Here is a 262,307-nt window from a genome sequence, read left to right on the forward strand (position 1 = left end):
GTTTTTGTTTCTAGAGTCCTTCGTTTCGTGCGCCGATCTCAAAGTGTGTAAAAAATTCTACACAAAACGCCATTACAGGAACATTCGGCCACCGTTTAAGCAGTATACAATGACCTCATTGTAATCCTGTGCAAACTGAAAATCTATTTGGACGCAATCGCTTTGCGCTCATGAACGGAGAATTGTTAATAATACTGCTACATGTTCTACTTCGCGAAGTGAGTGATACACGTATGAATAACAATGAAAAGTTGAGCGATGTCTTCAAAAATGCAGGCAGTGCGTTGCACTTGCATGGTATTAGAGGAGCCGCCGCTGGATACAAGTAATCTACCAGTACATTGAATTATACATCCAATAATATTTTGTCAATAACAATTAAATTTAAATTAATGAAATTGGATATTAAAATTTCATAATAACTCATTAAGGGGGAGAGACATGCCAGCAGAGAACCTAGCGGAAAAATACGAAGCTTGCAATTTGAGTTTTTTTTTTGATAATTTACAATTTTAACTATATAAATATGTATCTGAAAACATTTTTTTTTTAATTCAAAGATAAGCTTACAATTATTTTAAAAAAATGTGAATTCGTTGCAGAGTCATAATATCTTATTATTACATTATAAGTACCTATATTATGGTTATATTTATTATTAAATTTAGTTTGTTAAGTTTTCAATTTTTGACCGTTTAGATTTTTTACTAATTCATCATTTTAATATTTTTTATATTTATTTTAAAAAAACATTGATTTTTATAAAAATATAAATGTGTACCTATAACTTGAAATAATTTTTATTTATATCACAATTTATTTTAGGTATGGTCCCAATATTGAAACTTGATTTGATATAAATAAAAGGACCAACGGTGGCCGATGGGCTTAAGGGGGGACATGCTCGTCGTAGGTCAAAATTGAGTTTTTATTGTATTTTCAAACCATGATCCTGGACACTCCTTAAACGTTGTAGATAATCTATTTATTTCATTTTGAAGCCTTCTTATCCTTTATATTTATTTTAAACATTTGATGACTGCATAAAGTATTTTTGTTACATAAAATAGTATTCTTTTAAACCTCTCGCTCTAATGTTTTAGAATATAGTCATATTTCGGTACATGAATGTGCATTGTATGAATATCTTTAGAATCATCTTCAAATGTGTTAATCTTGCCTATTTTTGAAAAATAAATGCCTAATTCTTGTCAAATTTGGGATCACAGAGATTATCAATATAATTTTTTATCATAAATATTTTACTAAAATTATCTCGTTATAAATTATACTAATGGTTTTATAAATACGATTAAAAATTAATAAATGTAAAAAAGCTCCACTGCACATTCATGTAACGAAATATGACTATATTCTAAAACATTAGAGCGAGAGGTTTAAAAGAATACTATTTTATGTAACAAAAATACTTTATGCAGTCATCAAATGTTTGAAATAAATGTAAAGGATAATAAGGCTTCAAAATTATATAAATAGATTATCTACACCGTTTAAGGAGTGTCCAGGATCATGGTTTGAAAATACAATTAAAACTCAATTTTACCTACGACGAGCATGTGGGCCGTTAAGTGTTGGACTATCACGCCGTGGGTCTCAGGTTCGAATCCTGGGTCAGGCAAGTACACATATTGTTTTTCAATTTGTGTGTGAGTCAGGGTATGGACCTAATAGGTTGAGCAAGTGGCTGACATCCATTTCTCGTAAAAACAAAATCTGTTAATACAAACCTCTACACTTTGGAGGCCCATATGATCCCATTAGGATCGGACATGGTCCCAAAGATATAAAAAATAAAAAACGCTATTACCACTTGATGGACAAAATGACCAATAGAATTATGTTTAATACTGCTTCTATTGCTCGATTATTTAGTTGAAAATGTCCCTCTGAGTTGGACAAAACCGGTCCAGATTTAATAAATATAATAAAAGTGGAAAAAGTACTAAAATATTTTGCGTTTTATTAAATTAAATAAATAATACAAATAAAAAAATATTTTTTTACCAATGACAAGCGGTGCCAAGTTGACTCCTATTGCCCAGAATGACTTGTTTAACGGCGGCGTCAAATCGACACCGATTGTCTACAATGGTTTAACGATAACAAGCCGTTCCTTAAAATCAGCAATTAATATGAATGGTTACAATCAAAAAATATCTGATTTAGTTTAGACAATTCATAGTTATTTTCAATTTAAATTTTTTGTTTTTTTTTAATTCAATAAATAATTCTTAATTTTTTAATTTTTAATTTTTTTTTTGTTCCAGTTTGAAAAAATATAATTACTATAGTAAGCCTAAATGTAATATTGTTTTTGAAAATAAATTTAATACACTTGGTATCTTTGGTATAGCAGGAAAACTTAGTAGCCTTGGTAAAATGGAATTTTATAATATTATATATTATGTCAGTGGCAAAGGGTGGAGGAAGGCTGTTAAGATCCGCCATAAATAGTGTGCACCAAACTTTGTCAGTTATAGGTATTTGTTTTCATTGAAATAAGACTACAATTTACGGATTACAATTTAATTAAATCCTGCGAAACCAAACAATAAAATAAATAATAGTCAAAAAATACTCGTCTATTAATAAAATTTCTATAATAATTATGCAATTAAATCATACATAACTTTGAATATATTAGAGGTAGAATAATATTTGTTATGTATTATAGTTTGGTTTAGGCAGGGCTTAATGAATTTTAAAAAAATTAACCTACAATATATTATGTAATATGTATTCTTAATTCAACGAAAACAAATAAGTATGAATGAAAAAGTTTGCACAATTTTTTCGTATCACCCAAAGTATACCAAAACTATTGGTTTGGTTTAGGCAGGTTTTCATTGATTTTTAAAAACTAACCAACACCATCTGTAAATTTTAATTTTAGTTCAATAAAAACAAATACGTATGACTGACAAAGTTTAATGTGCACTATTTATGGCGGATCTCAACAGCCTATCTCCACCCTTCACTACTGTTATAATTATGTAGTAAAGGCGTGCCAATTTTAAAACATCGTTGGATGAAGTCGTTCTACTGGATTTTTATCTTAATCGGAGTTGGCAATTTCCAAAATACCCTCGTGGCGTATTCTATAGCAAGTCCTCTTCTCATCTTTACATTGATCGTAGGCTCCGTGCGATTCGTAGAATCTCTTGGCGATGTCGTTGTCCACCAGGCAGTGCCAGTCCATCCTGTGACACCCCAGGTCTCGGGCCAACTGGAATGATAATATATAATCGTCAAACATAGAACATTATGTAATTGCAATTCGTCAGCTGAATGCAGAACTATTCTACCTCACATTTGAAATATTTTGCAGAAGAGTTTATTGATACAGTCTACTTAAGTTATTTATTATTTATACAATAAGTCCTCGACTTACGTGAATTCGTACATACGCGATTTTTTAAAATATGCTTTTTGCTGCAGTTTGTTTCTCTGTGCTAGAATATTATGTTATATATCAGGGTTGGCGAACCTTTTTACGTACGCGTGCCAAAATTTCCCAAATAATATTTTTCAACTGTCTGACGTGCCCAATGACATTATTAATGGACAACGCACTCAATACAGTAGATAGCAAGTAAATTCGCCCATAGTGACATTCGCACGTGCATAGGTAGACGTCACGCAATACCCATTATGCGATATCACGCATCGGGAATTTATAGCAATATCACCTTTATTGTAACGGCGTTAGAACAGTTTTTCTAGTATCAATGTTCGTTTGAGCCAACCTGTTCGAACCGAACCATTCGGCAGACCCGACAAAAAGTTTCGGGAATTTATAGCAATATCAGTTAATAGTAATAATAACAGTTTTCTAAAAAAATAGTTTTTAAGAATTCGATTAAAATAGATTAAAAATTACAACTGAGTTCTTGATATTCTGTCTTTCGTCGTATTTTTAGCCGAAGACATAACCTTTATTCTTTGAATATTTTGTTCCTTGTTTTCAAAATTCTCAAAGTGATCGTGGAAGCATTTAAACCACTCTTCTTTCATATTATATTCTCCATCACTGAACGGTTTTCCATTTTTAGAGATTATGTTGTAAGCAAAATAACAAGCAGTTATTATATTTGAATGACTGCCGATAATAGATTGCATAAGGTTTGTAGATTGAATATTTTTATTCTTGCCCGATCCTATGGATCGACCTATGCAGTTGTATAATATTTTCATTAAGCATAATGATTATTCTGGAAAAGGATTTGCCAGCTATTTTTTATACAATGCGATTTGTCATTTATGCACGAATTTTGACGTTTCTGTTTGCACATCGATTGGTAAACATAATATGAAAAACAGAAGAAAATACAAATAACTATGTCGTCATTATGTTTAAATATTATATAAATAAGTACTTAAGGATATATTTATGTGTAAAACATTTTTTTAAATATTATAATGTAAAATAGTAATTTCTTTTCACTTCAAAATGAAACATTCGCGTGCCATGCAAAATCATCTCGCATGCCATAGGTTCGCCATCCCTGTTATATATTATGGATCATGTAAAAAATTTATAGTAATGCAATCTACAATAATTACCAAGAAAAGAGGAATATTAATAGAAGAAATGGAAATATTGGTTATATGGATGGAAGATAGGCAGCAACAACAAATTCCAATAAGCCTTATGCTCATACAGCATAAAGCCTTGAGTCTTTTTGAAGACATAAAGAGTAAAAATGATGATACTGTTGATACTATTGCATTCACTGCAAGCCACGGACGAATTCAAAAATTTAAATGCCGTAATAAACTACACAACATCAAAGTAACAGATACAGAGGAAGCTATGAATTTTATCAAGAATCTAACAGAAATCATAAAAATGAGGATTACCGCCACAACAAATTTTTAATGTGGACGAAACTGGGCTTTTTGGGAAAAAATGCCAGATCAGTCATATTATAATATATCCTTACTAGAAAAATCTATGCCAGGTTTTAACGTGTTTGAGGATAGGCTAACCCTTTTATTTGGTGAAAATGCCCCTGCAGGTTGCAAAATCAAACCCCTTAATCAATCAATAATGTTTTCTTAAATGTATGTAAGTAGGTCCATTTTATTTATATAATATTTTGCCTATGAGATAAACAATTATTGAATTTTACATGATTTTTTTACAATTTTTATTTCATTCATTTGACAGATATTAGCTCGTAATTTAGATAACTGCTTTGTATACAGGGCAGTGGTGAAGGGTGGAGGTAGGCTGTTAAGATCTGCCATAAATAGTGCACACTAAACTTTGTCAGTCATACGTATTTGTTTTAAAATAAGACTACACTTTTCAGATGGTATTGATGAGTTTTTAAAATTCAATTAAACCCTACGAAACCAAGCCATAATATACATAATAGTCAAAAAATACTCGTCTATCTATAAAATATCTAAAACTATGCAATTAAATCATATATAACTTTCGATATTTTATAGATAGAATAATATTTTGTAACTATTATAGTTTGGTTTAGGCAATAAATTTTAAAAAAACGAACCAACAATATGTGTAATTTACGTATTCTTAATCTAACGAAAACAAATATGTATGAATGAAGAAGTGTGCACAATTTTGTCGTATGGCCCAAAATTATGGTTTGGTTAGGCAGGGTTTAATTGATTTTTAAAAACTAACCAATACATCTGTAAATTGTACCTTAGTTCAATAAAAACAAATACGTATGACTAACAAAGTTTAATGTGCACTATTTAAGGCGGATCTTAACAGCCTACTTCCACCCTTCGCTACTGATACAGGGTTATTCTGTAACATTTCGGAGTTATCTCAGGTTAATATTGTTATAAAGTTAACTAGTTGGAATAGAGCGACTGAAGTTGTATAGCAAAGAAAACCTCCTTCTACCTACAATCTTGCTGCTAACTATAATCATAATATTTGTCACCTTGCACATTTCTTTAAACAGTCTATGTCCCAGCTTTTCGCCCCTCAGTTCTGACATTACATAGAAGTCTTCAATGTACATCGCTCTGCCAGTCCAACTGGAGTATGCGAAGTTACACATGGAGTATCCAACCAGATTCTTGGTCTTTGTACACTCCGCCACGTAGCAGAAGAAGTATGGATGCTCTACGTCGAAGCCATCTCTCTCCAAATCTTCAAAAACAACAAATCAGACAATAATTAATCACCGAATGATTTCGAAAACCTTCAAAAACATAATTCGAATTCCGCCACTCGGTGCAATTTTTATTTCTAGAATTTTTCTAATAAATATGTTTCTGATGTTTATCAAAATCAAAATTAAGAATCTAACATTCCGTATTCAAAAATTGGGTTCCATAACAAAACAGAACAGTGACAAAACAGAACATGACAAAACAGAACAACGATAAATATAACTATGACCTTTCAGGAAAAATATAAATTTAATATTGAAATTGTACTCTCTATTATGGTGATAGATTTTTAATAGCACAGATTTTCAATACGCCATAATAAATCAATTTATATACTTAATTTCTGAATTCCTAATCGCTAGAAAGCCTCAAATAAATGGGACTTGGTGTTGCCGGCAAGCTTACAATATCTCATCTTATTCGATATAATATATTCAAAATGATTGGGTGACTAGGTACAACGAAATAATGACCTAACCTAATCTATCCTAACCTAAATAGATTCCACAAAAATGAATGTTTCATTTTTCCCCTGGCTGTTCTGTTTTGTCCGGTTACCCAAAAATTGATATGTTATTGTTACTATTTGAGTGTGTTTAAAAAATATAATGTTTATTTATCCTTGCAACTCTGAGCTCGAATGAGTAAAAGGTTGTATAATTTAGCTATAACTGAGCTAAGAAAAACGTGGTAAAATACAGGACAAAATGAGAAACGTACATTGCCCACCATCAGTTTGGGCAAACCCGATATAAAATCTCATTCGATGAAAACCACTCCTTAGTAAACAGTCAATATTTGATTGGCTACATACCGTTTAATACCAATACACCGACCAATGAATGTTTCCGAATGAACTGTCAGAAAATGTGTTGCATCAAATCTATGTAAGTACATTATTATCTAAAAGCCTATCCTATAATATAATAAATCAATGGAAAGACCATGAAATAATAATTTACGACGTTTATAGAGAAGAGGATTATGTAATAATTGAATTACATAACGTAGACACGCCACAATATGTTGACTGCGGAGCATTTAATTACTATTTGATTACCGCATTTAAATAACATGCTAATTATATCGAATGGCCAATTAATTAGTATACAACAGGTGTACTGTCCGCGTGGAAAGGATTAAAAGCAAACATTATTTCTTTCAATATCACCACTGTAAGTAATATTCCATTCACCTGTCCTAAATAATTATGATTTTGTTGCATTCTGGGGGGCGGTCCAGGCCAGTAGACCTTCACCCCTTCCTTATTTTCAATTTCATAAAATCAAAGTAAAAATAATTAATATCAAGATATTTGCTCAAATATAATATGGCGATTAGCGATTACATAATTTTTAAGTTATACCTATGTTTCTGATATGTTTTCCAGATTCCTATTATAAGGACTATTCTCAACAAAACAATAATAATATGACATTGACTGATTTCCATTAAATCAATAAACACCCATGTCATATTTTAAGAAAATTGAAATTGATACACTTACAAAAAATGCATGCAAATTAAATTTTTATTAGGGCTTCATAAGTTCAAGATTTTTTTAAAATAATATTATTATTGATTTTGTAATAGTAAGTATCAATATCGGACTGAGTATCAAATTTAATATTGCCATTTCTTATTTATTTTACTGGCAATAAAGCAATGGCAACACTGGTTTCAACTGTCAGAAGACAGAAATACGTAGGAAAAGCTGTCACCGGTAGAGGTTATGTATTAATAGCATAAAATTAATAACATTAAATTAAAAAGGGGTTATTTAATCGCTATATCTAATTATCTCAACAATGAATACCTTCACATGCAATCTTCACTCCGTCCGGCTCGTCTTCGTAGGTTGCCAATTCCTGTAACAGTTATTATAATCAACATAAAGAATATTGAAGTGAGTGTGGATATTAGAGAAGGAAAGTTTATTTACCACTATCATCTCGTGGACTCGTTTCATATCTCCTCGAACGGCTTTTCTTATTCTAAAGGACGACATTTTCGATGAATAATTATATCAGTACTGCAAACGCCTATTCTAATTTTCCTTATCTATAATCCTAGCACAGACGTCATCGGACAAAAGTCAATATTAAAATAATAAATTCCTGACGATAAAGAAAAGGTAATTTACAGTGACATCTATTTCATAATTTTAAAAGCTTTTTCTAAAACTTCTATATTTTTAATGCCTTATGGTTTGTTTCCGTACTGATTCGTTTTCGGCTAATAATATTATTTTCATAATCACAATATTAAAATTTGGTTTTGTCATAGAGATTTTTGACTAATTCATAGTTTTAATATTTTTTATATTTTAAAAAACATCGATTTTCAGCATTATAGAAAAACTCCTCGTCATAGTAATTTTTCTCCAAAAATACCTTCGACGTGTATGTAAAAGTGTGAAGTTTGAATCTCCATTCAATCTTTAGTTAAAAAATCTCACTTTTTCACATAATAACGGTGCTTTTGAATGAACCACATCAAAATACACTGCTCAACTTCTTCATTTTGTTTCACTCTAAGCTGCCTTGGACATTATGCAATTCGTAAACTGTAATTTCTTCTTCTTTTTTCTTCTTTCGACCATGTCCGATCCTAATAGGATCACATGGGCCTCAGCAGAGTAGAGGTTTTTATTGTCAGATTTTGTTTTTTACGAGAAATGGATGTCAGCCACTTGCTCAACCTATTATGTCCATACCCTGACACCCACAAATTGAAAAACAATATGTGTACTTGCCAGACCCAGGATTCGAACCTGGGACCCACGGCATTATAGTCCAACGCTTAAGCCGCGCGGTCACCGTGGGCATTCTTCAATTTCTTCACTTTGTTTATTTTATATCCGAGATCGTTGAGGTGCCGACGCCATATTTATTAGACAATAAGCATCCTGAGCCACCTCATTCAAAGCATTGATTTTATCCACTTTGTTTTTTAATGATAGTACAACTCATTTTTTTTTCGATGACACATTGAGAACTCTGCCATTCTGGGCAGTGTTGACCTGTGTGTTCCTGATAACTATCTTAGAAATAGAGACCATCAGTTGTTTATTCTCCCAAGGTGCAGAACCAACCTGCCACTGGTAATGCCAATTGGGAGGGCGATAACTATATTCAACGAAATTGCTTCGGGTGTTGATATATTCCACCTACGTGAGAATGAGTTTAGGTAGACGTTGTTTTATAAATTCTTAAAATAGGGTCTGCTTAACTCATCCGGTGTACTTCCTTGTACCTATCTAATTTATCTACTGATCTATCTCTTTTTTTATGTAATACTGTTTTATATATCTTTGTTTCTAAATGTCATGTTATGAACGTCTTAAACTTATAATTTGTAATGTCCACAATATGTTAAAAGATAAATAAATTGAAATTGAATATTCAAAATAAATATTTAAATCGCGAAAATAAACATTTCAGAAAACTAACTTATGTTTTTAATGAACTATTTTTTTTATTCAACGAATAATTCACAAGATTTAAGAATGTAACATTATAATTATTAAACGTACATAATTTTGAATATACTTCTGAGAAAATATATTATAACCAATAGAAAAATTCTTTTTGAAACAAGTAAGGCACCGCAGGAATCGAACCTGCATCTCTCGGGCAACGCGCCCACGCACATAGACCACTATGCTAAAGGCGTCATACTTAATTGCGACCTTTGCAGATTGTATTGTAATCTGTATAATACATTCCTACATATATGACATCTGTCAAATTAAATTATTTTTATAGAATATAAAATAATCAAGTGATTATTATAAATATGTCAAAATGCATTTAAAAAATAATTTTCTTAAGAATGTAATCTTTAAAGTTTAAATAATCGCCTAGTATGGAATCTTTGCCACTGTGTGATATCCTACCACTGTGAATACCCCAAGACCCGCGGTTTGCCAACCCCTCTCAGTCCATTGGATCTGGTTACATGGAAATTGTACGTAAAACATTTCACCGTGGCACAGTTCGCCGTGAGAGAGATTACCGTGTACTATACTGTCTCCAATTTTATTAGATTCAATATGACCATTAATTCAATTTTCATAGCTGATTCTGGCAAAATTCAAGAATGTAAGCCTTTCAAAATTTGATTGCTCCTGGCTTCCTGTAAAGTTTAAACCGACAAGAACCGTGTCTTATTTAAACATGAATTTTATGTCAGTACTATACGACCCAAAGAGGTTGGACGGTCTTTAATATACAACCATAATATATTTCACGGTGGAGTGTGATACGGCTAACTGCATACTTACAAGTTTCCGAACATGATTGGATCTACACCTTGGATTCAAAAACAACAGTACAAAACAACATATTATGGTACAGTTGCGGGATTCGAAACACTTATTATATAATTAGGATATGGTGATTTTTCTAGAATGTTACCCATTAATAAAACTCCTCCAATGTTTTTTTATTTTATTTATTCGATACCTATTAATATTATATTGAATATGCTTAGTAAAAGAAAACACCTATAACTTAATTAATATAATAATAATTATTTTTAACTTAATATATTAAATGCTATTATTTACAATAATTTAAAACAAACACATCGTATTTATTAAACGGTGAACACTTTCACACATTACACTGTGAAACGATATTGACATAATAATGTACCCAAAGTATCTATTTGCTACAAAGAGATGACGATTTATAAAATTAGTATGGAGTCGTTTAACGTCACATGAAACAACTAAAAAATTAGCACACTATTTCGAATGACATCCAATTCTCCACGTCCATGTCCGGTCCAATAAGATCATATGGGCCTCCACAGAGTAGAGGTTTGTTTAAACAGATTTTGTTTTTTCACGAGAAATGGATGTCAGCCACTTGCTCAACCTATTAGGTCCATACTCTGACTCGTACACAAATTGAAAAACAATACGTGTACTTGCCAGACCCAGGATTTGAATTTGAATTATAGGACGACGCTTATATGACTTATATACGACGCTTATAAACGACGTGGGGGATATCCAATTACCTTGCAAATTCAAAGTGCATTTTTAAATACATAGGAGTTTTGCGAATAAATGCTACTTTGGCCTGTTAAGACATTTTAAGTCCCGCATGCTATCTCGCCGAACTAAAAGCACTCTTTACAAGACACTTGTAAAGCTAGTGCTCACCTACGCATCGGAAACCAGGACATTAACTCTGCGAAATGAACGAGCCCTGAACATCTTTGAAAGAAAAATTCTCCGCCGTATATATGGACCGATCAGGGATGGCACCAATTGGAGGAGAAGATATAATGCTGAGCTCTACGGGCTGTACGAAGATTGCAGCGCAGTTCAATCAATTAAGATTGGGAGACTGCGATGGCTAGGTCATGTGCACCGTATGAATGACAATGAACCGGCAAAGAGAGTGATGTCCAGCAATCCAATAGGACGTAGAAGAAGAGGGAGGCCAAAGATTCGCTGGTTGGATGGAGCTGCCAGTGACTGCCGTATTCTGGGGGTACCTAATTGGAAAACGGCCACACTGGATAGGGACAGATGAAAGGAGCTGTTGGAGGAGGCCAGGACCCACACCGGGTTGTCGCGCCCCTGATGATGATGATGGGAGTTTTTAGTTCAGCAGCAAAAAGACAATCTGAACCATAAAGAAATTAAAGTATATCAACTTTAATCAATATTATTACTATCCATGCGCTCGATTTTCCTTAGAAGCAGTGAGATCAGACGCTGCATAGGTCTCACTTCATTATTTTATACTACAGTAGAATCTCGATATAACGAACTGATGCAGGTGAGAGGGTGTCCGTTATATAAAAACACAAACAAAATCCTGTTTATTCATCTTCGGATATATCTAGACACAACTGTTGTGGTGTTCGATTTCGGTAATCCCGCTTTAAAAAAATAATAAAGTTTTGTTTGCACTTTTGAAAACTACTATTTTTTAATAATCAGCTCTAAAATTACGAAAATGTGTGTACCTAATGACACATCCCTGTTACAGGCGGGCTTCTCCCGGTGTAAAATAATCATTTAATAATTTTATAAGCCGAAATGTAACCCTAACCTCTAAAAACGGCTTCATAAAACATCTAATCTGATTCCTTGCTCAACTACGTAAATATTTTATTCATAAGTAAAGGCCTTCGTCCCGTGCGTGAAAATCACTTACTGGGCGGAGGTGTAATTAAGATAATTTTAATAAAGTATAAATGATGATGGATGAAAGAGACAATTTTAAGACTAAATAAAATATCTAAGTAAGAATTTAAATATTATAATTTTCCCGCGCATTGCGCAACGCTAAAATCTACGCGCGCCGGCGCCGAAGTCAGCCCCGTGATTCGCCGAATCCAAAGATCATCCGATCGGATTTGGCCAATCACGAGAGCTCTTTGGTGAGCCGGCGTGGGTTCAGAGGAATTTCAAAAAAGGGAACCCCGAGAGAAAAGTTAGTGAGCGTCCTTTGTTCAAAGCATACGGACCTGATGGCTGAAACTGTAAAAACCCGAAAATAAACTTGTAAAACTAAAGATGAAAAATATAAGACCACGTTACGAACAAGAAAGACCTTTTTTTATTTAATTTCTTTCGTTTAATTTTTTTTGTGAATCCGGGGTTCTATCGACACCTGAGCTAGCCACTGGAACCCTGGATATCTCACTAATATAGTAGAATTTTCGTTATCTCACGAATTGTCAATAAAATGTTATTAGATCGTCGAGATGCGATCTTATTACTGATAACTTTGTTTTTGAGTGTGTTATTTCTTCTCACTCGCCATCTTCACTTCCATTCTCATTTTCCAAGATCATAACGTCATCTGCTACTTCACTTTCAGTCGTAATGTGATACACAGGGTCACCTTCATCTACTTCTATTATCAATATCATTGTAAACTTATTAAAAGGAGTAATAAAATGCATCCATTCACTTCGAATAAACAAATTAAACTGCTATGCAGCCATGTGAATTAGCGGCCAGCGTTGTAAACGTCAGTACTACATTCAATCTACTACCAGGACGACTTGAATTCGAGTGTTAGAGGTATGAAGTGATTATCATGCGCAGAACATTGTGTACACGTGGTGACACTTGGATTTCAACATGTATAACATTAACACAATGTTTTTTTTAATTATTTTCCATCCGTTATATCGAGGTTCTACTGTACTGTAGAGTGAAACAAGACTTCAAGCTCACTGTATCAAATAATTATTATAGTTTTGTGTTTGTTCATAATTAAATCTATAGTAGGAAATAATATGACAGTATATTCCACGGTTTAATTTTAGTAATTTCTTAAGTACAAAATGTATTCATGTTTGAATGATTATATTATAGATCCACCAGTATAAATTGTCCGCTGAGTGAGGACGCCACATATGCTAACATTTTACATATAGTCTATGTAAGTTCAATACCGTGTATGAGCCAATATGTTCAAAATACGTATTTTTGGCGCTTTCGTTTAAACGGCACAAGCCGCATTGATTGGTGCATTCAAATTTTGAAATTGACCAATAGACTACTTGCACTCAGTTAAAATCAATACAGCGTATGAATTATCCATACTGAAGAAGCAAGCAAGACTGCATCCCTAAATCCAAGACAGCGGTCGAGCGGAGAATTGCGGCAATACCGCGTAAGGCCCAACTGATTTACAAAATAATCCTATGGCAATACCGCGTATGTGTATGATAGTAAATATATATTTTCTAATATAAAAGAGGAAGACACAATAAACTGCATTTTATTTTATTTTTTATCTTTTTTATTGACGAAATTGCAAGGTTTTTTGTCCCTCCTGAACATTTTGACAAATGGTTCTTCCACGGTACTGAACTTACATAGACGATATTATTCAATACTGTTAGTTTTTACAACATTTTTATTAGGTCGTATTCTTATTTGTCCGGTGGTTGTTTTTCCAGTACAATCTTGTAATTGATTTTTAACGAACTTCCCGACTAGCTAGACATTTGAAACTTTTAGAATATTTTTAGATCACGATGCCAATGCATTCTTTTAATACTTTTAGCCATCTTTAAGCAGAATTGAATTCATTTTCAGTTAATTCTGTTTTGTATGAAAAGTTATTTCGGAAGAAATCCGTAATCCAATCAACTATTATTGGTTGCTAAGGGTCTGGGGTACTAGCAACTAAATTATTAATATATACGTGCGTTACTATGGAAATCAAAATGACATTTCAGTATTATTTCTATCAAGTACAAATTCTAGTCAAGTCAAGTTTATATGATTCAACAGAAAATTTAAAAACGTTGTATATAAAAAGTTCTTTTTATCTTGTAATTATTATGGGCTTAGTTCCATATTCGAACACCGGACGATTTATGATGGTATATCTATTCCTACCTATATTAAACAATGTCAAATAGTTTGTTTTATACATAAAATTACATGCTATTTTGTACAAAATGATTAATTTCTCATAGTACGACTGATTTAATAACATAATATGTACAAATAAACAAATTCAGTCTAAATTATAGTTATTTATTTTAAGAAAATGTTTCATTCTCTTGTTTTGTGCTTGCAAATTACACAAAACGTCTCCCGATCGTCGAATGTCATTATGAACCGTTTCCTCGAGTCGTGGGAAATACATATTAATTTATATTTTCCGGCACAATTCAGTAACGGATTGAATTGAAGCTGTGAGCTTCCTAATACGGTCGTAATCTGTTAATCCAACATAAATAGTGCACGTTAAACTTTGTCAGTCTTACTTATTTGTTTTCATTCAACTAAGACTACAATAATTAATTGCAGATGGTGCTGGTTAGTTTTTAAAATTCAATTAAACCCTGCCTAAACAGAACCGTAATAGTTTTGGTATATTTTGAGCAATACGACAAAATTGTGCACACTTTTTCATTCATACTTATTTGTTTTCCTTGGATTACGAATGCATATTACACATATTATTGATTCATTTTTTTAAATTCATTAATACGATACATCTGTGAAACAGCAAAAATTTTCAACTATAGGCGCGACGAAATTTTGGACTCGCTAGCATTCGGAGAGCGAACGTGGAGGTGTGAATACGTCAATTTGTTTCGTGATGGCGACGGGGGTATTAATTCTTAAATCGTGTAAAGATGAGTAAAAACGTTACCCATTTACTTGAAAAAGAAAACATGTCAATGAATATATTATTATTGTTACTAATAGAACAATAAACAAAACATTAAATGGACGCATGTTGGATTTATATGACAAATTATATTTCGTTTGGCATGCGTCATTTGCACCCGTGACCCGCAATCCGCGCATTGCCTAGCCACGATCTTTTTAGACCATGCCTCGACTGAGGTATAGCCTTAAGCCCTGCCTAAACCAAAATATAATAGATAAACAATATTATTCTATCTATAAAATATTCAAAGTTATGTATAACTTAATTGCATAATTTTAGATATTTTATAGATAGACATGTATTTCTTAACTATTATCTATTATGTCTTGGTTTCGCAGGGTTTAATTGAATTTTAAAAATGAACCAACACTATCTGTAAATTGTAGTCTTATTTTAATGAAAACAACTACGAATGACTGACAAAGTTTAGTGTACACTATTTATAGCGGATCTTAACAGCCTACCTCCACTCTTCGCCACTGGTATTTAGTGATATGAAAACAGCTCTTAACTCATTTTGTAATTATATGTCACCTGTACTAATTTAATCCTCGGCCCCTCAATTAATTTAACTACTAGAATAAGTCAGCATAGCTTATACAGGGGTGCCAACTATTGTGCAATAACTAGGTAACTAATTAGTATTTTATATTTTTAAACCCCTATAATACAAAAACCAAATATTATTTCCTAAATAATATATCACGTGATCATTTTTTATAGTTAGCAATACTTTCATTCTGGTAAATACGTTATGTATTGATAACTGTCAGAATGTGAGATACAAGCAGTCCTCAACGTTTGCATATGGTTCTTGCGCATCCATTCTATATACAAAACTACTATCGGCCGCCATCAGCAGCTATCAGGGTAGTTTTTTATATTTTTGTATCGAAGTACAGTACACTCTCAGTAATCCGTCGCTCGATTATCCGACAACTACTATAATCCACCGTTATTTTTACTAGTTGAAGGCACAAAATCAAGCTCTATAATTCGCCGGTATTTTATTTATATTTTATGTATTTTTATTCAGTAGTCATGAGACGGGTTTATTTTGGAAACTTCTCGTTCGTAAAACGTACGTTCATCGCGAAGAAAGTAATGTACCATGGAGGAAAGTGCCCAAGGACCGCATCACAATTATGCAGTGCTCCAATGCAACCGGGACACACAAACTGAAGCTTTTGGTCATAGGGAAAGCCAGGATCCTAAGCCATTCAAGAATATCTGTCTCACTGAACAACTGGTTGTGTCAAGTGATTTACTGTTTATATTTAGTTAATAAACTTAGTTTATAAATATATATAATTTAGTAAATACTCGATTTTGATTATAAATAAAACCGTAATTTGCTAGTACAAATTTCTCAAAAAAAAACTATTTTTACAAAATACCTGTTTTAATTTTTACCATATTTTTTTATGTATGCACTATAATCCGCCGCTTTCACTAATTGGACACTTGTCTGGTTTTTGGGGTGGCGGATTACTGAGAGAGAACTGTATTAGCACTTATTGTAACAATTACAATAAGTTAGTTGTAATTATTAGAATAAGTGCTATGTTTTAACAGCGCCTCTCTTGGCTGTGCTAAATTTTAGAGCGAGATAGATAGTTTTGACTATTTAGACGGCTAACGTATTGTAACAAATTATAATACTTCGATACAAACATATCAAAAACTATCCTCGATAGCTGCCGATAGCAGTCTTGTGTATAGAATAGATGCGCTGAAAATGTTTATGAAAATAGAGCAATGTATAAAAAACATGAAAAATTGTGTTTTCTTGATAAAGAGTTCTATAACATTAAGGTTATGGATACTTGTGCAAACATTAGTGTTCTCCATATTTTTATACAGTGTCGAATCATGGACCCTGAAGGCAAGGGAGCAGAAGGCAATTGATACCTTCGAGATGTGGTGTTGGCGGCGAATGCTTCGTATTTCATGGACAGACCACAGAACGAACCAGTAAATCATCCAGAGACTGCAGATAAAGGAACGGCTCTCGAGAAAATGACTGAAACGCATTCTGCAGTTTTTTGGACATATTGCCTGGTGCGGACCAGACAACCTGGAGAGACAGGTAAAGGTGAAGTAGAAGAAGAGCGTAGGCACGCTGGAGCGACCAAGTAAAGTAGTTGACTGGGGGCACCATTCGTTCTACCATGAAAGAAGCGGAAGATCGAGAGGGATGGAAAGTCTCGGTCACTCAAGGATTGCAAAATTCAAAGTTGGTCACGATCCTCAGCCATGAGGGTACGACCAAGAAGAAAAAGGTTATACATTATTTGGTGGTGATGCAAACGTTTAATTTAAAAATTTCTTAGTCTTGATTTTTCACTGACGAAATTGATTCATAATATTGTAGTTTTTTCCTACTATTTTCATGCTGGCATTGGATTGATCTATTTTCTATATTATTTGAAAACATCTCATGCATATTACCCACTAGAAAAAATCTTTTTAGAAAAATACGACACCCAACGGGAATTCGATAAGCGTTTTATGTAATAACTACTAGTTAAAATCATCGTATTTAAGTAGAATGCCAGTAGCTTAATTGGAAAAGCACACTGACACAAATACAGCGGTTAAAGGTTCATATCACATAAAAAGATTTTTTTTCTAATGAGTTAATGCATGAGATGTTTTCACATTACGTATGTTCAATAGAATGTTACATTCTGAAATCTTGTGTCTTATTCGTTGAATAAAATAAATGGTCTATTAAAATGCCGCCTATTCGACGCTTGCATTCTGACGGTGCTGCTTTACGGTAGCGAATCATGGCACCTTACAAAGGCTCAGAGCAACCGTATACTGAGCTTCGAAAACAGATGTTTGCGACGAATACTGGGTGTGCAGTGGTATGACTTTAGGAGCAACAAGGAGATAAGAGAATGCACCAAGCAGCCTCTCATCACGCTGAAAGTGAAGAGGCGACGTTGGACCTGGCTCGGCCACGTGCTGCGGATGCCAGAAGAGAACTTCAACCTGGTTTGCCTGTTCTTCAAGCCGACCGGATTCCGGCGTCCTGGAAGGCCGCTAAATACAATCTACAGAGTGTATACGGCGGAGCTACGGGATGCTGGTTTGACCTGGAACGAAGCAAGAAGACTGGCGAGCGACAGGGATTCTTGGAGGCGCCGCGTGGTGTCCATATGCTCCAGTTAAGGGGCGGATATGGCAAAAGAAAAGAAGAATTAAAATTATTTTTCAAATGCAAAAATAATGTTTTTAAGTCAAAATTTGGTAATTTGGTCACGGTGTGAAATTGGCGCTGATTATCTTCATTGGCTTAATTCAAAACTGTCTCAAAGAAACATGATTCTTTGTTCGGTTTTTTTAAATTGTTATAATGTTTTTTTTCTGCAGTCATCAATAAAATTCAATAAATATTAACATGAATTTTTTTAACGAAAGTTACATGATTAAATATACATAATTTTACCATTTTTAGTATAGTTACACAACTAATAATTATAATAATATTTACATGTTTTTAACAATGTACAAATAGTAAAATTTCACCTAGGTATTTATCATTGGCCGAGATACAGGTAATGTCGAGTTATGTTAAATCAAAATAATGTCAAAATGCCATTTAATAGATCAGAATAGCCATGACAGTGAAAAAGTAATAAGTTAGTGAGGCAACACCACGTTCTGCAATCAAAATTGCCGCCTTTTTTTAAATTGCAATTGCCTGATAATTAATTGTTAAAAATATTTTTAATTAACATTGAATAATTCAAATAGTTACGTAATACAAACAGTCAATAAATTAATGCATAATTTATCACAGTGTTTTAATTATAATTGCGAACACGGTGATAAAGTATACCTAAAGTATCAATAGTTATTACAGTCGAACTTGGTTATTACGATCACAGAAATAGTGAGATCTCGGATGTAATGAGGAAACATTCGTTGACATTTTTGTTTATGATTTTCTCCATACATTTATTCACTTTTATAACGAACTACTTCTTGGGTATACCGAGCAAAACTGTGAATGTGTCAATCGATCAAAAACAACATTTTCGACCCTAAGCAATAAAATGCCACCGGGATCGGATTACGTTCATGACACTAATTTAGTGTCTAAGTACCTAATTGGTGTTTTCGCCAACAACTTTGAAATAGTATCCACGCATATAGAGTTGGGTATTTTCCGAGAAAATCTCAATCTCGAGATTCGGGATTTCCAGAAAAGAATTCTCGAGAATTCTCGGGATATCGGGAAATTCAAAAAAAAACCTGTAAAAATCCTAAAATCAGTGTAAATTCCAAATTCCAAAAAAGAAGTAGAAAAACAAAAATAATTCAAAACATTACTTATTAAAATAGAATTTTAAAAAACACAGACTGTCAATCGCTGCATCTGACAATCGCGTATGCTTTTGAAACACAAAATTCCCTGATGTTACAAAAATTTCGCTCATTTTGAGTTGACGTTGGCTTAATTGTGTTAAATGCCCCGATCAGTCCTTGAACATTTTGTGTTTTCTATCCACTTTTATCATATAGATAATCGTTTTTTCAATTAATATTTGATAATAAAGAAATCCCGAATCCCGAGAAAAAATTCTTGAGATCCGGGATTTCCTGAAATATTAAAAATTTCAATTCTCGAGATTCGGGAATGGAAAATCTCGAAAATTTCTCGAGAATTTCCGTCGGGAAATTCCCGAAACCCAACTCTACATGCATATAGTTGAAACTGCATGTAAAAAATCCAAGCTTTGTGTGGTCAGTAGGTACCTACCAGCGGCTCAGCACTTTATTACAAAAAACAACTTCTTTTGTAGTTTATGAATGCCATGCTTGTTTCGGGGATTTTTACAATGGTTTTCAGATTTTTTATATTCTATGCTTATATAACGTGGCGCGGAAAATGTTATATAACGAAAGACGAGTACCTAATGCTTATAATGAGCAAATTCAGTCGGTCCCATCTTCCTCGTAATAACCAAGTTCGACTGTATTTTCATTCGTATATTTTTTTATTAACATGGCGAGTAATGTGTGTATCCTGTTAAGATAGTGTCTGTTTATGAAAGTATAATATGTAAACAATATTAACATTATAATAAAGATGTATATTTTAATACTGCTAGTCTTTCATACTTAAATATACTTTCATAATCAAAATAATTTTACATTTTCAGACACAAGTAAACGACAAAATTATTTATTCATTTTTTGGTTAAAATGTGACAGTACTCAGGTACTGGCTTACTCAGGTGTACTCTAACGTTAACCGCTAATCACCCGACAAACTGCAGTATGATATCCGGTGATTCGTGACATTCTCCGCATCTCGACCATAGTGCCAGAACAGTAATCAGCTAACCTTGCTTTTGACTTAGTGTGAGTAGCAAATTTAAAACAATCACAGATAACTTACACACAAACACTACCACATTTTACGAATACGCTATAAGATTTATGTATATAATACCAAAGGTGCCACTCACACTAACTTAAAAGTAAGGTTATAAAAGTAAGGTATAAACTCATATTATTATTTTATTACTATATTATTTACACACTAATAATAATTCATTGATAAAAGTTTTGATATTTATTTTTTTATATAAATCAGTAAAGCTTATTAAAAATTGTGATTGCACTCATAAAATAATTAATTATTTTAATTCAGTATATATGTACAAATTTTTGAATTTATATAATATATAATATATAACGTCTCTGTTCAGGCAGAACACACTAACTGGAGAATACTAGTTTTGAGTAATTTGACTTTGAAGTTGTTAAAATATTTGAAATAATGGTCTATCATGTGAGTTTATTAAGTAATCGTAAAAAGGATGCCTTTAAAATAGAGACTGTTTATTTATTAAGAAGGTTTCCAGACGGTAAAGTTTGAAATAAGGAACATTTTGGTACTAACTCAGTATATCATTTTTTCGAATTAGTGTCTTCTGCCAGAACAGTGACGATAATATGTTTATAAATATCATTAAAATGAATTTTTAATCAAAAAGTTTGAATACCATTAGAGGGAAGGAAGTCATAAGTACAAAAGTGATGTTGATTGAAGCCGTGTTTAGATAAAAACAAAGTCAAACATGAAGATAGCCACAAATTATCACGCAATGCAGGGAGAAATCTGTCACTAAAGTTCTGATCAAATTGAGGCGCATGTTGTCTACTATCACGTGACATCACAGTAAGCTGCCGCTACGGGAAAAAAGTGTGTAATGCTGTTTTTCTTGGTGTTTAAAATGTAATCAGACTGATGCTCCCATCCCATAGCACATTTTGAATCTTTAGACGAACATTGTCAGATAGTAAAATCTGCCGAAATCACCAGAACAACAATGAGGTCACCTCACGTTGAACTGCGACACCTGCATGACTCAATGAACGTTTTTATCATCTTCTACTTGCTTACACTTTTTGACTGTCATGTCAAAATCACGTTTTGTTCACATATTTTCTATAAGAATGTTGTCTATTACCTATGGTCTGCAGGTTGGGTCCTGTTCAAAAATTATCTATGTATGTACATATAGAAACTGTTAAAATTAATTGAAATTAGCATGAATAATAATATTATAATTCAAATTACTAATACATTATAGTTGGCATTCTTCATCTGGTGATCAGGCTGGTGATTGTTCAAAATATTCTGCAAAATGATGAAACCATAGATTAAATTTGCTAGCGTGACAGTAGGCACCATGCACCTCAATTTGATGACAACTTAACTGTACTGTTGTTATATTTGACGTTTGTCGTAGGTGGGTCGGACAAATATAATAGGAATAGCACAAATCTTAAATCAATTATATTTATCTATTTAATTTACAACTTAACTTTAACTTTTTTCTTGTTACGATTTCAACTTTAGTAAATTGTTCAGGAATCGCTATCAAAAGATGATAAGATTCTCTGCAGGTATAGTCCAAACTCTTTGTTTCAAGCTAAGCATATTATGATGATGCCATAAGTTTGGCGGCTTGAATAACATTGTGCTGATGATGATATCCACTCATTTCACCGACAGTTGGGTTAATGGTGCCGATATTCGACCCGAGCGCAAACCCATGCTGCAACGGAGGACTGAAATGATATTGTGAGTTAGAAACGGCGCTTCCCCCGTGGTAATGATGCAAGGAGGAACCATTACCGGGGTAATTCTGCGCATCATAACTGGATATCGGGTTAGGTTCACTCTTAATTGACGAAGTGTTGAATATTGACGGCGAATTAGACAGGTAGTTTTGACTGTGTATTGACGGAGATAACGACGCGTGAGAAGTTTGCATCGTATGATGGTGCGATTGACTGTGATGGTTGTTGTGACTCGGTTGCGAGGTTGGCAGAAGCGGAGTCTGCCCGATGAACGGCCTCTGTTGCTGATTCGAGGGGCTGGACATTTTTGATGAGGCTTCTGACGTCGTATGATGGGATTGCGTGTGACTGTGGATGCCGGAACTTGATGTTAGAGGCATCGAGGTCTGAAGCATTTGTTTGGAGTCTAAAAATAAATCAAATTTAAACTAATATAGGTTCATACTTTTAATATTAAGTTACATAATGGGGCTGCTGCTAAAAGTTGGTAAGTCGATAATTTAGATAAGGGCTAGTCAACCTGGTCCTTACCGCTCACTAGTGGGCGTTCCAGGTTTCATGGTGGGCGGTAGGAGTTTTATAAACATTTTCACTATGTTTATTAAATGTAATTTCATCAGACTTCATGCTTCTATGAATGCAAAGTATAAATAAAAATATAGATTTAACTAAAGTAAGTTGTTTTATAAAGATTTTTTCTGCCAAACTTAGCGAAAGTCTGACATAAAGTAATTGTTATTAAGTAAATGCTTTCACTTGCTGTAACTGCTTTATAAATTTTATAAAGTAAAGTTACTTCCCTACTTTATTAAATCACCATTACTGTGGAACCGGTGGGCGGTTATAAAATTTTACTACTAACAGAGATACAAAAGTGGGCGGTAGGTATAAAAAGGTTGACTACCGCTGATTTAGATATTTAGAGTTAACAATGGATTAAGTATGTGTTTATATTATATAAATATGTATGCTAGAAAAAAAATCAAGGTCATCCGATATATATATTATAATAATTGATGATTTTAGAGAACATATCAAACTTCAAATTGCAATTACTTACTCCATAACATGATTTCGAGACTTACCAACTTTTGGCAGTTATTTTTTTTGGCCATGTCCGATCTAATAAGATCATAGAAGCCTCCACAGAGTGACAGTTTGTATTAACAGATTTTTGTTTTTATGAGAAATTGATGTTGGTCACTTGCTCAACCCATTAGGTCCGTACTCAGACTCAAACACAAATTAAAAAACAATATGTGTATTTTGTCAGACTCAGGATACGAACCTGGGACCCCTGACATTGCTTTTGGCAGTAATAATAAAATTGTAAATAATTGTAAAATAAAGTTAAAATAACAGTGGCTTATGAAAATTTTGTCCCATTTGTCACATAACTTTTTACCCCCTTGTCTATATAAGGCCACAAATCATCACATTATATCAGACCCCCTCCTTCTCCCCTAGAGCGGACGTAATATTATATGAAGGCCCCTAGATTGAGTTCTAATTACATGTTCATTGATTTTATATAATAATTGGACTGGATTATAATGCTTACCATCACCGCCAGGGGAAGACGGCTCTTCCTTTTTAGTTCCATCTTCAGAATTGGATCCTCCACTTCCAGATTTTTTGGGCTTGCGCTTCCTTGTCTGTATTCCGTCTTTCCTCATCGCCAGTGGTCTGGAATATTTGTAATAAGTTATCATATGAAGCGTCTAATTCAAAAAAGCGATAAGTCCACATTTGGAAAAATCGAGAAAAAAATACGCACGTATTCTTTGTATAATTTTACACAATATGTATTGATCTAAAAATTCCAAAACGCGACATAAGTCTCGATGTATTACAAAAAGCGCCAAGTCCGTGTTTCATATTATTTAAAGCTTGGTTGATTTCGTGCGTGTTTAAGTCAACCAATAAGGGAACGTTCAATATTGAAAAGGGCGTCTCCCATGCTGTAGCATCTGGTGAACTCACGACAGTGCCACGGAAATATGTGCCTTATGCAAGAATAAATTAAAAAGTGAGGTACAAGTAGCGCTATGTCCAATTTTATTTTGCCTATATTTATTACATTTAATAGTTTATCGGCTGAAACAAATTGCCATTTGGTTCTAATTTCGACATAGTATAGAACGGAAAAAATAATCTCACGTTAAAACAAATAATTGAAGCTTGAAACATAAAAACGTTGTTTCCCGAAAATATTGAATTGTGGACTTGTCGCTTTTTGTAATTAGACACCTCATATATTTAAGTTGCCTAGAGTCATAACTCAGATATTCCAAAAATCGAGTTTTGAGATAATCACAAAAAACCACCAGAGCTCTGTTTTTTGTAATTAGAAGAAGTATTGAACTCACTTGAATATTAATGAATGAGTGAGTTGATTTACATTTTTTTTAAATACAGTAAGTCCTCGACTTACGCGAATTCGACTAACATGAATTCGTACTTACGCGATTTTTTAAGATATGCTTTTTTTGCTGCAGTTTGTGTCTCTGTGCATGTGTTTACATATAATATTATGTTATAATATAACTTGATCATGTAAACGAAATAGTAGTAATGCAATCTACGATAATTAGCAAGAAAAGAGGAATATTAATAGAAGAAATGGAAATATTGTTTATATGGATGTACTGAAATATGACTATATTCTACAACATTATATCGAGAGGTTTAATAGAATACTATTTTATGTAATAAAAATACTTTATGCAGTCATCAAATGTTTAAAATAAATATAAAGGATAATAAGACTTCATAATTATATAAATAGATTATCTACAATGTTTAAGAAATGTCCAGGGTTTGCTTTGAAAATACCAAATGTCTTTGGAAAATACCATAAAAGCTCCATTTTGACCTACGCTGAGCATGTGGGCCGTTAATGTCTACGCCCGTAAGCCATAAACCATTCCCCATCTCAAACATAATGTCCGGCATTTCATTGGCAATATAGAACCGCATTTGTGCGCAAAAGTAAATAAATAAATGTGCAAAATCTAAAAATATTGAGAGTCATCTATCGTCAGAATTTGAATTTAGAATGCCGACTGTTTAATTTAGTCAAGTTATATGTTTAAAATAAATATAAAGGATAATAAAGGCTTCAAAATTATATAAATAGATTATCTACAACGTTTAAGGAATGTACAGGCTTATGCTCTGAAAATCCCAAAAAATCTCCATTTTGACCTACGTGGCGCACTTAACCAATACGCAAGCCAATTTATTACAATATGTATCAGATTCGGACAGATTTCTATTTTGTTTATAATAAATATTCACCAACTATCAATATATGAACACAATTACATCCATGTCAAGGTGCATTTGATTGCCATTACAGTTAATCGAAATTTTCCATAAAACTAAAAGTTAAATATGTTACTTACATAAAATGACAGCTCGCAGACTTATCTAGTTAATACAATCTCCAGCAGGCTTATTCTAACATATCACTGAACATCAAAAAAAGAGCTAATTGTGATAAATATATCACATTTATCACTTTACGTATTCTGGCGGTTAATTATGTAAAAAAAGTTAACCATCTGAACTGTCAAAAGGTGATATCTTTTAACTGCGCCTCTGTTGACCATGCTAACATGAGAACGAGACAGAGTATGTCAATTTTACATATTGAGAATTGAGATGCATGATCTGCCTGTTTGCTGCAATCGCAATGACATGACTAATAAAATTGTTGGTTATGTCTGACGTGTCAATACAAAATTCTTATGTTCGGCTCATTATCGACTAGATGGCGCTGGTTCGGCTTTATCCGCTTGGGTTCGGCAGTACGAACATATCTGAATTTGACCTACGTAAATTTTTACTGTGTTATGAATCAGAGGTAGCCGCCGATAACCTTTTAGTGTATAGAATGCCTTTCCTTGTTAATTTGGAACAATAAAAATAACGAAAACGTGCTAAAGTGACTATCTAGGAATACTCTACTCTAAGAATACTTAATTTATTAATTTTATCATATTTATCCGGACTTATCACGATTCTGATTTTGATAAATATACTAATGTTCTAAATGTGTGAATAAAATCCATGAAATTACCTGTTAACTCCATGCAGCTTAAAATACAGCCCGCAGGCGTTGCACACTGGTTCTCCATCATTGTTTCGTCTCCACAACGTTGTCGTTCTCGTCCCACAGTTTGTGCAACACAGTCCCATCCGTCGATTGGCATTCTGTAATATTATGTTGAGTAAAATTTTATATTAGTATATGTTTTCGAGTGAGTTGGTACTGAGCCCTTAAATCTATTAGTACTTAAAAAATCGATTTCATCTCGTGATGCATAAAATCAGTTCGGGATTCCAAGTAAAACTATTTTAAATAAGGCATAAGGCCTCCACAGCAAACCTATTGGAGCACCTCATAGATTGTCTACTGAAGAAGTAAACAAACTAGTTAAAGCTTTGATCATAGCAGGCGATTTTGGAAGCCCATTAACACGTTTCGACTTACAATTAATTGTACAGGAGTACTTAAAAAGCAATTCACGTGATCACGTTTTTAATGGTAAATTGCCAGGAATCTTCTGGGTGAACAATTTTCTATTGCGACATGCATCTGAATTGACTATCAGTTCCACGTAAAATATTAAAAGGGTCAAAGCCGAAAAAGGGATTTAAGAATTGAACGAGGACATTATTAATATAAAATCATCGCTGAAAGATGTTTCTCCCACTCACATACTAAATTATGATGAAAGTAATTTGACCGACAATCCAGGTGCATCAAAATATATCTTTAGACGTGATAGGTATTAATAGGTAATAATATTATATTCTGAATTCAACCAAAGGGATCCATATCTCTAATGTTATCAGTAACCGCAGATGGTCAATGCTTGCCACCATATGTGGTATAAAAGTCAGAGTCAAAGTGGACTCAATTTAAAATGCAACTCAAATGAATTGTTAATTGTAATGAAATACACACGAAATCAACTATTTTCATGAAAATTAGTAAACATCCGATCCTTTTTTTGCACGGATTTCTTTTGCACGATTTCGAAATAACACGGTTTAGAAAAAGTATCAATTATTTTTTATTATTTTTTATTTAACACGGTTTAAAAAAACAAAAAAGAATAAAAATACGTATATATGTACATTTTTATCAAAAAATTGCATTGCAATGGACCGCGCGCCACTGGTGCATACATATGTTGTCACCAGATGCCGCCCAAGCATACATACGTACCTACATACATAGCGCCACTAATCAGTCACTTAAGGTTCGATACGAGAGACGCACCGCGTGTTTCGACGTCAGCGTCATTAAATATTTCCAGCGATGAGTGATTTTTTGCCAGCGAAAAACAGCAGTAAATGGGCACGTGTATTGTCAAGTAGCGACACTGAATGAATATATTTCTTTTTGTTAAATTTAATTTAAAAAGAAAACTATGTATTTTTATGTATCAATAATACATAAATAAATTCAATTTATTTTTGAGTTCAAGAATTTCGTATTTTGAGTTGATTTTAAGTAATAGAACCTATCTACCATTTTTGAATGGGCATCTTATCTTTTTTTACACGGTTTTGTTTTGCACGATAGTCTTTGGAACGTATCTCCCGTGCAAAAAGAGGATCGGGTGTACTATGTTAAGCATCGAATAATTTAAACCAAGAATCCATATACCTCTCAATACAAAAAAATTAAAAAAAAACAATCATTTACGTAAAAAGCGGGCAAAGTATCCACATTTCATGGTAGCTAATATTCATTTCTCATTTTAAAAAAACAACCTTTACTCTGTGAAGGCCTATATTATTATGATCTAACTTGGTAAAAAAAAAAACAAATTCCCACTATATTATTATAACTGGCTCTAGGTTTATCACAGACGCAAGCCATAACAGTCATCTCAGTCTGTTTTTGACAGTGACATCTACCAGTGATATATTTAATAATAATAATATTATAACAACAGCTAACAGTTTGCGTCTTTACTGTACAGTTGCAATAGTAATTCACAGATGTCGTAGTTAACCTAAGCAAGAATTTTTTTATTAAAAATACGTAATTATTATATTTAAATTCGTAAAGGGTATTTTCAGTTCAGATAATAATTATGTAATATTATAATATTATATTGTAATCATTGAGCCGTGTTTCTTATGTAGGAACGCACAGTAGAACCTAAATTTTATTATTATTAACTTAACTATGAAACGTTATACCATTGTGTTGCTTCTTAGTACGGCTACCAAATTTAGACACAACATCTAACCATATTTTCTACTTAATCAATTAATCAAAAATAATTTCCACCAACTTTATATTCAGCAATACGTGCTTGCAGTTTTTGAATGAATGAAGTCATTCAAGCCAATATTTACCGGCGACATGTACAAAAAATATTTAATTCAGCCGAGAAATTCTATCTTACTCTAATTCTAACAGATATTGCGGAGATATAATCGTGCCGAATGCTTTCTCACTCGTACTTATGGTTCGTTTTTGTTCAGGCCAGGTAAAATTAAGGGTAGATAGATATTCAGTATATGCTTAGCGATTTTTTCATATTTTTTAATACATCCATTTGAATTATGGAGTTATCGAGTACCGACCACATACAGTCGAACTTGGTTATTATGGGATCAACTGAATTTGCTTGTTATACCTAAGCATTACTCGTTATATAGTTAGGTAAGTATATAACATTTTTAGCACCACGTTCTGTAAGCATAGAACATAAAAAATCTGAAAACCATCGTATAAATCCCGAAACAAGCATGGCATTCATAAACTACAAAGCTGGTAGGTACCTACTTAACTACCTACTAATTTCACAAAGCTTGGATTTTTTACATGCAATTTTAACCATATGCGTGGATACTTTTTCAATGTTGTCGGCGAAAACACCAATTAGATACTCACTTAAACACTTAACTAGTGTCAAGACGTAATCCGATCACGGCGGCATCAGTCTAGTTAACTGCCCGGTCGGATTTTATTGCTTAGGGTCGAAAATGTTGTTTTCAAACGATCGACACATTAACAGTTTTGTTCGGTATACCCGAGAAGTAGCTCGTGATAAAAGTTAATAAATTTATGGAGAAAATCATAAACTAAAATGTCAACAAATGTTTCCTGATTACATCCGAGATCTCGGTATTTTTGTGATCGTAATAACCAAATTCGACTGTATTTAGAAATGTTAATATATTATCTTACAAGTCTTTTGCTGGGTTTAATAAGTGGCCTGTTCATTCCGTTCATCTTGTGGTAGAGACCGCAGGCATTGCAGAGGTAGTGGCCAGTGCCGTCGCGACGCCACAGTGGCGTCGAAATGGCGCCGCAATTTACACACTCGCGACCCTCCCCGAAGCTGAACTCCATGCCTCCATCTTAAAAAAAATTTAAAATTACATTTTTAAACCCTTCTAGCAATTTCAAAACAACTAAATCTAATCTAAAGGGTGGAAATTAATAGCACTTTGCGTTAGTCAAAATTCACAGCAACAACAAAAGTTACAGTACGGAAATAAGGAATACACCCGGGATGTAGCCCTCAACTTCTCAAGAAAGCCAACAATGGGCGACGCGTGTCGTTGGCGTAGTGACAAAATCATTGAACTCGGTTATTGGGAATACAGCGGCAAACACATTTTGAAAATAGCCGTTATACCTACTGGATTTAGACTTTTTTTTACTATTAAAGCTAATTTATGATGTGTGTTTATCTCACTTATCTGGTCAACCCGATATGCCGCCCCCCTACAGCCCGGGCCTCCAGGCTAGAGCCCTGTCAGCCCTCCCCAGCCATGACCTACACCACTCCGGAATTCGGGTGGACACCGAGATTTTTTGGACAGTTCCATTAGGGAAAAAACATTTCTAAAAAAACCCGACATTTTTAGTTTTTCGAAATTTTTGTATTAGAAATTAAAATCTAAGAAATTATTCTAAAAAGGGTGCTGGATTTTTTTGTCGTGTTTTTATTTGTCTAACGGCTCGTCTTAGGTAAGCGCGTTCGACGGCGCGATGAGCGGCGCGCGAAACTCAAACGTATAAACGTATAACCAAAAATAGAACGAACATTTTCACACACGGTTATACGTTTGAGTTGCGCGCGCCGCTCAACGCTTCGCCGACTTCGCCCACGTAAGACGCCCAGTAAGCCCAAATTATAGTTTATTGGCTTTCAATTTCAATGTTTAAAATCATTCTGATAATTTGTATGGTCGGGGGGTGCCAAGGCCCTTTGGTTCCGTCCTGGGTGCGCCACTGGTGTACCTACCTACTTAATCCATAGCAATCTGAAAAAAGACTTTTCACCTAAGTAATAAATTTATTTTTCTGGCCCCGGAGCCACAATATGCAAATTCGGGGGGCCCAAACTGGCCTTCAATTATAATCTGACACCTAAATCTAGGCTTGAAATAGTGTCATTACAATAATTCTTACCGTATGGACTGGTTCTTTGGAATCCAGCTGCATCATAAGCGCTTCTCCAGGAATTCAAAACATTCTGGGCACCATAAAACTGTGGGGTCAAACCTCCTCCTGAAATATGAAAACACAGCGTTATTTTGATAGTTTGATCAAACTACAGGGCAATGTAGGTAGGGATTGCAATACTGAATGAAAATGTCAATACCGGTTATTCGGTATTTCTTATTGAATACCGGTATTAATACCGGTACTTATTTCTTAAACATTAAAAAAGCAGAAGTATGTGCTTATCAATAAATACAGCTATTAAAATCTTTTTAAAATATTATTTTATTGCAAAAACCTACATACCTACATTTATTATGTTGACATTTAAAAATATTTATTGATCATAATTATAGAACTAGTGATTTTTTTACAAATAATTTGAATGTATTGATAATTTTAACAAAAGCTCTCACAAGTTCACCAAGTGCAAATAAGTCCGGCTGCAGGAAAAGCTTCTTAAATTCAACGCTTGTACATTCATCAATAATTATAGAATAATTGAACATTTTTGTCACGGATGTCTTCTATTTCGAAATAATATTATGATAATTCATCGCGACAATTACTTACTTATATAAAATATATTTGATGAAATATGTTTTATTATTTTTTCACCTCTGTTGGTTTCACTCAATATATTTGCATTTTAGCAGCACGTAAATTATAATTCATTTTCAAAAACGTAAACGAGTGTGCTTTCTTAATACAGAAAATTCCGGTATTTTGGATTTTTAAAACCGGTATTTCGGTATTGATAAAGACTTTAATACCGGTTTTTAAATACAGGTATTGCAATCCCTAAATGTAGGTATAATATTCCTACGTTTTAGATAAACTTGTAAACATTTTCCAATTACCAATAGAGCTATTTTACCGAAAACATATGGAAAACAGAACAGCATTGATATAAAAAAAATAATCTTTGTTCGTGGAGTTTTGTAGACAGTAATGTTCAAATTTTATTAGATTTGATTACATTTATTAGAGTCAAATAGATATATGCGCATCTATTCTATGCACAAGACTGCTATCGCTAGCTATCGAGGGTAGTTTTTCATATGTTTGTATCGAAGTATAATATTTTTATTGTTACAATAGCCGTCTAAACAATCAAAACTGTCTACCTCGCTCTAAAATTTAGCACAGCCAAGAGCGGTGCTGTTAAAACATAGCACTTATTGTAACAATCACAACTAACTTATTGTAATTGTTACAATAAGTGCTAATACTATACAAAAATTTGAAAAATTACCCTCGATAGCGGCCGATAGCAGTCTTGTGTATAGAATACATCTGATATTATCATTTTTATCAAATATTTAAGACTTGCTACTTAGGTACTTCTAGTATTATTACCAGATATTTATATAAATATACCTATACGATATTATTATGACTGCAGAGTGTAGGTATTCCTAATTTACCTACCAACCTACCTATTTTTGTCTATCTTTCCCAGGGAACACAGAATTATTGGGATCTGAAATACCTAACGGACGTGGAGTAACAGGCAACCGATCTCGAGTGTAGAAGAATATGGGATAAACTTAAATAAGTCAAGAATACACCATTTTAAACTTGTTTTCGTTCTGTCAACTGCTCTCAGTTTATGCACTGTCGCTCATTAAATATTGGTGTGTTTGAAGGTTGCAACACATACTATTGCACGCAGCGCTCGAAATGGAAAAACTTACGAACCGGAGAGCTCGACAGTTTTCTGAAGATTTTTACATAGTAAAGTTATCAAAGTTTATGAGTTTTTTTTCATAAAAATAAGTGTGTTAGATTTTCTATTATATGGCCTATCCAGTTCAGACGGTCAAATTATTTATTCCACGAGACGGAGCGATAATTTTACTGATTTCACGAACAGGAACGGCGCTCTGGTGCATTCCGGTCCATTTCAAGCTCTGCTTGCAGGTCTATAATGTGTGGTTCATTTTCGTAGGACACTTACACATTCAAACCCCTGCATCGAAATGTAGTGTATTGGGGAAAAGCCTATCTGAATTCTATAAATGAATTGTATTGATAATAAACTCACCATATCCATCAGCTGCCGCGTGATGATGCCAAGGGTTCTGCGGCACGTGTCCACCTCCCACAAAATGATGCCCATGGTACTGCGACGGGGGCAGCGCGGCCCTGCTAGGTGGCACGTAGACCGGCGCCTGTCCCACGTGGACTCCCGTGGCCGCACCCAAGTGTCCACCAGAGACGCCATTTCCCACTCCGTATCCTGCTGTGGAGGACTGCATCTCCCCGTATCCTCCCCCAGTGCCTCCGTTGTGAAACATTGTGAGTTTTCACTGCGTCCACGAAATTTAATGTTCCTAGTTTTGACTGTCTCAGAATATGTAGAAATGAATTTGACGTCTAATTCAGATGTTCATTTTCTTATTATGAATCTTGCAGAGAACGAATCTTGAAATCTAGAAAAGAAACAATTAACATTTAATTCAGTTAAAAGAAACACTCCACTTTATTGTAATCAGTTGAGACTAGTGAATCCAATCCCGAGCCAAAATTCTGATCACGGGATTTCGGGATTACAATTTGACAATCCCGGGATCCCGGGACTGGTCCCGGGATTGGCATTTTTTTCCATTGTTAATATACAAATTTTATATTTACAAATAACATTGATAAAATCGGTAAAAAATAAATCAAGTATAATTTCTACTATTTAAGACATTTATTGCTAATATTGTATTACGTTGAATCTTGGAAATAGATAAGTTTAATGGAGTAAATAATATTATAATATAAATAATAATGTGAATTAAATATGAGATTGCTTTTTATGATAGTAAAGACTTAATGAATGTTAGCGAAATTTAAAATAGTAAAGCAAATCATGGTGTACTTATGGCCTTTCCGCTTCATAAATCTAATTAGTCAGCCAAATATGAAACTGCCGTAAAACGTATGAGATCATGGTGGAATTACTTTGTTAATAGTGCGAAGCATTGTTTTTTTTCAATCTTTCTCATTTTTATTAATTCATGTGAAAATATTAAATGAATCGGCAATCTTACACATGGGTATAAATCAAGCTTCATTGAAACTCAGTTTATTTTTAATGTAGTTATTTGTCATTAAAAGTATTTTTTTCTGTTATATTTTCGTTTTTTTTATTTTCCATAAAAATTGATAAAAAAAATCCATCCCGAAAGTTTCGGGTTTATGTTTATCAATCCCGGGATTCATAGGTATCGAAAATAGCTCGGGATCCCAGGATTGGAATCCCTAGTTGAGACCGGATTATATGCATTTGCATATTTGCATACACAATTGCATATTTAGCCCATTCTCACCGGTTATTGCATATTTTACCTAAAATCTAATGACGATGCATATTTTCGCTATATATTAGACTGAATCTTTTCAGTTAATGAATAAAATCCACCAAAGGAACTCCGCATTGCCAGAGGTATTGGCATGGCCCAGGGCTCGAAATGGACCGGAACGCACCGGAGCGCCGTTCCGGTTCGTAAAATCACCAAAATTAACGCTCCGTCTCGTGGACATATTAATTTTACAGTGAGCTAGATTTTCCATTTAACGTAAAAATCTAAAAGTTTGTCGACACTGGTAACCTCATTAAATTACACGATAATTATCAAAATTTGTTCGACCAAAATTATTTTAATCGTAATTTAATGAGGTTGCCAGCAACTTGTTGCCAATGTGGACACGGCATAACACACTTATTTTTATAAAATACACAAGCAATTAGATAACTATGTTAACATTTTCATAAAATATTGTGCGCTCCGGTTCGTAATATATTCCATTTCGAGCACTGGCATGGCCCCCCACATCCTGAAGCGGGCCCCCATACATATCGTTAAGGTTAAGGGCAGTGTGAAGCTCTACCTATACTTAAGTGTTCCCTAAATTGCATCCTTAATGGAACCCCAGGGTTCCCCAGGGTAAAATTAAGGTCGTTCTGTGTATTTTTAGCAATTTTTCGTACTCTCATATAAAACCAATTAAATTATTGAGTTGTTGGCGCACTCGGTATTCAATTCAGCGCTCAAAATGAAAAATTCTACGAACCGGAGCGCTTGATAATTTTACGAAAATATGAGCATAGTTATCTAATTTTATGTGTATTTTCCAAAAAAGAGATGTTTAATTTTTTGTTATATGGCCTATCTACCTCAAACGGTCAAATTAATTTTCCCACGAGACGGAGCGATAATTTTAGGGATTTTATGTACCAGAACGGCTCTCCGGTCCATTTCGAGCCCTGATTATGATGCATCGCGACCATATTTTGTGGTAGTCAAGTAACACGAGCCCTTCAATATATTTGATAAATAGCCATTTCCGGAAACACACTAAAAATAATTAAAATAAATTTTTACCTGTGAAATATTAGTTATATCAATCACAATATCACATCGAATTGCATCACATAGCCACATGTATGCAAATGTTAACATCTTCTAGTAAAATGGCGCCTTTTTTTTACTTACAGAAAAATTCTGGTGTGTGTCTCTCTATAACTAGTCATTCTGCCACACCGGCCCCCCTCTATGCCCGAGCCCCCAGGCCCTGTCAGCCCCCCCTCCCCCTTGTGGGGGCTATGGGCATGGCCCCCACGAGGAGGGGGGGCTGACAGGGCTCTAGCCTGGGGGGCCGGGCTCAGGAAGGGCCCGGCGTGTCGAGTCGACCAGATACACGAATTCTCTCTAACAGTAAAAAAGTCGCCTGCGGAGCTATTTTCCATCATTAATGTTATTTTTTAAAATATGTGGTTGTACGATTCAATTATAAATTGTGTAGTGATACTCGATACCTCCATAATTCAAAAATGGATGCATTAAAATATACAAAAAACACTAAATAGACATATCAATTTTACCGCGAACACCATTTGGAAAACGCTACTGCAAAGCGTCATACTGCCAATATCTTTAGCGATAGGTAGGGGGGCCACCAAAGATCTTAGCCTAGGGGCCCGCTTCAGGATGTGGGGGCCATGGTATTGGTATTCCCGCGTAAACTTAGAGAAAAGTTTGAAAACATTTTGAACAATAACTTTATGAACCTTTGTGTCAAATTGATAGTTTTATTAATGGGATGGGTGAACTTTTGCCAGAAACAATAAGTGCAAACATAGCACCCAATTCAAATACTGCCCAGTTACCTCAGTTGATATGGAACGGTCCCTTTCCACTTATAAAAATATTTTGAGTTATCAAAGACACAATCTTACCACCGAACATTTGGAACAGTAACTGATCGTTAACGTTTAGAAGAGTAACAAAATGTTAAATAATTGTTAATTAATAATTATCTAATTATATATTAATTATATACCTATATATTATTATCTAATTATAATTATATAATTAATATTATGGACGCTAAACCAAGAGATGTCACGGAGACTTGAAGCTTTCGAGATGTGGCTGTATAGACGCATCATCAAAATTCCTTGGACCGACCGGGTGACAAATGTTGAAGTTCTCAATCGAATGGGGAAGGACCGAGAAGTTCTACGTGGTATCAACACCAGGAAACTACAGTAACTCGGCCACATTATGAGAGGACAAAATTACAGCATTCCCCAACTTGTCATTCAAGGAAAGATCAACGGTAAACGTAGCAGGGGACGGCGCCACATTTCGTGGCCGTGATTGGTACGAGTGCAGCTCCACCGAACTGTTCCGGGTAGCAGACGACAAAGATAAGATCACCTTGATAGTGGCCGACCTCCGCTAGGGGATGGCACAATAAGATGAAGAATAATTATCGTCGATACTTACCAATTGTATGCTGAATTTGAAATAAAAAAACTAAAAATTACTTTTTTTTATTATTTGATGTTGTATAATTAATTTGACACTTTTCATGCATATTTCATATACCTATTATGTTGCCTATAATCTGGTCTCTAGTAATCAGTAAACAAAGGTTCAAAAACTTCCAGTACAAAACCAGTACAAGCAGTGACGTCCCGTGGGGGTAGGCAGATTGAGCGTCGCTTGGGGGCGGCAGATACTCGAAGGGCGGCAAATCGAGGAGAATTATTTGGTATTATATAGAAATAGCTACCTAAACTTAGTTATATTATAACCAGAGCGTTGGGATGTTTTGTTCCGGATGCTTTTTTTTTATTATTACCCAGTAGGTACTCGCAGCGATTTTAGTATGATGTCACCACGCTCGCTAGTGATTTTTTATTTTATTTTTGACTGCTCGGTTTCGTATATAAATGCTAATAAACTTGGCGCCTAGACACATTATGAATATTTTTATAAATGTAAAACACCACAAACGAATAATAAATCAGTCATGATAATATAATGTCATTTACTCAGATTAAAAAGTTCCTTTCATAACAGCGGTAGGTATACTGCGCAAAAGCCAATAATTATGTCGCACCATAGTTATTAAAAGAAAATAATATTATATATTATATCAACGTTGGTAACGAAACTAGGAGAATTTATGGTAGAGATTTATAGGTAGATACATACCGTATTTTTTAATTTATCCAAATATTTTTGCCAGTCACTCGCGAGATTTAAAAGTTGCCGGATGTACCTATTACAAATAGATACCTATTCATAATGATTATTAATCCTTATTGACATTTGACATAATCAATTAGTATTCGTGCATATAATAGGTATTTACGTTAAGTACCAGCTAATTGTAATAAAAATGTACACTAGTAGGTATCTACCTAAATTATATCATATTTATCGTGCTGTGAATACAATACTGTGCAATACCTTCTTTTAAGTCGTTTTTTTTGTAAACATATTTTTTGCTGATAATAATGTGGATTTGTAGTTTATTTCAATCATCAACGGTTGAATGTTGAGACTATTAATTAATAGTGTATTTATGATTAAATTTAGGTTTATATTAAAAAAATAATGAGGAAAATTAGTTTGTTTACATGTTGTAGGGTACACTAATATCATAGAAAAAATGGTGTGAAAATAATACATCTGCGTAGGTATTACTAATTAATGATACAAACCAAATGTGTCGGACATATCAACCAAATGGCATCTCAGACTCTGGTGATTTGGGTAAGTGTCTAACTAATATTATATTTATTCGCTTAATTTATTTATTGATATATAAATTTAATTTTGTATGTTTCAGCTTAGTGGTAGGTGTATATTTTATTAGTAATGTATCCATACCATGGCCCCCACAAGCCTGGGGCCCGGGCTCGATAAGTGAGATAAACACATATCATAAATTTGCTCTAATAGCAAAAAATTCGCCTGCGGCGCTATTTTCCTTCAATAATAATATTATTTAAAATTATGTGGTTACACAATACAATTTATAATTGTATAGCGATACTCAAAAACTCCATAATTCAAGTGTATGTATTAAAATATACAAAAAAAACACTAAATATACACATCAATTTTAATGCGTACACCATTTGGAAAACATTACTGTAGAGCGTCATATTGCTTTTATCCTAGCGATAGGTAGGGGGGGCGCCAAAGATCCTAAATGGGGCCCGCTTCAGGATGAGGGGGCCATGCTTCATACAATACATTTCTTAGATATTGGAGTAATGAAAGGATGTAATACCGACAGAACTGTCTGCCTTCAGCAAACGGCCCCTCTAGGGTACGAAAAGACCGGATCATCGCCCTCCAGTCTATTAGTCAGCTGGTCTTGAATAAGTAAGTAACCCTCCTCCTAGCTACCATTCAAATATAATAATAATATTAAATAAGTAGTATTCATTATATTAATATTAGTCAGTCAACCTTAAAGGGTTAGATACATCGCGTGATGTATACAGGTCGATCGGGATTGGTTGAGATACCTCATACGATATATCGCATAGCCTGTCGACGCTCCAAGGACAGGAGCAAACAGGATAAAAAAAAAATCAAAAAAAAAGGCAGTAGAAAAAAGACCTTTCGAGCGAGATGACGTTATGTTAAGAAGGAGTTGTTAAGTTGCGAGTAAAGATAATAATGTTAAAAGATAAAGCTATTGTATTAAATTTAAGTTATTGTGAAGTTATTTTATATTTAAATATAACAGTTTTAACGTACGCTGAGTTATTTATTGTGAACCCTTCCTTACTCCCGGCGAGTTAAGAAATAACGGGAAAGATGTATCAAAAAAAATGTGGTGAAATGTACGAGGTAGCAAGTGGCTCTAGCAACGTGTGGGCTTGCAACGCTGAATTCGCTTGCCGATAACCCAACCCTGAGATAGGAGAAAATAAACGTGAGTACATGTGCATTAATTCCCTAAAACTCGCCAGACGCGGAGTTAGGAGATGGGCAAAAATGAATACAATTTTTAAGATTGAAGAAAAAGAAGATAATATGTGTCAATTTAAATTTTAAATATAAAGAAGATTTTAAATCTTAGTTGCGAAGATTTTGAACTAAAATCCTAAATCCGAAGAAGAAAATTTTTGCAAAGTATAATAAACAATTAAATATAATTACGACAAATAAAAATATATACAATGACATGTTATATTATTAATTTTATAATACATAAATTCGGTGAATAACAAGTGAACATACCGATGTATAATATAAGAATAGCCAATAAGAGTGACGGAAAATTCATTGCTGAAGCAACTTAATTATACACAATATTATAGAAATTTATTAAATAAAAACAATAAACGAAATACGTGGAAATATTAAACATAGCGCAGCTGTTCTATAGTTAAATAGTAGAATTTAGAGAGCAGAGATTTTAATTTTGTTTTAACGTCAAAATAATTAACAAGTATATAAATAAATTCTGATTTGGAATATAACAAATAAATATTGCCAAAACTAGTGTATTCACGGAAACACCAAAGAGAATGATAAAAAGAGTCCCAGAAATCGTGCGTCATTCAATACGAGAAAACAAAACTACAGTAGAACTCCGCCAATCCGAATTCGGAAAGTCGAATTCCGAATTTTCGAATTTCGAGAATTTAATAAGAAAACAGAATTGTCCGGACTGGGCACATGCCGATTACCTGGTCCAAATCTGAGAACCGAGGACAGTCTCAGTGGTGCCCAATAGAACGAACTGTTAAGATGCCGGAAATTGACAAGACAGCCGGACCAAGCGACCTGTTTGAGCCCGAATTCCAACACGGACAAACGTTTGCGTCAGACAGCCCGAGGACGGATGTCAGCGCCGCAGGAGCAGCACAAGAGATAATAGCCTCGTGCAAAGAAAGAAAGTTGAAGAACAAACCTGGAATTGGAGCATAGAAGAGCACACGCCGAAACCAGCGCAGCCTGATGAAAGGGGTGCCGTCAACAATGACCGCAGCTTCTAAGATCATCAAAACAGCAACCGCGGTGGATACCATGGACGTGGTATCCAGCGTGGTGGAAGACCTTGTGGAGTCGACCGGGACTCAACGGAACAAAATCGCTGTCTCCGATTCCCTGACTTCTACAAGTTGAGAAATTGTTTGACGTCCGACCAGCAAGGGCAAGCTTGTTGCTCAGTAGGATCAATGGTGAGCAGGGTTTAACCACGCTGTGTGCATCTGGTGAGCGCGGGGAATCTCCAAAGGTTGGTGTGGTTATTAATAAGAATACCAGTGATAGGAATAGTGAACAATTCCCTAGATGTTTAAGGTTAAATGATATTAATTTGGCAGAGGACACATGAGTTTTTAAAATCCCTTGCACCGACACTGGTGAACAATTTAAATTCATGGCCGTTCATGGCATAGGCCATAGATAATAAATTGGTTGAGGCTGACCATTGTTTATCAGTAGATTTAAGTAACTTCCCTTGCGCCGACACTGGCAAACAATTTAAATTCATGCCTAGTTTTAAGACTGAAGCTGGTCAAATTAAAAATGTTATCAGACCCTATGTACAGGGAGCGTGCTTTAATGCCACACAGACTACAGAGGGAGATAATTGTAAAAATGATAAGATTGCCGAGACTGGCTTTAGTGTTTTTTGCCGACGCTGGTCACTGTTTAGCACGTAAGCATGTAGCCGAGACTGGCCATAATGTTAACACTGAGGCTGAATCTAGTTTACTCCTTAGGAATTTAGATAGTGTTTGGTTAGAAAGTAAGTCAGAAGTATTTTTTGCGAATAGACAGGAGATAGATGAGACAGGAGAAACCAGCAGGCGTACTTCGACGTCGCAAACCAACCAAATGCTAGTAGGTGGTGGTACTGCAACGGTGTTAACCGACAGGCCCGCCCCCTATACGCCCATGGATGGAGAGGATGCATGCCTGAGTCATAGGAATAGCCATGACCTGGCCGTGTTTCAACAGAAAGCGTCACCAGCAGAAATCGGTGACAGCCAAAGCGACGCCGCCGATCAAATCGCGACGTCACAAACCAACCAGGTGCTAGTAGGTGGTGGTACTGCAACGGTGTTTTCCGACAGGCCCGCCCCCTATACGCCCATGGATGGAGAGGATGCACACCTGAGTCATGGGAATAGCCATGACCTGGCCGTGTTTAAACAGAAAGCGTCACTAGCAGAAATCCGTGACAGCCAGAGCGACGCCGCCGATCAAATCGCGACGTCACAAACCAACCAGGTGCTAGTAGGTGGTGGTACTGCAACGGTGTTTTCCGACAGGCCCGCCCCCTATACGCCCATGGATGGAGAGGATGCACACCTGAGTCATGGGAATAGCCATGACCTGGCCGTGTTTAAACAGAAAGCGTCACTAGCAGAAATCCGTGACAGCCAGAGCGACGCCGCCGATCAAATCGCGACGTCGCAAACCAACCAGGTGTTAATGGGTGGTGGTACTGCAGCGGTGTTTTCCGAGAGGCCCGCCCCCTATGCACCCATGGATGGAGAAGATGCACACCTGAGTCATGGGAATAGCCATGACCTGGTCGTGTCCAGAGAGAACGAGGCGAGAGGCGGTGTACCGCCTGCAAGACCTCTGAGTTCGCAGGACCGTACAACCTGTGAATTCAATAGCAGCAGCGCCATCACAGGCAACTTAAAGCCGAATAGATTAGGAAAAGAAATAGCGCTACCGGACCTCACCATCCGTAGTGATCTTGAGACGAGAATCGATACCCTCGTGGGGTGCAGTAGCAAAATGCCCTGCATCCCTACAGAAGCTTGTGTAGGAGAACGGCATGCGGAGCCATGTGCTTCGGCCATCCGGACGCGGATGTCTGAAGGAACGCTGGAAACCAGTGTTGCCAAGTCAAAATTTGAAATTTCAGTAGAATATGGAAAAAAAAATTCAGTAGATTCGACAAAATATCAGTAGATTTCTGTTTCTCAATTTAGAAGAGAAAAATTTCGCCGCGGGCCGCAGGTTCCCTATTTTTCATGGTCGGCTCGTTTTTTTTAGGAGAAATATTTCACCGCGGGCCGCAGGTTCCCAATTTTTCGTAGTCGGTTCGTTTATTTTAGGAGAAAAGTTTCGCCGCGGGTTGCAAGATCCCAAATGTTCAAACACGGCTCGTTTTGTTCCCGGATGGTGCGAATTTTGTGGAACGAAAAAATATCAGTAGATTTCATAAAATATCAGTAGATTCAGTATATTGACAAAAATATCAAAAAATATCAGTAGATCTACTGAAATTTCAGTAGACATGGCAACACTGCTGGAAACTCTGCCGTCAATCGAAGCTTCAGCCCGAAAGAATAGAAGGACCGACAGCGGTAGAGAGACGACCACGTCATTTCGGTCGCGACGGAAGGCGACGTCGTCTCAGCCGCAAAGAGCGAAATAGTAAGATAACAGAGAATTTATAGGTTAAAGGGTTGTGTACACCAAAGTTGGCAAAGTTCGTCTCGAACTATTAACAGCATGACAATTTTAATATAGAAAGAGAGGATTCGTATCTGCGTCCAGTATCTCGGTGACTTTTATTTTTCCAAAATCATTTTTTTCGCTCCACCATATATTGACGTAGATGAGCATTTCGATTTCTCTCTCGTTAGCAGAATAATGGAGTGAACTAGATGCCAGAATAGAGATAAGAGATTTCTTTGTTTTGTTAGATTTTAAGACGTAATTACTTTACTGTGTCGTCGATATTGTTACTTATAAATAAAATAAATATAAACATGATGTTGTGTTAAATGTAATTAAAATTAAGGTTATGTATAAGATGTTAAATGTATTAAGGATTGAGATACATATAAAATGTTACTTTTAATTTAAGACTTGCAGTCGAACTAGCAGAATAAATGAGATCGAGTAAAATCATTTAATTTTTTTTTAGAACTATTCAGATTGTAGTCATTCTCTATCCACGCAGTGGTTAACTTTTAGAATGATAGCTAGAAGGGTAGTTGCATAGTCCAGTTGATGCTGAAAGCCGACCTTCCGGTCTCTTTTGGTGGGGGGCGATTAATACCGACAGAACTGTCTGCCTTCAGCAAACGGCCCCTCTAGGGTACGAAAAGACCGGATCATCGCCCTCCAGTCTATTAGTCAGCTGGTCTTGAATAAGTAAGTAACCCTCCTCCTAGCTACCATTCAAATATAATAATAATATTAAATAAGTAGTATTAATTATATTAATATTAGTCAGTCAACCTTAAAGGGTTAGATACATCGCGTGATGTATACAGGTCGATCGGGATTGGTTGAGATACCTCATGCGATATGTCGCATAGCCTGTCGACGCTCCAAGGACAGGAGCAAACAGGATAAAAAAAAATCAAAAAAAAGGCAGTAGAAAAAAGACCTTTCGAGCGAGATGACGTTATGTTAAGAAGGAGTTGTTAAGTTGCGAGTAAAGATAATAATGTTAAAAGATAAAGCTATTGTATTAAATTTAAGTTATTGTGAAGTTATTTTATATTTAAATATAACAGTTTTAACGTACGCTGAGTTATTTATTGTGAACCCTTCCTTACTCCCGGCGAGTTAAGAAATAACGGGAAAGATGTATCAAAAAAAAATGTGGTGAAATGTACGAGGTAGCAGATGGTACAAAAATGGGGCTGCATTTTGACGCTGCCTAGGGGCGGCATTTTGTCTAGGGACGTCACTGAGTACAAGTTGTCCGCTGAGTTAGGTCGCCACGACATGCTAACATTTGACATGTATTATCATTCAATATGTTTTATACTGTTATGAGGTTAGTTCTAAATTCGAACACCTGCCGTAGGTATAGCATTATATTCGAAAAAAACCTCTCTTTTTACAAGGTTTATATTAGGTCGTATTCTTATTTGTCCGGTGGTTGTTTATCCATTACAAATCTTGCAATCGACTAGCTAGACATTCGAAACTTTTAAAATATATCAGAACACGATGCCGATGCATTATTTTAATACTTTTAGCCATATTTAAGTCGAATGCTCAACTGCCCTTAACCTTACCCACAAAGTATCCTGACCTGGGGGCTCGCTTCAGGATGTGGGGGCCATGGTGCTAATACTTCGATACAAACCTATCCTAGATAGCTGCCGTAGCGGCTGAAAGCAGTCTTGTGGATAGAATAGATGCGTGGATCTGGTTGGTATTATTACTTGGTATGTAGGTATTTTACCACGTTTTTCTTAGCTCGTATTCTTGTTTGTCCGGTGGTTGTTTATCCAGTACAAATCTTGCAATCGATTTTTATCTAATACTTTTAGTCATCTTTAAGTAGAATTGAATTCATTTTCAGTTAATTCTGTTTTGTATGAAAAGTTATTTCGTAAGAAATCGGTAAAAAGTAAAACACTATTATTGGTAGCTAGGGGTCTGTGGTCCTAGCAACTAAATTATTAACAGGGGCGGCTCTACATTAAGGGTTCTTAGGGACCATCCCCACATCGTAATCATGTTGAGAATGCATAAAAAACGTCCGATATTTTTATCGTTGTCATAATATACCTACTTAATTAAATGAATTATTTAATTTATTTCATCTATCTAAACCCGTCGCAATTTTAGAGAGATATTTATTATTATTATACAAATAAATCAAGCAATAATTGTAAATTATGTAATAACATAATAATGATTACGCGGCATTAAAATAATGTATTAAATTAAATAGGCCTTATTTCACGGTGACACTTTTGTACAAATTAAGAAAGCTATGGCGTCTATTTTTCGCTGATCGGGGTCACTTAGTCCCATCCCGTTGCTGCGGTACAAATCTCTTTCTACGAAGTATGTGAATGCATTAGTGTTATTATACGCATACTAGGGACCGAATAGAATGACCCTATAGGTGAGTAAAAACACTCGCTGTATGTTGTTTTTCAAAACTGATGATGGTAAATCTATAATAATAATTATTATTAATTAATTTTATATTTTAAAGCACGATTTTTAGATGTGATTAGGTAACGACTCAGCAATCATATTATTTATTCTGAAAAATTACTCATTTACTCATTAATAAAATCATATTATTATAAGTAGCTTCCTACATAATGTACCTATGATAATGTGAGAATGTAGGTAGGTACATACTTGTACATATATTGAATAATTAATGACTAAACCCCACCACCTAGAAAGTCGTCGAGCCGCCACTGATTATTAATATACCTATACGTGCGTTACTATGGAAATCAATATGAAAATGTCAGAATGAAATTATTAATTTCATCTAAGATTCTTTCACGTGCCAGGAAAATTACCGCGCGTTTCACATGTGGCACGCGTGCCAAAGCTTCGTCAACGCTGGCCTGTACCATGAAATCAAGATCAGAATTAAGATGGCAAGAAGCGCTTTTGATTAAAATAAACATAAGTATAGTATTTTTTAACAATACATATTGAAATTTGTTTACCGCAACATTCAACAACAATCACTGTACCCACCCACCCAATAGTTTATTTTAGTTCATATTCAAAAATTGGGTTATCAAAAATAAAAGAAATATATCGTTATCCGTTTAAACTTTACAGATTGTTGGTTTTATCAAACATTAGCAGTAGCGCACGTAGGCGCGCATACGAGAGGTATTAGGGGGTCCACGATCCCGAACTCTCCAAGAAGAAAAAGCACTAAATATGTCATCACTCAATTAAGCCCTGCCTAAACCAAACCATCATAATGGCTGTGGAAATCCGACAAAATAGTGTACAATTTGTCAGTCATACATACTGAATTGCTTTCATTGAATTAAGAGTAGAATTATTGTAGATGGTATTGGTTACTTTTTACAACATTTTTATTATGTCGTATTCTTATTTGTCCGGTTGTTGTTTATCCAGTACAAATCTTGCAATAGATATTTAACTAACTTCCCGACTAGCTAGACATTTTAAACTTTTAGAATATATCAGAACACGATGCCAATGCATTTTTTAGTACTTTTAGCCATCTTTAAGTAGAATTGAATTCATTTTCAGTTAATAAATTCTGTTTTGTATAAAAAGTTATTTCGGAAGAAATCCGTAATCCAATCCACTATTATTGGTTGCTAGGGGTCCGGGGTCCTAGCAACTAAATTACTAATATATACGTGCGTTACTATCGAAATCAATATGAAATGTCAAAATGACATTTCAGTATTATTTCTATCATGTACAAATTGTTTTGATCGTTTAAGCTAGTCAAGTCAAGTTTATATGATTCAACAGAAAATTTAAAAACGTAGTATAAAAAAAAGTTCTTTTTATCTTGTAATTATTTAAATTCGTGTTACCCCTTTAGACCAAACCACAAAAAAATATATTCTTCAAATATCAAAAAGTATGTATGATTCAAAGACACAATTTTAGATATTTTATAGATAGACAGATATTTTTTGAGTTTTATCTATTTTTGACTTGATTTGTGCGGGGTTTTATTGAATTTTGAAAATAAGCAGCATTATCTGCAATTTGTACCTATGCAAGCGATGGGCGTTGGCCTGTAGCGTCGTGGGTCCCAGGTTCCTGGCCCGGCCCAATCCTGGGTCTGGCAAGTACACATTCAAGTTCAATTTGTGTATGAGTGAAGAGTATGGTCCTAATAGGTTGAGCAAGTGGTTGACATCCATTTCTCGTAAAAACAAAATCTGTTAATACAAACCTCTACTCAGTGGAGGCCCATTTGATCCTATTAGGATCGGACATGGTCGAAAGAAAGTTATATGAAAACAAATAAGTATGACTGACAAAGTTTCGTGTGCATTATTAATAAAAAACGAGTCAAACCGAATAGTACAAAACTTATTTTTTTAGAAAATTAGAATTTTAATTCAAATTCCGTTAAGTGCCTTCGGTCGATACTTAAGTGTTATTTTTTTGAAGAAATAAGTAATTAGTTGTTTGTATTGTAGGCATGACCCCACAAGGGGGGGGCTGACAGGGCTCTAACCTAGGGGCCCGGGCTCAGGAAGGGCACGGTGTAACGAGTCGACCAGATGAGTGAGATAAACACAGACCACAAACTTGCTCTAATAGTAAAAGAAAGTCGCCTGCGGGGCTATTTTGTTTCGATAATACTCGTAATTAATAATTTAAATATTTGATTGTACGATGCAATTTTTAACTGTGTGCCGATACTCGACAACTCCATAATACAAATGGATGGGAAAATACAAAAAATCGCTAAAAATACACCTTAATTTTACCGCGTACACCATGGAAAACACTAATGTAGCGCGTCACACTGCCTTTACCCTTAGTGATAGGTAGGGGGGCACGCCAAACATCCTAGCCTAAGGGCCCGCTTCAGGATGTGGGGGGTATGATTGTAGGTACTCCATAAACTGTCGTATAGTTTTTTGTCATTTTATACTTACAATAAAGTTGACAAATGGAAATGTAGATACATTTTAATTTTTTTAAACGGTTTTGATAATTACTGCCTCTTATCTATTTAGGCTAGGGAAGTTCAAGGTGGATTTCGCAATAATATAAAATGATAAAATCGAAAACTAAAAAGCTTAAGTTGTGTTAGGTCGTTTCAATCCGCCATGACGTAGTCACTGAATTACTTTTAAATAATTACAAGATTAAAAGAACTTTTTATATACAACGTTTTTAAATTTTCTGTTGAATCATATAAACTTGATTTGACTAGCTTAAACGATCAAAAAACATTGTACTTGATAGAAATAATACTGAAATATCATTTTCCCATATCATATTGATTTCCATAGTAATGCACGTATATATTAATAATTTAGTTGCTAGGACCCCAGACCCCTAGCAACCAATAATGGTGTCGAAATAACTTTTCATACAAAACAGAATTAACTGAAAATGAATTCAATTCTGGTTAAAGATGGCTAAAAGTATTAAAATAATGCATTGGAATCGTGTTCTGATGTATTCTAAAAGTTTCAAATGTCTAGCTAGTCGGGAAGTTAGTTAAAAATCGATTGCAAGATTTGTACTGGCCAAACAACCACCGGACAAACAAGAATACGAGCTAATAAAAACGTTGTAAAACACCTACATACTACGTAATACCAAGCAGAACAGCGCATCTATTCTATACAAAAGACTGCTTTCGGCCGCTACGGCAGCTAACTAGGGTAGGTTTGTATTGAAGTATTAGCACTTATTGTAACAATTACAATAAGTTAGTTTTAATTGATATAATAAATTCTATGTTTTAACAGCACCTCTTTTGGCTGTGGTAAATTTCAGAGCGAGATAGACAGTTTTAACCGTATAGACGGCAAACTTATTGTAATTGTTACAATAAGTGCTATTACTTCGATACAAACCTACCCTAGATAACTGCCGTAGTGGACAAAAAAAGCAGTTTTGTGTATAGAATAAATGCACTGATATCTAACACAAAATTTAATTGGTCAATACCCAGTGGCGAAGGGTGGAGGTAGGCTGTTAAGATCCGACATAAATATTGCACACTAAACTTTGTCAATCATACGTAGGTATTTGTTTTCATTGAACTAACTATTAGAAAGATTAAGAAAGAAAGATTAAGACTATTAAAAATTAGTTAAACACTGCGTAGGTACCTATACACCGGTTTATATATTCGATTTTTTTGCGTAATTTGGCGTAAAACCCAATTTATATATACCTGAGATTAAAAAAAGGTTTAACCATAGACTATAGAATATAGATACGGTTTAACAAATTTATACAAACAACTTCAAATTAATAACAGCACAATTACATTCTACTGGATTCCTTCACACATTGGAATTCTGGGGAACGAGAACGCAGATAGCCTTGCAAAAACAGCAACTCTTGAGAGGAGCATTGATAAACTCCCCATACCGTATACAGACTTTTTTGAAACATTCAAGAAAATAGCCAAAACTGAAACAGATAATTTATTAAAAGAACAAGGTCTAACAAAAGAGAAAAAGTACTTTCAAAGTTATTACAATTCTGAAACCAAACCATGGTATACCAATAAAATGCTAAATAGGGAAACAATCGTCACAATCAATCGCTGCAGAGCGGACCATTATAATCTTGCCTCATCCCTGGCTCGCTTGGGTATAATAAATGACCCTGCGTGCCGGTGTGGAAGTGAGACTGAAGATGTTAACCACGTTGTTTGGCAATGTTCTCTGTATGATACCCAGAGACAGCGGCTTCTTAAAGATTTAAGTAAACAAAAGTACCAATTGCCACGGGATCTGCCAATATGCAATTAAAAATTATTTTTCTTAAGGTATGATTTTCATAATTGCCTAGTAAGGAGTCTTCGCATCTGGTATTTATAGTATTTTTATACAATAATCGGTAACGATACTTGCAAGTAGAGTTGGGTTTCGGGAATTTCCCGACGGGAAATCTCGAGAAATTTTCGAGATTTTCTATCCCGAATCTCGAGAATTGAAATTTTTAACATTTCGGGAAATCCCGGATCTCGATAATCTTTTCTCGGGATTTCTTCATTATCAAATATTAATTGAAAAAACGATTTTTCTAAATGAAAAAAGTGGACACAAAACGCAAGACATTCGAAGACTGATTGGGGCATTTAACACAATTAAGCCAACGTCGACTCAAAATGAGCACAATTTTTCAACATCAGGGATTTTTGTGTCTCAAAAGCGTACGCGATTGTCAGACGCAGCGATCGAAAGTCTGTGTTTTGAATTATTTTTGTTTTCTTACTTCTATTTTTGTTTGTCTTCTTACATAAATAAAAAAAAACTGGAATTTGTCTGTTTTTACACTGATTCCAGGATTTTTTACAGGTGTTTTTTAAATTTCTCGATATCTCGAGAATTCTCGAGAATTCTTTTCTGGAACTCCCGAATCTCGAGATCGAGATTTTCTCATGAAATACCCAACTCTACTTGCAAGTGTCAATAGTTTTTCCTTCGATGTACAGCACTATGGCTGTATTTAAATGATTTTACACATTTTTAACGTTATAATCTGAATGTCCCATGTCAGTATTCACGTGTTTCCATTATCAGAAACCGGCATATTGATAGGTGATAACGCGGACATTACATAGCGTCAACTGCTGGCTGGTTTCCACTCCATGTCGCCAAATGAGCATTATTATTATCAGCTCATTGTTATTCATAATATGAGATTACGTCGTGTTAGGCACCTACTGCTTGTTCGAAATTTACTCTGCAAAATTATATGTCGATTCCATCATGTAAATAAAATTGTAAAATTAGTAGACAGTTGTAGAGTAAATTTATTAAATAATTACTTTTTGTTTATGTTACGAAGTAATATGAAAAAAAGCTTTAAATCAAACTAAGTATATATTCTAATGGATTTAAGTTTTGTACTATTCCATTTGAGTCGTTTTTTGCGAGTTTCGCCTTTTGGCATCTTCAGGACTGTGTACGTACACCAAAAGGCAAACACACACTGACAACAAATACTATTAACCCTAACTTAATTGGTATACTTTGGGCGATAAGACAAAATTGTGCACACTTTTTCATTCATACTGCATTTGTTTTCGTTTGATTAAGAATACAATAATATTACGCATAGGTATTGTTGGTAAACTAAATAGATATAAAATATTATTCTATTTATGAAATATCCAAAGTTATGTATAATTTAATTGCAAAATTTTAGATATTTTCTAGATAGACAAGTATTTTTTGTCTATTAAAACTAAGCAACATCATCTGTAAATTGTCTTATTTCAATGAAAACAAATACGTATGACTAACAATGTTTAATATCCACTATTTATGGAGGATCTTAACAGCCTACCTCCACCCTTCGCCACTGATAGGTAGGTATATAGAAGACACAGAGTAGGTACTTGCAAACACGGCTCGTTCCAGTCATTGATGTATCATTGATGATACATCAATGGTTCCAGTATTGTTAAAAAGAATAACTTCGAATGCAGTCGCGCATACAGAAAAATGATTTGGGGGATTAAAATATCTATAACATTTTTTAATTAATTTTTAAGGCCGTGGGAAGGTAAAGTGTAAACCAACAAGAATCGTGTTTTATTTAAACATGAATTTTAACCTCAGTATTATACGATCCAAAGAGGTTGGATGGTCTTTAATATACGACCATATACTTCCAATACAACATTTCACGCGGTGAAGTGTGATACGGCGAACTGCAGACGTACAAATTTCCAGACACGGTTGTTCAAAGCCTGTGAACAGCATGTAAAACCCTTGCGATCCTTTCTTCGAGCTGATGATGATCATTAGCAGTACAGTCACAGAAAGATATCCATTTCACCTATTCTAAATTTACCTTCATCAGAAAATAACTATGGAATGAATGATGAGGCGCACTGATTTATATTTTGGGGTCAAATACAAGCTCGTAAGTATTAAATTTTATTCCTCTCACTCGTGTTTGTCACTCCCCCTCATTTTTCTACACTCCTGGGTTTTGGCATTCTTTAAAATCTCATGTTGCACCCCTGCCCAACACATTCAAGAACAGACAATAATTTTATTTTCACCATTTTAATTATGTTTTTCACCTTGTACACACCTAACATGTCAAAGAATATAATTTTTATTACCACGTTTTTCTTAGCTCATATTCTTGTTTGTCCGGTGGTTGTTTATCCAGTACAAATCTTGCAATCGATTTTTAACTAACTTCCCAACTAGCTAGATATTTGAAACTTTTAGAATGTATCAGAACACGATACCAATGCATTCTTTTAAAACTTTTAACCATCTTAAAGTAGAATTGAATTCATTTTCAGTTAATTCTGTTTTGTATGAAAAGTTATTTCGGAAGAAATCCGTAAAAAGTAAAATACAATTATTAGTTGCTAAGGGGATGGTCCAAGCTATTATTAATATACCCTAAATTATTAATATATACGTGCGTTACTATGGAAATCAATATGAAATGTCAAAATGACATTTCTGTATTCTATAATATTTATTCAGTATTTCTATCAAGTCTCTACAATAAAAAGTATTTATTAATTACACAGAATTGTCAAGTTTATATGATTCAACAGAAAATTTAAAAACGTGGTAGGTATATGAAAAGTTATTTTTATCTTGTAATTATTTAAACCAATGACATTAATATGGACGAAGCATCTAGAAAATAAAATGACACTCACTTTGTGTCGGGTCTGCCGGATGGCGAAATTCATATTTTAATATCGGTATCCTACGCTCAAATAAACATTCTGCTTGTAAGCGGTCTGGCGACACCGCTGGGTCTGCCCATACAAACTTTCTGACTGTCAGGTTTCGACTCCACCGTTATTATTGTGTTACAAAATGGCAATGTGCCTAGTTAAAAATTGTAAAAAAAATCTACTAAACACTCCAAGAAAGATGGGATATCACTTTTCATGTGTTAGTATTATTTATTATTTATAAAATGCCATTTTAAGATATTGATGAATGTTTATTCAATGCAATTGAATGACAGAAACCATTGGACAGTCGCCTGTGATGCGCTGGGCTCACTTGCGTCTAATCTCCGAGAAGTCGTAAGTAACCGAGAATCTGTTTCTAACGCAATGAGTCATGACACTAATACGCCATTACAATAAAGGTTATATTATTATAAATTCTCGAAGCTTGTATCGCATAATGGAAATGGATACGTCATATGGTCACGTGACATCTACCTATACATCTGTGAATGACTTTCATGCACAATTTCTCGTGCGCGCCGGGCCGGTATGAAGTGAGTTGTCCATTTAATATGTCATTGATTTAAACAGACTTTTAAGAAGATAGTTTTTTGGTTATTCACATTTTTGACAACTCATGATGGGTCCTGGCTTACTCCAACAACCCCCTCGACCTATGCAACAGGAGGACTTGGAGAACCTTTTTGGAGATTATGTACCCAAAAGTTATCATCATCAGCTAGTGTCAACCCACCGGTGAATGAAGGCCTCCTTAACTTATTTCACTCTTCTTGGTCCCTAGCTCTACGCTGCCACGCATATTTATTTCAATTGAATCGTCATTATTTCCCCCGCCTACCGAACAAGCAATCCAGCTAATCCATGCTCTACCGTAAAGCATACCTACGTTAGAACTAGGGAACTCAGAAATAATGGGAACTGAAATATCTAACGGGTAAGCAGAAGCAGGCAACCGATCTCGAGTAAGGAAGAATACGAAATAAATTAAAACACGTGTCAAGAATACGTTATACGTCTAATACTGAAAACTGCTCGCGGTTTATGCATTCACGCTCATGTGTAGTACACCATGGCCCCCACAATGGGTCCGTGTCCTTCTGGCAGTGGCGAAGGGTGGAAGTAGGCTGTTAAGATCCGACATAAATAGTGAAACTAATCTTTTTCAGTCAAACTATAAAGAAAATGGGCCAAAGTATGTGGATATATTTTCACCACAAAGCATCATTTGAAAAGGGGAAATGGAGTAAGTCTATTCTACCATCACCACGTAGTACACCATGGCCCCCACAAGGGGGGGCTGACAGGGCTCCAGCCTGGGGGCCCTGGCTTAAGGGGGGCCCGACCTGGCAAATTGACCAGTCAAGTGAGATAAACACACATCACAAAATTGCACTAATAGTCAAAAAAATGTCGCCTGCGGCGCTATTTCACTCGCAGCAAAATTAAAAGCATATGGTTGTGCGATGCAATTTTTGATTATTGTTTGTCAATATTCGATAACTCCATAATTCAGGTGGGTGTATTAGAAATACAAAAAAAATGCTAAAAATTTGGAATACACAACTGTGTATCTCTGTGTGACTCCCTCACGTACAAAACCATACTCACGTCCATTAATATCGATGGGGAAGACTGCCTATTGGACGGAGGCAAATGATTAACTGTATTTTTTTAAATCCTTAACACCCCCTGACCCCACTCCACTTTTTATAAAGGATAACTTTTTAAAAATAAATCGATGTGAATAGACCACCGCCATCTTTAGATTAATAAAGCCTGAGCATAACTTTTTGCGCAAGCAACGAGTGGTCCACTGCCATACTATTAATTGATAACGTACTTGCAAGCAGAGTTTGGTATTCTATAACGACTGAAGAGTATAAATAAGTTATTAGTTATTGTCGTTTATAATCGACTGTCACATTGATAAACGTCCTAGTGCATTATGATATTATTATACACAGAAGAAGTTTACTTACTTTGATCGTCACTTCCAATTATTAATAACACATAACCACTAAATCAGATGAACTCCAGGGTCTCCGAAATACGTTCTGAAATAAATCTGAAACTAAGAATACTCCGACAAGTGAACACGACAGACGCGTCAGTATGAGAACTCTATGAAGGCAATGACAGGCAATAACAGGTCATCCATAGACAACGGGAGGGTCGACAAGTAGGACCAGTCGTGTAATGTATCGGCTTCCTTCTTCAGTGGGCAATGGAATAAACACATAAAATAAATCGACGACAAGCAAAAAAGCAATAAATATTTTCACAATCACTTGGAATTATACTGACTAATTGCATCTCTTCCATTTTACGACCAGTTTATCGGGTATGAATATACCTATTTATGGAAACTGTCTGATGGATGAATGCCTGGAAAAAAGCCCCGGGTCGCTCCTACTGTATTCTTCTTCTTCTTTTTTGACCACGTCCGATCCTAATAAGATCATATGTGCCTCCGCGGAGTCTAGGTTTGTATTAACATATTTAGTTATTACGAGAAATGGATGTCAGCCACTTACACAACCTATTAAGTCCATACTCTGACTCATATACAAATTGAAAAACAATATGTGTAGAGTCTGTCTTCTATAAGCTGGCGTGCGGTCCCCCCCCCACCTCGCTTCAGCATCGATCTCGTTCCCTCCCATTGAAAATTTGCAGCAGTTGAACTCGATGGCACAATGCTTTCCGTGTGACATGTACGCCAGCTTTTAGAATACAGACTCTACTTGACAGACCCAGGATTAAAACCTGGGACCTACGACGTTGTATCAGGCCGACGCTTAAACCGCGCTTACCATAATTAGTATAATTACGCGCGTTAATTTGTTATATCATTTTTGGTTATTTTAAATATAATTTTTCATATTTTTTCAAAGTTCGACATTTATAACCTGTACATTATTGACGATTATAGAGTCAGAAATTTATTATATAATTTATGTAGTAAGTGTTTGAAGGTGGCGCTAGTTTGTCACGTTGTAATTACATTATTAATAATTACGCGTGGAATAGGGAATAATTAATAAATGTAGGTAGATATTATGATTAAAGTTAAACATTGAATGCCTACCAGTGGCGCAAGGTGGAGGTAGGCTGTTAAGATTCGACATAAACAGTGCACGCTAAACTTTGTCAGTCACACGTCTTATTTGAATTCATTGAACTAAGAATACAATTTTCACATCGTACATACTGGCTAGTTGTTAAAATTAAATTAAACCCTGCCTAAACCAAACCATAATAGTTTACGTATGCTATCGGCGATTTGACAAAAATATTAGACACTTTTTCAGTCACATAGATTTGTTTTTGTCGAATTAAGACTACCTACATAGGATTATAACAGATGGTGTTGGTTAGTTTTTTTTTTTTTTAATTTAACAGCCCTGCCTAACCAATAGTCAATATTTTATAGATAAACGAATATTTTTTGACTAAGTATTATCTACTATGGCTTGGATTATGCAGGGTTTAATTGAAAAAATTAAAAACTTCCATACTCTATCTACACATTTTACCTAGTCTTAGTTCAATGAAAACAAATACGTTTGACTGACAAAATTTTGTGTGCACTATTAATGGTGTATTACCCTTCGCTACTGATACATTTTTTTCTTTTGACCATGTCCGATCCTAATAGGATCATATGGGCCTCCACAGAGTAGAGGTTTGTATTAACAAATTTTATTTTTACGAGAAATGGATGTCAGCCACTTGCTCAACCTATTAGGTTCATACTCTGACTCATTCACAAATTGAAAAACAATATGTGTACTTGCTAGACCCAGGATTCAAACCTGGGACCCACGACGCTATAGTCCAACGCTTAAGAGCATACATAAGTGAAACGGCAAATAATTTTCAACAGTAGGTGGAACGAATTTTCGCACTCGTCGCCAATCGGAGACTGATAGTCGAGGTGTGAGCACGTCAATTTGTTTTTGATGGCGTCGGAGGAATATATTCTTAAATCATGTAAAGATGACTGAAAAACGTTACCCATTTACTTTACGAAAAAGAAAACATGTCAATGAATATACTATTATTATTACTAATATAACAATAACATAACATTAAATGGAAGCGTGTTGAATTTGTATGACAAATTATATTTCGTTCGGCTCGCGTCATTTGCAGAATCAGTGCATCGCTTAGTCACGATCCTCGACACTATAGACCGCCGATTAAGCCACGCGACTTGGGTGTTAATGATGATTGATACATTGGAATATATTTTTCTCAGAATTACAAATGTGGCTGGTTTTTAATGTGTTGCCTACCTATCCCTATCCGAAATGTTTGTCGTCAAATTAAGACAAGAAATATCGCTCCCTCGGATATTTCTCAATATTAACCGTTCCTAACTCGTTATGTCTAAATGTTGACGATCATTACGTACCTATGGTGGGATGGAAATTTTAATGAAGGATGGGTAAATAAAAAGACGTGTATGTAGGTACTTAACTACAATCTAAACCTAATACATAGGACTGAGATATCATCACCGCCACCATCATAAGTGTCCCCACAACCCATCGCGGGTCTTAGCCTCATCCAAGAACTTCCACCATTTCCACATATCCTGGGTCCGTGTCCTCCTGGCAGTGGCGAAGGGTGGAGGTAGGCTGTTAAGATCCGACTTAAATAGTGCACACTAAACTTAGTTTTCATCGAACTGAGAATACAAATTGCAGATGGTGCTGACTCAGAGTAATAATATAAATGTTGTGGTGGATATTGTTCGGTAAAATGAAGTCGTGTTTCTCACGTATAACGCACAGTAGAACCTCAATTTTATTATTATTAACCCCAGTGACGTCCCGTGGTGGTAGGCAGATTGAGAGTCGCTTGGGGGCAGCAGTTACTCGAAGGGCGGCAAATCGAGGAGAATCATTTTTTTTCTAGATGCCTTTATGTATACCTCGCATTTACTATCGAGGTTTCTTTAAGAACTTTGGCACGCAAAATTAAAAAAATTGTGCCGGCTGAGAGAATATGCCTTATTGAAAACTATTCTTCTACCCGCATCGGGTATTGCTAATTTGAATTCGGCCAGGGCCTATGAAACCGCCTTGCAAAAATCCTGGTAAATTGTTTGTAGCGCAAGGCGGTGGTGATTCTGATGAATATTTTGTCGTATTCATTGGGAACTGAGGACTGCGATTTGTAGCCGAGTTTTTCTCGTAGTAAAAGAAATGTCGCATAGGACTGATATTCTGAGCATAGGTACACTTATCCTTTCTTATATGACCGCAGTCACTGGAACTGAAAGGCATGAATCATCATTACATGTCACCATTTATTATTTTGATTCTTTTTATCACATAAATAAGGAGAATCATTTGGAATATATAGAAATAGCTACCTAAACTTAGAAATAACGAAAACACCTTTCCATTTTTAAAAAATCAGCTCACTGGTTTAGTCGAGTTCGCGATATCTAGTTTACTTCCGTTGTCCTTCGACGTCCATGGTGACTAGACACGACACGTGCAGATTTGCGAATAATTACAGTCTGATATTTTGTTAGTATGTATCCATACAACACATTTCTTAGAATCGTAGATATTGGACTCATGAAAGGATGTTAAAAATACTGTATAAGAAATGGGGTGGCATTTTGACGCTGCCTAGGGGCAGCATTTTATCTTGGGACTTCACTGATCTCTCGTAATACTATAGCGTTCAAGATTACCAAGCGAAGCAGTGTGTTGCGGATTCTATATATCCAGGCGCGCACACAAAAAATGTTTGGGGGGTATTTATAATATTTTTAATCATCCGCGAACGTGTCGTTTCTGGTCACCAAGGACGTCGAAGGGCAACGGAAGTAAATTCCTCAATTTATGAGAATAAGGACGAAGACTATAAGAATCAAATTTTTTTTACATACATACTGTGAACATTACAAATTATAAATTTAAGACGTTCACAACATGACATTTAAAAACAAAGAAACAGTGTAAAGAAAAAATAAATAGGTAGTATATGCAGTTAGTACCTACCTATCACAAATAATTACATGATAAAAAGAACTTTTTATATACAACGTTTTTCAATTTTCTGTTGAATTATTATGCTCAATATGCTCAAACTTGTACTTGATATGAAGTAAATAAAAAAAAAACAAACAAAGAAATATAGAATACTGAAATGTCATTTTGACATTTCATTTTGATTTCCATAGTAACGCATGTATATATTAATAATTTAGTTGCTAAGACCACCCCCATAGCAACCAATAATAGTCTTTTACTTTGCATGGTTTTTTTCTGAAATAACTTTCCATACAAAACAGAATTAACTGAAAATAAATTCAATTCTGCTTAAAGATGGCTAAAAGTATTCAAAGAATGCATTGGCATTGTTCAAATGTCTAGCTAGTCGGGAAGTTAGTTAAAAATCGATTGAAAGATTTGCACTGGACAAACAACCACCGGACAAACAAGAACACGAGCTAATAAAAACGTTGTAAAATAGTATGAAAAGTAAAGGAAAAGGTACAAAAATTATAAATTATTAAGCATGGAAGCACACCGAATGAGCTAAGTGGACCCTATTTTAATAATTTATAAAACAACGTCCACCTATACTCATCCTCACGTAGGTGGAATAGGTATATCAACATCCGAAGCGATTTTCTTGAACAGAGTTATCGCCCTCCCAATTGGCATCACCAATGGCAGGTTAGTTCTGCTCCTCGGGAGAATAAACAACTGATGCTCCCAGACACGCAAGTCAATACTAACAAGAATGGCAGAGGTCTTATTTACACCACGTATAAGTCGAAAAAAATATGTGATCAAATACTGATATCTTCTAGCTCTAGCATTTATTTTGAACTACTGTATGTAAGCATACCTAAGAGAAAGCCAGTTGGATAAGGCCACGGATAGTGTCCATATAACCTCGACTAAAGGAGTCTCAAAAATGTATGTTGAACTCACCCACTATAAGGTAATATTTCAATTGATGCGGGGCCCAAACAATCGACCCACTCTCAAGCCGGCTTCTAACTAAGGAATTATAAAGGATTTTTTTCGAAATGGAAGGATAACAATCCAGCTACTGACATAGTCAAGAATTCAAATTGACCGTCAACCACAAAGTTGTGAATCATTTAAAAATTTCATCACGTGTTGAACTAGCCCGCATTATTCACAATGTGAAAAAAAACCTTATCAAAAAAGAAAAAAAAAGTGTTTTTAAACAAGCCTTATCAATATCGACAATGCTACTGGTGAAGCTATCGCTATATAGATAATTATGCTGATATTCCTGTTAGTAAAATTAACAACAATTTTATTATTGTAACCAGGGGAACACAAAAATAATGGAAAGTCCCACCTCTAGAACAAACCTTCTGGGTTGTAGGTATATAAGAAAATATTATAATTCTTGAGTGTGGAAAATATGGATTACACTCAGGGAACTCAGAAATATTGGGAACTGAAATACCTAAAGGCTTAATTACATTGGCAGACGCGCAGACCCAACCCGAACCAATAACCGTCGTGGCCAACGTTTTAACGCTATTTGCAATTACACGCAACGATTCAATCGCGTTGGTCCTTGCTTTTGATTGGTTTAAAATAAACATAGTGTTGCTATTATTAAAAATATAGGTAGACCGAAAACTAGATATATCTTAGATTGGTGGCTACACTGAACGTATTCCCGCGCAATTGTACGTCAAAAAAACTGAGCTGTCAAACCTAGGAAGCATATTATTATGTTGAAATTTGTGCGGCAGTTTGACATTTTTCGACAAGGACTGTGTCCTCAGCGCTAGTCCATACATTTTTTTGAGATTTCGCCATTTTGTAGTTGTTGAAATCGAGCAGTCGAATGAACGACCATTTGCGTGGCTCGCGAGCGGGCGCGTATTCGGCTATTTTCATACGCTTTCGGAAATCTTCGCTTGCTAATGAATAGATCGCACGACGGAATAATAGAAAAATTTCCACTTTTGTCCCGTTCGCTCACGATCCTTGAAAACCATAGAGAATAGAGTTTGACAGTCGTGGCAGACAATCGGGCCATACGCAATCTGCCAATGTAATTTGAGCTTAACGGATGTGGAGAAGCAGGCAACCGATCTCGAGTGTGGAAGAATACGGGATAAACTTAAACACGTGTCAAGAATACGTCATACGTCAAATACTGACAACTGCTCTCGGTGTATGCACTAACACTCATTTAATAGTGGTGTATTGAAGATAGGAACACACAGTATTGCACGTCTATAATTCGTGGTTGATTTCCCTAGGACACTCACACATTGAATTCTATTATATATTATATTCTATTGTATTGGGATATAGGTACTTTATGGGAATTCTATTTATTAATCTGTTCTATGGTTACACTTTAACATGTGCGAAAGCTGCTCACCCATTACGCCATCTGGTGGATGCGTCTATTATGTCTCGCGTAGGCATACCGCGCCTATTGGCGTTTATACTTCCTACGGAAGAAGGGTCGTCAGGCGAGAGGGGGGGGGGTCGAACTCTGCGTTCGATGGTTCATGTGTGTGGACGATAAGTAATATCATGTTATTTTCATTACCTATTTACGTTGAGGCACTTATACCTACTATGACACCTATGCATTTTTTTATTATCTATTTTATGACCTAATCCAAAGAACAGTGTCATCAAATATTCGATGCGCGTTTTGTTTACGTGACAAACTTTAATGCATATTATGAATAAAGTCGTAACTTTTGAAAATAACATATTCTTTGACACGTGTTTAAGTTTATCCCATATTTCTCTACACTCGAGATCCGTACCCTGTTTGCGATTTTCGTTGACGCAGATGACGATGAATTTATTTTTCAGGATATTTAAAAAGGGGCCTCGAAATAGTCATAGGTGCCTTTTATAGGTACCAGCAGCGAACAGTGGAGGTAGGCTGTTAAGATCCGCCATAAATAGTGCACATTAAACTTTGTTAGTCATACGTATTTGTTTTTAATGAAGTAGGACTACAATTAGTGTTGGTTAGTTCTTAAAAATCAATTAAACCCTTCCTAAACCAAACCATAATAGTTTTGGTATATTTTGGGTGATAAGTACGATAATAATATGCACACTTTTTCATTCATACTTATTCGATTTCGTTGGAATACATATTCCACATATTGTTGGTTCATTTTTTTTAAATTCATTAAGTCCTGTCTAAACCAAACTATAGTAGGTACTTAGGTAAAATAAAAAAATATTATTCTATCCATAAAATATTCAAAGTTATGTATGATTTAATTGTATAAATTTAGATATTTTATAGATACCTATACGAGTATTTTTTGACTATTATCTATTATGCCTTGGTTTTCGCAGGATTTAATTGAATTTTAAATACTAACCAACACTGTAAAATGTAGTACCTATTATTTCAATTAAAACAAATACATATGATTGACAAAGTTTAGTGTGCACTATTTATGGCGGATCTTAACAGCCTACCTCCACACTTCGCCACTGGTATGTACCTACTATTAAAATTAATAAATGCTTGGGCAGACCAGCACTTATTGTTAAAAGCATACTTGATTTTTTGTCATTCTTCATTAAATAAATTAACCCTTATGCTAATGGTTTGAAACTCCACTTTGGAAATAAATGACAACTTCTAAAAAGCAAATGAATGTAAGGAACAAATTTTTATAAAAGGTTTAAATGGGTTACTTTGGAGTATACCTGTCCTTAAGTGGTTTATATTTATCGCTTTTTGTGATAGCAAAATCATCATCCAACTTACTGTAATAAGTCCATCGTCAGCACTAATTCTGAATCAACCACAACCTAACAATGTAGATACCGGGTCAAATCCTATCCGGGGTGATTTCACTTGGGTTTTATCAATTATTGTATAGGTATCAGCGGCGACAAGTGGAGGTAGACTGTTAAGATAAGATTGGGCACACTCGTGAGTATACTGCGAATAAGCATTAAGTCAAAAATAATAGTTTTGAGATAATCGAGTTTGAAAGTTTGGACGGTTTTAACTTTTTTTATATATATAAAAGGCAAATTGAGGCGCCGAGTCGCTAAACTGGCTCCTGGCGATTTTTCGATAAAATGAGTTTTGAATGTACTTAGATGCTCTATCGATAGATCTATCGACTTTTCCAGTTGAGAGTTTCAAATTCCTCCCAATTTCATCAAAAAATCAAAATGAATATTGACGTGAGTCGCCAAGCGCGCTCTTTGAAAAAATATGGAGTCGCTAAATTGTCTCTTCTTAAGGGGGGACATGCTCGTCGAAGGTCAAAATTGAGTTTTTATTGTATTTTCAAACCATGATCCTGGACACTCCTTAAACGTTGTAGATGATCTATTTATATAATTTTGAAGCCTTATTATCCTTTATAGTTATTTTAAACATTTGATGACTGCATGAAGTATTTTTGTTACATAAAATAGTATTCTTTTAAACCTCTCGCTCTAATGTTTTAGAATATAGTCATATTTCGGTACATAACTGTGCAGTGGTGTTAAGATTTTTTACATTTATTAATTTTTAAACGCATTTATAAAACCATTAGCATAATTTATTACGAGATAATTTTTGTAAAATATTCACGATAAAAAATTATATTGATAATCTCTGTGATCCCAAATTTGACAAGAATTAGGCATTTTATTATTTAAAAAATCGGCAAGATTAACACATTTTAAGATGATTCTAAAGATATTTATTATAAGCTATGTTTTTGACCATTCAAGTGTGATAAACATCTTATGAATAATGATTGCTTTATAATAAATATTGACCTAAGAATAAGGTAGTGTTTTTTTGAAATACGCCATTTCTTTTGTCATTCCCCAGTAGTTAAGCTACAACATACGGCCGTAGCCATAAATTGACAAACTATAATTGAAGTAGGGAGTAAAATGATATTGACGCGCGTGTTTGAACATGTACTGTTTAAAAAAAATTAAAAAAAATTCGGTTAGGTACATGTTCAAACACGCGCGTTAACATTGTTTTACTCCCTATTTTAATTATAATTTGTCATTTTATGGCTACGGCCGTATGTTGTAGCTTAACCACTAGGGAATGACAAAAGAAATGGCGTATTTCAAAAAAACACTACCTTATTCTTAGGTCAATAATTATTATAAAGCAATCATTATTCATAAGATTTTTATCACACTTGAATGTTCAAAGACATAGCTTATAATAAGTATCTTTAGAATTATCTTCAAATGTGTTAATCTTGCCGATTTTTTGAATAATAAAATGCCTAATTCTTGTCAAATTTGGGATCACAGAGATTATCGAAATAATTTTTTATCGTGAATATTTTACAAAAATTATCTCGTAATAAATTATACTAATGGTTTTATAAATGCGTTTAAAAATTAATAAATGTAAAAAATCTTAACACCACTGCACAGTTATGTACCGAAATATGACTATATTCTAAAACATTAGAGCGAGAGGTTTAGAAGAATACTATTTTATGTAACAAAAATACTTCATGCAGTCATCAAATGTTTAAAATAACTATGAAGGATAATAAGGCTTCAAAATTATATAAATAGATCATCTACAACGTTTAAGGAGTGTCCAGGATCATGGTTTGAAAATACAATAAAAACTCAATTTTGACCTTCGACGAGCATGTCCCCCCTTAACCGACGAATCAGACGCCGCCATTCAAATACTGATTTCAAACGTACGGTAAAATCTCTATACAACCGCGTCAAACCGTTCGCGTCTGTGCAGTGAGAAAGCTTTGATTTTGCTTCGTCTATTTGATTGTTTTTACTAATTAATAATGGATGTTTCATTAGTAAGTGTAACGGAATCTCTACCAGGAGAATCAAGGAAGCGTTTAAGAAATCCAGCTGGCTGGAAATGTAACGTGTTACGCCAAGAAAGGTATTTAAAAATTGACATTCCTAACATTAATTTTTGCTATAGATGTTTCAATAATCCAGTGGTGTTTCATAATATTATTTTTTGTTTCGTACGCTTTTTTTAAATTATGCCGTAGATACATAATATTGTATATTTAGCGTGATGTAATTACTATGAGATCTATAAGTACAGATTTTTAACATATTTTGCTTGTTTCAAAAAATAATATTGGGACCTTTAATAATTGGACATTATTTTTTAATCACTTGATGACTTATAATAAATTGATTTAAGATAACCGCCATAAATCTCATTATATATATAACATATTTTGCTTGTTTCAAAAAATAATATTGGGACCTTTAATAATAATTGGACATTATTTTTTAATCACTTGATGACTTATAATAAATTGATTTAAGATAACCGCCATAAATCTCATTATATATATTTACATAATATCTAAGTATAGTCATTATTTTATACTTTTGTATATATATTTTATTAACCTCTATCTTTACTTTTTATTTTCAAAGTTATTAATTATTGTATTTTTCATAATTTGTTGCAGATATTCATCTAAAAAAATCCTCAGTGTAATCATGACACTAAGAACTTCAAGGGCAGTTCATTAAATGGAACTGATATTAGACATTTCCATACTGCATTTTATGAAAAGGCAGTGAAACTTGCTCAAGATACATTTATAGTGAAGTATTGTAAAGGAGTTTCAGTGATGTCACACAGTGGGGCTGAAAGAAAAAAAATCTTTTTAATTTTATAGTGACCTACCTACTTTTAATTCCTCTCTCCACCTTGGAACAACTAGATCATCAATGATTATGCTTTATATGTATGTGTTATTGGGACCATCACTTATTCACATATTTGGTATACTTGCGTTATTTCTTGCTCGCTTCTCATTAATAAACACGATTCTTTATTTTGAAAAAATGTTTTTTTTCTATGTACATACATACATACCTACCGCTATAAATGCTAAAAAGATGCAATGTAAAAAAGGATTTACCGTGTAGTAGGTAAGTATGGTGAGAAAATATTTGTTTGGCAAAATAAATTCTAAAATATCTATATTAATTGAAATAAATACGGCCCGCTACTGAACAGTCATTTCCGGCCGACCTTATTCCATAAGTGCCAAACTCGACTCTATTGACATGTAACGTCAAAGTGTGAGTCACAAATTTGGCTCCTTGTGACAGCGAGTGATGCAAGTGTGCTCTCCGGACAATTAAAATGCATTTATTTGGAATATTGGCGCATATAAATTGAATTTGACGTTTTAATTTACTATTCCATATAAACCGGAAACTAGAAAATAACTTAAATTACACTTAAAGTTATCACACTGACCATAACAGTTTTTCGTGATTTACTCAAAACTCAAAAAACCCCCAGGAGCCAGTTTAGCGACTCGGCGCCTCAATTCCTTTCTGCGATATTGCTTTGAGTATGACTTAGTGCAGTTTCGCACGCAGAATTTTGTGAATATAGCCTGAGAATGAGAGAAGCAAATGCACTAAGTCCCTTTAGTGCCTTTTCTCTGAATAGATGTAGGTATGTCTTTTTGACTTATAACATAAATTATCTTCGCCAGTTGTATAGATATGACTGTGTGTGTTTTTGTAGACTATAGAGCGTACTCCTAATAAGATTACCTTACCATTAAGTCAAAACATCAAAATTTTGACTTAGTGCTTTTTCGCAGAATACCCACGCACTGAACTTCGTCAGTCAAACTTACCTATTTATTACAACGTTTTTATTAGCTCGTATTCTTGTTTGTCCGGTGGTTGTTTGTCCAATACAAATCTTGCAATCGATTTTTAACTAACTTCCCGACTAGCTAGACATTTGAAACTTTAAGAATATATCAGAACACGTTGCCAATGCATTCTTTCAATACTTTTAGCCATCTTTAAGCAGAATTGAATTCATTTTCAGTTAAATTAACTGAATTAGCATTAAATGCTGTTTTGTATGGAAAGTTATTTCAGAAAAATCCGTAAAAAGTAAAAGACTATTATTGGTTGCTAAGGAGGTGGTCCTAGCAACTAAATTATTAATATATACGTGCGTTACTATGGAAATCAAAATGACATTTCAGTATTCCATATTTGTTTGTTTGTTTTTTATTTACTTCATATCAAGTACAAGTTTGAGCATATTGAGCATAATAATTCAACAGAAAATTTAAAAACGTTCTATATAAAAAGTCCTTTTTATCTTGTAATTATTTTCATTGAACTTAAGAATACAAATTGCAGATGGTGTTAGTTAGTTTTAATTCAATTAAATCGTGCCTAACCCAAACGATCATAGTGGAAGTAGGCTATGGAAATCCGACGAAAATAGTGTACCTACCTACACTTTGTTAGTCATACTACTTGTTTTCATCGAATTAAGTGTAGGTACAAATAGCAGATGGTATTGGTTAGTTTTTTAAATTCATGTATATTCATTATACATAATAGAAAAAATAATATTCTTCCATCCACAAAATATTTAAAGTTATGTGTATCGGTTTCATGAATAAACAGAACATTCTATGAATAAACAGAACATGCGAGCAAGCTTCTAGGATTCGTCATGACTAGGGAATCCAATCCCGAGCCAAAATTCTGATCCCGGGATTGGCATTTTTTCCATTGTTAATATAAAATTTTTATATTTAAAAATAACATTGATAAAATCGGTCAAAAATAAATCTAGTATAGGTAATTTATACTATTTAAGACATTTATTATTAATATTGAATACGTTCAATCTTGGAAATACATAAGTATAATGGAGTACCTAAATAATATTGTAATATAAATAATAGTGTGAATTTATTATGAGATTGCTGTTTCTGATAGTAAAGACTTAATGAATGGGTTAGCGAGATTTAAAATAGTAAAGCAAATCATTGTGTACTTATGGCCTTTCCGCTTCATAAATCTAATTAGTCAGCCAAACATGAAACTGCCGTAAAACGTATGAGATCATGGTGGAAATACTTTGTTAATAGTGCGAAGCATTGTTTTTTCCAATCTTTCTCATTTTTAATAATTAATGTGAAAAAATTAAATGAATCGGCAACTTACACATGGGTATAAATCAAACTTCATTCAAACTCAGTTTATTTCTAATGTAGTTATTTGTTATTAAAAGTATTTTTCTGTTATATTTTCGTTTTTTCGAAAAAAATCAATCCCGAAAGTTCCGGGATTATGTTTATCAATCCTGGGATTCATAGGTATCGAAAATAGCTCGGGATCCCGGGATTGGAATCCCTAGTCATGACCATGAGACAAGCCAAGCCATTCAAAAATTCAACTGTTTTACGTACACTCTATGTGTCGTTAGTACGGAGTATTCTTGAGTATGGGCCCATTATCTGAAGTCCTTATAAGGTTTCCTATAAGCTTGTTTTAGAGCTTTTGTTGAATTATTGTAGTTTTTTTTTATTTTATTTCTTTTCTATAAAATTATTTTTTACTTTGTTTTTTCTTTAGTTGATTTACTTGTACTTTTTATTCTAAATGTCACGTCGTGAACGTCTTGAATTACTAATTTGTTATGTGCTCAACGTGTCTTTTTAAATAAATAAATGAATAAACAGAACATAAAGAAACAGAACAGCGGTAAATAGAAATATGACTTTTCAGGAAAAATATAACATTTAATATAGAAATTGTCTATAGGTATATATTTATAAATACTTATTGGGAATAGGTACATTGTCCAATATTCAATTCTACTATAAATAACTCTAAAGTATTAAAAAATGTTTATAGTTTATATTATTAACTATTCATTTATAATTATTATTACAGTGCAGTGTACTAGTGTTCGGACACTAATTCCACGTTTCTTAACAATTTCAATTTGCTTTAATTACTATAAGGGAATACATATTTTTTTAAATTGGTCATAAAACTGAGATGTGACGCGATGTGACGTCACTAATATATACGTTGGTACATGCAAATTGGCATTATTTAGATTTGAGGTAATTTGATGTTCAATTCATGCTCCTTTTAGTAGCTTGGCTAAATACATTCGAACTCGGTTATTACGATCACGGAAATAGCGAGATCTCGGATGTAATGAGGAAACATTCGTTGACATTTTAGTTTATGATTTTCTCCATACATTCATTCACTTTTATAACGAGCTACTTCTCGGGTATACCGAGCAAAACTGTTAATTGTCGATCTTTAAAAACAACATTTTCGACCCTAAGCAATAAAATCCGACCGGGAAGTAAGCTAGACCGATGCCGCCGGGATCGGATTACGTTTATGACAATAGTTAAGCGTCCAAGTACCTAATTGATGTTTTCGCCGACAACATTGAAAAAGTATCCACGAATATGGTTGAAATTGCATGTAAAAAATTCAAGCTTTGTGAAGTCAGTAGGTGCCTACCAGCGCCAGCGGCTCAGGACATCATTACAATAAACAACTTATTTTGTAGTTTATGAATGCCATGCTTGTTTTCAGATTTTTTATGTTTTATGCTTAAATCAGGGCTCGAAATGGACCGGAGCGCCGTTCCTGTTCGTAAAATCCCCAAAATTATCGCTCCGTGTCGTGAACATATGAATTTGACCATACGAGCTAGATATGCATATGACATAAAAAAATCTAACATACTTTTTTTTTTATAAAATACACATAAAATTATATAACTATGTTAATATTTTTGTAAAATTATCGAGCGCTCCGTAAAATATTCCATTAAGTAGAACGTGGCGCGAAAAATGTTAGGTATATAACGAGTAATGCATATAACGAGCAAATTCAGTCGGTCCCATCTTCCTCGTAATAACCAAGTTCGACTGTAGTTAGTAGTAGTTGTATTCTTTAGCGCAGGCGTACCTATTGTATTAATTTGTAGAATCACCAAAATCGTGATGCATTCCTTCTTAATGTCCCAGCTGTTAAATCCAAGTTTCGCGTCGCCCCTCGGTCACCTGAAATTCTCATTAACGGGGTGTCTGTCCCTATAATAGCAGTTATTCCGTTCGCTGTCTTCCCATCATGATTTATGCGAGTAAATTATAAGTACCAACCTGCCCGGTAGGAGGTAGTAGTAAATGACATTTAAATAAAATCTTTAAATTTGAAAAGTTTTGCGACTAGTGAATACAATTTAAGTAAACACATTAAGACGGTACTTCAGTGAAACGGAAAATAATTTTCAACTAAAGGTGCGACGAAATTTCGGACTGCCTGGCAATCGGAGAGCGAAAGTCGAGCTGTGAAAACGTCAATTTGTTTTGTGATGGCGACGGGGGAATTAATTCTTAAATCATGTAAAGATGACTAAAAAACGTTACACATTTACTTGAAAAAGAAAACATGTCGATGAATATATTATTATTGTTACTAATAGAACAATAAACAGAACATTAAATGGACGCATGTTGGATTTTTATGACAATTTATATTTCGTTCGGCACGCGTCTTTTGCACAATCTGTGCGTTGCGTAGTCACGATCGTGTTAGACCGTGCCTCAGCTGAAGTATAGCCTTAAGTCGCGCGACCTTGTCAATTTCTACAAATTAACTTATCGGCAATTTTATGTCATTAAGACGATACCATGTAGCACCTAAAAACGTTACCCATTTACTTGAAAAAGAAAACATATCAATGAATATATTATTCTAATGGATTCAAGCTCTGTACTATTCCATTTAAGTAGTTTTTGCGACCCTGGTTTCACCTTTCGGCATCTTCAGGCGTCGTGTACACTCACCAAAGGTAAACACACACTGACAACGAACTCTCTTTACTCTAGCTTATATAATAAATCAATACAATATAGTAGGTAAAAACTCCATTACCTACTTATCAAGTTAAATGTTACAAAAATTACATTTTTTTTGTATAAGTACATACAAATGATTGAATGATCAAGTACCTTCAGTCGATAGTATTAATATTATGAATATATTATTATTATTAGTGTCTAATAGAACAATAAACATAACATTAAATGTGACGCATGTTAACTTTTAATGACAAATTTTGTTTTGTTCTGCACGCGTCATTTTCACAATCTTCGCGACGCGTAGTCACGATCGTTTTAAACCGTGCCCCAACGAGGGAGTATACCTGCACGGTTACATGTAAATAATTATTGTACGTAAACAATTTCACCGTGGCACAGTTCGCCGTGAGCTTTCTTATCGGGAAGAGATGACTGTATACTATACGGTCTCCAATTTTATTAGATTCAATAATATGAACATTAATTCAATTTTCATAGCTGGTTTTGGCAAAATTCATGAATTCATGAATGAAAACCTAACCTAACCTAACCTAAGAAATAATCCAGTATATCGGATATTTTCAAAATTTGTTTCCTGCTGGCTTCCTGTAAAGTGTAAGCCGACAAGAACCGTGTTTTATTTATACATGGATTTTATGTCAGTACCATACGACCCAAAGAGGTTTGACGGTCTTTAATATACGGCCAGATGTTTCCGATACAACATTTCAAGTGTGGTACGGCGAACTGCATACGTACAAGTTTCCGGACACGGTGTAGATACCTACTACTGGAAGATTTACGAAAAATTCGCCTATTCACCGCGCCCATTTCACTGTAGGAACAATAATTCATTCATCAAGAGATTTTATAAACTTACTTTTAGAAAACAGATTAATAAATAGAATTCCGATAGACTACTTATACCCCTATACACTAAATTTTGAAGCAGGATTTAGAATATGTGAGCGTCCTACGAAAATGAAACACACATTATAGACGCGCAATAGCGTTTCATCAGACGCAAAGACGTGTGGTCTCATAGAATGTTGTTTTTATTGAAGCGCCGCCAGTGACGTCCCGTGGGGGTAGGCAGATTGAGCGTCACTTGGGGGCGACAGTTACTCAAAGGGCGGCAAATCGAGGAGAATCATTAGGTATATATAGAAAGCTACCTAAACTTAGTAATAACGGAAATATCTTTCCATTTTAAAAAAATTAGCTCACTGCTTGGAAACAAAATATATTTATTAATTAGATACCTAAGTACTATACAATTTTCAACAGGACTTTATTTTTTTGTTGGGTTTGCGATGTCTAGTTTACTTCCGTTGTCCTTGGACGTCACGTTCTTCACTGTCACTCGCGAGTTATGGAAGTTGTCAGGTGTATTTTTAAATTTACCCATCTGAAACCGTAGACTTTGTAGATATTGTTTATTGAAGTAGAGATGGCATTTCAGTTAGATTTAGTAGTATAGGTACCTATATCTTGTTAGTAATGTATTCATACAACACAATTCTTAGATATTGTAGTCATGAAAGGATGATAAAAAGTACTGTACTTATAAAAAAAATGTGGCGGCATTTTGTCTAGGGACGTCACTGAGTACCGCCAAGATGTGTACGATGTGAACTGTCTAAACTACATTCATTTAAATTTATAACATTGCTTGCAGATGTGGGCACTGTGGCAAAAGTTTTCAAATACTTGAATAATTCATTTACGACTAATTATCATTGATAGGATTTACAATTTACATCAAAACTTATTATTATTGTACCTATACCTACTAAGCTACTGGGCTAAAATGTCAGTACGTATTGAGTATACCAGTGGCGAAGACTCCATACTAGGTGATTATTTGAAGCCTACCTTCTTAAGAAAAATATTTTTTAATTGCATATTGACTTATTTATATAATCACTTGATTATATATTCTATGAAATAATTTATTTTGCCAACGAGAGATGCCGTATGTGTAGGAATGTATTACATAGATAATTACAAAACAATCTGTAAAGGTTTTAAAAAATATGCCACAGCGCGCCATCTGTCTTGACGTAAATAAAGGTCGGATTATGTTTCAAATAAATCTCAATTTCTTTCATGTGGACTTTACGTAACATAGCCCCCAGCCCAGTCTATCGAATCGTATGAACTAAGATAAGCTCCGATCGCAGAGCCTAAAACTAAATAATTAATAATTAGAGAATTAAAAAACATAATTTCCATGGTGTTTAATCGAATATTAATAAATATAGACTGTTTTTAAAAATAAAAAGAACTTTTATCTAATGATTTTTGATGTGTATAAATGTTTTGAAAAAATACGTAATTTAAACTGATCGCTTAATTTTATGTCGTCAGTGAGTTTTTGAAGTTTTGTTAAATTAGTATGTCGTTGTCATTAGTGTGTACCTATTCATTAGTAGTAATATCGTATTATTTTCTTATTTCTCGTAAGTATACCTGTCAAGTGTGTTCTTTTTATCAGATCTCCACAGCCTACCTCTTTCCAAAAGTCACCCTTCGCCACTGGAGTATACCTATCAATCAAATTGTATGAACAACATTTTCGTGTGTAGTTGCATTGAGTTTATAAAATGTGCGAGGCCACTTACGACACGTGTCACTCATTAACAATTTGTCAAAAATATTTTTTTTTTCATAAACATTATTTCTTAGTGGAATGTTTTTTAAAAGATATTTTTGAAAACGGCGTCTCAATAAACTTGTCATAGATATTTTTTCAAGTGTTTGTTACGTTAACTTGAAATTTGGTTCGATTCTGGGAGAACTTTACTGTTGGTTGTGTTGGATTTGATAATTATTTTGAAAATAAAATCACCGATTTATTACAGTCGTCTGAACTCTCGTCATTCTACTAAAAGCAAGGCCTCTGGCCACTGGAAGATCTGTGGTACTCATAAATTGATGCAACCATATGAGGCATTCAGGGAACTGGAAGTCTGAAAGTGTCAAATTATGGCAAACTCGGTAAGGAGCTGACCTCAATAATAAATTCTGCATATCCGATTTTCACTTAGTCAGTTATCCATTGACGCAAACGCCAGATAATAGCTGACTCGATTATTTCAATACAAGGAATATTATTTTGATTGTATAAATAGCGAATATATCGAAGATATACGTTTCCGGGTCGTAACTATCGCAATCTTTATATCGTTTCGCACAACATCTCATTGTACGAGATTCGAACCTCGGAACATTATCATAAGTATTGTAACATAACTACTGTAACATATTATTGTACCAACTGTTTACGCTGCCACTTCTGCATCCATCTTAGACTTCTTCATCACCATCCTCAACATCATGACCTACGACACGTCGACGACTCCCACAGTGGTAACCCACATCGACCCCACAGGTACCTAACAAATAAGTAGTAGCAGGTAACCGATCTCGAGCAAGGAGGAACCGGAATAAACTTAAACACGTGTCAAGAATACGTCATTCAACGAATACTGACAACTGCTCTCGATTTATGCAATGACGCTCATTGTAGTAGTAATATTGGTGTATTATTCACTCTATTGCACGTGCATAATGCGTGTTTCATTTTCATAGGACACTCATACATTCAAAACCCTGCATCAATATGTAAAGTATTGAATAGGTATACCGAGCCTATAGAAATTCTATTTATTATCTGTTTTGTGCCGGGGGTACCTACTCATAAATTGATGCAAAAGTCAACGCTTGCTTTAATATTGCAATGTGGCAAATTTAAAGACAGCATAACGCGGACGACAGAAACGGACACTAACGATTCTAATAATCACGAAAGTGCCACGCGTATTTGATTACCACGTCTTGTGAATGCGACAACTCGCAATAACTCATAAGTGAACACTCTTAGTTATACTTACCTGCAGGCCAGGTTTTTACCGCTAGACTCAAAGTATGAAGAGTATGGGTATGAAGAATGTACCTACATGGAAAAGTGCGGTATTCCGCGGTTGAGCGATGAAAATATTATCGCAGGCAGCAGCGAAGGGTGGAGTTAGGCTGTTAAGATCCGCCATAAATAGTGCACATTAAACTTTGTTAGTCATACCTATTTGTTTTTATTGAACTAATACTACAATTTACAGAAATGGTGTTAATTAGTTTTTAAAAATCAATTAAACCCTGACATTTATTAGTCATATAGTTATCATTTGTAACAAGGCGCTTAAAATGTTGGGCTTCGTCATGCGTACTTCCCGGTCTTTTCGGATGTTACGGTATTAAAACTTTTATTTATTTCTTTAGTTCGAAGCAGACTTGAGAGTGGGTCTATTGTTTGGGCACCGCATCAGTTGAAGTATGGCCTTATGGTGGATAGGGTTCAGAAGAAATTCTTGAGACTCCTTTACTTGGGGTTTTTTTTATTTTTTATTTTATTTATTAAGGAAAACAAACAGTTACATATTGATGACAGAAATTTAAAATATAATAATAAAAAGTTATTGCAACCAGCAAAGTTTCCGTATGGATACTATCCGTGGCTTTATCCAACTGACTTTCTCTTAGGCATGCTTACATACTGCAGTCTACAATTTAGAAGAAATCTTTATTTAACAACGTATTTTTTCGACGTATACGAGGTATAAATGAGAACTCTGCCATTCTGGGCAGTGTTGACCTGTGTATCCCTGATAACTATCTTAGAAATAGAGAGCATCAGTTGTTTATTCTCCCAAGGTGTAGAACCAACCTGCCACTGGTAATGCCAATTGGGAGGGCGATAACAATTTTCAACGAAATTGCTTCGAGTGTTGATATTATATTCCACCTACGTGAGGATAAGTATAGGTGGACGTTGTTTTATAAATTCCTAAAATAGGGTCTGCTTAACTCATCCAGTGTACTTCCTTGTACCTATCTAATTTATATTTTTTGTATGTACGTATTTCTACTTTTTAATAACTTACTATAATATAATATGTCTATTCTGATCTATCTCTTTTTTATGTAGGTAATACTGTTTTATATTTCTTCGTTTATAAATGTCATGTTGTGAACGTTTTAAACTTATAATTTGTAATGTCCACAATATGTTAAAAATAAATATAAATTGAATTGAATTTGAATTGAATAATAGTACAAAAACTTATAGTTATAGAAAATTATAGTTTGGTTTAGACAGGGTTTGATTGATTTTTAAAAACTAAACTGTAAATTATTGTAGTCTCAGTTCAATAAAAACAAATTGTACGTATGACTAACAAAGCTTAATGTCCACTATTTATGGCGGATCTTAACAGCCTACCTCCACCCTTCGCTACTGGTACCTACTTCTTATTACTGAAAAATGGCATAAGTATCTAACTCTAAAATCAAAATCTATCTCAGTATTTATTCAGTTTATAAAATTGTCTTCATAAAACTTAAGGTCCTACCCAATGTAATTTTATTTTTAGCCGATTTCCTCCAGTTCGCCGACCCCTAGCTTAGAGGGTGGTCTTATAAGACTTACATGCATGTTGGCACTCACAATAAAAATAGTCAGTGTTGTGTAAAAAGTTTGCAAAATCCAACACATGTTAAACCAAAAAACATGCCCACAGAAACAGACGCCGGCGTCAGTATTACTGGAGACTCACTCATATATTTCAAGTGGTTTCTATCTTCATCTTGAAAACATATCGGGAACAGAGATGCACTTGACAGACTATCTCTTGTAGTCTTGAACTCTTATAGTCTATCTGTGTAGATCGATACATAGATACATATTTCTAGTTAAATATTAGTACAACTGGGGCATAGAGCGATCGAAAACGGTTACGTCATGTAAGTTGTACGTATGCGGTTCATCGTGGGACAATTATTCGTGCGCCGCAGTACGTGAAACATGAGTTCGTATAACAGTTTATCAAGTGCCGAGTTCTTCGTTGAACATTTCACCGTGGAATACATTTGTACGTATTTTACAAAATGTGGCGATAGTTTGCAAATAGTACTGTTCCAATTAGGGGCTTGCGCAGACAGAGAGCGGTCAGGCGGTCTGCGTTCCGCGTTCGGAGTTCTGCGTTCTTTGTACTGTAAGGACTTCATACTGTATGGGTACACAGCCGGCGGTCAGACCGCGCCGGTCAATTGGAACGCTAGCGTTCTAGAGTTCTATTCCCGGAATTACAAAGAACGCCGTACCTCCCGTCCAGTCCCGTCATAGGAATTTGAGCAGTCACACAACATAGAGCGAAACCACACGGGGGAGTGAGTACGCAACAGCGGTGCTTTCTCACTTCCACTCGCAGTCGGAATATAGCGGTCTCGCATTATGCAGCGCTTGTATCAGTACAACGTTTGTAAACAAATGGAACGCTTATTGTTGACCGCCACCTGTCTGCTGTCCCTGAACGCTAGCGGTCAACGGTCGGTTGAACGCAGAACTCCGACCGCTCTCTGTCTGCGCAAGCCCTAGATTAACCTTAACCTAACTTAGTAAAGACATCTCATAAAATTCGCCACATGTTGTAGCATACGTACAAATATACTCCACGGTGAAATAATGTTCAACGAAGAACTCGTCATTTGAATGTTAAACGAACTCATGTTTCACGTACTGCGGCGCACGAATAAGTATCCTGCGGTGAACTGTTTACGTACAAATCGGGATACGAACGAAAACGCGGTAACGTTTAGAACACTATTGGCAAAATAGATTAATTTTGGAAATTAACTTATTACATTTTCCAAATATTGAATACTAATAACATCAGTGACGTCCCTAGACAAATTGCCGCTCTTACTGTCCGACAACAAGAAATCGGCGACAACAAGAAGTCGCTGTAGTCGCATATAGAAGACTTCTCAGTGACGTATCTACATGCCATGGCGGCAACGCGTGCTAGAGGCATGTTTAAATAATGTACCTATCAGCTCTCTTTTTAGATGCGACTCAGTGACGTCCCGTGGGGGTATGCAGATTGAGCTTCGGGGGCGGCAGTTACTCGAAGGGCGGCAAATCGAGGAGAATCATTTGGATTCTAGAGAAATAGTAATAACGAAAATATCTTTCCATTAAAAAATTCAACTCAACAAAATGACGTAGGTATTAATTAACATAAAAGGTTTACAAGACTGCATTTTTTGTCGAGTTCGCGACGTCTAGTTTACATCCGTCGCCCTTCAACGTACATTGTGAACATAAACGACACGGGTGATAAAAATTCTGTATAAAAATGGGGTGGCATTTTGGCGCTGCCCAAGGGCGGTATTTTGTTTAGGGACGCCACTGATGCAACTACTTTTCTTCTTCGTAATAAACAAAAAATACTAATAATAATTCCAACATCACTCCTGATCGTTTTAGACATATTTTCATTATAAAAATCTCCAAATTACGTAAATTGATAGATCCGTACACCACGGGAGCATAAAATGAAAGTTTACATTTGGGGGCGTTCCTCATTTGAAAAAGTGCCGGAAATCCCTGGAGGGGATTGTTAGTTCACAGTTTTAGCACGTGGACAAGAAGTTCTTGTTCGACAGTAGACATTTTTTGTTTCAAAATGTAGGTATATTAATTTTGGGTACAACTCTGTTTATTGGAAGCCAGGCGGCAAAATTGATGAATTCAAGAATGAATGCCTAACCCAGGGGTCGGCAGTTTGTCAAGTGATACGAGCCAAATTGTCAAGGAAACCCGCATATATGTAATATACATACTATGTATATGGATAATTTATTATGGATTTTTAAGGGGGAAAAGTTCAAGATTTTTTATTAAAAAAATTATAGAACGGCGTTCATGCATCGCTTTTGATAACTGTACTATATCTGGCAAATAGCTACTTATCTTTAATTGAATACAATATGATTGTAAATTTTCATCCATTACTCTACTTCTAAGTTTATTTTTAATTGATTCATAGATGAAAATGTTTGTTCGCATATATATGTAGAATGTAGGGCCAAAGATTATGAGAATACCGAAAGCTAGTTTTTTTTAACGCTTCATAATACTCGTATGTTTCAGGAAAACTATTCCACGGATCAAATAGTATTGCTTCTTATTTTAGGCAGTTGTTTTATAGCTGTCCACTTATGCTGAGAAATCAAATTGGATTTCTCTCTTTCGAGTTCTTCCAAGTGGCTGGTCAGATCTGTGAATTTGTTGCTCCACAGTTCCTTGGTTTTTAAATCTATTAACTGCATCTGACGTGAACCAGCACCACTGTGACGAACGATGTCAAGTTAAGTTCATTGACATTTATTTTGAGAGGACGTACGATAAAAGCTAGTGTAGTCTTCTTTTTGCTTTGAACTATTGAAAACGTTCACCAAAACTGTTCTTCATTTTTCTCTATCACATAAACTCATAAGTTATAAGGCTGCTTGAGATGAGGTGAAATTGGAGTTTGTGTCTGAAGAGCCGCAAACGTATATGCAAAGAGCCGCATGCGGCTCTCGAGCCGCTTCTGCCAACCCCTGGCCTAACCTAACCTTAACTAACAAATAATCCAGTAGGTATATCGGCTATTTTCAAAATTTGTTTACCGCAATACACACTATTGCACGAACATAATGCGTGGACCATATTCGTACGACACTCACAGATTCAAAACCCTGCGTCAAAATGTAGTGTATTGGAATATAGCTTATCGGAAATCTATTTAATAATCTGTTCTGCGCAGTCTACATTTACTATTAGCCACTAGGTAGGTAGGTAGGTAGTATATTCTAATATAGGCATGTCCATAATATGTTATGTTACGAGAATGAAATAAAATAAAATTTTAATTTTCTTTTAAAACAGATACGATAGATAGAGTAAAAGCTAATTGCATTAAATTAAATTTGATCTTTGTCTGCTTTTAAGTTAATTTTAGATACCTACTGTCGATATAAATCAAACGATCATATTATACTTTGAAATTGACGACGAAAACAACACAGGGTGATTCATTTTTACTATCATTAATAAACATAGGTACCTACCAATAATCATTACAAAATTCAATCATTGTCAAACAGGGGGGTTACCTACCTACCTTTCTATTGCTGATTTTGATCATGATTTTATTTTTAAATTATAATCTTTTTTTTACCATGTCCGATCTGATAAGATCACATAAGCCTCCTCAGAGTGGAGGTTTGTATTAACAGATTTAGTTTTTACGAGAAATGGATGTCATCCACTTGCTCAATCTATTAGGTCCATTAGTGGCGAAGGGTGACTTTTGGAAAGAGGTAGGCTGTGGAGATTTGATAAAAAGAACACACTTGTCAGGTATACTTACGAGAAATAAGAAGATAATACGATATTACTACTAATGAATAGGTACACACTAATGACAACGACACTTCACTTCATTTAATGACACATCAAAAACTCACTGACGACTTAAAATTAAGCGATCAGTTTAAATTACTTACGTATTTTTTCAAAACATTTATACACCATTTATAATCATTAGATAAAAACTCTTTTTATTTAAAAAAACGGTCTATATTTATTAATATTTGATTTAACACCATTTATATTTTTTTTTTTAAATTCTCTAATAATTATTAATTATTTAGTTTTAGGCTCTGCGATCGGAGCTTACCTTAGGTCATACAATTCGATATACTGGGCGGGGCTACGTGACGTAAAGTCCATATGAAAAAAATTGAGAATTATTTTAAACATAATCCGACCTTTATCTACGTCAAGACAGATGGCGCGCTGTGGTATATTTTTTAAAACCTTTGCAGATTATTTTGCAATTATCTGTGTAATACATTCCTACACATACGGCATCTCTCGTTGGCAAAATAAATTATTTTATAGAATATATTATTATAATCAAGTAATTATATAAATAAGTCAATATGCAATTAAAAAATATTTTTCTTAAGAAGGTAGGCTTCAAATAATCGCCTAGTATGGAGTCTTCGCCACTGAGGTCCATACTCTGACGCATACACAAATTGAAAAACAATAGGTTTGTGTACTTGCCAGACCCGGGATTCGAACCTGGGACCCACGACGCTATAGGCCGATGCTTTAGCCGTCATCTTGGGATAATCATTTATATTGGCAATAATTAGTAATTACGGTCCAAAATAGAGTTTTACATTGGCACATACGTAAAATAAAATATTTTGCATCACATCTTTCCAGTACTACATATTTTATAATTATTTTGACTTTATTTCCTAACATTCAAAATGGCTTTTTATCCAATATGGCGAAGGGTTGCATGCACAGGGGCCTTATGTTAGAACTTACGAGTTGTAGTCGCCCGGTCGACATGACGTCATATGACATCATTGTGACGTACTACCGGAGTGATAATAGCATTCGAGAAAATAACGCTAGTCAAATGCTGCCGTTATTCATTGTCCCCATACACAAATAGGTGTTTCAGCGTAATAATATCTATGGTGAGCAGTGTGTGTTGGGTGGCTTGCCTCGAGAGTGTATTGGCTGATGTCACAATTACGTCATGTCGTCGGGTGACTTGATATCACTAGTTAGAACAAAGGGCTGCAGAACAGATAATAAATAGAATACCGATTGGCTATATTCAATACGCCACATCTTGAAGCAGGGTTTTGAATGTGTGAGTGTCCTACGAAAATGAAGCATGCATTATGCACGTGTAATAGTGTGTGTAATACACCAACATTAAATGAGCGTAAATACATAAACCAAGAGCAGTTTTTAGTATTCGACGTAAAACGTATTCTTAACACGTGTGTAAGTTTAACCCGGATTTTACCTTACTCGAGTCGGTTACCTGCTATCGCCTTACCCGTTATGTATTTCAGTTCCCATTATTTCTGAGTTCCCCGGTTGCATGTTACTGGTATACCTACCACAAAAGGAAGTCGCGATCAGTGCTTTATAATACCTATGCTATGCTAAGTGCCGACAGGCCAATAAATCCACTGGATTTATTTAAAAATCGCTAAAAATACAATGAATAACTTCCGTGAAAACCATTTGGGGAACACTACTGTCGAAAATAACCTTAACGATAGGTAGGGGGGCCGCCATATATCCAGGCCCGGGGGGCAGCTTCAGAATGTGGGTGCCATGCTACACAGTGTGCAGTCTTAGTTCAACGAAAACAAATACGTTTGACTGACAATGTTTAGTGTGCACTATTTCTGTCGAATCTTAACAGCCTATCTCCACCTTTCGCCACGGATAGGTACCTATATTTAAATAAATAATACATTTTAATTGTATTGACTAAATCAGATCGTATTAATTTATAGAAACTGAAATCGCGACTCACTAAGAGAGAAATAATTACAAGATAAAAAGAAATTTTTATATACAACGTTTTTAAATTTTCTGTTATTGGTTGGACCATATAAACTTGACTTGACTAGCTTAAACAATCAAAAAAAATTGCACTTGACATGTCATATTGATTTCCATAGTAACGCACGTATATATTAATAATTTAGTTGCTAGGACCCCAGACCCCTAACAACCAATAATATGTAATTAATAATATGTCGAAATAACTTTTCATACAAAACAGAATTAACTGAAAATGAATTCAATTCTACTTAAAGATGGCTAAAAGTATTAAAAAATGCATTGGCATCGTGTTCTGATATATTCTAAAAGTTTCAAATGTCTAGCTAGTCGGGAAGTTAGTTAAGAATCGATTGCAAGATTTGTACCGGACAAAAAACCACCGGACAAATAATAATACGAGCTAAGAAAAACGTTGTAATAATAAAAATAGTATACCATATAGTTTCATCATTTAAATTTAATCTGAGATAAAACGTCATTATTTTTTGAGCACCCTTTATTTTTTCGTACAGAGAGCAGCTAGTTACAGGCTGGTCCAAAACATTGTACAGAAGAAAGCACTTAACATTCTGTTTTACTTGTGAAGATATTAATTATTTATTATTAAATTTTCGAGATCTGTTTTCCTGCGCTTGCAAATTTAGTCTTTGATGAGAAAAAAAAAGATTACTTAGGATAATAAATTTCATATTAGGTATATATCATCGTACTCAATTTACGTCTATCAAAGATGTCAATATATTTTGAGCGTATGTTACGTTTATAAATGCTTAGGAAAATACATAATTCAAACTCATCGCTTAATTTTACACCATCAGTGAGCTTTTAAATTTCTTCGATTTAGTGTATCTACCTATTCATCAGTAGATATCAGTGGCGAAGGGTGGATGTAGGCTGTTAATATCCGCCATAAATAGTGCACATTAAAATTTGTTAGTCATCCATTTATTTGTTTTTATTGAACTAAGACTACAATTTACAGGATATAGTGTAAGTTAGTTAAAAAAAAAAAAAACAATTAAACCCTGCCCAAACCAAACCATGAGATTTGTGGTACACTTTGGGCGATAAGACAAAATTGTGCACAATTTTTCATTCTTACTTATTTTACACTTATTTGTTTTCATTAGATTAAGAATACATAAATTACGTATTATACATATTGTTGCTTCATTAAGCCCTGCCTACAGTGTTGCCATATTTTTCTATGCTGATTATACTACAAAGGCGTAAAAATTATAGTATTTCTGAAAAATATATAGTACAGGAACATTTTTTGTCGTGAATCCTTTAAAATTATAGTATTTTGGTATATTTGGCGTAAAATTATAGTATTTTACATTTTTCGCGAAATCAAAATTATAGTATTGTATTATAATTATAGTACGGTTGGCATCACTGCCTGCCTAACCAAACTATAACAGATAAAAAATATTATACTTATCTATAAAATATCCAAAGTTATGTATGATTAATTAATTGCTTGGTTTTAGATATTTTATAGAGAGACGAGTATTTTTTGACTATTATCTATCATGGTTTGGTTTTCGCAGGGTTTAATTGAATTTTAATAACTAATCAACTCCATCTGTAAATTGTAGTCATCTTTCAATGAAAACAAAATACGTATAACTAACAAAGTTTAGTGTCAACTATCGATCTCGATGCCGGATCTTAATAGCCTACCTCCACCCTTCGCCACTGGTAGATAGTAATGTCGGATTATCTTCTTATTTCCCGTAAATATATCTGAAAAAGTGTGCTTTCTCCACAGCCCAACTCTTTCCAAAAGTCACCCCTCGCCACTGATCTAACCTAACCTAACCTATTTTCTAACGGCTATTTTCAAAATTTGTTGGCCGTTGGCTTCCACTAATGACTAAATCGACAAGAACCAAAATATCCATCCAAAGTACTTATGACTGAAAAAGTGTGCACTACTTTTGTATGATCGCCCGTACCATACCTAAACTATTGTGGTTTGGCTTAGGCGGGATTTAGGTAATTGAATTTTAAAAACTAACCAGCACCATGTGAAAATTGTATTCTTCAATGAAAACAAAAAAGTATGAGTGACAAACTATAGTGTGCTCTATTTATGTCGAATCTTAACAGCCTACCTCCACCCCTCGCTACTGGGCAACACCCCCCCCCAGCCATTAATTTTAAGGTGATGGTGGATTCCAGATCTAGGGGGAGAATTAACAACACACGATGCCAGACACTGATCTTTTATGATGCTGATGATGGCTTCGTTGTCTGGTTGCACTATCACTCGCACACTATTAATTGTTCGTTAGGTTACCCGGTGCGAGGCACTTGACGGTACACTGTGGATGATATATTAGGCTGATGAATTATGATAGTTGTATTATTGATGAAAGCCGGTATCACGTATCGTACGAAGTATCGCTTGGACGACGGTCACACTATATCAAGCTGACCCGACCGTGGCCTACGAACAACTTCTGAATCAGTCTGTATAATCGAATTAATTAAACTAAATTAAATTAAGCTATGGTTTAGCGGTAACAGGCCTATACGCATCACTCACCAGTTATCTTGAAATAACTAACCGTTATTTCCAATCGCGGTCGATTCATGACCCTGTGAACTGTGACAATAATACTGGGATTTGAGGGAGATGAAAAGAAAGGAATGAGGGCCACCACAAAAGCGCGCAACCAGGTAGGTAGGTACAATCGAGGAGAATAATTGTTGAAGGACACCAAGATCCACCCAGGATTGTCACTTTCTTAATAGTAAATGGTGATGATGGTGGACAAGAATGAGTTTAACATAATCTGGAACGTTTTTAGTATTGACAGTTCATAAAAAAAATCACAAACTCTTTCGCTAATTTTAATCACATATGAGGTATATACCTATACCTATGTACGTACCTAAGTGCTTATTATGTAATACACTATGTCTATAACTCAGTGGACTGTGAGAATTATTCTGAATGGACATTAATATAATAAATTCACCTAGCTTATCTGACTAGGTTTTAATTTATTACAGTTGTAATAAAGTATACAAAGATTTCGAATTAAAGCAATTTGATTTGATCGTAAATCATTCGCGATAAAGTCGATCGATCAAAATATTCGAACGGCCAAACAAACTGGCATTAATTTTTTGTTGTTTTTTTTGTTGTTGTGTCTTTAAGGCCCGTTTCAGACGAGACACCGGTGTCGCGCTCGTATATAGGTAATAAGGGGGCCTTTGTATTCGAATAAAGGGGCCTTTGTATTATGTTTATGAACGCCTCAGATCTAATGAATCAACGCGTGTCCGGTACACGTTTCCGTCGGCCGCTACATTCTCAAGCCGCCGATACACTTGTTTTTATTACCGCAGTCAGTTTTATGTTCTAATTTATAACGCGAAATTATGCGTTGACTCATTAGCTCATGGGCATTCATAAAAATAATACAAAGGCCCCTTTATTCGAATACAAATACCTCCTATATTATATCGAGTGCGACACCGGTGTCCCGTCTGAAACGGGCCTAATAGTCTGAGTACGCGCCTGCACCGCGATTTCCTAACTATCGACCCGTGTGTCACCAGACGACATGACGTAATTGTGACGTCAGCCAATACACGCTCGAGGCATGCCGCCCAGCGCACAGTGCTCACCGTAGATATTATTATGATGAAACACCTATATGTGTATGGTGACAATGAATAACGCCACTGTCTGACCAGCGTTAATTTCTCGAGTGCTATTATCACTCCGGTAGTACGTCACAATGATGTCATATGACGTCATGTCGACCGGGCGGCTTGCACTCGCAAGTTCTAACATAGGGCCCCTGGTTGCATAACCATTTTATAGAATGCATATTATCTATGAAGGGCTCATCCTCGATTGGCGGCAATCAAATGCTAGATTATATCTATACCTACTACTGGCGAAGAGTGGAGGTAGGCTGTTAAGATCCGACAAAAATAGTCCACAATAAACTTTGTCAGTCATACGTTTTTATTTTCGTATAATTAGCAGCACGAGACGTCAGGGTGCATAAGGGGCTGTGTTTTGAGATGACTCAGATTCTTACAGGTCACGGAGTCATGCGAGCATACCTGCACCGGTTTAAAATAACATCTGATGGAAAGTGCCTATGCGACGACGGAAGCGACCAGGACGTCCTACATTTACTCCTAGATTGTCAAATCTTTAGCAAGGAGTGGCACAACTGAACTTTTTATTACAGGTGGTAGATGCGGACATTCGAGACCTTCCGGAGACCATGGCAAACGAGGCCGGAAGAGATGCTCTTTTAATTTCTGTATTGATGTAATAAAAAGAATAAAAATAATAAATGGTGACATGTAATGATGATTCATGCCTTTCAGATCCAGTGACTGCAGTCATATAAGATAGGATAAGTATATGCTCAGAATATCAGTCCTATGCGACATTTCTTTTACTACGAGAAAAACTCGGCTACAAATCGCAGTCCTCAGTTCCCAATGAATACGAAAAAATATTCATCAGAATCACCACCACCTTGCGGTACAAAGAATTTTCCAGGGTTTTTGCAAGGCAGTTTCATATGCCATGGCCAAATTCAAATTAGCAATACCCGATGCGGGTAGAAGAATAGTTTTCAATAAGGCATATTCTCTCAGCCGGCACAATCTTCATTTGGCTAGCATCAAGTAGAGTAGTTTGCGTGTCAAAGTCCTTAAACAAACCTCGATAGTAAATGCGAGGTATCCATAAAGGCATCTAGAAAAAAAAACGGTAAAAATCGGTTATGGGGAAGCCGCTCTATTTGGCATAGCCGATTGATCATGAATGAATGAATGAATTCAAGGATGAAAACCTAACCTAACCTAACTTAACAAATAATCCAGTTTACCTATCAGCTATTTTCAAAATGTGTTTGCCGCTGGCTACCTATATCAAGTCATACTTAATAGATAATAGTCAAAAAAATAATCGTTTATCTATAAAATATCTAAAACTATGCCATTAAACGATACTTACATAATTTTGGATATTTTCTAGAAAGGAATAATATTTTTTATCTACTAGGTATGGTTTGATTTAGACAAGGCTTAATGAATTTAAAAATACTAACCAACAACATTTCTAATAGGTATGTAATCTACCTAGCTATATAATCTTGATTCAACGCAAACAATTAAGTATGTATGAAAAAGTGTGGAAAATTTTTCGTATCGCCTACAATATACCAAAACTACTATAGTTTGGTTTAGGTAGGGTTTAATTGATTTTTAAAAACTAACCAACACCATCTGTAAATTGTAGTCTTAGTTCTATAAAAACAAATAGGTAGGTACGTATGATTGTTTAATGTGCACAATTTATGGCGGATCATAACAGCCTACCTCCACCCTTCGCAACTGGTACCTACTGATCTACAGAGTCGAAGCCTGGACCTTGTAGGAACGTAGCATTAGAAAACTGAAGGCTTTCGAGATGTGGCTGCAGGGAACACAGAATTATCTAATGGGAACTGAAATAGGTACCAAACAAATGTTAAGTAACGGACAACCGATTTCGAGTGTGGAAGAATACGGGATAAACTTAAACACGTTTCAAAAATTCGTTATTCTGAGCGTGTCCTTGGTTCTGACAACTGCTCTCGGCTTATGCAATGACGCTCATTCAATATTGCAATGGCGAAGGGTGAAGGTAGGCTGTTAAGATCCGACATAAATAGTGGACATTAATCATTATCAGTCATATCTACGTATTTGTTTTTATTGAACTACAATAAAATTTACAGATGGTGTAGGTTAATTTAAAAAAAATCAATTAAGCCCTACTTAAACCAAACCACAATAGTTTCGGTATGCTGTGGGTGATCCGACAACATTGTGGACACTTTTTTATTCATACTTATTAGTTTTCGTTTAATTTAGAATTAAATTTTTTTAAATTCATAAAGCCCTGCTTAACCAAATCATAATAGATAAAAAATTGTATTCTATCTATAAAACATTCAAAATGATGTATGATTTATTGGCATAAATTTAAATATTTTATAGGTAGATGACTATTTTTTACTATTAGCCATTATGGCTTGGTTTTCGCAGAGTTTAATTGAATTTTAAAAACTAACCATCGCCATCTGTAAATTTTAGTATTAGTTCAATGTAAACAAATACGTATAACTAGGGAATCCAATGGAGAGCCAAAATTCTGGTCCCGGGCTTGGCATTTTTTTCCATTGTTAAAATAAAAATTTTATATTTACAAAATAACATTGATAAAATCGGTCAAAAATAAATCGAGTATAATTTATAGATACTATTTAAGATATTTATTGTTAATATTGTATACGTTCAATCTTGGAAATACATAAGTTTAATGGAGTAAATAATATTGTAATATAAATAATAATGTGAATTTAATATGAGATTGCTGTTTCTGATAATAAAGACTTAATGAATGGGTTAGTGAGATTTAAAATAGTAAAGCAAATCATGGTGTACTTAAGGCCTTTCCGCTTCATAAATCTAATTAGTCAGCCAAACATGAAACTGCCGTAAGACGTATGAGATCATGGTGGAATTACTTTGTTAATACTTTGGACGCTGACGACGCACCTGGCGCGTAGTGGCCGATCGATGTAATTAACGTGCATTTTAAAGGTGGTAATTAAAAAAGTATTATCTAGTCAGCAGCGAATGAGATAAATAGTGCTAAGCATTGTTTTTTTCCAATCTTTCTTATTTTTATTAATTTATGTGAAAAATAGAATGAATTGGCGACTTACACATGGGTAATAAATCAAACTTCATTCATACTAAGTTCATGTCTAATGTAAGTAGGTACTTAGTTATTTGTTATTAAAAGTATTTTTATATTATATTTTCGTTTTTATTTTATTTTCCATAAAAATTGACAAAAAAAATCAATCCCGAAAGTTTCGGGATTATGTTTACCAATCCGGGAATTCATAGGTATCGAAAATAGTTCGGGATCCCGGGATTGTAATCCCTACGTATAACTGACAAAGTTTAGTGTGCACTATTTATGTCGGATCTTAACAGCCTACCTCCACCCTTCGTCACTGCAATATTCTATACGGTTTTTAAAGGTTTCAACACATATTATTATTGCACATTTCTGTAAAGTTTGTTTCATTTTCGTAGGACACTCTCACATCCAAAACCCTGCGTCAAAAGGTAGATAGTGTATTGGGTGGGGTATAGCCTATTTGAATTATATTTGTGTGACTGAATAATTAGCGTACGACGCTTCCGATTTCCGCGTTTTGGTATAATTTATTTTGAATCCAGCGGACAAAAAAAATTAAGCATTGTGCTGTCTTGTATTTCTTGCCCATACAAACAAAACCGCCAATACAAAGCCTGCTTGATATTGATCCGCGTTACCCGGAATGCCGCTGTCCACCTACTTACCTACCTGTAATTTCGTTATTTACCTGCGCCGCGAGATCGTGACAGGTGGGTGTGGTGGGGCGTGGCGTATTCATCCCACCTCGTCAGACTTACCCCCACCCGAATGGCATTTACCCCTTCTTCTATAAATTGTCTCTGTTGAGGAATGAATGATCCACATGGAATGAGCACGTTTATTTTACTATCTACCTATGAACAATATGAAAAATGAATGGTCCTCATTCTGGCCTAAGAATCCTTAGCCTGACAGGTTGCAATCATATATACTTATTTATTTTTTTATATATAAATAATTACAAGATAAAAAGAATTTTTTATATACCTACTTACCACATTTTAAAATTTTCTGTTGAATCATATAAACTTGACAATTCTATGTATTAATAAATAGTTTTTTTGTACTTTATAGAAATACTGAATAAATACAGAATACTGAAATGTCAATTTGACATTTCATATTGATTTCCATAGTAACGCTCGTATATATTAATAATTTAGTTGCTAGGACCCCCTTAGCAACCAATAATAGTGTTTTATTTACTTTACTTACGAATTTTTTCCGAAATAACTTTCGATACAAAACCGAATTAACTTAAAATGAATTCAATTCTGCTTAAATATGGCTAAAAGTATTAACAAATGCATTGTCGTCGTGTTCTGATATGTTCTAAAAGTTTCAATGTCTAGCTAGTCGGGAAGTTACTTAAAAATCTTCAATCGTCCAATAAAAATCTTGGATAAACAAGAAAAAATTTGTACTGGACAAACAAGAATACGAGCTAATAAAAACGTGGTAATAAGTAGGTAAGTATAGGTCATGGCCCCCATATCTTGAAACGGGCCACCAGGTTAGGATGTTTGGCGGGCCCCCCTACCTATCGCTAAGGATAAAAGCAGTGTGCCGCTATACAGTAGCGTTTTTCAAATGGTCGGTACGCGGTAATATTAATTAGTATATTTAGTGTTTTTTGTTAGTTTCATACATCCATTTGAATTATGGAGTTGTCGAGTATCGATACCTATACAATTGAAAATAATTGTAGCTATAGTACAATCACATAACTTAAAATAATAGTAGATATTAAAGCATAAAAATAGCTCCGCAGGCGACTTTTTTCTACTAGTGAAGCAAATTTTTTATGTGTGTTTATCTCACTTATCTGGTCGATTCGCCTCGCCGATCCTCTCCGGAGCCAGGGCCTACAGGCTAGGGCCCTTTCAGCCCCCCGCCCTACAGGTATAGGTACCTACAAACATAGTGATATATGTGGTTGGCAATAATCTCACGTTCATTTTATATAGGTATTGAAATAATTATGAATGAACAGAAACCTCCTATAACTATAATAGTCTGATGTAGGTAATTTAAGCAAAAAAAGACCACTGGTCCACTGATTAAATGAGCTACAATACTATACCTATACCCTATACCTATGTAAATCAAATCAGTATATTAAATTTCTTCATTCTGTACCTATGTCGGTTGAATTTTTATTTCCATATTTCATGCAGATGAAATCACGGGCTGAAATGGGATCTGAAATACCTAATAGGTGTGGAGAAACAGGCAACCGATCTCGATACTGTAATAAAATGGGAAAAACTTAAACACGTGTTAAAATACGTAATTCTAAGCTTGTCCTTGGTTCTGACAATTGCTCTCGGTTTACGCACTGACGCTCATTCAATATTGGTGTATTTGAAAGTTGCAACACGCATTATTGCACGTCTATAATGTGTGGTTCATTTTCGTATGACACTCACACATTCAAAACCCTGCGTCAAAACGTGTCCGAAAACTTTTACATAATTATGCTGATCGCCGTATCACACTTCACCGTGAAATGTTGTGTCTTAAATATATGGCCGTATATTAAAGACCGTCCAATTTTTTTGGGTCGTATAGGACTGACATAAAATTCATGTCTAAATAAAACACGGTTCTTGTCGGTTTACACTTTACAGGAGCCAGCAGCAAATAAATTTTGAAAATAGTCAATATACTGGAATATTTGTTAGGTTAGGTTAGGTTAGGTTAAGTTTTCATTCTTGAATTTGTGAATTGAATTAATGTTCATATTGAATCAAATAAAATTAAAGACCGTATGGTATACAGTTATCTCTTTCCGATAAGAAAGCTCACAGCAAACTGTGACACGGTGAAATGTTTTACGTACAATTTACATGTAACCAGTTTCTTAATTTGCCGCCCTTTAAAATGTGCCGCCCATGGCCCCCACACACTAAAACGGCCCCCCAGGATAGCCGATATCCTGGAATATTTCTTAGGTTTGGTTAAGTTTTCATTCTTGAATTTAATTCATGAATTTTGCAAAAATCAGCTATGAAAATCGAATTAATGTTCATATTGAATATAATAAAATTGAAGATCGTATAGTAGGTAAACGGTCATCTCTTTCCGATAAGAAAGCTCATGGTGAAATGTTTTACGTACACGTTATAACTACATGTAACCGCGTCAAAATGTAGTTTATTGGTGCTTTAGTCTATCGGAATTATATTTATTATACTGCCATTCTAAGGAAGAAGGCAGTAACTGACTCTCACACACTTTCGAGATAAATGACATAATGTTTTTCCAACTTTAGTAGTACCTACTGTGAATTAATAAAAAATGGTGATAATTTTTATTAGTAGGATATTAAAATACAAATAAAGTAGTAACAAATAAGCAGTAACTGCAATAAATAAGTGCAATTACTGGCTTTTTGCTAAGAAAATTGTATTTTTTTTAGCAGATGTTCATTTTTTCACTAAGGATTTTAACGGTATTTAAGTGATAATTCTTATTTTAAAGTGAACAGAATATATAGCATTCAAAATTACCTAACGGATGGCATTCATAATTTAATTTCACAAAGTTTGCGAGTTACTGCCTTCTTCCTTGGAAGGGCAGTATACTGTTCTGTAGGTACTGCATTACCTACTGTTTGTTTAACCAGTTTGTAAAGTTGCTCTCGTATTAATGATGCCGCAAAATAAGATTAAGACAACAATTTTATTTATTTATGCAAATCTCAATTTGTGCTCACCTCTTGTTAGTAACCTACGGTCAAAAACTTACTAGACGACATTCCACGTTTTTATTTATTTACATATAAACAAAAATAAATTATTATAACATGGAAATTCGCTTTCCACTAAAAGATCGTAGGTACTAGTAGTCTTCGAATAATACATTAGGAATAATATGTAGGTACACCAGGGAACTCAGAAAATAATGGGAACTGAAAAATACCCAACGGGTAAGGCGATAGCAGGTAACCGTCTCGAGTAAAGAAGAATCCGGGTTAAACTTACACGCGTGTCAAGAATACGTTGTACGTCGAATACTAAAAACTGCTCTCAGTTTATGCATTTACGCTCATTTAATGTTGGTGTATTACACACACTATTCCACGTGCATAATGCGTGCTTCATTTTCGTAGGACACTCACACATTCAAAAACCCTGCTTCAACGTGCGGCGTATTGAATATAGCCTATCGGTATTCTATTTATTATCTGTTCTGTGATGTACACCTTCAAGCCATGTATTCACTAGGCCCTAGGGGACAAATGGAGCAAAATGTCGCGGCACGTCATGCCACTCAACATCTACGTCGATGTCTCGGGAACAATGTTCTCGCAGAAAATGTCGCCCGAGGAGGTTTACATGTAACCAACCTGTTGGTTGGTTGTACCTACGTAAAATATTTCACCGTGGCACAGTTCACCGTGAGCTTTCTTATCGGAAAGAGATGACCGTATACTAGATTCAATATGAACACTAATTCAATTTGTATACTTAACTTATTTTGGCAAAATTCATGAATTCAAGAATGAAAACATAACATAACCTAACAAATAATCCAGTATACCTACCTACTTATTTTTTTTCAAAATTTGTTTGCTGCTAGCATCCTGTAAACCAGGGGAGGGCAAACTGCGGCCCGCCGGGTATTTATTTACGGCCCGCCATCATTAATTGTACTTCTGATCACGAATAACTTTTTTATAATTTAAAAAAAAAATATTGACAATAGATTAAAATTTGAAGAATTTGTTGTTTCGTAAATGTATTATCTCAGTACGTCTTCCTTGCGTCTCGTCTCACACTATGTTACCACTATTTTCTACGTTGAACATCGATTTCAATAGATATTGATAGTGTACCGACAGAGCTACAACTTGAGATTATTGATCTGCAGTATGAACTGATTTAAGAGAATTGCATCGTCGAGAAGAAATCTCCAAATTTTACAATGCCCTTAATTCATACAAATTCGACCAACTTAAAGATTATGCAAGAAAAAATTTCATTATTTTTGGATAACCCTATATATGTGAACAAACATTTTCGATCATGAACCTCAATAAAAATTCTTTACGATCAAATATCTCCGATGCCCATTTACAAGAAGTTTTGAGAATATCAACTACAAATTTTACACCTGAATTTTAAAAAATGCTCAAAAATGTACAACAGTTTCATTTTTCTCATTAATTTTTTTGTAATGTTTATTTTTCGTGATAATAAATAGTGTAGGTACATCTAAAAATGGTATTTTACTTGCGGCCCGCCGCTCATTTTGAATTCTTGAATTTGGCTTTCCATCCAAAAAGTTTACCCCCCCCCCTACTGTAAACCGACAAGAATCGTGTTTTATTTAGACATGAATTTTATGTCAGTAGGTACCTACTATACAACCAAAAGAGGTTATTATACGGCCATATATTTCCGTTACAACATTTCACGGTAAAGTGTGATACAGCGAACTGCATACGTACAAGTTTCCGAACACGGCGCAAGACGCTTTGAGCTTAAACGGAACCTGGGACCTTAATAATTATATGACAGTAGAACCACGAATGACGGTATTTCGGTCGCTGTTTTTAGTTAAAATATGTGTACGTACCTATATATAAATATTCCGCCATAATTATAATGGTATCTACACCTGAACTACAACACCAATATGGCCGCCATATTCACTGGTACGTTTAATTGACCACTGTGGTTCCCGCCGACCGCCAATTGAATTACTGCATTAGTCCAATAGCGTGACTTGGGTCAGTAATAGGTCTAAATATAATTATACCATTTAGTATATTATTTTGATTGGTAGTAGGGTCTAGGTTGGCTCATTGTCATGGCTACGGTGGAATTAGGGTGAAAGAACCTCTAATTTAGATTTTTAAAGGGGAGTCTATGAGGAGTGTAGTATTATAGAAGGGTGGTTTATATTGACTTATCTTGACTGTGTATCTAAAAGAGGGTATTTTATTTTGATCATAAACAGTTCGTGCATTGTTTCGCCGAAGCAACGCTTTTTACTTTACATTATTGCGTTGATACGAACCGTATCTGGAAACTTGTACGTATGCAATTCGCCGTATCATACTTCACCGTGAAATGTTGTATCGGAAATATATGGCGGTATATTAAAGATCATCTAACCTCTTTGGGTCGTAGGTAGGTAGGTATAGTAGGTATCTACTTCAATATGAACATTAATTCAATTTTCATAGCTGATTTTGGCAAAATTCATGAATTCAAGAATGAACTTAACCTAACCTAACAAATTATCCAGTATATCGACTATTTTCATAATTTGTTTGCTCCTGACTTCCTGTAAAGTGTAAGCCGACAAGAACCGTGTTTTATTTAGAAATGAATTTTATGTCAGTAGGTAGGTACTATACGACCCAAAGAGGTTGGACCAGAGTTTCCCAGCCTTCTTCATGCCATGCCCCACCGTAGCCTTTTCAAAAGTCAAATGCCCCACCGGCATCTTTTTTTAATAAAACAGCAGGTAAATTTTCCAATCATATTGTAATATGTTTGTAAACATATGAACCCCTAATGAAATTAAATAAAACCTATTCTAATACATATATTATAACTGAAATTATTTCAAAACACAAACACAAAATAATACAGGGCCTTGGCCAAACCTGTAGCCATAATATTATTATGAAGTAGCTGTCAAACGTCAAACTTCGATAATCAGTATTGCCAGTATGCAAAAATGTATGCATTAAAAATGCAAAAAAAGAAAAACTTACAAAATACCACAATACAATTATACTCCTGCTCAGTTTGTGTTTTTAGATAATTATTGAAATTGTAATGGGTTTCATTCTATTTTAAGTACAATTTGCGTTTATTTCAATTTTGCACATCTCGGGCATTTTTTTGTATGACCGATGAGTATTCCCCTTTATATGTGAAATGCCGACGTGTCTCATCTCTGAAACGTGGTGCCCCACCTCTGAGGCGTCATGCCCCACCGTGGGAAACACTGGGTTGGACAGTCTTTAATATACGGCCATGAATTTCCGATACAACATTTCACGGTGAAGTGTGATACAGCGAACTGCATAATTATGTACAAGTTTCCGGACACGATTCACGAGCCACACATGGTATTTACCACCATCTGCAATTTGTATTTTTAATTCAATGAAAACAAATAAATAAGACTGACAAAGTTTAGTGTGTACCTACTATTTATGTCAGATTTTAACAGCCAACCTTAACCCTCCACCACTGGTTGCTACCTACAAAATAATGTCGCGGTTATATTCGAATGATAAATAATAAAATTCTCTCCCAAGTAGGAATAGACATAATCAACAGTATCAATTATTGATGTCCTTAAACATACGTTATAGGTGAGAAGGAAGCAAAAATAATACATTTTACGCTAACAAAATAACGCACACTCATTGTTATATTATAAAGGTAATTAATACCTATATACCACTTAAAAATACAAAAAGTAGATTGCCAATAGTAACTCAATTTAGAAAGCGGTTCAAGGCGCATTGTAAAAACCATTAAGTTAAAATTCGTCGCAATTAGATAAGATGCCAATAAAATTGTGATCAATGAGTATGGGCGCGAATCCCGAGAGACGCAGGTTCGATTCCAGCAGGGTGTCGTATCTTTTTCAAAAAGATTTTTTCAATTGGTTATATGTATGTGTATGTAGAGTTGGGTATTTCCCGAGAAAATCTCAATCTCGAGATTCAGGATTTCCCGAAATGATGAAATTTTGAATTCTCGAGATATCGGGAAATTTAAAAAAAAAACCTGTAAAATCCTAAAATCAGTGTAAAAACAGTCAAATTCCAAAAAAATATATGATTTTTTTTTATTTAAGTAAGAAGACAAACAAAATAGAACTAGGAAAACAAAAATAATCCAAAATATAACTTATTAAAATAGAATTTCAAAAAACACAGACGTGACACTAAATTTCCTGATGTTGCAAAAATTGCGCTCATTTTGAGTCGACGTTGGCTTAATTGTGTTAAATGCCCCGATCAGTAATTGAACGTTTTGTGTATTCTGTCCACTTTTTTCATACCTATAGAAAATCGTTTTTTCAATTAATATTTGATAATAAAGAAATCCCGAATCCCGAGAAAAGATTCTCGAGATTTCCCGAAATGTTCAAAATTTCAATTCTCGAGATTCGGGACGGAAAATCTCGAGAATTCCCGTCGGGAAATTCCCGAAAGCCAACTCTATGTGTAGGTACCTACCTACATGAGTATCAAAGTGGGTCGAAAATGTGTAGGCCTTCAGATAATAGAAAAAAACGTTCACTAACTAGTGAAGTTCATGATGTAGCTAACCTAAGTGGACCAAAAGTTCTTATTTGCTTCAATTTCATACTTACATAATATATTATTTTCATAGACCAATGTACTTATTAAGTTTATATTATCTCTATTGTCGGTTTACACTTTACATGAAGCCAGCAGCCAACAAATTTTGAAAATATCCGATATACCTACTGGATTATTTGTTAGGTTAGGTTACGTTTTCATTATTGAATTCATGGATTTTGACAAAATCGACTATGAAAATTAGCGCAGTTCTCGCCTGGCTTCCCGTAAACCGAATTACCTATATCTACAGGTTTTTTTTCAACATCTTTGGGGTTTACCATGAGATTTACATTAGATATTAATTTTGCCTGTTATCACGAGGGATGGTTTCCAATCCTGGTGTCCTAATATATTTGAATTTACATGTGCCTGTCAATTACCTACGTGGTCGCAGCCATGATTTATTCTGGATCGGAACCGTTTCCTCGTGTTAAGCCTATCAAAGCAAATCATAGCAAAATTAGCAAAGTATGCAAGATTAGTAAATGCGCTCCCTAAGGACATAGACATTTTCAATGATGTAGGTACTTTGCATTTTGTTTTTGAAACTTTATTTTACTGTATTAAATTGTAGATACTTAAGTTTATTTTGATTTAATTTTATTTTTTTGTTATTATTATAATTGTTATTATATTTTTTTTCTATCTTCTCTCTTGTGAGGGTAATATTTGACTTTATATATAATGTAAATCTCGTGTTGTGTACGTCTTGAATTTAGATTTGTTATGTCCACAATGTTTTTTATTCTTGAATAAATAAAATAAATAAATATGATACTTGTTTCCTAGGGATTTTTTTTCTCATAATCTAAACTTTAAATTATTGTGGGCCGCAATAAATGGAACAGTGGATTAAGTTGTGCATCACTGCCCTAAATGCATAGACGTAGATCACAGCACTTGAAATGTCAAACGACAGATATATTTCATGCCACGTGACGCTTTTGCATTTTCGAGTGACACTACAATTTGTTTTCGACTAAAAAATGTCACTCTGCATATAAAAAATACTATGTAGGGGGGCGCTTAAAAACCAGACAAACGTCAAAAAAATATTTTGGACCAAGGCCTGAACAAAAACGATGCATGAGTGCGAGTGAGAAAGTATTCGGCACCCTTACGATCTCTTTGACACGCGCTAGAGTAAGATAAAAGGTCTACATTTGTGTAAGCTAGTTTCCAAAAATATCGCCATCAAATCGGGGCAAAACGCTTCACACAGCGTCGATAACTTGCGAGCTCGTGTTGCTAAAATTGATATTTTTGTGTTAAACATAAAGTCAGTGGTAAATATTTTTAGTTAATTAAGTAGAAAAGATGGTTCTGTGTGTTGTCTTAAAATGTGGTAGCCGTACTGATAAGCAAGAAGATGGTATAACGTTTCATAGGTAAGTTGATACATGTTCGTGATAATTTATTTGTATTTTATTATATATTTTAATATCAGTGACCTAATGTTTTTTTGAAATAACTTAAATTATAGATATCTTTATCTAATGGTTGCATTTTGACCGCTTAAAAATACTATATAACGTAAAAAAATAGAAAATTATACTTTAATTCTGAGCGTCTAGTGCGAGCACTTTGGGCGAGCACTAGCGAAATGGTCTATGGTCTCGAACATTTGTAGACGAATGCGTTTGCTCGCTCACAAACCAAACGCAAGGCAAGCGGCTTCATTTAACAATGCAACGGGTGGCGTCTAGATGTATCTATAGTCTAAGTTTTGGACCTTTTTTTCTAGGAGTGCTTTGCTATGTATAATAATGATTGGTAATTCCCAGACAAATTTTGGTCATGAGTGTGGCCTGCAAAAATTGGGCCCATAATCGGTCCCGTTCAGAGACAACTGGCCACTGGGTTTGCACATACTTAGATTAAAGTGATATCTCTGATAAGATCATTATAGGTAGGTGGAGGCCAGTGACGTCCCTAGACAAAATGCCGTCCTTAGGCAGTGTTAAAATACTGCCACATTTTTTATAAAGTACTTTTTATCATCCTTTCACGACTCCAATATTATCTAAGAAATGTATTGTATGGATACAACATTACCACTAAATCTAATTTAAATCCCATCTCTGCTTCAATAGACAATATTGCGAGTCTACGGCTTTAGATAGGTATCTAATTTAAAAAAATACACCTAACAACTTCCAAAACTAGCGAGTGACTTGCAAACACATTTGGATAAATTTTAAATTAGGTAAGTACCAATAATTCAAATATAATTCGGAAATCTCCACGTGTCATTGCTGCTGAGAAGAACGTGACGTCCAAGAACAACGGAAGTAAACTAGACATCGCTAACTCGACAAAATATTAAGTCATATTAAAACTTGTATAGTAAGTACTTATCTACCGAATTAATACATTTTGTTACCAACAAGTGAGATGTTTTTTTTAATGGAAAGATATTTCCGTTATTAAGTACTAAGTTTGGGTAGCTATTTCTGTATATACCTAATGATTCTCCTCAATTTACCGCCCTTTGTTTAACTGCCGCCCCCAAGTGACGCTCAATCTGCCTACCCCCACGGGACGTCACTGGTGGAGGCACAAGGCGATGGCAAGTTTTGAAGCCGCCCTTACAAAAAATATATCCGCATTCAGTATTAAAATAAGGCAATAAGTAGTTATACCTACCTATTGACAGATTTTTTTATGCTTTATAAAAAATATATACCTATTGTTAATAGTAGGTACTGATACCAAATAATATTTATTATATTATCATAATGCCTAAATCCCCCAGCAAAAATCCTCCAATCGACAGAGTTGGGAATATAATGATATTATTGTAATTGTAAATGAGTCAATGCTAGACCATGATGCACAGCGAAACAAAGAAAAAGAAAGTTACCGTTATCTGTTTCTGGGCGGACGGAGGGTCGACAGTAGATACAGGCAGTCGGCTACCTACCCTTGTTGAGCCCTTACGTCGCCTCTAAATACGATTCGCTACCTTTTTCGCGCCAAAGCGCGCGTTTACAAATGTTGTTAGTAATCAATTGTTACTTGCCAAGCAAAATATACTTAATGTCCCTGAATCGGTGTTTTAATACGTGGAAAAGTGTAAATCAACACCCTCCGTAAACCCATACCGATCAGTACCTACTTATATAATTAATCATCCTTTTAAAATTTTGGGAATTTCCGATGTAGCGTAGTACTGCTCGTTGCATTGGATTCCACTCAGTTGAGGCCCATATACTAAGCATAAAATGGATCGATATGTGGTTGATATGCACAATAATGGACATGTCAAATAACGATACTAATCAAAAATTGTAAGTATGGTAAAACCACATATTATTAAATGTTAGTATGCATATTAGTGCATGTTTGTGATGTGTGTTTATCACACTTGGCTGGTCGATCTCTCACGCCGGGCTAGAGGCCTGTCAGCCCTCCCTTGTGGGAGCCGTGACCTATCTAGATACTTGACGTCATAAACATCAGTGGAGATTTTTGATCACTCGCCTTTCAATATTAAGTAGATTCTTTAATTTTTTTACTTTTACTTATTTTACTTCTACTTAGAAGAAGATTTTTAAATGTGTTGCAGTGTATAAAACCTTTCCAAATGGTCGCGGAACACCTATTCAGGTTCGGCGGAATACTGGTGTTCCGCGGAACATAGTTTGGAAAACCCTGATCTATATAATAACCATTTCTACCTTCCTATTCAGGTCCAATGACTTTTATTAGAAATACCTACGTACCTAAGTAGGTAACTAATTCTGTACTTAGGTACTTATATATAATATTTTTAAGGGGGGACATGCTCGTCGAAGGTCAAAATTGAGTTTTTATTGTATTTTCAAACCATGATCCTGGACACTCCTTAAACGTTGTGGATAATCTATTTATATAATTTTGAAGCCTTATTATCCTTTATAGTTATTTTAAACATTTGATGACTGCATGAAGTATTTTTGTTACATAAAATAGTATTCTTTTAAACCTCTCGCTCTAATGTTTTAAAATATAGTCATATTTCGGTACATAACTGTGCAGTGGTGTTAAGATTTTTTACATTTATTAATTTTTAAACGCATTTATAAAACCATTAGTATAATTTATTACGAGATAATTTTTGTAAAATATTCACGATAAAAAAATATTTTGATAATCTCTGTGATCCCAAATTTGACAAGAATTAGGCATTTTATTATTCAAAAAATCGGCAAGATTAACACATTTGAAAATGATTTTAAGGATATTTATTATAAGCTATGTCTTTGACCATTCAAGTGTGATAAACATCTTATGAATAATGATTGCTTTATAATAATTATTGACCTAAGAATAAGGTAGTGTTTTTTTGAAATACGCCATTTCTTTTGTCATTCCCTAGTAATTAAGCTACAACATACGGCCGTAGCCATAAAATGACAAACTATAATTAAAATAGGGAGTAAAATTATGTTAACGCGCGTGTTTGAACATGTACTTAACCGAATTTATTTTTATTTTTTTTTAAACGGTACATGTTCAAACACGCGCGTCAATATCATTTTACTCCATACTTCAATTATAATTTTTCAATTTATGGCTACGGCCGTATGTTGTAGCTTAACCACTGGGGAATGACAAAAGAAATGTCGTATTTCAAAAAAACACTACCTTATTCTTAGGTCAATAATTATTATAAAGCAATCATTATTCATAAGATGTTTATCACACTTGAATGGTCAAACACATAGCTTATAATAAATATCCTTAGAATCATTTTCAAATGTGTTAATCTTGCCGATTTTTTGAATAATAAAATGCCTAATTCTTGTCAAATTTGGGATCACAGAGATTATCAATATAATTTTTTATCGTAAATATTTTACAAAAATTATCTCGTAATAAATTATACTAATGGTTTTATAAATGCGTTTAAAAATTAATAAATGTAAAAAATCTTAACACGACTGCACAGTTATGTACCGAAATATGACTATATTCTAAAACATTAGAGCGAGAGGTTTAAAAGAATACTATTTTATGTAACAAAAATACTTCATGCAGTCATCAAATGTTTAAAATAACTATAAAGGATAATAAGGCTTCAAAATTATATAAATAGATTATCTACAACGTTTAAGCAGTGTCCAGGATCATGGTTTGAAAATACAATAAAAACTCAATTTTGACCTTCGACGAGCATGTCCCCCCTTAATGGAATAAACTAAAAATTCCTTATTTATTTTGTACATTAACTATTTGCACTATGTGAAATTATACGGTCGTTGCGCAACAACAGCAGAATAACTCTAAAATCAAAAATTGAAATGCAACCATAATAAAATTTTATCTACGGAAAAATCTAAATAATTCACATATTTATGATAACGCTAATAAAATTAATTGTGTGGTAATTAATCACACTTGGGCATAAAGATGAGAAATATTTAATTGTTGTTAAGAAAATTCACGTTTGTTGTCATTGGTACTCACTAAACTAACGAAAAGTCATTATTAAAAAAAAAATAATGGCTTTACATAATTTAACGGGTTACATGTAAGTTGTACGTATGCAGTTCATCGTGGGACACTTATTCGTGCGCCGCAGTACGTGAAACATGAGTTCGTATAACATTTTATCAAATGACGAGTTCTTCGTTGAACATTTCACTGTGGAATACATTTGTACCTACGTATCTTACAAAATGCGGCGATAGTTTGCAAATAGTACTGTTCCAATTAGATTAACCCTAACCTAACCTAACCTAACCACCCGGGGCGTCAAAAAGTCACAGACCGGCCCCGCCTAACGTAATCTGATAAAAAAAACTAAAATGTCTCCAAAACCACCGGAAGTTGCAATAAAATAATTAATACACATTTCACTAAACAATATTGTAGAAAGAAATACATCTTTTTTTAAAAATACAATTATTATATTATAATAAATCATTCGGAATTTTCTTATCTCGAAGAACGTCAGGTATTCCGTGCAATACCTGTGTAATAAATGTGCCAAAGTATTATCATTTTCCTTCAATTAAAATTAAAATTAACATTCACGTGAGGCTTAACAGCGATAAATCTTGACGAATTGAGTAATTTCAAAGAAATATGAGTGGATCTCAGATTAATTCAACTCAATCCAAACTTTGGTGCAGTCATAACTAATTTTCTTCACAATTTTACAATAACAGCTATGAGATGGATGCATAGATGTATTAGAAAAGTTACATGTAAATTGTACGTAAAACATTTCACCGTGGCACAGTTCTTCACAGCTTTCTTATCGGAAAGACATGACCATAACTTATGTCTCCACTTTTATTAAATTCAATGTTCATTGCTGATTTTGGCAACCTAACCTAATGTAACCTACCAAATAATCCAGTGTATCGGCTATTTTGAACATTTGTTTACTGCTGGCTTCCTGTAAAAAGTAAACTGACAAGAACCGTGTTTTATGTAGACATGAATTTTATGTCAGTACTATACGACCCAAAGAAGTTGGACGGCCTAAAATATACGGCCATATATTTCCGATAGGATAGGTACAACATTTCACGGTGAAATGTGCTACGGCGAACTGCATACGTACAAGTTTTCGGACACGGATTAGAAATTCGCAAAGCGTTCAACATTGCCTATAGGAAAATGGGAAACTGCACGTAGGTAAGTAGCATTTTCATTGTCAGGAAAATTATTCGGAGCAAATCGGTTTACCTACTTAATAGCCGATATACTGGATTATTTGTTAGGTTAGGTTAGGTTTTCATTCCGGTAAACAGTGTAAACCGACTTGTACCTAAAACACTTAGGTGCATACAAAATGCGTAGTAAAAACTACCGAAATATAAGAGAAAGACAGTAGAAAATAGGTAAATATGTAATTAAATTAGAAACAACGTGTATTTTTTTCATCTCGGTACTATAGCTCACGGCAAACTGTGCTACGGTGAATTGCAATACGTACAATTTACATGTAACCATAAGTACCCAATATGCGGGGTAAATATGGAAGTCAGTGGCGACTGTTAGATTTTGTTAACCTTAAATACCTACGCCTTACAATCAAAACTAAATTATTCCAAAAATAAATTCCAAGTAACTGAAGATGTACGACAACTGGGGTAGTTATGATTGCGAATTTTAGCAGAGAATTGCCAGTTGAATTAAGTACCTAGATCAGGGATCGGCAGTTTGTCATGTGAGAAGAGACAAATTGTCAAGGAAACAGGATAAAATAGAGGGGAAAAGTTCAAGATTTTTTATTATAAAAAATTAAAACGGGGTCCATGCATCGCTTTTGATAGCTTTACTGTGTCTGACAAATAGCTACTTATGTTTAATTGAATACATAATTGTAAATTTTTATCCATTATTCTGCTTCGAAGTTTATTTTTTATCTGATTCATAGATGACAATGTTTGTTCGCATATATTATATGTAGAACTCACTGGCGGCTCCTTGCTTAGGTCATTCGGTCATTGACCTGCCAAAAATAAATACCTTACAATCGACATAATAATATTAATAATATGTGCAATGTCATATATAATAATATTAATAATAATCGGTGGATTTGAAATTATAGGGCGCGCGATATTGTGTCGACCCAGTCTATTGGGCTTTTTTTTGTTTGGGCGATAATTCCCCGAACAAAAATATTGTGTTCGCCGGCAGTCTGAAAATTGACCCAAATTGAATATTTTTATAAAATTTTCTCTCTCGTTTCTCATACATAAGACAGAGATCGATATAACACAAAATACGAGATCGAAGCTTGTAACGGTGCGTGAATTACTGTAATATCGGCAATGCCCGAGTGTGAGACAAAAGATTTTTTCACCTAATTAAATGAAACAGAATGATAACACTGACTAGATAATTGGTCTCAAGACGCAACTGTGTATGCGGTTCGGATTCGTTGACAGGTTTTGATGAATGCCTTTGGTTATTTTAATCATATGTAAGGAGTTTTTGGTGCAGTTATTGCATATACACACAACGTTTGGTTTTTAGTGATTTATAACATTTTTGTGAAACAGTTAGTACGCACGCAGTAGCAATTGAAGTCTGTGATACAATTATAATGGAAATGGAAGCACGATTCGCATCCAACGATCATTCCATTATATCCGATTTGTTCAATAAAGAAAATTACACTGATTTTAAAAATAATTTTCCCACACGTCAAGTAAATTTGGTAAAACTGTTAGAAGAAATAAACATAATCAAGTTAAAAAATGAATTATTGGTGTTTTTATCAACGAAATGATTTGCATGGCGCTAATAGTGCAGTTTCTCTTCTACATTTTTTACTCAGCAATAATTTCAACGAAACATTTTCCGAGTCGATCAAAGTTCTCCAATTTATTTGCGTCATACCAATGACAACAGTTGAAAGTGAAAGATGTTTTTCCACTCTCAAAAGAATAAAAACCTTTCTACGCAATAGGGCCAGGATAGAATGACCGCTCTTGCAATGCTCAGTATTGAAAAAAAATATGTGGGAAAAATATACAATTTTTATAATCGTGTGATTGATGATTTTTCAAAAAGCAAAGAAAGAAAAGTGGACCTAATTTACAAAAAATTATAACGCGTTGTGTGCAATTTCGGTTAACGATGGGTTGGCGTTATGAAAAACGGACATTTTTTGAAAGGTAAGTAGGTACCTACCTATAACAATTTCTAGCACTTATTCTATAATGTATAAAAAGTCAATTTGCAATACGTCTTTTCAGTATACAACGAAAAGGCAAATTAAAATAATATATTCAAAATTGACCTGCTAGTTTATTCCGGATTAAGCCGCCAATGGTAGAACTAAAGATTGTGAGAATACCAAAAGCTAGTTTTTTTTTACGCGTCATATGTTTAAGGCAAACTACCTATTCCATGTATGAAATATTATTGTTTCTATTTTAGGCAGTTGTTTTATAGCTGTCCACTTGTGCTGAAAAGTCAAAGCTCATAAGTTGTAAGGCTGCTTGAGATAAGGTAAAATTGGAGTTTATGTCTGAAGAGCCGCAAACGTCTATGCAAAGAGCCGCTTCTGTCGACCCTTGACCTAGGTAGTTACTCCAGATTCAGGTCACCAGGGAAAGTAAAGTTGTAATAGTGTCTAAAACGATACGACATAGAAGAAAATCGACTTGCAAATTTAAAATACATAATTAAGATCGAAAATATTCAAAACTCATAAAACTTTGTAACATATCAATAAAAAAACTCATCGTTTTTTGAACTAAGTTATTTTAATGTCAAAGTGACGCAACTAAAGGCGCCACGGATTTGAACCTTTCCAAAGTAAACATGTCGTTTTTTTTTGTTGGTTTGTGTGATGATAATCGTTAAACCTATTAGTCTCTTATTGAACAGCGATTGTCAATCAGACTGGTGCCGCCAGGACCCTAAAATTTAAAACACAGGTCAGAGCCGAGATCACTCTTTTTAAGACAGGGGCGGTTGGGTTAATATATTTTTATTATTACCGCGCTTATTATTTGTTTTTTTGAATTCGAATAACACACATTTTTTTTAATATTTCGACGGATACATTGAAGTTAATCGCCCCACCAAGTCACCCATTCTCCATCAGGCATGTCACGGTATTCTACGTTTAGTTTTTTATGACAATGTTTCAGAACCAGTTACCTAAAGCTCAAATTACATTGGCAGATTGCGTCTGGCCCGATCGTCTGCCACGACTGTCAAACTCTATTCTCTATGGTTTTCAAGGATCGTGAGCGATCGGGACAAAAGTGGTAAATTTTCTATTATTCCGTCGTGCGATCCATTCGTTAGCATGCGAAGATTGCCGAAAGCGTACGAAAATAGCCGAATATGCGACCGCTCACGAGCCACGCAAATGGTCGTTCATTCTACTGTTCGATTTCAACAACTACTTATGACAACATCTTCTTGGTTACGTGTTTAAACTGTGAACTAACATGCTCCTCCCATTTTTAACCGCACTTCCACTATAAACTAAGAAGCTCCTCCCATTTAGTCGACAACAGCGCCTTCCTTAACGTAGCCAAGACGATGTTGTCGTACAATACAAGATGGCGAAATCTCAAAAAAATGTATGGACTAGCGCTGAGGACACAGTCCTCGTCGAAAAATGTCAAACGGCCGCCCAAATTTCAACAGATGCTCGCTAGGTTTGACAGCTCAGTTTTTTGACGTAAAATTGCGCGCAATACTTTCAGTGTGGCCATCAATCTAAGAAATATCTAGTTTTTGGTCAACCTATATTTTAAATAATAGCAACACTATGTGTATTTTAAACCAATCAAAAGTCAGGACCAACGCGATTGAATCGTTGCGTGTAATTGCAAATAGTGTTAAAACGTTGGCCACGACGGTTATTGAATTGGGTTGAGTCTGCCAATGTAATTAAGCCTCAAGACTGAGATCGCTGGTGACCGTCGGAGAGAAGAGAGAAAACGTTACCCATTTACTTGAAAAAGAAAACATGTCAATGAATATACTATTATTATTACTAATATAACAATTACGTAACATTAAATGGACGCGTGTTGAATTTTTATGACAAATTATATTTCGTTCGGCTCGCGTCATTTTCACAATCCGCGCATCGCCTAGTCACGATCTTTTTAGACCATGCCTCAGCTTAAGTATAGCCTTAAGGCTATACCTCAGTTGAGGCACGGTCTAAAAAGATCGTGGCTAGGCGATGCGCGGATTGCGGGTCGCGGGTGCAAATGACGCATGTCAAACGAAATATAATTTGTCATATAAATCCAACATGTCTCCATTTAATGTTCTGTTTATGACACTCAGTATGCAAAGTTATACAAAGGTATACAAAGCGCTTAACGTCTATAAGGATAGCAGAGCCAGTAAAAAAATAAATCTTTCTTAACTTTATTTTTTAAGCACTACGGTGCATGGTTGTAGCCTGCATCAGTCCCGTGCGGCTCCGTCTCGGGACAGAATGAGCACTTAAAATCACTTCTTTCAGACATGTTTAAAGCGTCATAGAAAGCGGCCGTGCATATTCACGGCTGTGCATATATAACGGGTGGTGGTGGGAACTTTAACGTATGTTCTATCAGTAACAATAATAATATATTCATTGAAATGTTTTCTTTTTAAAATAACGTTTTTACGTTTTTAGTCATCTTTACACGATTTAAGAATTAATACACCCGTCGCCATCACGAAACAAATTGACGTGTTTCCAGCTCGACGTTCTCTCTCCGAATGGCAGCGAGTACAAAATTTCGTCGCGCCTATAGTTGAAAATTATTTGCCGTTTCACTGATGTATCACCTTAAACCGCGCGGCCATCGTACGTATCAGAATACCAATTTAAAATGTTTATGTAGACTTAAGATTCGCCTATTATTGAACACAAGTCGATGTACTAAATTTGATTACCGATGCAATGGCTGCCTGATTCGCTTCTGTTTACGAAAAGACCGTACAGCAGACAGAAACGACTTTGGGCTCCAGAAAGTGTGACCCTCTCGACCGCTTTGTGTCATTTTGAATCCATTACGAAAGAAAAAAAACCGATAGATTAACCAGGAAAAAAATGAAAATAAACGGACTGATCCAAATATTTTCGGGATTATTTTGGAGACACTTTTTTTCGGATCCGTCTAAAAGAATTTTATTCGATTGTGGGCATTGAAAGATATCACGTAAGTATGAAACAATGTCGGCGCCATTGAGACACTATAAACGCGCATAAAAATGAAAAGATGCGATAGCAAAAATGCAGTTATTTATTATGGCCACATGCATGGCCCCCACATCCTGAAGCGGGCCCCCAGTCTAGGATCTTTGGCGAACCCCCTACCTATCGCTAAGGATAAAGGCAGTGTGACACAACAGCGTTTTCCAAATGGTGTTCGCGGTAAAATTAATGTGTATATTTAGTGTGTTTTTTTTGCATATTTTAATACATCCATTTGAATAATGGAGTTGGCGTGTATCGATACACAATTAAAATTTGTTTCGCACAACCACAAAATTTTAAATTATTGAAGAAAAATAGCGCCTAACTAGACTTTTTTTACAATCAGAGAGAATTTGTGATGTGCGTTTATATCACTTGTCTGGCCGACACGCCACGCCGGGCCTGTCCTGAGTTCGGGCCCCCAGGCTAAAGCCCTGTCAGGGGTAACTAACTCGATGCGGAATGTCTGGGACTCACGATTGTACTCGGTCAAAACCAAATGCCGCCTATTTGACGCTTTTTGACGGTGCTGCTTTACGGTAACAAATCATGGCACCTTACGAAGGCTCAGAACAACCGTATACTGAGCTTCGAAAACAGATGTTTGCGACGGATACTGGGTGTGCGGTGGTATGACTTTAGGAGCAACGAGGAGATAAGAGAACGCAACAAGCAACCTCTCATCACGATGAGAAAGAAGAGGCGACGTTGGACCTGGCTCGGTCACGTGCTGCGGTTGCCAGAAGAGAACCTCAACCTGTCTTGCCTGTTCTTCAAGCAGACCGGATTCCGGCGTCCTGGAAAGCTACTAAATACTACCTACAGGGTGTATACGGTGGAACTACGGGATGCTGGTTTGACCTGGAACGAAGCAAGAAAACTGGCGAGCAACAGGGATTCTTGGAGGCGCCGCGTGGTGTCCATATGCTCCAATTAAAACGTAAAACATTTCACCGTGGCACAGTTCGCCGTGAGCTTTCTATCGTAAAGAGATGACCGTATAACATGGACCCCATAGGGGGGGGGTTGACAGGGCGCCCGGCGTGGCGGTTCGACAAGATAAATGAATGCAATGCACATTCCAAATTTGCTGTAGGTAATAGTAAGAAAAAGTCGACTGCGGTGCTATTTTTCTTCAGGGTTATTATTTTTTTTAAATATGAGGCTGTCCAATGCAATTTTTGATTGTTTTGTATTGATGTGTGTGTGTCGACAACTCCATAATACAAGTAGATAGACGAATTAAAAATACACCGAATTCCCGTAATTTTACCTCGAACACTATTATTTAGAAAACACTACTGTTGAGTGCGCCACTGCCTTTAACCTGAGCGATAGGTAGGGGGCCCACAAAAGATTCTGACCTGGGTGCTCGCTTCAGGATGTAGGGGCCATGCCGTATAATGTACCGGTCTCCAATTTTATTAGATTCGATATGAACATTAATTCAATTTTCATAGCTGATTTTAGCTAAATTCATGAATTCAGGAATGAAAACCTAACACATAATCCAGTAGGTATACCTGTCGGCTAATATACGGCCATATATTTCCGATACAACATTTCATGGTGAAGTGTGATACGGCGAAGTTTCCGGAAGCGGGGGTTTTCAGATCCGGACCCCCACAGAAATGTAGAAAAATACTAATTATTTTGGTAAATGGCATATTAGTTGTTCTTATTTTTCATGTCAAGCCCTCATGACTGAGGATCATCACCCGGATGATTTGACTATCACACAGCCTTCTCAACAATTTGGCCCTACTCCTCTCGGCATTCTACGACACTTGGCTACTTGAAGATCGGTGGCACACATAAATTGGTGAATTTATCTGGGTTATGTAAACCGACAAGAACTGTGTTTTATTTAGACATGAATTTTATGTCAGTACGATACGAACCAAAGAGGTTGAACGGTTTTTAATATATGGCCATATATTTCCGATACAACATTTCACGGTGAAGTATACGGCGAGCTGCATACGTACCTACAAGTTTCCGGAATCGATTTATAATAATATGGCCAAGATTAACACCGTCTCGTGGAAATATTAATTTGACCGTCCGAGATAAATAATATGCCATATAATAAAAATCGAACACGCTTATTTTTATTAAATAAACATACCACTAGATAGGTATCTTAATAAAAAAAAATATCGAGCGCCCCGGTTTGTGAAATTTTCCAATTCGAGCGCTGAATATGGCATTTTCGTAGGTAATAAAATAACAAGAAACTCATCTTAGCGATGGTGCCCACAGACGCGTCGGGCGCGCGAAGTCGGCGAATGCAGTGTTTATTCATAACCATAATCACACGTCTCTTCCCGCGCATTACCCTTCACCTATGTTATAAGCGGCCCAAGCAGCACAAAATAAATATTATTACAGCGCCTCTCATAACAAAGCAATAAAAATATTATATTATTTCGGGGCATGTAATTAAAATTTACGACGACATTCTTCAACCAGCGATAAACTGAACACGCAATAAAATAAAACAATGACTTCTCTGTAATTAAATAATTGCTTTCCGCCCGTCGATCGACAATGCCTCGCGCAGCGTGTTTTTACTCGCTGTGGTCAATGAATGGACTCCATTGTATTTTCTTTCATTCGTATCGCCGAGAAGCGGTGATTCGCGAAAAAACGATGATTCATGCGACGCGCGCGTATAATGCGTCGCCATATCCAGTGGGCGCTGGCGTATTTGATTACGTTGTATTTTCAATGATTTATGCGCCACTTGTAGAAATTTTGCGCGAGTGCGGCGCCTGACGCGTTCTGTGGGCACCATCGCTTAGGCTGAGAGACATAGAATGTCGATATACCTATTACGTTATATATTACTGCAAAATACCTAACGTCGAAAGGCATGCATATATTATTATCGGAATGAAATGACATAAGTATATAAAAATCTTAATTAGCAAGGCAAAGGCGCCGTCCGCAATCAAAATTGTTGCCATTTCAACAGTGACGTCCCTGGGCAAAGTGGCGCCCTTAGGCAGACATCATTTTTAATTATAAGTACAACGTTTTTCTAAGCTCGTATTCTTATTTGTCCGGTACAAATCTTGCAATCGATTTTTATCTAACTTCCCGACTGGCTAGACATTTGAAAATTTTAGAATATATCAGAACACGATGCCAATGCATTTTTTAATACTTTTAGCCATCTTTAAGTAGAATTGAATTCATTTTCAATTAATTCTGTTTTGTATGGAAAGTTATTTCAGAAAAAAACCGTTTATTGGTTGCTAAGGGGGTGGTCCTAGCAACTAAATTATGAATATATACCTGCGTGCGTTACTATGGAAATCAATATTAAGTGTCAAAATGACATTTCAGTATATTTATTCATTATTTCTATCAAGTACCTACATTTTTTTTTGATCGTTTAAGCTAGTCAAGTTTATTTGATTCAACAGAAAATTTAAAAACGTTGTATATAAAAAGTTCTTTTTATCTTGTAATTATTTACTCTCAAATTGTATGCAATATTGTTGGGTTATAACAATGTATTGAAATAAAATCTAGAACAAAGGTAGGTACCTAGTAGGTTATGCAGCAGCTACGTTGAGTTAGTGGATTTGCACCCCTTGCAGTATTATTAGAGCAGTGCTTCACATCCCTTTAGCTATTTTCGCAGTTCGCTGAAGGATACTTAAGCAATTATCACGTTTTTACAACGTTTTTATTAGCTCCTAGCTAGGTGGTTGTTTGTCCAGTACAAATCTTGCAATCGATTTTTAACTAACTTCCCGACTAGCTAGACATTTGAAACATTTAGAATATATCAGAACACGTTGCCAATGCATTCTTTTAGCCATCTTTAAGCCTGTGGCGAAGGCTGAAGGTAGGCTGATAAGATCCGCCATAAATAATGCACATTAAACTTTGTTAGTCATACGTATTTGTTTTTATCGAACTAATACTACAATTTACAGATGGTGTTGGTTAGTTTTTAAAATTCAATTAAACCCTGCCTAAGCCAAATTGAGTCCAGGGGTAGGTACTGAGTACTGACTACATTTTAGGTAAGTAATATTATTAAGTATTAATTTCTCGACTAGTGGCTAAGTACCTATGTACTTACTGTAAGTATCTTTGCAAAACCTTAACCATCGCTTAACTATCGGAAAAGCGGTTGAAGATAATATATTATAAGAGGAGTTTTTGTAGTTAAAAACTTCCAGTTGGTAAAATTATTTTAATAAATTTAATTTAATATTGTTTTGTATAGAAATTGTTATTTTATAGGCGTGTTTTACAGTAAATAAATAGAGTTTTTAATTGTTTATAACAATTGTACAGGTATAGTTAAGGTACATCTTAATTAGTCGGCAAGATAAAACTTCTCTCTTATCTGATTGAGTTATTACAATTTAATTCGTAACAAAATCTCAGTTTGATAGACAATTTAGACGTCGTAAACCATTTGTAAAAACACCTGTGGTTCGGTTACATGTACGTTGTACGCACCTGGTTGTACGTATGCAGTTCATCGTGGGACACTTATTCGTACGCCACAGTACGTGAAACATGAGTTCGTATAACATTTTATCAAATGACGAGTTCTTCGTTGAACATTTCACTGTGGAATACATTTGTACATATCTTACAAAATGAGGCAATAGTTTGCAAATAGTACTGTTCCAATTATATTAACCGTAACCTAACCTAACCTGGCCGGTGCCTCTCGTGGTAACCTCTCGTGGTGCAGTGCGTATGGCGCTTGTCTTCCACCCGAGAGTTCCTGGGTTCGATTCCCGGTCAAGACACACAATATTTATGTGTTTTTCTCAAAGCCTGGCTGTTTGTGATTGTTCAAAATTACTAACAACCACCTTGTACGAAAAAGCAAGGATATGGTTATTAATAATTCTAAAAAAAAAAAACCTAACCTAACCTAGTAAAGACATCTCTACATGTTGTAGCATACGTACAAATATACTCCACGGTGAAATGTTCAACGAAGAACTCGTCATTTGATTAAATGTTACACGAACTCATGTTTCACGTACTGCAGCGCACGAATAAGTGTCCTGCGGTGAACTGTTTACGTACAAGTTTCCGGATACGCTGTGGTTCTACCGCTGATCAATAAGTGTTTTTTAGCTGTTTTTTAATCTACATAGGTACTAGAAAAGGTGGGAAAACAAGTCGATTTTAAAGACTACTTACTACCATTATAAAAAAATACTTAGTATCGAAACTTGATCCAAAATACTTACTAGTATTTGTACTCCGATTGGCGTGCGTAAATACTTGAGTACAAGTACTTATTCCGGGACTTCAGACTGACGTTAACTCTAAATAAAGTCTCATACTCAATTATTGGAACTAAAGCTAACTCCATAATATTATCTACTATAAAACGAACTTGTCACCATTTCTGTCCTTCACTATACCAACTTTACAACTGGGGAGAAAGAGAGAGCAATGACGCCAATGACAGTTGAGTGTATCACGGCTCGACATACGTGTGTTATGTATTATTATTTATTAATGTCAATAGTATTGAAAGTCTACGAACACCAACTAGCGAGTCGAGTTAATCTCATCATAAGCGTTCGAACAAGTTTATCGGGCCACACGTACTGAGTATGGGTAATATCATGCTGATACTTAAGTACACAAACTGGTGACAGTTTTTCCAACTCACCTCTAATAGGTACCTACTCGATCTTACGTTTTTCGCACGTAATGGAATTATGGATATTGGGCCAAACCAGGGAACCTAGTAAAAATGGGAACTGAAATACCTAACGGGTAAGGAGAAGTAGGCAGCCGATCTCGAGTCAGGAAGAATGTGGGATAAATTTAAACACGTGTCAAAAATACGTCATACGTCGAATACTGACAACTGCTTTTGGTTTATGCATTGACGCTCATTCAATATTGGTGTATTACACGCACTATTGCACGTCTATTATACTGCGTGGCTCATTTTTGTAGGACACTCACGCATTGCAAAAGGCTGCGTCAAAATTTACTGTATTTGTAGGAATATAGCCTATCGGAATTTTATGTATTATCTATATGTTCTTTAATACTTCTAAACGACACTGGCGAAGTGTGGAGGTAGGCTGTTAAGATCCGACATAAATAGTACACATTAAAATCTGTCGGTCATACATATTTGTTTTCATTGAACTAAGACTACAATGTGCAGATAGTGTTTGTTAGTTTTTAAAATTTAATTAAACCCTGCCTAATCTAAGACATAGTAGATAATAGTTAAAAAATATTATATCTAAAAAATAGATATCTAAAATTATGCCATTAAATCATAGATGGTTATATATTATTATAAACAGAGGAATACTTTTTTATCTCTTATGGTTTGGTTAGGGAGGGCTTAAATTGAATTTTAAAAACTAACCAACACGATCTGTAAATAATCACAGTCTTGTTTCAATGGAAACATACGTATGACTAACAAAGTTTAGTTTTTCCTATTTCTGGCGAATCTCAACAACCTATATTCACCCTTCGCCACTGGTGTATACTTACATAAATGTCAATTAAAAGAATGATATAGTGTAGTGCGCTCTATTTATGTCGAATCTCGACAGCCTACCTCCACCTTTCGCCACTGGTGGGTGGGTACCTGTAAAATTTGCAGACAATTTAAAACTTAACATAAAAAAGACGGCGTTATACGTGTGCTTAAGGGTAGCAGTTTGCCTAGGGGCGTCAGTTGCAGCGTTGCCAATTTAGCGTTTTTCTTGTCAGATCTAGCATTTTTCGATAGGTATCTAGCTTGTAGGAGCTTGTGTGCAACATCTTGTGGAGCTTTTACTAGCATTTTTGATGTTCAATGATTCAAATCAGATACTTAATGCAGGTAGATAGGTACCTTAGACTATAGATACATCTAGACGCCACCCATTGCATTGCTAAATGAAGCTGCGTGCCGTGCGTTTGGTTTGTGGGCGAGCGAACGCATTCGTACACAAATGTTTTTCGCTAGTGCTCGCCCAAAGTGCTTGCACTATACGCTCAGAGTTAAAATATAATTTTCTATTTTTTTTACGTTATATAGTATTTTTAAGCGCTCAAAATGCAACCATTAGGTAAAGATATCCATAATTTAAATTATTTCAAAGAAACACTTGGTCACTGATATTAAAATATATAATAATATACAAATAAATTATCACGAACATGTATCAACTTACCTATGAAACGTAATACCATCTTCTTGCTTATCGGTACGGCTACCACATGTTAATACAACACACATAACCATCTTTTCTACTTAATTAACTAAAAACATTTACCACTTATATGTTTAACACAAAAATATCAATTTTAGCAACACGCGCTCGCAGGTTATCGACGCTAAGTTAAGCAACAAACTAAGATTTGGCGGCGACACCACAGCAAATCATCTCACACATCTGTAAACCTTTTATCTTACTCTAGCGCGTGTCGCAGAGATTACATCTGAGCCGAATATTTTCTCACTCGCACTTATGCATCGTTTTTGTTCAGGCCTTGGTCGGTACCTATTTTAATGAGAAATAAAATCATTTCATGCATTATTTTAATGTTTTTGTGTATTATTCGGAATATCCGTGTAACCATATAATATAATAATATTTAACAATAATTATTCATCTAAAATGTTCTAAAGGTTCTAAAGGGTATGTTCTATTCTCTATGCCTGTCCCACAAGAAAGAAACTCTCGCCTTCAAACATGAAACGAAACTTGAACGCCATTGATACAATATAGGCATTTCTTGTTAATTTTGAAATTATATTTCGGTTAAAATGTATGGTTTTTACACGTATATACATTTTTTCGATTTTTGCACTTTTTTCGATACACGAAAGGAAATGTATCAATTGGCTGATAGAATAAGTAAATTTACTTGCAAATTTATTTTCACAAAATCTAGCGTTTTTTCCAGCCAAATAGCTTGTTTTCGTACACCGTCTGGCATGTTCTTGCCAACGACAGTTGTTGGCAACACTGATCACTTGGTATTTATGTGTAGGTACCTATATCGTTGTTTTGCATTCAAGGGGAACATTTAATTAATATTTTACCATTCTTTACCAAATAAGGAAATTTTAACTATGATGGTGTGTAAATTTTTTTTATTCTATAAAAATCGAATTAAACAAAAACGGTTCCAGCACGTTCACAAAATGTTGTCGACGCCGAAGACACTTCGCAATGTTTATTATTTCAAATTATTCAATGTCAGTCAACGATAAAAAAAATCAACGTAATGTCTATCCGAGATAATGAATTGGATTTTGCCTAATATTCGGCAGCAATTTATTAACTCAGCCCATACGGTAATTGCTGTAAATCAAAATCGACATTAACTTTCTAAGGCTAATTATAAAAACTGAGCACACCACACTAATGCTAATCACTTTTCGATAGCGCCTGTGTGAAATAGGTTTCGTACAGAAAATTGGCAAACTTTTAATTACACTACATGCAACAATAGTTTGATGATTATTAAATTTTTCCACTGTAGAATTATGACATTATAAAAATGATAAAAAAAGAACATTACGCAATAAAAAACGAAAGAGTTTCAGATTTTTTTTTAATATCATATAAATAATTTAATTACAATTGAAATGTGTTGTAACGCCTTGATTTTATGGGCTTTTTTAGTCTTAATGGGTTATTTAATTGCATTTCATTTATCTTTTTTATTATGATTTTATTTTTCAAAGTGTTTGTATAAGCCATAATATAATAATATATGTAAAAACCTACCCAAGGGATTTATCTATTCATATAAAATTTATGTATAGGCAATTAGTGAATTTCGACATTTTTATTCATAATCTTTCACAACTCAAGAATGCGGATGGAGGAAAATGTAGAAAACAATTTTAATGTATTAAGAAAATACATATTATTCCTACCTTCTTATAAAAACCTACCTAATACTTAAGCATGATAGCTACATGATTGCATATACAATAATTCATATTACAGTGGAGAAAGGTGGATGTAGGCTGTTAAGATCCGACATAAATAGTGCACACTTTTTCTGTCATACTTCTTTGTTTTCGTTGAATTAAGAATACATATTACAGATGGTGTTGATTGGTTTGTCAAATTCATTAAACCCTGCCTAAGTCTTACCATAATCAATAAAAAATATTCTTCTATCTATTAAATATCTAAAGTTATGAATGGTTTAATGCGGATGGAGGAAAATGTAGAAAACAATTTTAATGTATTAAGAAAATACATATTCCTACCATACATAGGTATACCTAATACCTAAGTATGATAGCTACATCATTGCATATACAATAATTCATATTACAGTGGAGAAAGGTGGATGTATGCTGTTAAGATCCGACATAATTTTTTGTGTCATACTTCTTTGTTTTCGTTGAATTTAAGAATACATATTACAGATGTTGTTGATTGTTTTTTTTAATTCATTAAACGCTGCCTAGGCCAAACGATAATCAATAAAAATATTCTTCTATATATTAAATTTAATATCTAAAGTTATGAATGGTGTAATGGCATAATTTTAGATATTTTATAAATAAACGAATATTTTTTTACTCTTATTTACTATGGTATGGATTAACTTAATTTTAAAAACTAACAAACGCTATTCTATATATTGTAATCTTAGTTCAACGAAAACACATAAGTTTGACTGATAAAGTTTAGTATGCACTATTTATGTTGGAGCTCAACAGTCTACCTCCACCCTTCACCACTGTCTAATTCTTAAATACACATATAATACAATATTTCATAATATTACAGTGGCGAAAGGTGGAGGTAGACTGGATCCGACAGAAATAGTGCACACTAAACTTTGTTAGTAATTGTTAGTTTTTTTTCATTGAACAAAGCATGCACATTGCAGATTGTGTTGGCTTGTTTTTAAAATTCGATTAAACCCTGCCTAAGCTAAACCATCATGGTGGAGGTAGGCTGTGGAAATCCAAAAAAAATACTATAGGTACTCGTAAGTACTAATTTTCAGTCATACATACTGACTTGACTTGACTTTGGATATTCCTAGGTTATGGGGTTCCCACACATTACGTAGCTGATCCCCTTCATCTCTGGGATTTCATCTCTAGTATAGGTTTAGCTGAATTTACGTGTGCGATTTTAGTTCGGATCTTGAGGAGATCTTTGTGAGGTATTTTGTCCTCATAAATGCAATTGGTGTTGTAAGTAAATTTTTATCACTGAATTGTTATCACTGAATTAAAAGTAAAATTTTATTGTAGATGGTATTGGTTACTTTTCTTTAATTCCTGTTATTCCTGCCTAAAACAAACCACAATTAATAAAAAATATTCTTGTATTCATAAAATATCAAAAAAATATGTATGATTTAATGGCATACTTTTAGATATTTTATAGAGGCGAATATTTTTTGACCTTTGCGCATTGGCTATTTTAATTTGCGCCATAGAACAGGTTAATAAATAGAATTCAGATAGGCTATAAGTACCCCAATACACTACATTTTGAAGCAGGGGTTTGAATGTGTGAATATCCTACGAAAATGAAACACATATAATAGATATACGTGCAATAGTGTGTGTTGCAGAGTTAAAAACACCCATATTGAATGAGCGTCAGTGTATAAACCGAGAGCAGTTGTCAAAACGAAGCGCAAGCTTAGAATGACGTATTATTGTCACGTGTTTAAGTTTATCCCATATTCTTCCACATTCAAGATCGGTTGTCTGTTACTCCCGTTAGGTATTTCAGTTACCATTAATTCTGTGTTTCCTGTTTTGCGTACTGCATGTAAACTCCGGGTGGCTTACCGCATAAGAAGAACTGGCAAAACTGTTTGTTTTTGTGCAAGTTTGATTCCCCGTTCGTTACCACTTTTTTATAAAATATCTATTTTAGGGCATGTTAATGGGAACTACAGAATAAAAATGAACCACGAGTTGGAAGAGCTGATTGAACAGCAAACAATCATAAGATACTGTAATTCCCAAAGACTACGATGGGCGGGACATGTGGAAAGAATTCCTGAAGTTAGAGCGCCAAGGATCATAACGAAGTAGCTACCCCAACGGAAGAGACCCAGAGGCCATCCAAGAAGGAGATGGGCTGACGCCGTAGAAGTGGACTGGCTTCATATAGGAAGACCCGGTAACTGGATAAGTATGGCGAGAGAGCGGTTGTGGAGGAGGCCAAATCCCACCCCGGGATGTAGCGCCGTGGAAGAAGAATAAGGCATGTTTTAAGTGAAATATCTTTTATAAAAAAACGTATTAAAATGTATCAGTAACAAATAAAACGAAAATATCAAAATTGCACACAATGCTGAAAGGTTATAATTTGGATGTCACGAACCGGTAGGTACTTCTTCGCTCCGGTGAACCCGCAACCATATCGAGCCCTCTCAGGATACTACGACACAGGATACAATGAGAAAATCATCTGCTTGGTTGACACGTCATAGTACCTAAACAAAAGAACAAGAAAATCAACATATTTCAACAAAAAAATCTGTAAAAATTAGTCACAATCAAAAAGTCAATAAAACCAGACATACGAAAAAAACCCTTAACAAATAAAAGAAAAATAATGACGTCAGAGTGCATAGAATATCGCTTGTCAAACTTTTTAACTGATGACGAAATTATCAAATTAAATACCTACATGTTATTACAAAAGTCTAATCTGCTTTTGGCAGTAGCGAAGACTCCATATCAGGCTATTATTTTAAAGCCTACCTTCTTAAGAAAAATATGTTTTGATTACAAATGAACGTATTTAAATATGTACTAATAACATGATTAGACATCAGACAATTCTGTCGTGTAGTAGGTATGTAGAAATTTATTATTATAAATAGGTATATACAAAACCATCTGCCAAAAGTTAAAAAAGTCGGTGTGTGTACGTATGTACGCGCGTTAGAAGTTATACTTCTTTGGCGTAACAAAACAAAAACAAAACTTGTGATAACCTAGATTCTTCGACTAGCTCTTAATTATCTTGTTAAATTACACACTCAAGAAAAGGGGCCGCTTATTGGAGCGCCGTTGGTTTATTTCTATACACTTTTACATATATTACTAAATTATATAATTATTTCTGGTTATTTTTATTTTTAAAGTAAAGACTGTCACTTGGCGTTCAATCGTTTGTTTACGTAAGGCATTGAAAATGGCCGAGAATAATACAATCGTTGCCTAGGCAACGAAACAATTCTACTATCAAACTTGCGTTTGTATACAGCTGACTGATTCGCAGCTAACTTCATACCGTCGCACACTTTCGTAACGGTGTGCGCACGCATCTCTTAATTTCACTATCTACCAAACGAACCAAAATAAATATACTTAACTTTAAAAATACAACAGCGCCATCTCTCGTCAGCTATTGTATGTATCGGATTATTATGCGATGAATGTCAGATTTTCTTGTATGGATTTTACCTCACGGACCTCAACCCCCGTCTACCGTAATGTATGCAATACGGTAGGCGCAAAAGGCGAAGGAGTTGAACTGAAAGTTTTAAACTTTTATTTCAGCATGAGACATCAGAGTGCACAAGGGGTTTGAAATGACTCAGATCCTTATAGGACATGGAGTCATGCGAATCTACCTTCACCGGTTTAAAACATTTGACGGCAAGTGCCCATGTGACGACGCGACGGAAGCGAATGCTCTACATTTACTATTCAATTGTCCACCATTGTTTTCATCAAGGAGTGACTTGCAACCTGAACTTTTTTATTACAGATGACAGACGCGAACATCTGAGACCTTCCAACAGTGGTAAAGGGTGGAGGTAGGCTGTTAAGATCGGCCATAAATATTGCACACTAAACTTTGTCAGTCATACGTATTTGTTTTCATTGAAATGTGACTACAATTTACCCTTCGAAAACCAAGCCATAATAGATAATAGTCAAACAATAATCGTCCACCTATAAAATATCTAAAATTATGCAAATAAATCATAGATAACTTTGAATATTTTATAGATATAATAATATTTTTATCTATAATAGTTTGGTTTAGGCAGTGCCCAATAAATTTAAAAAAAATTAACAAATTATGAGTAATATATAATTTTAATCCAACGAGAACAAATAAGTATGAATGAAAAAGTGCGCAAAATTTTGTCGTATCGCCCAAAGTACACCAAAACTATTATGGTTTGGTTTAGGCAGGGTAATTGATTTTTAAAAACTAACTAGCACCATCTATAAATTGTAATATTAGTTCAATAAAAACAATAACATATGACTAACAAAGTTTAGTGTGCACTATTATTTATGGCGTATCTTAACAGCCTACCTCCACCCTTCGCCACAGCCTTCCGGGGACCATGGCAAACGAGGCTGGAAGAGATGCGATTTTTAATTTCTGTATTGATGTAATAAAAAGAATCAAATAATAAAAGGTGAAATATATCTAACAATGATTCCTGCTTTTAAAATACAGTGATTGCAGTCATATAAGTTAGGGTAAGAATATACCCAAAAGATAATCCAATGCGACATTTATTTTTCCACGGGGAAAATGCAGCTATAAATTGCAGTTCGCATATTATACGACAAAATATTCATCAGAATCACCACCGCATTGCTCTATAAAGAATTTTCCAAAGTTTTTGCAAGGTGGTTACATACCCTGGCCGAATTCATGGTTCCCCACAAGCGGGGGGGCTGACAAGGCTTTAGCCTGGGGCCTCCGGGGTGGTGAGTGGGCCAGTTAAGTGAGATATACATGCACCACAAATTTGATTTAATAATAAAAAAAATCGCATTTGGCGCTATTTCACTTTAACCGTGTTATCATTTAAAAATATGTAGCTATTGAAGCATTTCGATGCAATATTAGGATTGATATAATTACTTAAATCATAATTCACGTGTATAATTTTCTTTTAACTATTATTAGTGTGTTTTCGCACTGATAAAAATGACTATTTATTACATTTGGCGACGGATTGGTTTTGGTTTTTTGACTACCACAAAAAGGGATCGATATCAGTGTTTCATAATATGATGGCGATTCTCGATAACTCTATAGTCTATTATATCAAGTGGATTTATTTAAAAAATACAAAAAATCGCTAAAAATAAACGGAATGCCCTTAGTTTTTTACCTTGGAAATCCTGGGTATCCATGGAATATGATTTAGCGAATACAACCGCAGATCATCATACTGCCCAGTGCCCTTACCATAGCGGTAGGTAGGAGGGCCCGCTGATGTGGGGGCTATACCTATACCCGATAGTAGATGATTTTTTTTTCAATTTAGTTTGCTTTTGACTTGGCATCAAAAAATATAGTAGTTTGCGTGCGCAAGTCCTTAAAGTAACGTCGGTATTAAATGCGAGGTATCCATAAAGGCATCTAGAAAAAAAAGAAAAAAAAAACACTGGGTGTTTCAAAGTTGCTCGAACCACACTTTGTAAAGCCAGGACTAGATCGTAATAAATGGCAGCGGCTCTCATGAAAGGTAGAATGACGTGTTGGGTGTATTGAGATATCGATCAAGATCCAGTGGGTGATAGTAACCCATCGATCTTGGTAGCAAGTTGAATTGAAATGCCGCACCGATGACGCGTGGTCGTTACCCGCAACCTTTTGTTTCAAGAACTTAATTCGTTTCACTAAATTAAAAAAAAAAAAACAGTGTGTGTACTTTATGTACGCGCGTTAGAAGTTATACTTCTTTGGCGTAACAAAACAAAAACAAAACTTGTGATAACTAGATTCTTTGACTAGCTCTTAATTATCTTGTTAAATTACACACTCAAGAAAAAGTACCGCTTATTGGAACGCCGTTGGTTTATTTCTATACACTTTTACTTATATTACTAAATTATATAATTATTTCTCGCTGCTTTTATTTTTAAAGTAACAACTGCCACTATGACGTTTAATAGTTTGTTTACGTAAGAAATTGCAAATGGCCGACAATAATAAATTCGCTGCCTAGGCAACGGAACAGTTCTAAACTATAATATTATACTGTATAATCGTCACGATTGCAGTATCATACTGTGGCGTAAAGGTAGTGTGTAAAGGTAGGCTGATAACCGAACAATCGGTGGTTCGAATCCAATCGAGTGCGTTTATTTTTGTATGAAAAAATAAATTATGTGTTACATGTCACACGCCGAAAATACAATCTGATCTGATTTTCCAAACACGCCTAAAGAAGTATAGCTTCAAATTCAAAGTAGAATACGTTTATTGACAAAACCTACGCGGCATTGTCACTTTTTTGGGCTACATGTAAATTGTACGTAAAACATTTCACCGTGCACAGTTCGTCGTGAGCTTTCTTATCGGAAAGACATGGCCGTATACTATACGGTCTCCAATTTTATTAGATTCAATATAAACATTAATTCAATTTTCATAGCTGATTAGTAAGTAATCTAGTAAGTATATCGGCTATTTTCAACATTTGTTTGCTGCTGGCTTCCTGTAAAGTGTAAACCGACAAGAACCGTGTTTTATTTAGACATGAATTTTATGTCAGTACTATACGACCCAAAGAGGTTGGACGTTCGTTAATATACGGCCATATATTTCCGATACAACATTTCACGGTGAAGTGTGATACGGTTTTTTGACCACATCTATTTTACAAACGAAATACGAAAGAAAAATGGCTGCATACAGATTCAAACATTAGTCTTAAATTAACAATTTGTTTTATTCGACGAATAATTCACAAGATTTAAGAATGTGACATTGGTGATAAGTTTTTAAAATTAATCAAACCCTGCAAAACCAAGCCATAATAGATAATAGTCAAAAAATACTCGTCTATCTATAAAATATCTAAAATTATGCAATTGAATTATACATAACATTGGATATTTTATAGATAGAATAATATTTTTTATCTATTATAGTTTGGTTTAGGAATGGCTTAATGAAGTTGAGAATGGGTTTAATAATTATTTTTTTTAAATTAACCAACACCATCTGTAAATTGTAGTCGTAGTTCAATAAAAACAAATACATATTACTAAAAAAGTGTAATGTGCACTATTTATGGCGGATCTTAAGAGCCTACCTCCACCCTTCGCTACTGGTCATGGCCACCACATCCTGAAGCGGCCCCCCATTTGATTATGTACTTCTAAAGGTATCCTGGTTGTTTACAAAATTATTCAAGTTCATATTTTGGTCTTAAAAATCGACAGGACAAAGAAATAACAATTTAATAAATACATTGGAAACATTACTAAAATAAGGAAGTAACATCATTTACGGCGTCATAATATAGGTAGGTAATTAATTGTATACTATTTTCCAGGCTGATACGTATCTGTGGGTCTATTCTATACTTATCGACCGAAACATGGACCCTAAGTAAAAGAGAGATCCAGAAACTTAGAGTAGCACAACGTGATATGGAAAGGTGCATGCTGGGCATAACGCGTAAGGACAATAAGAGAATGAGTGAATAAGGAAGCAGACAAGGGTTTGCGATGTAATAGAGTTTTTTAAAAGCCTTAAATGGAGATGAGCTGGACACATAGCTCGAAGAAGAGACAATCGTTGGACAAATCTAGTCATCCAGTGGCATGGCACCCACATCCTGAAGCGGGCCCCCAGGCTAGGGTCTTTGGCGGGCCCCCCTATAGCTAAAGATAAAGGCAGCGTGACGCTCTATAGTAGCGTTTTCAAAAAGGTGTACGCGGTAAAATTAATGTGCATAGCTATATAGTGTTTTTTTGTACATTTTAATTCATCGATATTATGAATTATGGAGTAGTCGAGTATCGATAGACAATTAAAAATTATATTGTCCAACCACATAATTCTAATTAGAGGGAATTTGTGATTGAATTGAATTGTCCGGGCCTACAGACTAGAGCCCCGTCAGCCCTCCCTTTGTGGGGGCCATGCTACTGGTATACGGTCGTCTCTTTCCGATTAGAAAGCTCACGGCGAACTGTGCCGCGGTGAAATGTTTTACGTACAACTTACATGTAAATCTTCTAATCTATCTATGCATCCATCTCCTAGCTGTCATTGTAAAATTGTGAAGAAAATTAGTTATGACTGCACCAAAGTTTGGATTGAGTTGAATTAATCTGAGATTCACTCATATTTCTTTGAAATTACTCAATTCGTCAAGATTTATCGCTGTTAAACCTCACGTGAATGTAAAGTTTAATTTTAATTGAAGGCTGTGAAATGTTTTACGTACAACTTACATGTTCAAAGAATCTACGCCAGCAGTTAGGTATAGACAGTTTTGCTTACCAAAATGCTTCTCAATTATCATCAGTTGACTACCGCTTAATTCAGTGGTGCATATTTATCCGTCGACGGCGAATCGATCCATCGATATGACGCCTTACAAGAAATCCCGTTATTTCTTATTATAATTATTTTATTTCGTTTGTGTGCATGGACATTTCTCAAACATAATAATTAAGTATTGTAAGATGGCAGAGTCAATATTTTTAAATGGATAAACGAGTGAAAATTTAAAATAAAAATATGTTTATTTACATATAAATAGTAAACTTTGCAAATTACAATATCAAGACGTACTTACTTACAACTTACAAGAATTATTACGCTCAAACTTGTACTTGATATGAAGTAAATAAAAAAACAACAAACAAACAAATATAGAATACTGAAATGTCATTTTGACATTTTATTTTGATTTCCATAGTAACGCACGTATGTATTAATAATTAAGTTGCTAGGACCACCCCCTTAGCAACCAATAATAGTGGATTGGATTACCGATTTCTTCCGAAATAACTATTCATCCAAACCGAATTAACTGAAAATGAATTCAATTCTGCTTAAAGATGGCTAAAAGTATTAAAAGAATGCATTGGCATCGTGTTCTGATATATTCCAAAAGTTTCAAATGTCTAGCTAGTCGGGAAGTTGGTTAAAAATCAATTGCAAGATTTGCACTGGACAAACAAGAATACGAGGTAATAAAAACGTTATAAAATGTGAAGTAGGTACCTACATAAAAGTAGGCAGGTAAGCCGAATAAGCTATTTTAAAATTTAACAACATCCACCTAAACTCATTCTCACGTAGGTGTAATATATCAATATCCGAGGTGATTTGGATGAATACAGTAAAGTTCTTGCTCGCCCAATTGGGATTATTAATGACAGGTTAGTTATGCACCTTAGGAGAACAAACAAATGATGTTCCCGATTTCTAAGGTAGTAGGTACCTACTGTCCGACAATAATATCTTGGCAATAACAGGAACTGTAACACTTTGTTTTGTAAATGTAACACTTTATATATTATTATGAACTATTGTGTAAATGTAACACTTTAAAATTTAAAGTGTTACATTTACATAACACTTTATTTTGAGTAGGTACCTGTCATGAAGGAAATAACTCGGCGCCAGGTCAGGGTGTTATGAGCAGGATGACGGAGGATATCCCATTTAAATGAGTCCAAAAGCTTCAAAAAGACCTAAGCGCTTTTGTTTGTGAGCTTCCGTCAGCATTTTGAGCACCCAACAAAAACACCTTGGCATACCCCAATTTTACCCTCAAAATTATTTGTATGGTACACTTACTGACGTCTGGGATCAAAGTTGCGAGCTCACGGACTGTCAGACGGCGATCTTCACGAACTTTATCATTGATTTTTTTGAACAAAACATCACCAATTGAGGACCTCCTTCTTCTCCCTTCCTCATCATGAATACTCGTTCTACCACTCGAAAACTCAGTCCACCACTTCCTGACATGCCGTTGGTCATCACATTACCATAATTGGATGTGAGACGACGATGGATTTCAACAGGGTAGATCTCCTTCCTGGTTGAGAAACCGAATGATTGAACGCACCTCGCAGGCGGCGGGATTCGACAGCGGAGCGTCCATCTCAAATAGGGATTGCAATATCGAATGAAAATGTCAATACCGGTTTTTCGTATTTCTTATTGAATACCGGTATTAATATCGGTATTTCTTAAACATTAAAAAAACAGAAATATGTGCTTATCAATAAATATAGCTATTAAAAATATTATTTTATAGCAAAAACTTACATACCTACATTTGTTATGTTGGCATTTAAAAATATGTATTGATCATAATTATTGTAGAACTAGTGATTTTTACAAAATTAATTTGTACATATTGATAATTTTAACTCTCAAAAGTTCATCAAGTGCAAATAAGTCCGGCTTCAGGAAAAGCTTCTTATATTCAACGCTTGTACAGTCATCAATAATTATAGAATAACTAGCTGACCCGGCAAACGTTGTTCTGCCATATAAATTATTTCTAGTGAATATTTTGGTTGTTAAATAAAAAATAACGAATGTATCGTAAGTGTGTGGGGATGGGATCTATGACAGAAAGAGGAATAGAGCGCTGTAGACGATGACTGCCAATAAAAACAAAAAAACATTAACCATTCATTTTCTCAATTCAAAATGACTAATGTTGTTCATAATGAATGAATTACCTGTGACAGGATCTCGTTGTTTAATGTTTATGCAATATCCGTCTTGTCCCTTCCAGAAAATTAGCGGATATTGGAGAGCGTCGTATGAACGGTGTGTGTCAGCGATAAACTCCAGATTATTGTTTCTTCTTCGAATCACGATTTCTCGCGTCGATGTGCGGTCGCCAACCATGATTCCAGCAATGTCGTCAACAACAGGTGCATTGAATTGACGCACGTGCTCTCAAGCTGGTGTTTTATCAGGATTGATGACAATAGCGTGATTGTCACTTTGCAATTCGTGCATGTGTGCTTTGAAGAATTTCAATAATTCATTGTGCTCATTCAACAGGGCGTCCAGTTCGCCGACGATGCGCCTGGCATTAGGCGAATTAAGACTATTGTAGCCGCAACGTGCATCCACATGATTGATGTCCTCACCGCCCATGAAGTAGATTTGTAAAAATGTATGTGGTTCGTTTGGCATTGGCAGCAATGAGCCGAGCCTACTTTGTGGTATACTTGGCCTTTGATTTTGAACGTAGAATGGAATTGTTGACTATTTGCCGCAGTATTGTGAACTATTTCTGTTGCTCCGAACGAAGTCAATTGGAAGCATGAATTGAATGTACGAATGGACTTCAGGAACAGGTTTGAATCTGGAACCGTGCCGATGAGCAAGCCGTTCAATGGTTCTGGTGGTATCTCAATTTCTGGTAGTTGCACTTTTCCTGATGCGCAACACATCCCGGCTGACTCATGTTTGAATTTGAGCGCATGACAATGGGGACATTCTTTGTCCATAGCACCAATCAGCACTTTCGGATGAGCGGAATATTCAATATTTGGCTCGTACTCGAATGCGAGACGAAGGAACGAAGCGGATGTAAATGTTCGATGTACTTGTTTTCGTTGTCGGTCATTTGTTCTGCGTGTGTTAACTACGAACCGGCGCGCTTGGCTCCGTTCCAATTGTCGTTGTTGATTTCGTTCAGCTCGTGCCTCTTATGATTGAGATGCACGCAATTGCGATATGCTTACACGCACGTTTTTGTTCTCTTGTTGAATTTGTTCGTCTGTTCTTTCTGCTCTACTATTTCGCATGTTTGTTGCTTTATTCATTCATCTGGCATTGTGCACTGTAATACACGCACATAAAAATAGATAAATTAAAATAAATCGTACAAAATTTTGCACGCACTGCGTTGTGATATGCCGAATGAAATGTCAAAATGACGCGACGCTTCTCTTGAATTCTTCTCGGACGTAGCGCCATCTGTCATTCAACAACATAAATAATTTTGTTCTGTTTGAAATACGAACGACGGTTAAATTTGTTCATACAAAAATAATAAAATCGCGATTCAAAAATGGGAGGGTAGGGGTAGGAAAGTTAAAATTTGAGGTTATAAGTATTTTTTTATGCCAAATAATAAAAAAAATACAAATATAAAATTGTCTAAAAAATAAAAGAAAATTTTTCTGGATAGAGATACCCTAATCATCTAGCGGTATGAAATATACTTGTTGACCTATTCTCATACCTACCAAATATACATAAAAAAATTCATAAAAATCGGTCGAGCCATTTCGGAGGAGTTCGACCACAAACATCGTGACACGAGATTTTTATATATATAGAGATTGAACATTTTTGTCACGAATGTTTTCTATTTCGAATAATAATAGTATGATAATAATTCATCGCGACAATTACTTATATAAATAATATATTTGATGAAATTTGTTTTATTATTTTTTCACCTCTGTTGGATTCACTCAATATATCTGCATTTTAGCAGCACATAACTTATAATTCATTTTCAAGAACGTAAACGAGTGTGCTTTCTTAATACCGGAAATTCCGGTATTTTGGATTTTTAAAACCAGTATTGCAATCCCTTATCTCAAATGGACCCAAAGGTCATACTGAACCAGCTACCGAGCCGGCTCACCACTCGTTCTGGGGAGGGGAGTCTACGCTACACGCCAGTGCTGCCATCTTTTGAGAAATAATATCCGCGTCGCCTAAAATGAATAAAGGTCTTTAATTCTTGGACAACCCTCATACCTATGTACCCATTTAAAAAATAATACCACCTATTAATATTTCTTCATTTATCCAATCAGATGTTATTTTTTTAAAGCTTGGAATTTTTCGCCTCACTAGTAGGTAAATACGAATTCAGTATTATTAATTTATAGAATTTATTTTAAATTAGGTAGGTACCTACATGCATGGCCCCCACATGGGGGGGGCTGATAAGGCTCTAGCCTGGGGGCCCGGCAAGGCGAGTCGACCAGATAAGTGAGATAAACACACATCACAAATTTGCTTTAACAGTAAAAATAAGTCGCCTGCGACCCTCTATTTTCCTTCAATAATATTATTATTTAAAATTATGTGGTTATACGAGAACATTTTTAATTGTGTATCGATACTCAACTACTCCATAATTCAAATGAATGTGTTAAAATATGCAAAAGAAAGCATTAATTTTACTGCGTACACCATTTGGAAAACGCTACTATAGAGCGTCTCACTGTCTTTCTCGTTAGCGATAGGTAGGGGAGCCCGCCAAAGATCCTAGCCTGGGGCCCCGGTTCAGGATGTGGGGGCCATGCCTATAGGTAATTACGATATAATAGGTAAGTATATAGGTACCAACATTTTTTATCAATTTTAAGAAAACACGTGTAAAGTAAATGAATGTAATTGTTTTCTTACTAATATACGAAACACAGCACATTTTCATGTTTTCTCACTAGATGGAGTAATATTGCTACTGTTCGGTTATCAGGAATAGAGCGGAAAACACATTTTGAAAATAGCCGATAAACTGGATTATTTGATAGGTTAACCTAACCAAACCTAACCTAACGTAACCTAAACTAACCCAAACTAACAAATAATCCAGTATATCGGGTATTTTCAAAATGTGTTTTTCGCTGTATTCCTGATAACCGAACAGTACCGTAATATTCTCTAAGATATCGCGAACCGGAACTGCGCACCGGTCTGCTCCGGTCCATTTCAAGCGCTGCTGCTACAAAAGTGTTGTTCAACTTATATGAACATACCCAATTAAAAAAATGATATGTTCGAAGTATGTATGCAGCAGGTATCAAATGCCGAGATCATCCTATTACCGGCTATTCTACAATAGGAGTTGCAAGAGACAAGACGTCAAATTTATGCGAGTCTAGAAACGTGTTCTTGAGATGTCAGGCACCAATAAAATGTACCTTACTTCGTGATTCGTAAATAAATTTAAAATAAAACAAAATTGTTTATTACTCATCCGAGGAGTTCGGCAGTGATTCTGTTATGTTTGAACAGCCGGGACCGGTCCTGGCAGGGGCTGTCAATACCAGTGGCGAAGGGTTACTTTCGGAAAGAGGTAGGCTGTAGAGATGTGAGAAAAATAGCACACTTGACAGGTATACTTATGTGAAATAAGATGTTTATTCAGTTGTCAGTTGTTTATTCTCCCAAGGTGCAGAACCAACCTGCCACTGGTAATGCTAATTGGGAGGGCGATAACTATGTTCAACGAAACCGCTTCTGGTGTTAATATATTCCACCTACGTGAGGATGAGTATAGGTGGACGTTGTTTTATAAATTTTTAAAATAGGGTCTGCTTAACTCATCCGGTGTACTTCCTTGTACCTATCTAATTTATATTTTTTGTATTTACACATTTCTACTGTTTAATAACTTACTATCTATATCTATACTGATCTATCTCTTTTTTATGTAATATTGTTATATATTTCTTTGTTTCTAAATGTTATGTTGTGAACGTCTTAAGCTAATAATTTGTAATGTCCACAATATGTTAAAAATAAATAAATTGAAATTGATAATACTAGATTACTATCTACTAATGAATAGGTCAACACTAATGACAATTTCTACTTAAATTTAATTATTTTTTAACATATTGTGCACATTACAAATTATAAGTTTAAGACGTTCACAAAATGAAATGAAACGTTATTATAAAGAAGAAAGAAAAATAAAAGTAATAAAAGGGATAAAAAAGAAAATATAAAATATTAAAAGAGAACATAATATAAACATACAAAAGCAGTGAAAATACAAGTATACATCTATTGCCCTAGACCCTATTTTAAGAATTTATAAAATAGCGCCCACCTAAACTCACCTCACGCAAGTGGAATATATCAACACCCGAAGCAATTTGGTTGAACATAGTTATCGCCTTCCCAATTGCCATTACCAGTGCCAGGTTAGTTCTGCACCTTGACACACTAATTCAATGAAACTTCAAAAACTCACTGACCACATAAAATTAACCGATGTGTTAAACATTTATACACACCAAAAATCATTAGATAAAATTATTTTTTATTTTTAAAAACAATCAATATTTACATGTGATTAAAAATTATCTTATTATTTATTATTTTGGTCAATAATATTATGCGTAAAAGCTTTGCCTTTTGCGCCTACCGTATTGCATACATTACGGTAGACGGGGCTGAGGTCCGTGAGGTAAAGTCCATACACAATAATTTTAGATTAATCGCATAATAATCCGATACCTACATACAATACCTGAAAAGAGGTAGCGCTGTTGTATTTACTATAAAAAAACAATTATTATGTGTTTATTAATCAAAATATATTGTATCCAAATAAAAAAATAAACGTAGTAGTTAGAGTTACAACCATATTAAAATATAATTTAAATAAGAAACAACTATAAATGTTGGGATTTAGACCATTGTGTAGGTATCGGGGGTTATCTCGAAAATGGAGATGTAGCCTCGATATTATAAATATCTGTTCTGAAAGGTTGCGTTGAGTGTGCATGATATGGTTATGTGGGTAGTGAGGAATGATACACAATGGTTTCATTTTCTTGTTTTTATATTGTAGATATAAAGTTTGGATACACACGGCACTAATACAGGACTGTCACATTAGTTTCATGTTGAGTTTGAAGGTTTACATTATGATTTGATTTGAGGTTAAATGTTACGCGTAGCTGCGCGCGTAAATGGGCTACACTGTTGAAAGGCCGAAATGCAACTGATTTATTGACTGTCATTTTCTGTTCGTATTCTTGTCTATGCTATATAAATGAGCATAGACAATAATGCGTCAGTTGTAGGATTGAGTAAACCTCTACATAGGTACGTATCATGGCCCCAACAAGGGGGAGCTGACAGGACTCTAGCCTGTGGACCCGGACTCAGAAGAGACCCGGCGTGGCGACTCGACCAGATAAGTGAGATAAACACACATCACAAATTTGCTCTCATAGTAAAAAAAAGCTATTTTCCTTGGGTAATGTTATTATTTAAATTTATGTGCTTATACGATACAATTTTTTAATTATGTATCGATACTTGACAACTCCACAATATATTAAAAGATACAAAAAAACACTAAATATACACATTAATTTTACCGCGTACACCATTTGGAAAACGCTACTATAGAGCATCACAGTGCCTGTATCTTTAGCGATAGGTGGGGGGGCCCGCCAAAGATCCTAACCTGGGGGCCCGCTTTAGGATATGGGGGCCATGGTACGTATAGGTACTCATGTTTTCTGACCGTTATTTCTGTGAGTGAATTTCCAATTCTCCAATTCATATAATAAGATTGAAAATACATAGCATTCAAGCATTCTCATTTCGCAGTCCCAGGTCCCAGAATCTAGGAACCTGTCAGACCGCGGGCCGATCATTCACCAGGCCCTCCTCGGGTCGCGGCGTTAATGTAAATATGCAAAGCGGCACTGCTTTCGAAAGTAATACCTATATATACCTACCCATCTACCTGCCAGAATCAAAAGAGCCGCGAACTCAAAAATACGAGACCGACACTCAGAATGCTTATGTCATATTAATTAACTGATTCCCACACGGTAAAAAAAAGACCGAAAAAAACTCAGACTTGGCTATTTTGTGGACTCTAACCACCTCAGTACGAAGTTGCTTTGAAGAGTTCCATCATGTTCAATGTTATCCAAGGCCTCTTCCTCTCCACTTTCCGTCAGTTTAAACTAGTTACGTGGAGAAAAAAAACTATTTTTGAAGATATGCTTCTTTAGGCGCGTTTGGAAAATCAGATCAGAGTGTATTTTTAGCGTGTGACATGTGTCACACAAAAAACACTCGATTGATTCGAACCACCGATTGTTCGGTTATCAGCCGAACGCGCTACCTTTACGGCACAGTATGATACTGCAATCGTGACGATTATGCAGTATAACATTATAGTTTATAATTCTTCCGTTGCCTAGGCAACGAATTTATAATTGTCGGCCATTTGCAATTCCTTACGTAAACAAACGTCATAGTGGCAGTTGTTACTTTAAAAATAAAAACAACGACAAACTTTTGTAGCACCGCTGCAGGGTGAGGGGGACCGGCCACGATGGCGGAACTCTTAAGGCTGTCCCTCAAGGGTACGAAGTGTCGCACTCTTTGGCGGCATCCGGGACGCATGTCCCAGCCACGTAAAACGTCTGTCGTGACTACTTCAATCACCGAAGGCTGCTGTGTCTGCTCACGAACTCGCGTGTTTGTAACGCGGTCATACCAATGTACCTAGTTCGTGGCACCAAAGTATTTGAACCTGGATACCAGCTCGACCGGCAAACCGGAAACCCGCAGAGGAGTGTCGGCGTCAATGCATACAGCATTGCACATGGATTTGGTCTTAGCCGCATTCAGATGAAGACCCACACTTTTCGAGCATGTTCACGATTACCTCCAACCGTTCTATCGTCGAGTCAAACACGACTGCATCATCTGCATACTCCAAATCGCAGTCTTTCTTCGCATAGATCGGTTGTCATCATAATGTAGGCGTATCCCACTGTCGGGGCGAACCGTCTTACGCATTACGAAATCCATCAGGATGATGAAAAGAAAGGGCGCAAGTACACAACACAAATATAGACCCACCAAAACCAATCCGCCCTAAGTCACACCCGATCTTAATCAGGCATATCACGAGGCCCAACGTTTGAATCAAAATAATAATTAATATTATGATGAATGAAAACATTGATTCATGCCTTTCAGAGCAATATTCGTTTGCTCTAGCCCTAGGCCACCTCTCGAAGAGGTTTTATAACAGATTTTACGAGAAATGAATGTTAGCTTATTGGCTCCATGCTGATCAAAACAAATATTGAAAAACAACAGGCACGCGCACAGAAAAGTGATTTGTAAGGGGGGGCATTTTGAAAAATTATACTTACATAGTATTTTTTATTGATATTTAAAGCAGCGGAACGAAGCGGGGTTAACAAAATCTAGAAGGTGTCACTGACTTCCACATTTAGCCCGCCTGCTACTTAGGTACTATATAATATTCTCGTCGCTTCAACCACGGAATATCACACTTTTAGGTACATTCTTCGTACCCAGACTCTCCACACTTTGACCTGACACCTGGCCTGCAGGTATAACTAAGGATGTAAGCATACGTGTTATTACGAGCTGTCGCATCCGCATGGCTTTACACCTACGATAACTACAGTTATCATTAGTAAGATCGTTAGTGTACATTTGTATTATCAGCGCTGTCTTAATTAAATCAAACATTGGATCCCCAAACTAGTTCCACCAATTCACGAGTGCCACGAGCCTCCAAGTGGCCACAGGCCTTACGTGTCGTAGAACGCCGAGAGAAGTGAGGCCAACTCATTGAGAAGGCTGTCAATCATCCAAGTCACGCCATTTATCTAAATAATTTGTATTTTTTCCGTTTCTGGAGGGGAGTTTTGACTTGACACCCCCCCCCCCCCAAAGAACGATTGAACTAACATTAAAAAAGAGCTAATTGTTATAAATATATCACATTTATGACGTTACGTATTCTGGCGGTTAATGTTAACGGCCCACATGCTCAGCGTACGTCAAAATGGAGCTTTTATAAAAGCTCCATTTTGACGTACGCTGAGCATGTCCCCCCTTAACCGTCTGAATTGTCAAAAGGTGATACCTTTTAACAGTCCCTCTTTGGCTGTACTAACTTTAAGAACGAAACAGAGTACGTCAATTTTACATATTGAGAATTTAGACGCAAAATCTGACTGTTTTTTTGCAATGTATGTCTGACGTGTGAATACAAAATTCTTGGTTCGACCCATTACCGACTAGATGGCGCTGGTTCGGCTTTATCCGCTTGGGTTCGGCAACACGAACATATCCGAACTTGACCGACATGTCTACCAACCTAAATTTTCGCCGTATTACGAATTAGAGATAGCCGCCGATAATCGTGTAGTGTATAGAAAACATTCCGTGTAATTTGAAACAATGAAAATAACGGAAACGTGCTTAAGTGATAACCGTTAAGAATAGACCTGCTGGTATTCAAACCAGGACTTGTTCAAATTTACAAATGGATACGTTACCACATCAGTGGCAAACAAAATCGGAATATTGTTTATTGGACGAAAAGGGGAAAAATTTACAATTATTAATGGTCTCAGGAAGTCCATTATTTTTATCAAATTTGCTCCATTACCTACATGCCAGTAGCTGATAATGCCCATGGAAAAGTCATGCAAAAATTGATAACACCGTAATAAAATGTGAAATTCTGAATATTAAATGAAATTAAATACAGTTTATGTTTCCAATAAAACATTTATTTGAAATATTGGCAGGTTACATTCTTAAATTACCTGAAAATATCGCAGTTAAATTTATCGAAAATAGATTTTAATTTTTGTACTCGCAATAAATAAATATTGGAACAAATTTTAGTATGCCGATTACTGCCATAAAATTCGTAGTTATATACCCAACATTACAGTAATATACTTATTGAAATTGCGTTTGAAAAAATTTATTACCCACTAACATTACAAGAAATATTAAACGACACGCATCTGTATATGAAAATAGATTCAAGCAATTTCCACCAGGGTCGGGCTAGGGATATAAATTGCAAACATTAAATAATAAATAAATTCAGTAAGTGTCATCGATTTAAATTTTATCATATGTATGAAATCATCAATCGAAGGATAATAATTATTTTTTACAACGTTTTTATTAGGTCGTATTCTTATTTGTCCGGTACAAATCTTGCAATCGATTTTTAACTAACTTCCCGACTAGCTAGACATTTGAAACTTTTAGAATATATCAGAACACGATGCCAATGCATTTTTTCAATACTTTTAGCCATCTGTAGAATTGAATTAATTTTCAGTTAAATCCGTTTTGTACGAAAAGTTATTTCGGAAGAAATCCGTAATCCAATCCACTATTATTGGTTGCTAAGGAGGTGGTCCTAGCAACTAAATTATTAATATATACGTGCGTTACTAACTATGGAAATCAATATGAATGTAAAAATGACATTTCAGTATTATTTCTATCAAGTACAATTTTTTTGATGGTTTACGCTAGTTGAGCCAAATTTATATGATTCAACAGAAAATTTAAAACGTTGTATATAAAAAGTTCTTTTATCTTGTAATTTTTGTATTTTTAACACAATATTGTTTCTTAAAAACTCCCACGTGTTTATTTAAATCCACCAGTGGGTCTATTCTATACACAAGGCGGCTATCGACGGTAGTTTATCATATTTATGTATCATAATTATTGTTAAAAAGTCAAAACTGTCTATCTCGCTCTAAAATTTAACAAAGCCAAGAAATGTGCTGTTATAACATAGCACTTTTTGACAGTTTAGTTTAGAAGGTTAACATATTGTAACAATTAAGCGCCTCAATACGTAAATATGATAAACTACCGTCGATAACCGCCGATAATTGCCTTTTGTATGTAATAGACCCACTGTTACCTAATTCGTAGCGTGTACATATTATGTACTATGCTAACTGGAGGTTTTGATCGCAGTCTGAGACGCATCAGATTTGTTGCTAGCAGTACTAGATGTTTTTTTTTTCAAACTAAAAAGTCGCTTTCCAGCAATGTGCGGAGCTCCATTTGGCAACGTGTATTTTGTGAATAACGATGACATCACATCGACGTATTCGATACGTTGCAGATGATACGGAACGAGTTTAGATGTGAGAACCGGCTTACGTTTACAGTGTTACCATACATCGTTTCCGGAATTTAATACGTATGTAGTTACCCTATCACAGTTTACCGCGAGCTATTGTGTCGGAAACAGATGGATGTATACCATTACGATTAAATTCATGTCTAAATACCACACTTAAAAATACGCAATAAAAACTGCCTGAATACAAAGGAAAGGAAAGGAAAAAGGAAAAAATATGTATATAGGTAAGTTAATTAGAAATACTTACCTACAATCGTAGATACTTATCAAATATAATTTATAAGTATACAATTCTGGTAGGTGCTTGTAAGTATCAAGTCGAATACATTATTGTTTTTATTGAATCAAATAAAAGTGTAAGATTACTGACTACAATGCTCTACGAAAAATCTCAACGCCTTCCCGTAAGACCGCTCACGATTAACTGTGCTACGACCAAATGTAATAGGCGCAATTTACATTTAACCACCATACGTTAACGACGACTTTATTGAAGATTACGAAAACGAGAACGAAAAACAAAGTTTCAGTTCTATCGCGTGTGCTAGCCTCACAGTCATTTTTTTTTAATAATTATGTGTGGCTTAAATTGGACTTAAGGTGATACATCAGTGAAACGGCAAATAGTTTTCAACTATAGGCGCGACGAAATTTTGGACTCGCTCGCATTCTGAGAGAGAACGTCGAGCTGGAAACACGTCACTTTTTTTTGTGATGGCGACGGGCGTATTAATTCTTAAATCGTGTAAAGATGACTAAAAACGTTACCCATTTACTTTAAAAAGAAAACATGACAATGAACATATTATTATTATTATTACTAATATAACATTAAATGGACGTATGTTGGATTTATATGACAAATTATATTTCGTTTGGGACGCGTCATTTGCACCCGCGACCCGCAATCTGCGCATCGCCTAGCCACGATATTTTTAGACCGTGCCTCAAATGAGGTACAGCCTTAAAGCATTGAGCTTTGGTTAAGAAAAATCTACGATAAGTAGGTACTACACATAGGTATATTATGTTTAACACGACAACAAGCTATGGGGCCTATTGAAGGTAGTAACTACGTTAAAGTTCCCACCACCACCCGTCACATGTGTACAGCCGTGGATATGCACGGCCGTTTTCCATGACGCTCTAAACGTGTCTGAAAGAAGTGATTTTAAGTGCTCATTCCCTCCCGAGACGGAGCCGCACGGGACTGATGCTGCAACCATGCACCGTAGTGCTTAAAGAAGAAAGTTAAGAATGTTTGTAGTCTAATTAGTAATTAAAGTGAAACAATCACCAACACCCAGGCTTTGAGATAATTACATAGATAATATATTGTAACCTCACGCACTGGATTACGAGGGCTGCAATTCTGTAAATATAATTATTCGTTTTGGGTACCTTTATTTGACAAAGCACGATTATTAATTTTACCACTAGATCCGACTCTGTAGTAGAGTTACAACTGTTACAGTCGCATTAATTGACTTTGCATGCTAGAAAAGCAAGTTGAGTACCGGCAGGTAATAATAATAATAATACATTTTAACTGGCCACATAGGAATAGCGGCTGAACGGACCGGCGCGAGGTCGCAGGTTCAAATCCCAGATGCGAGTTAGTAAATTACAACAGAATAATTTTATTTCCTCTTTTATCGCGCATTCTTTCCGTTGAAAATGTATTTTTTATTCGAGTTATGTTACTTTTGCCGAGAAGCCAATAAAAATATTCTGGTAATATATCAAGTAGATGCTTGTCCAGTTTCGAATAGAACTGTGCAAAAGGAAAAATTGAGTTAAATTTTAAATGACCTAATGTGTACTTTTCAGGACAGCCAAAAGAATATTGAGTTTTTGAAATTATACTTCTTTTGGGGCGTTTGGTAGAGAGTGAAATTGAGAGTTGCGCGCGCACAGCGTTATTACGAAAATGCGCGACAGTATGAAGTTAGCTACGAATCAGTCAGCTGTATATAAACGCAAGTTTGATAGTAGAATTGTTCCGTTGCCTAGGCAACGAATGTATTATTGTCGGCCATCAAACGATTAAACGTCAGAGTGACAGTTGTTACTTTAAAAATAAAAACAACGATAAAGAATTATATAATATAGTAATATAAGTTAAAGTGTATAGAAATAAAACAACGGCGCTCCAATAAGCGGCCTTTTTTGTTGAGTGTGTAATTTAACAAGATAATTAATTTTGCTTTTGTTTTGTTACGCCAAAAAAGTATAACTTCTAACGCGCGTACATAAGTAGGTAGGTACACACACCGATTTTTTTATATGAATTATGTCAATACCCACTATAGTCCTGTGAATTGCGTGCAGTGGCGAAGGGTGGAGGTAGGCTATTAAGATCCGCCATAAATAGTACACACTAAACTTGGTCAGTCATACGTATTTGTTTTCATTGCTGATAAAAAATATTATTCTATCTATAAAATATCCAAAGTTATGTATGATTTAATTGCATAATTTTAGATATTTTATAGATAGAGGAATATTTTTTGACTACTATCTATTATGGTTTTATTTTCGCAGCGTTTAATTGAAAAATTAAAAAAAAAATCAATAAAAGAATATTATGGATATGTTTTTCCAAATGGATCTCCCCAAGCCATTCTTCTGTGTGCGCGCACGGCTCATGATATAATAATTACAAGATAAAAAGAACTTTTTATATACAACGTTTTTAAATTTTCTGTTGAATCATACAAACTTAACTTGACTAGCGATCAAAAAAAATTGTAATTGATAGAAATAATGCTGAAATGTCATTTTGACACTCATATTGATTTCCATAGTAACGCACGTATATATTAATAATTTTGTTGTTAGGACCTAAAAGTCTAAAAGTATGTCAAATGTATAGCTAGTCGGGAAGATGACTAGCTAGACATTTGAAACAGTCTAGCTAAACAGTCTAAACAGACCATATCCAACGCATGCCTGAGTCACGGTTACCGAAGAAGATCCTCGAAGGAAACCCAGGGGGGAAAGGCCAGTGGGAAAGCCATAAAAGATGCCAACCAGCTGCTAAAAATCATGAACTGGAAAAGACGTGCGGAGGACCGTTCCGGCTGGAGGACGGCGGTGAAGGAGGCCAGGGCTGGACTTGAGCTGTGGCGCCATCAAAGAAGAAGAAGAAGCTAGTCGGGAAGTTACTTAAAAATCGATTGCAAGATTTGTACCGGACAAATAAGAATACGACCTAATAAAAACGTTGTAAAATACTGAGGTAAGTATATCATTATATATTGTTCCCGAAGAGTGTCGAATTTATTGTAATTTCTAAGTAATTCCTTTTTATCACGAATTATTAATTACCACGGTATCGTGTTTTCCATGACCCAAAAAACATTTAAAACACTGTGATACCATTATCAAAAATGATGTATGTATTCTTGACAATTTTAAAGTGAATAATAATAATGTGTAAATGTGAGTATTTTATCGAAACTTTTATCGGATGGTTTTCAGCGTGACTGTCACTGGTCGTAGATAACAGGGTTTACCCTACATATTTATCATTATCATGCACTATCAGTTTTAAATTAAAAACAGTATTAAAACAGCATCATAAATGACTGTTTGTAAAGATAGTTAAAAAAAACACTAAGTTTATATTAGTAAATTTGTAAAAAAAATGCTTCGAGTTTCGAGTAGGTACTCAAAAACTAAGATGTGACTCTACAGCAGTAGTGGCGAACATATGGCATGCGTTTGGAGATAAATAATTACAAGATAAAAAGAACTTTTTATATACAACGTTTTTAAATTCTGTTGAACCATATAAACTTGACTTGACTAGCTTAAACGATCAAAAAAAATTGTACTTGACATGTCATATTGATTTTCATAGTAATGCACGTATATATTAATAATTTAGTTGCTAGGACCCCAGACCCCTAGCAATCAATAATGGTGTCAAAATAACTTTTCATACAAAACAGAATTAACTGAAAATGAATTCAATTCTACTTAAAGATGGCTAAAAGTATTGAAAGGAAGCATTGGCATCGTGTTCTGATATATTCTAAAAGTTTCAAATGTCTAGATAGTCGGGAAGATAGTTAATAATCGATTGCAAGATTTGTACTGAACAAACAACCACCATTTTAGCCATCTTTAAGTAGAATTGAATTCATTTTCAGTTAATTCTATTTTGTATGAAAAGTTATTTCGGAAGAAATCCATAATCCAATCCACTATTATTGGTTGCTAAGTGGGTGGTCCTGGCAACTTTATTAATTATATATACGTGCGTTACTACGGAAATCAAAATGACATCTAAGTATTCTATATTTGTTTGTTTGTTTGTTTTTTATTTACTTCATACGAGTATCAAGTACAAGTTTGAGCATATTGAGCATAATAATTGAACAGAAAATTTAAAAACGTTGTATATAAAAATTTCTCTTTATCTTGTGATTATTTATGATGTTTTTATGTAGCGTGTATTATTATAGTCAAATAAAATTATCTTAAAATATATTTACTAGTTTTATTTTAGTGGCACGCTGAGTGTCCAGTACTTTGAATTACCTGTTTTGTGGCACGCCAATGCATTTGGGTTGCCGACCGCTGTACTATATTATATTTATTTACAATCTTGATTATGATCTAGTTTGAGATAACTTAAATATTTCACAATTACATTATATATGAACTGGATACCTCTACATCTACAAACATTCAATCGGTAGCGAAAATATACATATTCACGCTTATAAATTCGTTATATAATATTCTCATATAAAAATGTACCTACGCTAATATAAAATACACTTCGTAATACGTACGTATACCTAAATGAATTGATTTTTATTAACAAGAATATGTATTTATGTTACGCCGATTGTGCAAAATTGACTATTACATGAAATGGGCAAAATTTTGGCTAATTCGTGTAATAGTCAAGCCTGTTGCCTTATTCATGAATTAGGTAAATTTTCTGCCGAGTACGTAAACTCGCCAGGGTATGGAATTCCTAAACTGTCAACATGATAGTAGAAAAAGTAAATGTAATACGGATGGTTTTATTAGTTATAATTTGGGCATAATATAATATTATTATTATTACGTTAGGTTAGGTTAGGTTTTGTAATTCTGAATTATTCAACTGAATGTCCATTTTGAGATTAGCTAACAAGTGTCAACAAACTATCACAAACATACAATCGACCATTGCACGAATAACACAAAAGCACGAATCAAATCGCGAAAATACTTTTCAATAAAATTCTTCCGTTATCATATTATAGTTCTAGATTTTTTTTTTGCGCATAGTAAATGGATATGCACGTCATTGTAGTTATTGATCGGTATATTTTTATATTATAATCAATGACATTTGACATATTTGGTTAGTGTGATTAGTTGCAAAAAAACACCACCGGAGCGCGATCATCTATTTTGACCATAGATAATATACGTACATTTTGACCAATGCATGAACTAGGCAGAAACATTACTGCCGAATTCACGCACTCGCCAGATATATTTTCTAATTCATGAATAAGGCAACGGGCTTGCGTTTTTCATGATTTAGGCAAAATTTTCATGTAATAGTCAATTTCGCACATTCGGCGTAACATTTATATATATATACCAATGCATAGTAAAATACAGAGGTGTACTGGATAATAATAAAGCCCTAGCTAGTCAACACGAATTGAATTTAAACAATTTAATTTCTATAAGATAACTAAATAGTAACAATTCTTCAGAATTCGCAAACTACCTAATCAAAAATGATCACTGATTTGTTAAAAACAGTATTTTAAAAATCCCTCACCATACAAACTAAATACTATTGAACCTGGTATTGATTTATTATGTAAAATCATGCAACCACGTCAATATCGTATATTGTATGTGTACGTTTCACGTAGGTACCTATAGTATATTTTTGTTATTTTATAATATTTAATGTGATAAATTGTTTTTCGGACACTGCGATTATCTGTATTAATGGTACCCAACTCGAGCAAGTCAGCAGCTACGTCTATCTCGGACAGCAGGTGCCCATAGACGGAAGCATGCACGATGAAATTGCTCGAAGAACAAAGCTGCTGATGGAGTGCTTTCGGACGTCTGAATAGTATCTTCAAGAGTGACCTACCATTATGTCTTAAGTGTAGGGTGTTCAACCAATGTGTGCCACCCGTGCTCACGTATGGCTGCGAGACGTGGACCCTCAACACGAGATATGTCCGAAGGCTAAGAGTCGCACAGCGAGACATGGAGAGGTGTATGTTGGGCATCACGCGAAAGGACCGTAAGATAAACGAATGGGTTAGAAAGCAGACAGGCGTACGCGATGTAATAGACGTTGCTAAACAGCTGAAATGGAGATGCGCGGGGCACATTGCTCGCCAAAAGGACGGCCGCTGGACAAATGCCGTCATCCAGTGGTACCCAAGGGGCACGAAACGGCCACAGGGTCGCCCTAAAAACCGCTGGATTGACTAACTGGTAAAGTTCGGCGGAAATACGTAGCAGCGAATGACACAGGACCGAGAGAGATGGAAGAAGCTTGGGGAGGCTTTCACCCAGCAGTGGATTGACACCAGCTGATGAATGTGATAAATGGTATATTATAAAATAGAAACACCTCCAGTTTTAATAGACTTCAAAGAGATTTATCAACAATAAAACAAAATATTTCAAACGGTTTACGAAAATAGATTAACAAGATAAGATCGACTCGCTCGACCCAATGAGCAGATGTACTTGCCAAAGGATTAGTTCACTTCAGGTGTGTGTCGTATTTGACAATTAGATAACCACACTTAGCACTAGAAACGGATCTCAAAGGTGTAAGGTGCTTAGTCTCAAAATAGAGGACTTGTATAATCAAAAGGGTCTGTACTAATTAGACGATGCTGAAGCTGAGAGATTGTGAGTGAAGATTACGAAGTGAACATAGGGTTAAATCCACAGAACAGATAATAAATAGAATACCGATAGGCTATATTCAATACGCTGCATATTGATGCAGGGTTTTTGAATGTGTGAGTGTCCTACGAAAATGAAGCACGGATTATACACGTGCAATAGTGTGTGTGTAATACACCAACATTAAATGAGCGTAAATGCATAAACCGAGAGCAGTTTTCAGTATTCGACGTACAACGCATTCTTGACACGTGTGTAAGTTTAACCCCGGTTCTTCCTTACTCGAGTCGGTTTCCTGCTATCGCCTTACCCGTTAGATATTTCCGTTCCCATTATTTCTGAGTTCCCTGGTTAAATCCTATTCCGACTGCATAACGCTTGCGATTTGCAGGCAAGTGGGGAGGGCAATTTGTGGGTTTTTTTACGAAGCCATGGCCGCTGCAATATATAATTAATGCCACATAACGCTGACAGGGACGGGGGATTATTTTTTTCTGATTTTGGGGGCCACGATGAGAAAAGTTTGGGAAGCACTGAATTAATTCTTACATAATTTTTAAATATTTTATAGATAAAAGATTTTTTTTATCGATTATGGTTTGGTATGTATTATATTTTAAAACAAATAAGTATGACTGAAAAAGCGTGCACTATTTTTATCGGGTCGCCCAGAGCATAACTAAATTATTATGATTTGGTTTATGCAGGGTTTAATTGAATTTAAAATCTCCCTTCAGACCATCATTTCGTTTCAGCGACCGCAATCGGGACCCCATTGCGTCACACGGATATCGAACTTCCCTCGAGTATAAAATAAATAACAAAAGATGGTGGTCAGTCTGATCCTTGACACAAGTGCAAGTCTCAGAACCCACCCACCAGTGGCGGCCGGTGACAAGAATATGAGGGAGTGCAAAAAAACTCACCTATTTATGCAAGAAGTCCCCATCTTCCATCGATTTTGAAAACACGTCGATAACACGAACATTAAAGTCTGGTGTTGACGATATCAATTGTTTTTCTATACTTAACATCGCAAGAGCATTTAGCCTGTCTTGAGTCATTGTATTTCTCAAAAATGACTTAACCTTTTCTAAAGTTGAGAAACAACGCTCACTTCCTACTGAAATCATCGGATTGTACAAATTATTTTTAATAGGGTAACACTTTTGCCAAATACTTCCAGTAAATTATTATTAGTGAAAAGTTGAAGTAGCAATAATGCTCCAACAGTAACGTAGAAATCTTCTCTACTGTATAAGACTATTAGTTCATTTTTAAGTTAAAATTTGTCACGTTAATAATAATTATTCATTATTTATAATTAAGTATTAAATTACCCGATTTAAAAAAAAATCATTTACTAAAATATAAAGCCAGTCGGCTAGGTAGGCGGCTAGCTCTCTTCAGTACACATTTTAAATATACCTACGTATGATTTTGAAATGATTAATGCGAAACATAGCTGATAATTTGGCATAATTCGGTCGCGTTGTTTACGGAACTCTAAGGCATAAAGCCCATTGACGCAGCGAGTGCGGCGCTCGCGCAAAATTTCTACAAGTGGCGCGTAAATCAACGAAAATACAACGTAATCAAATACGCCAGCGCCCACTGGATTTGACGACGCATTTTACGCGCGCGCCGCATGAATCATCGTTTTTTCGCGAATCACCGCTTCTCGGCGATACGAATGAAAGAAAATACAATGGAGTCCATTCATTGAACACAGCGAGTAAAAACACGCCGCGCGAGGCATCGTCGATCGACGGGCGGAAAGCAATTATTTAATTACAGAGAAGTCATTGTTTTATTTTATTGCGTGTTCAGTTTATCGCTGGTTGAATAATGTCATCGTAAATTTTAATTACAAGCCCCGAAATAATATAATATTTTTATTGCTTTGTTATGAGAGGCGCTGTAATAATATTTATTTTGTGTTGCTTGGGCCGCTTATAACATAGGTGAAGGGTAATGCGCGGGAAGAGACGTGTGATTATGGTTATGAATAAACACTGCATACGCGGACTTCGCGCGCCCGACGCGTTCTGTGGGCATCATCGCTAACTGTGACCGCCGATTTTTAAAAATTCATTGCGTGCAGCCGCATTGTAGATATGTTTCAGACAATGCATATTTACATATTCCCCAAAGTTTTAACGTTGTCCATCGAGTAATAAGATAGTTATAATAAAAGTTATAAAAAATAAATGTCACCTCCGCGCATTGCCAATCTGCCCCTATGTTAAACGTCGAACTGCAAAAACAACGAAGGAATTTCGGCACATTTAACATGATGAGTGACATGCTTATTGAACATATTTAAGCCGAAACGTCGATATTGAGTGGGAAAAAATCAATATCTTCGGTATTTTCTTTAAAATCAGCCCATGTCAGATTCAAATCGCAGAACGTTCCCGCGACACGACAGTGCTGTGATCTGTCATATAAAATCGCAACTTCGTTTAATGAATGCATTGTCACGATACCTACGATGACGTTATTGCATTGAATCGTCGATTTATGCTCTAAATTCCCATTGATGACATTCTGCCGCTACGGCAGCTATCCAAGGTAGGGTTGTATCGAAGTATTAGCACTTATTGTGATCCGAAAGCAGTATTTATACTTACCCACCTATAGAATAGATGATGCGCCGATGTGAATAATAATTGCTTCATGAATTCGACTCGGAAAATTAATTCCCATTAAACTATAGGACAGTGGGTAGTTATCAACATACTACCTACACAGTTACCTACCTAATGATAAGGTTAATGATACCTACCTAATCTCAAAATGACCACGAAAGAAATGGGGCCTTTTTATCGTACTTACTTACCTATCAAAATAGGTACCACCTAATCTCAAATCGACCACGAAATAGGGCCCCATTATCGTTTCAAATAAGAAAAATTATAAATATGTAGGTAGGTACCGTTCAATGAATGAATACCTGGCTGAGCTAATAATGTCGGCCAATGTAAACTGTCATCCGTCTCAATGTGAATCGCTCATTAAAATAACGATGAACAATAATAATTCCACTTGTAAAATTCTCATTCAACGACAGTACCTATGCTCCATTTCCTTCTTATTGAATAGATACCTACCTACCTATCTGTACAAAATAAACGTAATAATAAATATTATAAGTCCTATGTAACTAGGTACCTACTTCAATACGACAAACACTAGGATAATTAATTGTTAAAAGCTACCCACCCACCTACGTCTACAATTCTACACCTAAGTACCTATTTATTCTCAATAACAGCGTTTCTGTGAAATACCCACCTGATTAAAAAAATCAACAAGCTGAACTGAACTGTGTGTACATCAAATTTAAGATACCTACCTATTGAAACACTAATAGTAATAGGGTAATCTCAAAATGAAAATAAAAAAATTAATCCACCAACGTTAGCATAATAATATCGGCGAAATCGGTGAAACCGGGAGCGGCTTACGTTGAACTAAACTTACTAAACTAACCGTTTGATAAATAAGTCGGGAATATGTTTCTATTTTTGCACGGCATGCATCGACATGACATTAGTCATCAATAATTAGGCTTCCAACTATATCTCGACGCGTGGCCTAAGCGCTTGTGTTGGAATATTTATATCGGCCAGTGTATGATTTTATTGTCCGAACGCCGAGTTAAGCTTTGTGTGCTATGGCATTAGGTACAGGCAACCTCCTGAAGAATTAACTTGGAAAACATCATTTCCAACGAAGATTCGTGTAGTCTTATAGAACTTTGTTGGTTTTGATTCTACTAGCCTCATTTGCTGTTTTGAATTTTTAAATGTATGCGTGAAAAATAGTGTAAACTCAAGGTACACTTTGAATTTTGCTCCTTGCCATGTCTCACCGATGGAGATATGTGTGTATTAGTCGCGTCTCATTGGTGTAGTTACGTGTGTATTGGTAGACGGTGGCGTTGTGCGTCGAAATCACTATTGCTCGAATGCGCGCGGAATTCAAAATGATTGATTTCGTATAAGTTTTCGATATCGCATTTTTCGGAATACATGGGGGTTGTATATTATATATTTTTATTTAATCGATGATGGGAGTGCAGTGCACACTTTGCTCCTTTACTAGAGCCGTCCTTGCCACCCACCCTAGGTATTAAAAAATAATCAATACCAAACTCACTGAGATCATGGGTCTAGCAAAAAAGACAAATTGCTAACTCGAGGGAACTGTATCGAACATCCAAGTGCCGAGACCTGACGAGAAGACGGACGGAAGGAAGGAAGACTTCTACAACAACGGAAGCCGAGAGGAAGGATTACTGCACGGAGGAAATGCGCGGTGGCCTGTGTCGGCGGCGGTCCTCGTGTTAGTTTGTTCGGCGCAGCACTTTTTTATATGCTTAGGATCAGGGCTTTTTTTTTAAAAAAAAAGGTGCCGGAACTCACTTCATGTCAAGCTTTTTACTAAATAAAATTATATTCAAATGTCACTTAAATGAAATTTAAAGGAGCTATGCCACGAAGCGAACAAAAAAAGGTTGATTTTTACGATAATTTTTTATTTTAGTCAAAACAAAGCTACAGAAACAATAAAATACATACATTATATTTGAAATATATTGTACAAATAAGACTAAATAAGACTAACTTTAAAATATAATTGTAAATACATATGTAATGTATTTATTTATGAACTTGAATAAAAGTTTAGAGTGATTTCCAAAGTTTTTTCCAATTCTCGTCTGATACATCATCTCGATTCCTTTTCTTAGTGTTAGAGTCTAAGGCCGAATGTCTTCCTTTAAGTAACCACCTATCAACATATTTTGAAGGATCGAAAAGTGTCAAGGGTGGTCCCACGAGTTTGATGAACAAGAGTGCCGAAACTGTTTTAGTGTTTAACGAAGCTCTTGTTGGGGTAATAATAAGATTCATTTGCGAAAACCCCCGTTCACATTCACTTGAAGAAATGGGAATAGAATTCAGAGCATATACCAAACGCAAGAGTTTTTCAGAATATGTCTTTTCGAGAATGTATTCGCGAAATCCACGAATCATTTCTCGTTCATCTAGTTGTAGCCTGATCGAAATGTTTCTAATTTCCATCTCTCCAAATGTCAACCGATTATCAATGTCTTCAGGCCAATATTTTTGGTCAAGTACGCGAGCCCAAAGTGCAAACTCAACATCTTTATTATCTAGCAGCCTTTTTTCAATTGACGTTTTCAACGTGGAATAAAATATTTTCGGATCAATAGGAGGATCATTTTTAGAAACTTTTTCGTGAAGTAAAACTCCACGAAAATGCAGATTGCTTATAGCAGCTGCAGCACATTTATAATAGGGTCCAAAATTCTGTTTTCTTTCTTCAAAAACTTGAACGAGTTCATTTATTTTTCGATTTGCAATGTAAAGGTTCACATTGCGATTTTGTAGGTCCAAACTAAGTTCCGACAATTCTTGGAGAGCGTCGCACATCAATGCTAGATCCAATAAAAATGCTGTTGATGTTATTTTGTTCTTTAAGCCACTGTAAGTACACTTGTCATTTTTATCTCTTGTAGGGTCATTCATCGCTTCTTCAAAATGACGCACAAGGGATTCATAATTATTCCACACAGCCGAAACTGAACGAAAACTAGATGCCACCCATCGGGTACTTAAAACTCTTCCGATTTTCAGTACCTCAACGCCTAGTGATTCTGCACATAAATGCAACTCTCTATTATTTTTCGGCGATGCGTGGTATAAAACATAAAGTTTATCAATAAATGATTTGAATCTATTGATCCCTGACATTTTTTTTACAACATCACTTACTGATAATTCTAATCTGTGATTAGTACAATGCCAAACTATAATTGAAGGAAATTTTTCTGTCAGCAATTTTTTCACTCCATTTCTAGAACCTAACATCACAGCAGCGCTGTCGCATGCAACCGAAACCAAATATTTTTTTAAATATTCTTCTGTCATCCCATATAAATCAAGAGGTTGGAGTAATGATTCAAATATTCCTTTCGCCGTTACGTCTTTAAGTTCAATCAAATCCAAAAACAAATTAATTGGTGAATTCATTCCAACACTTTCGACACAGCATCGAACATACACAATGAGGGTGGTTTTTTGGCTTATGGTGGTAGACTCATCAATTATCAAAGAAATTATATTTTTCGATTGAACAATTTCTTTGAAAACATTTTTTCTCATTTCATCACATATATGATTTACAATGTTAACACATGCGTTAGTGGAATGGAGAATATGACCCATTTCGATCCCATTTAGTTCTTGGAGATTAATTTCACTTTCAAACATATTGAATGATTGATTTTCCTTAGCTACTTTATATGCAGTTCGAAAAATGTTTGCTGTTATTACTTTTTCGCGAGATAACGATTTTAAAAAAGTATTTTCAATCTGCTTTTTTTTGGCTTCAGAAATGATTTTTAACGCTGCTTTGTGTGCAATAGATCCTCTGTGATCGAAAAAATTTTTTCGAAGTGACCCCAATTGTAGCTTCCTCTCTTTCCCAGAATACGTGATTTCATTATTGGCCCATTCTTTGGATATTTTCATTCCCATTGTCGTTTCAGTTCCAAGAGTTCCAACGTTTCTGCAAATTGTGCAGCCAAGTTTCATTTTGTGTACGTTCAACCATTCGTTTTTTGAGCAAAAATCGTTTTTTTGATCTAATGACCAGCAGTCTGGCCAATCGTTTTGAGTTCGACCTTGATCCCCGAGATCAGCTAGAGATGATTCAGGAACATCTACATGTACCGATATTTCCATATCTTCTGTCATCGTTTCTGTTTTGAGCTTTTTATTTGCGGAATCGGCGCCGCTGCCGGTGGTTGAGAAGTAACAGGAAATTTTTTTCATATTTAAACTTGGGGTTGCACTAAATAATATATAAAATAGTTGCACAACACGTAATCGTAACACAAACTGACTAAACAAACGTAAATAACAATATACGCAGATGCTGCCATGCGATAAACGTCAAACTGTCAAAATCATAATACGCAGCATACGTATGAAGCTAGTTACATACGCATGTTTGCTATTTAAACTATACGGTTACTTCACTAACACTAACACGCCAACATTCAAAATGGCTTCCACCTGTACCTTATTTTATCATTTTAACGAATTATTATTGTAATTACTTAAGCGCAAATATTTTTTCGTTTAATTGATTTTGAAATAAAACCGTGAAAAAAGGTGCCGGAACGCCGTTCCACCGCGTTAAATGGGAAAAAAAGCCCTGCTTAGGATTCAAATAGACTATATGACGATCGGGCACATATATGCTAAGAGCGTTTTAGTGTCTATGATCAAATCTATGCCATTCTGACATATTATACATACATATTGTATGAGAGCTATGACATCGTATTTACACTCTGTGACACCCTGTGACACAGGATGCCAACATAAGAAACGGATTTTTCGACATATATATGACCGATCGTCATAGAGTGTATTTGAAGCATTACTTGTGATCCAATCACCCAGACCTCCAACCTGGCCTCGCCCTCGCGAAGCCGCCGAAGCCAGGTCCTCCCTGTTTCATAATCATGCTTCACTCCAGATAGTAACTTCATATAAAGGGGATAGACTGTAAATATCGTCTAGGCGGCCCAAAAGAGTAAGCACTTTATCCTAAGTAAGTAAGTTAAAATCTGTAAATTGTATTCTTAGTTCAATGAAAAAAAATAAGTACCTACTTATAGGTAACTGACAAAGTTTAGTGTGCACTATTTATGTCGAATATTAACAGCCTACCTCCACCCCTCCCCATTAATAAAATGTTGTCTCTTCGAAATAATAATAATTATAATAATAAACAAATAAATATGTATTTGACTGAAATTTAATTCGTTTCGTTTTACGGTATCTTTGTACAAGTGGTAAATATAATATGTAGGTATTTTAAAAGAAAATGATGATTTAAATAATAAAAATTGATTATTTTTATACAACTCTTCAATTTCAATTTCAATTATTTTTTTTAACATATTGTGGACATTACAAATTATAAGTTTAAGACGTTCACAACATGACATGAAACATAACATAATTAAATAAACATAATTATAAAGAAGAAAAGTAATAAAAACGATAAAAATGAAATATAAAAAGAGAACATAATATACCTGAACATACAAAAGCAGTGAAAATACAATTATTCATCTATAGAAGGTCAAAGAAGTACACCGAGTTTGCTAAGGAGACCCTATTTTAAGAATTTATAAAATAGAGTCCACCTAACCTCACCCTCACGCAAGTGGAATATATCAACACCCCAAGCAATTTGGTTGAACATAATTATCACCCTCCCAATTGGCATTACCAGTGGCAGGTTGATTCTGCACCTTGGAGAATAAGCAACTGATGCTCCGGATTTATAAGATAGTTATCAGGGACACATAGCGTCGCTATAGGATTTGTTTCCCGAATATCCATTTTTGTCGAAATCGACATTTTAATGCAGTTCAATTTCTTTTATCGAACTCTACCGAAATCATTTATAAAAACAATATATTTTTATCTAGGAACAGAGATATTTTTTTAAAAAACCCGAATACGCCATGTTAAGTTACAATTACTCCGTGGTGTTCTCCCGAATGTCCAACTATTCGTACCTGAATATCCAAGTTCATTTCGGTCGAAATATATCTCTGGCTGAGTGTTTATTTCCCGAATATGACTTTAGCCAATCAAACCGCGCTCACGCCGTGCATCTCGCTCCCACATTCACGCTGTCTAGCTCTAAAACAATCACGCCCACTTTCATATTTTTCGGCCGTCTGGAGACTTCTTTCAAATTTCGTCTTATTGCTATTGTTTTTAACGTTACTATTGTTTTAATAGTGAATTCATCAAATTTGAAGAGATCATTCATAGCTGATACATCACCAGTTCGCCCTGAACTTACAGTAGAGTTGTGGAACTGAGTATTTTAACCTAAATAACTGCATTTTGTTTTGATAAATGACACAAAATCCCAACGGTTATATGAATTCTACAGTATGACCCGGCAACTACTATGACGTAAAAAATAATTATTATTTCAAATTATTATTAATCAAACATTGTTTGTCTTTATTTTACTTTTAATCTAGGTATTTCTATGAAAATAAAGGCGATGCTATTATTTATTTTTGAATGCGCTGATAGTTAATTTAATTTAATATGTATGTTAGTAACTATTTATTTGGTGGATATTATATACTTAGGATATTGGTACCTACCTAATATTAGCAGCCAATGGTAATTAATTTATACATGCTATTATTTTGTGTTGTTATTCCTTGCAATAGTAAATATATAATATTTATTTGGTGGTTTGTAATAAGTTTAATTGTCAATTATAGAAATATATAGATATAATAATATACAGATATATATAAATAGATTTTTTTTTTTTTTTGAAAAAGTATTAATAAAAAATTGTTACCAAGTACGAGTAAGTACCTACCATCATAAAATATTGGAGAAATGACCGTGACGGCGGTTAGTAATTGAAGTAGTACCGTATAATATATTTTCTCAGAAGTGATTTTAAAAAAATATGTAAGTATGTTCGATTATTAGAATGGTACGAGTACATTCTTAAATCTTGTGAATTATTCATTCAATAAAAAAATAGTTAATTACTTAAAAACTATTTTATTACTTAATCCGAAAAAAACCGAAAAAGCGATTGCCGCATGTTATTATTACATACGAACTTGGGTAATTACGATCATTAAGTATTTAAATAGTAGAGGTAATTATTAACAATTATCATGTAAATAAATATAACATTTGAGGCGCGTACTTTTTGACCACTCAGTAATCTGTGGGCCGTGCAGCAATACGCTACGGTCTTAAATCCCGAACGTCCATGTTTTGTCCCGAATATCCATTTTTCTGAGAGAGCGCTAAAAATTTCTCGAATATCCATAGTGAGTACTTGTAAATAAAACGTATTTTCTGTGCATATAATGATAATACCAGTATATTATTCTTGGAATCTGTTCTTAGATAATGTTGCAATCTTACAGTATAGAAAGAATGATTGATACATCTACTGATATTAAAATATACGAAAATGAAATTTGTTTTTCGTCTCCTGTAAAATTGACATTTGGTCTATTCGGGAAACAAATCCTATTGCGACGATAGGTCAACACTGCCCAGAATGGCAGAGTTCTCATTTTATACCTCGTATAAGTCGAAAAAATATGTAGCTAAATAAAGATCTCATCTAAATTGCAGACTGCAGTATGTAAGAATACCTAAGAGAATGAATGCTTTGATACAATAACGATGGCCTTGACGAACTCAGTAAGCTTAAATTAAAAATATTAGGTGTAATAATATGACATTTTTTATAATTAATTATTCTTCTGCTAAGATTCTCGAACCCGGTAGATTGGGAGTGTAGAGAATTATCGCTAGGCTACGGATGTCGTCAAACTGACACACCTGTAAGTGCAAAAAATATAATAATATATGTCACCAAGATGTGTCTCATTAGCACCCGTGAGATTTCGTCCGGAGTTGCCCAGACTTTTTATTGATGGTCCGGTGACCCATCCATTAGTACACACTTCCATTTTATAAACCTACTTATTTCATTTTCGAAATGATCGCGTATCAATTAGCGAGAGAGAGACCCTTTTACCGCTGCGGCCTGCTTTTCAAAAACTCTGACATCGGACAGAAGGGTCGAATTCAGTGATTAATTATGCCAACTTGAAGACATGAATTAAAAATTATATGAAAAGTAGCAGTGGCGAATGGTGGAGGTAGGCTTTTAAAATTCGACATAAATAATGCACATTAAACTTTGTCAGTCAAACGTATTTGTTTTCATTGAACTAAGGTTACGAGTACAATGTGTAGATAGTGTTTGTTAGTTTTTAAAATTCAATTAAACCTTGTGTAAACCAAGCCATAGTAGATAATAGTCAAAAAATACTCGTCTCCCTGTAAAATATCTAAAATTACACAATTAAATCATACATAACTTTGAATATTTTATAGATAGAATTATATTTTTATCTAGATTTTTATCAAATTGTAGTCTTATTTCAATTAAAACAAATACGAATGACTGACAAAGTTTAATGTGTACAATTTATGGTGGATTTTAACAGCCTACCTCCACCCTTTGCCACTGGCACCTATATATATGTTGCGAAATAATTAATTCTGTTTCAATGTATTTTGTTCATGCAAAATAATATTAAAAACTATGATTTTTGACACTTTTTTTTAAATTAAAAGAAAGTTTAGCGTTTTTTTCTCCCAACTAGCTAATTTTGTTACCCTATCTGCAGGGCTCGAAATTGACCGGAGCGCACCGGAGCACCGTTCTGGTTCATAAAATCCCCAAAAATATAGTTCCATCTCGTGGAAAAAATATTATGACCAACAGACCTAGATAGACTATAACAAAAATCTAACAAACTCATTTTTATAAAATATATAAAATATTTATAAATCAGTCTAGTTAACTGCCCGGTCGGATTTTATTGCTTAGGGTCGAAAATGCTGTTTTTAAACGATCGACATATTACCAGTTTTGCTCGGTATACCCGAGAAGTAGCTCGTTAATGGAATTGGTAACACTGATCAGTACCTTCTGAATCGGATTCTGAAGGCTGCATTCTTTGTGGGACAAACACAAAATAATACCTGAATTCAGCCCTGTTTCGGTATCAAATCCGGCGCCTATGTCTGAAAGCCATGCTATGTAACCAAATCTTCCCGATTCTCCGTCTCGACCGACGCGACGGGCCCGCGGCGGGTGAGAGAAGGACGCCCTTATCGTGTTAATGTCAAAGTAATGAATTAACACATTACAATATTGGGGAACGAAATTTTATCGCCCGACTTTTCCTTGGCTCGACGCCGTCAGGAATTTTATGTGTTTTTTTATTTTCAATTATTGTCTCAGAACAGTCTTTCGACCACTGATTGATTTTATTAAAAGGAATCTTCACTGATACGGCAAATTCGCATAGTTTCATTTTATTCGTACCTATTAGGCAATGTTCTCTGTAAGGTGTGCGCACACATGTCTTCATCCCCCGCACAGTATCTATTCACACACAAATATTGTAAAATAAAATTTCCTTTGCTAGATTTTAGTAATACCTACATATCAACTTCCTCATGGAATAACACACTAACTCGAAATTATCAACTTTTCAGGAGAGCAAAAAACCATTCAAAAAAATGTGTAGCAAAATCCGTTTATTTTATGCAAATATTATTTAAATTATAATTAATATCTTAGCAGTTATAACAATAACATGTGATACCAACTACAGGTGGATTATTATTCCATGTTATTTATTAAGATACTACAAAAATGTTATATAATCATAACTCTACTTACGAGTATTATTTTAAACAGTATTTTGGGTGTTTTTCGAGAAAATAATACAAAAAAAATTTGGCTATGACTATGCAACAATAGCTCAAAAAACATAAAACACACTATTTTGAGTTGGTGTGTTATTCCATGAGGTAATCGATTTATGTTTTCAGTGTATGTAACAAACAACTAATTCAAGTGAACAATACGATTAGTTGCACAGTTACATATAAATAGTACAATAATTATACTTATTAATTATAGAAAACTTATCCCCTAAAAATGTCAAAAAGGAGTGCATGTGATATTATTTCAAATGCAATCATTAAGAAGAAATCCTGCGATAAATTTAAATTGGAATGGCTCTCTGAAATCGTCAAAACAGAAATGCCATCTTCAATGCATTCGCAAAAAGTAATAATTTGTGATATATTTGTTTATTAGGAAACAGATGATTTTGTCAAATGCAGCATATGCTCCGCAGAAAATATTCAAGGGGAATTCACGTCTGGAAAGAAGTGGATTGAATGGAGGTTGTATATTTAAAAAAAGGCATTTAAGTCAGTCAAAAAGTGCACCGGGATGCTATTACGAAATTGAAAAATTTGAAAAGAGGTATGATTGAAATCGCTAAGCCCAAAAACTCTGCTTGCGATCTAGTCAAAGTGTTAATCGATAACGCACTAATGGCTATAAAAATAAATGCTTCTATGCTTTATGTACCTACATAATATTCATTATCAATTATCATGTATCTAAATAAAAATGCAAGTTTTAATGAAAAATTGTATGTGTGTGTTTGTGGGGGGGGGGGGGGGGTGTAAATTTTGACGAGTGACACTGCTGAGATGCGTTGATGATCCGCACACACAATAGAAAAATTAGAGGGAACGTTGCAGTATTAGCTGATAGTACTACCACCTATGAGTGGAATTAACGAAATATTTGTTGAACGTTGACCTGTGATTGTATCGGCGTTTTGGCAACTGATGTATTTTTTTCATCGTCAAACTATAATATTGGGAATGGGACGACTGGACGCCGCACTGTCGTAGACACGTATACATAACGTAGACGAGGAATTTTAATCAGTTTCTATCTACTACTTAATAGTTTTAATACATTTTACTCTTAACATAATATCTTTTTTTATTGCAAATTGAGAATAACCATTTATATAAGTAAAATAAAAAACTCTTTTTTCGTTGGAACTTAAACATATGCACGATTTAATCATTATTTACGTGTGCATATTTAAATTCTCACCAACTATTAAATCATAATATAATAATTTAAAAATAAATAATAATATTAAATATTTTTTTAAAGTACCCATAAGTACCTAACGTCTATTTAATTTCGAATTGCGTGGCGTCCAGTTGTCCCGGTGCCAAATCGTTCTAGACCCATAATATTGGGTGTATACAGGGAACTCCATGAGCTGTTGTATCGAAAATATATGGCCGTATAGTATTCTAACTAACAACTGCTTTCGGTTTATGCAATGACGCTCGTTAAAGATTTATGTATTTGAAGGTTGCAACACACACTATTGCACGTCTATAATGCGTGGTTAATTTTTATAGGACACTCATACATTCAAAACCCTGCGTCAAAATGTAGTACATTGGGATACAGCTTATCGGAATTATATTTATTAATCTGTTATTTGTGTGTATACCTACTGTGTTGTATATGGCGTAAAACTTCCTTCAAAATTGGGCTGGAGGCAGTGACGAAGGGTGAAGGTAGGCTGTTAAGATCAGCCATAAATAGTGCACACTAAACTTTGTCAGTCATACGTATTTGTTATCATTGAAATAGGACTACAATTTAAGACGATGTTGGTTAGTTTTTTAAATTCAATTAAACCCTGCGAAACCAAGCCATAATAAATACCTAATAGTCAAAAAATACTCGTCTATCTATAAAATATCTAAAATTATGCAATTAAAACATACGTCATTTTAGATATTTTATAGATAGACGTGTATTTTTTGACTATTATTTATTATGGCTTAATTTCGCAGGGTTAAATTGCATTTTATAAACTAACCGCCACCGTTCGTAAATTATAGTCATTTTTTCAATGAAAACGAATATGTATGACTGACAAAGTTTAGTGTGCACTATTTATATCTGATCGTAACAACCTAAGTTCACCCTTCGCTACTGCTGGTAGGTACGTCGTACGAAATTTATATGATTTTGACTGTAACTATTAAAACAAAAACAGTTAGTTAAATTTTATAATTTTAAAATGTAAATTAAATTTTATATATATAAATCTAGCCTTAAAATGTATCCTACACATTAAGATGAAAATATGGAACTGAGGTGACGTTATACCTGCACATGAGCTATGAGCTACACTATGAGCGGCATGCACAATCTAAGATTTCGATCCTAAGGATAAGTCGCCGAAAAGCATGACTTAACTATAGACAATCCTGAGTATAGAGTTAAGGAATCCTTAACCATAGACTACTTTTGTTATGAACACGCCCCCTTCTGTATTACCATTTACCACTGACAGCTGCTGTCAAAATAAATTCGCATGTCTATAAAACAGTCCATACACTCAAATTCATTTAACAATGTATCTCAATATGGATATTGATAGTGTTAATTCGTTTGGCATGTACTTGCCGAATATTATTTTACTTTTATACGCCAGCCCGCATAAATACAAGATGCCAGGTGATAGAATGACACTTGACGCTAGTGTTACCATGTTAAAAAAATATCTTGCGGTGCCTGTGGAATCACGTATAATGAATGACTTATAACGGAAACATAAGAGTATTATAATTAAATATTAATATGTATCTATAGTTATTGCATTTATAAAATGCAGTTGTCATATTTTTATCATCGTTTAACAATTATAAAATAATTTACCTAAGCTATAGGAAAGAGGATTTTTAAATATGGTATTATTTTCAATAGAAATGATCTTAACTAAGGACAATGTTTCTGCATAGTGTTTTCTGCTAAAGAAATTTTAGTTATGACAAATGTTTCTGCATTCCGCTCTAAGATGTCTTATCCATGAATCAAACCGACAAGACTTGAACCAATATTAAAATGATATAATTTTATAACACATTTTATAATCCACACGTACAAAAAAAATGTGTTGACATATCAACTCATCGGCATCCCTTTATGGGTCGCGCTGTTGTCACATCGTTCCGTTCTCGGTTCTTTTTTATTCATTTCTCTTATTAGTGGTCCGATTTTTTCCGTTTGTTTTTAATCCGCCTCGGATTCAGTATTATGTTTGTATTAAATGCGATCGACAACCATGGATCCATGACACAAAACTTATACACCTTTTATTAAATTTATTCAGTTCTTTTGTTTGTACAGTCGAAGTTGATTATTACGATCACGGAAAAAGCGAGATCTCGGATATAATGAGGAAACATTCGTTGACATTTTAGTTTATGATTTTCTCCATACATTTATTCACTTTTATAACGAGCTACTTCTCGGGTATACCGAGCAAAACTGTTAATGTGTCGATCATTTAAAAACAACATTTTCGACCCTAAGCAATAAAATCCGACCGGGCAGTTAACTAGACCAATGCCGCCGGGATCGGATTACGTTTATGACACTAGTTAAGTGTCTATGTACATAATTCATGTTTTCGCTGACAACATTGAAAAAGTATCCACTCATATGGTTGAAATTGCATGTAAAAATTCCAAGCTTTGTGAAGTCAGTAGGTACCTACCAGCGCCGGTAGCTCAGCACTTCATTACAACAAAAACTTATTTTGTAGCTTATGAATGCCATGCTTGTTTCGGGGATTTTTACGATGGTTTTTAGATTTTTTATGTTCTATGCTTAACTAAAACGTGGCGCGAAACATGTTATATAACGAGTAATGCTTATAACGAGCAAATTCAGTCGGTCCCAGCTTCCTCGTAATAACCAAGTGCAACTGTATTTAATTTGCACCATCATCATCAGCCTGAATCTATCCACTGCTGGATGAAAGCCTCTCCAAGCTGATTCAACTTCTCTCGGTCCTGTGTGTTGCGTTGCCACGTACTTCCGCATAACTTTATCATTTCATCGATCCAGCGGCCTCTAGGTCTACCTTGTGGACGTTTTGTACCTCTTGGATACCACTGGATGACTAAATTTGTCCAACGATTGTCCTTTCTTCGAGCTATGTGTCCAACCCATTTCCATTTGAGGTTTTTTGCGGACTCTATTACATCGCAAACCCTTGTCTGTCTCCTTATCCACTCATTCGTCTTTTTGTCATTTCGCGTTATGCCCAGCATGCACCTCTCCATACCCCGTTGTGCTACTCTAAGTTTCTGGATCTCTCTTTTACTTAGGGTCCATGTTTCACACTTGTGATTACGGGAAGCACACACTGCTTGAACACTTTGCGATTTAGGCACAGTGGGAGGTCACTTTTGAAGACATTATTCAGGCAGCTAAAAGCACTCCAGCCTAGCTTTACTCTGTGAGGAAGTTCATCAAATATACATCCATCTCTTGGCACTTGTTGTCCCAGATAGATGTAGTTTTTCATCATCCTATTTGAGCTGAGTGCCATTGATGAGGATCTCTTTTTGGCAAGTATACTATTGTGAAACATCTTCTATCGTCTCTATACAGATCCACTAACGCATTTAAATAAAATTTTAAAATCAAAACCATTTACTAATACAAAATTGCCAGGACTCTGACCCAGAGGTTAAGGAAGAAATTTGCATTATTTATTAATTACATAATAATATATAAACCAGTGGCGTAATAAGGGATTGGCGAGCAAGGCAAATGCCTCAGGCGTATAATGACAGTTTAGTTGAATGTACAAGAGTTTTAATTGTCAATTTAAAAAAACAATAGAATTAAATAGCACGATAGGTGCCTCCCCACATATAAGTATAAGTATTAGTATAAGTATAAGTATAAGTATAAGTATAAGTATAAGTATAAGTATAAGTATAAGTATAAGTATAAGTATAAGTATAAGTATAAGTATAAGTATAAGTATAAGTATAAGTATAAGTATAAGTATAAGTATAAGTATAAGTATAAGTATAAGTATAAGTATAAGTATAAGTATAAGTATAAGTATAAGTATAAGTATAAGTATAAGTATAAGTATAAGTATAAGTATAAGTATAAGTATAAGTATAAGTATAGTTGTGTATTTCTTAATTCTTATATTTATTTGGCTCTGTATCACAATCAAAAAAAGAAGATACTCGTACTTCATGACACATAGATAAGTTCATGTTTTGTAGTAATATACCTATAATCAATTTCAATAGTAGGGGAGAGTTTAATATTGGCGGAAATTCTGTTATTTTCTTTCTTTTATATACCTATCCTAATTCTGTCAAAATAAATCAGTGCACTGTTCCCAGAAAATGATTTTTTTTCGTGCAAAATGTTAGAAGTAAAAAATGGAAAGGGGGAAAACTAGATTTTATTTTCAAATTACCAAATATCAAAGTATCTTTAGAATTATTTTCAAATGTGGTAATTGTGCCCATTTTTTTGAATAATAAAATGCCTAATTCTTGTCAAATTTGGGATCACAGAGATTATAAATATAGTTTTTTATCGTAAATATTTATATTATTTAAATAGTAATCAATTTTACTAATGGTTTTATAAATCCGTTTAAAAAATAATAAATCTATAAAATCTTAACTCCGCTGCACATGGATGTACTGAAATATGACTATATTCTAAATCATTAGATCGAGAGGTTTAAAAGAATACTGTTTTATGTAATAAAAATACTTTATGCAGTCATCAAATGTTTAAAATAAATATAAAGGATAATAAGGCTTCAAAATTATATAAATAGATTATCTACAACGTTTAAGAAATGTCCAGGCTTATGCTCTGAAAATACCATAAAATCTCCATTTCGACCTACGTAGGGCATGTGGGCAGTTAAGCAAAATAAATAAAACACTCAATTGCTATTAATTTTGATTTGATTATAATGAATTTAAAATTTAGCATGTGAATTTGAATAAGTATATTCTAGGTATGTACCTATCTAGTTATTATTTCAATATGAATATACCTACAATCCTTATTGGAGATGGAATGATGAATATGTGAATATACATTGTGTATTAGGTAGGTACGTATCATATTGAATTCATTTGCATGATTTAAATATCTTTATAATATCGTAGTACCATTGAACTTAATATGTGTTGGCACATAGGTATTATTATAACATCGATAATACAAAACTTGTATTCCGTTCGTAAGGGTCATTTTTTTGTTACTACCGCGGCCGCAAAAACACCTTGTTACGCCCCTGACCTAGACATATGATAATTTTTATAATATTAGCATTGAATTTACATCGGTATGCAGTTACGGATGTGTTTAAATATAAATATGTATATTTACATTCAAACTGACGACTCAAAAGTGTATAATTTAATGTTGAGATTTTTCACCAATCCAAAATAATACCTATAGTTTGAATGCGAAAGTAGACAAACACCTTTTTAATGTAAAGGAAGTAATGAAACTATGTTTTTAAATTAATTTTAATATAGGTATGTACCTAGTGATACCTTTATTTTGATTTGTCGTAAAGCAAGCGAGAACCGCCAAGTAGAGGCCAAATAAGCGGAATGTCAACCGTGTGCGAATGTGCACCGAGAGGGAAAATAAAATGCTTAAGTCGGTCCAACCAGCTGTCAGACCCATCGGGCCGTCTGACTTGGTCGCCACAAAGGCCAATTGTATTGTATTTAAAAAATATATGGCGTCTTATTGTGGACTTGAAGATCTCTTTACATAGTTTTGTTTGTTCGTATTGTTTATCTTTGATTTTGTATCTTATACATATTATATAGGTAGGTATATGATGAATATCATTAAATTCATTTATTTCCGTTAAGTCTCCGTGCCTTTCTCTCCCATGGCACTTTTTTTTTAAATTACGTCTTTCAGGAAACTCAGTCAAAGCCTTAGGTATCTGCTCCCGATTAAATTAATAAACTATGCCTTTATTTAAATAAAAAAATCTTTTGATTAATTTTACTTCACAAAGAATGTTCATTGATTACCTATATATAAGGTAATAATTCTCCCAAGGTGCAGAGTCAATCTGCCACTGGTAATGCCAATTGGGAGGGCGATAACTATGTTCAACGAAATTGCTTCGGGTGTTGATATATTCCACCCACGTGAGGATGAGTATAGGTGGACGTTGTTTTATAAATTCTTAAAATAGGGTCTGCTTAACTCATCCGGTGTACTTCCTTGTACCTACTTATCTAATTTATATTTTTTGTATGTACACATTTCTACTTTTTAATAACTTACTATATAATATGTCTATTCTGATCTATCTCTTTTTTGTGTAATAGGTACTGTTTTATATTTCTTTGTTTCTAAATGTCATGTTGTGAACGTCTTAAACTTATAATTTGTAATGTCCATAATATGTTAAAAATAATTTAATATTCATTTTACACTTGAATTTAAGTATTTTGCAGGCTTACATGAATTTCTTAGCGGCTCATTAAAGTTGCCGACACCTGCTTTTAGTTAAGGGTACATCCGCGCGGTGTCCCACGAAACGGCGCCACCAGAAAATGGAGATATATTCACAAAGGGACGCGCCGCCGGCAGAGAACGGGTTAACAACCATTTATGGATCAATGAGTGATTAATAAGATCCCGGCAGGGGCGCCTTAATGAGTTAACCTGCTAATTAATATTTATTTAATGTTATTATAATAGTTATAATTGTAGAAACGCTACTGGTTTGAATTTTTACAAACTTATTATTATCTACACAAATAAATTATTTATTCAAAATTCCTCAGTAGTTGGCTGGTACAGTTCGGTTATACGGAATACAGCGGCAAAGACATATTGAAAATACCCAATATACTGGATTATTTGTTAGGTTAACCTAACCAAACCTAACCTAACCTTACCCAAACTAACGAATAATCCAGTATATCGGGTATTTTCAAAATGTGTTTGCCGCTGTATTCCGTATAACCGAACAGTACCAATATACACAAACAGTTAATTCAAAGTTATGACGCTTACAAGAACCCGCGAGTTAATTCGTCCGTGGCCTGACGTGACATACATGCTTTGGCGAGTTAACTCGCCCGTGGCACTGATCAGGTTAAGACTATACTTCAGCTGAGGCACGGTCTAAAACGATCGTCACTACGCGACGCGCAGATTGTGCAAACGACGCGTGACGAACAAAAAATAATTTGTCATAAAAATTCAACATGCGTCCATTTAATGTTATCTTTATTGTTATTTAAGTAATAATAATAATATATTCATTGACATGTCTTGTTTTTTGAATAAATACGTAACATTTTTTAGTCATCTTTACTTACACGATTTAAGAATTAATTCCTTCGACGCCACCACAAAACAAATTGACGTGCTCACATGTCGAATATCGCACTCCGACTGGCAACGCATGCAAAATTACGTCCCACCTATTGCTGAAAATTATTTGCCGTTTCACTGAAGTATGCTCTTAAAGAAACATGAGAGTAGGGCCCCACAAATCCGCAAAAAATACCTTATTCGAAGAAGGTAATAGCCATAGAACAGATTATTAAATAGAATTTCGATAGGCTATACCCCAATACACTACGCAGGGTTTTGAATTCAGTGTCCTACTAAAATGAACCACACATTATTTATAGACCTGCGATAGTGAGTGTTGCAACCTTCAAATACACCAATATTGAATAAGCGTCAGCAGTGGCGAAGACTCTATACTAAGCGATTATTTGAAGCCTACCTTCAAGAAAAATATTTTTTAATTGCATATTGACTTATTTATATAATCACTTGATTATAATATATTCCATAAAATAATTTATTTTGCCAACGAGAGATGCCGTATGTGTAGGAATGTATTACACAGATAATAACAAAACAATCTGCAAAGGTTTAAAAAAAAATACCACAGCGCGCCATCTGTCTTGACGTAAATAAAGGTCGGATATGTTTCAAATAATTCTCAATTTTTTTTTCATATGGACTTTACGTCATGTAGCCCCACCCAGTCTATCAAATTGTATGAACTAAGGTAAACTCCAATCGCAGAGCCTAAAACCGAAAAAAAAATTATATGGTGTTTAATCGAATATTAATAAATATAGACTGTTTTTAAAAATAAAAATAACTTTTATCTAATGATTTTAGATGTGTATAAATGTTTTGAAAAATACGTAATTTAAACTGATTGCTTAACTTTATGTCGTCAGTGAGCTTTTGAATTTTCATTAAATTAGTGTGTTTATTCATTCACTAGTAGTAATATCGTATTATCTTCTTATTTCTCGCAAGTATACCTGACTAGTGTGTTCTTTTTATCAGATCTCCACAGCCAACCTCTTTCCAAAAGTCATCCTTCGCCACTGAGCGTCAGTGCATAAACCGAAAGCAGTTGTCAGAACGAAGGACAAGCGTATTCTCGACATGTGTTTAAGTTTATCCTATATTCTTCCACACTCGAGATCGATTGCCTGTTACTCCACTCCCGTTAGGTATTTCAATTCCCATTATTTCTGAATTCCATAATTTCTATATTCTATACACAAGACTACTCAGCCCCTGTCGGTGGTTAACGAGGGTGGTTTATCATATGTTTGTATTGAAGTATTATAATTATTACAATAAGTTAGCCGTCTAAACAATCAAAACTGTCTATCTCGCTCTAAAATTTAGCACAACTAAGAGATTTGCTGTTAAAACATAGCACTTATTGTAACATTTACAATTAACTTTAGCTACACAAAAATATGAAAAGCTACCCTCGATTGCTACCGATTGTGGCCGATAGCAGTCTTGTGTGTAGCATAGATGGGCAGGATGGCAGATTTAAAATCGTAAAAGGTGTACTTAAATAAATTTTATAAAATTCTTCATTACGAAGTAAACGTTTAAGTAGTTCTAAAACTTGTTCGTCAACGCGCACCCACTCACGCATTGAGAACCCCTGCCGGCCACCGTCCAGCGTAATGCCTTACATGGAAAACCTCTCCGCGAGAGCCTCCTCTGACCCTTCTGACCACTCCCCGCCTCTTCAAATCCAGCATTGAATAAACCGAGTGCGTTCATTTTCGTTATATTTATCGATTCAAGATTCAAAAGTCAAGCCTGACTCTGTACCTAACTATATTTTAAGACACATAGTCGGTTCCTACTTAATATAATACAAAGGTATGTAGCTATCTTTATCTACTCATGTCATATAAATTACTTAAACATAAATTCTTCATGACATTATATACTAACCCCATAGGTAAAACTTAGCAGTACATAATGAAGACTATTTTTTAGGAAATATTTTACTGACTAATTACGTAACGTTTGTTTGACTTGTAAAACATAATTTATATACTGTCCAGCAGTGGCGAAAGGTGGAGGTAGGCTGTTAAAATCTGCCATAAATAGTGGACATTAAACTTCGTCAGTGATACGTATTTGTTTTCATTGAAATAAAAATACAATTATTTACGGTTAAAATTCAATCGAACCCCGCGAAACCAACCCAAAATAGATAAATGTCAAAAAATACTCGTCTTTATGCTATTAAATCATACATAACTTTGGATATTTTATAGATAGGTAGTATAATATTTTTTATCTATTATAGTTTGGCTTAGGCAGGGCTTAATAAATTTTAGAAAATAAACAACAATATGTGTAATATGTATTCTTAATCCAACGAAAACAAATAATTATCAATGAAAAAGTGTGCACAATTTTGTCGTATCGCCCAAAATATACCAAAACTATTATGGTTTATTTTGGGCAGAGTTTAATTGATTTTTAAAAACTAACTCACCATTTTTGTAAATTGTATGGATCCTAAACCCCCTGCCCTCCATTGTGTGTGCGTCTCGAGACGATAGTAATCGATAAGTTAGCAGTGATACTCAAGACGTAGACAACTTTCAAAGACAAGTAAACTTAGATTCCTGAAGCTACTGGATCAATGACAACTGACAACGCAATGAACAATAGTTAGAGAAATGGATTCAGCTCGGCGAGACTTTTGTCCAATAACGTATTGGTCTCGCCTGATGATGTGAGTTTCTTAAGGGTTGCCGGTTTTATAATTAATACATAATCCAGTGACGACGGGTGGAAGTAGGCTCTTAAGATTCGATATACAGTCGAACTTGGTTATTACGATCACGGAAATAGCGTGATCTCGGATGTACCTACCTAATGAGGAAACATTCGTTGACATGTTAGTTTATGATTTTCTCCATACATTTATTCACTTTTATAACGAGCTACGTCTCGGGTATACAGATCAAAACTGTTAATGTGTCGATCGTTTAAAAATAACATTTTCGACCCGAAGCAATAAAATCCGACCGGGCAGTTACTGGACCGATGCCGCCGGGATTCGATTACGTTTATGACACTAGTCAAGTGTCTAAGCACCTAATTGGTGTTTTCGCCGACAACATTGAAAAAGTATCTACGTATACGGTTGAAAATGCATTTAAAAAATCCTAGCTTTTTGTAGTCAGTAGGTACCTACCAGCGCCGGCGGCTCAGCACTTGATTACGATATACAACTTCTTTTGTAGTTTATGAATGCTATGCTTGTTTCGGGGATTTTTACGATGGTTTTCAGATTTTTTATGTTCTATGCTTAAATAGAACGTGGCGCGGAAAACGTTATCGTTATAACGAGTAATGCTTATAATGAGCAAATTCAGTCGGTCCCATCTTCCTCGTAATAACCAAGTTCAACTGTAAATAGTGCACACTAAGCAGAGTCATACATATTTGTTTTGATCGTACTAAGACTACAAATTGTAGATAGTGTTGATTAATTTTTAAATTCAATTAAACTCTGCGTAAACCAAGCCTTACCAGTATGCGGAGGTACATTAGGTTACATGTTGTTTGTAGATATCAAAAAAATCACATCGACATATTCGACGTCTTGCAGTCGGACGAACTTAGATGTGCGACACGGCTACGTATGAATATGTTCATTCAAAATAATATTCATTCATTAACAGAAGCATTGAAACTGAATAGGAATAAATAAGAATGAATCTTAAAAGGTAAGCTTTTTTTCACAAAAAATTACCTCACAGGTAGAGATGTTCAATATACTTATGTAAGTATTATTTGCAAACCTTTTTTCTATGTCCGCAAAAGAGACAATAATAACATTATAAAAAGGTGCTTTTACTGCCGAAAAGGTATTTTTATTATCTGGGGCGATCGTAAAAGTTTATTGTTAAAGGTTTTGTGTGTTTTGAACGGCGCATGCGCGAAAGGTAAATGAAGGTATGGCGCCAACCGGAAGTTGGGCGACTTAATAAATAGACGCGCGATAGACGCGGTAGTTTACCGGAAAAAATGTTTTGTTAAATAAAAAATTACACGAAATAATACAATACGCAAATACATGCATTAATACAATACGCAAAGCCTGTGAAAATTAGTTAACCTATCTGGGACATCCATTATTTGTTTTAATATTCCGATGCGGTAGGTCTAAAAGACAAGAGAGCGCCGATGACAGAAACGGACACAAATGATCCTGATACCTAAATATGATAGTTAAGCAATGCACATTATATAACCACTTGTGGATGTGACAGCTTGTAATTAGTCAACACCATAGTTATGGGTAGGTACCTGCAGGTCTGGTGTTTACTGATTGGATTAATGTGCGGAGTGCCTGGGTATGGGAATGTACAAAGTGAAATATTCCGCTATTGAAGCGACTATGTTTTCCAAAATCAGCTATGAAAATTGGGTTAATGTTCATATTGAATCTAATAAAATTGGAGACCGTAGTATAGTATAGCAGTGGCGAAGGGTGACTTTTGGAAAGAGGTAGGCTGTGGAGATATGATAAAAAGAGCACACTTGTCAGGTATACTTACGAGAATAGTACGATATTTACTACTAATGAATAGGCACACACTAATAAATGATAACGACACACTAATTCAATGAAACTTCAAAAACTCATTGACGACATAAAAATGAGCGATGTGTTTAAATTACGTATTTTTCAAAACATGTATACGCATCAAAAATCATTAGATAAAATTTATTTTTATTTTTAAAAACAATCTATACTTATTTATTAATATTCGATTAAACGCCGTTGAAATTATTATTTTAATTATCTAATTATTAATGATTTTGGACAAAGTGCGCAGTCGTGACAACAATATTATGCGCGAATGTTTTAGGCTCTGCGAAAGGAGCTTGCCTCATTTCGTACAAATCAGCAGACTTGCTGAGGTTACGAGACGTAAAGTCCATACGAAAAAAACTCAGAATTATTCCAAACATAATCGGAAATTTATTTACCGAGAAGTCGCGGCGCGGCGTTTATTATTTAATTTACGGCGCGGCGCGCTGTGGTTTTTTTAATACCTTTGCAGTTGTTTTGTAAACTGTGTAATACTGTAATACATTCCTACATATGCGATCTCGTTGGCAAAATAAATTATTGTTATATAACATAAAATAATGAAGTGATTAAGTATATAAATATGTCAATATGCAATTAAAAAATATTTTTCTTAAGAAGGTAGGCTTTAAATAATCGCCTAGTATGGAGTCTTCGCCACTGTAGTATAGGTACGGTCATCTCTTTCCGATAAGAAAGCTCACGGCGAACTGTGCAACAGTGACATGTTTTACGTACAACTTACTTATTGTAACCTCGCGACTGTCATCAAATATGAGAACTCTATACCTACATATTTAATAAAAAAGTATCTATTATTGAAATACATAATTGAAAAACTGGATTTCGTTTTTACTAATGCCAGGTACAATGTCAGTATTAAAATATAAGTTACGTTATAGATCCGGTTATATAAATTACTTGGACAAATATTGGACACAGTGTGGCATTTTAGTGAGGCACTTGTCACTTTTAATTCTCTGGAACACGGAACCTATCTAGAGCATCTATTGTTTGCTTTAATATTTCAATCCGGTAGGTCTAAAAGACAAGATAGCGCCGACGACAGAAACGGACACTAGCGATCCTAATTATTAAGCTACGCGCATTCTATAACCACTTGTGGATGTGACAGCTAGCAATTAGTCAAGAAGACCATATTTATAGGTACCTGCAGGTCTGGTGGTTATAGCTTGGATTGTGCGGAGTGCCTAGGTATGGGAAATGTACCTGGAAAAGTGAAATATTCCGCTATTGAAGCGACTAGAATCAAAGGGTGAATATGAAAGTCTTTCAGATGTATTTCAGTTCCCATTAATTATGTGTTCCCTGGCCACTACTCTACTGTTGGCGCATTATATAATTGTATTAAGTGGGACGTGGGTACATAATAATATAATAAATTGTCAATACTATAAACCTTTTTTTTTCTATTTTTAATAACCGTCCCCGATAAAGGATGTGGTCATCACCTACCCATTTAGACGCCTGAAACTTGTTAGCTGTCACGGTGGAATGGTTCAGTGAAATTTATGAGAGACAGACGTCATTTGAAGTGTGCGGCACCACATGGACCTTTTCTCAGGTCGCCAAAATTTGACGCCAAATTAGGTACCTACCTGATTGTCTACACCAGGTGAGAAACGATGGGAAAATGACTCGATCCAACGCATTGATAGAGAATAATATTATACCTACTTATCTATTCAAATTAAAATTTTATATAGTGAACATTGCAAATTATTAATTTAAAACGTTCACAGCATGACATCTTTAGAAACAAAGAATTATTATTAAAACAGTAGGTATTACATAAAAAAGATAGATCAGTATTAAGTTAAAACAGTGGAAAAGTGTAAATATAAAAAAAATATAAATTAGATAGGTACAGCGGATGAGTTAAGCAGACCCTATTTTAAGATTTTTTTTTATAAAACAACGTCCACCTATACTCATCCTCATGTAGGTAGAATATATCAACACCCGAAGCAATTTGGTTGAACATAGTTATCGCCCTCCCAATTGGCATTACCAGTGGCAGGTTGGTTCTGCACCTTGGGAGAATAAACAACTGATGCTGTTTATTTATAAGATAGTTATCAGGAGGACACAGGTCAACACTGCCCAGAATGGCAGAGTTCTTCTAAATCAAGCTACTTTTAGCTCTTAGCTACTACTAGCTTGATTTAGAAGAACGCTGATGAGTGGGTATTAAAAAGGCCAATAGTTAAAATTCGTCGCAATTAGTACGTCACTTGTAGCATAGAGGTAATGCGCGGATGGGGCGTAAACCCGGGAGATGCAGGGTTCGATTCCCTGCCGTCTTACTTTTTTTTCAAAAAAGATTTTTTCTATTGGTTATAGTATATTCTCTCAGAAAGTGTTTTTTTAAATTATGTATGTTCAATAATTAGAATGGTCCATTTTTAAATCTTGTCAATTATTCGTTGAATGAAAGAAATAGTATAACCTACATATTTAATAAAAAAAGTATTATTGAAATACATTTAACTGAAAAAATAAAAACAATCCAATAATAGCATTACTTCGCCTTGGATTTTGTTTTTACTAATGCCAGGTACAATGTCAGTATTAAAATATTAGTTACGTTATAGATCCGGCCATATAAATTACCTGGACAAATATCGGACACAGTGTGGCATTTTAGTGAGGCACTCGTCACTTTTAATTCTCTGGAACACAATTTCTCAAACTGTAAAAGGTAAATATAATGAATTTAAAAAAATAGATAATACTCGTACCTACCTAGTGCTTAATTATTTAATCAGTGGTGGGTAGGGACTCCAATCCCGGGATTGGTAAACATAATCCCGAAGATTTCGGGATTGATTTTTTTATCAATTTATATGGAAAATAAAATAAAAACGAAAATATAACAGAAAAAATACTTTTAATAACAAATAACTAAATTAGAAATAAACTGAGTTTGAATGAAGTTTAATATTTATACCCATATGTAAGCTGCCGGTTCATTTTATTTTTTCACATAATTAATAAAAATGAGAAAGATTAGAAAAAACAATGCTTCGCACTTTTAACAAAGTAATTCCACCATGATCTCATAAGTTTTACGGCAGTTTCATATTTGGCTGACTAATTAGATTTATGAAGCGGAAAGGCTTCACGATTTGCTTTACTATTTTTAATCTCGCTTACCCATTCATTAATCTTTACTATCAGAAACAGCAATCTCATATTAACTTCACGTCATTATTATTTATATTACAATATTATTTACTCCATTAAACTTATGTATTTTCAAGATTGAATGTACACAATATTAACAATAACAATATCTTAAATAGTATAAATTATACTAGATTTATTTTTGACCGATTTTATCAATGTTATTTTTATAAATATAAATAAATTATATTAACTATGGAAAAAATGTCAATCCCGGGATTGTCAAATTGTAATCCCGAAATACCGGGATCAAAATTTTGGCTCGGAATTAGATTCCCTAGTGGTGGGTATAGGGACGTGAAGGCCTCTTTACGATAATAAAAAAACAGAATCGCATCTTTTAACTAAAAGTAATTAGGTATTACTGAAGATGATACATAGAAATGTTAATAGTTTATTTGTTTTGTTTACAAGTACGGATCTGTTAGGGTGGTTATATAATGCAGTGGCGAAGGTAGGCTGTTTAGATCCGCCATAAATAATGCAAATTAAATTTTGTCAGTCATACTTACTTTTTTCCGTTGAAATAAGACTACAAGTTACAGATGGTGTTTGGTTAGTTTTTAAATTTCAATTAAACCCTGCAAAAACTATGCCATTAAAAGATACATAATTTTGTATATTTTATAGAAAGAATAATATTTTTTATCTATTATAGTTAGGTTTATGCAGGGCTAAATGAATTTAAAAAAATGAATCGACAATATCAGTAATGTGTACTTATTCTTAATCCAATTAAAACAAATAAGTATGAATGAAAAAGTGTGTACTATTTTGTCGAATCGCCTATTCAATTTCAATTCAATTTCAATTTATTTTTAACATATTGTGGACATTACAAATTATAAGTTTAAGACGTTTACAACATGACATATAGAAACAAAGAAGTATACTTAAAACAGTAAGTGTTACATAATAAAAGAGATAGATAGTATGTTATTAAACCGTAGAAATATGTACATACAAAAATATTGATAAGATAGGTACAAGGAAGTACAACGGGTGAGTTAAGCTGACCCTATTTTAAGAATTTATAAAACAAAGTCCACCCATACTCATCCTCACGTAGGTGGAATATATCAACACCCGAAGCAATCTCGTTGAACATAGTTATCGCCCTCCCAATTGGCATTACCATGGCAGGTTGGTTCTGCACCTTGGGAGAATAAACAACTGATGTTCTCTATTTCTAAGATAGTTATCAGGGACACACAGGTCAACACTGCCCAGAATGGCAGAGTTCTCATTTATACCTCGTATAAGTCGAAAAAAATACGTAGCCAAATAAAGATTTCTTCTAAATTGCAAACTGCAGTATGTAAGCATGCCTAAGAGAAAGTCAGTTGGATAAAGCCACTGATAGTATCCGAACAACCTCAAATAAAGGAGTCTCAAGAATTTCTTCTGAACCCTCTCCACCATAAGGCTATACTTCAACTGATGCGGTGCCCAAACAATAGACCCACTCTCAAGTCTGCTTCGAAATAAAGAACTAAATAAAAGTTTTAATACCTATACATACGATTATACCAAAACTATTGTGGTTTTATTTAGGCAAGGTTTAATTGATTTTTAAAATATAACCCATCTGAATATTGTAGTCTTAATTCAATAAAAACAAATATGAATGACTAACAACGTTTTACGTGCACTATTTATGTATGTCGGATCTTAACAGAGTACCTCCACCCTTCGCCACTGATATAATGTGACCCTTTGATATTGGTTGGAAGTATTTTATTATTGTTTCGGTAGTATCAGACTATCGAGAAACACAAAATTAATGGGAATTTCCATACCCTATCGGGTGTGGAAAAATATGGGTTTAACTTAAACATGTGTTAAGAATATGTTATTTTCAATAGTTAAATCTGTCTCATAATATGCATTTAAAGTTAGTCATGTAAGCACAACCGGCTGTGTTAAATTTTAGAGCGAAATAGACAGTTTTGACTGTTTAGACGGCGAACTTATTGTAATTGTTAGAATACCTAAGTGCTAATACTTCAATACAACAAAATTAAGACTACCCTCGATAGCTGCCGATAGCGGTTTTGTGTATAGAATAGATATGCTGGCACCTTAGACTTAGACTATAGATGCATTGCTAAACGAAGCTGCGTGCCGTGCGTTTGGTTTGTGGGCGAGCGAACGCATTCGTATACAAATGTTCGAGAATATAGACCATTTTGCTAGTGCTCGCACTAGACGCTCAGAATTAAAATATTTTTTACGTTATATAGTATTTTTAAGCGGTAAAAATATCCATAATTTAAGTTATTTTAAAGAAACACGGTCACTTGATATTAAAATATATAATAATATACAAATAAATTATCACGAAGATGTATCAACTTACATATGAAACGTAATACCATCTTCTTGCTTATCAGTACGGCTACCATATTTTAATACAACACACAGAACCATATTTTCTACTTAATTAACTAAAAATATTTACCACTGACTATGTTTAACACAAAAATAGCAATTTTAGCAACACGGTTATCGACGCTTAGTTAAGCAATAAGGTAAGATTTGGCGGCTACACCGTAGCAAACCATCTCCCACATCTGTAAACCTTTTATCTTACTCTAGCGCGTGTCGCAAAGATTGTAAGGGTGCCGAATACTTTCTCACTCGCACTTATGCACCGTTTTTGTTCAGGCTTTGGCTGGCACATTTAGGACTGCAAAAAGAATATTTTCGTTACCTAGCACTATGTAAAATGTTTGAAAAAGTGAATAGAGAAATAAAATGTCATTAACGTAACTAAAAAACATGTTTAAAGTTGGTTGAAAAATATTAAAAAATACGATTGATTTGACTTCGCATTCAACCACCGTTTTAGTAGATAATATTTTACTTACAAACGGAGCTGAATTTGAATTTTATGAATATAACTACCTGTATTATGATGTGTTTTTTTTATAAAGAATAAAAGTAAAAATGTAGGAAACCGGCTTTGAAACCACTAGCTTCATTTATAAAATGTTGAAAACTGAAAACTAGAATTTAAAATCGCATGTTTAGTGTTGAATGCACATCACATCATTTTTATTAAATAATTAAGGCTATACTTCAGCTGAGGCACGGTCTAAAACAATCGTGACTACACAACGCACAGATTGTGCAAACGACGCGTGACGAACAAAACATAATTTGTCATAAAAATTCAACATACGCTCATTTAATGTTATGTTTATTGTTATTTAAGTAATAATAATAATATATTCATTGACATGTTTTGTTTTTCGAGTAAATACGTAACATTTTTTAATAATATTTACACGATTTAAGAATTAATGTTGAAGAAATGTTGAAGCTCTCAATCGAATGGGAAAGGACCGAGAAGTTCTACGTAGTATCAAAATCAGGAAACTACAATACCTCGGCCACATTATGAGAGGACAAAAATACAGCATTCCCCAACTTGTCATTTAAGGAAAGATCAATGGGAAGCGTAGCAGAGGACGGAGCCGCATTTCGTGGCTTAAGAACCTCCGTGATTGGTACGAGTGCAGCTCCACCGAACTGTTCCGGGTAGCAGACGACAAAGATAAGATCGCCTTGATGGTGGCCGACCTCCGCTAGGGGATGGCACAATAAGAAGAAGAAGAATTAATTCCTCTGACGACATCTCAAAACAAATTGACGTGCACACAGGTCGACAATCGCTTTCCGACTGGCAACGCATGCAAAATTACGTCCCACCTATTGCTGAAAATTATTTGCCGTTTCACCGAGGTATGCTCTTAATTTAAAACTATTTGACATTCACTGTTTTTCTAAGGGCATTTTCCGGGGACGACAAACACGGCATACCTAACTGTTTATCGGCTAAGTGGTCAGGCGCCATGCATACAACCAGGCTGTACGAGTGACCGACCCGCGGCCAGTAGGTAGATAGTTGGAAGGTAGGTATGTACTGAAGTAGTCGAAAATAGTCAATAACCGCGGTGGGGTTAACTTGTAATGGCTATAATTTCATAATATCGTCGGTGTTTTGTAAAAAGGGCGAATTAACCAAAATGCTACTTTATAGGACGAGGATTTTTAACTTTTGACATTTATTTGTTTTTTACCTGTAGATGATTATAAATATCTAACAAGTTTATAATAAAGCTTAGAATGAATACTGTCATTATAATAGGTATTATTATATAATATTTTAAAAGGCCTAATATGTCACATTTCCTTTTTATTTCGTAATTTTAATTAATTTAATTTTAGTCGATTATCGTTTTTAAGTACTTTCCTGTGAAGATAAAAATTCACCGTTTTTACACAACAAAGCTAGTGGGGTACATATTGTATTTTCATTAAAATCTCGATTTCGCCAAAATGGTTGATTCGCCCTTTTTACAAAACAGCGACGATATAATGTCCTACTTATATACATAATTATATTATAATAATAATAGGTAGGTACATGGTGTAAAATATTGAAGCAAGGGTTGGGAGTATACGCAGTGACCAGGGAACTAAAAAATAATGGGAACTGAAATCGTGTCCGGAAACTTGTACGTATGCAGTTCACCGTATCACACTTCACCGTGAAATTTTGTATCGGATATATAAATGGCCGTATATTAAAGACCGTCCAACCTCTTTGGGTCGTATAGTACTGACATAAAATCATGTCTAAATAAAACACAGTTCTTGCCGGTTTACTTTATAGGAAGCCAGCAGCAAACAAATTTAAAAAATAGCCGATATACTGGATTATTTGTTAGGTTATATTAGATCGGAGCGACGTTCTTAGAAGGTTTGATTTATGGCTGCGCGGCAGACGGCAAGTTTAGATGTGAGAGCCGGATTACAGTTAGGCCCCCTCCCACCCGCGCATTACCCTTCACCTATGTAATAAGGGGCTCAAGGAGCACAAAATAATTATTATTATCAGCGTCTCTCATAACAAATCAATAAAAATAGTATTAAATTTCTCGGGGCATGTAATTAATATCGGACACGCAATAACTAAACAAAGAGTTCTCTGTTCTTAAATAATGGCTTCTCGCCCGTCTTATCGACGACGCTTCGAGGAGCGTGATTTTGCTTGCCGTGTTCAATGAATGGACTACGTTATATTTTCGTTAATTCGTATCGCTGAGAAGCGAAAAACGGTGACTCATGGGGCAGGTGGGCACAAGGCGTCGTCAAATCCAGTGTGCGCTGGCGTATTTGCTTACGTTTTATTTTCGATGATTCGCATAGAAAATGCGCAAGCGCCCCGCAAGCCTGCTTTAGTGGACTTTATGCCTTAGATTAAGCATCTACGCATTTTTAATTGTTTTTGACTAATAATGATTATCGTCAAATGGTTTTAAGACCAATATGGTAAACTTTATCTGATGTCATTTAATGATAATATAAAATCAAGGAAAATTAATCAAATACCTATTTATTTTCAATAAAAAATTGGGTACAGTTCGGTTATGAGGAATACATCGGAAAACACATTTTGAAAATACCCGATATACCTACTGGACTATTTGTTAGTTTGGGTTAATTTAGGTTTGGTTAGGTTAGGTTAACTTAACAAATATTTCAGTATATCGGCTATTTTTAAAATGTGTTTTCCGCTGTATTCCTCATAACCGAACTGTACCAAAAATTGTTAGGTACAATTTTATTTTGACAACAATGAAATAGGACCACCGAGTTTTGGCGCAAAAGTCTGTTGGTGCGTGGCTTGTATACTCAGAGACGGCCGTGACTTTATATGTGTAAAAAGTACTACATTCACGAAAAACTTTTGACGTTCAAAAGGCACTCTTTAATGAGTGCATTAAGCCATCGGTAGTTGTTATGAGCTTCGTTTTAATGGAAAACTAGATAAGATAAAAATTATACTTATTTTATGAACATCGGGGCTTAAAACAAAACACAGGGGTGAGTGCTGCCTGAACGTACCTTAATAATAAAAATAATATTATCTTCTGGCTACTAATGCAGAGGCGTCCCCCGTGAGAGCAGGCAAAAATGTCGCAAGAGTGGAAATGACCTACGAGATTCAAGAGAGTGAAAAGCTAGTATCTATGGCTATGCCTTGTAGAAATGCAGTCGGAAAATGATTTTTTCACGAATTATCGATAGTAAAAATAAATATGATAAGATCTTAAAATAGACACCGAAGAAATTTCTTCTAGATGCGCTCTGAAATAAGCTTGCAGGAAACTTTATAAGGACTCCAGATAATAGACCCATATTCAAGAAGGTAACCGTACCAAACGGAACATGAATAAATAAAACGGTGACAAAACAGAACATGAAGAAACAGAACAGTGACAAAACAGAACAGCCAGTAGAAAAATAAAACATTCGGTTTTGTCGTATCTATTTATTAATTAAATACTTATAACACTTAAGTTTATAAAAGAAACATATGTACCTATATATAAATATTTAATATAAGTACAATCGAACTTGGTTATTACGAGGAAGATGGGACCGACTGAATTTGCACGTTATAAGCATTACTCGTTATATAACATTTTTCGCGCATATAACATTTATAGCAATTTAAGCATAGGTACAACATAAAAAATCTGAAAACCATCGTAAAAATCCCCAAAATAAGCATGGCATTCATAAACTACAAAAGAAGTCGTTTATTGTAACGAAGTCCTGAGCCGCTAGCGCTGGTAGGTACCTACTGACTTCACAAAGCTTCGATTTTTTATATGCGTGGATACTCTATTTCAATGTTGTCGGTGAAAACACCAATTATTTACCTACTCAAACACTTAACTAGTGTCATAAACGTAATCCCATCCCGGCGGCATCGGTCTAGTTAACTGCCCGGTCGAAAATGTTGTTTTTTCGACACATTAACAGTTTAGTTCGGTATACCCGAGAAGTAGCTCGTTATAGAAGTGAATAAATGTATGCAGAAAATCATAAATCATAAAATGTCAACGAATGTTTCCTCATTACATCCGAGATCTCGCTATTTCCGTGATCGTAATAATCAAGTTCGACTGTACATAATCATTGCATGTTGGCCACTCGGCGTAAAAACCTCAATAATTTATCTGTTTGATTTTGATAATCATGCACAATTCCACAGAATTATTAAACTCATTAATTCCTTATACCTAGTCACCGCATTTTGAGCATATTAGAATGATTAAGACGAGATATACATAGCTTGCCAGCAACACCGAGTTGAGTCCCATTAAATGGAGGCTTTCCAGCGATTAGGAGGTTTGTATTAACAGATTTTGTTTTTACGAGAAATGGATGTCAGCCACTTGCTCAACCTATTAGGTCTCTACTGTGACTCATACATAAATTGAAAAACAATATGTCTCCTTGCCAGACCCAGGATTCGAACTTGAACATGTACCTAACGATTTTTTTTAACAGTACATGTTCAAACATGCGCGTTAACATCATTTTACTCCCTACTTCAATTATAGTTTGTCGACTTATGGCTACGGCCGTATGTTGTAGCTTAACCACTGGGCAATGCCAAAAGAAATGGCGTATTTTAAAAAAACACTACCTTATTCTTAGGTTAATAATTATTATAAAGCAATCATTATTCGTAGGATGTTTATCACACTTGAATGGTCAACGACATAGCTTATAATGAGTATCTTTAGAATTATCTTCAAATGTGTTAATCTTGCCCATTTTTTGAATAATAAAATGCCTAATTCTTGTCAAATTTGGGACCACAGAGATTATCAATATAATTTTTTATCGTAAATATTTCACTATAATAATGTCAATATAAATTATACTGATGGTTTTATAAATGCGTTTAAAAATTAATAAATGTAAAAAATCTTAACACCACTGCACATTTATGTACTTACTGAAATATGACTTTATTCTAAAGCATTAGAGCGAGAGGTTTAAAAGAATACTATTTTATGTAATAAAAATACTTGCATTCAGTCATCAAATGTTTAAAATAAATATAAAGGATAATAAGGCTTCAAAATTATATACATAGATTATCTCCAACGCTTAAGGTATGTCCAGGATCATGCTTTGAAAGTAGAACAAAAGCTTCATTTTGACCTACGCTGAGCATGTCCCCCCTTAATGCTATATTTTTCCTGAAATGTCATAGTTCTGTTCATCGCGTGTGCTGTTTTGTCACCGTTCTGTTTATTCATGGAACCATTCAAGAATAGGTACTACGCACTAACGAGACGTAGAGTGTACGTATGACATTTGGATTCTCGAATGATTTGGCTTATCGCATGATGGATCCTAACCAGTAACGTCTCTAGAAAAAATGCTGCCCCTGGGCAACGCCAAAATAACGCCCCACTTTGTAGATACCTACCTATACAGTATTTTTTATCATCCGTGAACGTGTCGTTTCTGGTCACCATGGACGTCGAAGGGCAACGGAAGTAAACTAGACATCGAGAACCCGACAAAAAAATTACAGTCCTGTTAAACCTTTTATGTTAATTAATACATTTTGTTTCCAATCAGTCAGCTGAATTTTTTTATGGAAAGAAATTTTCGTTATTATATAAGTACGAGTACTAAGTTAAGGTAGTGTGGCACCCCCGTATGGACCCCATTTGGGGATGTCCAAATCCAACAAATAGTAAAGCGCTGATTACGAAAATAAATAATAATAATAGAGCCGAGACGGCAATGCCGTAGATTAAGACCGTTGAAATATTGCAACGTCGCCGTTTTTCGACAACGCTTTCGTTGAAAGCAAAACACAAGATGGCGGGCAGAACGCCGCAAGCAGCTAAATCGCAAACACGTACATTTCGTCCTCCGTAAAATAAATTATTAAAAATGTAACTATTATATAATATTAACTTAAAATATACCTTGCCTTTTCCAAAACAATTCCGGTGTGTTATTTGTTCACCTGCGCATCCCGAATCCAGACGAAAAACCGGACAACAAAATAAAAGTGTCAGTTTGCTATTCACTTACCAAAATGGAGGGAAATGATAGTAGCTATTTCTATATTATATACCAAATGATTCTCCTCGATTTGCCGACCTTCAAGTAACTGCCGCCCCAAGTCGTCGCTGTAGGATTGGTTTGTCGAATAGACCAAATGTTCAGGAGACGAAAAACAAATTTCATAATCCTATATTTACATACATGGAGATATTTAAATGGTTATTTTTACAGCATATGAATGATGTATTCATTACCATTACAAAGTAATTTACAGAAAAGGACGGTTCTAGTCCATTTAGATACAAAAAAAAAACATTCTGCATTAAAAGGTAGATTTCGACAAAAACGGATATTCGACAAACCAATCCTATAGCGACGAAGTGGCGCTCAATCTGCCTACCCCTACGGGATGTCACTGATCCTAACAGATTACTTGCACGTATATTATAAATAACTAACAAAAAATATTCACCACTGGTATGCACGCCACTGCGGCAAAATATGCTCATAATTCTTTGAACTTGGGCTTAATTACCCGCTGGTGTCAATTAAAGGAAAACGCATGGCCTTATGTAGGTACCCAGAAGAATCATATGTCATTTTGACTCTTGAATTTTTTGTAAAAATATAATATATTTTTTGATAACTATGGGTAGTTAGGTAGGTATGTCTGTACCTGGTATATAACAGTTACTCAGAGCACTTGAGCACGTGAACTTTTAACCACTACTACCTACAATCGTGTCCGGAAATTTGTACGTATGCAGTTCGCCGTATCACACTTTACAGTGAAATGTTATTTAAGGGGGAATATTCTCAGCGTACGTCAAAATGGAGCTTTATGCTATTTTCAAAGCATGACCCTGGACATTCCTTAAATTTGTTGTAGATAATCTATTTACATAATTTTGAAGCCTTATTATCCTTTATATATATTTTAAACATTTGGTGACTGCATAAAGTATTTTTATTACATGAAATAGTATTCTTTTAAACCTCTAGCTCTAATATTTTATAATATAGTCATATTTCAGTACGTCTATGTGAAGTGGTGTTAAGATTTTTTATATTTATTAATTTTTAAAAGCATTTATAAAACCATTAGTCAAATTTATGTCGACATTATTATAGTGAAATATTTACAATAAAAAAATATAAGTATTGATAATCTCTGTGATCCCAAGTTTAACAAGAATTAGGTATTTTATGTTTCAAAAAATAAGATTTACACATTTAAAGATAATTTTAAAGATACTGATTATAAGCTATGTCTTTGACCATTTAAATGTGATAAACATTTTGCGAATAATGTTTGTTTTATAATAATTATTGACCTAATAAGAATAAGGTAGTATTTTTTTGAAATACGCCATTTCTATTGGCATTTCCCAGTGGCTAAGCTACAACATACGGCCGTAGCCATAAATTAACAATCGATATATGAAGTAAGGCCGTTAAGACTGTCTAACCTCTTTGTGTCGTATAAGAACTGAAATAAAATTCATGTCTAAATAAAACACGGTTCTTGTCGGTTTGCAGGAAGCCAGCGTCAGTGCTTGTCATCGTTGGTATAACCCCTCTCTCCAGCATCTAAACCAGCGGTTCCTAAATTGGGGACCGCGAAAAACAAACGCATATTTATTTATAAGTACTATCTATTTATATTTTTGTAATTGTATAATTTATGAATCATTTCCTGGGTTTTGGATTTGGATTTATCCCAGATAGGGAAAGTAAGTGACTGAACTCATCGTATTCATTCTTAGCGAAGAAATTTCTTACTATTTTCCTGACCTACGAGAATTTGAAAAACACCATACTATCGTTTTATCAATAACCCTTCGCCAATAAACCTTCGAAGGACAATTTATTTCAGGAACAGTTTATTGATTTGATAAATGATGGGGGTGCAAAACATGTTTTCCATGAAACGTGTTTCCATGAAAGGTGGGTGCCGCGATTACTCACAATGGAACAAAAACAGTATCGTGAGGATGTTTCAATCGAGTGTTTGGCAAAGTTTCACAGCAATAAAGCAGAGGTTTTGCGTCTATTCATAACCATGGATGAAACATGGGTCCATCACTTTACACCTGAGACGAAGGAACAGTAAAAACAATGGACTGAAAGGGGAAAATCGGCTCCAAAAGCGAAGACAGTTCCATCTGCAGGCAAGGTCATGGCGTCAGTTTTTTGGGATGCGCGTGGGTTAATTTTCATTGATTATCTTCAGAAAGGAAAATCAATCAACGGCGTGTATTATGCAAACTTATTGCAGCGATGAAATCAAGAAAAAACAACCGCATTTGGCGAAAAAGAAAGTTTTGTTTCATCATGACAATTCATCAGTTCACACATCCATTATCGCGATGGCCAAAATCAATGAGTTAAAGTCCGAATTGCTTCCTCACGCACCCTATTCGCCAGATTTATAGCCCTAGGACTATTTTCTGTTTCCAGGCTTGAAAAAATGGCTCGGTGGTAAATGATTTGCCAACAATGAAGAGGTGGAGTCTGCGGTTGATGTCTATTTTGAGGAGCTCGACGATTCTCACTATAAACAGGGTATCGAAGTAATTGAACATCGCTGGGAAAAGTGTATCGACCTAAAAGGAGACTACGTAGAGAAATATAAATATTTTTTCCCAATTTTTTTGTGTTTTCTTTGTTAGGTCGGTACTTCTGTGACTACCCTCGTAAATTAAAATGGCACAGTCCTATCCTGATGTTGCAAAGATGGCTCTAAGAGTGTTGATTCCATTCGCAACCACCAATGAGAATGAGACGGATTTTTCTACATTACTTACTATCAAGACAAAATCTAAAAATAGATTATACGCGACAAATGACATGAGAGTTGCACTGGCCAAAACAAAGCCAAACATAGAAGAACCGATTCAGGCAAAGCAGATGCATTCTTCCCATTAAAATTGTTATTTAAATGTAAAGATGTAATATTTTCTGAATACATAATTGTTTGTAAAAAAATGTTGCGTTAATAAAATTAAAAAAAAAAGCGTTGTATGTATGTGCAAAGTATTTGGCGCCCCCCATTTCTTTAAAACAATATGGATTTTCTTTTTTTATTAAAGGGGTCCGCGAGCCATCGAACAATTTTTAAAGGGACCGCCACTCAGGAAATTTTAAAAAGTTTGAGAACCGCTGATCTAAACCATCCCGTCATATTACAGTCTAAGATAATACTGAGGCTAAAAACAGGGCACACAATAGGCAAAAGATTTGATGTCCTCATGGGAAGAAGCGAATCGCAACTCTGCGATGAATGTCATGTTTTAGAGGACATTGCACATATAGCACTACAATGCCCTAAATATGAACTTCACAGAGTACAGCTGCGAATTGCGGATATCTATGAGAATGTCGACGAGTTGAAGGGTGTCCTGGCGGTGGATAAGACGGAAGAGCTTGGGAAAATTGTGAAGTTCTTTAACAGAATAGGAGTGAGGACTTGATCGGCGAATCCCCTTCTAGAAGAGAAAAGGCGATATGACAGTGAGTTGCAGTCAAAGCCTCGGTAAAATCACAAAAAAAAATATTACAGTCTACTAAAAAGCGCAACCAGATGTGTTTTTATAACGCATGGTTATTATCGATTCACAAACCATCGGGCAATAAGTATTGCTTTGGAACAAAAACTACGTGGGACGTAAAATATAAAATACCAGACGCAGGATCACAAATCCAAAGACGTTTACACGCAGCGTTGCCAATTTATCCTTTTTCTTGCCAGATCATTTTTCGATAGGTATCTAGCTTGCAAAAAAACGCATCTGGCTTGTGGCGTTGTTACTAGTGTATCCAACAGCTTTAAATGTGTTGAAAAAAAAAGCTAGATTTTTAATTTGTTTATTTGCGCATTCAAATTTCTGACTATCAGATACTTAATGAAGGTATATCGGTATGTATTTTAGTGAGAAATAAAACACGATGAAAAAATGTCATGCATTATTTAATGTTTTTGTATCCGAATTTCTGCGTATATAAAATCTGTAGTAAGATGGCAATCCCCAATATGTTCCACTTTTCTAAATTTTTCAGGAGAGCAATTTTAAACTTTGAAGGGCTCGAAAAAATCAGAGTTTTAATTTAAAAGCCTTACTTTATTGTTAAATGTGTGTAAAATAGTTGTTTACAGAGGGATATTTTTTAAATTAGGGTATCTATAGTAAAAATGCTGAAATTGTCCAAATATCTCCAGGCTTTCATGACATATCATATTTTACCATCTAAACCAGGTGGAAAACATGATATGTCATGGCAATTGATCAAATTACATAGTTGTTTATTGTATTTTTAAGGGTTTTTTTAAAGAAAGAAGACTGATGTTCTGACAAACATAATTTTATTGTAATAAAAAAATCACATTGTATAACGCGAAAGACACAAAGTTTACAATTGTTTTGCATTAAACATCACCACTGGTTGGATCTAATTCTTCTAACTCGTTAAACTCTGGAGCCTCTTCCGTTGTGGGTAGCTTTACAGGGTAGCGAGTACAGACTTAGAGACATATCGTATTCTGCCAAATTGAGAATTACAAAAATGGTGACCAAATATGATATATTATCATACAGGTCATAAATTTCCTTTTTATCTGGGATAAAAGTGTAAAAATATAGGAAGCCAAAATAAGTCACGTCATGACATAAATCATAGTTTTCCATATTAAGAAATTCAAATAATGGACAAATCACATATTGACACAGTTTATTTCTCCGAACATATAAGACCTAGACATAACATATTTAGACAGCTTGTAGATCTCACCTAGACGAGTTTGGTGGTATACATAACTCAATTTGCCAAAAAAACGGACATATAGGGTATTGCCATCCTACTACAGAAATAATAATTTAACAATTAATTATTATTCATCTAAAAGGTATTTTCTTTAATTCTCTACGTCTGTCCTACAAGAAAGAGGCTCTCGTCTTCAAATATGAAACGAAACTTATGCGATGTTGACCGGTTGATCCAATATAGGTAGGTATTTTTGTACTTAATTATTTTGAAATATATTTCTATTGAAATGTGTGGTTTTTACAGGTATCGACATTTTTTCGATTTTTGCACTTTTTTTCGATGCGCGAAAATATTTTATCGACTTCGTTCTTGGTAGAATAAGTAAATTTACTTGCAATTTTATTTTCACAAAATCAAGCGCTTTTTCATGCCAAATACCTAGCTTGTTTTCATACCCCGTCTGGCATGTATTTGTCAACCACAGTTGGCAACACTGTTTACACTGCCATTATTCCGCCGTGTTGTTTAAAAATAAAAACGTTGTAATAAAAATAACTTTTTATATACTACGTTTTTAAATTTTCTGTTGAATTATTATGTTCAATATGCTCAAACTTGTACTTGATATAAAGTAAATAAAAAACAAACAAATAGGTATAGACTGCGTACTGAAATTTCATTCTGACATTTCATTTTGATTTCCATAGTAACGCACGTAGGTATATATTAATAATTTAGTTGCTAGGACCACCCACTTAGCAACCAATAATTGTGGATTGGATTACGGATTTTTTTGAAATAAATTTCCATACAAAACAGAATTAACTGAAAATGAATTCAATTTTGCTTAAAGATGGCTAAAAGTATTAAAAGAATGCAATGGCATCGTGTTCTGATAATAATATATTCTAAAAGTTTCAAATGTCTAGCTATTCGGTAATTTAGTTAAAAATCGATTGCACTGGCCAAACAACCACCGGACAAACAAGAATACGAGCTAATAAAAACGTTGTAATAATAATTACTTATGCTACTTTATCTAACTATAGTTTCGCAAATCATCGCTTGATCTGTAGATGCATGACGCTATCCAGTTGTTATAAGTTTAATGCACCGAAATAAGTATAATAATTATTATATGACATCCATAATCAGACAACTTTTGTAGCGTCGCGGTCTATGTTTAAAAAAAATGTTAATAAGAGCCATGCAACGACACATGTCAGAAATTAAAATATCAATTAAATTATGCACATTAACCTATCATAATTTGTTATAATTGAGTTATAATCAATTTTAACATGATCACATACATAATATTTATATGCGGCTCTCGTAGTCCAGTGCGTAAGGCGCTGGCATTTCGGCCGGATCTTCGATTCCCGTTGAGATCACAATATATTTATATTATTATAAGTTTGGGGGGGATTGTGATTATTACTGTCATTCGTGTCCGGAAACTTGTACGTACGCAGTTCACCGTATCACACGTACCCACGGTATCGCAGGGTTTGATTAATTTTAAAAACTAATCACAAATGTCACATTCTTAATTCTTGTGAATTATTCGTTGAATAAAAAAATAGTTAATTTAGGGTTAATGTTTGAATCTGTATGCAGCCATTTTTTTCGTATTTCGTTTGTAAAATAGCTGTGGTCCGTGCTACCGTGAAATATTGTATCGGAAATATATGACCATATATTAAAGACCGTCCAACCTGTTTGGGTCGTATAGTACTGACATAAAATTCATGTCTAAATAAAACATGGTTCTTTTCAGTTTACACTTTACAAGAAGCCAGTAGCAATCAAATTTTGAAAATAGCCGATATACTGGATTATTTTTTTGGGTTTGGTTAGGTTTTCATTCTTGAATTCGTGAATTTTGCGAAAATCAGCTATGAAAATTAATTTAGTGTTCATATTGAATCAAATAAAATTAGAGACCGTATCTATTTAAAAAAAGACTATTGATAAAGGTAAAATGTTGTAAGATTGTAAGCTTAGACTATAGATACATCTAGACGCCACCCATTGCATTGCTAAATGAAGCTACGTGCCGTGCGTTTGGTTTGTGGGTGAGCGAACGCATTCGTATACAAATGTTTGACACCATAGACCATTTTGCTGGTGTTCGCCCAAAGTACTCGCACTTAAACGCTCTGAATTAAAATATAATTTTCTATTTTTTACGTCATATAGTATTTTTATGCGGTCAAAATGCAACCATTAGGTAAAGATATCCATAATTTAAAGAAACACTAGGTCACTTGATATTAAAATATATAGTAATATTCAAATAAATTATCACGAACATGTATCAACTTACCTATGAAACGTGATACATTTTTTTTGCTTATCAGTACGGTTACCACATTTTAATACAACACACAGAACCATCTTTTCTACTTAATTAACTGAAAATATTTACCACTGATTTTATGCTTAAGGCATAAAGCCCACCAAAAATGCGTTCGGTGCGCTCACTACTGAGTAGGCCCCCTCTTACCCGCGCATTACCCTTCACCTATGTAATAAAAGGCCCAAGAAGCACAAAATAATTATTATTATCAGCGTCTCTCATAACAAGCAATAAAAAGCGAGAAATATCGGGGTTTGTAATTACGCAATAACTAAACAAAGAGTTCACTGTAATTAAATAATGGCTTCTCGCCCGTCTATCGACGATGCTTCCAGAGCGTGATTTTGCTCGCCGTGTTCAATGAATGGACTACGTTGTATTTTTTTAATTCGTCCGGCTGAAAAGCCACACAACGGTGACTAATGGGGCAGGCGGGCACAAAGCGTCGTCAAATCCAGTGTGCGCTGGCGTATTTGATTACGTTGTATTTTCGATGATTTACACACCACTTGTGAAATTTTGCGCGAGAGCCCCACTCGCTCCGTTAAGTGGGTTTTACGCCTAACACAAAAATATCAATGTTACCAACACGCGCTCGCAGGTTACCTATGCAACAAACTAAGATTTGGCGGCGACACCACAGCAAATCATCTCACACCTCTGTAAACCTTTTATCTTACTCTAGCGCTTGTCGCAGAGATTATAAGGGTTCCGAATACTTTCTCACTCGCACTTATGCATCGTTTTTGTTCAGGCCTAGATTGTAAGGGTATTTTTAAGTATTATTTGTTATTATTTGCATTTTATAAATAAACAGTTAAGTCGTGTCAAAAACAGACCCGCGCAGTGCTCAATTGCTGGGTTAATCTTTTCTCACGATATCCCGATGCAAACAGAAGTAGTCTGACAAGGACATAATATCATGCACGTCCATGATAATTAGGTATTATGAATAAATTATATTATTTACTTACAAATCCAATGAACGTTGGACAAAATGCGTTCGGTCCAATATATACCTACGCAGCTAGGCACTTAGTAGGTATCTACATACAGTGGCGGCTTTACGAATTTTTAGATGGTGGGGTTGGCCCTGGGACAACTGGACGCCAGGACAAGTGGGCGCCGCACTATCGAATTAAATAACGTTCATTAATGAAATAAATATACGTTCGTTACGATTTGATACAGATAGTAGACGAGGATTTTCAATAAATTTCTATCTGCTACTCTAGTTTTAATTGATTTTGCTCTTGACATAATACTTTTTAGTGCGGGTTGAGAATTATTATGCCTGTCCTTCGTTCTAACAACTGTTCTCGTTTATGCACTGACGCTCATTCAATATTGATGTATTAGAAGGTTGCATCACACAGTATACCACGTCGATAATGTGTGGTTCATTTTTGTAGAACACTCACAAATTCAAAACCGTCAATAGCTTATAATAAGTATCTTTAAAATTATCTTTAAATGTGTAAATCTTGCCCATTTTTTGAATAATAAAATGCCTAATTCTTGTCAAATTTGGGATCACAGAGATTATCTATATATTTTTTTATTGTAAATATTTCACTATAATAATGTCGACATAAATTTTACTAATAGTTTTATAAATGCTTTTAAAAATTAATAAATATAAAAAATCTTAACACCACTTCACATGGACGTACTGAAATATGACTATATTCTAAAACATTAGAGCGAGAGGTTTAAAAGAATACTATTTTATGTAATAAAAACACTTTACGCAGTCATCAAATGTTTAAAATAAATATAAAGGACAAAAAGGCTTCAAAATTATGTAAATATATTATCTACAACGTTTAAGGAATGTCTAGGATCATGCTTTGAAAATAGCATAAAAGCTCCATTTTGCCGTACGCTGAGCATGTGGGCCGTTAAGTAGAATTGAATTCATTTTCAGTTAATTCTGTTTTGTATGAAAAGTTATTTCGGAAGAAATCCGTAATCCAATCCACTATTATTGGTTGCTAAGAAGGTGGTCCTAGCAACTAAATTATTAATATATTATACGTGCGTTACTATTGAAATCAAAATGACGTTTCAGTATTCTATATTTGTTTGTTTGTTGCAAAATATCAAAAAAATGATTTGTTGACAATTGCCTTATTTGTCCTAAATTATTAATACATAGAATTGTCAAGTGTATATGATTCAACAGAAAATTTAAAAACGTGGTATACCTATATATAAAGTTATTATCGTGTAATTATTAATACTTGTTTTTACTATTAGAACAAATTTGTGGTGTGTGTTTATCTCACTTAACTGCTAGACCTGCAACGGGCCCTCAGGCTAGAGCCCTGTCAGCTCCCCCATGTCCCATTCCATGTCCCTAGTATATAAGTAGGCACCTATTTTTTTTTTTTTAAATAAATGCATTTAAAATAAACATTCAAGAAATACGTGTTAAAAAATGCTCCGTTTTTGAACACGCATGTCGGCCATATAAATATCGTTTTATTATAAACAAACACGTTTTCATTAGCATATTTTTATGTAGCCAATAAATTATTTAGTTTTTATAATAGATTACAAAATATATTACCGGTGTGTACAGGTACTGCCTACTCACAAATCCACCTGCAATATGCATAGAAGATAATTGGCTGCACTTACCTACTGTGGCTATGATGATAGCTTGAGAAAACTGGAAACTTTCGATATGTAACTGTGGAAGTTATATTAAAAATCTCTTGAGACTGGAAATATCACAAGAGTATTGATAACGAGATCACAGCAATAATTTTAGATATTTTATAGATAAACCAGTATTTTACAACGTTTTTCTTAGCTCGTATTCTTATTTGTCCGGTGGTTCTTTGTCCGGTACAAATCTTGCAATCGATTGTTAACCAACTTCCCGACTAGCTAGACATTTGAAACTTTTAGAATATATCAGAACACGATGCCAATGCTTTTTATAATACGTTTACCCATCTTTAAGGCGATACTTCAGTGAAACGGCAAATAATTTTCAACTATAGGCGCGACGAAATTTTGGACTCGCTGGCAGTCTGAAAGCGAACGTCGAGGTGTGAATACGTCAATTTTTTTGTGATGGCGACGGGGGTATTAATTCTTAAATCGTGTAAAGATGACTAAAAACGTTACCCATTTACTTTAAAAAGAAAACATGTCAATGAATATATTATTATTGTTACTAATAGAACATACGTTAAAGTGCCCACCACCACCCGTCATATATGCACAACCGTGGATATGCACGGCCGCTTTCTATGACGCTTTAAACGTGTCTGAAAGAAGTGATTTTAAGTGCTCATTCCGTCCCGAGACGGAGCCGCACGGGACTGATGCTGCAACCATGCACCGTAGTGCTGAAAGAAGAAAGTTAAGAAAGAAAATGTTTGTTTTTGGACTGGCTCTGCTGTCCGCTGACGTTAAGCGCTTTGTGTACCCGCATACTGAGTGTCACGAATTGAAATGGATGAGTCTACAGAAGAGTCGGGACTATCCCGCTCCCCATACGACGCTGCAAATTTCTCAAATGCCGCAAAGTTGGCCTCGGTTGCTACCAGATCTCCATGACCAATTGGGCCCGTGTGAGGACGGACCCTGGCAAACAGCTCCGCTCGTTCGAATTCCATAAGCGGGCAATCCCAGAGGATGTGTTCAACATCTTGGTGGTCATGCCCGCAGGTACAACCCGGCCCATCTACTATCAAGCCAAACTCGTGGAGTCTGGCGGCGAAGTTGCCATGGCCGGTGAGGAACTGGCTAATCCAGTGCGAAGGTTGGAGTCTTCTAGTTTGGTGCCTGCAGAATACGTCTGGAAAAAAACGGTAAGTGTGCCGCCCCTTGGGGGAGGCGGTCCACCTCGCCTGCCATGCCGCAAATGCGGTCTTGTACACAATGTCACTTACAGTCTTCCTGTAAGGAACGTCCTCGGATCTCTGCGGTGGTGTCAGATGGACACCGGCGAGTATTGTGCTGATCCCCCTCAAGAGGAGGGTGATCGATCCTCTGACTTGGACGTGCAGATCGAGGGGTAGCACCCCCGCGAGTACGGCAAGCGCGTCAGTAGAAGTTGTGCGGTAGGCTTTGGTAAGCGAGATCAGCGCAAGTCGCTGCCCGCTTAATAGTGCGCGTCTCACGAGAGTTAAGGAGTTTACTCGAGAATGCCAAATGCTGGAGGCGTAACCGGCAATTCCCATGAAAATTGCGCCGTATGCAACCTTAAGGGCTCTAGGCTTAAGTCCCCAATTGCTGCCCGCCATTCGGGCCATTCTCTGATAGGCCGAATTGGCCTTAGAGACGGCCGTCTTGGCGTGGTGAACGAAAGACAGCTTGTCATCAAGAATTACTCCCAGATACGTAACCCTTTCGGAGAAACGCACTGAGGTCTGGCCAAAACGAACCGTGGGCGGCCGTCGAGTTATGTTGACCCGAGAACTACCCCTGAGGAGGACAGCTTCCGTCTTGCTCGGGGCAAAGGTCAGCTTGTTCAGCAACCCCCAATTAAGGATTCTGCCCAAGGCGTCCGTGGCTGCACGCTCAAGTGCCGGTCGGCTCGTCGCCCCAACAAGCAGGAGCAAGTCGTCGGCGTACGCAACGAGCGTGCAGCCCGGAGGCAGTGGCAGGGACAGAACGTCGTCAAACAGAATGTTCCACAGAAGGGGTCCCAGGACGGAGCCCTGGGGACACCCCATGGTGGTCCTCCTGTGAATCAGGCTGGGGCCGGAGTCGTAGGTTATCTCCCTATTGCTGAAGTAGCTTTGAACTAAGGCAAAGAGGTCCCCGGGGATCTGTTTCAGCCTAAGCTTTGCCAGAACCAAGGGCCACCACGCAGTATCAAACGCGTCCGCGATGTCGAGAAAAATCCCGGCAACGAGGTCCTTGCCAGAGCTCTCCACAGAATCGATCACAAAGCGAATCGCATCCTCGGTGGACTTTCCGGGTCTAAACCCAAATTGTCTTTGCGAGATTGGACAGTTTTCCGACAGGTGGGACTCAATCCTGCTGTTTATCAATCTTTCCAATATCTTCCCGAAGACGGGAAGGAGCGTAATCGGTCTATACGCTTTCGGGTCACAAGGAGGGCGACTGCCGGCTTTGGGGATCACCGTGAGATGACCCTTTTTCCAGCAGTCGGGGAATATGCCACTACTCATGCATTCTTTGTAGAGTTGATAGAACATTAAATGGACGCATGTTGGATTTATATGACAAATTATATTTCGGTCGGCATGCGTCATTTGTACCCGCGACCCGCAATCCGCGCATCGCCTAGTCACGATCTTTTTAGACCATGCCTTAACTGAGGTATAGCCTTAAGTAGAATTGAATTCATTTTCAGTTAATTCTGTTTTGTATGAAAAGTTATTTGGACACTATCATTGGTTGCTAGGGATCTGGGGTCATAGCAACTAAATTATTGATATATACGTGCGTTACTATAGAAATCAATATGAAATGTCAAAATGACATTTCAGTATTCTATGTTTATTCAGTATTTCTATTAAGTACAAAATTTTTTGATCGAAGCTAGCCAAGTCAAGTTTATATGATTCAACATAAAATTTAAAAACGTTGTATATAAAAAGTTCTTTTTATCTTGTAATCATTTGACATTATCTAGGTACCTATTATGGCTTGGTTTTTACAGCGTTTCATTGAATTTTAAAAACTAACCAACACCACCAGTAAATTGTAGTCTGATTTAAATGAAAACAAATAGGTATGACTGACAAAGTTTAGTGTGCACTATTTATGGCGGATCTTAATAGCATACCTCCACCCTTCCCCACTGCTATACAACTATACTCGTAGGTAATATTTCTTAATTATTTTCAGAATATATCAGAGATACTACAAACGTTGCAATATCACACCCTATGGGTATACCTATGTAGGACGAAGGTGGCTAATTTTGTTAAACATATTGTCTGGAATTCGATTGATACAGGTTCGAACCCTGTACGGATAATATTTAAGATTAAATTATAAGCAAGAAAAGATTATATCTATTAAAATATACCTAGGTAAACATGGTTATTATTTAATATAAAGCTTTGTATTTTATATCTTCATTCTGGTTATTTAAATTAGTTTCTACCTGTTTGAATTATGTAGTATATATAAATAATAAATCCTACGATAAAGCCTATATAATAAAGCCTAATAAAGCCTGAGCATAACTTTTTGCACAAGCAACGAGTGGTCCTCTGCCATACTTTTTATTGATAACGTACTTGCAAGCAGAGTTTGGTATTCTACAATGTCTGAAGAGTATAAATACGTTATTAGTTATTGACGTTTAGAATCGACTATCACATTGACAAACGTCCTAGTGTATTATGATATTATTATACACAGAAGAAGTTTACTTACTTTGATCGTCACTTCCAATAATTATTAATAACACATAACCACTAAATCAGATGAACTCCAAGGTCTCCAAGATACGTTAAAATAATCTGAAAGAAATCTGAAACTAGGAATACTCCGACAAGTGAACACGACAGACGCGTCAGTATGAGCACTCTATAGGAAATGACAGGTCATCCATAGACAACGGGAGGGGCGAAAAGTTGTACCAGTCATGTAATGTATCGGCTTCCTTCTTCAGTGGGCAATGATCCTACTCAACACAGGTATAATACAGGTATTATAGAAAGTCTATCTTCATTATCTGTCTCTACTCTCCATTGACGTGGTCATAACATAACAAATAGGTAGGTAAGTACCTGATATAGATGTCTGCCATATAAAAAAAATCTTCGCATGTCAGTTGTAAAAAGTTGCAGGGCAATAAAAGCTGTCTGCAGTCTCGACAAGGTTAGCTTGGCGACTGAAAATATTCATTCATAAAAATTAATACAGGTAGATGCCTATTATGCAGGTAAGACAATAATGTCTGCAAGAATAGCGTATCCTGTAAACTGTACGAATACTTTTTCACTAATTACAGATGGCTCAAAACCAGTAGAATTACACATCATAATATTGTATTGTTAATTAGAACAATATGACAAATTTTAGTAATCGACATTTATTCCTAATCATAATAATTAATGACATGGATACTTAGGTTAATACCATTATAAATATAATACCTACGTAGCAGTGGCGAAGACTCCATACTAAGCGATTATTTGAAGCCTACCTTCTTAAGAAAAATATTTTTTAATTGCATATTGACTTATTTATATAATCACTTGATTACATATAATATATTATATAAAATAATTTATTTCGCCAACGAGAGATGCCGTATGTGTAGGAATGTATTACACGTCAATTACACAGATAATATTCCATACAATCTGTAAAGGTTTTAAAAAATATACCACAGCGTGCCATCTGTCTTTACGTAAATAAAGGTTGGATTATGTTTCAAATAATTCTCAATTTTTTTCATATGGACTTTACGTCACGTAGCCCCGCCCGGTATATCGAACTGTATGAACTAAGGTAAGCTCCGATCGCAGAGCCTGAAAACTAAATAAATAATAATTAGATAATTAAAAAAAATATTTCTATGGTGTTTAATCGAATATTAATAAATATACTGCTTTTAAAAAAGAAATTTTGTCTAATGATTTTTGATGTGTATAAATGTTTTGAAAAAATACGTAAGTAATTTAAACTGATCGCTTAATTTTATGTCGTCAGTGAGTTTTTGAAGTTTTATTAAATTAGTGTGTCGTTGTCATTAGTGTGTACCTATTCATTAGTAGTAATATCGTATTATCTTCTTATTTCTCGTAAGTATACCTGACAAGTGTGTTCTTTTTATCAGAACTCTACAGCCTACCTCTTTCCAAAAGTCACCCTTCACCACTGCTATGTAGGTAAATAAAACATTATAATCAAGGAACTGACCTAACGGGTGTGGAGTACCTAACCTAACAGGCAACCGATCTTGAGTGTGGAGGATTACACATTTTGTTGGTTCATTTTTTTAAATTCATTAAGCCCTGCCTAAACCATACTATAATAGATACATATTATTCTATCTATAAAATATCAAAAGTTACGTATGATTTAATTGCATAATTTTATAGATAGACGTCTATTTTTTTACTAAGTATCATCTATTATGGCTTGGCTTAGTAGAATTTTAAAAACTAACCTAATACACCAAAGATACAGTTCTCAATACTACAAATAATACAACGTGGACAACAGCAGATTTATGGCTGTTAGGTTACAGGGTTTTAATTTAGGTATCGATTAGGTAAAATTTTATTATAATTACTAGCTGACCCGGCAAACGTTGTTCTGCCATATAAATTATTTCTAGTGAATATTTTGGTTGTTAAATAAAAAATAACGAATGTATCATAAGTGTGTGGGGATGTGATCTATGACAGAAAGAGGAATAGAGCGCTGTAGACGATGACCGCCGATAAAAACAAAAAAACATCAACCATTCATTTTCTCAATTCAAAATGAGTAATGATGTTCATAATGAATGAATTACCTGTGACAGGATCTCGTTATTTAATGTTTATGCAATATCCGTCTTGTCCCTTCCAGAAAATTAGCGGATATTGGAGAGCGTCGTATGAACGGTGTGTGTCAGCGATGAACTCCAGATTATTGTTTCTTCTTCGAATCACGATTTCTCGCGTCGATGTGCGGTCGCCAACCATGATTCCAGCAATGTCGTCAACAACAGGCACATTGAATCGACGCACGTGCTCTCCAGCTGGTGTTTTATCAGTATTGATGACAATAGCGTGATTGTCACTTTGCAATTTGTGCATGTGTGCTTTGAAGAATTTCAATAATTCATTGTGCTCATTCAACAGAGCGTCCAGTTCGCCGACGATGCGCCTGGCATTAGGCGAATTGAGGCTATTGTAGCTGCAACGTGCATCTACATGATTGATGTCCTCACCGCCCATGAAGTAGATTTGTAAAAATGTATGTGGTTCGTTTGGCATTGGCAGCAATGAGCCTACTTTGTGGTATACTCGGCCTTTGATTTTGAACGTAGAATGGAATTGTTGACCATTTGCCGCAGTATTGTGAACTATTTCTGTTGCTCCGAACGAAGTCATTTGGAAGCATGAATTGAATGTGCGAATGGACTTCAGGAACAGGTTTGAATCTGGAACCGTGCCGATGAGCAAGCCGTTCAATGGTTCTTGTGGTATCTAAATTTCTGGTAGTTGCACTTTTCCTGATGCGCAACACATCCCGGCTGACTCATGTTTTAATTTGAGCGCATGACAATGGGGACATTCTTTGTCCATAGCACCAATCAGCACTTTCGGATGAGCGGAATATTCAATATCTGGCTCGTACTCGAATGCGAGACGAAGGAACGAAGCGGATATAAATGTTCGATGTACTTGTTGGCGTTGTCGGTTATTTGCTCTGCGTGTATTAACTACGAACCGGCGCACTTGGCTCCATTCCAATTGTCGTTGTTGATTTCGTTCAGCTCGTGCCTCTTGTGATTGAGATGCACGCAATTGCGACATGCTTACACGCACATTTTTGTTATCTTGTTGGATTTGTTCGTCTGTTCTTTCTGCTCTACTATTTCGCATGTTTGTTGCTTTATTCGTTCGACGGCCCAAATGGCCCCCTTTGCGTCTTGCTGGCATTGTGACTTTGATACACGCACATAAAAATAGATAAATTAAAATAAATCGTACAAAATTTTGCACGCACTGCGTTGTGATATGCCGAATGAAATGTCAAAATGACGCGACGCTTCTCTTGAATTCTTCTCGGACGTAGCGCCATCTGTCATTCAACAACATAAATAATTTCGTTCTGTTTGAAATACGAACGACGGTTAAATTTGTCCATACAAAAATAATATAATCGCGATTAAAAAATGAGAGGGTGGGGGTAGGAGGCTGAAAATTTGGAGTTATAGGTATTTTTTGATGCCAAATAATAAAAAAAATACAAAAAAAAAATTGTCAAAAAATAAAAGAAAATTGTTTTGGATAGAGATACCCTAATCACCTAGCGGTATGAAATATACTTGTCTACCTATTCTCATACCTAAAAAATATACATAAAAAAAAATCATAAAAATCGGTCCAGCCATTTCGGAGGAGTTCGACCACAAACATCGTGACACGAGATTTATATATATATAGAGATTTAATAGAAATAAACACGGATTGATATTAAGAATATGAGCCTATTATGTTCAGTAAATTTAATGTATAATAACCGATACTTGATTTACTGAGATATGTTTAATTTTGGAAAAGAGCTAGTCACATTAATTATTATTGCTAAAATTAATATAAATAATAATATAAGTATTTCTCTTTTAGTACTTGCTTGGCACAGTCCAATAACTGATTGTAATAAGATGTGCAGCCAAAAGTAGAAACACCATCTTTAAATTGTAGTCTTATTTCAATGAAAACAAATAAGTATGACTGACAAAGTTAAGTGTGCGCTATTTATGGTGGATCTTATCTAACAGCCTACCTCGTCCCTTCGCCACTTGTATGTACTAACCTATCTACTTCCCTTTCAAAGTTTCAACGTTAGTTTATTGTTCTGGTGTCTAGACAAATATTGTTTTTATTTTGTTTATTACTAAACTTATAAAACAATGACACGAGAACAAAGCAACATGCTACCTGTAAAAAACCAACGTAGGTAAGTTAGTCCTTATTGCGTAGGCACCTCCTACCTAATAACTTTCATAATACCTACACCTTAGTTACGTATTTATTCGTTTAATAAGTTATTAACTAGGTAGGTACTTATTTATATCTAGGGCCGTATGTATGAGATTACCAAATTCTTTATAAGCTATTTAACCGATGTTCCACCATATAGCGTATAGCACTGTTTGTGACATAAGCAATCTGACGTCACACTTAATTTAAAATGGCTGCTTCATCTGTCACTTTCAAATGTCATTTTAATAATGCATTCATTACAACAAACGTTTGCTTGAGGCCCTCGTTCATTTTGTAGACTCTCTACGATAAAATATCTCCGCTAAACGACCGCAAAGATAGGTACCTACTGCTGTATCTGGCATTAAAATATGCAATTGGAAGCATTCTGCATTCTTCAAAATATTATGGTACCTACCTACCTAGTTAATTATTGTAATATAACTGTAATAAACAAGGCACAGCTCTCAAATACACTGGAAACATCAATAGTGTCATACAGTGATTGGTATAAATGATAATATTATACAGAGATCATTACATATTATTATCTAAATCCATTTGGATTTCTGTCATTTATTCTTATTCTGTTTTGACATCTCTTTAGAAGTGATTGAAGTGAAGTTAGTCATAATATGTATATATTGCCACCAAATGGAAATGTTTACTGGCAATAAATACTCTATCCTTTCGTACAGTAGAATTATAAAATAAATGTGATAAAATAGCTAATAAATTATTTAAAGTTCATAATAATTATTCATGTATAATTATTAAATTTATATGGTACCGTTCGCACACTTTCAGACACATTTACAATTTCAAAATTTTAAATTAATGGTCGGGGAATGAAATTTTATAAGTTTGCAATTATTTGGACGCCATGACACAGTCATTATGACGTCGCGATGTGACATCGCTAAACAACGAATTACATTTGCACTCGTGCATACAAATGAATAGTACCTATATAGCCTATAAAGTATTTGGGAATCTCATGCATACGACCCCTAATGTCTAGTCGGCAGGGTCGTTTTGAGACCATCGTTTGAAAATTGGAACTAGAGCTGTGACGTCCCTAGACAAAATGCCGCCTCATTTTTTTATACAGTATTTTTTATCATCCATGACTCCAATCTAAGAAATGTATTATTGATTCAGTAGCTTTGTTGATGGTTTCTCTCCATCTGGAAGGGTTCACCTCCTTTCGAAGCTAGGGATTGCAATACCGAATGAAATGTCAATACCGGTTTTTCGGTATTTCTTATTAAATACCGGTATTTCTAAAACATTCAAAAAACAGAAGTAGGTGCTGAACAATAAATATAGCTATTAAAATCTTTTTGCAATATTATTTTATAGCAAAAACCTACATTTATTATGTTGACATTTAAAAATATGTATTGATCATAGTTGTAGAACAAGTGATTTTTTACAAATAATTTGAATATATTGATAATTTTAACTAAAGCCCTCAAAATTTCATCAAGTGCAAATAAGTCCGGCTGCATGAAAAGCTTCTTAAATTCAACGCTTGTACAGTTATCAAAAATAGAATAATTGAACATTTTTGTCACGGATGTTTTCTATTTCGAAATAATATTATGATAATTTGTAAAATATAGGTATTTGATGAAATTTGTTTTATTATTTTTTCGCCTCTGTTGAATTCACTCAATATATTTACATTTGATCACATAACATATAATTCATTTTCAAAAACATTACGAGTGTGCTTTCTAAATACTGAAAATTCCGGTATTTTGGAATTTTAAAACCGGTATTTCGGCATTGATAAATACTGGAATACCGGTTTTGAAATACCGGTATTGCAATCCCTATTGGACGCCACCAGAGATCAGTCTTCTCTCCAGGCTTGTCTGATCTCTTTTTGCTAAGTACTCATATGACCGAAGAATTGGCTGATTGATGTTAATCTCTTCCAGTATGGATACATTTGTACGCCAAGCCCTCCGTGGAATGCAGAATATCTGAAAGACCAGGTTTCCATATCGTATGGCGTATGCCATATAGGAAGGTTGAAAATATCAATATCTTTTTAGTGTTTTTTGTGATACTACAATTTTGTGTATTTATACCTGTAAGTACCTACCAGTAGCGAAGGATAGAGGTAGGATGTGGAAACTGGAAATCCAACATAAATAGTCCACACTAAACTTTGTCAAAAGGTACCTAATACTGGTTTGTTTTCATTAAACTAAGTATATATAATTACAAGATAAAAATATTTTTTTATATACAACGTTTTTAAATTTTCTGTTGAATCATAAAAACTTGACTTGATTAACTTAATCGATCAAAAAAAATTGTACTTGATAGAAATACTGAATAAACATAGAATACTGAAATGTCATTTTGACATTTCATATTGATTTCCATAGTAACGCCCGTATATATTAATAATTTGGATGCCAGGACCCCAGACCCCTAGCAACCAACAATAGTATTTTACTTTTTACGGATTTCTTCCGAAATAACTTTTCATACAAAACAGATTTAACTGAACTTAAAGATGGCTAAAAGTATTAAAAGAATGCATTGGCATCGTGTTCTGATATATTCTAAAAGTTTCAAATGTCTAGCTAGTCGGGAAGTTAGTTAAAAATCGATTGCAAGATTTGTACTGAATAAACAACCACCGGACAGACAAGAATACGACCTAATAAAAACGTTGTAAAATTCCAAATGATGTTAGCTAGTTTTTAAAATTCAATTAATCAGTGCCAAAGCCAAACCGTGGGTACCTTTTAGTTGAGGTAGGCCGTTAAAAATCGACAGAAGTAGTGCACACTAAACTTTTTATAATTTAGATAAATGTAAACAAATAAGGAGGTAGGGCATTGTTGACAAAATTTTGTGTGTACTATACCTATATGCATGGGCGGCTGGCTCCTGGAGTCAAATAGTCAATGACCTCCCAAAAATAAATATCTTACAATCTATATACATTATACAATGTCAATTATCTCCTATATATTATTATCCTACGCCTTTTTCCGTTTTGGCGAGCGATTGTAACGTGACGCACGCTAATTTGTATGTACGTGTATTTAACCACCATACACACACACGTATCTCAACTCTCACAAGCGTTTCTCGGTCAATTTCATGAACGCCAAGATTCATATTTCTTAATAATATTTCTTTCTCTCTCATTTCCCATATGTGAGACGGAAAGAAAGCACAAAACACGCCTTTTTTTCATATTGTTTTATCGCTTGCATACACTAAATTTTGGTCATTGCCGAAAACGAGACAGCTATACTATTTTCAATATGTAAAATGAAACAGAATGATGTAAATTTTTCCTTAAATGTTTCAAGAGTTTTGTTCTGTGATTTCAAGGTCTCATTTGTGCGGCAAACCTTTTTATTCTTATTTGTTGTCGCTTATTATTTCAAACTGACCATTGTTGTCTGAAAGTTTCATATGTTATTAATTGTAGTTCAGTTTAAATCCAACCTTTGAGTAAAACCCATCGACTGCATTTTCTGTATTAAACCATTGTATACAAGTTACCGATTAAAATGTAATCTGCTATATTAATCATATAGTTACCTTCTAATAAGATCAGTGGAAATATAAAAAGTGTTTATATATAAATGATCCCGCCATTCCATAACACTAGGTATTATAACGGAGTTTTTATTAAATGTGTTTGATTGTTTTAATCTTATGTTCTTAAATAGTATTAAGTACAACATTTATTAGGTGTATAAATAGACACACAAAGTTTATTTTTTGACCTAATTTACAAAAAATTATAACGTGTTGGGTGCAATTTCGGTTAACGATGAGTTGACAACGTGAAAAATGGAAATTTTTTTAAGGGTAAGTAACCTACATATAAAAATTTTTAGTACTTCTTCTATAATGTATAAAAAGCTAATTTGCAATACGTCTTTTAAGTATACAACGAAAAGGCAAATTAAAATAATATATTCAAAATTGACCTACCCCGTTGTCAAGCTTAAGGCCGCTATTGCCTATATGCCGTATTTTCACGGCCTACCTCCAACCTTCGCCACTTTACTTACTCACATATAGGTACATGTAAGTGTTTCAGCAACAACCCGTATTATTCTTTATATATTTTTCAATGAAATTTTATTTAAAAACTTGCAGTTTCCTGCAGTTGAAAAAGTGTACTGACAAAATTGTCATATTGTTTATTCAAAGGTGCCACTGTGCATGTAGGTAATAAACATTAAATATGAATGTTTAGAAAAGGATTGTCATCGCGTTTTGAAGGGTTATTATAAATTGTACGTAAAACATTTCACCGTGGCACAGTTCGCCATGAGCTTTCTAATCGGAAAGAGATGACCGTTTATTATATCTACGGTCTCCAATTATTTTATTAGATTCAATATGAAAATTAATTCAATTTTCATAGCTGATTTTGGTAAAATTCATGAATTCATCAAAACATAACCTAACCTGACAAATAATACAGTACTTACTTAGGTATACCGGATATTTTCAAAATGTATTTGCTGCTGACTTCTTGTAAAGTCTAAACCGGCAAGAACCGTGTTTTATTTAGTCATGAATTTTATGTCAATACTATACGACTCAATTAGGTTGGACGGTCTTTAATATACCTACGGCCATGACCCCTACATCCTGAAGTGCACCCCAGGCTAGAACCTTTCGCAGGCCCCCCTACCTATCGCTTAAGTTAAAGGCAGTGTGACTATCTACAGTTGTGTATTCCAAATAGTGTTCGATGTTAAAATTAGGGTATGCTTTAGCGTTTTATACATATTTTTGATACACCCACTTGAAATATGGAGTTATCGAATATTGACAAACAATAATCAAAAAATGCATCTCACAACCACATAATTACAAATTTTAATTATACTTTAAGTGAAATAGCTTTTTTACTATTAGTACAATTTTGTGATGTGTGTTTATTTCACTTGGCTGGTCAATTCGCCAGGCCGGGCCCCCCTTATGCCAGGGCCCCCAGGCTAGAGCCCTGTCAGCCCCTCCCTTGTGGGGGTCATGCCTACGGCTACCTATTTTCGATACAACATTTTACGGTGCAATGTGATACGGCTAACTGCATACGTACTTACAAGTTTCCGGACACGGTATTTGAGGGTAACACACAAACATAATAAATAAGAAAACAAATCCAGAAAACGCAGGATATCGGCATTTTTAATTCTGGGATTACGGAATAAACACATCGATCGGGATTCCAGGTTCGTACCTACCTCTTACCTTCCTACCTAGGTACCTACTACTAATTTAGTTTATGGGAAAAGTTTCAATTCGCTACCTGCCTATATGACGACAAATGAAGCGTAATTTAGTAAAGTCAAATAGCCCACACGCGACAAACTAATAATCGTAAATTAGTTGGGTCCTTTTCCTGGCACAGCGGGGAAGACATCACTCTTTGCGGGGACCGCAATAATTTATAGTGAAACTTACCAACAATGAAAGAAGGGTCGGGTTGGTCGATATTGATTCATCAATATTTTTAAAAAAGTGTCAACAATTAAATACTTTAGGTATCACTCTAACGTAAATTATCGTAGTTAAACGAATTTTTCTATTTTCCATGGGTAGATAAATACCCTTTCCAGTAACGTCCCGTAGGAGTAGGTAGATTGAGCGTCGCTTGGGGGCGGCAGTTACTTGAAAGGCGGGAAATCCACGAGAATTATTTGGAACATATAGAAATAGCTACCTAAACTTAGTAATAATTAAAATATCTTTCCATAAAAAAAATCAGCTCGCTCGTTTTATCGGGTTCGCGATATCTAGTTTACTTCCATTGCCCTTCGACGTACTTGGTGACCAGAAACGACACGTGAAGATTTGCGAATAATTAGTTATTTATAGAATTATAGAAGTTAGTTATTATATAGAATATTTTATTAGTAATGTATCCATACAACAAATTTCTTAGATATTGGACTCATGAAAGGATGATAAAAATACTGTAAGTAGATATAAAAAATGAGGCGGCTTTTTGGTGCTGTCTAGGGGCAGCATTTTATCTAGGGACGTCACTGACATTTTCTAATAATTAATCATTCCAATATATTGCAACCTTTATTGAAGTGGAAAATAATCGAAGCCCATGCATAGGTCCATGGCTTCGGGCATTTACTCCAATCGGGCCTCGCACTTGCTCGGACCGGCCGTGTACCTACCCACATCGATAGGTTCTAAGTATATTATGTTAGAATTAGATACTACAATTATCTATTGGAAATAGTGTAGGTATTCATTAGATTCCCAATGTTCAGAGGCGAGTTTCTTTGACACAAATGACACAACTGATTCATCAGAAAATCTAAAAGGGTTCTCCAAGTTCAAATCAGTAATAAATTGTTAAATTAGCTATACCCACCAAAATTTATAAAAAGCTACGTATTTCTCACAAATACTTAAGTAGATACTTACTTGATTTTTTAAAAATAATATCGACTTTGATTTCACAGAACAACATTCAAAAATGTTAATCTCAGTGACGTTATGTGAGAGCGGGCAGTTCCAAGATGCGTTGCCAAGAGGCAGCAAATTAAGGGATAAATTGCAAATATTACTTGTACATCTTTTACAATAGGTAGAAAGAAGTGAATTTTTTTTATCGTAAAGGGCCTCAAAACCACTTGGTGTGTCGAACCCATGGCCCCAACAAGGGTGAGGGGGCTCTGACAGGGCTCTAGGCTGGGAGCCCGGGCATAGGAGGGGCCTGGCGTGGCGGATCGACCATCTAAGTGAGATAAACACACATCACAAATTTACTCTAAAAAGTCGGGTGCGACGCTATTTCAGGGCTATTAAATATTTTAAATAATAATATGTAGGTAGTTGTGCTTTACAATTTGATATTGATAAGTAGGTATAAGTACCAGATACCTACTTAAATAATAATCACCGTTAGGAAATACTACTTCAGAGCATCACACTGCCCTTAACCTCAGCGATAGGTAGGTGGGCCCGCCAAAGGTCCTGGACTAGGGGTCCGCTTCAGGATGTGGTGGCCATGGTCGAACCTCTAGGTACGTGACTAAACACACCACTGCCAATGATATGCATCAGATTAATGCAGGGTTCTTAATCTATGGACCGATTGATATATTGAATGGGTCGCAAAATATTTTCAATATTAAAAATATTTTTTTAAATCCTTTCTAGCCACTACCCGGCAAAAGTACCAATGTCAGTAACTCTAACCTTAATAACAAAATTATTACCATATGGGCCTAATCTTTTGCCACGGCTCAAAACAGTTAAGAACCCATGCTTTAATTTTTTAAGTATAGGTAGGTATCTACTGAGTACCCAATTAATTTAATAGATTTTTAGTGGTAATGGATTTTGTGCGAGAATACTATAAAATCTGCATACAAAACATATTATGTTAAAATTCAACTTAGGTAGGTATTCTAATTAACAGAAAGATTACGTAAAAATATTTCCTACTTACCATACCTACCTATAGGATACCAATACTTTTAGCTAAATTCTCATTGATTTGATGTAGGTAGGTAGGTATATTAAATTTCTTATAGTTCGTAGGCACAGCATTTGTATGCAACCATTGATGCATCGACTTATTAGTGCGGAGTGCTCCTCAGGCCAAAGACGACCCGTGGGGGTAGGCAGATTGAGCGTCGCTCGGGGGCGGCAGTTACTTGAAGGGCGGCAAATCGAAGAAAATCATTTAGAATATATAGAAATAGCTACCTAAACTTAGTAATAACGAAAATATCTTTCCAGTAAAAAATAGCTCAATGATTTTGTCGGGTTTGCGATAGGTATATAGTTTACTTCGGTTGCCCTTCGACGTCCTTGGTGACCAGAAATGACACGTGCATATTTGAGAATAATTAGTCTGACATTTTGTTAGTAATGTATCCTTAGTCCTTACAACACATTTCTTAGATATTGGACTCATGAAAGGATGATAAAAAATATGAGGCGGTATTTTGGCGTAGCCTAGGGGCGGCATTTTATCTAGGGACGTCACTGCCTCAGGCAATAAGATTTTTTAACGGGTTTTCCCAAACATAAGGTGGACAATGTACAATTATCTTGTATAAGACTGTCTCCAATAGCGTAGCGAACAAAATAAACTTCATGGGTAGGTATCTACTTGTAAGCAGTGACGTCCCGTGGGGGTAGGCAGATTGAGCGTCGCTTGGGGGCGGCAGATACACCAAGGGCGGCAAATCGAGGAGAATCATTTGGAATATATAGAAATAGCTACCTTAACTGAGTACCTACTTAATAACGAACATATCTTTCCTTTAAATAAATCAGCTCACTGGTTGGAAACAAAATGCTTTAATTAACATAAGAGGTTTAACAGGACTGTATTTTATAGTCGGGTTCACGATGTCTAGTTTACTTCCGTTGCCCTTCGACATCCTTGGTGACCAGAAACGACGCGAACACGGATGATAAAAAATATTAGGTATAAACAAAAATGGGGCGGTATTATGGCACTGCCCAGGGGCGGCATTTTGTCTAGGGACGTCACTGCCTGTAAGCTCTGTGTTTTTAACCTAGGGAATAATTTAAGATTTTTTATATTTAAGCAGAAATTGATAAGCTTACATAAGTACCTATAAGAAGAGTGTAGATAAGAAATTACCTATGCTATTTTTTCAAGATAACCTACCTATCATTTCCAGGCGTACCTAATATAAATTGGACTTACAACTTGTAAGTACCTACTTAACTACTTGTTCAAGAAAATTAGTAAAAACTTTAAATACAATTATACCTACCAATAGTACCAATATTTACTACCTACGCACACAGAAATACTTATGCCTACCTATTATGTATCTCAGTGGCGAAGGATGGAGGTGGGCTGTTAAGATTCGCTATAAATAGTGCACACTAAAATTTTGATTGAACTAAGACTACAATTTACAGATGGTGTTAATTAGTTTTTCAAAATCAATTAAACCCTGCCTAAACGAAACCATAATAGTTTGGTCTAATTTGGGAAATAGGTACGACAAAATTATGCACACTCTTTCATTCATAGTTATTTATTTTCGTTGGATTAAAAATACATATTATTGGTTAATTTTTTTAATTCATTAAGCCCTGCCTAAACCAAACTATAATAAATAAAAAGTATTATTCTATTTAGGTATAAAACATTCAAAGTTATGTATGGTTTAATTGCATAATTTTAGATATTTTATAGATAGACATATATTTTCTATTATGGCTTGGTTTTAGCAAGGTTTCATTGAATATTAAAATCTAATCAACACCATCAGCTGTAAACTGTAGTCGCACTGTGCAATGAAAACAAATACATATGACTGATAAAGTTTAGTGTGCACTATTTATGGCGGATCTAAACAGCCTACCTCTACCCTTCGCCACTGAATGTATCTATCAGTGGCGAAGAGTCGACGTAAGCTGTATTCGACTTAAATAGTGCACACTAAACTTTGTCAATCATACTTATTTGTTTTCATTGAACTAACAATACAAATTGCAGATGGTACCTATTGGTTAGTTTTTAAAATTCAATTAATTTTGACGTAGTCCATAATGGCAGAGGTAGGCTGTGGAGATCCGAAAAAAATAAAGCACACTTTATCAGTCATTCTTATTTGTTTTCAGTGAACTTAGAATACAAATCGCAGATGGTTATTAAAGTTTGACCAAACCATAAAAGAAAGAAAAATATTCTTCTATCCATAAAATGATGCAGGTACCTATGATTCAATTAATGTCATTATTATGCTTAGGTACCTGCTTAGGAATTTATAAGTAGATAGATATTATGCGTTGCCTTTGACAGAATTTAATTGATGTTTAAAAACTTACCAACTCCAGCTGCAATTTGTATTCTTAGTTCAATAAAAACAAATAAAATATGTCTGACAAGTTTAGTATGTAGGTACTTACTATTTATGTCAAATTTCCACAGCCTATCTTCACTCATCGCCACTGGTCGGTATATTACGTACGTATCAGAAGAGAAGAGTGGAGATAGGCTGTTAAGATCCGTCATAAATAATGCACATCAAACTTTGTTAGTCATACTTACGTATTTGTTTTAATTATTTACAGATTTCTTACCAGGTTTTCGCAACGATTAGAGGCCATCCATGAACTGCAACCGTATGCGGTTTAGATCCGTGTGCCATACTAAACTTATGATTTTTGTTCATGAAAATATATTTTCACTAAATTTGTAAGTACCTATAAGTTTAGTGTATATTATAAACGGATACGATCAGATGCTTATAATATAGTTTGTGAAAATATATTTCCAAGAACAAAAAAGATAAGCTTAGTATGGCACACGGTTCCAAACCGCATACGGTTTCAGTCCAAAGATGGCCTGTTAATTGAATTAAAAACTTACCAAGACTATCTGTTAAATTGTAGTCTTATTTCAATGAAAACAAATACCTACGTATGACTGACAAAGTTTAGTATGCACTATTTATGGCAGATCCAGCCTACCTTCACCCTTCGCCACTGGTTCCTACATGTTGTGTTTTTTTTTAAATTAGTAGGTACTTAATACAAAGTTTTCCACGATAATTGATAGTTGAAACCATAAATAGCTGATATCAATTGGATAGTTAACTTTATCAAATTATCTTATGGATTTACTTTGCACATAACTGTTGTAGGTAGCAGTGGCGAAGGGTGGAGGTAGGCTGTTAAGATCCGCCATAAATAGTGCAGATTAAACTTTGTTAGTCATACGTATTTGTTTTTATTGAACTAAGACTACAATTTATAGACGGTGTTAGTTAGTTTTAAAAAATAAATTAAGCCCTGCCTAAGCCTTTTTCCGTCATACATATTTGTTTTCGTTGGATTAAAAATACTTATTACACATATTGTCGGTTTATTTTTTAAAAATTCATCAAGCCATACCAATCCGTAATCGACAAAAAATATTCTTCTATCTATAAAATATCCAAAGTTATGTATGATTTAATTGCATAATTCTAGATATTTTACAGAAATACGAGTATTTTTTGACTATTATCTATTATGGCTTGATTTTAGCAAGCTTTCAATGAATATTAAAATCTAATCAACACCATCTGTAAACTGTAGTCTTATGTCAATGAAAACAAATACGTATGACTGATAAAGTTTAGTGTGCACTATTTATGGCGGATCTTAACAGCCTACCTCCACCCTTCTCCACTGGTAGGTAGGTACCTACCATATTATATTATTCAAGATAAAAGAACTTATAAACTATAAATTAAATTGGTTTAAAAAAAACTTACATTAAATTGTCTGCAGTTAGCTATTCGAATGATGAACTATTGTGTTGAGCGGTGTACAGTTCGCACTTGAGTTTTATATATATTATTTATATAAATTTTATTATTTTTTCAGAAATTTCATCCTGTTTACATTGAATTATATTCTCCTCAATGCTTCTTAATTAACACACAACGTTGACTTCGTACAAAATATATGTAATTTTGACTGTACGTTCACAAAACCACGTTTTTCTGTAATCAAACAGGGTTAAAGTTGTCAAATATTGTTATTAAATTGATACAAAAATGTAATATCTTTATTATTTCACCACTGAAACACTCACAGTACGTTGACCCTAGCCTCGCTCACAGTGTCAATATTTTTTAATGTTTTATTTGAGTACATTGTACGCACTATTTGATGATAAAAACCGCCATATTTATTACTAATAAAAATGACAATAAAAACAAGTTTTCGTCACGCGCGTCTACGTCACTGTATTACGTTCGAAATTCGAATCGCGACTGGCTCAGTATTCTTTATCCAGGTGGCTGAAGGGCGGTGCCTTTCGGTGGGCTGTAAAAAATTGGTCCCCTCCCATTGGCTGATGAGATTGTATTCATCTGATTGGTTCATTTGTAAATCGTCTATTTTCCATACTGGGCGGAGTGTATTTGAATTAATGTTTTTGGATGGAGAGGTGTGCATTAAATTTGACTTTCAAGGGAGTGAAGTAAAGTAAGGTGAATAAATTTAATGTTAGGGGCTTATAAATTGGTATTTATGAATTAAATCGCCTACATAAAAATACCGGCATGTAGGCACTTATAACCTATATACATAGAAATAATTACAAGATAAAAAGAACTTTTTATATACTTACTTACAACGTTTTTAAATTTTCTGTTGAACCATATAAACTTGACTTGACTAGGTAGCTTAAACGGTCAAAAAAAATTGTACTTGACATGTCATATTGATTTCCATAGTAGGTAACGCACGTACCTATATTATTAATAATTTAGTTGCTCGGACCCCCAAGCCCTAGCAACCAATAATGGTGTCGAAATAACTTTTCATACAAAACAGAATTAACTGAAAATTAATTCAATTCAACTTAAAGATGGTTAAAAGTGTTAAAAGAATGCATTGGCATCGTGTGCTGATATGTTCTAAAAGTTTCAAATGTCTAGCTAGTCGGTAAGTTAGGTAAAAATCGATTGCAACATTTGTACCGGATAAACAACCACCGGACAAATAAGAATACGAGCTAAGAAAAACGTTGTAAAAATAGGATGGCGTCTAAAAAAATCGTTATAGCGTGGGTATACTGCGAATAAGCATTACCTAAGTCAAAAATACTAGTTTTGAGATAATCGAGTTTGAAAGTTTGGACGGTCTTAACTTTTTTTATATATATATAAAAGGCAAATTCCTTTCTGCGATATTGCTTTGAGTATGACTTAGTGCAGTTTCGCACAAAGAATTTTGTGAATATAGCCTGAGAATGAGAGAAGCAAATGCACTAAGTCCCTTTAGTGCTTTTTCTCTGAATAGATGTATGTCTTTTTGACTAATAACATAAATTATCTTCGCCAGTTTTATAGATATGACTGTGTGTGTTTTTGTAGACTATAGAGCGCACTCTAAGATTACCTCATCATTAAGTCAAAACAGCAAAATTTTGACTTAGTGCTTTTTCGCAGAATACCCACGAAGGTAGATACTTATAAATTTTTCGACGGGTCTACCTATGAAAGTGTTTAAATGAAGTAGGTTTTTAACCCGTAGGGGAAAGTATGCTATATCGTACCGTTAGATAAATCGTACCACCTCAATATCTCTAAAACTAGCCAACATTTTTTAAGACTAGTAACATTTAGCAAAGCGTAGCCAAGTTCATAGTTGACCTGTCATATTTGATTTATCTTTAATACACGCGTGCGTTTGTTATTGAGTAATTTCGCTTTTTTGGATTCTTCATCTAACTTTTTCGGATCTTGCGTAAGGTGATTTCGTGGGTGAAGGTAAGTCTTTTAATTTTTTCTCAAACAACGTTTTGCTAACATGTTCATACAGTTTAATATTGAGTCACGGTAAAAATGTTTTAAATATATAGGTTATGTTTTGGTGATATTAATTTTACAAAACTCAGAGTTGGATAAATCGTACCACCCATGATTTGGTAAGTCGTACCGGTACGATTTACCTTACCACAATAAAACCATTAGTGGTTTTGTGACAAACTGTTTTCATGTTATCATTTCAGATGACATCGACAAGAAAATACTACCAATGGTTTTTGCCAATTATGGCCAAATATATTTTATTTTCCTGTTTGCAAATTTGAAATGTTGAACCTAGGTACGATTTACCGGACTTGTGGTACGATTTATCCTACCAGTTTGACAAATCGTACCGAAAGCCCTTTTTTTTAAAACTTGATATTTTAATATGTTCCAATTATTAAAAAGTTTTTTTTTTTAATAAAATATTATCTGAAATTTGATGAACTTTCATTTAAATCTTCTTTCACTTTCTAGACTCTTTTCAATCGATAAATAAAGGCAGTTAAGTACGAAGTGGTACGATATAGCATACCTTCCCCTATCTTTTAATTTGATTTTCAGCCAGTTCACAAAGGTTTGCAATCGCTGGCCTACTACAGTTTACCCTCCATCACCTCAATGAAACATTGCCTAAACCAAACCATAATAGTAGATATTGGTATGTTTTGAGCGATACGACAAAATTGTGCACACTTTTTCATTTATACTTATATTTTTTTTCGTTGGATTAATACATAATATCTACGAGTAATTAACCTACGCATACCTATTGTTGGTTCATTTTTAAATTCATTAAACCCTGTCTAAACCAAACTAGGTATAATGGATAAAAAACATTATTATATCTAGGTATAAAATATCCAAAGTTATGTATGATTTCATTGCATAATTTTAGATATTTTATAGATAGACTAGTATTTTTTGACTGTTATCTATTATGGCTTGGTTTTCACAGAGTTTAATTGAATTTTAAAAACAAACCATCACCACTTGTACCTAATAAGTAGATAGGTACTACCTACTTATGTATTTTTAATTCAACGAAAACAAATAAGTATGACTGAAAGAATGAGCACTATTTTTATCGGATCGCCCATAGCAACCTAAACTATTATGATTTATTGTACGACAACATCTTCTTAGCTACGTGAAGGAAGGCGCTGTTGTCGACTAAATGGGAGGAGCTTGTTAGTTTATAATGGAAGTGCGGATAAAAATGGGAGGAGCATGTTAGTTCACAGTTTAAACACTTAACCAAGAAGATGTTGTCATATAGTAGTTTAGGCAGGGTTTAATTGAGTTTTAATACCTAACCAGCACAATCTGTAAATTGTATTTTTTAGTTCAATGAAGTATGACTGACAAAGCTTAGTGTGCACTATTTATGTCGAATCTTAACAGCCAACCGCCACCCTTCACCACTAAGGTACCTACACAGGTAGTTAATTACGCGATCAACTAGCCACAGAGGCTGACTATCAATGGGTAGGTAGGTATTAAATTTAAATTGTTCAAGTTAAAATAAAAACTGACTCAAACAAACGTTTCAACATAATATTAAGATAGCAGTAATTATTTGGCTGAGGCTAGGTGGAAATCTTGCTTTTAGAGAAGGCTATTTATTTGTGGTTTGTCTCGTCGGCAGAGGCGCTTTGTAGTTTTGAATTAAACCGAGATAAAGAGAAAAACAATGATGAATAATTTTAAAAATTTACAATGCCTCCTTAATCGCCAAACAGAAGGTGACAAAGCTTTTGTTAATTAATATACGATAAGCTTAAATAAACATTGACTTAGTCCGTTTGTTTATGTACCTACCTTATCTAGCTTTCAATGAGTTAAATGCAAACCTATCTTACCAGGCAGGTGCACACACGAGGGAGGGGTTTTTTTGGATCCGGACCACCCCCACAGGAACAAAAAAATACAAATTATTATGTAGGTTAATAAAGGTTAATGGAATATAACAGACGTGGGCAAAAATGCGGCTCTTCGTTGGGTAAAGTGCGGCTCCCAATATCTCTTGATAAAAATATAGTTATAAAGTATATTTGAATTATTAAGCATGGCCCCCACAAAGGGGGGGCTGACAAGGCTCTAACCTGGGGGCCCGGCGTGGTGAATCGACCAGATAAGTGATTTAAACACAAATTCTCTCGAATAGTAAAAAAAAATCAGTATTAGTATTATTTAAAATTATGTGGTTGGACGATTTTTGATTGTGTATCGATACTCGACAACTCCATAATTCAAATATATGGATTTAAATATAAGTACAAAAAACACTAAATACAGGAAGGTACACATTAATTTTACCCCGTACACCATTTGGAACGTTTACTGTAGAGCGTCACACTGCCTTTATCTTTAGCGATAGGTAGGGGGCCTGTCAAAGATACTAGCCTGGGGGCCCGCTTCAGGATGTGGGGGCCATGATTAAGGCTATACCTCAGTGGAGGCATGGTCTGAAAAGATCGTGGCTAGGCGATGCGCGGATTGTGGGTCGCGGGTGCAAATGACGCATGCTGACCGAAATATAATTTGTCATATAAATCCAACATGCGTCCATTTAATGTTCTGTTTATTGTTCTATTAGTAACAATAATACTATATTCATTGACATGTTTTCTTTTTAAAGTAAATGGGTAACGTTTTTAGTCATCTTTACACAATTTAAGAATTAATACCCCCGTCGCCATCACGAAATAACCTATTGACACCTTGACGTTCGCTCTCAGACTGCCAGCGAGTCCGAAATTTCGTCGCGCCTATAGTTGAAAATTATTTGCCGTTTCACTGAAGTATCGCCTTAATAGATAGGTACTTGCTGAAAGAGGAGCTGCGGAATTAGAGTCATTAGAATTGAAAGAGGATCAGGTATTATTAATGCAGCACAAGTCAAATACCATAATTGGATTTTGGAAACTTGTGCCAGAATTCAAATATCCTAATTAAAAGAAAGCTGCTTGCCGATTATCGTCCATTTTTGGTACAACATAAGTAGGTATAGTTGTGGATCGTTATACCTACCTACTCTTTTATGTAAATTTAAAACATCGTTCTCTGCTGACAAATGAGCAGAACAAATTTAAAAAAATTAGCTAAAAATGATTAGTAAAGAAACTTTTTATTAGATAATTTTATTTTTACAACGTTTTTATTAGCTCGTATTCTTGTTTGTCCGGTGGTTGTTTGTCCAGTACAAATCTTGCAATCGATTTTTAACTAACTTCCCGACTAGCTAGACATTTGAAACTTTTAGAATATATTATCAGAACGTGATGCCAATGCATTCTTTTAATACGTTTAGCCATCTTTAAGCAGAATTGAATTCATTTTCAGTTAACTCTGTTTTGTATAAAAAGTTATTTCGGAAGAAATCCGTAATCCAATCCACTATTATTGGTTGCTAATGCGACAATTACATTGAGCTACTTTACGAGCTTTTTGCTGGCGAATTTAAAAGCGGGCGATTCAGCTACTGCGATTGTGATGATGACACACAAAACTTTCCATTCGCTGAGAAGCCAACAAGATAGCGACTATTTTGACAGAACTTAGTTCGTTTTTTACCGGGAGGTCGCCACTACGCTCTACTGCGCAGACGCAGTAGGCCCACACGCCGGCGTGTAGCGTGTAAAGTTGGCCGGCTTTCAACTTTTTTCGCTAGATTGTTTACAATCTGCTTGTTAGCTTGTTCGATGATGACACTGGGCGACTTTACAGGCAGATTGTAAATTCGCCAACAAGCAGCTCGTAAAGTAGCTCAATGTCATTGACGTATAAGGAGGTGGTCCTAGCAACTAAATTATTAATAGATATATACGTGCGTTACTGTGGGAATCAAAATGACATTTCAGTATTCTATATTAATTGTTTGTTTGTTGCAAAATGGCAAAAAAAATGATTTCTTGACAATAATTGCCTTATTTGCCCTAAATTATTAATACCTACATAGAATAGTCAAGTTTATATGATTCAACAGAAATTTTAAAAACGTGCTACCTATATAAAAAGTTATTTTTATCTTTTAATTATTTTATACTTATAAAGCAAGTAAGATTTGTTTAGAAATGTAATTGAATTAGAGGCAAGGGGCCCTGCCCCCCCCTAAACATGAAAATTATCAGAATGATTTTAAATATTGTAATTAAAAGACAATAAACTAAGACAAATAAAAACACGGCAAAAAAATGATTTTAATTTCTAACACAAAAATTTCGAAACACTAATGTCGGTTTTTTTTAGTTACCCAATCCTTAATGGAACTGTCAAAAAATCTCGGTGTCCACCCGAATTCCGGAGTGGTGGATTGTGCTCATTTTTTAAGTCATATGTAGGTACTGGGTGTTTTCGTTGAATTAAGAAAACATAGGTAGGTACCTATTACAGGTGTTGTTGGTTAGTTTTTGTTGGTTGGTTAGTTCACCATCTGTGAATTAATTGTAGTCTGTTCAATAAAAACAAATACTGATGACTGACAAAGTATAATGTGCACTATATTTATGTCGTATCTTAAGAGCCTACCTCCACCCTTCGCCACACTACAGCCTCACCCATAAGGTAACCCATTTATTGACATTTTTGTGTTTCCTGATGGTTACCCACTCGAACAGGCAAAACGCATGGCGGTTTCTTATATGAACAAACTAATCTAAAATGATATATTTACTGCACACTTAACTCATTTTTATGACCATCTTCTACGAGACGGCAAATAGATAGATACATACCTGTCGTGAATAAAATTTTACCTTTTTTATTTATTTCTACCGTCTCTCGGTTGACAGTGATCACCAACAGTTGGATATTATACTTGCTTATTAAAATCCTGTGAATTTTTACCTACTCCTAAGTATAAAAAAATATTTTTCATCATGGTATCAGAATACGTGTCCAGAACTTGTACGTATGCAGTTGGGCGTAGGTATTACAGTTCACAAGTGACGTCCCGTGGTGGCAGGCAGATCATGCGTTGCTTAGGAGCGGCAAATTAAAGAACGAATACTGTCATTAGGTACCTACAAGTTTTGAAAGCAGTGGCGTTTTTCCATTAATAGCGTACATAAGTGAAACGGCAAATAATTTTGAACAGTATGTGGAACAAAATTTCGCAGTAGGTACTCGCCAATCGGAGATCGACCGTCGAGGTGACTGCACGTCGATTTGTTTTGTCATGGCGTCGGATGAAAATATTCTTAAATCGTGTAAAGATGACTAAAAAACTTTACGTATGTACTTAAAAAAGAAAACATGTCAATGAATTTACTATTATTATTAGTAATATAACAATAAACATAATATTAAATGGACGCATGTTGAATTTTTATGGCAAATTACGTTACGTTCGGCTCGCGTCATTTGCACAATCCGCTCATCGCCTTCATGTATCTAAAACAATCGCTGTTTAAGAGTGGGTTTCGTAGAAATGCTCCAATCCTCGTTAGACGATATTATGTAAGTAAATAAATTATTCAAGGTTTTTGTTTTTTTTTTGTTTTTGATTTTACCGAGGTTTTAACTGCGACTCGCTGTCATATTGCCTCTTCTCTTCTAGAAGGGGATCCGCCGCTCAGGTCCTCACTCCTATCCTTTTAAATAACTTTACAATTTTGCCTAGCTCTTCCGCAGTGGCGACCGGTGAGTTATTTTACTGGGAGTTCACTTTTTTCACCTTTTGACTGCCGTAAAAAGGCATTTGCCTTCATCAAAACTTCACCAAAAAATCAAAAAAAAAAACTATTGGTTTTTTTAATTTAGTACATTTAAAAGAAATAATAAATAACTCACTATTTATTATTTGTTGTACCTATAAAAACAGTTTTTCTTGAAAAAAAATGGATTTTAAACTTTAACACAAACTATTTTGTTTTGATCGAATTATTAGTAGTACCGAAATATCTCGTATCTGGCAGTGACCGGGATTTATTGTTCATTTGTATGAGAAATCCATTCTTCTGTTTTTCATCGACACAAATTTTTCAATTACGCGTTTGTTGAAGTCAGGAATCTCTTGTATCATTCTTTTTTCGATACTGAGCATACATAATGCGTTCAATCTTGATTGCGCGATGGTGTTTCTACTAAAACACTTGATCCGTTTGAGTGTGAAAAAACATCTTTCGCTTTCCACTGATGTCATCGGAATAGTAAAAATTAAATTTAATAGTAAAACCGTTTCCGTAAATGTGTCAATGAGATTTTTTTCGATTAAAATGTTTTATAATGCTGAGGCGTCATCAGCATTATAAAAATTATCCAAGCTGTAAATAACAGACAATTCATTTTTGAGTTTATTTTTATCTCAAAAGTCAGACGTATTACAGAGCTAGTTTGAAGAGATATCATAATTGATAAACATTGTGAATTTAGTTATCAAACTGAAAAAAACTTGAAGTTTATTTTTAAATTGTACTTCGCCTAAATTTGAGAAATGTTGTCAACATGTGCAGAAATTTAAATGCGTACTGTGAAAAGAATTTATTTTTATAATAATATTGAATAAAAATTGTCATTAATATTAATTATTTAATTAATTTTTTATTAAAAAATTGTCATTGAATAATAATTGTACGTGTGATACGGGCTGTATTGTTTTAAAACCGATGAATCTGCGTTCGGGCCGAGAGCGACTTGAACTGTCGCTCCCGAGCACGTAGAAAAAATATTTACGTATTGCTGTTCCACGCGCCAGACGACGCTCTTTCTCTTTGCAAAGAAATCGAAATTAGATTACTGGGCGCTTTGGTCGAGCGATGGCGAATATCGCTCACATCAACATATAATATTATTATTTAAAATAGCCGGTTAAAAACACATATTAGAATTTGTTTTTGTATATGAATTAATGACTACGGTAATAGATCAGAACACTTTTAATTAATCAAATATAAATTAAATACTCATTTAAAAAAAGTCTTTTCGCATAAATTGAGTGGGTGGGTGTGCACCGCTCCAACGCTCTCAAGGGAGAATCGTAACTGCTCTTCCGTCTTACCCACCGCCAGGACACCCTTCAATTCGTCGACATTCTCATAAATATCCGCAATTCGCAGCTGTACTCTGTGAAGTTCATATTTTTAGGGCATTGTAGTGCTATATGTACAATGTCCTCTAAAACATGACATTCATTGCAGAGTTGCGATTCGCTTTTTCCCATGAGGACATCAAATCTTTTGCCCATTGTGTGCCCTGTTCTTAGCCTCAGTATTAACTTAAGCTCATTTCTCGTCATAGGAGACTCTACAAACCAGGGCACCTCCCGTGGTGATGGTAGAATAGACTCAGGTACTCCAATTCTCCTTTTCTAATGATGCCCTATGGTGAAAATCTATCCACATACTTAGGCCCATTTTCTTTATAGCCTCATTCCAGTCCAGGTTTTCTGGTATCCACTGATACGGTACCCCTGAATGGCCAGCTTCCTTTGCCAGATCATCCTTTCATTGCCCTCAATACCCATGTGCGATGGGATCCATTGAAGGCATAGATCTCCTCCTCTATTTTTCTTGGCGTCGATCTGTCAAGGATGTGGTATGCTATGGTTTTACTATTATGTGAGCGAGTTGCTGCGGCAAGATGTTGTAAAGCGCTTTTAGAGTCTGTTCATATATGACTAGGTTTTGGTTGAATTTATACGTTTAAGATGGTAAAATATGTAGGTATATGTAGGTATATGTAGGTATATGTAGGTGTATGTAGGTATATGTAGGAATACAATTTTAGACTAAAAGAGGACGGTATTCTAAGTCTGCCGAAGAGTGGCACTTTGCCGGATCCGGACCGCCCCCCTCCCAAGAACAGAAAAAATAAAATTATGTAGGTTAATAGAATATTATTTCTTCTTTCTTGTTTGACTTTAATTGTAGACAGTTCAATGAAAACAATTACGTTGACTGGCAAAGTTTAGAGTGCACAATTTATGGCGGATCTTAACAGCCTACCTCCACCTTTCGCCAATGCAATAGTGTAAACAAAATACAGCTAAAACTGTGATACTCGATTGACATAAGAAAAGGTTGGCTATCACACATCTCATCTCGAGTTGAGATTTGCATACCGGCATACCTACATGTATTTATACGTACAGGGATCGTTAATCTCGCAAGGGTCTTCGTATGCGCATTTTACGCAAATTTTACAGAGATGCATAATGACTTAAACAAGACATCGACTTTTTAAAATCTAACCAACCATTCACAAAAAAATCATTTATTTTGTCGAAGGCGACTATAACTGAACGAGTAAATTATGTAGGTATGTAGGGGTTTTTTAAGTTTATAATCTGGCCTGGTCTTAGGGCGATTAGACCGATTGGTCCTTATCGGGCCTCGGCCCTTAAGTGTCATCGGGAGTCACAATAATAACAAACAAAAAAAGAATAAAATTATTGATTAACTATGATAAGTTTTTTTTGTAATTTTAATCAAATACCTGAGTAAATATATTAACAACGCAAGGCACTTGTGCATTAGAATCATTGAATTTTCGAGAAAATCAGGAATGAAATTTTCTAATAGGTAGGTCCAGTGGCGAAGGGTGACTTTTGGAAACAGGTAGGCTGTGGAGAAAGCACACCTGTTAGATGTATTTACGGGAAATAAGAAGATACTCCGACATAGCTACTGATGAATCGGTAGGTACATAAAAACCGATGAAATTACAAAAGCTTACTGATGGTATAAAATTAAGCAATTAATTTGAATTATGTACCTATTTTCTTAAATATAAACGCAAGATACGCTCAAAATATATTGAAAATATCCATTATTGTAAATCTGTTCCATAATAATTTATAATTTAACCCGTAAACTAGACATTTTAAAATACTTCTATATTTAAAACACAGACTTAGATACAATATCAGATTTCAACTTACATAATAATTTGTCTGAATTGGCTGAATAAATTGTCTTAGTCTATGAACTAACTGACAAATAAAAATCACGAGATAAATTATTTATTATTTTTTTAACAACAATATATGTGATGAATCCCTAGAAATTATTTTTTTTAATTCATCTTATAAATTATTTCGAATAAATGTGCACTTACGTAAAATGTAAGCGCTCCTTAAATAGCTTACCAATTTATATGGGCTGCCGCAGACGTCTTGAAGTTATGAGAAACAAACTTCATATAAAAAAAGTTTTCGATTCACGCGAACGTAATCCATACAATATGTGAAGCGAAACGAGATGTCGCTTGTTTTTTTAAACCTTCGAGATATGCCATAAATGGTACTTATTGAAATAAAGGAAAAGATCATAAAATTATTATGACAATTATACGATAGATGTCGTTGGGCATATTGAATATATTATTATGAGATTATATTATTTAATATGTCAATAAAAAATATTTTTCTTAAGAAGGTAGGCTTTAAATAATCGCCTAGTATGGAGTCTTCGTCACCGGTACCTATAGCTGTTCGGGACCATTATTTATAAAAAAAAAACACGTTAAAATTAGCTCACTTGCATCATGCGAAATGGAGTAGACAACAATATTGTTAAACGAACAAAAATGTTCAGAAAAAAGAAGGATGAAAGAAGAAGAAGAAATGGAATATATTAAGAAAATAATATGACGTCTCTGCTTCGACTTGGATTCTTAACGGAGTTTATCCAATTTTCCGGTTAAAAAAATGCTTGGTCGGAACAGAAAAGCTGACTGAAAGATTATCTCGACTTTTAATCTGAGCGGAATTCCTTAAATCGGTCAGTAAAAAATTGTTTCTAAAAAGAAATCGGCAAGAAGAGGTAATTTCATAATAAAGTGGTTTCTCGAGAACCTCGAGAAATTTTTGAGAAATTAAAAAAACATTCTCGAGAAAACAAATTCTATTCTTGATTTCGAGAATTGAGAAATGAAAAGAGTCGAAAAGTGACAAGCTCTACCCTCAACCGATTTTGGAGGAGAAAATACTATAAGTAAGTACCTACCTAGTACCTACATAGAGCCTTGTGCTCATACTCCGAACAGGCTTTGCACTTGCAAAGACCAGCCCTGATTATAATAATTAATCAATAAGCTGCTTTACTGCTCACTCATAATTAGAACACTAATAGACTTTGACATTATTATGCTATGGACTAGCTAGCAGTGGCGAAGGGTGGAGGTAGGCTGTTAAGATTCGCTATAAATAGTGCACACTAAGCTATGTTAGTCATATGTATTTGTTTTTATTGAATTAAGACTACAATTTACAGATGGTGTTAGTTAGTTTTTAAAAATCAATTAAACTCTGCCTAAACGAAACCATAATAGATTTGGTCTAATTTGGGCAATACGACAAAATTGTGCACAATTTTTCATTCATAGTTGTTTGTTTTCGTTGGATTAAAACTACATATTACACATATTGTTGGTTCATTTTTTTAATTCATTAAGTCCTGCGTAAATCAAACTATAATAAATAAAAAATATTATTCTATCTATAAAATGTTAAAAGTTATGTATGATTTAATTGCTTAATTTTAGATATTTTATAGATAGACGTGTATTTTTTGACTATTATCTATTATGGCTTGGTTTTTCAGGGTTTAATTGATTTTTTTAAATCTAACCAACATTATCTGTAAATTGTAGTCTTATTTCAATGAAAACAAATATGTATGTCTGAAAAAGTTTAATGTGCACTATTTATGGCGGATCTTAACAGCCTACCTCCACCCTTCGCCACTGCTAGCTAGAGGGATAAAATAGTATTATATTAAAAACATTAATAAAAGCACAGCTTAATCATCGTCTTCATTTTCTTTGGTCATATTTTCTCCTCGACATATCCCGTAGTTCCGTCATATAAAATCTATGAATGGTAATTACCATAATCGTATTTTAGCAGTCTTCCAGAATACCGCAATTCGATTGGCTTAAATAATAGGTACCAGTGGCGAAGGGTGGAGGTAGGCTATTGAAATCCGACATAATAGTGCAGTGGCGCACCCAGGGGGGGGGGGCAGGGGGCCCTGGCTCCCCCCAAAATAAAAATTATCAGAATGTAATTCACCAGCACCTTTATAGAAAAATTTCTTAGATTTTAATTTCTAACACAAAAATTTCGAAAATGTCCGGTTTTTTTAGAAACCCAATCCCTAATGGAACTGTCAAAAAATTCTCCGTGTCCACTCGAATTCCGGAGTGGTGTAGGTCATAGCTTGGGAGGGCTGACAGAACTCTAGCCGGGGGGGGCGGGTTATGGGTGGCCCGGCGTGTCGGGTTGACCAGATAAGTGAGATAAACACACATCATTAATTAGCTTTAATAGGAAAAAAAGTCGCCTGCGGCGCTATTATACTTCATAACCATAAACATTTTCAATTTCTTATATAATTGTGCAATATATTTTTTGATTATTATGTGTCGATACTCGACAGCTCCATTATTAAAGTAGATGTATTAAAAATCGCCAATAATTCAGTGTATGCGTACCCTTAATTTGAACTAAAGCACAGTTTGGAAAACGTTAATTTAGTATTTTATACTGCCTTTAATCTTAGCGGTAGGTAGGGGGGCCGCCAAATATCCTAGCCTGAGGGCCCGTTTCAGGATGTGGGGACCATGGTGTAGGTACACCGAGTGCAATAGACAAAAGACCGATAAATGAGAAATTAGGCTGTGAAGAAGAAAAAGAGCCTATGGGACTAATTTACATTCTCCTCCTTGGGCCCCCCCAATATTAAATCCTGGGTGCGCCACTGTAATAGTGCATACTAAACTTTGTCTGTCAAACGTAGGTATTTGTTTTCATTGAACTAAGACTACAATGTGTAGATATAAATAGGTATAACTGAAAAACTGTACACTATTTTTGTCGTATCGCCCATAGCATACCTAAATTAGTAAGTTTTGGCTTAGACAGGCTTTAATTGAATTTTAAAAACTAACCAGCATCATTCAATTCAATGAAAACAAATATGTTTGACTGAAAAAAATAGTGTGTAGTATTTATTTCGAATCTTAGCAGCCTACCTCAACTCCTCGCCACTGATAGATACCTTCCTAGTCCAACGTCAACGAAATATTTCATAATTTTGTAACTGTTATGGTATTTTAGCATATGCACGTGATGTCGATTTAACATCAACATAACTCGACACTATGCATTTCATACTTACTACCTAACCTACCACATCCAATATCCATCGAATAGGTACATATTTATTTATATACCTAGATACTTTATATAAGTAAATAGGTATCCACCTATTCTCCTAGAAGCTTTTGAAAAATGAGTGAATTTTATTGGTGGTTGGCTTTTGATTATACAGATGGCGGCTCACGCTTTGACTTTTGCTACCGTCTATTAACTAATGACTCACGATTTTAGTAACTACAGCGTGTTCACAAACATTCCTATATGAATCTAACAATGTCATAAAGGTAGAAGATAAGAAAAAAATGTAATGGCATACTCCACAGAACAGTCATACATACTATTAATATCATTGTCGATTACACTGTGGGTTTGCTGCTGCCGAGATCTTTGAATTTGTCACGACATTTGAGACGGTGGATATATTGAATTCGGTCAAGCCAGCTGTTGGCCCCATCAGACCGTCCTACCTGGTCGATACAAAGACCAATTATATTGCTTTAAAAAAAATATGGCATGGTGCAACGTTCTCTCGTAGTAGGTATTCGCCAGTTTTGAATTATCTGCTCCTCTCTTCCATGTGGACATTTTTATTTAAGAAGTCAATTTAAACTCAGTCGAAGCCATTGCTATACTACTGGATGAATCATATGCTTCTTAAAATGACGCCCGATTTTCAGCGAGTCGGCCTTTGTTAAAACTTACTGGGTAAGCCCGATCTAGCTTGCATCTTACTCTAACTAATAGTCAGCGCATGACGACTTGCTCTGTCTGCTTTGCGTTGCAGCACCCTTAGGTTCACTATTCCAAGAACGCAAATTTAGTTTTACAGCCAGGGCAATACGGGTGAAATTCGGGAATCCATGACGTTATCGGTCTTAACGCATTATACCTACAAGGAAATATTATAAGACGATTTTGTGGTACACTTTTAAAATGACACTTGTATGGGAACTGCTCATCTAGTAGTATATCAATGGTCGAAGCACACTTAAAGTGCGTGGTGACTTCAGCCTTGAGTAACTACTTCTAAGACATTCCCAGTCGTTAATGATGATGATTCATAGCAAACGTAGGGCCTCGTGATATACTCAATTCAGACCTAGTGTGAACCGGTTTTGGTTTGGTGGGTAGATAGGTAAAAATACTTACGTTTGTGTTGTGGTCTCACATTTTCTTATTGTACTTTGTACCTACTGCAATTTTTTGCTCTAAAAAGCCTCGTCTAACGCCTAAGCAGGGAACACAGAAATAATGGAACTAAAATACCTAACGGGTAAAGAGTAGTAGGTAACCGATCTCGATTAAGGAAGAAGCCGGGATAAACTTAACCACGTGTCAAGAATACGTCATACATCGAATACTGACAACTGCTCTCAGTTTATGCATTGACGCTCATTTAATATTGATGTATTATATAAACCATTGCACGTGCATAATGCGTGTTTCATTTTCGTAGGCCACACACACATTTAAAAGCCTGCATCAAAATGTCCCTAACGTATTGAATGTAGCCTAAGTATTGGAATTATATTAATTATCGTATTCTGTGAGCCTAAGGCGTAAAAGCCACTTAAGGCAGCGAGTGGGGCACTCGCGCGAAATTTCACAAGTGGCGCGTAAATCATCGAAAATACAACGTAATCAAATACGCCAGCGCACACTGGATTTGACGACACATTGAGCCCGCCCGCCCCATGATTTACCGTTGTGTGGCTTCTCAGCGGGACGAATTAACGAAAATACAACGTAGTCCATTCATTGAACACGCCAAGCAAAATCACGCTTCTGGAAGCGTCGTCGATAGACAGGCGAGAAGGCATTATTTAATAACAGTGAACTCATTGTTTAGTTATTGCGTGTCCAATATTTTGCTAGTAGAATGATGTCATCGTGAATATTAATTACAAGCCCCGAGAAATTTAATAAATTTTTATTGCTTTGTTATGAGAGACGCTGATAATAATAATTATTTTGTGCTTCTTGTGCCCCTTATTACATAGGTGAAGGGTAATGCGCGGGTGGGAGGAGGCCTACTTCGTAGTGAGCGCACCGAGCGCCGCTTTGGTGGGCTTTATGCCTAAGGTATGTGCCATGCTGGTTAGTGGTTAATACTAGAAAATTAATTAGCAATATCAAATCGTTTTTAGTCACCCTGTGCGAAGCCACGGTTGAATACAATCAGGATCATTTCTCTCCTCGGAGTTAACTCACGCAGAATTTATTCACGAAACGAAATCAAAGCTATAAATAATTACGAAAGACGGACATCAAAGAGAACCGCGAATTAATTATAGAAACTAGAAACTAACGCAAATGAGGTAAGTCTATCCCTGCCTTCATTATCTTTTTGAAAAAATAGGTAGTTAGGTAAGTAGGTAGAGGCACCAGTGGCGAATACTCCCAATTGCAAAAAGATAACGATTCGTATTCGAAAATTATACGTATGCAGTTTATCGGCAACCGGACAAAACAGAATGTGACAAAACAGAACATGACAAAACAGAACATGACAAAGCAGAACAGGGACAAAACAGAACAGCCAGGGGAAAAATCTATTTGGGTTAGGTAAGGTTAGGTCATTATATCGATGTACCTAGTCACCCAATCATTTTGAACATATTATATTGATAACCTACCGTGGCCGCGTGGCATAAGCGTTGGACTATCATGCCGTGGGTCCCAGGTTCGAATCCTGGGTCTGGCAAGTACACATATTGTTTTTCAATATGTGTGTGAGTCAGGGTATGGACCTAATAGGTTGAGCAAGTGGCTGACATCGGTGGACAAGGGTGGAGGTAGGCCGTTAAGATCAGACATAAATAGTGCACACTAAACTGTGTTAGTCATACGTATTTGTTTTCTTTGAAATAAGACTGCAATTATTTACAGATGGTGTAGGTTAGTTTTCAAAATTCAATTAAACCCAGCGAACCAAACCATAGTAGATAGTAGTCAAACGATACTCATCTATCTATAAAATATCAAAAATTATGCAATTAAATCATACATAACTTTGACTATTTTTATAGATAGAATAATATTTTTTATCAGTTATAGTTTGGTTAAGGCAGGGTTTAATGAATTTAAAAAAAAATAATCAACAATATGTGTAATATGTCTTCTTAATCCAACGAAAACAAATATGTATGAATGAAAAGGTATGTAATATTTTGTCATGTCGCCCAAAATATACTAAAACTATTATGGCTTGGTTTAGGCAGGGTTTAATTGATATTTAAAAACAAACCAATACCACTTATAAATTGTAGACTTAATTCAATAAAAACAAATACGTATGACTAACACAGTTTAATGTGCACTATTTATAGCGGATCGTAACAGCCTACCTCCACCCTTCGCTACTGGTAGGTAGAGGCACCAGTGGCGAATACTCCTTGTTGTAAAAAGGTAATGATTCGTATTCGTAAATTATACGTATGCAGTTTATCATATCATAGTTCATGAGATATTGTAGGTATGCGAAACCGATGGCCATACAGTATTGTAATCCAATCCGTATATAAATAAAATATTCAGTTCCAAATACGTAATAAATATCACCGAAATTTAAGGAAGAGTCAGAAAAAATATGTATAAATATAAGTGAGTAAATTAACAACACATCCATTTACCAGTGGCGAGGGGTGGAGGTAGGCTCTTAAGATCAGACATAAATAGTTCACACTAAACTTTGTCAGTCATACGTATTTGTTTTTACTGAAATAAGACTGCAATTATTTACAAAAGGTGTTGGTAAGTTTTTAAAATTCAATTAAACCCTGCGAAAACCGAAAGTTTTCCAAACTCACTAACACAATCTGTAATGTGTATTCTTAGTTCAACAAAAACAAATACCTAAGTATGACTAAAAAGGGTGTGCACTATTTTTGTCAGATCACTCATAACATACTTACCTAAATTATTATGGTTTGGCTTAGGTAGGGTTTAATTGATTTGTAAACACTACCTATCTTTAATTTGTAGTCTTAGTTCAATGAAAACAACTACTATGTATGACTGGCTGAGTTTTATGTGCACTATTTAAGTCGGATCTTAACAGCCTACCTCCACCCCTCACCACTGATATCTAGTGACTAGAGTGTGTGTGATTTATATTCTTATTAAATGTAACCAAATCGCGATGACCGACTGCTCCAACTGAGGGCCAGGTCAACTTGTGAAACTCTTCCCTTTCAACTGAAATAAAATGGGGACTCAACCGGAAGATGTGATCAAGGGTGTGTAATTTATCAATATGCACCAGAGTGAGGGTGAATCTTTGCTGTATGCTACTTATAATACTTAAGTTAGTAATAGGTACATACTAACGCAATATATACCAAAAGAGGTGAGTACCCTACTACCCTACCTGCCTGATGTAAAATGGGAAGGTTATTGTTTTACCTATTAATATTCACCACTTTTTAAGGCGTGGTACTATTCCAGGGTTAATTTTCTTGATTTTTTTTTCAAATATAAAAAAATAAACAACTCCGGCGTCCGATTGGCCGGTTTAAATAAGCGCGAAGGGCGTGTTCTTTTGTACAATTCAACCCCTTTGATACCGAATGACGAATTATTTATTCAACATATTAATTCTCAATTTTATTATTGGTTACACTTTCTTTTGTGCTTTCAAAATATCATTATTTTATATTGACATTAGGAACGAGGATAAGAACATTGTTATTGGTAAGATGCTACGCTCCGTAGACGGTCTACGGCTATACGCTTGTCTCTGTTTCAACAATAATAGAATTGAGAAAGGAATTCCTTAAGTTAGTGGTGGTTCATTTGAAACTGATTTTGAGGTGTTATAATAAAGCATGTTGTTAAGGGGGAGAGGCATGTCAGCAGAGAACCTAGCGGAAAAATACGAAGCTTGCAATTTTAGATTGTTTTGGGATAATTTACAATTTCAACTTTATTAATTAATAAATATGTAGGTAAGCATCTGAAAACATTAAAAATACTTTTTTTTAACTCAAAGATAAACTTACAATTGTAAAAAAGTGTGAATTTGTTGCAGGGTCATATCTTATTAAGTATTACATTATATTTTATGGTCATATTTATTATTAAAATTTAGTTTATTAAGTCTTCAATTTTTCGTCGTGTAGATTTTTGACTAATTCATCGTTTTAATATTTTTTATATTTATTTTTAAAAACATCGATTTTATAAAAATATAAATGTGTTTAACTTGAAATCCTTTTTATTTATATCAAATCGAGCTTTAATATTGGGACCATACCTAAAATTAAATTTGATGATTGACTGCTTTATCCTGTACTCTATCAATGAACTACAAAGCATTCTGCACCAATCACAATTCGACACCAAACAAAAATATGGAGAACAATAATCTTTGCACAAGCATTATTTTTGGGGCAATTGAAATTCTCCGATCCTTCCACATAGTGGTAAGACGTGACATGTTTCGTAAACTGTGTGCGCCTTCTTATTTTTTCTTCACATCCGCCTTTTCCACTAATGGTCGATTCCTGATAAACAAATTAGTCCACTGTTTCTATATTTTGAAGTATACCTGTTGCTAGTAGAAGGTTATCTCAGCCAGACCCCCTAAAATATAAGGTCTGATTGCTTTGTTTTTCAGTTAAAAAGTGTATTTTTCTAAATTAAATTTTGTACAATTTCAAAATTTCAATTATTGTATGACTTCATTAATTGTTAATTTTTTCAGGTACTTATCATCATCATCATTTATGGCACTACAACCCTTGGTGGGTCTTGACCATGGCCTCCACAAGGGGGGGCTGACAGGGCTCTAGCCTGGGGGCCCGGGCTCAAAAGGGGCCCGACGTTGTGGCTCAACCAGATACGTGAGATAAATACATATATCACAAATTGACCCTACTATTAAAAAAGTCGCTTCGAATGTTAATGTTAATTATGGTTTTAAAATATGTAGCTATGGGATGCAATTTTTGATGTGTGTCGATACTTGACAAAAATTCAATAATTCGAGTGGATGTATTAGAAAATAGTTAAAAAATATACTAAATACTAATTAATTTTAATAATAATTTTACCTCGAACACCATTTGGAAAACGTTACTGTGGAGCGCCATACTGCCTTTAATCTTAGTGATAGGTGGGGGGCATACCAAACCTCGTGGCCTGGGGGCCCGCTTAAGGGTGTGGGGGCCATGATCTTGGTCTCCTTAAAAAACTTCCTCCATCCTGGACGATCAAGCACCGACACTCTCCAGTTGTTTTGACCGAGTATCTCCCGTGGCACAGTCCAGCCATCTCAATTTCGGCCGTCCAGGTCTTCTCTTGCCATTGGGGGTTGTGTAGGTATATAGCCCGCCTCGCCGATATATCCTCCGGAATTCCTGTGCATTTTCATATGCCACGTGATTTTTTCGACCCCATAAAGTGTTTATAGCTCCTCATTATACCTTGACCTCCAAATGCCACCTTCTTAAACAGCCCCAAAGATTCTCCTAAAACTTTCCTCTCAAAGATATCCATACTTTTCTCAGCCTAGGTAGGGATTGCAATACCGAATGAATATATCAATACCGGTATTTCGGTATTTCTTATTGATTACCGGTATCATTACCGGTATTTGTCAAAACATATTAAGTATAGAAAAAAGTACCTATCAATAAATATAACTATTAAAATCTAATTAGAATACTATTTTATAGCAACCTAAAGTACCTACCCACATTTATTATGTTGACCTTTGTAAATATGTATAAGTAGATAGAGATCATAATATTTTATATCTTGCCAATTTTTACAAATACTATATATAAGTCCGGGTACAGAAAAATCTGTGAAATTCAACGTTTATTTGATGTAGTACATGGGTGGCCAACCTTTTCAGCAGCCGGGCCAGATTCTAAAAATGAGGCTTCCTACCGAACCGCACAACCATTTTTTTAAATTATGCAAAACAAAAAAGAAATACCTATAACATTTATATATCAATAAAATAAAACAAAAATAAGAATCCAACATATTTATTAGATTAGACTTTTTTTAAATAATAAAAAATAAACAAAATAATAAATTTTAGTGAGAAGTTTGATTTTGTGTGGCAGAACTAAGTGCATCAATATCGATATCGAGTGAGGTTATTCCTACGCGCAAACAGTTTTCCAAATGCACATCAGTGATTTGTCATAAGTGATCTCACTCGGGATTTGAAATGCTTCACCCGACTAAAAAGGCTGTTCTCACGTGTAAGTGTTTCCAAATAGCGAAGTCATCATTAGAGCATGTTTGAAAATGCAGGATAATTTTTCTCCTTGTCCAAATATATTTTGTAAAACTCTTCCAAACCAACCTGACGAAATTTATCCTTCAAGTGTTCATCGCAACATATGTCACAATGTTCCATTTGTAAATTTCCCGGTAATAAATTCACGTCGACGGAGAATGGCTGTGCAAATTCAGCAAAAAGCACACGGTGCTTATTAAAATCTTGAGCCAATATTGAATCTCAATTTGAGAAATTAGCACATCTATAATTTTTATTTTCTCACAGCTCCGCGGGCCACAAGTGGACACCCAGTGGGCCGCGGTTTGGCCACCCATGATGTAGTATCAATGTTGGATCAATAGCTATAGAATAATTTGATATACCTATTTGCCAAGATAGTTTTCTTTTTCGAAATATGTAAATTCATCGAAACAATTCTAGGAGTAGATATTAAGTTTTTGTTTTAATGTTATTTGACTTTTGTTAGTTTCAGTGAATATATTTGCGTTTTTCCAGCATAACACTTGTACACTAAATTTAATATACATTACAGTAGTAAGTAATGAAAAAAATAACATTAAATTCGTTGTTGAAAAACATATACGCGTATGCTTTCTTAAGGCCATGCATTAGTTGAGGCACGGTCTAAAAAGATCGTTGCTAGGCGATGTGCGGATTGCGGGTCGCGGGTGAAAATGACGCCTGTCAAACGAAATATTATTTCTCATATAAATCCAACATACGTCCATTTTATGTTCTGTTTATTATTCTATTAGTATCAATAATAATATATTCATTGACATGTTTGCTTTTTAAAGTAAATGGGTAAAGTTTTTAGTCGTCTTTACACGATTTTAGAATTAATTGGCCCGTCGCCATCACGCAGCAAAGTGACGTGCGTCTGACTCCACGTTCTCTCAATGAATGCGAAGCAAGTACTAATTTTCGTCGCGCGTACAGTTGAACATTATTTGGCGTTTCACTGATGCGTCACCTTAATATCTATCGAAAATACCGGTATTTTGGATTTTTGAAACCGGTATTTCGGTATCGATAAATAATTGAATACTGGTTTTGAAATACCGGTATTTCAATCCCTAATCCTAGGTACTAAATATTGTCTCTGTTCTGGCAGAACACACTAACTGGAGATTACTAGTTTTGAGTAATTTGACTTTGAAGTTGTTAAAATGTTTGAAATGGTGTATCATGTGAGTTTATTAAGTAATCGTAAAAAGGATGACTTTAAAATAAAGACTGTTTATTTATTAAGAAGGTTTCCAGACGGTAAAGTTTGAAATAAGGAATATTTTGGTATAACTAACTCAATATGTCATTTTTCGAATTAGTGTCTTGAACAGTGACGATATTATGTATTATTCTAAGTTAAATGTGACATTGAAATGAATGTTCAAAAAATCTGTAGGTAATTAAATTATAACTTTGTTTATGTTTACCTACAGTAAACACTTGTACAAAATACGATATTAGGTAGATAAGTCTGTGTTATTAATAATAGCAGTAGCGTACTGCGAGGGTTAAAAGGGGGAAAAAAAGATTTATTTTTTAAAAGCTTTCTGTTCGGCATTATTATTCAACGTTACGAACGAAGATATTATTTTGACAGTAATTTATGAAGGAGAGAGGTCGCCTAAAGGTTCGTTTCACTAAAAATTAAGCAAATGACCGCGATGGAATCGTTTTAATATGAAAATAAGGCCGTTTAATTAAACAAAACAAAAAAGCTTCAAAAAATTCTAAATTGGTGCAAAGATATAGTACGTTAGGTAGTTGTATAGGTTTTAACCTTTGATTGAAGACAGCACCAAAGTATCTAAGCGTAAAACATTTCACCGGGGCACAGTTCGGCGTGAGCTGTCTGATCGGAAAGAGATGACCATGTGTCTAGGACGATTTGGCGCCGGAGCAACTGGACGCCACGCAATTCGAAATTAAATAGACGTTAGGTACTTATAGATACTTTTAAAAAATATATTTAATATTATTATTTATATTTAAATTATTATATTATGATTTAATAGTTAGTGAGAATTTAAATATGCACACGTAAATAATGATTTAATCGTGCATATGTTTACGTCGCAACGAAAAAAGAGTTTTTTATTTTATATATATAGCCTTAGGCATGGTAATTCTCAATCCGCAATAAAAAAAACATTATGTTAAGAGTAAAATGAATTAAAACTACTAATAAGTAGATATATAGAAACTGATTAAAATTCCTCGTCTACGTTCTGTTTACGTGTCTACGACAGTGCGGCGTCCAGTTGTCCCATTCCCATGACCATAATATACTATACGGTCTCCAATTTTATTAGATTTAATATGAACATTAATTCAATTTTTATATCAGATTTCGAAAAAATTTATGAATTCAAGAATGAAAACCTAACCTGACCTAATAAATAATCCAGTATATCGGCTATTTTCAAAAATTGTTTGCTGCTGTCTTCCTGTAACGTGAAAACCGACAAGAACCGTGTTTTCCTTACATATGAATTGTATGACAGTAGATACTATACCTACGACCCAAAGAGGTTGGATGGTCTTTAATATACGGCCATATATTTCCGATATGTACAACATTTCACGGTGAAGTGTGATACGGCAAACTGCATACGTATCTAAAAGTTTCTGGAAACACAATATGGTCCCCACATGAGATGAGGGGGGCAAACTGCGGCCCGCCGGGTATTTTTTTGCGGCCCGCCATCATTAATTGTACTTCTGATTACGAATAACTTTTTTCTAATTTTTTAAAAAATATTGACAATAGATTAAAATTTGAAGAATTTGTTGTTTCGTAAATGTATTAAGTATCTCAGTACGTCTTCCTTGCGTCTCGTCTCACATTATGTAACCAATATTTTCTGTGTTGAACATCGATTGGGAATGAATGGAAAGAAATTTCGGATTGTAATCTCGCTCTGGATGTAGATATTGTATGTAGATCAATAGATATTGATAGTGTACCGACAGAGCTACAACTTGAGATTATTGATCTGCAGGGTGACACTGATTTAAGAGAATTGCATCGTCGCGACGCGTCGTGAAGAAATCTCCAAATTTTACAATGCCCTTAATTCAGACAAATTTGACCAACTTAAAGATTATGCAAGAAAAATGTTCGTTATTTTTGGATCAACCTATAATATATGTGAACAAACATTTTCGATCATGAACCTCAATAAAAATTCTTTACGATCAAATATCTCCGATGCCCATTTAGAAGCAGTTTTGAGAATATCAACTACAAAATAAACACCTGAATTTAAAAAAAATGTACAGTTTCATTTTTCTCATTAACTTTTTTGTAATGTTTATTTTTCGTGATAATAAATAGTGTATATCTAAAAATTGTATTTTACTTGCGGCCCGCCGCTCATTTTGAATTGTTGAATCTGGCCCTCCATCCAAAAAGTTTGCACCCCCCCCTGCTCTAGCCCACACATTTAAGTGAGATAAACACACACCACAAATTTGATCTTATATGCCGAGAGCCAATAATTGAAATGGATTTATTTAAAAATACTAAACATCGCTAAAAATACGTGAAATACCTACCCTTTATTTTACACGGAACCCTGAAGTTCCGCGAAATACCATTTGAGGAACACTACTATAGAACATTACACTGCCCTTAACCTTAGCGATAGGTTGGGGGGGGGGGGGCTCCAAACACCGTGGCCTAGGGGCCCGCTTCAGGATTTGGGGGACATGCAGGAAACTGAATGGAAACCGATTTTGAGTGCGGAAGAATACGGGATAAACTTTACTTAAACACGTATCAAGAATACGCCATACGTCGAAAACTGACAACTGCTCTCGGTTTATACAACGACGCTCATTTAAAACTGGTGTATTGAAGGTTGCAACACACACTTTTGCACGTCTGTAATGCATGGTTCATTTTCGTAGGACACTCGCAGGACGCATTTAAAAACCTGCGTCAAAATGTGCTGTATTCGGATAGAGCCTGTCGGAATTCTATTTATCTGTGGGGACATGCTTACACATCTAGGTTTTAATAAGGAACTAACTATAGCTATAATATAAGTGAGTGGTTTGAATCCTGGGTCTAGCAAATACACGTCGTATTATTTCACAACGTTTTTATTAGCTCGTATTCTTGTTTGTCCAGTACAAATCTTGCAATCGATTTTTAACTAACTTCCCGACTTTTGACATTTGAAACTTTAAGAATATATCAGAACACGATGCCAATGCATTTTTTTAATACTTTTAGCCATCTATAAGCAGAATTGATGTTTTGTATGGAAAGTTATTTCAGAAAAATCCGTAAAAAGTAAAAGACTATTAGGTGGTTGCTAAGGGGGTGGTCCTAGCAACTAAATTATTAATATATACGTGCGTTACTATGGAAATCAAAATGACATTTCAGTATTCTATATTTGTTTGTTTTTTATTTACTTCATATCAAGTACAAGTTTGAGCATATAATAATTCAACAGAAAATTTAAAAACGTTGTATATAAAAAGTTCTTTTTATCTTGTAATTATTTAAATTTGTGTTTGGAGTCAGAGTATGGACCTAATAGGTTGAGCAAGTGGCGAGCATCCATTTCTAGTAAAAACAAAAATCTGTTGATACAAACGTCACATGGAGATAAATAATAAAATAATATACTTTAGTTATTTAGGTACATGGTAGAACCTTACTTTAAGTTTGCCAATTAACAACTATTTGTGAAATCACAGATTTTCAACAACAAAAAAAAATCGAGAATTGAGCAAAGATAATTGGCTAATATCTAAACGATTCAATGCTTAGGCATATATGTATTTTTAATCACTAACGAAATTGATAAGAGATTTTATAAAATTGACGTTTTTAAATGAATTCTCACCGGATTTATAATAACACTAAATTTAATGCATGATTATTTTGTGAAACTTCCTCTCTTCATTAGGGATTTTTTCGTTGGGAAAACAAAAACTGACATCGTAGAGTAGTGGAAAAAATATTGATTATTTGCTATGTTAAATTGTGGAGGGTTGAATCGTTAATTAAAGGTTAAAACCAAAACACAATAACACTCCATTCCACGAGAACCGTGTTTTATTTAGACATGAATTTTATGTCAGTACTATACGACCCAAAGAGGTTGGACGGTCTTTAATACAATTTTCCCAACATTTCACGGTGATACGGCAAACTGCATACGCACAAGTTTTTGGACACGCTTGGGTAGATACTGCTGTATGACGTCATTTCAGCCCATTGCCGTTTTATCTGCTTAGTTTTAACTGTTTCGAGGCCCCCTTCTATATATTCTGACGAATCGTTTTCGTAATATGTCTCAAGGATACCTACCGCTATTAGTAAGTACGTTGGTGGTTGAAATTAATGATTTTTGTTCAATTTTTTATCGTGAGGGGCGTCATAATCAGTCGATTCCCCAAGCATCCAAGTCCCTAAACTTGTCACTGCATGTAAAATAAATCGTGTCCGGAAATTTGTAAGTATGCAGTTCACCGTATCAAAGTTCACCGTGAAATGTTGTACCTATCGGAAATATAATATGGTCGTATATTAAAGACCGTACTCCTTTTTTTGTCGTATAGTCTCTTTCTTCTTGGTCGTGCACTCATGTCTGAGGATTGTGACCACATTTGAATTTCGCCATCCTTTGAGCGACCAAGACTTTCCATCCTTCTCGATATTCCGCTTCTCTCGGGGCAGAATGAATGGTACCCCCCCCCCCCCCCCCCCCCAGTCAGCTCTTTCACTTGGTCGCTCCAGCGCGCAGACGCTCTTCCTCTGTGTCGCCTTCCCTGGAGGCCACCCAAAACTACCAGTCTCTTCAGGTTGTCCGGTCCGCGCCTGATAATATGTCCACAAAACTGCAGAATTCTTTTCAGACATACTGTCGAGAGCCCTTCCTTTATCTTCAGTCTCTGGATGATTGACTGTCTGATTCGTCCTGTGCTCCGTACAAGAAATACGATGCATTCGTCGCCAACAACACATCTCAAGGGCATCAATTGCCTTCCGTTCCCTTGCCTTCCACGACTCGACTCCGTATAGAACATTCGTATAGTACTGAGATAAAATTCAAATCTTAATAAAACACGGTTCTTCTCGGTTATCAGGAAGCCAGCGGCAAACAAATTTTGAAAATAGCTGATATACTACATTATTTGTTAGGTGAGGTTAGGTTAGATAAAATTGGATCATTATTGTCTGCAATGCTCCACGAACAACGCATTTTTTTTCATCTCAGTACTATAAAGATGACCGTATGGTATACGGGTATCTCTTTCCGATAAGGAAGCTCACGGCAAACTGTGCTACGGTGAAATTTAATACGTATAATTTACATGTAGCCCTCAAACCGGTGTAGGTCTTGAAGCCCGCTTTACAGGAAGCCATGGCAAACAAAATAGCCGATATACTGGATTATTTGTTAGATTAGGTTAGGTCAGTGGGAAGACTCCATACTACGCAATTATTTGAAGCCTACCTTCTTTAGAAAAATATTTTTTAATTGCATATTGACTTATTTATATAATCACTTGATTATATATTTTATAAAATGATTTATTTTGCCAACGAGAGATGCCGTATGTGTAGGAATGTATTACACAGATAATTACAAAACAATCTGCAATGGTTTTAAAAAATATACCGCAGCGCGCCATCTGTCTTGACGTAAATAAAGGTCGGATTATGTTTCAAATAATTCTCAATTTTTTTATATGGACTTTACGTCACGTAGCCCCGCCCAGTCTATTGAATAGTATGAACTAAGGTAAGCTCCGATCGCAGAGCCTAAAACTGAAAAAAATAATAATTTCTATGATTTTTAATCGAATATTAATAAATATAGACTGTTTTTAAAAATAAAAAGAACTTTTATCTAATGATTTTTGATGTGTATAAATGTTATGAAAAAATACGTTATTTAAACTGATCGCTTAATTTTATGTCGTCAGTGAGTTTCTGAAGTTTCATTAAATTAGTGTATCGTTGTCATTAGTGTGTACCTATTCATTAGTAGTAATACCATATTATCTTCTTATTTCTCTTAAGTATACCTAAAAAGTCTGTTTTTTTATCAGATCTCCACAGCCTACATCTTTCCAAAAGTCACCCTTCGAAACTGGGTTAGGTTAGGTTAGGTTTTCATTCTTGAATTCTTCATGAATGTTGCCAAAATCAGCTATGAACATTGAATTAATGTTCATATTGAATCTAATAAAATTAGAGAAAGTATCTTTCCGATAGAAAGCACACAATGAAAATCTTTAACGCATCTACAATTTACATATTGTAACCAAAATATATACTTACATTTGAATTGAATGTGTTTGATACCCTTATTATATTCACGAGACCTCAGTTTTCGAGTAGAATATCACACAGGTGCCGAATGCATAAAGTCATGGTGGTGTCTAAGGTTCGATCAAGTTCAATAATTGCTTCGAGTCTAGCCTTCCGATAAGCACCGGCGCCCAATCTAGCAACCTTTGTCGTTGCTCTGAATCATACAAGACTAAAACAATAGGTAGGTACTGTTACCATCTTTATTTAGCTACCTATTTTTTTCGACTTATACCTACGAGGTATATCTAATTGAGAACTCATCTTTCGCGCGTTTCAAACGTTGCGATACCTACAGCATGCAGGGTTGAGAGTGGGTCTATTGCTTGGGCTCCGCATCAGTTGAAGTATGGCCTTATTGTGGAGAGGGTTCAGAAGAAATTCTTGAGACTCCTTTACTCGAGGTTGTATGGATACTATCTGTGGCTTTATCCAACTGACTTTCTCTTAGGTATGCTTACATACTGCAGTCTGCAATTTAGAAGAGATCTTTACTTGCTACGTAGTTTTTTCGACTTATACGAAGTATAAATGAGAACTCTGCTATTCTGGGCAGTGTTGACCTGTGTGTCCCTGATAACTATCTTAGAAATAGAAAGCATCGGTTTTTTAGTCTCCCAAGGCGTAGAACCAACCTGCCACTGATAATGCCAATTGGGAGGGCAATAACACTATGTTCAACCAAATTGCTTTGGGTGTTGATATATTCCACTTGCGTGAGAGTGAGTTTAGGTGGACCCTATTTTATAAATTATTAAAATGGGGCCTCCTTATCAAACTCGGTGTAGGTACTTTTTTTGAACTTGTATAGATTTATAATTGTATTTTCACTGCTTTTGTATCTATGTTTATATTATTATGTTCTCTTTTTATATTTTCATTGTTATCGCTTTTGTTATTTTTTCTTATTCTTTATAATAATGTTTCTTGTCATGTTTTGAACGTCTTAAACTTGTAATTTGTAATGTCCACAATATGCTTAAAATAAATAAATAGAAATTGAAATCATAGTTCTTGAATAAATAATAAGTAATATTTTTTTCAATGATGTTTTTAAGTCAGTGGAAAGGGGTGGGGTTACAAAAATCTAGCTGGTACTATTAACTCCCGTATTTACCCTGTACCTAGGTATATCATAGCTTTTCGTCACTTCAACCGCGGAATCATAGGTGTATAAAATAAAAAGAGGGGCAAGGAATCGGCTTTCTCATACAACTGAATGAAGCAGGTCTACAATATCCGACAACTTACGAGAAATAGCGACGCGATAAAAAAAAGAATGCAGGCCATCATGGATGATTTACTTTGGCTTTTTGACCGTCATTATAACGTACCCACTCGGTCAAAACAAAATGCCGCCTATTTGACGCTTGCATTCTGACGGTGCTTCTTTACGGTAGCGAATCATGGCACCTTACGAAGGCTCAGAGCAACCGTATACTGAGCTTCGAAAACAGATGTTTGCGACGAATACCGGGTGTGCGGTGGATAAGAGAACGCACCAAGCAGCCTCTCATCACGCTGAAAGTGAAGAGGCGACGTTGGGCCTGGCTCAGCCACGTGCTGCGGATGCCAGAAGAGAACCTCAACTGGCTTGCCTGTTCTTCAAGCCGACCGGATTCCGGCGTCCTGGAAGGCCGCTATATACTATCTACAGAGTGTATACGGCGGAGCTACGGGATGCTGGTTTGACCTGGACCGAAGCAAGAAGACTGGCGAGCGACAGGGATTCTTGGAGGCGCCGCGTGGTGTCCATATGCCCCAATTAAGGGGCGGATATGGCCAAATAAGAATAATATAATGTTAACCTAGAAATTTTGCAGCAAATTGATTACCAGCCTGCCTCACCATACTTGCCTGCTTCATCATACCTTCATATAACCTGCCGCCCCCCTAGCGTGGAATACTGCACTAGAATAGAATAGTATAAATAAGTACCTATACGTTTGTAACTTTGCACTTTTTTGCACTTTTTTGCACTCTTTACTATACTGATATGCCTCTATGCCAGATTACGTCGCATAAAATGAGATCAAATGATATTTACTTGTATTAATATACCTAATATGTTCCTAGTAATAAATGAATGGAGAGATAATCAAAAAATACTTTTAGAATATATTACATAATTTTCATTCTAAAGCAGGAGTGCAAAGTTATGAAGCATATACTCTACCAGTAGTGAAGGGTTGAGGTAGCCTGTTCAATATAAATAGTGCATACTAAACTTTGTCAGTTATACGTTTTTGTTTTTATTGCAATTATAGTAAGTACTACAATTTACAGATGATGTTAGTTAGTTTTTAAAAATCATTTAAATCCTACCTATGCCAAACCATAGTAGTTTTGATATGCTATGGGCGATCCGACAAAATACTTATTTCTTTTCGTTGAGTTAAGAATATATTACTCTATTATAGAATATATTAATATAATGTTGGTTGATTTTTAAAATTTAATTAAGCCCCGCCCAACCAAACCATAATGTAATTACATAATTTTAGATATTTTATCGAGTATTTTTTGACTGTTATCTATTTGGTTTTCGCATGGTTTGATTGTATTTAAAAAACTAACTAACATCAAATTGTAAGCTTATATCAATGAAAACAAATACCTACGTATGATTGACAAAGTTGAGTATGCATTATTTAAGTCGGATCTTAACAGAATACCTCCACCCTTCGCCACTGGTATATGGATGTGTTTCTGATTTACTTACCTATACTTATACATATTTTTTTCTGAGTTTTCCTTAAATTTCTGTGGTTTTTATTACGTATTTTATTACGTATTCATCATCCCCAGACACTCTGCACTTTGACTCTAACGATAAACAACTGACCTGCAGCTATTATTATTGTGCCATAATTATTACCATATTGTGCTATTCAGATAAATCTTATTATTCAGACACAAAAGATATGAAAATCTATACTCATGAAATATCTTTTTTGCAATTCTGTAAAAATTCAATCTTTTCAAATCGGAGGTGTTAACGACTCAACGTTGTTGAGTATAATAAATAAGTATAGCGGCGGTGAAGAGTTCCTGGTGGAGGGAAATAAGTAATGGGTAACTAAACATACTAAAAATCAAGTAGGTAATTTCATTCTGCATTTGCATCATTATTATTGCATAGAAACCTGTAACCTTGAATGGCTTGTTTAATCTGATTGTTACCTGTTCTCCATTCAATACTAAAGGTGTCACTTGGATATAGCGGATCTATTAGGTACCTACCTACCTGCCAATTGTAGTCTGAATCACCTGTCACGTTTGGCGACAACCCTCAGTCGAAACACCTTACTTACCTAATTCCCTCTTATCTATAAAATACACCTTCCTGTTTTTTCCAATACCCAACCATTTTAGCTTTACTTTGCAGAAGTTTATTGTAATTGGTTTTTTTACAGCACAGTTTTTCACAGATCTAAAATATTGAAAAATAACATGTGATTTTTCCACACGTGAAAGTTGAGCCTGCGACTCATGACTTCATAAACTAATATTCTGCTACTACTCAACCGAGGGCACTCTTGATAAAATTCAATTAATTTAGAATATCTATGGAAAATATATCCGCTAGTGGCAAGCGCACACTAATTTTGATGTCCTCTTTCTTGTTTCAAATAGTGAATGCTTAACTTTACTATAGCTATGTAGGTACCAGTGGCGAAAGGTGGAGGTAGGCTGTTCAGATTTGACATAAATAGTGCACACTTAACTTTGTCAGTCCTCCCTATTTGTTTTTATTGAACTAGTACTACAATAATTTACGGATTGTGTTGGTTAGTTTTTAAAAATCAATTAAACCCAGCCTAAACCAAACCATAATAGTTTTGGGCGATCCGACAAAAATAGTGCACACTTTTTTAGCCATACTCATTTATTTTCGTTGAATTAATTATTAAAGATTATGTTTTTTAAATTCATTAACGGCCCACATGCCCAACGTATGTCAAAATGTAGATTTTATGGTATTTTCAAAGCATTAGCCTGAACATTCCTTAAATGTTTTAGATAATCTATTTATATAATTTTGAAGCATTATTATCCTTTATATTTATTTTAAACATTTGATGACTGCATAAGGTAATTTTATTATATAAAATAGTATTCTTTTATACCTCTCGATCTAATGTTTTAAAATATAGTCATATTTCAGAACATCCATGTCCAGTGGTGTTAAGATTTGTTAGGTTTATTAATTTTTAAACGCGTTCTTAAAACCATTAGTAAAATAAAATTAATGTTAACATTATATAGTGAAATATTTACGATAAAAATTATATTTTATAATCTCTGTGATCCGAAATCCGAATATGTGAAATTTGACAAGAACTAGGCATTTTATTATTCAAAAAACGGGCACAATTAACACACTTGAAGATAATTCTAAAGATACTGATTATAAGCTATGTCTTTGACCATTCAAATGTGATAAACATTTTATGAAAAATGATTGTTTTATAATAATTATTGACCTAAGAATATCATAGATTTTTTTTGAAATACGCCATTTCTATTGGCATTTCCTAGTGGTTAAGCTACAACATACGGCCGTAGCCATAAATTGACAAACGATAAATGAAGTAGGGAGTAAGATCATGTTAACGCACGTGTTTGAACATGTACCGTTTAAAAAATCGATTTTTGGCTTAAGCGCAGGCCTCTCGTATCGAGGGTCCCAGGTTCGAATCCTGGGTCTGGCAAGTACACATATTGTTTTTAAATTTGTGTATGAGTCAGAGTATGGACCTAATAGGTTGAGCAAGTGGCTGACACCCATTTCTCGTAAAAATAAAAATCTGTTAATACAAACTTCCACTCTGTGGAGGCCCATATGATGCTATTAGGATCGGACATGGTCGAATCTGTCAGAGGTGAAAATTGCACCTAGGATGAGCCTCGCTCAGCCTCGCGCTGCGCCGGCCATTAGCGAATTTAATAACACAATTATTTGCATATACTTACATTATTATATAGATAGCATAGATATTTTCAACTCTTCTAGCTCGTGGTTCAATCACGAGCTAGAAGAGTTAATAAAACATGAAACGGTGGTGAAATTCTGTCGATCCCAAAGACTAAGGTGGGCTGGACACGTTGAGAGAATGCCTGAGCACAGGACGCCAAAAATCATGACCAAGTGGATCCCACAGTGGACACGGTCTAGGGGCAGACCAAAGAAGAAGTGGGCTGACTGTATCGAAGAGGACTGGAGAAAGATGGGGAGGGCTGGAGACTGGAGAGGAGCAGCCAGGGAAAAGAGCGTGTGGAGGACAATTGTAGAGGAGGCCAAATCCCGCCCCGGGATGTAGTGCCGAGAAAGAAGAAGAAGAAGAGATATTTTCAATAAAAAATGGGGGTTGCAGCATTAACTTCCGCGTTTCAAGGCCCTGTACGCGGCGCCCTATTTCCGCAAAAACCGTAAAACTGTCCCCGGGGTGCACCGGGTTAAATCTGAAATTGGAGACTCCGACCACGCACTCCAGCTTGTCGTACACTTCCGTCTACTGTCCAAATTTTGTCGAAATCCGACTGCGCATGTGGATTTGTATAAAAAAAACCGAAATACGGCACAAACATAGAAACATCAAAATATTCTTGAAATTAGATGATATAGGTATACTCAGAAGTGTTTTCAAAATTATATACCTATGTTCAATATCATTGTGTATTCGACGTCGTCCCAAAATTTTGGTTTCCATGCAATGATACTTAACATTTTTATTTACCACGTTTTTATTAGCTCGTATTCTTGTTTGTCCAGTACAATTATTTTTGTGTGTGTCCAGTACCTACTAGAATTTTTTTCTTGTTTGTCCAAGATTTTTAACTAACTTCCAGACTAGCTAGACATTTGAAACTTTTAGAATATATCAGATCACGATGCCAATGCATTCTTTTAATACTTTAATTTAAATTATTAATATACACGTGCGTTACTGTGGAAATCGATATGAAATGTCAAAATGACTGATATTTATTCAGTATTTTTATCAAGTAAAAAAAAAGTATTTATTAATAAATAGAATTGTCAAGTTTATATGATTCAACCGAAAATTTAAAAACGTCGTAAGTACATGAAAAGTTCTTTTTATCTTGTAATTATTATAGAATTATGTGCCCGTATGCCATGGCGCCCACATCCTGAAGCGGCCCCTCAGGCTAGAATATTTGGCGGGCCCCCCTACCTATCGCTAAAGTTAAAGGCAGTGTGACGATCTACAGTGGTGTATTCCAAATAGTGTTCGAGGTAAAATTTTGGGTATTCTTTATCGATTTTTTGTATTTTTAATACACCCACTTCAATTATGAAGTTATCGAATATTGACAAACAATAATCAAAAATTGCATCGCACAAGCACATAATTTTAATTGTTATCATGCTTTAAGTAAAATAGCGCCGCAGTCGACATTTTTTACTGTTATTGCAATTTTGTGATGGGTCGATCCGTTAGGCCGGGCCCCCTTTAAGCCCGGCCCCCCAGGCTAGAGCCCTGTCAGCCCCACCCCCCCTTGTGGGGGCCATGCCGTATGCTATATGAATGTATAAAATAAATATTTTAGAATATCTTTGGAAACTAAACCAGGAGAATTGAAAAAAAAAACTAATCATACCATGTTCTGATTTGGGGATTAAGATAGGTAAACGTTGCATTGCCAAAATAAGTAGGTACCTAACTTAATTAATGTTATAACTGAGAAATTTTAGAATAAATATTTTTATTAGTTTTGTTAAAAATTGGAAAAGCATGTCGCCAGTCCACCTGTCTTTCAGACGACGCCACACTTCAACTGATAAGTGATAAAAAGGGTGCTTTTCTATGGGGAAACTGTGGGGAAATGTTACAATAGTTATTGAGTGTTTTCAGAATTATTTATTTATTTAAGAATACAAAACATTGTGGACATAACAAATCTAAATTCAAGACGTACACAACATGAGATTTATATTATAATAAATATTACCCTCACAAGAAAGAAGAAAAGAATATAGAATATAATAATAATAATAAAAACAGAAAAAAATTAAATCAAAACATACTTAAGTTCAATAATTTAATACAGAAAAATAAAATTTTGAAAACAAAAAACATACAATTTTATACAGTTAAGTAAAGTTTCAAAAACAAAATGCAAAGTACATCATTGAAAATGTCTATGTCTTTGGGGAGCGCATTTACTAATCTAGCACCCCTCGCTAATGGTTCCTGATAGGCTTGTCACGAGGAAACGGTCCCGATCCAGAATAAATCATGTCTGTGACCACGTAGGTAATTGACAGGTATGTGTAAATTCAAATTCATTAGGACACCAGGATTGGAAACCATCCCTCGCGCTAACAAGAAAAAGTTATGTATGTTCAATAATTAGACTGGTTGGTACCTACATTCTTAAATCTTTAATTAATTAAGTTAATTAAAAAAATATTAGCAAGTTCAAGTAAGTTACAACAGAAAGTATTGGAGTGATCCGTGACGTCGGTTAGTAACTAAAGTAATAAATAAGTACTTTAATTTAGAATACAAAAACTCATAAAAAAAACATACCGTAACTCAATTTAGAGAGCGCTTCTGAGCAGGTAAATAATAAGGCCATTAGTTAAAAATTTGTCGCAATTGAGCATGGCATTCGTATCATAGTGGTAATGCACAGGTTGCGAAACCCAAAAGATGTAGGTTCGATTCCTGCCGGGTGTCTTACTTTTTTCGAAAAGGATTCTTTCAATTGGCTATATTTTCTCATGAGTGTTTTCAGAATTATATAGGTATGTTCAATAATTAGAATGGTACATTCTTAAATCTTGTGAATTATTCGTTGAATAAAAGAAATTGTTAATCAAATATATATATATTTACTTTACATATTATGGTGACATGAAAAATAAAGACATAGTTTTAAAATAGTACAAAAATAATTAGCATCACCAATTGCAGTTTAGTTTTGCCTTGGGAGAACAAATAACTGACACTCGTTTATTCTAAAATAGTTATCATGTATCTACACACAGATCAAAACTGGCAGGAATGGCAGAGTTCTCAATTACACCGTGTATAAGTCGAAAAAAGTATGTAACCAAATATTGGTACTGTTCGGTTATACGGAATACAGCGGAAAACACATTTTGAAAATAGCCGATAAACTGGATTATTTGTTAGGTTAACTTAACCAAACCTAACCTAACCTAACCTAACCTAACCCAACCTATCCTAACCTAAACTAACCCAAACTAACAAATAATCCAGTTTGTTGTATTCCGTATAACCGAACAGTATCTACCCAAATATTTATTCCCCAAATATTTATTATCTTTCAATACAATTGTATGTAGGTACGTTAATGTGAACCCAAATGTTTTGAATTATTTTTTGTTATTTAAAAATTATAAATTTACTAAAAATGTGTCTCATCTGACCCCATTGCACTACAAATTTACTTACCCCTAAAGTCTTCCTCATTTCTGAACTGAATTATTTTTTTTTATTATAGAAATAGACTTCAACCCCTAAAAATAAAAGGCATTATCTCCACTTGACAATATTTGGATAACTTACGACTACTGTAAGGTTAAAGTCAGGTGAATCAAAATAACGAAATTCATTACATATTCTTCTTGATTATAAATAATTGGTACTTATATGGCATTCCCTCGATGGCTGCCTTAAAAATTAATAAACAAATATTACGAATATTTTTCAAATGTAACACCTTACCTCAAACCTGTGTGCCTGGTGATTGATTATTAATATTATATGCATGAAAAACAGGTAGGTAATGTTTAATGATATTTTTTTTCAATTGAATTCAATTTTTTTAAACATATTATGGACATTACAAATTATAAGTTTAAGACGTTCACAACATGACACGAAACATTATTATAAAGAAAAAAGTATTAAAAACGATAAAAATGAAAATATAAAAAGAGAACATGATATAAACATACAAAATCAGTAAAAATACAATTACTTATACATCTATAATAGAAGTTCAAAGAAGTATCTACACCGAGTTTGCTAAGGAGGCCCCATTTTAAGAATTTATTAAATAGCGTCCGCCTAAACTCACCTCACGCAAGTGGAATATATCAACACCCGAAGCAATTTGGTTGAACATAGTTATCGCCCTCCCAATTGGCATTATCAGTGGTAGGTTGGTTCTGCACCTCAGGAGATTAAACAACTGATGCTCTCTATTTCTAAGATAGTTATCAGGGACACACAAATCAACACTACCCAGAATGGCAGAGTTCTCATTTATATCTCGTGAAAAATACGTAGCTAAATAAATATCTCTTCTAAATTGCAGACTGCAGTATGTAAGCATACCTAAGAGAAAGTCAGTTGGATAAAGCCACGGATAGTATCCATAAAACCTCAAGTAAAGGAGTCTCAAGAATTTATTGTGAACCCTCTCCACCATAAGCCTAGTACCCACGCACGTTCTTGCTCGACGGTTTTGCTCGATCGAGCATGTTGACTTGGAAGCATGCTCGTCATTGCGTCCACATAGTCGAGCAACTCGACACAAGACACTGTGAGGCCACCGTCGCACCGACACGACCACGAGTGAGAGCGAGGCCACACGAGCTTTGCCGGTGCGTCCTCACTTCCTCACTCAAACTGCATCGTGCAAGAATTACGGACCATGATTCTTTTTCGGATCGAGCAGTCTGCTCGATCTCGAACAAAAAACCATCGAGCCACACACGTTGAGACATGTTGGAATGAGTGTACAACCGTCGAGCAAGAACGGGCGTGTGTACTTACTAATAAGGCCATACTTCAACTGATGCGGAGCCTAAACAATATACCCACTCTCAAGCATGCATGCTGTAGGTATCGCAACGTTTGAAACACGCGAAAGATAAACCTAACCACCCTATTCGATAAATCCTTATAGATATTTTGAGGCAATGGCGGACGGTGGTGATCATGACCCCCACATCCTGAAGCGGGCCCTTAGGCTAGGATCTTTGGCGGGCCCCCTACCTATCGTTAAGGTTAAAAGTAGTTTGACGCACTACATTAACGTTTTTCAAATTGTATTTTAGGTCAAATTAAGGGTAGGTACTTATACAGTGTATTATTAGCGATTTTTAATGCATCTACTTTAATTATGGAGTTGTCGAGTATCGACACACATCGCGCAATCATATTTTTACTATTGAAGCAAATTTATGATGTGTATTTATCTCACTTACCTGGTCAACCTGCCACGCCGGGCCCCTAGGCTAGAGCCCTGTCAGCCCCCCCCCCCATTGTGAAGGCCATGGTGGTGATCGCTGGGTGAACCGTGAGAAATAAATCGATGTTAAAGGGGAGAGCATATAAAATTTAATTTATTCGATCAATTAGTGAGAAAAACAAAAAAATGTGTCTCTCAAAAAATGGGACACGTGATATCGCTTACAAATCAACGTTGATTTCTGTGTGTAGGTATTTATTCTAGCCTTTGTGAGGCGGGCGGTGCCGGGCCCGAATCACGCTAATGCAGTCGGCGCCTTGCGTCTGCACTAAGCGCACAACCCTTCTCGAAGTATGCAGAACCGAATTAAGAGTATGGCATTTATTTTACCACGTTTTTCTTAGCTCGTATTCTTGTTTGTCCGGTGATTGTTTATCCAGTACAAATCTTGCAATCGATTTTTAACTAACTTCCCGACTAGCCAGACATTTGAAACTTTTAGAATATATCAGAACACGATGCCAATGCATTCTTTTAATACTTTTAACCATTTTTAAGCAGAATTGAATTCATTTTCAGTTAATTCTGTTTTGTATGAAAAGTTATTTTGGAAGAAATCCGTAATCCAATCCACTATTATTGGTTGCTAAGGGGGTGGTCCTAGCAACTAAATTATTAATATATACGTGCGTTATTGGATTGGATTCCCTAGTAGGTACCTATAGCTGATATATTTTTTAAGAAGTGTTTTCAAAATTATGTACCTATTATTGTGTATTCGACGTCGTCCCAAAATTTTAGTTTCCATGCAATGATAGTGAAACACTGAACATTTTTATTTACCACGTTTTTATTAGCTCGTATTCTTGTTTGTCCTGTACAATTTTTTTCGTCTGTGTCCAGTACAAATTTTTTCTTGTTTGTCCAAGATTTTTAATGGACGATTGAAGATTTAACTAACCCGACTAGCTAGACATTTGAAACTTTTAGAATATATCAGAACACGATCCCAATGCATTCTTTTAATACTTTTAGCCATTTTTAAGTAGAATTTAATTCATTTGCAGTTAATTCTGTTTTGTATGAAAAGTTATTTCGGAAGAAATCCGTAATACAATCCACTATTATTGGTTGCTAAGGGGGTGGTCCTAGCAACTAAATTATTAATATATACGTGCGTTTCTATTTAAATCAAATTGACATTTCAGTATTCTATATTAATTGTTTGTTTGTTGCAAAATAGCAAAAAAAAAATGATTAGTTGACAATTGCCTTATTTGTCCTAAATTATTAATAAATAGAATTGTCAAGTTCATATAATTCAACAGAAAATTTAAAAACGTGGTATATAAAAAGTTCTTTTTACCTTGTAATTATTTAACTTTAATTCAGCACAGAGCAACATATCCTAGACATAATATCGACATTCAATTTTCATGATATTATAGATTCGCATTCTCTCACTGATCTACATAAGTATTATTGTTCCATATTTTCCTATCAATGTAGGACATAAGGGACCATACTAGAAGGAAAAGAAGGTGTATTCAATATAATCAGGAGCTCTACAACCGTTTCCAATAATGTATCTCCGCATTCGTTAAACGGTTCTTGTCTGCTTAGGCTAAAGCCACATAGGTAGGTGCCTTGCTTGGTGGCTACGTGCTAGGTGACATATCCTAGCGAACACACGCACACCATACTATCGCAATGGCCACACTGCACGCTTCACGCCTCGCTACATGATTATGAGTCACCTCGCGAGTCTCCCAGCGAACAAACTAGTTGGTTATTTTTATTGTGTCACCTAGTGATTTTGGCATTATCTATGGATTTTGCAAAATGGCGGATGTTTCTTCAGTATGACAAACGTCAAACACCTTATATTTCGAGGTTATGAATAATGACGCACGGTATGAATTGACACTATACACCCAACAAGTTCGAATTTGAGATTTTTGAAATTTTAAACTTAAATTCTCTGTGAGAAGTAGCTTTCTGGCTAGTTTTGAGAGTGACATCGTTTTTGACTTGAGCGCTCCCAAATCTCGAATTAACTTGTACCTAAGCACGTAGCGTGCAATGTGGCAGTAGTGTTTTTAGTAGACAAGCATAGCACCTAGCTCAGAACTAGCGAAGCACCTGCCTATGTGGCCGAAGCCTTAGTGAAAACCGGCAGCAAACAAATTTTGAAAATAGTTGATATACTGGGTTATTTGCTAGGTTAGGTTAAGTTATTCTTCTTTGTCGTACACTCATGGCTGAGATTGTGACCACATTTGAATTTCGCCATCCTTTGAGCGACCAAGACTTTCCATCCTTCTCGATCTTCCGCTTCTCTCAGGGCAGAATGGATGGTGCCCAGTGACGCCCCTTGACAAAATGCCACCCCTAGGCAGCGCCAAAATGCCGTCCCATTTTTTATACAGTATTTTTTATCATCCTTTCATCCTTTCATCACTAAAATATCTAAGAAATGTGTTGTATACATTACTAACAACATATATACCACTAAATATAATTCAAATGGCATCTCTGCTTCAAAAGACAATATTGCGAGTCCACGATTTCAGATACATTTAAAAATACACCTCACAACTTCCAAAGCTCGCGAGTGACTGGCAAAAATATTTGGATGAATTTTAAGGTAAGTATGTAGGTGCCTACCTATAATTCGAAAATCTGCACGTGTCATTGCTGATTAGCAATGACGTTAACTCCAGAGAAAACGGAAGTAAACTAGACATCGCGAGCCCGACAAAAATACAGTCCTGTTAAACCTTGTGTGTTAATTAATATCTACATTTTGTTTCCAAGCAGTGAGCTGTTTTTTAATGGAAAGATATTTCCGTTATTACTAAGCTAAGGTAGCTATTTCTATAAGTATAAGTATACCTCATGATTCTCCTCGATTTGCCGCCCTTTGAGTAACTGCGGCCCCCAGACAACGCTCAATCTGCCTACCCTCACGGGACGTCACTGATTATGACTAAATTATTTTGTAATTGTTAAACGATGACAAAAATATGACAACTGCACTTTATAAATGCAATAAATATAAATACATAATTAATATTTAATTATAATACTCTTATATTTCCGTTATCGGTCATTATACGTGATTTCGCAGGTACCGCAAGATATTTTTTCTTACCATGGTAACACTAGCGTAAAGACGTGTCATTCTGTCTGGCATCTTGTATTTTTGCGGACTGGCGTATAAAAGTAAAATAATATTCTGCATGTACATGCCAAACGAATTAACACTATCAATATCCATATTGAGATAAATTGTTAAATGAATTGAGTGTATGGACTGTTTTATAGACACGCGAATTTATTTTGACAGTAGCTGGTGGTAATACAGAAGGGGGCGTGTTCATAACAAAAGTAGTCTATGGTTAAGGATTCCTTAGCTCTATAGTCACTATAGTCTATAGTTAAGTCATCATTTTCGGCAACTTATCCTTAAGATCGAAATATTGGATTCTGCATTCCGCTCTACCATTATAATTCTCAGTCCCAGGATTACATTGACTATATGATATTTTCATCAATCATATAAAATCATTTCCAAGAGCACTCCATTTGTTACTCAATTCACATGTAGAGAGCTAATATGTCTTTAGTAGTTTTTGCATTTAGCATTTTGTCTGTTGTATCTAATATAGTCTCAAGACGTCCCTGGCTTTAATGTCACACATAAAAATTGTATCAACCTAATTCTCATTATATATGTTTGCTTAGTAAGTACGTAAGTATGTAAGTACTTATATATATACATATACGCTACATATGTAAAGTTGTATCGAGATCATTATATTGGTCCTTAAGTAGATACAAATGTCTGGAATCTAAGAACCGAAGATATCGATATGGGGAATGTGCGTCGGGTTGTAACGTCTAGTTAGTATTTTAAAATTTGTTTCACTTGTAAAACTTCTCATTCTTCATTTTTTCACCGACCTATTATTACCACAAAGAACAGTACCAGAAAATGTCAACATCTTAACCTCAGACAATTTACACTAAAAAAGTCCTTGATGGGCAAATTGCGCGAATGGTAGGTATGTCTAAAAACGACTCGCAGAATCGCCAATCATCGTGGAAATCGTCAATAAATTATCAATAATTTTTACAAATGCCCAAAAATGATTAAACGCGGCTTAAGCGTCGGCCAATAGCATCGTGGATTCCAGGTTCGAGTCCTGGGTCTGGCAAGTACAAATATTGTTTTTAAATTTGTATATGAGTCAGTATGGGCCAAATAGGTTGAGCAAGTGGCTGACATCCATTTCTCGTAAAAGCAAAATCTGTTGATACAAACCTCCACTCTGTAGAGGCCCATAATGATCTTATACAGGCCAACGCTTAAGCCGCGTGGCCATCGTGGGTGTTATATGGCAACATTTAAATATCAAATTATACGTCCTATCATCATCCTATTGTCGATGTTTTAAATTTCACCAACATGTAGGGTAATGTAATATCGAATCATGATAATAATCATTACCGATCATTATCAAATTACATTCATAAGTAGAGGCCGTCTGGAGTTTTTTTTTCTAGATGCCTTTATGGTTACCTCGCATTTACTATAGAGATTTCTTTCAGGACTTTGGCACGCAAACTACTCTACTTGATGCTAGTCAAATGAAAATTGTGCCGGCTGAGAAATACATATGCCTTATTGAAAACAATTCGCCTACCCGCATCGGGTATTGCTGATTTGAATTCGGCCAGAGCCTATAAAACCGCCTTGCAAAAACCCTGGAAAATTCTTTGTAACGCAAGGCGGTGGTGACTTTGATGAATATTTTGCCGTATTCATTGGGAACTGAGAACAGCGAATTATAGCCGAGATTTTCCCGTGGTAAAAATGTTGCATAGGACTGATATTTTGAGCATACACTTATTCTATCTTATATGACTGCAATCACTGGATGTGAAAAACATGAATCATCATTACATGTCACCATTTATTTTTTTGATTATTTTTATTACATCAATACAGGAATTAAAAAGTGCACCTCTTCCGGCCTCGTTTGCCATGGTCCCCGGAAAGTCTCGAATGTCCGCGTCTGCCATCTGTAATAAAAAGTTCAGGTTGTGCCGCTCCTTTCTAAAAACCGGACAATCTAGGAGTAAATGTAGAACGTCCTGGTTGCTTCCGTCATCGCATGGGCACTTTCCATCAGATGTTATTTTAAACCGGTGCAGGTAGGGATTGTAATACCGGTATTTTAAAATCGATATCTCAGCATTTATCAATACCGGAATACCGGTTTTAAAAATCAGACAATACCGGTATATTCGGTATTTAAAGTGACAACAAAATTTGTTAATTAACATAAAAGGTTCAACAGGACTGTACAATTTTTTCGATTACGCGATGTCTAGTTTACTTCCGTTGTCATTACACGTATACCTAAGTGTAAAAAATACAATAAACTAATAAAATATTAGGTGGAATTATCACATAATATAAATTTATTGAAAGATCATTCGAAGAAGAAAGTGCCAATCATTCAACTACTAAATATTTGTAAACATCAGCATCTTTACCTAGGTTTATATATTATAATATGTACGTATTTAGATATGTTTTCTATGAAGTATTAATTGTATGTATACTTATATCTATAAAGAGATTTATATATATATATAAATTTATTGGTACATAGTTACTTCTTTGTTTTTTTTATATATTTCACGAATATCGGTATTAATACCGGTATTCAATAGGAAATACCGGGATTGGTATTTTCATTCGGTATTGCAATCCCTAGGTGCAGGTAATATGCTCGCATACTGTTTCCGATCAGTTGTTAGTTTTCGGTATTATTTAGTAGAAAAATAAACGAAAATACATCCGTACGATGGCCGTTACAACGCCTCGCACATTTTAATGTAAGCCTTTAGATACAAAACAGGAATATGCTTTTTAGTTTAGGCGCCCTCTACGTTTTATTTTTTAAACCTTTTTTTACTTGAAAATTTCTTTAAAAATACCCTATAGAAAATAATATAAATAAAATATCTGTCGAACATTTTATTTACACGCCGACCGTCAACGGTAAGTGCTTTCGATCGATCCCAGCGTTTAATTGTGTATTTTTTGACAATTTTCAATTTTAGTTTCGAAAGCATTAATTTTTATTCCGTGGATTAATTTAATGAAAACCCTTTTACCTGTAGGTATGAACTGTGTGGCATTTCTAACAATATCAATATATTAATACTATCGACCATTGCTATCGACCGAAGATAGGTACTTGATGGAATTCGAATTTAAGTTTTGTACTATATTCCATTTGAGACGTTTTTTTGCGTCCCTGTTTTCGCCTTTCGGCATTTTCAGACGCTAGGTTGATACAATTTTTACAGTGACGTCCCTAGACAAAATGCCGCCCCTAGGCAGTGCCAAAATGCCACCACACTTTTTTATACAGTACCTACTTTTTATCATCCTTTCGTGACTCATATATCTAAGAAATGTGTTGTATGGATACATTACTAATAAGATACTTATACCACTAAATCCATTTAAATGCCATCTCTGCTTCAATAGAAACTATTGCAAGTCTACGGTTTTAGATAGGTAGGTACATATTTGGATAAATTTTAAATTAGGTATGTACGTGTCACTGCTGTTCACCAAAAACGTGACGTCCAAGGACAACGGAAGTAAACTAGACATCGCGAACCCGACAAAAAAAGTCCTGTTAAAACTTTTATAGTAGGTACCTAATAAAAACATTTTTTTCCAACCAGTGAGCTGATTTTTTTAATGGAAATATCTTTTTCCGTTATCACTAAGTTTAGGTAGCTATTTCTATATTATATAACTTATGATTCTTCTCGATTTGCCGCCCTTTGGGTAACTGCCGCCCCCAAGCGACGCTCAATATGCCTACCCCCATGGGACGTCACTGAATTTCTATGTGTGACATTAAAGCCAGGGACGTATTGAGACTATATTAGACCCACTCACTAGATATCACATTCAAAATGTACTGATACAATAGACAAAATGCTAAATGCAAAAACTACAAAAGACGTATTAGCTATCTACATGTGAATTGAGTAACAAATGGAATGCTCTTGGAAATGCTTTTATATGATTGATGAAAATACCATATAGTCAATGTAATCCTGGGACTGAGAATTATAATGTTAGTACACTCAACACTGTCCTAAGGCAAACACGCAGTGGAATAGAACAGAACTTAAAAAATACATTAGAATTTTAATATCAATATACATCAGAGGGTGGGGATAGGCTGTTAGGGATCCGCCATAAATAGTGCACACTAAACTTTGTCAGTCATACGTATATGTTTTCTAATATTAATAGATACTATCGACTGCAGGTACTTGATGGAATTTGAATTTAAATTCTAATGGATTCAAGCTCTGTACTATTCCATTTAAGTCGTTTTTTGCGATCCGGGTTTCGCCTTTCGGTATCTTCAGGCGCCGTGTACACTCACCACTCCTTTGGTGGAGTTTTTACCTACTTTATTGTATTGATTTATTATATAAGCTAGAGTAAAGAGAGTTCGTTGTCAGTGTGTGTTTACCTTTGGTGAGTGTACACGGCGCCTGAAGATGCCGAAAGGCGAAACCCGGGTCGCAAAAAACGACTTAAATGGAATAGTACAGAGCTTGAATCCATTAGAATTTAAATGTTTTCATTGAAATAAGACTACAATTTACCGATAGTGTTGGTTAGTTTTTTTTAATTCAATAATTAAACCCTGCGAAAACCAAGCCATAATACATAATAGTCAAAGAAGACTCGTCTATTTATAAAATATCTAAAATTATGCAATTCAATCAAACAAAACTTTGAATATTTTTTTTTTTATTTATTATAGTTTGGTTTAGTCAGAGCTTAATGAAATTTAAAAAATTAACCAACAATATTTGTAGGTAATATTTATGTAAGTATGTTTAATAATCCAACGAAAACCAATAATAGTATGAACTAAAAAGTGTGCACAATTTTGTCGTATCGCCCAAAATGCTGATGTACCTACATAGAGTTGGATTTTGGGAATTTCCCGACGGGAATTCTCGAGAAATTTTCGAGATTTTCCATCCCGAATCTCGAGAATTGAAATTTTTAACATTTCGGGAAATCCCGGATCTCGAGAATCTTTTCTAGGGATTCGGGATTTCTTTATTATCAAATATTAATTGAAAAAACGATTTTCTATATGGAAAAAGTGGACAAGAAACACATAACGTTCGAAGACTGATCGGGGCATTTAACACAATTAAGCCAACGTCGACTCAAAATGAGCGCAATTTTTGCAACATCAGGAAATTTTGTGTCTCAAAATCGTACACGATTGTCAGACGCAGCGATTGATAGTCTGTGGTTTTTGAAAATCTATTTTTTGAATTATTTTTGTTTTCCTACTTCTATTTTGTTTGTCTTCTTACATAAATAAAAAAAATCATATTTTTTTGGAATTTGTCTGTTTTTACACTGATTTTAGGATTTTTACATGTTTTTTAAAAATTTCCCGATAACTCGAGAATTCTCGAGAATTCTTTTCTGGAAATCCAGAATCTCAAGAATTCAAAATTTCATCATGTCGGGAAATCCCGAATCTCGAGATTAAAATTTTCTCGGGAAACACCCAACTCTAGATGTACATACCTACTTCTTCCTTGTGTATCATCAGTGACGTCACGTAGGGGTAGGCAGAGCATGCAATGCTTAGAAATGACACGTTGTAAAAGTCGGCAAATGAAGGTACAAATACGAATATTACAACGAAGTAAATGATGCGATCACTTTGTTAAAAAGTGCAGACATTTTAGTTTTTATTTTACTATCGAGGTTTTTTAAGGACTTTTCCACCAAACTACCCTACTTGATGACGCTCCCGTACTGGCCGAAAACGGGCTAACCCAACCGTACATCAAAAAGTTAACATTTATGTTGTCGGGCTATAAGTATGTATATTAAACCCTCTATCTATGCAGTTAAAAAAATACAATAGATTGCGTTTTATTGGTGAAAGTATCAATATTTTGTCTGTAGATCGAAAATACAGAGGTAGGTACCCAGTAACGTCCTGTAGGGGTAGGCAGATTGAGCGTCGCTTGGGGGCGGTATTTACTCGAAAGGCGGCAAATCGAGTAAAATCATTTAGTATAATATATTATAGAAATAGCTAAAATTATTTTGTTTACACGTTGTCCAATAGCATAGAAAAAATTGTGTGAAAATAATATATCTGTGTATTGTTAAATGATACAAACCAAATGTGTTAGAAATATCAACCAAATTGAAACTCAGACTCTGATGATTTGTGTAAGTGTTTAACTAATTACCTAATATTTATTCACTTTTTATATCTAAATTTAAATTGGTATGTTTCAGTGGTATAGGTATATGTTACGCCGAATGTGCGAAATTGACTATTACATGAAATGGACAAAATTTTGGCTAATTCGTGTAATAGTCAAGCCCGTTGCCTTATTCATGAATTAGGTAAATTATCTGCCGAGTGCGTGAATTCGCCAGAGTATGGAATTATTAAACTGTCAACATGACAGTAGAAAAAGTAAATTGAATACGGATGGTTTCATTAGTTATAATTGGACATAACATAATATTATATTATTATTATTAGGTTAGGTTAGGTTTTTTAATTCTGAATTCAACTGAATGTCCATTTTGAGGTTAGCTAACAAGTTAGTGTCAACAACTATCAAAAACATACAATCGACCATTGCACGATCGATACCCAAGCACGAATCAAATCGCGAATACCTTTTAATAAAATTCTTCCGTTATCATATTATAGTTCTAGTTTTTTTTGCGCATAGTAAATGGATATGAACGTCATTGTAGTTATAGATTGGTATATTTTTATATTATAATCAATGACATTTGACACGTCATTTGGTTAGTTTGAGTAGTTGCAAAAAATACCACCGGAGCGCGACCATCTATTTTGACCATAGATAATATACGTAAATTTTGACCAATGCATGAGCATTTGACACATTTAGTTTAGTTGCGAAAAACACCACTGTAGCGCTACTATCTAATTTTTCCAATGCATGAACTAGGCAGAAAAATTACTGCCGAAATCACGCACTTTGTCTGATTCATGAATAAGGCAACGGGCTTGCATTTTTCATGATTTAGGCAAAATTTTGCCCATTTCATGTAATAGTCAATTTCGCACATTCGGCGTAACATATATATATATTTTGTCAGTAATGTATCCATACAACACATTTATTAGATATCGGGGTCATGAAAGGATGATAAAAAATACCGTATCAAAAAATGGGGCGGCATTTTAGCGCTGCCCAAGGGCGACATTTTATCAAGGGACGTCACTGTAGGTACCTACTAGGGAATCCAATCCCGAGCCAAAATTCTGATCCCGGGATTTCGGAATTACAATTTGACAATCCCGGGACTAGTCCCAAGACTAAGACATTTATTACAAGGTTAAGACATTTATTGTTAATTTTGTATACGTTCAATCTTGGAAATACATAAATTTAATGGAGTTAATAATATTTTAATATAAATAATAATGTGAATTTAATATGAGATTGCTGTTTCTGAAGACTTAATGAATGGGTTAGCGAGATTTAAAATAGTAAAGCAAATTATGGTGTACTTATGGCTTTTCCGCTTCATAAATCTAATTAGTCAGCCAAATATAAAACTGCCTTAAAACGTATGAGATCATGGTAGAATTACTTTGTTAATAGTGCGAGGCATTGTTTTTTTCCAATTTTTCTCATTTTTATTAATTTATGTGAAAAAATAAAATGAATCGGCAACTTACACATGGGTATAAATCAAACTTCATTCAAACTCAGTTTATTTCTAATGTAGTTATTTCTTATTACGAGTATTGTTCTGTTATATTTTCGTTTTTATTTTATTTTCCATAAAAATTGATAAAAAAAATCAATCCCGAAAGTTTCGGAATTATGTTTATCAATCCCGGGATTCATAGGTATCGAAAACAGCTCGGGATCCCGGGATTGGAATTCCTAGTACCTACCTAATTTTATAGTAGGTAGGTATAAACCGGGACACAATGCCAAGCCGGCTGGACTGGTATGGTAAAAATGTGTTATGTAGGAAAGAATGAAAATGGTCCGTTTTGTTTTGTTTTGGTTTTTATTAATTGTTTACATTTGGCATCATTCTTAGGTAATTCACATATTCGGAAGATTTGTTCCAGCTGCCCAAGATCTGATCAAGCAGTGTCAAAGAGATTGATTTGGAGGAAAGTAAACTGCAAGTAACCGACAAGACTGGGTCTAGGACGATTTGGCGCCGGGACAACTGGACGCCACACAATTTGAAAATAAATAGACGTTAGGTACTTATAGGTAATTTTTAAAAAAATATTTATTATTATTTTTTATATTTAAATTGTTATATTATGATTTAAGGTGATTCATCAGTGAAACGGCAAATAATTTTCAACCATAGGCGCGACGAAATTTCGCACTCGCTCCCATTCGGAGAGAGAACGTAGAGCTGGAAACACGTCTTTTTGCTTCGTGATGGCGACGGCCGTAATAATTCTTAAATCGTGTAAAGATGACTTAAAACGTTACCCATTTACTTTAAAAAGAAAACATGTCAATGAATGTATTATTATTGTTACTGATAAAACAATAAACAGAACATTAAATGCACACATGTCGGATTTATAAGACAAATTATATTTGGTTTGACATGCCTCATTTGCACCCGCGACCCGCAATCCGCGCATCGCCTAGCGACGATCTTTTTAGACAGTGTCTCAATTGAGGTATGGCCTTAATAGTTGGTGAGAATTTAAATATGCATACGTAAATAATGATTTAATCGTGCATATGTTTAAGTCCCAATGAAAAAAGAGTTTTTTTTTATTTTATATATAGCCTTAGGCATGGTAATTCTCAATCCGCAATAAAAAAAACATTATGTTAAGAGCAAAATGAATTAAAACTACTAATTAGTAGATAGAAACTGATTAAAACTTTTCGTCTACGTTCTGTTTACGTGTCTACGACAGTGCGGCGTCCAATTGTTCTAACGTCCAGTTGTCCCATTCCCATAGGTAGATACTAAATATTATCCAAATATAGGTACATCGCCGAAACAGTTTGTGTGTTAGTAACTGGAACAAACCTTTAATATTAGGTATAATTAGTATCTTTTAAACATATTTACACAATACATAAGCAAAATAATTATAAATAGTATTTACATTATAATAAATGAAAACATTCGAAGCAAATCCGACAATGTCTAAAGCCACCAAAGTTTTAGAAGAAAAGTCATCGTCAACTAAATGAAGATTGAATAAACTT

General features: G+C 34.9%; 2 protein-coding genes across 2 annotated transcripts; both read right to left on the reverse strand.

Moving 5' to 3' along the window:
- Positions 1–2,284: 2,284 nt before the first annotated feature.
- LOC147069265 (thialysine N-epsilon-acetyltransferase-like) lies at positions 2,285–8,288 on the reverse strand. The gene is made up of 4 exons (XM_085951236.1): positions 8,123–8,288; positions 7,997–8,048; positions 5,946–6,157; positions 2,285–3,247 (listed from the first exon to the last, which is right to left on the reverse strand). The coding sequence occupies exons 1-4, from the start codon at positions 8,186–8,188 to the stop codon at positions 3,077–3,079; spliced, it is 501 nt and encodes a 166-aa protein (XP_085807362.1). The 5' UTR covers positions 8,189–8,288; the 3' UTR covers positions 2,285–3,076.
- A 13,949-nt stretch (positions 8,289–22,237) lies between these two features.
- On the reverse strand, positions 22,238–211,504 carry pnr (pannier). Its single transcript, XM_085951153.1, has 8 exons — positions 210,999–211,504; positions 119,462–119,573; positions 32,999–33,386; positions 30,919–31,017; positions 29,686–29,858; positions 26,548–26,681; positions 24,025–24,149; positions 22,238–22,869 (listed from the first exon to the last, which is right to left on the reverse strand). Exons 3-8 carry the CDS (start codon positions 33,249–33,251, stop codon positions 22,322–22,324), a joined length of 1,332 nt encoding a protein of 443 aa, XP_085807279.1. The 5' UTR covers positions 33,252–33,386; positions 119,462–119,573; positions 210,999–211,504; the 3' UTR covers positions 22,238–22,321.
- Between the last annotated feature and the right edge of the window lie 50,803 nt (positions 211,505–262,307).

This window comes from Rhyacophila brunnea, unplaced genomic scaffold (assembly GCF_057557595.1).
Source record: "Rhyacophila brunnea isolate RB1 unplaced genomic scaffold, BYU_Rbru_1.0 scaffold_24, whole genome shotgun sequence".
In the NCBI taxonomy this organism is placed as follows: Eukaryota; Metazoa; Arthropoda; class Insecta; order Trichoptera; family Rhyacophilidae; genus Rhyacophila; species Rhyacophila brunnea.

Excerpts from the sequence above, each read along its gene's own strand:
- LOC147069265 (XM_085951236.1), bottom strand. The coding sequence starts at position 8,188 with ATGTCGTCCTTTAGAATAAGAAAAGCCGTTCGAGGAGATATGAAACGA. Across the intron at positions 6,158-7,996 it reads AGTGAAGATTGCATGTGAAG|ATTTGGAGAGAGATGGCTTC; the intron begins GTATTCATTGTT and ends TTGTTTTTGAAG. Across the intron at positions 3,248-5,945 it reads TGTTTAAAGAAATGTGCAAG|TTGGCCCGAGACCTGGGGTG; the intron begins GTGACAAATATT and ends TTATCATTCCAG.
- pnr (XM_085951153.1), bottom strand. The coding sequence starts at position 33,251 with ATGTTTCACAACGGAGGCACTGGGGGAGGATACGGGGAGATGCAGTCC. Across the intron at positions 29,859-30,918 it reads CCAAAGAACCAGTCCATACG|ATGGAGGCATGGAGTTCAGC; the intron begins GTAAGAATTATT and ends ATTTTTTTTAAG. Across the intron at positions 22,870-24,024 it reads GTCTTCCCCTGGCGGTGATG|ACTCCAAACAAATGCTTCAG; the intron begins GTAAGCATTATA and ends ATTTATTTTTAG.